The sequence below is a fragment of the Procambarus clarkii genome, chromosome 38 (genome assembly GCF_040958095.1).
Source record: "Procambarus clarkii isolate CNS0578487 chromosome 38, FALCON_Pclarkii_2.0, whole genome shotgun sequence".
Lineage (NCBI taxonomy): Eukaryota > Metazoa > Arthropoda > Malacostraca > Decapoda > Cambaridae > Procambarus > Procambarus clarkii.
Window position 1 is genome coordinate 3,609,812 of NC_091187.1, and position 288,358 is coordinate 3,898,169.

The following is a 288,358-nucleotide window of genomic DNA, read 5'->3' on the forward strand; positions in this document are numbered from 1 at the left end:
TGTGGTGCCGGGAAGAGCCTAATTGATCGTGCAGCTAAGCACATTAAAAATCTTCCCCTATGCAACATATTGTTACTTTACAAATGATTAAAGTATTAGTAAACATAGTTGGTGCCTATGTTATTATTTAATAACCAACCCCAAGCTCAGTCTTTAAATGCTCTTTGAGAAACAAGAATAGTCTTACGTCTGGCAGGGAAGATACAAACAAAGACACATCGAGTTGCGTTTTGCTACTCAAACGTAGCTTATTTAGTTTAATTTTGACCTCTGGTTTCCACTGAAGAACCCAGGGTCGTAACATTGTCAATAGTTTCAGTCAAGGCACTAACATCATCGAAGTGTTTACCTAGAGATCTAACGTTCAAGTTGATTACAGAGATATTGTGATTATGTGTGAATACATTGTTTACATCATGTGCTGTAAAATATCTGCAATTTTGACCATTAAAGTGATGATTGTCATAGATAGTGGATAAGAGGTTTAGTTCTGGGTCTATACTTGTCTGCATAAAAAGGCAGGTTGCAGGAAAACAAGGCAAGAATGGCAATTACAAAATAGAATTTTGATATAAAAGGGGGAAAAATATATAAACAAGACTATACAAAACAAACACAAAATGAACAAAAAAAGAAAAATGAGGTAGAATGCTTACAAGTTCTCTCAGGTACACTGTAAGTAATAATTTGTATTTTAGACACAGGCAAAGCTAGGGGTACAATGGAGATACCAACTTTAATTTACAAAAAAGCCTCCAGATCTTTAGCCCCTGCTATTGCATTGTTCTTCAACAAGTCACTTGAACTCCAAACCTTTCCTGACATTCTAAAAAAAGCAAGAGTAACCCCTGTCCACAAATGTGGTGATCTCACAGATGTTAACTACAGACCTATATCAATCCTGCCTAACTTGTCAAAAATATTCGAAAAACTAATCTACAAGCAGCTTTACCCTTTTCTAGCCAAACACAATATACTTAGCTCTTGTCAATATGGCTTCAGACCCCAAAAAAGCACTAACGATGCACTTATTAGTATGATTAACTTAATTCATGCAGCTCTTGATAAAAATGAGTTCCCTGTTGGGTTATTTGTGGACCTGCGTAAGGCTTTTGACACTGTCAATCACCAAAACCTTCTTCTTAAATTACATCACTATGGAGTCAGAGGACACTCCCTGCAATACCTCAAATCTTATCTTACTGACAGGCTCCAGTATGTTTCTGTGAATAATACAATTTCTCCCACCCTACCCATCAACATTGGTGTTCCTCAGGGCAGCATACTTGGCCCACTCCTCTTTCTCATCTACATTAATGACCTTCCAAATGCCTCCCAACACCTCAAACCAATTCTATTTGCTGACGACACAACCTTCATTTACTCCAGTCCTGATCCCCTTGCTCTAAATGCCACAGTAAATACTGAGCTAGAGAAAGTCCATCTTTGGCTAACTGCCAACAAACTCACCCTTAACATTGACAAAACGTTTTATATTCTGTTTGGCAATAAATCCTCTAATCAGATAAATCTCAAAATAAACAATACCCAAATTTGTTACAAATTAGATGGCAAATTCCTTGGCGTTCTCATCGACCACAAGCTGAATTTCCAGGGACACATTCTAAATATATCAAAAAAAGTTTCAAAAACTGTTGGCATTCTTTCTAAGATCAGATATTATGTACCCCGCCCTGCCCTGGTTACTCTCTATTACTCCCTCATCTATCCATACCTCAACTATGGTATTTGTGCTTGGGGTTCTACTACCCAAAATCATTTACGTCCTCTAATTACTCAACACAAAGCTGCTATTAGGACAATATCCAACTCTGGCCCCAGACATCACTCGGTACCCCTACTCAAATCTCTGAATATGTTAGATATTAAGTCACTGCACATTCTCTCTTGTGTATTATACATATATAAAACGCTGAACTGTAATGCCAATCCTGACCTCAAAAGATTCATTGAAGGTTGTAACAGAACCCATGAGCACCACACCAGAAATAAATACAGTTTTGATATTACTAGAGTACGACTTAATAAAACTAGAAATGCTCTACAAATTAAGGGACCCAGAATGTGGAATGACCTTCCCAACCATGTTAAAGACTGTACCTCTCTCAACCAGTTTAAGATAAAAACTAAACACTACCTAATAAATTCCCTGTAACCTACCTCACTCCTCTATTGTCAACCCATGTCTGTTATTTTTTTTTAATCAACACTGTTTGTCAACCTATTGTATTTGTGCTGCTTTTTCAGTCATGTTCCTCCCTTTTTTTTATCTTTATTTGTATTGTTCTCAACACTTTTTATTCTTTATGCTCAATTAGTATTAAGTTCTAGATATTAATGTTTTTCTTGCCCGAAACGCATTGCGTAATAGTGGCTTTAGGCATTGTATGTACTAGCTCTATCTATATATCAATTCATTAATGTAACATCACTTGTATGTATGTACCTTACCTGAATAAACATATTTATTTATTTATTAATGGAGTAAGGGAGCATGGCAAGGCTAGGCAACCTAGGTAATAAATGAAATCAAAGAAAAAAGTTGAATAATAAACATAGGCAAATTTAAGCTAATGATTATTAACTATAAATAGTTTAATTATGATCCTATAATTAATAAGACCTAAAGAAATATTAATGCACTCAATCAATTAAGTCCAGTAAATGACCAGGAAAAAGTAAATTAAAAATTAATTTAAAAAGTGAAGCAAAGAGACTTAGGATACGTAGCCCGCACTAGGTGACAAGGGGTTAATTATGTTGACTCAATGAGAGGGATAATAAGGTGAGACAAACCACATTGGGAGAGGAAAGTGTTAAGGTTATCCTCATTAGCAATTGTAAACATTTTACCTCCTGAGGTCTTTCTCACTTTAATCATGCCATCTCTAACGAAGCACTGATGAATCGCAGCTGGGTTTTGATGACGGATTTGACGCAGGTGGTGGAGGAGTTGCTGTCTTTTTCTAGTCAAGCACTCGTTGATGTAGATTCCCTGTCGTTGGGATGCAGCTGTCCGGACAAGATGCGATTTCATGGACTGGGAAGCTAGCTTGAGGCGAATTTTTCGCTGGGTTAGACCTGATGGATTCATTTTGCCTACTCTGTAGGCAGCAATAATGTCGGTTTTATTTAGAGTGACACGCAATTCGCGTGTCACGCAACACGCAACACGCACGCAACACGCACGCAACAACACGCAAACACGCAACATGCACCTAAAACCAATTCAAACCAATTCTATTTGCTGACGACACAACCTTCATTTACTCCAGTCCTGATTCCCTTGCTCTAAATGCCACAGTAAATACTGAGCTAAATAAAGTCCATCTGTGGCTAACTGCCAACAAACTCACCCTTAACATTGACAAAACCTTTTATATTCTGTTTGGCAATAAATCCTCTAATCAAATAAATCTCAAAATAAACAATACCCAAATTTGTAACAAATTAGATGGCAAATTCCTTGGCATTCTCATTGACCACAAGCTTAATTTCCAGGGACACATTCTAAACATATCAAAAAAAGTTTCAAAAACTGTGGGCATTCTTTCTAAGATCAGATATTATGTACCACGCCCTGCCCTGGTGACTCTCTATTACTCCCTTATCTATCCATATCTTAACTATGGTATTTGTGCTTGGGGCTCTACTACCCAAAATCACTTACGTCCTCTAATTACTCAACACAAAGCTGCTATTAGGACAATATCCAATTCTGGCCCCAGACATCACTCGGTACCCCTACTTAAATCTCTGAATATGTTAGACATTAAGTCACTGCACATTCTCTCAAGTGTATTATACATATATAAAACGCTAAACTATAATGCCAATCCTGATCTCAAAAGCTTCATAGAAGGTTGTATCAGAACCCATGAGCATCACACCAGAAATAAATACAGTTTTGATATTCCTAGAGTACGACTTAATCAAACCAGAAATGCTCTACAAATCAAGGGGCCCAGAATGTGGAATGACCTTCCCAACCATGTTAAAGACTGTACCTCTCTCAACCAGTTTAAGTTAAAAGCGAAGCTATACCTAATAAATTCCCTGTAACTTACCTTACCCTTCTATTGTCAACCAATGTCTGTTTTTTTCTTTAAAGAGCGCTGTTTGTCGACATAATTGTATTTGTGCTGCTTTTTCATCTATGTTTTCATTTCTTGTTTTCATTCTACTCATTATGCTCAATTAGTATTAAGCTTGTCATTTAAGTTTATCATGCCCGAAACGCTTTGCGTAATAGTGGCTTTAGGCATTGTATGTACTAGCTATACCTATAAGTTAAACAATCCTTGTAAATATTTATTGTATGTATGTACCTTACCTAAATAAAATTGTATTGTATTGTATTGTTGTTGTTGTTTTATGAGAGCATGAACTATTTCAATACACTTTTCATCTTCACGTTCCACAGGAATATTTTGGGACGACACAATAACATAGTCAAGCAGCTTTTGCTGGTCCTGTTCATCCTGGGAGATGGAATGTTGGGCAGATGAGACATTTTTTTTTTTTTTTTTTTTTTTGAGATATATACAAGAGTTGTTACATTCTTGTACAGCCACTAGTACGCGTAGCGTTTCGGGCAGGTCCCTGGAATACGATCCCCTGCCGCGAAGAATCGTTTTTTCATCCAAGTACACATTTTACTGTTGCGTTAAACAGAGACTACAGTTAAGGAATTGCGCCCATTAAATCCTCCCCGGCCAGGATACGAACCCATGACATAGCGCTCGCGGAACGCCAGGCGAGTGTCTTACCACTACACCACGGAGACTGTTTAATTTTTTGCAGATGACACTAAGATCTATGATAAAGAAGGAAGTGAAAGTGATATTGAGACCTTACAAAGAGATCTACATGAACTCCACCAATGGTCAGATGACTGGCAAATGCTCTTTAATGTCGATAAATGCAAGACCTTGCCTGTAGGGCATAACATTCCACGTCACAACTACCAAATTGCCCACACTACCTTACAACAGATAGATGAAGAATGCGACATTGGAATCAGAATCCATCATTCACTTAAAGTTGCACAACAAGTGGGAGCGGCAGTAAAAAAAGCGAACCAAACCTTGAGAATAATCAAGCGTGCCTTTACCTTCAAGGAAACTAAAGAAGTCCTTCAATTGTATAAGTCTCTGGTGCGTCCCCACCTGGATTATTGCATACAGGCATTGAGACCTTATCTTTAGAAAGACATAGCTGCTCTGGAGAAGATGCAACACCGGGCAACAAAGATCATACCAGAGCTTAGTCATCTCTCGTATCAGGAAGGGTTGAGGGCCACTGGCCAAACAACACTGCAAACCAGGCATGACAGGGCGGAGCTCATCGAAACACTTAAAATACTCAACAATTTGGACGATGTTGATCCGGACACTTTCTTCAAAAGGTCAGATGTAACACGAACGAGGAGCAACGGGTTCAAGCTCAACAAGCCACAATGTAGGACAGAAAACAGGATATGCTTTTTCTCCCGTATGGTGGTAAACCCGTGGAACAGCCTACCCGCCAAGGAGTAGGTAAGGTAAACGCCAAAACTCTACTGGGTTTTAAAATACAGATAGAAAAGATCGTCCAGGCAAATGGGTAGGACCTTTGACAAGCCGCCAACTTCCTGTCCTCGTTGAGGCCACCAATATTAGTGGCTCTCAAGTAAATTAAAGGTCGGCAAAGATCAGTAACCAAAGAAAATGGGAAGAGCGACGTGGCGGGTAAGCGAGCAAGCGAGTGACGTCATCACAACAAAGGTTGCTATAGACGTCTCCACGACCAGTGCAACCCGTTCTCACACAAGACAGTACATATATGACTAGTGCTTAAAGTCAATATGTGGAATGTGATTTAGTACATATGTGATATATTCCCAGTTAACTTTTTTACCAAGGCTCAAACTCTTCCTCACGTACCAATTTACGTCTCACAGTACTCGTCCATCAACGTAGATAGCTGAATAGTCGTGATTGGTTCAATTATAACGAAAATTGTAGTTTTCAGGTCCCACATGGGTTGTGAAATTCACCTACTATTGTCCATGCTCTTATAATATTACAGATCAGCTACATCCTATTGAAGGCTCGTAGTTTTGTTTTGAGAAATATTAGTTGTTCTTAGTAAATTATAATAAGCACAATAAATTATTACATAGAATAAGTGCTTCACCAATCAATATTATATACTATAGTTTGTGCTTTAGAAATCTTTAAAGAATGTTTTGTAGGAACGCTAACAGAAAACGATGTTATGTTGGAATGTATATAGGGTAAACTACTGCAAACAGGATGGTATGGTGTGGATTATTGGAAACTATAGGATTAGGGTCCACTACCACCTGTTAGGTGGGTAAGGGGTCCAATAACACCCGCAGGATGAGTATGGGGGTCACATCCACCCACAGGAATGGTATGGGGATCACTTCCACCCACAGGAAGGGTATGGGATCCAATACCATCCACTGGATGTGTATTGCGTCCACTACCACCGACAGGATGGGTATGGGCTCACAACCACCCACAGGATAGGTATGGGGTCCAATACCACCCACAGGATGAGTATGGGGTCCACTATAACCCACAGGATGGGTATGGGGCTCCAACCACCCACAGAATAAGTATGGGGTACAATAACACCCACTGGATATGTATGGCATCCATTGCCCCCACAGGATGACTATAGGGTACAGTATCGCCCACAGGAATAGTATATAGGGTTCACTGTTATGAACCCTATAACCCTATAACCCTGTGGGCATATTCCACTGCCGCCCACAGGGTCGATATGGGGGGGGTCCACTACCGCCCACAGGATCGATAGGGGGTCCACTGCCGCCCACAGGGTCGGTAGGGGGTCCACTGCCGCCCACACGTTCGGTAGGGGTCCACTGCCGCCCACAGGGTCGGTAGGGGGTCCACTGCCGCCCACAGGACCGATAGGGGGTCCACTGCCGCCCACAGGGTCGATAGGGGGTCCCTTACCGCCCACAGGGTCTCTATGAAGTCAACTACCGCCCATAGTGTTTGTATAGTGTCCACTATCGCCCATAGTGTTATTATGGGGTCCACTACCCCTCATAGGGTCGGTATGGGGGTCCATTACTACCCACAGGGTGTGTCTGGGGTCTATTTTGGCAATACTGCTTTTCCAATCTCATTTGTTGTTCAATGTAAAATATTTGTTGCTCGACTTGCAACAATTTATATATATATATATATATAGTATAGTGCCTTTGCAATAATGTACCAATGTGTGTATTTTCATAACTCGTTTTAAATTGTTGAAAAATAAATAACTACATTGTGAATGCAAGTCAATGTTTACATGCTAAATCAGAGTTGCCAGATTCCGCTTAAAATAGCAAATTGTGCTTATTTTCAAAGCTTGAGAATTTAGCTTTAAAGTAGTTAAAAAACTACGAATTTCGCAATTTGCTATGTACTTTAGTGTACTATTTTAAAATAAGATTGGTTTTTAAGCTGCAAGTCATATGAATCTCAAAAAAAGTATATTATTAACAATCTTATCTCCATAGTTCACTAGTTTCTGTAAATCAGATCTGGTAACTGTAGGCCAAGTACTGGAAGACTCAAGACACAATGTGTTGAAGCTATTCTCTTTGAAGAAGTCATCTCGACAGGATCTTCCAGCTCCAGCTATAAAACTTCACCAAACATGGATCTACCTAGTACATCAAATGGTAAGGAATTACTAAACTGTACAAAGTTTTATGCTAGAACATTTGTTACAGAATTGTCCCTGTCAGGGACAATTCAGTCCCTATTCTATGTGTACTCCATCACATAGTGACGGAGTATGTGGGAATAATTTTGTTGACACTGTCCATTTTGTCAATTCTACAACAGCAGATAATATGAATTCCCAGAGATATTTGTAACTTGAGATACTTGGTTTGGTTTGGTTAAGTTAGGTTAGGTTAGCCTAACCCAGTAAATCCTCCCCGGCTAGAATATAAACCCCGGACAAAGTGCTCGTGAAATGCCAGGCATTTGCAAATATGAGGATGTGGTTGATTAGATTATATTCTTTTCTATATCATAGATGTTCAATATATGAAAAATATTTTAGACTTAAAAATGGACCCCTGAGGTACTCAACTTAACACATTTCTTCATATTCATTCCCATTTAGTATGACCTTTTGCTCTCTTTGTTTTAACTATTGTTTTGTGCACTTTACAATTTTTTTCATGAACCTGTAATTTCCTTGCTAGTCTTCCATGTGGTACCTTATTAAAGTCTTTAGCATAATCCATGTATACTACATCCACCGGAAACCCTTTATCTGAGTACCATGTTACCATGTCCCAAAAGTGAGGAGGTTTATTGGCTGGTACATTGTAAGAAAGTATCACAAAGATTACTATGTACATTAAAGTAAAATTTGAGGGTTATCAACATATAAATTGTAGCATAATTTGAGGAATATTTCAAGGTATAATATAGTAAGATATGCATTCAATATAACAATCATGATATAAGGTGATAGCAATGATTACAATGGAAAAGTTGTATGGTTTAGGCACATATATTCTGGCATTGGATTTCATAAGATACAGTGCGAGTTTAATACACTAGTTAGGAAACTATCAAGAAAAAATTTAGGTACTTTTTGGTTTTATTTTTTAAAATGGCAGAAGTTGGACAGTTTTTAAATTTGTTAGCAAGTTAGTTCCATAGACAAGGTCCCTTTATTTGCATAGAGTATTTACACAGAATAACTTTGACTCTGGGGATATCAAAGATATTTATTTCTGGTATTGTGATTCTATTATGGGTTCTATTGCACATGCCCAGCTATGCTTCAAACATTTATTTTGTTGCATTTTCCCAGATAGTGTTATTGTTTAAATATTATTTGCTTTTCAGCTAACATATCTGCGTGGCTGTGGGTATGAATCAATCGTTATCTATTACAAGAAAGGACCAGCACGGGTGACACATGGTATTTTACCAAACAACGTAATACAAGAAGAGGACAAGAAGATCTTCACCACTAACTTCTTTTTGTGTAAGTAGTTCACATAATATATAAATATATCACCACCTATTATTTTCTCTCATATATATATATATATATATATATACATATGTATATATATATATATATACATATGTATATATATATATATATATATATATATATATATATATATATATATATATATATGTATATATATATATATGTATATATATATATATGTATATATATATATATATGTATATATATATATATATATATATATATATATATATATATATATATATATATATATATATATATATATATATATATATATATATATATATATATATATATATATAATTTCAATTCAATCATCTCTGTCGTTGATGTATATGGCAAAAAGTGTGTGGCCCAATACAGCACTATGTCTTAACGTAATGGGTCCAAGGGCCCATAAGGTCTCGACAGCATTAAGGGCCCTTTAGCAAACCAGTGTGCTGGTGCCCCTATGACACCCATGACGTCTTTGTATCATTTCAAGTTTGTACATGTACTTCTTAAGATATGGGCACCATACAACTGCTGCATATTCTAGCTTTTGTCTAAAAAAATCATGAACAATTTATTTATTATTTATCCATGAATGCCAGAACTAAACCCTGTGGTACTCCACTCGTGACATTTCTCCAGTCCAATACATTGCCTCTGATTACTGCCCTCATTTTTCTATCAGTTTGAAATTTTTTAATCCATGTTAGAAGCTTACCTGTCACCCCTCCAATATGTTCCAGTTTCCAGAACAAACTCTTATGTGGAATTCTATTGAATGCCTCTTTTAGGTCCAGATAGATGCAGTCAACCCAACCATATCTTTCCTGTAAAATTTCTGCGGCTCGATCATAGTAACTGATTAAATTTGTTACACAGGATCTTCCATTTCAAAATTTTTTATTTTTTATTTTTATTTTTTTCCAGCACGCACAAGGAAGCTTGATGCAGATAAACTTACATTAGGATCAGAAGGTGATAGCGATAATGCCCTGGAAAAAAATCCTGACGAGCTACAAGTGCAGCAGGTGCATAAAGTCCAAAAAGTACCGCAGGTGCAAGAAATTCAACAATTACAAAAAGTTCCGCAGGTGGAACATTTACAAAAAGTTCCGCCGGTGCAACAAGGGCTACCATTAGCAATCCTTCAGAAACAGCAAGAAGTACAAGTAGTAAAATTTGAACCACAGGGAACTACACCAGGAAAACAGTGTAGTAACAACGGAATGGGAATTTTAAAATACCTGAGGAAACAGGTAAAAAAGGACAAACAATAGAAATGGTTCCTTACACATTATTTGGTAGTTTATAGGTATTTTACTTATAATACTTTATATTATGTCTACAGTTTATAATTTAGTTTACAGTTAATTTACTTTTCAACTTCCATATCTTACATGAAGGATTTTTACTGTTTTTCATTTTTAAAACCTTATTAGTATCATTTATAGTTTAGTGTCAATTCACTTATAATACAATATATGGAATAATTTACTAAATTCATTTAACTATAATAAATTTAAATAAACATTTTTACCCCAGGATGAGTTTCAGTCACCCTACCCAAAAAATTAATGTTTCTTTATTACTAATCTTGTGAGAGGTAGCTTATTGTGCAGCCCATACTCATTCTGTGAGTGTTAGTTTATTGTGCACCCCATAGTCATCATGTCACCCAAGCCTGCTGCAGCTGCACCTGAGGGGTGGTGTAGGGAACCATTAGTGTACTATTATGATTTGAGAGAGAGAATGCTCTGTGGACAGAGCATCAATATGGCTTAAGGCATTGAGCTTTGCCTCAAGATGAAGCTTGGGCTGATCTCTGATTTGCTTCTTGGGAGTCTTCATTTACGTGCACCCCATACTCAACCACTTTGTAGTAATTAATTGTGCAACCCATACTCATCCTGTTACCAGTAGTTTGTGCAACCCATACTTATCCTGTGATCCCTATCCCTCTACTTCAAGTCCCTCAAGGGGCGCACGAATTCAGTTTGGCATACTGCATCCTGCCTTCCCATCCCTAGCTACTGACCCATCACAATATTTTATTTTATTTTATTTATATATATACAAGTAGGTACATTGGGGTTGTGAGAATACATTGAATAGTACAGTATTTACAATCTTGTAAAGCCACTAGTATGCGCAGCGTTTCAGGCAGGTCCTTAATCTAACAGATAATTTTAAGTAGGTAATTTCTATCAGAATTGATAAATGATAATAAATACATTGTTTACATACATACATTACAAATACATACATATAAGCTCAAAAGCTTCATTGAAGGTTGTAACAGAACCCATGAGCACCACACCAGAAAAAAATACAGTTTTGATATTCCAAGAATACGACTTAATCAAACTAGAAATGCTCTACAAATCAAGGGACCCAGAATGTGGAATGATCTTCCCAACCATGTTAAAGACTGTACCTCTCTCAACCAGTTTAAGATAAAAACTAAACACTACCTAATAAATTCACTAACCTACCTTACCTCACCTCTATTGTCAACCCATGTCTGTTATTTTTTTTTTTTTTTTTAATCAACACTGTTTGTCAACCTATTGTATTTGTGCTGCTTTTTCAGTCATGTTCCCTCTTTTTTTTATCTTTATTTGTATTTGTTCTCAACACATTTTATTCTTTATGCTCAATTAGTATTAAGTTCTAGATATTAATGTTTTTCCTGCCCGAAACGCGTTGCGTAATAGTGGCTTTAGGCATTGTATGTACTAGCTCTATCTATATATCGATCCATTAATGTAACATTACTTGTATGTATGTACCTTACCTGAATAAACATATTTATTTATTTATTTATTTATTTATACAAGTTTAACTCTGGGGATATCAAAGAGATATTTATTTCTGGTGTGGTGATAATGGGTCCTATTACATCTGTCCAGGAAGAGTTTCAGAGCAGGATTTGCATTTAAGAACAGGGTTTTGTAAATGTAGTTGACACAAGAGAATTTATGGAGTGAGATTATGTTTAGCATGTTTAGGGAGTTAAACAAGGGGGCTGTGTGTTGTCTGAAAGCAGAATTTGATATTATTCTGATAGCAGATTTTTGCTGGGTGATGATGGACTTGAGGTGGTTTGCAGTGGTTGAACCCCATGCACAGATACCATAGTTGAGATAGGGATAGATTAGTGTATAATATAGAGAGATGAGAGCAGGGTTAGGTACATAATATCTGATTTTGGAGAGTATACCAACTGTTTTAGAGACTTTCTTAGTTATGTATTGTATGTGGGTACTGAAGTTGAGTCTCTTGTCTAAGAATAGACCAAGAAACTTTCCATCATTGTTATTGCTAATGTTTACATTGTCATCTGAAGCTGAATTGCATTTGTAGATTTGCTTCCAAATAAGATGTAGTAGGTCTTTTCTATGTTAAGTGTTAGTTTGTTGGTTGACATCCATAAGTGGACTTTTTTTAGTTCATTATTAACAACATTACAGTATTTAGTGTATGTGGGTTGGGGTTGGAGTAGATGAGTGTAGTATCATCAGCAAACAATATAGGTTTCAGAATGTTAAGAACATATACATCCTGCCTTCCCATCCCTAGCTACTGACCCATCACAATATACATCCTGCCTTCCCATCCCTAGCTACTGACCCATCACAATATACATCCTGCCTTCCCATCCCTAGCTACTGACCCATCACAATATACATGTAGTAGAGTGTTTTCTGTAGGCAATTTTCTAATTATACAATCATATGTTGCCCTCAGCTCTCCTATTTCATACATACTTTTTTTCTTTTGCAAGGGAGTAATTACTACATCTACATTACAATCCTCCCATGGTGGTGTAAATTTTCTCTTGGGCACAGCAATACACTCTGAAATAACATCATACTTAATAACATTAGAACATAAGGTATTCATATATGCTCTTTTCTTCATCATACATTGTTCAGTACTTCCCACCTTTTGAACTGAGAGGACCAATTCATTAGCTCCCCCACCTCTCATTAATCTAATGGCAGAAGCTACATTTATCTCTGCAATTCTATCCCCAATACTCTGCAGATTCAACTCCATCCTGATTTTCTCAATCATAGCATTTCTTGGGCATCCTAAGATAATTCTCATGGCTTCATTTTGTACCTGTGGGAGGTTGGTGCTGGGGTTACTGTGGGAGGTGTACTGTGTGAGGTTGGTGTTGGGGTTACCTGTAGGAGGTGTACTGTGGGAGGTTGGTGCTGGGGTTACCTGTGGGAGGTGTACTGTGGGAGGTTGGTGTTGTGTACTGTGGGAGGTTGGTGCTGGGGTTACCTGTGGGATGTGTACTGTGGGAGGTTGGTGTTGTGTACTGTGGGAGGTTGGTGCTGGGGTTACCTGTGGGATGTGTACTGTGGGAGGTTGGTGTTGTGTACTGTGGGAGGTTGGTGCTGGGGTTACCTGTGGGAGGTGTACTGTGGGAGGTTGGTGTTGTGTACTGTGGGAGGTTGGTGTTGGGGTTACCTGTGGGAGGTGTACTGTGGGAGGTTGGTGTTGTGTACTGTAGGAGGTTGGTGTTAGGGTATTCACCTAGTATATCTTGTTTCTGGGTGTACTAACTTAGTATATGTTGCGTGTGTGTGTATACTCACCTAGTCTCACCTAGAATATCTTGTGTGTAAGTACTCAACTAGTACTCACCTAGTATACCTTGTATGTGTGTATTCACCTAGTATATCTTGTTTCTGGGTGTACTAACTTAGTATATGTTGCGTGTGTGTGTATACTCACCTAGTCTCACCTAGAATATCTTGTGTGTAAGTACTCAACTAGTACTCACCTAGTATACCTTGTATGTGTGTATTCACCTAGTATATCTTGTTTCTGGGTGTACTAACTTAGTATATGTTGCGTGTGTGTGTATACTCACCTAGTCTCACCTAGAATATCTTGTGTGTAAGTACTCAACTAGTACTCACCTAGTATACCTTGTATGTGTGTATTCACCTAGTATATCTTGTTTCTGGGTGTACTAACTTGTTGGAGGGAGGGAAATGTAGTTGGTGGACCTGTGGTCAGGGTGGCTCCAGAGGTAGGGTGTCAAATTTCAGTGTTTATGGCAGGGTAAGGGAATGGTCGTCGTTGGTCTTGTGATTCAATATTTTCTTGTTGTCGCTAAGTTACACTTTTTCAGGTCTATATAGTACAATGGCCAGTCCTCATGTACCTAGTAATTATGTACCTTAAATTATGTACGTAAATTATGTAATTATGTTCATGTACCTAGTAGCTAGTAGTTATAGTGTCAGTTGGGGGTTAATGGGCCAGGCCGAGTGTGCCTGTGCCCCACAAATATCACCCTTATTGCTGACTAGTTGGTATAACGGCTTTTCCCAAACCTCTCTCTCGCCAGAATTATACTGACATGTGAATATCTTTGGCAGTTGATGAATCCTAAATATAAATAATAAATAAATAAATGTTTATTTAGGTAAGGTACATCCATACAAGAAATTTTTACAAAGATTGGTGGACTTATAGATAGATTCATACATTGCATAACTGCATGGCATAACTGGCAATCCCCTCACAGTGTTCAAGTGAGAACTGGATAAGCACCTCCAAAGGATACCCAAGTATGCCAAGTATGCTGCCCTGAGGAACACCAATGTTGATGGGTAGGGTGGGAGAAATTGAATTATTCACAGAAACATACTGGAGCCTGTCAGTGAGGTACGTAGGATTTGAGGTATTGCAGGGGATACAAGACACTGATCACTGGTCTCCCATTTGGTCCTCATTGCTTTATCTTACTATTATTGAATGTCAATAACCGTATTATGCAATTTCAATTTCTTCTATTGCTTTCTTTATTATGCACCCCATACCCATCCCGTGGGCCGTGTTGTAAAGGATTACAGAGGCACATAATCGGTTCAGGACCGGAACCCTCTAGTTCGTTTAGCTAAGCAAATAACAATGTTTGACGCTAGTTACAAAATTATTAATGTTGTATACACATGTACACACACACTCATACATACATATATATATATATATATATATATATATATATATATATATATATATATATATATATATATATATATATGTATATATATACATATATATATATATACATATATATATATATATATATATATATATATATATATATATATATATATATATAAATATATATATATATATGTATATATATATAATTATACCAGTATAATCTAATAATATATGTTAGCTTGATAAAACTGACTGTTCATTGTTGAGAAATGTGTTAACAAACAATATATCTGACTTATCAAGACTGTAGCTTGCTTAGCAAGGAACTTTTTTTAAATTTGGGTTCAGTTTAACTACCGCTCAAGGGATGAGTAATTGGGGCATAATAAAGGAACTAAGCTGATAAAATGAAAGATGGGAAAACAACATTAGAAAGATAAACTCGAGAGACGTTTTCATGTTAACCCGAAAATTATTTGAGGAGCAAGACAGACTGCGGGTCAAGCAATTGGTCTTTATGCTATCGTGATGGGGGATCAGCCATTACACGTGTTAATGACTCTTGTATAGTTGTGTAGTTAAGGACATCAGGGTAAAGGGGTAATGGGCATTGTGGTTGATTGTTCTACCTGGGAATCCTCCACTGTTTTATATCTTATGTATGTATGTATGTACTAACCTAGTTGTGGTTGCAAGGGTTGAACTTTGGCTCTTTGGTCCCGCCACTTGAATACATACACTTTCCATACACTTGAAACTGTGTATGGAATCAGCCTCCACCACATTACTGCCTAAAGCATTCCATTTATTAACTACTCTGACACTGAAAAGTTCTTTCTATAATCTCTCTGTGGCTCATTTGGGTACTCAGCTTCCACCTGTGTCCCCTTGTGCGTGTACCACATGTGTTAAATAAATGTATGTATGTATGTATGTATGTACGTATGTATGTATGTACGTATGTATGTATGTATGTATGTATGTATGTATGTATGTATGTATGTATGTATGTAAGGAGAGAGAGAGAGGGAGAGAGAGAGAGAGAGAGAGAGAGAGAGAGAGAGAGAGAGAGAGAGAGAGAGAGAGAGAGAGAGAGAGAGAGAGAGAAAGAGAGAGAGAGAGAGAGAGAGAGAGAGAGAGAGAGAGAGAGAGAGAGAGAGAGAGAGAGAGAGAGAGAAAGAGATGAAGATCGAGACAGAGAAATAGATATAGACAGAGTCAGGGAGAGAATGTTAGACACAGAGACGTATAGATAAGGATATGCAAAGTCAGTGAGAGAATGACAGAGATAGAGCGAGGAAAGAGACAGAGAGATAGGCTGACACAGAGAATGTCAGAAACGAGGAGAGGCAGAGACAGAGGGACAGGGACAGACGGACAGGGCCAGAGGAGGGACGGGGGAACAGAGGGGGAGCAGTGGGACAGGGAGGGAGACAGGGACAGAGAGGGGGACATGGACAGAGACAGAGACAGAGGGACAGGGTCAGAGAGGGGGACCGGGGGACAGAGGGAGGAGAGGGGGGCAGGAGACCAAGAGAGAGGGGACAGAGGAGAGACAGGGACAAGGGGACAGAGATGGATAGGGGGACTGGAGGAAAGGGAGGGGGACAGATGATGGACAGCGGACAGAAAGAGTGGGCAGGGGGACAGAGAGGTACAGGGGACAGAGAGATGGACAGGGGGACATAGAGGAACAGGGGGACAGAGAGTGACAGGGGGACAGAGAGAGGAACAGGAGGACAGAGAAGAACAGGGGGACAGAGAGAGACAGGGGGGACAGAGACAGGGACAATGGGATAGAGAGGGACAGGGGGACAGAGAGATGGAAAGGGGGGACAGGGGGACAGAGAGGGGGAAAGGGATCTGGGACAGAGGACAGAAAATGTGGGCAAGGGGACAAAGTGAGGGACAGGGGACAAAGATGGACAGGGGGACAAAGATGGACAAGGGGGACAGGAGGAAAGGGGGGAGATGTATGAGGGGAAATGTTTGCGGAAGATGGAGAAGGGGTATTTAGAACGGTAAGTTAGAGAGGGGGCAACTAAGGCCCATCATTGAAAAACAAATGAGCATCATTGCAATAGCAGGAGCCACGCACATCTTTAGCCTGCGTTGTTGAGACATTGTCAATTAAGCGGTGTCCAATAGCAGTATCTTCGGTATTTAAGCGTTACCTTAAAAATACTGGAAATATTGAAAGCTATTAATCCAGATATTAATCCCCTTGTGCAACGCACACAAGAGGCAACAGCTTCTAGCTCTACAAGCCGCAATATAAAATAGAGAATAGGCGATTGTTTTCACTCACAGTGTAATAAACCCACGGACCCACCCACCCGCTGAAGCCGTAAATGCCAAGACATTACTTCCGTTTAAAATTAAGCCGGAATAATCCTCAGGTATGTGGAGGATGTGGGAGGCCTTTGATCAACCACCGACTTCCTGCCCCGTCGACGGGGCCATCAGCCCTCAGTGTGCCCTCAGCCAAAATAATGTGAAACATGTATGTGGGTGTATTAAATATTTTAATTTATTATTTCCAAGATTTAGCTGTTAGCTCTTGGACCCCGCCTTTCTAAGCGTCGGTTGTCTAATGTACCGACTCTCGGCCTCTTTTCCTCCATCATATCTAAACAACATATATTTTTATCTAACACACTCACACATCCCCAAGATGCAGCCTTTAGCAGCTTCCTGACTTTCAGGTTCCTATTTACTGCAAGGTGAATAGAGGCATTAGTGTGTGTATGTTTGTGTCTGTGTGTGTGTGTGTGTGTGTACGTGTGTGTGTGTGTGTGTATACTCGCCTAGTTGTGGTTGCGGGGGGTTGAGCTCTGGCTCTTTGGTCCCACCTCTCAACTGGCAATCAACTGATGTACAGATTCCTGAGCCTACTGGGCTCTATCATATCTGCATTTGAAACTGTGTATGGAGTCAGCCTCCACCACATCACTGCCTAATGCATTCCATCTATTAACTACTCTGACACTGAAAAAGTTCTTTTTAACATCCTAGTGGTTCATTTGGGTACTAAGTTTCCACCTGTGTCCCCTTGTTCGCCTACCACCCGTGTTAAACAATTTATCTTTATGTACCCTATCAATTGCATTTCTCGCAGCCTGTCCTCGTAACTCATGCCTCTTAGTCCTGGGACTAGCCTATTGGCATACCACTAAACTTTTTCAAGCTTCGTCTTGTGCTTTTTTTTTTTTTTTTTTTTTTTTGAGATATATACAAGAGTTGTTATATTCTTGTACAGCCTAGTACTAAGTATATGGTGTTTGGCTAGATAAGAGTAAAACTGCTTGTAGATTAGTTTTTCAAAAAATGTTGACAAGTTAGGCAGGATTGATATAGGTCTGTAGTTGTTAACATCTGTGAGATCACCACATTTGTGTACAGGGGTAACTCGCTTTTTTAGGATAACTGGAAAGGTTTGGAGTTCAAGTTCAAGTAGCTTTTCAAAAAATGTTGACAAGTTAGGCAGGATTGATATAGGTCTGTAATTGTTAACATCTGTGAGATCACCACATTTGTGTACAGGGGTAACTCGCTTTTTTTAGGATAACTGGAAAGGTTTGGAGTTCAAGTGACCTGTTGAAGAGCATGAGAATTCTTTGGAGACAATTCCTAACCTATACTTCTTCTCAAGGTCATGTTTTTTATTAATGGGTTTAAGTATTCCCTTTGTAAGCAAGGGATTGTTAAGCCTTTTGGTTATGCTTACAAAAAAGTCACAGGACAGACATTATCAGCAGCAGTTATAAAATTGTCAATAGCAGTTTCATTGTGCAGCCTAAAACTTAACTCCCTTGACTCTAGAGGTATATATATTAGGTTTAGGTTAGGTTTTTTTAATTAAACCAGCCAGGATGAGTGAAGCCATGAAGGGCGTTTTTATTAATTAAAACACCCAAATGTTGGGTGCTTCAGGTGTTGTTCCTCTTGGATGATCTTGTACCTCTCTGTCTCACACCTGTAAGAATGAGTGATATGGTTAAGGGGGAAACAAAGTGCAGGCAAGGCAATGGAGGCCAGTAGCAATCTTAGGGCTAGGATAATTAGAAATTAGAGAAATTAAGTAAGAGAAATTAGCAAGAGAAATCAGGTAAAATTTATTATACTTAACTTTTGTATCATCAGTTTAGTAGTAATTCTTCATCTTCATCATCATCATCTTCACTGTCACAAAGCTCCAGGTAGGGCTCGGAAACATCAACATCCTCTTCCTGGTATCCAAATAAACGCTTTGCATCACTCAGCTTGTCAGAACACAACTTTTGCCCTTGCTTCAAAAGAGCCAAGATTCCACTCTTATTTTTGGTTGATAGGTGCTTCTCTTCAATAGTGTACTTGTTAGGATCCTGTAATATATAGACTATTTAATGGGGTTTAAGACATTTACAAATTTCCCTGAAAATACTAAAGAAATTAGAATAAATAAATAAAGTTTTCGGTAAAAGTTCAAATATATGTAAAACACACCAGTACAGTATATGAAAACCATGGAATTGTCTACCTGTCAAAGTTGTAAATAGCAAGACTTTACTCAAGTATAAAATTCTGCTGGATAAATGTTTATGAAGAACTGAATTGCAACACACATTTAGGCTGTTAGCTTACCTTGCTTAGATATGAAGGAAAAATTCCACATAACAACTCTTCAGTATGTTCGGTTAAAATCTCTCTCTTATTCTTGTAATATGCGAGATAATGCAGCATTTCTTGAACAGTGTGTTGTTGCTCTTCTCTGGATCTCTTCTGAAGCTCCACATCTTCTACTGCCTTCTTTTTTTGAGCAAGGGACACTAATAAAAGAGGAAAATTATATTTACTGCAAGTAAACTACAACTCAATTTAATGTAATTACAGTTTAGGTACTTGCATTATACATACTATACATAGTTTATTGTGCAGTATCAACCTGATAAAAACCTACGGATTATGATACTGCACCTATTTTACAAACAGTAGTGATGATATTTTACTTCAAAAATAAGTAAAGCTTATCCATTATGCATGCTAAATGTTAGTTATCTTGATAAGGCCGAATTGTAACCCCTGATAAAATGAGATGTAGTTACATACCATTTTGGCTATGATGAGGCAATAAATTGTGCCATGGCAGGATACCTTCTATTGCATCCTTTTCACTGAGAATTTCAGAGTTTTCACTATTGTAGATTTTTATGAAGCCTTGAAGCTTTTTCCTATCACACTCATTTCTGTGCCGGAGTGAAGAGCGCATTTTACTGGATGCTGCAAATAAAGTTTTTTGGCTGAAAGTTTTAAAGTAAAGTTAAAGTTTTAAAGATCGCCATTCTTGAATCAATGACTTTTGAACATCAAGTTTGTCGATCTCATTTGAAACTGTTATTTCCGTCTCTCTGGCCTATTTGAAAATATAATAAATTTAATGAACAAATCACATTAACCATGATGAGTGGTTCGAACCTATGGGCTTGGCATTCCCAGATGCTTGCTGTAGTTGAATGCGCCACAACATGGTCAAAAGAATTGCAACCTAGGGTACTAATGAACCCACAATTCAATTTTTGTTAATTATGCACCCCCATACCCATTCCATGGGCGGTTGTGCATGCAGTTTCCCATGTACTTGGTCTGTGTCCTCCAGTAGTTTTACCTCTGATGGGCCTTTCAATACACATAGAATTCATATTATTGTGATATATCAATACATGGAGAAAGACATTGAAATGGGGGCATCAAAGGCAGAACTACTGAATGACAGAGACCGAGTTCATGGGGGAATTGTGTGAAACCTGGTTTGGCTTCAGTGGAAGCCTTGGGATCCTTGTGGGTGCAGTAGTACTCCAAGTTGCAATTCATCTGACCATGTCGTGGCGTAGTGAACTAGAGCATGCATCTGAGAGCACTCAGTGCATGGGGTTCAAACCCTCATCACAGTTCCCGTGATATATCACGATACTGTGATTTCTCTGTGAACACATTTGATATATCTCGGAATCATACATTTAGGTTAATTAAATACTATATACTTTATACAAATTAACCTTATTGATATATTGAAAAAGTTCAAGCAGTTAATTCAAGGAAATGGTCGCTAATTTATAATGGAAAATATATGTAGTACATGATCTGAACACATAACTAACCTATAAATGCATTATAATACCTTTCACATATAAATGCATTATAATAAGTTTCAAAATAAATACAAATAAATAAAATAAATATATATTATTTTTAGTACCTTTCTGAGTCGAGTAACTAATGCACGAGCCAGTCCATCAATTTTTCGATGGTTCCAAAAGACTGCACCCTCTGTGAGTTCTTCTGTTCTTTCTGAGAAAAATATTTATAGCAATGAACATCTTGAAGAGCATAGATTAATAACAGTTTCATAACATACCTTTACTCACCACGACCAACTCAAGTTTGACCAATATGTTTTCATTCTTTTATTGATTATTTGAGGGAGTTGATACTTATTGAATACTGAATACAAATCGCATTATACTGATTACAGGGCAGGTAAAATAATAAAAAACTTGATCAGATGAACCATATAAACAAATACCAGCTTTCAGCATGTTTTTAGTTGTAGAGTTGTATCGTGAGAGGTATGCAAACACTTGCTCTGCCTCTTCCCCTAAAGTCATGCCACTTCCTTCTTGCCACCGCCCTCCATACAATACCTTTAACATAAAAGTATACAGTAAAAAAAAATTCAAATTATTGTACAAAAATTAAAAGCCTCCTACTATATTAAATGATACGTATATCATTAATCTTAAACAATCAGAAATCTTAAATTTTTTTACACAAACTGTACTTATTATATTTAATGTAATGTATACATTACATTAAATTTAATTAGTATACATAAATGTAATGTTATATTTTTATTTACCTGACAATACCAAGCATGTCCTTTTGCATGTAGGACTCCTAAAAATGGCTTTGCTTGACCAATGTGAAAATGTGATTGTTTCTGAGCCACAGTTAAGGCCCATGGCCAATATTTGCAAATTATGTCTTGACAAATAAACTTTACGTATTTGAAATACATAATTTGCAAATAGTGGGCATAACTGTACAGCTCTCCTTGATACATATTCAAGGTGTGGAGGATAATACCATGTCGACAGGAGGCCATGCTGATTCCTGTTTCATCCAAACTTTGGAATGAAAGAGGCTTATTTTGAGCAGCTTTCCATGTAGACACTCCACACGTGTGCTTACTCTATTAAACAAAAATATTTATAGTAACTAAATACCCAGTTGGTGAGCATGATTATAATTATGTAGGACGGGTAGAAGGTAGAGATTATTTTGCGCGATAGGCATTGTTGTTGCACATAAGAATTTCTATGGGTTATATTTCCTTATTCAATATATATAAACTATAATGAAAAAATACAAAAATGGCCACCATATGTTATAGTCGCCAAACAGTTATTAGGTAAAATTGAAGGTTTCTCAATATATAATAAAACTCACCTTAGTTTTCAAGCTCTGAATAGTGCCAACATGAGCTTGAACATCTTCATCTTTGCTGAAGATACTATCAGAATAATAGGGGTTTCTGATACCTCTGCAATGATAATTCAGAAATAATTATTTATTGTCTGTAACCACTATAATATTAAACAATGGGTAATGGGGTATCAAAAAATGTTTTATATGAAGAATTCTGATGCACTGCTAAATTTTACATAAAACAAAAATTTACATGGTGTTAGATAAATAAAATGATGATATGGATGCAATTGAAAGGCAAACTATAAAGACATACTCAGTTAAAAAATATGTCATATGACAATGTATATTTATATGTGCATACTTTATTTATAAGAACATTAATTTGAAGACAATATAATTCATTATAATATAGCGTGTGTAGAGAACAAAAGAATACTATACATTAAGTATCTGTAAAGCACATTTTATTACCTCCCAACTTTGTTGTAACGATACAGCTTCTTGTTGCCATCAATATGTACTGCTAAAGGGGTTTTATCACAAGCAGGACACTCATTGTCAGCTTCTCCTCTAATTTTTCTCAGCTCATATTGCTGGAATCGCCATTCGAAGAACACTCTCTTCGAAGTTATATAATTAATGGGTCCAATCTAGGAATAGAATTTTTTAGATGGTGACATTTAAAATGCATATTATGACATAAGATAAATAAACAAAAAAACATTCCATTTTGTGTTTGAACAAAATTAAAAACTAATTATTAATAAATGAATATACATTACTACAAAATTTTGATAATTTTTGTATTGAAATATAAAACTGAAAATATTAAGAATAACGGTATCAAAACATACACGCCCACGAGAAGCACCAAAGGATTCCAGTGCAGTGACTAATGCCCGAAATGATGTTCCGGGACAATTTCTTTTGATATGGTGCCATGATTCAAGCAGACTGGTGCTGTAGAATGTGCTGCTCTTTCCTAATGATGAATAGAAACCAGACTTGTGCATGGTCTTGCCTAGTTGTTGATGCTCATATCCACAGTGGCATGTATAGATTGGAGTATAGAGGTCATACCTTCCTGTAGTTTAAAATACAGTGCATTGAGTGGTGTGGCGACTTGCTAAAATAGTGATGTAAAAATTAACATTTATAGCAACAAAAATTTCAAAATGTATTGTGATTCAGGAATATCCGGTAATGGAAATAAAAGGGTAAATTTTAAAGTTTATTTACCCATTATAGTGATGAAGATGCAGAGATTGCTGGAGCTTGAAATTTTAAACTTGCAATCTGTGCAGTTGGGGCAAGAATTTGGTGGTTGGGCTGGTACAACAGGTTCTGGTAACAAAGAAAAGGAAGACAGTTTGACAAAATGAGTTTTATGGAAAAGAATTTCAGACTGAATATTTCATTGTTTCTTGATTGTACAAAATATTGACATTATTCTCCAGATAATGACCGAGAAATTCACAGAAAAGAAACAATCAGACGATTAAATCAATCTATAAAACCAAGTGTCAGGTTTAAACTTTAAGACTTCTCCAAATGTTGTAATGACTGAAATGAAACATTTATTCATTTTATTTTGTTATACCAAGATAATCGTAGCTCTAGACTGGGATTGGGAAGTAGAAGTAATCTCGGAACAAAGTACGGATTTTATACAGGTATCGTATACTTACTCCAGTGAAAGATATTTCCTTCAGGGCACACAGTTTGTGTCGGGTCTAATGGCTCATAAAAGCCATTTTTCCAATATAATCTGTGGTGGAAAGGCATGAGAAAATGTTGCATTTGGTCACAAATGTGACACAAAAATGCAAAACAGTCTTCACATTTGATGCTTGCCTCACAATTTGTACATTGTACACAAACTTTACCTGATGAAAAAAGGGGTAATTTTATACTAATTTTAAATACTGTATACCTAACATTTTAAACAATCTGAAGTCTAAATGTATTAATAGAGTGTCATTAATTTGCATATGATGCTTATTATACAGTATAACCTTAATGAACACAGCAATATTTAATTTACCTTTATCTGGAACACCCAACTCAGACAATGTCCAATCGAACAGCATTGCCCTGCTTTCTCCCCAATTAATCTCTGCATTTTTTCTTCTTTTTTGCCAGTCAGAAACACTTGGCTGAGAATCTTTAATTTGTTCAAGTTCTGCAGCAAGTACTTTGAAATATGGGATTAAAAATTAGTAAGAAAAATTTGTAAGTGAAAGGAATGATTAGTATAATATGTTAAACAAAATTTCATAGGCATTAAGCACAATTTTGGTACATAATATTTATGACGTGTGTCCATTAAATAAACCCTCATTTAAATACCAACAAATGATGTTGGGACATACCAACATCAAATGATTCCAAAGTTTCTTCACCAGCTGCCAAATAACTTTGAGTGTACGTTCTGCCACTAGTAGAATAGCCCGCATTTTGAATGTGTGGTGGTGAAAGTATAGCAGGCAGAATGTCTGGGTGGCACATTTGAAGATTTAAGCATGGTACATAATTGCAAATTGTATACAAGTATTAATATTTTCAGACAAATCTCAAGATATTACTATAACTAACTTTATGCTACCAAGTTGTTCAGTGTTATAGTAATTTAATCTCCATAATTGTCTAGCATACACTTAAAAATAGGCAACAAATATTATTGGAAAGTACACAAATAACAGCTGTAGAAATATTGTTAAAAAAATAATAGAAGATTACCATCAGATTGGGGTGCAGCTGGTCTTTGTTTTGAATTAATGTGTGATACATCCTGTATGTTATCTTTTTTCTGTTTCTTGTTTGTCACCTTTATTGAGTTTGGTTCCTCCACGTTTAAGAGTCTCTTCAAGTACTCATTTCTTTGTATCATTGCAGCACGTGCTTTCTGGTACTCACGTTCAAGATGTTCTCTAGTCATCACTGCTATTCTCCGGTGAAATTCTGAAGAGAAAATAATAGTGTTCGAAGGAAAAGTACAAGAACAAAACAAGAAAATTATGCTTATGCAAAATTATGCTACAATGTACCTATTAATAATCTTAAAATTTGCTACAAATTACCTACTTATAATTATGTGTTAAATTATGGACTTTCCCATAATGATATGCATGTTAGTGGCATTACCTATACTGCCTACCTGGAGCCCCCTAGAGAGATAGTGACACAAGTTAAGGTAATCCCTTTAGTAAGGTGCTGGGTCAACATAAATAAGCTATAACTAATAAGGACACAAATCAATATGTTCATTTAACAGTGGTATTAACATTTATATAAATATAGCTAAGAATAAGTTTTTACAAGTGTAACAAAGTGAAAGAAATGTATGAAAATTTTGATGATATATTAAAATGCTCATTGATTGAACTTGTCTTCCTATATATAAAGTATAAAAATAGTAAACACAGTACCATTATTGTTGTCTGTAGTTATTTTTGGAACATCTGGTATGTACAGCATACTGTCAAAATCCGATGATCTATCTGAAAAATTGATTGGTAGCGTAAATATTTGAATTCATTGCATAGCCTTTTATACAAACAAAAAAGAAAAATTGTACAGAAAAGCTAACACAACATTATAACACCTTTCTGTGGTACTTTCTATGGTACAAAAGAAAACAAACCTTAATTATAAAGGAAAATAAACTGACAGAAGAACTATGAATACTGCTGAAAATACTTTCCACAAAATATCTGAACCAAGGGATAGTACCCCGAGATTTGAAATATGAAAATTTCACCCTTACAGTATTTAAAAAAAAGCAGAAAGAGTTAAGCACAAAACTAATGTCCGATCAGCTAGGTATAACACATCTGCAAGCTCATGGCGAAAATCCTAAGGGAGGGAATCATTTACCATCTTTCAGTGAAAAATCTTATTCAATCGACACACCATGGTCTTCTTAAAAACAGATGCTACCTTATAAACCTCCTCACTTTTGGGACATGGTAACATGGTACTCAGATAAAGGGTTTCCGGTGGATGTAGTATACATGGATTATGCTAAAGACTTTAATAAGGTACCACATGGAAGACTAGCAAGGAAATTACAGGTTCATGAAAAAAATTGTAAAGTGCACAAAACAATAGTTAAAACAAAGAGAGCAAAAGGTCATACTAAATGGGAATGAATATGAAGAAATGTGTTAAGTTGAGTACCTCAGGGGTCCATTTTTAAGTCTAAAATATTTTTCATATATTGAACATCTATGATATAGAAAAGAATATAATCTAATCAACCACATCCTCATATTTGCAAATGCCTGGCATTTCACGAGCACTTTGTCCGGGGTTTATATTCTAGCCGGGGAGGATTTACTGGGTTAGGCTAACCTAACCTAACTTAACCAAACCAAACCAAGTATCTCAAGTTACAAATATCTCTGGGAATTCATATTATCTGCTGTTGTAGAATTGACAAAATGGACAGTGTCAACAAAATTATTCCCACATACTCCGTCACTATGTGATGGAGTACACATAGAATAGGGACTGAATTGTCCCTGACAGGGACAATTCTGTAACAAATGTTCTAGCATAAAACTTTGTACAGTTTAGTAATTCCTTACCATTTGATGTACTAGGTAGATCCATGTTTGGTGAAGTTTTATAGCTGGAGCTGGAGAATCCTGTCGAGATGACTTCTTCAAAGAGAATAGCTTCAACACATTGTGTCTTGAGTCTTCCAGTACTTGGCCTACAGTTACCAGATCTGATTTACAGAAACTAGTGAACTATGGAGATAAGATTGTTAATAATATACTTTTTTTGAGATTCATATGACTTGCAGCTTAAAAACCAATCTTATTTTAAAATAGTACACTAAAGTACATAGCAAATTGCGAAATTCGTAGTTTTTTAACTACTTTAAAGCTAAATTCTCAAGCTTTGAAAATAAGCACAATTTGCTATTTTAAGCGGAATCTGGCAACTCTGATTTAGCATGTAAACATTGACTTGCATTCACAATGTAGTTATTTATTTTTCAACAATTTAAAACGAGTTATGAAAATACACACATTGGTACATTATTGCAAAGGCACTATACTATATATATATATATATATATAAATTGTTGCAAGTCGAGCAACAAATATTTTACATTGAACAACAAATGAGATTGGAAAAGCAGTATTGCCAAAATAGACCCCAGACACACCCTGTGGGTAGTAATGGACCCCCATACCGACCCTATGAGGGGTAGTGGACCCCATAATAACACTATGGGCGATAGTGGACACTATACAAACACTATGGGCGGTAGTTGACTTCATAGAGACCCTGTGGGCGGTAAGGGACCCCCTATCGACCCTGTGGGCGGCAGTGGACCCCCTATCGGTCCTGTGGGCGGCAGTGGACCCCCTACCGACCCTGTGGGCGGCAGTGGACCCCTACCGAACGTGTGGGCGGCAGTGGACCCCCTACCGACCCTGTGGGCGGCAGTGGACCCCCTATCGATCCTGTGGGCGGTAGTGGACCCCCCCCATATCGACCCTGTGGGCGGCAGTGGAATATGCCCACAGGGTTATAGGGTTATAGGGTTCATAACAGTGAACCCTATATACTAATCCTGTGGGCGATACTGTACCCTATAGTCATCCTGTGGGGGCAATGGATGCCATACATATCCAGTGGGTGTTATTGTACCCCATACTTATTCTGTGGGTGGTTGGAGCCCCATACCCATCCTGTGGGTTATAGTGGACCCCATACTCATCCTGTGGGTGGTATTGGACCCCATACCTATCCTGTGGGTGGTTGTGAGCCCATACCCATCCTGTCGGTGGTAGTGGACGCAATACACATCCAGTGGATGGTATTGGATCCCATACCCTTCCTGTGGGTGGAAGTGATCCCCATACCATTCCTGTGGGTGGATGTGACCCCCATACTCATCCTGCGGGTGTTATTGGACCCCTTACCCACCTAACAGGTGGTAGTGGACCCTAATCCTATAGTTTCCAATAATCCACACCATACCATCCTGTTTGCAGTAGTTTACCCTATATACATTCCAACATAACATCGTTTTCTGTTAGCGTTCCTACAAAACATTCTTTAAAGATTTCTAAAGCACAAACTATAGTATATAATATTGATTGGTGAAGCACTTATTCTATGTAATAATTTATTGTGCTTATTATAATTTACTAAGAACAACTAATATTTCTCAAAACAAAACTACGAGCCTTCAATAGGATGTAGCTGATCTGTAATATTATAAGAGCATGGACAATAGTAGGTGAATTTCACAACCCATGTGGGACCTGAAAACTACAATTTTCGTTATAATTGAACCAATCACGACTATTCAGCTATCTACGTTGATGGACGAGTACTGTGAGACGTAAATTGGTACGTGAGGAAGAGTTTGAGCCTTGGTAAAAAAGTTAACTGGGAATATATCACATATGTACTAAATCACATTCCACATATTGACTTTAAGCACTAGTCATATATGTACTGTCTTGTGTGAGAACGGGTTGACCAGTGAAGTTCGCCTGTCTTAAAGACCTGTGTCCACAATACCCGCCAAATTGTCCCTCCCACAGTACTCTCATGACACTTATGGCAGTGTAAGTGTGTGGTGAGGCCACACCACTGAAGATATTGAGGATATACCACGAGGGAGAGACAAAACCGTTGAAGGAAGGAGTCACTGGCTCCACCTGACCACCTTGTTCCTCGCACTCTCATCATCCTCCGTAAGTACTTGAGTGCATTACCTGGTTGATGGGGTTCTGGGAGTTCTTCTACTTCCCAAGCCCGGCCCGAGGGTAGGCTCGACTTGTGAGAGTTTGGTCTCTGGTCAACCAGGCTGTTGCTTGGAGCGGCCCGCAGGGCCACATACCCACCACAACCTGGCTGATCCGGAACTTCTCTTAGAAAACAGTCCAGTTTTCTCTTGAAGATGTCCACGGTTGTTCCGGCAATATTTCTTATAGTCACTGGGAGAACATTGAACAACCGTGGACCTCTGATGTTTATACAGCGAAGAGTTAGGGGTGACATGATAGAGGTTTACAAGTGAATGAATGGACACAACAAAGGGGATATTAATAGGGTATTAAAAGTATCAGCACATGACAGAACACGAAACAATGGGTATAAATTGGATAAATTTAGATTTAGGAAAGACTTGGGTAAATACTGGTTCGGTAACAGGGTTATTGATTGTTGATTTGTGGAACCAATTACCGCGTAACGTGGTGGAGGTGGGGTCCCTCGATTGTTTCAAGCGCGGGTTGGACATGTAAATGAGTGGGATTGGATGGTTATAGATAGGAGCTGCCTCGTATGGGCCAATAGGCCGTCTGCAGTTGCCTTTGCTCTTATGTTCTTATGTTCTCTGATTGTGCCTATGGCACCTCTGCTCTTCACTGGTTCAATCCTGCATTTTCTTCCATATCATTCACTCCAGTACGTTGTTATTTTACTGTGTAGATTTGGGACGTGGCCCTCCAGTATTTTCCATGTGTATATTATTTGGTATCTCTCTCGTCTCCTTTCTAGAGAGTACATTCGGAGAGCTTTGAGACGATCCCAATAATTTAGGTGTTTTATCTCAACGATGCGTGCCGTATATGTTCTCTGTATTCCCTCTATTTCAGCAATCTCTCCTGCTCTGAAGGGGGCAAGTGAGTACTGAGCTTTCTGCTCCACCATTGTCTGCTCCAACATTGTCTTACACCCCCAACATACAATTGTTAATAATAAAAATAATAAAATTTTATTTAGGAAAAGTATATACATAGTTGCAGAGTTACAGTACAAATATTCTGTTTGATTTAAAGATAGAGGTAGTACATACAATACCTAAAGCCACTAGTACACATAGCGTTTCGGGCAAGGTGAGGTGGGGAAAAAAAAACACAGACTAAAACTTAATAGTAATTAAGCTTAAAGTATAAATTGCATTGAAAGAAAAAAATAAAAATAATAAAAGATGAAAAAAGGAGGGGACATGGTAGAAAATAGCCAATATACAAGTTGGTCAACAAACAGCATTTTTTTTTCTTCAACAAAAATGTTGGGGTATGGAAATAGGACTATGGAATTGTTGGAGGTGTAGATGTAGGCCAGTAGAATTGTTGGGGTAAATTATATGCCAATAGCATTGTTGGGGTGTGGACATTGGCCTATCGAATAATGATAACTTTTATAATAATAATAATAATGAGAAATACCACTGGGACTGTGTGGTGTTGCAAACCCATGACCAAGGCATTGCCAGCTGCATACTCTACTACTGTACCACCACTGACTTAATTACAATCGGATTTCTACTGATATCACAGGAAGTCTGTGATATCCTGATATCACAGTCCTGAAGCCAGTCCAAGTTTTATGTAAGACCCCAAGTACTTGGGTGAAGGATAAAGTACTGTAGTTCAACACTGTATGCACAACTTCAGATACACAGAAAATCACACTAAGGTGATATACATCAATGAACAATCCACTGAGGCTGTGAGGTGACGCAAACATTGCAGGTTTACATCATCTCACAGCCCGAGGGAATTTTCTCATTGATGTATATCACTTTTGTGTGATTTTCTGTGTAAATAATAATAATAATAATAATAATATTATTTATTCAAAAGATTGTGTGTACAAAGAACATAAGAATATTGTTCAATTGAAGGGACAGAAGTTACACATACTAATGAAGCCACTATTACGCAAAGCGTTTCGGGCAAAATTAATAATAATATATAAATTTTTTAATTAAAGTTGTGACGGGATAAAACACTTAATACTATTAGAGAAGTAAGCTAACAAAATGAGAATGTTCAAGGAAAATAAAAAATTAATACAAAGAAGGTGATACTTAAGGATGACAAGCATAGACTATTACATTATGGAGTCAGTAGTTCTAGCAACAGTACAGTAGTTTATTTACATTAATTATAGAATGGAAATACAAGGTGTAATTTAGAAAAGCAAGTGAACTGTTCCTCATAACATTTTCTTTGAACATATCAGAACATTGAGTAACATACTATAATTTAAGGTTAATTTGGCCAACAGTTTCAAATAACCAAGATCATAAAGGACACGAGTAAACACTTTATCAAAGAAATGCATGAAATTAGATGACATTAAATGTAGATAGTAAATGTAGAAATTAAATGTGTGTACTCGCTTGAATGAACTATATGGGGCATAGCCGATTCATTCCAGTGTGGAATTCATTCCATCCGTTCGGCCCCAGCAACTCCCTTCCCCCCCCCCCACCCCCCAAAAAAAATACAATCACATTAATGCATATGCCAGTCCACATTTGCCTTATGAAAAATTTAAATAACAAAGAATTTGAATTGCAATGAAATAAATTGATATTGCACGTTACAGTACTGTACTTACCCTACCAGTTGAGTTTTGTAGTGCAAACTTTGTTAGCCTTAATATCCTGAGAGTGCCACACACATGAATATAAATTGTTTAAAGAACAGTAACTTTTCTAACAAATGTACATTATACACTACAGTCTGTACATAAAGTACAGACCACTAGAATCACACTACTGCAGTACACTTATATCATACAAACTACACTTTGTACATTTAATGTCATTAGAACTGTGCTGTACAGCTCAATTGTTACTCCCAGGTAAGTTATGGCTAGTGCTGGGTGCTAGTCCAGTTGCCTGAGCATCAGCAGAAGGTGTGTCCTTGCTAGTGCTGGGTGCTGGTCCAGTTGCCTGAGCATCAGCAGAAGGTGTGTGCTTGCTAGTGCTGGGTGCTGGTCCAGTTGCCTGAGCATCAGCAGAAGGTGTGTGCTTGCTAGTGCTGGGTGCTGGTCCAGTTACCTGAGCATCAGCAGAAGGTGTGTCCTTGCTAGTGCTGGGTGCTGGTCCAGTTGCCTGAGCATCAGCAGAAGGTGTGTCCTTGCTAGTGCTGGGTGCTAGTCCAGTTGCCTGAGCATCAGCAGAAGGTGTGTCCTTGCTAGTGCTGGGTGCTAGTCCAGTTGCCTGAGCATCAGCAGAAGGTGTGTCTTTGCTAGTGCTGGGTGCTGGTCCAGTTGCCTGAGCATCAGCAGAAGGTGTGTCCTTGCTAGTGCTGGGTGCTGGTCCAGTTGCCTGAGCATCAGCAGAAGGTGTGTCCTTGCTAGTGCTGGGTGCTGGTCCAGTTGCCTGAGCATCAGCAGAAGGTGTGTCCTTGCTAGTGCTGGGTGCTGGTCCAGTTGCCTGAGCATCAGCAGAAGGTGTGTCCTTGCTAGTGCTGGGTGCTGGTCCAGTTGCCTGAGCATCAGCAGAAGGTGTGTCTTTGCTAGTGCTGGGTGCTGGTCCAGTTGCCTGAGCATCAGCAGAAGGTGTGTCCTTGCTAGTGCTGGGTGCTGGTCCAGTTGCCTGAGCATCAGCAGAAGGTGTGTCCTTGCTAGTGCTGGGTGCTGGTCCAGTTGCCTGAGCATCAGCAGAAGGTGTGTCTTTGCTAGTGCTGGGTGCTGGTCCAGTTGCCTGAGCATCAGCAGAAGGTGTGTCCTTGCTAGTGCTGGGTGCTGGTCCAGTTGCCTGGGCATCAGCAGAAGGTGTGTCCTTGCTAGTGCTGGGTGCTGGTCCAGTTGCCTGGGCATCAGCAGAAGGTGTGTCCTTGCTAGTGCTGGGTGCTGGTCCTGTTGCCTGAGCATCAGCAGAAGGTGTGTCCTTGCTAGTGCTGGGTGCTGGTCCAGTTGCCTGAGCATCAGCAGAAGGTGTGTCCTTGCTAGTGCTGGGTGCTGGTCCAGTTGCCTGAGCATCAGCAGAAGGTGTGTCCTTGCTAGTGCTGGGTGCTGGTCCAGTTGCCTGAGCATCAGCAGAAGGTGTGTCCTTGCTAGTGCTGGGTGCTGGTCCTGTTGCCTGAGCATCAGCAGAAGGTGTGTCCTTGCTAGTGCTGGGTGCTGGTCCAGTTGCCTGAGCATCAGCAGAAGGTGTGTCCTTGCTAGTGCTGGGTGCTGGTCCAGTTGCCTGAGCATCAGCAGAAGGTGTGTCCTTGCTAGTGCTGGGTGCTGGTCCAGTTGCCTGAGCATCAGCAGAAGGTGTGTCCTTGCTAGTGCTGGGTGCTGGTCCAGTTGCCTGAGCATCAGCAGAAGGTGTGTCCTTGCTAGTGCTGGGTGCTGGTCCAGTTGCCTGAGCATCAGCAGAAGGTGTGTCCTTGCTAGTGCTGGGTGCTGGTCCAGTTGCCTGAGCATCAGCAGAAGGTGTGTCCTTGCTAGTGCTGGGTGCTGGTCCAGTTGCCTGAGCATCAGCAGAAGGTGTGTCCTTGCTAGTGCTGGGTGCTGGTCCAGTTGCCTGAGCATCAGCAGAAGGTGTGTCCTTGCTAGTGCTGGGTGCTGGTCCAGTTGCCTGAGCATCAGCAGAAGGTGTGTCCTTGCTAGTGCTGGGTGCTGGTCCAGTTGCCTGAGCATCAGCAGAAGGTGTGTCCTTGCTAGTGCTGGGTGCTAGTCCAGTTGCCTGAGCATCAGCAGAAGGTGTGTCCTTGCTAGTGCTGGGTGCTGGTCCAGTTGCCTGAGCATCAGCAGAAGGTGTGTCCTTGCTAGTGCTGGGTGCTGGTCCAGTTGCCTGAGCATCAGCAGAAGGTGTGTCCTTGCTAGTGCTGGGTGCTAGTCCAGTTGTCTGAGCATCAGCAGAAGGTGTGTCCTTGCTAGTGCTGGGTGCTGGTCCAGTTGCCTGAGCATCAGCAGAAGGTGTGTCCTTGCTAGTGCTGGGTGCTGGTCCAGTTGCCTGAGCATCAGCAGAAGGTGTGTCCTTGCTAGTGCTGGGTGCTGGTCCAGTTGCCTGGGCATCCTCAGAAGGTGTGTCCTTGCTAGTGCTGGGTGCTGGTCCAGTTGCCTGGGCATCCTCAGAAGGTGAGTCCTTGCTAGTGCTGGGTGCTGGTCCTGTAGGCCTACTGTGAAATCGTACCAAAAACTTTGGAATCTTAGATTGTTTCTTTGTTGTGTGCTTCATTATAATATCTTTCATGTCCTTTAGGTGCAGGTAATAATCTGTCAGCTCTTCATTATCAGTTACAATAACCAAATCAAGCAGATCATTAACCTTTTGCAATGATGCAGCATATGGAATAGGTAACACACTATCATCTTCCTCTTCCACATCCTCATCATTATTACCAGTAACACACTGGATAATCTCATCATCAGTTAATTCACCATAACCTGGATCATCAGCATCATTACCTAACCACTCATTCACATCAGAAAGTTGCAAATCTTCCTCACCTGCATCTCTGAATGTCTCAAAAATCGCATTATCAAAGCCCTCAAAATCATAGTCATCTACATCTTTATTCTAACCAGGTACCAGACTCAGAATTTTATTCCATGCATTCTTTAATGTGGTGACCTTCAACTCACTCCATGCCTTGGCCTAGTTGTAAATTGCATCTTTAATTGAATATTTCTTGAAATTTTCTAGTGTTCTACTAGCCTTCGTATCCTTATTAGGCATCTCGTCTTCCTCAGAAAGCAGAACTTCCATAATATCTGAATTTATAGCTCTTTTATAAAGCCTTTGAGAGCATAGATAACCCCTAATCCATGGGCTGTATTACAGATGTAGTGTTTGGTGGTAAAGCCATACATGTTATTTTGCCATCAGGCGATGTTAATTTAGCAATGGGGTAAGCTGGGGCATTATCTGTCAACAACATTGCCCTTACCTCAGCTGGATGAATTCTGCACATCCTGCAGAATTCATATCTGCTGCTTTTTTACTTCTTTACAAAAGTGATTCTGGAACCAATCCTCAAAAGTAATCTGTGTGAACCAGGCATTTTTTGTGTTGTAGTAGATGACAGGTAGTCTGTTCATGCAGTTTTTCAATGCTCTGAGGTTGGCAGATTTCCCAACAATTGCGTACTTTGTTCGGTGACTGCCATCTGCGTTACAGCACAATAATGCTGAAATTCTTTCCTTCTTTACCTTGCAACCAGGAATTCTCTTCTCAAGCCTGAAGGCCAAGGTGTTTCTTTGAAGGCATATCCAGTTAAAGCCTGTTACATCTGCATTGTACACTTAAAACCAGCTTAGATTATTAGATATCATGTGCTGAGAAAGTTTATGCTTATATGCATTAGCACTTCCAACATCTGCACTTAATGCATCGCCACAATTTTTCTTGTTAATGATGCCATACCTCTCTTTAAATCAACATACTTATTCAATACAAGCCTTGAAATTGTCTATGTTTAACTTTACAGCAAGTCTTTCAGCTGCATTTCTAATAGAATCAACTCAAACAAAAATTCCTTTTGCACGATGCTGTGTAAACCATTTAAATACAGATGAGTCTAAATCCATATACTTAGCAGGTTTCAATGTTTTCCTGTTGCCTATTGCTTGAGTTTGAGCAAAGAATTTCTTAATATTATCCTTCTGCTTTTTTTATATCACAAATTGTAGCTTTACCGATGTTGAATTTTTGGGCGAGTTGAGTGACAGAGTATTCACGCTCTGCTTTCTCTGTCAAGTCAACTGTCTGATCAATTGACAAATGTTTTCTCTTTTGTTTTATACCTTCAATACCATGAATGCTGCTCTGAGACACCTTGACAGATTAAATGAGTTCAAACAGTAAAAATTGTTCAAATTTATCATGAAAATCCTTCGCACGTGAGTCCGACGTTTTTACCCCAGGAAGAGGTGAAGCACATGGTGCCAGCCATCTCATCCAGGCCCAACGCGTTGACATGACCTGTGCTTATTTTATAGGGATATTCAAAATTTGATGTACATATTGACTGTTACAAATTGTTTTATTTAAAATATTATTATTGTTATAATTAGAGAAATATTGTTAGTGTGAAATTTTATGCATTTTATACAGTACAGTTCTGTATTAACCCTTAAGCTGTGCATGGCATACATATATGACAGGACCTGATGGCAAAGTTCAATTTCTCAAATTTGCTCTAATGCTTTCCAATTTTTTGTGCATACTAGCAAATCCTGCAACTTTGTCTAAATGATCATAAACGTAACTTGTAAAGTAAGAAAATAAAAAATAATTATAAAATTGAATATTGAAAACTTCAGATATTGAGATCAGCTGCAAAAATATAAACTATCACCAATTGTTCATTTGGTGTTATTATGCTTTCAGAATAGTATATGATCTTCATTTTCATAGATTTAGAATATATATTTTCAGTTTAGTTTACTGTAAAAAATATCATCAATGTGGCATTTGAATTATGTGCCAAATTTAGAAAAAAAATTGATAACTACAAATGTTCAGGGTTTGTGAAAAATCCATTCTAATAGGATTGTAGAACAGACAACTGTGCACATTATTTGTAAAAATGGTGAGAATCGGTCAGAAACTGAATTTTTTGAAGCTGACTCAAAGTTTTAGAGATAACTGAAGTTAAAGTTATCGACAATGAATAAGGTAGTTCTAATTCATTAATTTACATATATGTTTTAATAAACATTGTTTGGCATTCGTACTCGAATATGTGAAAGTTGTAGGTCAATATGTGTTGGAATAATGTCAAGAAAAAATACCCCCCCCCCAAAAAAAACTAAATACTGTATAGGGAAAATTATAATGATCTAGGGGATAAAAATGTATATAGTGGCACCTCGATTAACGAGTTTAATCCTTTCTGGCACCGAGCTCGTTATATGGAAAACTCGTCTTAAGAAACAAATTTCCCCATATAAAATAAAGGAAATAAATTTAATCCGTTCCACTCACAAAAATATCCATACTTGTATGACATTTTATAATGTAAATATAATACTGCACATGTATTTATGAATGTTTTGTTGTACTATTTTCATGTTTACCTTATGAAGAGTCGTTGCTGGCTTGAATGAGACGATGGAGAGGTGGGAAGGAGGAGAGGGGTTATGGTGTGGAAGGAGAATCCACCTCTGAATCAGGGGGGCTCTCTCGGGAATTTCTCCCCACTGGGACTGGTTTGTGGTTCACTATCACTGGCTCTTCTTTTCCAAAGAACGTATCTATTGACAATTGCTTTTGTCTTTGTTTTAGGATGTTCCTAAAACGAGTCAGCAAATTGTTATTAAACATGTTCACACACCGGGTTGTCACTGCTTTATCAGGGCAGCTTTTCCAAGAATGCAGTCACCTTTTCAAACATTCCCAACACTTCCCTGATCTCACTGGAAGAGGCAGCATCCTCCCTTACCTCCTCATCTCCTTACTAATGGTGCAAATTGTTGATGAGGACCTGCCATACTTCCTTGTGAGATCAGTCACACAGACACCACGCTCATGCTTTGCTATTATTTTCTTCTTCAAATCCACAGTAATTGTGTCTTTCTTCCTCTTGACAACACTATCTTTAGCAAGCAGCTTCTTTGGCGACATCTTGCGTTACAAATTGTAGTCACAAAACCACAAAATACCGAAAGAAAAGCGCAAATAAATGCAGAGGGATGCTTGTCGTGCGCGATACAACAACAACACTGGTGTCGGAGGCGTCCGAGAATTTGCAAGAACCCGCGAGACGCTAGGAAGCACCATGTGGTTTTGCTCGTTAATAGAGGTGAAGCTCGTCAATAGAGACAAATTTGCTGTGAGTGGCTCGCTCGTTACTCGAAATGATCGTAGATACAGCCGCTCGTTAATCGAAGTGCTACTGTACTTTATTAAAGTGATAAAGTCCTGATCATCAAAACCGCCCAAAGAGACATAGAAAATAGAATTTGAAATCTGTTAAAAACTCAGTCATAAAAAAATTCAAAGTCCCAAGTTCTGCCAGTTGTGACTGATTTATTGGGTGACCAATTTCATTCTATCTTGACATAGTTAGCGATGGGTATGCACTCTCCAGGATGTAGAGGTTACATCAAAATGAGATAATAAACAAAGGAGACAAAAAAAAATATATATATTTTTTGGATATTGGTGACAGTAACAGATATTAACATTAGGCAATACATTTTTATGATATATAACAAAATAGAGCATGATAACATACTCATTATTATTGGTATTATTATGTATTACTCAGCAATGCTATACAGACACCAGCTGCATATCCACTTTGTGGACACTTCTTGCTACTATTCTTCTTCTTTGTACATTGGACAAGTGCTTGCATCTCTTTATTACTGCATTATCCCTCAGTTCCAGTTAATAGCAGCTGTTCTCCTTATCAACAAAATGTTCTCCTTTTTAAAAAAAAATGGTCTTAAATACATTTTGAAAATATTGGAATGAAACTTTCATGATGCTTATGCCAATAAGTTGGAGATTTGTTTAGCATTTAATATTAATTTTCATATAATTAAAATATTTTTTGCCCAGCCCAGGCTATAGCAGCTTAAGGGTTAATGCACGTGGTTTGTATTACGTAGGCTGTCAGAGAGGGAGGGGAGGCAGCCGAGAACCCGCCCATACCCACTTCCTGCCCACCCTCCTTACTCCTGCCCACCCTCCTTACTCCTGCCCACCCTCCTTACTCCTGCCCACCCTCCTTACTCCTGCCCACCCTCCTTACCTTACTCCTGCCCATCCTTCTTACTCCTGCCCACCCTCCTTACTCCTGCTCACCCTCCTTACTCCTGCCCACCCTCCTTACTCCTGCCCACCCTTCTTACTCCTGCCCACCCTCCTTACTCCTGCCCATCCTCCTTACTCCTGCCCACCCTCCTTACTCCTGCCCACCCTCCTTACTCCTGCCCATCCTCCTTACTCCTACCCACCCTCCTTACTCCTGCCCACCCTCCTTACTCCTGCCCATCCTCCTTACTCCTGCCCACCCTCCTTACTCCTGCCCACCCTCCTTAATTACTCCTGCCCACCCTCCTTGCTCCTGCCCACCCTCCTTACTCCTGCCCATCCTCCTTACTCCTGCCCACCCTCCTTACTCCTGCCCACCCTCCTTACTCCTGCCCATCCTCCTTACTCCTGCCCATCCTCCTTACTCCTGCCCACCCTCCTTACTCCTGCCCATCCTCCTTACTCCTGCCCACCCTCCTTACTCCTGCCCACCCTCCTTACTCCTGCCCACCCTCCTTACTCCTGCCCACCCTCCTTACTCCTGCCCATCCTCCTTACTCCTGCCCATCCTCCTTACTCCTGCCCACCCTCCTTACTCCTGCCCACCCTCCTTACTCCTGCCCATCCTTCTTACTCCTGCCCACCCTCCTTACTCCTGCCCATCCTCCTTACTCCTGCCCATCCTTCTTACTCCTGCCCACCCTCCTTACTCCTTCCCACCCGCCTTACTCCTGCCCACCCTCCTTACTCCTGCCCACCCTCCTTACTCCTGCCCACCCTTCTTACTCCTGCCCACCCTCCTTACTCATGCCCACCCTCCATACTCCTGCCCACCCTCCTTACTCCTTCCCACCCTCCTTACTCCTGCCCACCCTCCTTACTCCTTCCCACCCTCCTTGCTCCTGCCCATCCTCCTTACTCCTGCCCATCCTTCTTACTCCTGCCCACCCTTCTTACTCCTGCCCATCCTTCTTACTCCTGCCCACCCTCCTTACTCCTGCCCACCCTCCTTACTCCTGCCCACCCTCCTTACTCCTGCCCATCCTCCTTACTTTTGCTCAAAGCACAATACCTACAAAAAGTTATTTAATTTTTCTAAACATTTACTATGTTTTGGTGGGAAAAATTTAGTCATAGAAACCTTAAATTTGTTTTATTTTGCCTTAATAGGTAATACTGCTTCCAGTCTCTGCTCGGCTACCCAGGACGATAGCAAACACAACTTCTGCCCATTAATGATGGTAAGGACAATTTTATTCTTACTGTACTACCAGTGTGTGTGTTTATCATGTTGATGTCAATAACCAGTGAATGTGAGTGTATTAATCAAGATATTTTCATTAACTAGTGTATTAATGCTGGTCTTGTCCTGTCACGTCTTGAGTCTTGTTCTGTCACACATTCAGGCCACAATTTTTTCCAGCCAGAGATCAGGGTTCTTTGAGTCACTTCTTGCCAGGCTTTGTCAACGAGTTTTAAAGCACTACAAATGTTAAAATGGTGTTTCCACAACTCTTTGAGGGTGAAGTTTGTGGCTTCAGTCACTTCAAAACATTTCTGGAAAAGTGCCCTTTCATAAAGTTTCTTAAAATTCGCTATGATTTTCTGGTTCATAGGCTGAATTAGAGGAGTGGTGTTAGGCGGAAGGAACTTTACTGTGAGAAATTTATTGTATCTGGGCAACAAATCATCTTCCAAGCCTGGAGGATGAGCAGGAGCATTGTCGAGGTGAAGCAGGGCCTTGAGTGGCAAATGTTTCTCCTGCAGATATTTTTCTATGGCAGGGCACATCACTTCATTCACCCACTCCGTAAAAAAAATCCTAGTCACCCATGCCTTATTATTAGCCCTCCACATCACACACATTTGGGTTTTCTGCACTTTATACTGTTTGAAAACCCTTGGATTTTCAGAATGATACACTAGCAAGGGTTTAATTTTCAAATCGCCACTCGCATTTGAACACAGCACAAGCGTAAACCTATCTTTCATAGGCTTGTGTCCGGGCAAGGATTTTTCCTCCTTGGTAAAATATGTCCTCTTAGGCAATCTTTTCGAGAACAGTCCTGTTTCATCACAATTAAACACCTGTTGCGGTAGGTAACCCTCAGCCTCTGCAAACTCCTTAAATTCTTCAATAAATTTCTCAGCGGCTGGTTTGTCTGAGCTGGCTGCCTCCCCATGCCTCACAACACTATGAATACTGCTTCTTTTTCTAAATTTCTCAAACCATCCTCTGCTTGCCTTAAAGTCTCTTTCTGCACTCGTTCCAGGGGTTTTCTTTACAAGTTCTTCATGCAATACTCTGGCTTTCTCACAAATGATGGCCTCCGAAACACTATCACCCGCTAACTCCTTGTTGTGTATCCAAATTAATAACAACTTTTCCACTTCCTCAAGTATTTGTGGTCTTTGTTTCGTGATTGTTGATACTCCTTTTGCCACTTTGGCACTCATAATGTCCTTTTTATCGGAAAGTATAGTGCATATTTTTGATGTGGATTTGTTGTACTGCCTACAAAGTTCAACAACACGTGCACCATTTTCATGCTTCCGAATGATCTCTTGCTTTTCCTCTATTGTCATCCTCACATGCGATTTCTTGCCTTGAACCTTGCCACTGCCTTTCTTGGGACCCATTGCGATGTATATTATAACAAATTTTATGCTCAAATAGCAAACCTTCGAAAATAAACGATAAATCCTTGTGAAGAATTCAGGCGGGATAGTCACTGGGCGCGAGGCACTGGCAAACTGAGCGGCAATCGCCGAGCCACCACGCGCTAGGTCGGCCCGTACACGTATCAACAAACTCGTATCCTGAGGCAACCCTCGTAACCCGATGCAAATTTTCCGAGCAAATCCTGCTCGTAACCCGAAAAACTCGTAACCAGGGACGCTCGTAAGCCGAGGTACCACTGTACATGAATATTATATGGTAATAATACAAGATGGGCAAGGATATGCAATATAAACAGGCAAAAAAAAAAAAAGAGAAAGTGAGAATTAGACAATTAGATTAAGAATATGAATAAACAAATGGATTCAGATTCAAAATAATTAATAAAAAAGGAAACATAATTAATCAAATTAAAAATTCAGTAATCTCTTAAGATTGTAATACAGTAATATCATATGGTAATAAGACAAGTTGGATAAGGGTATGCAATAGAAACAAACACATATGGGCTGGAAACACTGATGTACTTAAAGCTTAAGAATCCATTAACAATACTGGAATATTAGACAACAAACAAGACTAGTAGCTAATATTAATGGGCAGATATATAAGTGAGAAATTAAATTATTAATTTTTAATTCACAAAGTAATGAATTAAAGATTCAGATAATTTGACAGATTAAGAGTTCAAGGTTTATAACATTTTGGGAAATTGAAGTGTTAGTATCAACAGATAAATGGGTAAGTTGCAAATATTATAAGCTAAGAATATGGTAACTAGACAAATTAAGCATTCAAAAAATTATTACATTATATAAAATTGAAGTCATTGTAGTAATAGTTATAAGAGGGTAAATTATATGTATTTAAAACCAATTATATAAAAAAGAAGCATATATTAATTTATATAAAAATATAAAAAAACTAAATTTAAATAAGGTTAGCCTAGGAAAGGCTTGGTCACTCGTGTGTTAGTTTCAGCAATGACATTGGAAGTTTGCTGGTTTCCAGTTATGTTACAATCAACAAAGAAAGCCTATAATTGTTGGACATTTTTTATTTCACGTCTTTTGCCTGTTCTTTCTTAGCAATGATTGTTCCATTCCTGGTGTAGCACTGCTTGATAAGATTTAGGTTTTGTTTGTGAACATGATGCAGTCTGTAGAGGAGGATCAACGCTGCTTGGTAAGGCACTCATTAATATAAAGGTTGGTTTTATATTTATAGCTGATTGAATGAGATCTTACTTATCATTGGGATAAGCTAGTTTAGTGAGCTTATCTGTCTGGTGCTTTAGTGATTGTTTTTATCTATTCTGATAGATTTAATAGTATCATTAAAGTTTATCTCTGATCTAATCAGTTGATGAGCTACACCTGAGTAGTTCTCACATTCTTGTTCTTCAGGCAGTTCAGTAGAGCTGATGGTGAGCAAATCATGTAGTTTTTGTTGATCCCTCTTGTTTGGAGAACCTGAAACACTTATAAATCCATTGCAATAGAACCTCGAGTGACGACCGCTTCAAATGGCGTGCAATTTGGTTAACGAACACCCTGATTGCCGACAATTCGTCTTGTTAGGCGAGCGCTCGTTTGAATAATGTGAACACAACATGGTGGGGTCGCGCTGCTTCTCGCAGATTCTCGGACGCCTCCGATGATGCAAATAAATTATTTTTCTTTGTTTAACCCTCAAACCGCTAGGGGCCCAAATGGAATTCACACCCACAGGCGCAACAAAAAAAAAAATTCCAAAAAATTCTTTCGTCTTATAGAAGTGTTCATTTTTGTTCCCTGATCACGGAAAAAATAACAAAAAAATCGTAGGTGGCATATTTTAGCCGCAATAGGGTAGGGAAGTGTGGCAAAAAAGGGGCGTTGGCAGAGCCTTCGCCAGACGAGGTCTACTCCGCCTGAGCTGTCAGACGGCAGTTGCCACAAATATATTATTACCTAATTATTTCAATGTCTCTGATTGATTTTTTCTTATAGTTATTTTGCAGTAATATTATTCCTAAGTTCCCTGTTTATTGTCTCCCAGTCTACCATTTTATTATTATAATTTAATTTACTGAATAACCCATCTCTCGCTTGATCATTGTTTAGGTCTATTCTCGGTATTGATGGTAGTTTACACTTCAATGAGCTTGTGATCTGAGTATGTGGTATCTGATATCGTAATGTCCCTGATTATGCCTTCATTGTTTGTAAAGACCCGATCTAGAATATTTTCATTTCTCGTTGGTTCTGATATCTGCTGGTTGAGTGAAAATTTATCACAGAATCTAAGCAGCTCTCTAATCTGTGGTTGGTTATGTCCTGATAGATTTCCTTGTATAATATTATTGTTTGCTATTCTCTATCTTAGATTTGGCAAGTTGAAGTCACCTAAGAAGATAATATCAGGTATCGGGTTCACCAAATTATCAAGGCTATTCTCTATTTTGTTAATCTGTTCTGCGAATTCCTCAGCCGTTGTATCTCGCAGTTTGTATATTAGAATAAAAACTAAGTTTATTTTCTCTATTTTTACTCCCAATACCTCTACCACCTCATTTGTAAAGTCAAGGAGTTCCAAGCATACAAGGTCTTCCCTAATATACAGACCCACTCCTTCATGTGACCTAAATTACCCTATCACACCTTTATAGATTATATCCTGGAATCCAGATCTCACTGTCGAAGAATTCCCTTGCATGGGTTTCTGTGAAAGCTTCAAATACTGCATTTGATTCAGTGAGGAAGCCATTTATGAATTGTACTTTGTTTTTGTTTTTTCTTGTTTTTAGTCCTTGCATGTTGGCAAAGATGAATGAGTTTACTCAATTTGGGATAGTTTGACTGGGAGACTTTTTTGGCAGGTACATTATGTGAGGACATGTTTAGTTTGTTTGGCCCAGTGCTGATTGTTGTAGGGCAGTTGCCTGTCATAGTTGTAGTTCCTTTTTGGTGTACTCACCTAGTTGTGCTTGCAGGGGTTGAGCTTTGGCTCTTTGGTCCCGCCCCTCAACCGTCAATCAACTGATGTACAGATTCCTGAGCCTACTGGGCTCTAGCATATCTACATTTGATACTGTGTATGGAGTCATCCTCCACCACATCACTTTCTATAGTGCATTCCATTTACTAACTACTCTGACACTGAAAAAGTTCTTTCTAATGTCTTTTGGCTCATTTAGGTACTCAGCTTCCACCTGTGTCCCTTTGTGCGTGTACCACCTGTGTTAAATAATCCATCCTTGTCTTCCCTGTCAAATTGTAATTTGTGTCTGTAATGTATCTGTATATGTATCGGGTGTGTAATTGTATCTGTGATTCTGGTATGCAAGTGGGTCTGGCATCCAGTTCCATACATTCTCTATGTCCCCCCTTTTGAAATCTCTTTTGGCTTGGTATAAAAAATTAATTGAGTTTCCTCAAAATTCATTATCTTGTTTGACACTCTTTATGCAACGTTTCGTGCCTTTCACATGAAAGTATTGGCAGCTGAGGTCATAGCATTTTCTGTCCTCGAGTGAGGTTTGGCACATGTCAGGATAGAAAAACCTACATGTTGATCCAAATTGACACTGTCCTTTCCTAAGTACATTTAAACATTTTTTGGGATGGTGGTAACTGCATTCTAATCCTTTCTTATTACCAGCATATCTATGTCTGCATATGCCCTTTACATAAAATTTATATATCTGTCCTTCTGGTCTGACTCGTTCTATCTGGGACTGTTGTAGTGTTTGTACCTATCGTGCTGTCTATTACACTTTCTAGTCTATGGTCGTCAGCATCCGGGCATACTGAATCAGAGTTTAGAACTTCCAGAGTTTCTGCTTCATTTTCCTCCCTGACTATAGATTCTGCCTCTGGTCTATTAGAATTATTGTTGTTCATTTCAAACTCTCTCTGGATGGCTGGTACGCTTTCAATGAATTATGTTTTCCGGGATTATGCGTCATGTTATCTAGAAGGTTTTTTAGGATATTCCAAGATGGCAGGTCATTTTTATACACCCTGAGCAAATGGCCAGCTCTCAGTCCCATGGTGTTACTCCTATACAAGCTGAATGAAATCTATTCTTACATATATAACATTCAATTCCTGTTGCTTTCGACTTTTAAGGTTTTATTAGTGGCAGCAAATTAATTTGTTAACTGCCATTTTCTGGCGGGGAGCCCCGTCGGCTCCCCGGAACTTTACCAGGCTGATATGCTAATGTCAGACTTTGGCATCAGTCATGTGTATGGAAATCTAGGGCCTACCGGGGACCACGGCCAGAACCTGGCCCCCTCAGAGAGGCAAGGGGAGCAATGGCCTATAGAAACCCCCGTGTCGTTGGAAGCATTCTATGTCTGCCATCGACCGGGTCAAGCATCCAGAAAGGTAAGCATTCCAAAACAAACCCCTATTCTGGTGAAAATTGCTACCTAAAGCCGAACTAGTGGATAGAACTCCTCAACAGAAAACAAGCAAACTAGTATAACATCATACGTCACCCCGCCGCTGTCTGCGCAGCTCCCCCCTCCCCGGGAGGGGGAAGGGGGAGCCCCAGACCTCCCACGCCGGCTATCCATCCATCAGTTCTTCGGCTGATGCTATAGGCACCAGTTATGTGCTCCGGCTCCAGTGGTTGTTTCAGCACTGTACCTAGAGTGTGGTGTCTGTTTTCTAGGTGGTGTGTGAGCCACTTGCGTGAACCTACTTGCGAGCATAAGCCTTATTGCTGGTACGTCCGTGGACTTCCAGGGCACACTAACCTGTTTTCATATAGAAGTTCCAGCCCATCCTGGTTGTGGGGGTAAGTGGGCCTGCGGGCCGCTCCAAGCAGCTGCCTGGTGGGCCACCCTCTGGCCGGTCTAGCCTGGCCTCGGGCCGGGCTTGGGGTGTAAATGAGCTCCCAGTACCCCATCCAGCAGGTATCGAGTGGGGTTTCTCCGCCGTCGGTCGCCTGGTGTGCAGGTTTCTGGGCCTAATGGGTTTTGTCGTAAGAACTGAACCCTATGGTACTCCACTTGTGACATTTCTCCAGTCCGATACATTGCCTCTGATCACTGCCCTCATTTTTCTATTAGTCAGAAAATTTTTCATCCATGTTAGAAGCGTACCTGTCACCGATCCAATATGTTCCAGTTTCCAGAACAACCTCTTATGTGGAACTCTGTCAAAAGCCTTTTTTAGGTCCAGATAGATGCAGTCAACCCAACCATCTCTTTCCTGTAATATCTCTGTTGCTCGATCATAGAAACTGAGTAAATTCGATACACAGGATCTTCCAGATCGAAAACCATACTGTCTGTCTGATATTATATCATTTCTCTCCAGGTGTTCTACCCATTTAGTTTTAATTATTTTTTCCAATATTTTGACTATTACACTTCTCAATTATACCGGTCTATAATTAAGGGGGTTCTTTCCTGCTTCCACTTTTGTAAATTGGAACGATGTTAGCCTTTTTCCACACATCAGCTACAACTCCTGTAAACAGGGGTGCCTGAAAAATCAGTTGAAGACTAATGCTGAGCTCAGGTGCACATTCTCTCAGAACCCATGGTGAAACTCCATCTGGACCAACTGCCTTGTTCTTATTTAGCTCCTTGAGCATTTTTTCCACTTCGTCTCTAGACACCTCTATGTGCTTATCTTGTTCTCTGGAATTCTTATTGTATCTGGTTCCCTGAAGATTTCCTTTTGTACAAACACACTTTGGAACTTTTCGTTTAATGTTTCACACATTTCCTTTTCATTTTCCTTGAATCTATTTCCCATTTTCAACCTCTGTATATCATCCTTTACCTGCAATTTGTTGTTTATGAATTTATAGAATAGACCTGGTTCTGTTTTACATTTGTCTGCAATCTCTTTTTCAAAACTTCTTTCTGCCTCTCTCCTCACTGCCGTGTAGTTGTTTCTCGCATCTTTGTATCGCTGGTATGTTTGGGGGTTAGGCCTCTTCCTGTATTGATTCCATTTTTGTGTCTTTTGGTCTCTGGCCCTCTCGCACTTTCTGGTGAACCAATCCTGTTTCCTAGTTCTGCTTCTCTGTTTTGGTATAATTTTTTTTGTGCCTTTATCATATATTTCACAAAACTTGACATACATCTCATTCACTTCCTTGCCTAGCAACAAGTCGGTCCAATTATACCCACTAAAAAAATTTCTAAGGTTGTAATAATGTCCTCTCCTAAAGTCAGGTTTTTCAATTGCATCAACCTTCATATTTTCTTCTATATTATAATGCATTGCGTACTTTATTCCCCAAAAGACATGGTCACTTTTACCCAAGGGAGGAAGGTACTGAATGTCAAATATTTCTTCCTCCTTCCTGGTAAATATCAAATCTAGCATGGAGGGAATGTCCCCTTCCCTCATCCTCGTAGCTTGTTTAACATGTTGATACAAGAATGTTTCCAGGATGAGGTCTACAAATTTACAGGTCCAGAAATCTTCTGTTTTAGCTTCATATGCTTCCCAGTCTATGGCTTTCAAGTTGAAGTCGCCGACTGTCAACAGTCGTGAACTATCGTTATCCGCTTTCGCTATGATCTCTCTCATTATTGTTATAAGACCTTCTCTTTTACTATCTAGCTCCTTCTTTGACCATGTGCTGCTTAGCGGTGGACTGTATGCATTTATGATCATTAGTTTATCATCCTCATGGTAGATCTTTAGTGCTATTATGTCAACTTCTTGTGGATTGGCAGTCATTATTTCGTTCACCTTTAGGTGTTCTTTCACCAGCACAGCAACGCCACCGCCTTTCCTAATTTTTCTGTCCCGTCTCCAAATTGAGTAGCCCCTTGGGAATATGACTTCATTTAAAATAATATCATCAAGTTTTGTCTCCGTGAGTGCAACAATGTCTGGTGTCTGCAGCTGTATTACATCACTTAAGTCCAGTATCTTCGATCTTACTCCATCTATGTTGGTGTATGCAATCTTCAGGAACTTGTTCCCCCTCTTCTTATTTTTCACTCCCCCTCTCTCTCTAATGATTTTGTTGGTTTGCCTTTATGTACCACTTTACTGGTCTGTCTACCCCTATCACTTTATAGAAAAAAGAATTGATTTCTTCTTCATTCCTGCTCTCATTTAAACGTTTTGCCTCGGCAAGGTTCAGTTTCAGCTTCTCTCTATCTTCTTTTGAAAGATCTCGTCTTAACGACCACACTTTCCCATCCTCATCACTTTGTAATTTTCTAGCATTCCTTAGTACTTCTTCCATCTGTTTGGCACCGTTTAGGGTAATCCTCAAAGGTCGATCTTTCCCTTTTACATATCTGCCTATTCTCTTGTAGTCGCACACATTCTCTATGGTTGTAAGACCTTCCACGAGGCCAACAATTTTATCTACTACTTTTGCTTCTTCTACAGCTCTTTCTGACCTAGATGTTATCTCCTTTTCTTTACAGCCAAAAATGATCAGGGACTTACTCCAATCAACTGTGTTTTGCACCAACTTCGGGTTAGATGCCAATTCTTTTCTCACTTCCGGCCTAATGTTTGTTTTATCTTGGTTGCCGCAGTGTTTGACTTCCTTAACTGCTGCTTCTATTTTTTCCTTCTCCTTGGTCACTTGTGCATAAGTGAGTTGCATATCTTTCTTGCACTGTTCTATTCCCTGTGTAACTTCCTCCATCTGTGCTGACAAAATCGTGCATCTTGTGGCGCTGGCAGAGCCGCTTCGGCTGGCTTTCGGTCTTGATGTTGCTTCTGCACCGTTAGTAAGCTGTCTCGTGTGTCGTTTCACCTCCGGCCTGTTCATGCACCGCTTGCACCATCCTGGTCTCTGGTCAGCGTGCTCTGTCTTCTCGGTTTGTAGTGCCCCTTCGGTTCAGGTGTGTTTTTTCGTCTGCTCTTTTTCCTTTTGGCATTTGCCTCTGGGGGTCGGGTCGCTGTGTTTTCTTGCTACTTTGGTTTTAGCGTTTTGGTTGTTTGGTGGCAGCAGTCTCCATCTTTTCTGGCGCAGGGTGGGGCTGCTACATTCTGGAGGTGTCCAGGGTTTGTTGGTGCTTCGTTGCCGGGGGTGTGTCGTGTTTTGTGTTCAGTGGCGGCCCTCCGTTGTTGTTTGCGTGCCACAGCATTTGGGTCCGGAGCGTGTTTTGCATTGATCCGGTTCTGTTCTTCCCGGTTCGCGGGTGATGGTGTCCCGGGTTGTCAGTCGTGTTCTTGTGGCTAAGCTGCCTGTGTTCTTCCCTCATGCCCATGGCGTTCGTGGCTTCGGTGCTCTCGCTGCCGTCTGGGCGACGTGTCCTTACGGTTTTTCGGGCATGGATTTTTGGTGTTCGTATGGGGGCCTTGCTGCTCGTTGTTCTCGTGTTGTTCCCGGGACTTTTCGGGGCTGTGGCGCCTTGGGTTGGGGTTTGCTGCCGGTTGTCTCGCTTCCATGGGGGGTGCGTGATGTCTGCCTCTCGGTTCCGTCCCTTTGACCTTCCTCTGTGGGTAGTTAGCTCCGGGGAGCCGACGGGGCTCCCCCCAGAAAACCAGCGTTGAATGTAATTAAACGCCATTTTCTGGGTGAGACCCGGAGGCTCCCCGGCAACCCTCCCTCCCTCCGGTCGGTGGTTTTTCGCGTGTTTTGACATCCAGCCTCAGAACTGATGGGTGGATAGCCGGCATGGGAGGTCTGGGGCTCTCCCTTCCCCCTCCCGGGGAGGGGGAGCTGCACAGACAGCGGCGCGGTGACGTATGAAGTCATACTAGTTTGCTTGTTTTCTGTTGAAGAGTTCTATCCACTAGTTCGGCTTTAGGTAGCATGTTTCACCAGAATAGGGGTTTGTTTTGGAATGCTTACCTTTCTTGATGCTTGACCCGGTCGATGGCAGACATAGAATGCTTCCAACCACACGGGGGTTTCTATAGGCCATTGCTCCCCTTGCCTCTCTGAGGGGCCAGGTTCTGGCCGTGGTCCCCGGTAGGCCCTAGATCTCCATACACATGACTGATGCCAAAGTCTGACATTAGCATATCAGCCTGGGAAAGCTCCGGGGAGCCTCCGGGTCTCACCCAGAAAATGGCGTTTCATTACATTCAACGCTGGTCTTGTCCTGTTTTGCTGTGCACTTGGAATGGGGTTGCCAGTGTTCTATATTTGCACGAATGCCAACCTCTTGTACCTATCTAATCTTGAAAGTGTGTATTACAACATTCAATATGCAAGACCAGTTTGTCTATTCCCTTTATCTCAAACCCTACCCAGCTGCATGTTCCAGGGTATACTGTAAATGGCAACCTGGAGTTTAGTGAGTGGCTCCACTCCCTGGCTGTTCCCTGGGTCACCATCACCACCAGTGTGGAGGTGCCAGTTTTCTATTTGGTGTCCTTAGTATTTCAGTATTTAGTAAACTGTCCTCAGTATTTTACTATTTCTAATATTACAGTATATGTATATTTAAATTTATATGCTTAACCCTTATGTACAGGTACTTATTGTATGTAGAGGAGTACAAGTCACTGTTGTTGACCGTAACCTTCCCCTCAGGTCTCTGGGTTGATGTGTCCTGTTGCCACTTCTTTGTTCTTAAACCATTAATGACTGGTTGGCTGTATCCATTATCATAAGGAATTTTATGCTTACTTTCTGGCTTCCTCTGTTGACTTACTCTATTATTTATTTCTAGATTCCCATTCCCATATTTCAATATAAATTCACAGTATATTCTCACTGAGGACGGCTCTAGCCCTGGTCACCTCGTGGCTAGTGTATACAGTATATTCTCACTGAGGACGGCTCTAGCCCTGGTCACCTCGTGGCTAGTGTATACACATTCAAGGGTGTTGCCTTATTTTGGCACTCTTATACATCTCCACTTTTTCACATGGCAATATTCCTACATTTCAACTTTTATGTGTCGTGTTACACTTCACTGTAACTTCACTGAATCACTGTTTTAGAATAGCTAATACAGTGGAACCTCAGTATTCGGATTTAATTGGTTCCTGAAGGGGAGACGAATGCCAAAAAGTGCGAATGCCGAATAATTTGTTCTCATATGAAATAATGTAAATTGGATTAATCAGTTTCAGACCACAAAAATAAATATAGTTATACAATAATTAAATGAAATAAATGCTAACACACTTTACCAACACTTAGACATATGTTGATGGCATATGTGGAAGGTGGTGAGGCAGAGGAAGAGAGATGTTCTTGGCAGGGGAGTTCCATACCATTATAACTTCTGGTAGTTGTGCTTCTGGGATTCTTTCTCTTTTCTGTCTTTTTCTGTTTCCCTCATTACACTCACTGGATGCTTTTCTTACAAGAAACTTGTCCAAGGATAATTAATTTTGTCGGCACTTTAACCCTTAAATTGCGCATTGCATCATATGATGCTTTGACCGACTTGCAGTAAATTGCGCATCGCATCGTATGATGCTGTGGAGTACTATGCAAGATTTAAACGGCCCACGGGTACACGGGGTTCACCACACCTTCATCAGGGCTCTTGTAAACAGATGCCATAAAAAAAATTCGTGGGCTAAATTCCCGGGTGTTAAGGGCCTCAGTATTGAGTGAGCTACCAAGCCTGATGCACGCAGCATGAGCTCACAGCACTGCTGTTCAGCTTGTGACCACAACATTGCCTAAAGATGCCATAATATACTTGTTCATGCTATTATGTAGTGATGATATTATTACAGAAGACCCCTGACTGTGATAAAACTGACCAGGGTTCTGATAATAGCTGGATTGTGGTGATATTTAGCGCTGTCCTCCATGGAGGGAGGAGTAATGCTGTGGGAGGGAGGGTGGTGGCGTTGTCTTCTGACTGTGTGTGGCCACCTTTTATTGACTGCACTCAACATAGCAGCTTAGTGGTTCGCTATGGTGAACAAAAATGTAGATACTTCTATATAATGTGTGTATAGAGGGTATAAACAGCAATAGGAGAAGGTTGGGAGCCGCCATTTTGGTGAGGAAGGTGGCATCGTCTGCACGACTTATGTTGTTTACTGGTGACCACTATGGTCTTTGGACACCATACCAGTTTACTTGTACAAGTATGGTGAATAAAACAGGTAGATACTTATATATAATGTGTGTATATAGCGTAATAACACCACAAACAGTAGTGTTGGAGGAGAAATATTAGTGCGTCTGGCCTTGAGGGCGGCCGCCACCAGTTGACTGTGTGAGTAGCTACTTCTTGGTGCCTTTACTCACCATACAAGCTTAGATGTACAGTTATGGTGAACAAAACATGTAAATACTTATATATAACGTCTGTATATAAAAGCAAAAACAGAATGGTGGGAGGAGAATGGTGGCAAGTCAGGTAAAGTGAGGGAGGGAGGGAGAGGCAGCCAGTGGCAGGCTGCCACTGGCTGCCATTGCCACTGCCACTCAGCATACCAACTTAGTGGTTCGTTATGGTGAACATGAATGTAGATACTTTTATATAGCGTCTGTCTATAGTGAATAAAAGCAAAAACAGTATTGTGGGAGGAGAATGTGGGTGAGTCAGGTGACTTGAGGGAGGGAGCAAGTAGCAGCCAGTGGCGGGCTGCCACTGGCACTACCACTCAGCATGCCAACTTAGTGGTTCGTTATGGTGAACACGAATGTAAATACAGTACTTATATATAACGTCTGTATATAGTAAATAAAAGCAAAAACAGTATGGTGGGAGGAGAATGTGGGCAAGTGAGGTGTTGAGGGAGTGAGTGGCTGGCTGGTGTGTGGCAGTCACTTCTCGATACTTTTTGACTTATAATAGCAGCTTAGTGGTTCGTTATGGTGAACAAAACATGCAGATACTTATATATAACCTGTGTATATAGTGTAATAACCGACAAAGTATTTGTTCACTGTTTGATGAACATAATTGAATCAACAATATGCACACCATATTTTTGAGTACAGTGATGATTCACTTATTTTATTATATAAATATATCACACTACACACTATTGAATAATATTACAGCAAAAAAACTACGAAAAATCAATCAGAGACATTGAAATAATTAGGTAATTATCTCTTTGTGGCAACTCCGGCCTGACAGCTGGCAAGCAACAAAACGTCTGGGACGCACGCTGAGTCAGCGCCTGTTTTTTGCCAGACTTTCCCTCCCTATAGCGGGCAATATATGCCACTTACGATTTTTTTATTATTTTTCCCATGATCAGTGAACACAAATTAACAGGTTTAGAAGAAAATAAATTTTTTTTTTTTTTTTGGTATGCGCCTGTGAGTGACACGTGCTAAATAGCCAGGCGCCATACAAGGGTTAACCCCTCAACTGCGCAACACGCCTGCAGGCCCTCGACGGGGGGTGTGCAACGCGCCTCCAGGAATTTTATATTTTTAGCGTATAATTCAAAACTCCCGCGGCTACATGGGGTTCACATCAGCTTCCTCAGGGCTCTTATAAACAGATGCCATCTTTAAAAAAAATCGTGGGCAACATTCCCGGGTGTGAGAGCCTCAGTAGTGAGTGAGCAACCAAGGCTGGCACACGCATCATGAGCTCACAGCACTGCTGTTCAGCTTGTGACCACAGCATCACCAAATAATGTCAAAATATATATATAACTTGTATTATTTAGCCATGATAGTATTATAGAGGAGCCTGAGTGTGATAATGACTGGGTACAATGTTCAAATATCAGTGATTCAATGCTGTTCACAATGTTCACAGCGCTAGCCACAGCACCACAGCATTATTTCATCCATCTAGGAACCTTCAAACGATTTCTTATGTTACTTTACAAAATAAAGCTGTAGTCAGTTATTCATTTACAGGATTTAGTGGGCCAGGATTGTGATAATAGCTGGATTTTGGTGATAATTAGCGCTGTGCATAGTATTGTGAAAGGATGAAGTTTGGTGAGGGAGGGAGAGAATCCATATAGCGTCACTGTGTGGGGCAGTCACTCTTGTTTTGCTCACTATACTAGCTTAGTGGTTCGCTATGGTGAACACATATGTACATGGATATATAGAATGTGTATATGTAGTGTAATAACAGCAACAGGAGTAAGTTGGGAGGAGCTATTTTGGTGAGGGAGGTGACGTCATAATAGTAGCATCGTCTGCTGGCTGCTGTGTGATTTCTCATGCAGTGTATGGCGGCCACTGTGCTGTTTGGACACAATTCCAGCTTACTTGCATAGTTCTGGTGAATAAAACATGTAGATACATATACATAACATGTGTAAATAGTGTAATAAAAACAATAACAGTATGGTGGGAGGAGGAGTGATGACGAGTACGATGTTGGAGGAGTGAGGGAGGGCTGCCTGGGAGTGGCAACTCACACTTGAGGAGTTCTGAGTGTGTTTATGGTGAATGTATATAGTGTGTAATAGTGTATAGTGTGTAAATATGTTGTAAATATACATAAATGAACATGAAACATTGTTGTGAGTAACAGTATGTTGGGAGGAGGAGTGATGGTGAGTACGATGTTGGAGGAGTGAGGGAGGACTGGCTGGATGTGGCAGCTGACACTCGCTGAGTTCTGAGTGTGTTTATGGTGTGTGTGTATATAGTGTGTGATAGTGTATAGTGTGTAAATAGATTGTATATATACATAAATTAGCATGATACATTAGAAGTATGTGCAAGATATGTGTACACGTGTGTCATGCACGTAACACAGTGTCTTCGGACAGTACGGATGTTCTACTGCCATAAAATAGTGTACGTGTTCTTTATACATAGGATTGGCACAAAAAAAACAAATGAAATGTATTTGTAACTTTTATTTTTTTTTGAGATATATACAGGAGTTGTTACATTCTTGTACAGCCACTAGTACGCACAGCGTTTCTGGCAGGTCCCTGGAATATGATCCCCGCCTCGAAGAATTGTTTTTACAACCAAGTACCCATTTTACTGTTGAGTTAAAGAGAGGCTACAGTTAAGGATTTGCGCCCAGTAAATCCTCCCTGGCCAGGATACGAACCCATGACAAAGCGCTCGCGGAACACCAGGCGAGTGTCTTATCACTACACCACGGAGACTGGGAGCTGAGCGCAAAAAGTGAATAAAAATATATTCGTGGCAACTCGCGCATCTTGAGCCGGGCACCCTACTGGCCCTGGGAGCATATGCCACAGGCGACCGGGGATTGATGACATCACGCGCGAACTGACGGACCCCATAGTAGCCAAAGTAAGTAGTGGTACTTCGGAGTACGAGCGTCCCTGTTTACGCATTTTTCAGATTACGAGCAGGATTTGCTCGGAAAATTTACATCGGAATACGAGGGTGTTGATACTCGTAAAGGCCAACCTAGTGCATGGTGGCGCGGCGATCGCCGCTCAGTTTACCAGTGCCTTGTGCCCAGTGACTATCCCGCCTCAATTCTTCACAAGGATTCTTCACGGTGTTTTGTCGAATATTTGGCCATTTGAGCATAAAAGTTATTATATATCTCGCAATGGGTCCCAAGAAAGCCAGTGGTAAGGTTCAACCTAAGAAAATAGTTGTGAGTAGAGGCAGTAGAGGATGTCCCTTCCTCATTAAGAAAATGTGTGAAGTATGGAAAGAACTGCTAAGTTTTGTTGAAAAAACTCAACCAGAAAAGCTGTAGCAGGCCGTTGCATTGACCTTTTAAATAAGCAGTCTCCGTGGTGTAGTGGTAAGACACTCGCCTGGCGTTCCGCGAGCGCTATGTCATGGGTTCGTATCCTGGCCGGGGAGGATTTACTGGGCGCAATTCCTTAACTGTAGCCTTTGTTTAACGCAACAGTAAAATGTGTACTTGGATGAAAAAACGATTCTTCGCGGCGGGGATCGTATTCCAGGGACCATAGGATTAAGGATTTGCCCGAAACGCTACGCGTACTAGTGGCTGTACAAGAATGTAACAACTCTTGTATATATCTCAAAAAAAAAAAAAAAAAAAAACAAAAAAAACAATGTGAGGTCTTACTACGGTCAAGTGTTAAAATGTAGGGAAAAAGAAACAGATTCTTAGTAAGACAAGCAAGCAGTGAGCCACAAGCAGGTCCTAGTGGTATGCAGGCAAAGCGTGCCAGAGTGTGCACACACCACCAGAAGCTGAAACTGAACCTCGCCGAGGCAAAACGTTTAAATGAGAGCAGGAATGAAGAAGAAATCAATTCTTTTTTTCTACAAAGTGATAGGGGTAGGCAGACCAGTAAAGTGGTACATAAAGGCAAACCAACAAAAGCATTAAAGAGAGGGGGAGTGAAAAATAAGGAGAGGGGAAACAATTTCCTGAAGATTGCATACACCAACATAGATGGAGTGAGATTGAAGATACTGGAGTTAAGTGATGTAATACAGCTGCAGACACCAGACATTGTTGCACTCACGGAAACAAAACTTGAAGATGTTATTTTAAATGAGGTCATATTCCCAAGGGGTTACTCAATTTGGAGACGGGACAGAAAAATTAGGAAAGGCGGTGGCGTTGCTGTGCTGGTGAAAGAACACCAAAAGGTGAACGAAATAATGACTGACAATCCACAAGAAGTTGATATAATAGCACTAGAGATCTGCCATGAGGATGATAAACTAATGATCATAAATGCATACAGTCCACCGCTAAGCAGCACATGGTCAAAGGAGGAGCTAGATAGTAAACGAGAAGGTTTTATAACAATAATGAGAGAGATTATAGCGAGAGCGGATAACGATAGATCACAACTGTTGATAGTCACCGACAACAACTTGAAATCCATAGACTAGGAAGCATATGAAGCTAAAACAGAAGATTTTTGGACCTGTAGATTTGTAGACCTCATCCTGGAAACATTTTTGTATCAACATGTTAAACAAGCTACGAGGATGAGGGAAGGGGACGTTCCCTCCATGCTAGATTTGATATTTACCAGGAAGGAGGAAGAAATATTTGACATTCAGTACCTTCCTCTCTTGGGTAAAAGTGACCATGTCTTTTTGGGAATAAAGTATGCAATGTGTTATAATCTGGAAGAAAATATGAAGGTTGATGCAATTGAAAAACCTGACTTTAGTAGAGGACATTATGGCAACCTTAAAAAAATTTTCAGTGGGTATAATTGGACAGACTTGTTGCTAGGCAAGGAAGTGAATGAGATGTATGTCAAGTTTTGTGAAATATATGATAAAGACACAAAAAAAAATTATACCAAAACATAGAAGCAGAACTAGGAAACAGGATTGGTTCAACAGTAAGTGCGAGAGGGCCAGAGACCAAAAGACACAAAAATGGAATCAATACAGGAAGAGGCCAAACCCCTAAACATACCAGCGATACAAAGATGCGAGGAACAACTACACGGCAGTGAGGAGAGAGGTAGAAAGAAATTTTGAAAAAGGGATTGCAGACAAATGTAAAACAGAACCAGGTCTATTCTATAAATTCATAAACAACAAATTGCAGGTAAAGGATGATATACAGAGGTTGAAAATGGGAAATAGATTCACAGAAAATGAAAAGGAAATGTGTGAAACATTAAACGAAAAGTTCCAAAGTGTGTTTGTACAAAATGAAATCTTCAGGGAACCTGATACAATAAGAATTCCAGAGAACAACATAGAGCACATAGAGGTGTCTAGAGACGAAGTGGAAAAAATGCTTAAGGAGCTAAATAAGAACAAAGCAGTTGGTCCAGATGGAGTTTCACCATGGGTTCTGAGAGAATGTGCACCTGAGCTCAGCATTCCTCTTCAACTGATTTTTCAGGCATCCCTGTTTACAGGAGTTGTAGCTGATGTGTGGAAAAAGGCTAACATGGTTCCAATCTACAAAAGTGGAAGCAGGGAAGACCCCCTTAATTATAGACCGGTATCATTGACAAGTGTTATAGTCAAAATATTGGAAAAAATAATTAAAACTAAATGGGTAGAACACCTGGAGAGAAATGATGTAATATCAGACAGACAGTATGGTTTTCGATCTGGAAGATCCTGTGTATCAAATTTACTCAGTTTCTATGATCGAGCAACAGAGATATTACAGGAAAGAGATGGTTGGGTTGACTGCATCTATTTAGACCTAAAAAAGGCTTTCGACAGAGTTCCACATAAGAGGTTGTTCTGGAAACTGGAAAATATTGGAGGGGTGACAGGTAAGCTTCTAACATGGATGAAAAATTTTCTGACTGATAGAAAAATGAGGGCAGTGATCAGAGGCAATGTATCGGACTGGAGAAATAAACACCAGTGATGTTTATTGTCTACATAAATGATCTACCAGTTGGTATACAGAATTATATGAACATGTTTGCTGATGATGCTAAGATAATAGGAAGGATAAGAAACTTAGATGATTGTCATGCCCTTCAAGAAGACCTGGACAAAATAAGTTTATGGAGCACTACTTGGCAAATGGAATTTAATGTTAATAAATGCCATGTTATGGAATGTGGAATAGGAGAACATAGACCCCACACAACCTATATATTATGTGAGACATCTTTAAAGAATTCTGATAAAGAAAGAGATCTAGGGGTGGTTCTAGATAGAAAACTATCACCTGAGGACCACATAAAGAATATTGTGCGAGGAGCCTATGCCACGCTTTCTAACTTCAGAATTGCTTTTAAATACATGGATGGTGATATACTAAAGAAATTGTTCTCGACTTTTGTTAGGCTAAAGCTAGAATATACAGCGGTTGTGTGGTGCCCATATCTTAAGAAGCACATCAACAAACTGGAAAAGGTGCAAAGACATGCTACTAAGTGGCTCCCAGAACTGAAGGGCAAGAGCTACAAGGAGAGGTTAGAGTCATTAAATATGTCAAAACTGGAAGACAGAAGAAAAAGAGGTGATATGATCACTACATACAAAATAGTAACAGGAATTGATAAAATTGATAGGGAAGATTTCTTGAGACCTGGAACTTTAAGAACAAGAGGTCATAGATATAAACTAGCTAAACACAGATGCCGAAGAAATATTAGAAAATTCACTTTCGCAAACAGAGTGGTAGACGGTTGGAACAAGTTAGGTGAGAAGGTGGTGGAGGCCAAGACCGTCAGTAGTTTCAAAGCGTTATATGACAAAGAGTGCTGGGAAGACGGGACACCACGAGCGTAGCTCTCATCCTGTAACTACACTTAGGTAATTACACCAGAGAAGTCCTCACTGCCGAATGTTATAATGGAAGGGGACTTCCATTATAACATTCTTCAGCAAGTAGTCAGTAGTCTTCAGCAAGGATAAGTAATAACTTGAACATACTTTTGTAGTAAAGATTTATATGAATTAGGTATAAAATTTAGTTTGAAGTGAGGTTTTTGGGTAGTCAGGAACAGATTAATTCATTTCCCATTATTTCTTATGAGGAAATTAGCTTCGGTTTACGAGTTTTCAGATTACGAGCTGTCTCCAGGAACGGATTAAACTCTTAAACCGAGGTACCCCTGTACAATTTCGACTTTTTGTTAACATATCCATACTCAGGGAAAGGTTTTTGACACTTAAAAAAAAAAAAAAAATCCAGAGAATTTATTTCCTATGCACGGGGGTTGGGTGGGGTGCCGTATTCGGAAGCCGAGCAGCCCAGTGGTTAAGATGTTTCTAAAGTGAGACATGGCATTGCCATTCAACAGGTTTATAACACGGTTTGTCAGGAATGATAATTTTCATGAAAATGTTTGCCATTTTGCACACATTCCTTTTATTAGAGAACTAGATTTAGGAATACCAAACTCTGTGTCAAGAGCAGACACACGGGCACCACTTTCATATTCAGCTACGAGTTCTTTCTGTGGGAACCGACCTGTGAGATTTATATTTATTTAATTTATATGAATTTATATAGAATTTATATTTACGTTAATTTGTATACTTCGATAGCAATTTGTATAATGATAAGTGGACTGTATTTCTGCAATAATCTCATAATCTCACAAATCGCTCCTCTACACATTAGGGGGGTTTATATTAAATTTATATATATGCAGCCAATCAAACTACAGTATTAACTACACATTGAAGAGGTTCCTTATCTTATTGTACAGCAGGCCTTAGTCCACCAGGTATAACCAGGATTTAGACACCAAATTATCCTCTTTGAGGTAGCTTCCATCACCCAGTAACTGGTACACAAAGCATGCTTCCTCGTCTTGACCTGTCAAAAGGGCGCTAGCTGTAAAGCCAGAATCCTAATATATGACAGCTATATCAGAGAAAACACTGTACAAGGAACCATAAAGACCTGGCTTAATTACCTTTAGTATGAGGCGATCTCGTGATCTAACCGGCTCACCCTATATCTATTGACATTAATGGCCATAAATGAAAGATAAACGGGTTTCGGAAAGACACTTCCCTTGAGATTGATGACAGCGTGTTGATAATGGCAGATCACTACTCTGATCTTCCATAACACTTCGTCCAAGAGAATTTATAGGAGCCGAATTTGCTCCACGACTCTGGTCTAATTACAATAACAATGGCTGACCACTCCCTCCTCCCTGACGCCTGGCTTACATTGTCCAGATGACAGTAAGTGATAGAAGGGTCACATTTACTCTATTTTAATTCTGATAATTAAGTTAATTTATATGAGATGTTTTTATGATGGTAAAGTCCAAAGACTAATGTATTTAAGAATAATTCCCACCATAATAGGTGGTGAATTTATAATAGTATGTGGTAATGATATCCCATTTTCTATAGACGGAAATTCCACTACAATTTACATTTTCTATGGGTAACTTGTGTATACAACACAGCAATATTATCTGTCTGTATGATATTATTAAATGGTGTCGGATTTTCCGACACTTTCTTCATCTGTATCATGATGAAGAATATAACTTATTTTTTTTTTTTGCTTGGCCCTTATCACTAACCCTCATAGGTGACATGGCGACTTATTTACACTAAGAATATCAAACATATCCAAAATATCCCAGAGAAAAGTGTAGTGGGTTGTGTAGTGAACAACAGCTATGGTGAAACTGAAGCATCAGGGACGCATGTTTACTTCTGAATGCTGTGCAAACGGATGAATACCGAACATGAACACAGTGTCTGAATACTGTAACGTGTGAATTGGAAGCAGTGCAAATATTGAGGTTCCTCTGTACAAGGAAATTATGTAAATATTATATAATTTGTATTGATAAATACAGTACAGTACTGTAATATTACTTTTTGTTGCAAATACATCTAGCTTAACCAAATATTCTTTTCCACAGGATAACAAGCCAGAGGAATGTTCAGTGTGTTATAACGATTATGACGACAATCAACTACGGCCTCGCACACTGCCGTGCGGCCACACATTCTGCTCCCAGTGTATTGACAATGCTATCAAGAATGGTCAGCTGAACTGCCCCAGCTGCCGTGCCGAGCATGCTGCCACAGCTGCTACTCTGTTCCCAATTAATTATGGTATGGAAGCCCTTATCAGAAAACTAAAAGGTATCGAGGTTGTGCCAGGGGTAACAGTACCAGCAAAACCCATTAAAACTCCTGCGAGAGGAATCAGTAAGAAGTTACGTTCCCTGGTGCAGGAGCAGAAGAGCATCATCAGCAGCCTCATTACTAGCTGTGAAGAGGTACTGTCCCAGCTGGGGGAGTACCGGGGGCAGCTGGGGGACTGGAAGACTTGCCACCTCCAGCTCCAGGACAGACTCTATGCTCTGGTAGAGCAGAACAAGTCAACAATGAAGCTCTTGGAACTGGAGGATACCAGTGTGGTGGATATGACAACACAAGGAGAGGAAGGGAAGACTCAGCTGCAGGCCATGTTGGGGAGCCTCAACACAGTCAACACCCTACAGGAGGTTGACACAACCATAGACACAGCTGATGAGTGCAGCATGAAGGTAGAAGATTGGCTCAAGAAGTGCCAGGAACTCTTCCCAGATGTCAAGACTGTCCACACCTCAGTGAAGGTACGTTGCTGAAGGTCACATTGTTCTCACCCAACTGAGTGTAGTATTGCCTCTATATAAACACTTTTGACATGGAGACACAATAAGATGAGAGTTGACTTTATATATAGGAAACTTTCTGGGGGAAGCCCCTTCGGCTTCACTGAGCTATCCGGGCTGATATGAGTGTATTAGACCCCTGACATCAGTCAAGTGAATGGAGTTCTAAGCCTAACACTGACCATGAGCCAGAACCTGGCCTCCCCTCAGAAAGGCACGACAAGCAATGGCCTATAGAAACCCCGTGTGGTTGAAAGCATTCTATATCTGCCATCAACCGGGTAATGCACCCAGAAAAGTAGGCATCCCAAAACAAACCTCTATTCTGGTTAAAAGATTGCTACTGGAAGCCGAACTATTGGACAGAACTCCCCAAATGAAAAATGAGCAAACGAACATGGTGTCACAACCTTCACCGTGCCGCCGTCTGCGCAGCAACCCCCCCTCCCCGGGAGGGAGTAGGGGAGCCCCAGACCCACGTGCCGGCTATCCACACACCAGTTCTGTGGCTGATGTGCTTCCTGGACGGTTGTGCGACTCTGGCTCTGAATTTTCCAGTGCTGTGCCTTGTGATGTGGTCCTGTCCGGTGGTGGTGTGCGAGCCAGGAGTACTTTTACCAGTACTCAGTCTGCTTGTGCCTAGGGTTACCTTCCCTAGGCAGGTAGCCCTAGAGTACTGCCTGTAAGTACTGCCCATGGAGCTTGGGGCTACCTTCCACAAATCACCTTTGGGGTCTACCGCTGCTGTGGGCTTTTGCTGCTCAGTGATTACCCTCCATTGGAGTCAGCTGAGGTGCTTCATGCACCCTTCTTTGCCTCTGGGAAGGAGGTAGTTTTCGTCACTGGTTGGGATGCAAGGTACTGTGCAGCTAGTTGTCATCTACTCATAGTGGGAGGCTCTGTTCCGCCTGGGCACGTTGTGCTCCTGCGAGATTTTTTGTTTTTTTATTGTTTTTGTTTTCCTGCCTGGTGGGGGTCTGCCCCTTGGTTTTGGTCCTCACCCAATTATATCTTGGTGGTCCTCTACTAGGTACCCGTGAGTGTACATGTCCCGTGAGTTCAGCAATTTGGAGTTTGTTTTGGTAATTTTTGGCGCTGGTTAGCAGTTCCTAGTCTAGGCTTCCCCTAGTGAGAATACGCGACAAAGGGCCCTGGAAAACCCTATGTGGCTCAGTGGTCTGATGGAGGCGTCCCTCGAGTCCCATCTTGCTTCGTACGAGTTTTAAAGGTTGCTCTGTCTCCTTATCTCAGGGTGACACTCGCTGTTTGTGCCTCCGTCATGCTGCCTGTTGGGTCGGTGACACCTTCAACCTGGAGTCCCGCGAGTTTTGTTCCTTGTTTGTACTCCAATACACCCAGTCCACTGATAATGATCTACGGGTGCAGGCAGCTACGGCATTGCATGCGCGTTTTAGGTTGCTGCAATGACCTAGGTTGGATGCTCACCCAGAAGCCCTGAGACTGCCCCATGTTTGGTTATAGGGACCCAGATTTGGGGATGTTAGTCGTTTCGACTTTGGTTTTGTCAGTGCCCCCTTGTCCTTCCCCTGCTGTTGTTCGTCTTGTTCCTCCCCCCCTCCCCCTTGCTTCTGGCTCTGATGCATCTGAGAGTTTCAGAGTCGGGGTAGGGTTTAGTTGGTGTTGAGACTCTGACAGTTTCAGGGGATGCCCCTTCCTGTGCGACGATGGAGGCATTCAAGCCTGTTCCTTCAGCTGGTGCTTCTGGGTTTGACCAGTGGGCCCTCTTTATTCCAGCTTTTCCGGTGGCTTCTGCCTTTTCTTTTGAGGCAGGGGGCTTGGAGGACGGCTCAGCCCCGGGGCCTGATGTGGAGGTTCCCGGGGCAGGGGGAGGGGATGACTTGGGAGGCTTGGGCCCATTACACCCCGCTTGGTTTTTGGTACTCTCGGAGCAGGGCTTGTTACAGTGGGTAGGGTTTTCTTATCTTCCCTCCCTGTACGAGTTTGATATGGCGTCGACCCCTCCCTGTATTCGGTTCTGTGTTTTCTTGTGTGCTTCAGTCCAGTCCTTCCGGAGGTTTTTGGCCTCTCGCATCCCACCTCATGAGGTGCAGGAGGCTCTTAAGGTGGTTCAGGTTTACCTGGGGGACAACTATGTAATTACCTAAGTGTAATTACCTAAGTGTAGTTACAGGATGAGAGCTACGCTCGTGGTGTCCCGTCTTCCCAGCACTCTTTGTCATATAACGCTTTGAAACTACTGACGGTCTTGGCCTCCACCACCTTCTCACTTAACTTGTTCCAACCGTCTACCACTCTATTTGCGAAGGTGAATTTTCTTATATTTCTTCGGCAACTGTGTTTAGCTAGTTTAAATCTATGGCCTCTTGTTCTTGAAGTTCCAGGTCTCAGGAAGTCTTCCCTGTCGATTTTATCAATTCCTGTTACTATTTTGTACGTAGTGATCATATCACCTCTTTTTCTTCTGTCTTCTAGTTTTGGCATATTTAATGCTTCTAACCTCTCCTCGTAGCTCTTGCCCTTCAGTTCTGGGAGCCACTTAGTAGCATGTCTTTGCACCTTTTCCAGTTTGTTGATGTGCTTCTTAAGATATGGGCACCACACAACAGCTGCATATTCTAGCTTTGGCCTAACAAAAGTCATGAACAATTTCTTTAGTATATCGCCATCCATGTATTTAAATGCAATTCTGAAGTTAGAAAGCATTGCATAGGCTCCTTGCACAATATTCTTAATGTGGTCCTCAGGTGATAGTTTTCTATCTAGAACCACTCCTAGATCTCTTTCTTTATCAGAATTCTTTAAAGATTTCTCACATAATATATAGGTTGTGTGGGGTCTATGTTCTCCTATTCCACATTCCATAACATGACATTTATTAACATTAAATTCCATTTGCCAAGTGGTGCTCCATATACTTATTTTGTCCAGGTCTTCTTGAAGGGCATGACAATCATCTAAATTTCTTATCCTTCCTATTATCTTAGCATCATCAGCAAACATGTTCATATAATTCTGTATACCAACTGGTAGATCATTTATGTACACAATAAACATCACTGGTGCAAGAACTGAACCCTGTGGTACTCCACTTGTGACATTTCTCCATTCCGATACATTGCCTCTGATTACTGCCCTCATTTTTCTATCAGTCAGAAAATTTTTCATCCATGATAGAAGCTTACCTGTCACCCCTCCAATATTTTCCAGTTTCCAGAACAACCTCTTATGTGGAACTCTGTCGAAAGCCTTTTTTAGGTCCAGATAGATGCAGTCAACCCAGCCATCTCTTTCCTGTAATATCTCTGTGGCCCGATCATAGAAACTGAGTAAATTCGATACACAGGATCTTCCTGATCGAAAACCATACTGTCTGTCTGATATTATATCATTTCTCTCCAGGTGTTCTACCCATTTAGTTTTGATTAGCACCTCAATGCGTGCTTGTTCACCCCTGCCCTTCCTCGGGATGTCGGCATTGTGCAGCTTCACATGCAGGTTCCCACCCTTTTAGCTGCCCTGGTTGCTGAGAATTTTTGTGCCCGTGGCCTTTTGGTGTTGGTCTTGCGGTTCTTTTCCCTTCTCGAGCGGTCTTTGAATTGACTTGAAGAGGACATGGAGGCACTTGGGACCGATCCTGGGTCTAATGCGTTGGTTTTGACAGTGCGAGCATCGTCTGCCCTGTTGAAGCTGTTCGTGTTGCGGACATCCCGCATCCCTGCAGGATGCAGCAGGATGCAGTGTCTGTTTTTGTCTCTTATCTCGCATGTCGGCAGGCGATGATCTTTCAATCCGTGGAATCCGCTTGGGCTCTGGTTCTTAGGTTTCTTTGCCTGTTTGTCCTTTGCTGTTTACAGAGTCTGTGGTGGTGCAGTATCTTCAGGTAGCTTTTTCCGGTTGCCGTCCCATGTCAAACTTGTTTGTTCTCCAGGGGGCCTGTGGGGAGGTCTTCCCAGAAGGGTTGTGCCAGGGCTTGGGGTTCCTCTTGTCGTGGTAGGCCAGTGGTGCCAGTTTTGGGGATCACACAGCCTTCAGAACTGATGACGGCTGGTTAGCGCGGTGATCGCTCTGCTCATAATGGGCTTTTCATATCGTTTCTGATGGCCTGCGGTAGTGTTGGGTGGCCCCTCCTCCTTTAGGGGGTTCGGGGCTGGTGGGTGGGTCCCTCAGGTGAGTCCCGCATGTTTCCAGTTCTGAAACGGGACTGTGCAGACCTGCAGTTCATTCTGGACTTGCTCTGTCTGAGCCCTTGGGTCTCCTGTCCCTTCTTTCGGATGTCTACTCTGTCCCAGGTCTGTCTTTTCTTGGAGCCGGGCACTTGGATGGTGTCCCTTGACTCCGGGATGCATATTGGCATGTCCCAATTCATCTGGGGTTCAGGGACTGGCTTGGTTTTGTTGTGGGGCATCAGGCTTACCATTTTCATTGCCTTCCATTCGGCTCGAATCTGGCACCTTGCGTGTTCACACGCCTTACCCAGGTTATGGTGGCCCATCTGCTTCTCTTAAGGGTTCGGGTTTTGGCCTACCTTGATGACTGGATGGTGTGGGCTCTCAGCCAGTCCGCACGTCTGCTCACCAGGGATTTGGTTTTTTCCCAGCTCACCTGATTCGGGTTCCTGGTGAGCTGGAGAAGTCCCATCTGGTTCCCTCTCAGGTTCGGTCTTGGCTGGGTCTTGTGTGGGACTCTCGGAGTGCTTCCTTGTCTCTTCCTCCGGAGGCCCTTTGGCAGCAGTCCCGCCTTCGCCTGTTTCTGGGGGGATCCCGGGTCACGCGGTGGTTGCTCGAGGGTTTGTGTGGGAGTCTGAGCTTAGCAGTGATGGTCTACCCACCGGGTCGGGTTTGGTTTCGTTGGTTGTTCTGATTCCTTTGGGGTCATCCCTTCGGCCTCTCTCGCGATCGCTGGGTTTGGCCTCTGGGGGCCTTGCATCAGTTGCTGAGTCGCCGACTTCCTCTTTGGGTTTTTCGGGGGTTCACTGCCTTGCTGCCTACCCGAGCCCTCGCTCAATGTGTTCATGGACGCATTGTCTCTAGTCTGGGGCTTTGTGACCAGTGCTCAGAGTACCGGCCAGGAGTGGTGAGGTCTTTCCTTCCTGACCCACAGCTTGGTGTGGGAGTTTGTGGTGGTGTGGCTGTCACTTCGTAGGGTTCAGGTTGCTCGCGGATCGATGGTCAGGCTCCATTTGGACTGCTCCCCAGTGGTTCATTGCCGGGGTTCGATGCGGTCCTTGGCTCATTGGGGCTGGTAGCTTCGGGTGACTCGTCTGCTGAGTTCTCAGTGTTTGGCTCTCCTGGCAGTTCACATTCGGGGGGGGAGGGGGTCCAACGTCCTGGCGGACGGCCTGTCTTGGTTCATTCCACTGTCCACGGAATGGACGGTCGACGCTGACTCGTTCAATTGGCTCTGCCGGACATACGGGCTTCTGGAAGTGGACCTCTTCGCATCTGCATGGTTGGGGCGCCTCCCATTATATGTGGCACCCTTCCCCAACTGCAAGGCTGTCAGGGTCGACGCCTTCAGGCAGGACTGGTCAAGGTGGGGTTTCCTGTACCACTTCACCATTGTTCAGCTGTTACTCCAGGTCCTAACTCGCTTGGAGACTACCAAGGGAGAGTAGTCCTCTTAGCTCCTTGGTGGCCCGGCCCAGCCTTGGTTTCAGGTGCTGTTTGCTCGATGTCTGAACCCCGCGGGTCTTCCCGTGGCTCTGCCTCTTTCAGTAGATCGGACCAGTCCGTTACGTAACTGGTTCTATCTTCTCCTTGAGTCTTCATGTCCAGTCTTTTTGATGTGGGTCTATCTCCGTTTGTATGGTGATCAGGTGGCTTTGTTAATGGTGTCCCACTTTGCATGCTTCATCTCTGTTTCAGTATGAAGTTTCCTGGCGGTCCTTCTGTTATTTCTTATCCCTTCGTAGGTCTCTGTTACGGTTGTCCTCTCCTTCCTTTCGTTGTTGTTTTGGGACTGTCATCTTATGCAGATTACTGTATAAACCCGCTAATCTGGACTATATGGGTAGGACCCCATGCCAGATAAGCCGGTTTTCTGGATTAACATACTTTTTCACCGCGTGAGTCCAAAAGTGACCATTTCCAAAAATGTTTGTACGGACAACCACTTGGTTTGCAAACTTAAGTTATCCAAAGGCAGGCATGGAGGGAGCTGTCAAGTCAGTCAGTCAGTCCAGTCCAGTCAGTGGAGGAGAGGTAGTGAGGGATGTGTAATTACCTAAGTGTAGTTACAGGATGGGAGCTACACTCGTGGTGTCCCGTCTTCCCAGCACTCTTTGTCATATAACGCTTTGAAATTACTGACGGTTTTGGCCTCCACCACCTTCTCACCTAACTTGTTCCAACCGTCTGCCACTCTGTTTACAAAAGTGAATTTTCTTATATATCTCCGGCAGCTTTGTTTCGTTAGTTTAAATCTATGACCTATTGTTCTTGAAGTGCCAGGTCTCAGAATTCTTCCCTATCAATTTTATTGATTCTTGTTACTATAATGAACGTAGTGATCATATTGCCTCTTTTTCTTCTATCCTCTAGTTTTTGCATATTTAATGCCTCTAACCTCTCCTCGTAGCTCTTCTCCTTCAGTTCTGGGAGCCACTTAGTGGCATGTCGTTTGCACCTTTTCCAGTTTGTTGATGTGCTTCTTATGATATGGGCACCATACAACCGCTGCATATTCCAGCTTTCGTCTAACAAAAGTCGTGAACAATTTCTTTAGTATATCTCCATCCATGTATTTAAAAGCAATTCTGAAGTTAGAAAGTTTAGCATAGGCTCCTCGCACAATGTTCTTAATGTGGTCCTCAGGTGACAGTTTCTATCTAGAACCACCCTTAGATTCCTTTTTTTTTTTAGAATTCTTTAAAGATTTCTCACATAATTTATAGGTTGTGTGGGGTCTATGTTCTCCAGTTCCACATTCCATAACATGGCATTTATTCACATTAAATTCTATTTGCCGAGTGTTGCTCCATGTACTTATTTTGTCCAGGTCTTCTTGAAGAGCATGACAATCATCTAGGTTTCTTATCTTCCCTATTATCTTAGCATCATCAGCAAACATGTTCATGTAATTCTGTATTCCCACAGGCAGATCGTTTATGTAGACAATGAACATTACCGGTACGATAACTGAACCCTGTGGTACTCCACTCGTGACATTCCTCCAATCTGATACCTTGCCTCAGTTTACGGCCCTCATTTTTCTGTCAGGAAATTTTTCATCCATGTTAGAAGTTTACCTGTCACCCTCCAATATGTTCCAGTTTCCAGAACATCCTCTTATGGGGAACTCTGTTGAAAGCCTTTTTTAGGTCCAGATAGATGCAGTCAACCCAACCATCTCTTTCCTGTAATATCTCTGTGGCTCGATCATAAAAACTGAGTAAGTTCGTTACACAGGATCTTCCAGATCGAAAACCATACTGTCTGTCTGATATTATATCGTTTTTCTCCAGGTATTCTACCCATTTAGTTTTAATTATTTTTTTTTCCAATATTTTGACTGTTACACTTGTCAATGATACAGGTCTATAATTAAGGGGGTCTTCCCTGCTTCCACATTTGTAGATTGGAACTATGTTAGCCTTTTTCCACACATCAGCTGCAACTCCTGTAAACAGGGATGCCTGAAAAATCAGTTGAAGTGGAATGCTGAGCTCAGGTGCACGTTCTCTTAGAACCCATGGTGAAACTCCATCTGGACCAACTGCTTTGTTCCTACTTAGCTCCTTGAGCATTTTTTCCACTTCGTCTCTAGACACCTCTATGTGCTCTATGTTGTTCTCTGGAATTCTTATTGTATCTGGTTCCCTGAAGACTTCATTTTCTACAACACACTTTGGAATTTTTCATTTAATGTTTCACATATTTCCTTTTCATTTTCCGTGAATCTATTTCCCATTTTCAACCTCTGAATATTATCCTTTGCCTGCAATTTGTTGTTTATGAATTTATAGAATAGACCTGGTTCTGTTTTACATTTGTCTGCAATCCCTTTTTCAAAACTTCTTTCTGCCTCTCTCCTCACTGCCGTGTAGTTGTTTCTCGCATCTTTGTATCGCTGGTATGTTTGGGGGTTTGGCCTCTTCCCTGTATTGATTCCATTTTTATGTCTTTTGGTCTCTGGCCTTCTTGCACTTTCTGTTGAACCAATCCTGTTTCCTAGTTCTGCATCTCTGTTTTGGTAAAGAAAAATTTGTGCCTTTATCATATATTTCACTAAACTTGACATACATCTCATTCACTTCCTTGCCTAGCAACAAGTCTGTCCAATTATACTCACTAAAAAATTTTCTAAGGTCACCATAATGTCCTCTCCTGAAGTCAGGTTTTTCAACTGCTTCAACCTCCTTATTTTCTTCCAGATTATAAAGCATTGCATATTTTATTCCCAAAAAGACATGGTCACTTTTACCCAAGAGAGGAAGGTTCTGAATGTCAAATATTTCTTCCTCCTTCCTGATAAATATCAAATCTAGCATGGAGGGAACGTCCCCTTCCCTCATCCTCGTAGCTTGTTTAACATGTTGATACAAGAATGTTTCCAGGATGAGGTCTACAAATCTACAGGTCCAAAAATCTTCTGTTTTAGCTTCATATGCTTCCCAGTCTATGGATTTCAAGTTGATGTCGCTGACTATCAACAGTCGTGATCTATCGTTATTCGTTCTCGCTATAATCTCTCTCATTATTGTTATAAAACCTTCTCATTTACTATCTAGCTCCTCCTTTGACCATGTGCTGCTTGGCGGTGGACTATATGCATTTATGATCATTAGTTTATCATCCTCATGGCAGATCTCTAGTGCTATTATGTCAACTTCTTGTGGATTGGCAGTCATTATTCGTTCACCTTTAGGTGTTCTTTTACCAGCACAGCAACGCCACCGCCTTTCCTAATTTTTCTGTCCCGTCTCCAAATTGAGTAGCCCCTTGGGAATATGACCTCATTTAAAATAACATAAAGTTTTGTCTCCGTGAGTGCAACAATGTCTGGTGTCTGCAGCTGTATTACATCACTTAACTCCAGTATCTTCGATCTCACTCCATCTATGTTGGTGTATGTAATCTTCAGGAACTTGTTTTCCCTCTCCTTATTCTTCACTCCACCTCTCTCTAATGCTTTTGTTGGTTTGCCTTTTTGTACCACTTTACTGGTCTGCTTATCCCTATCACTTTGTAGAAAAAAGAATTGATTTCTTCTTCATTCCTGCTCTCATTTAAACTTTTTGCCTCGGCGAGGTTCAGTTTCAGCTTCTCTCTGTCTTCTTTTGAAAGATCTCGTCTTAACGACCACACTTTCCCATCCTCATCACTTTGTAATTTTCTAGCATTCCTTAGTACTTCTTCCATCTGTTTTGCACCATTTAGGGTGATCCTCAAAGGTCGATCTTTCCCTTTTACATACCTGCCTATTCTCCTGTAGTCGCACACATTCTCTATGGTTGTAAGACCTTCCACGAGGCCAACAATTTTATCTACTACTTTCGCTTCTTCTACAGCTCTTTCTGACCTAGATGTTATCTCCTTTTCTTTGCAACCAAAAATTATCAGGGACTTACTCCGATCAACTGTGTTTTGCACCAACTTCGGGTTAGATCTATCTCAAGATAGATGCCAATTTCTTTCTAACTTCCAGCTTAATGTTTGTTTTATCTTGGTTGCTGCAGTGTTTGGCTTCCTTTACTGCTTCTTCAATTTTTTCCTTCTCCTAGGCCACTTGTGCATAGGTGAGTTGCATATCTTTCTTGCACTGTTCTATTCCCTGTGTAACTTCCTCCATCTGTGCTGACAAAAGCTGTTTCTCCTGTTGAATTTCCTTACCTAACCTATTGTAGTCATTTATGTTTAAATTTACTTTAACTTCTTCCAAAATTATTTTTAAGAGTTTATTTTCTTCTTCCATGGCTTTGCAATTTGTTTCCAATTGATTTTTATCCGTGCACAAGTCTTTCACTAAACCCTCAAGACATAAAACTTTGCTATTTAAATGGTCATTACTTTCTTTCAATTTACTAATTATTTCTACATGAATGTTCACTATAGTATCTAATTTTACCAACTTGTTGTATAGACTGGTTATCTCAATGCTTTCTTCATTGAATCCAGCAAAATCAAGCTCTGTTTTGTATTTCCTCTTGCAGGCGGCCATCTTGAATGTTCTTCTCTGCACTGTAAACACTAGGGCAACTTTTTCTCATCTAATTTTTCACTTCCCTTGGCACATTCCTGTTATCTCACCTATTTTTCAAAAGCACTATACCTTTATGTTCTCTGGGACACCACTCACTACCATCATCCTGTACTACAATACTTAGGATTGTTGAAATATGCTGGAGCTCCTCTGATGCAAGTGTTGACCCTGGGGGTGTCACCTTTTTGAAAAGGTGTGTTATGAAGTCAGCGTGTTAATTCGCTGACAAAGCACCGAACAAAGTCTCCCACCATATTAAAATTTATATCTTAGCTTTATGCTATTAAATGTTGATTTTTGTGTTAAGTGTATAGTCTTATGATAAATTAATAATCATTAACATGTTTTATTGCTTCCTGTTTATTAATTAAACAAATACATTTCTGGGGGGAGCCCCGTCGGCTCCCCGGAGCTATCCCAGGCTGATATGCTAATGTCAGACTTTGGCATCAGTCATGTGTATGGAGTTCTTAGGCCTACCGGGGACCACGGCCAGAACCGGGCCCCCTCAGAGAGGCAAGGGGAGCAATGGCCTATAGAAGCCCCCGTGTAGTTGGAAGCATTCTATGTCTGCCATCGACCGGAACAGGCACCCAGAAAGGTAAGCGCCCCAAAACAAACCCCTATTCTGGTTAAAATTGCTACCTAATACCGAACTAGTGGATAGAACTCCCCAACCGAAAACAAGCAAATTAGTGTGACGTCACACACTGCCGCGCCGCTGTCTGCGCAGCTCCCCCCTCCCCGGGAGGGGGAAGGGGGAGCCCCAGACCCCCCGCGCCGGCTACCCACACCTCAGTTCTTGAGGCTGATGCTATAGGCGATGGTCGTGTGCTCTGGCTCCGGTGTCGCTACTGCACTGTGCTTTGAGTGTGGTGTTAGTTTTGTGGGTGCGAGAGCCAGGAGTTATCTTCAGTACTCGGGCTGCATGCACCTAGGGCTGCCTTCCCTAGGTGCCCTGTAAGTACTGCCCTTGGGGCTTGGGGCCACCTTCCACAGGCTCCTCGGGGTCTGCCTCTGCTGGTCCGTTTTACCTTTCGGTTTTTCGGCCGCCTGTTGGGCTCTTGGGTGTTCTGTTCTCCCTTGTTACCGGCAGGTAAGAGGCAGTTTGCACTGGTAGGGGCGCAGGGTGCTGCTCAGCTTGTAATTCCCGACATCGCGGCCGGCTCTGTTCCTTGGGGTTCGCTGTCCTCTTGCGGGGTTTTGTTTTTCTTTTTGTTTTTGCCTGGTGGGGGGTTCTGTCATTTTATTCAGTTTGTTTTTGCCCTTCCACTGTTCTCCTCGGTGGCGCCCCCTGCTAGGTCCCCGTGAGTGTACACGTCCCTGGGGTTCAGCTTTAGAAGTTTGCTTGGTAGTTTTGGGCGCCGGTTTGCTGCACCCTGCCTGGGACTACCTGAGCGCGAGTCCTCTTAAAGTAAACGCTCAGGACCCTGGGAATCCCCTAGGGGGCGCGTGGGTCCGATGGATGTGACCCCGGGGTCCCCACTCGCTGTGTGCGAGTTTGAGGGTTGCTCGGTCCCCTTGTCTCAGGGTGACCCTCATTGTTTTTGCCTCTGCCACGCTGCCTGTTGGGTCGGTGATACTTTCGACCCTGAGTCCTGTGAGTGTTGCTGCTTGCTTGTGACTCAATTTACCCAATCCTCTGATGATTCTATTCGGGTACAGGCGGCACGTGCGTTGCAGTCTAGGTTTCGTCTGTTGCAACGCGCTCGGTTGGTTGCTTCCCCGGATGCCCCGGGGCTGCCCCGCTTTGCTTTTCGAGACCCGGACTTGGGGGTGGGGGTCGCTTCGATCCTGGTTCAGTCCGCACCTCCTCGTCCTTCCCCTTCTGTTCGTTCTGGTCCCCCGCCCCTGCTTCCGGCCCCGAAGCGTCTGAGGGTTTCGGGGTCGGAGCAGGGGTTACTTGATCTCGAGACTCGGGCAGCTTCGGGGGTTGTCCCTTCCGGGGGGGCGGCAGAGGCATTCGAGTCTTGTCTCCCGGCCGAAGCTTCAGGGTCTGACCAGTGGGCCCCCCTTCCTCCAGCTTTTCCGGCTGCTCCGTCCTTGTCTTGTGGGGTCGGGGCTTGGGGAGAGGACTCGGCCTCGGGTCCTGTGGTGACGGACCTCGAGGCTGGGGAGGGGCTGACTTGGGGGCCTTGGGCCCCGCTGGACCCCGCCTGGGTTTTTCTTCCCACTGAGCGGGGCTTATTGTTACAAGGAGTGGGGTTTTCTTTCCCCCCCTCTGCGTACGAGTTGGATTTGGTGTCGGCCCCTCCCCGGGTACGGTTCCGTGTTCCCCCGGGTACGTCGGTTCCGTCCTTCCGGAGGTTTTCGGCTTATCGCATCCAACCTGGTGTGGTGCGAGCGGCCTTTGCAGCTTACCTCCTGCGTGACCCGGATTATGCCTCGGAAATGGATCCGTCCACGTTCAGGTTTGGGACTTCGTTCCCTTTCTGGCTCCGTTACGAGGTTCCGGAGTCATCCTGGCTAGCAGACTGCCCCTTGTTTGGTCTGGATTCCTGGCATTCCTTCTGTCGTTCCCGCACGCTGGAGTGGCGGGAAGCTTCCACGGTGCTTCAGGTTTTCCTGGGGGGTGAACTTGAGTACCTGAATGAGTGCTTGTTTGCCCCTGCCCTTCCCCGCGATGTGGGCGTTATTCAGCTCCATGTGCAGGTTCCCTCCCTTTCGGCGGCGCTCGTGGCGGAGGACTTGCGCGCTCGGGGCCTTTTGTGTTCGGCCTTGCGGTTCTTTTCCCTCCTGGAGCTGTCTTCGGATTGGCTCGTGGAGGATGTGGGGACGCTTGGGTCCGTCCCGGGGTCCGGCACCTTGTCCTCGGCTGCGCGTTCGTCGGCTGCCTTGTTGAAGCTGTTCACGCCGATTTTGCGGGATGCGGTTTCCCTGTTCTATGCTTCCCGTCTCGCGTGTCGGCAGGCGGTGCTGGGTTCCTCCGTGGAATCTGCTTGGGCTCTGGCTCTTAGGCGTTCTTCACCTTTTTGTCCTCTCCTGTTTGGGGAGTCGGCCGTGGCGCAGTTTATTCAGGCTGCGTCGGCGGCTTGTCGTCCGATGTCGGACTTGTTGGTTTTCCGGGGGTCCCGGGGTGGGTCTTCCCGGAAAGGTCGTGCCAGGGCTCGGGGTTCCTCTCGTCGTGGTAGGCCTCTGGTGTCAGGTTTGGGGTTGGCTCCTCCTGCGGACCCTCCCTCGTCTGGTCGGCGCGGTGTTCGCGCTGTGCGGGGTTCTGGGTCTCGTAAGGGTCGCCGGCCCTTTCGCGGTTTGCCCCTTTGACGGGGCGATGGGGGGGGCGGCTTGCGCTGTTCGCCCGCGCCTGGTCCCACGATTCGTGGGCCTTTCGGGTCGTGTCTCGCGGCCTGCGGTGGCGTTGGGTGGCCCCTCCCCCCTTTGGGGGGTCGGGGCTGGCGGGGCAGGCTTCTTCCCCTGCGCTCTGTCGAGTCGTCTTGGAGTGGGTACGCTTGGGCGTCGTCGAAACGACGTCGTCCCTCAGATGGGTTTCTCGTCTGTTTCCGGTTCCGAAACGGGACTGCGCGGACCTGCGGTTCATTCTGGACTTGTCCCGTCTGAACCCCTGGGTTCATTGCCCCTCCTTTCGGATGACTACGCTGTCTCAGGTTCGGCTCCTCTTGGAGCCGGGTGCTTGGATGGTGTCCCTGGACCTCCGGGACGCTTATTGGCATGTCCCGATTCATCCGCGGTTCAGGGACTGGCTCGGTTTTGTAGTGGGGCGTCTGAGTTACCGCTTTCGTTGTCTCCCGTTCGGGTTGAACCTGGCACCTCGCGTGTTCACACGCCTTACACGGGTTGTGGTGGCTCGTTTGCGTCTCCTAGGTGTTCGGGTGTTGGCCTACCTCGACGACTGGCTGGTTTGGGCTCCCAGCCAGTCCGCTTGCTTGCTAGCCAGGGATTTGGTTCTTTCCCAGCTCGCCGGGTTCTGGTTCTTGGTGAACTGGAGGAAGTCCCATCTGGTTCCCTCTCAGGTTCGGACTTGGCTGGGTCTCGTGTGGGACTCTCGGACCGCCTCCTTGTCTCTCCCTCCGGAGTCTCTCCTGCGGCTGCGGTCCCGCCTTCGTCTGTTTCTGGAGGGCCCTCGGGTCACCCGGCGGTTGCTCGAGGGGCTGTGCGGGAGCCTGAACTTCGCGATGGTGGTCTACCCGCCGGGTCGGGTTTGGCTTCGACGGCTGTTCTGGTTCCTTCGGGGTTCCCCCTTCCGCCTCTCTCGCGATTGCAGAGTTCGACCCCCGGGGGACTTGCGTCGGTTGCTGCGTCACCGGCTTCCTCTTCGGGTTTTTCGGGGTTCAGTGCCTTGGCGCCTACCCGAGCCCTCGCTCGATGTGTACACGGATGCGTCGTCTCTCGGCTGGGGTTTTGTGACCAGTGCTCACCAGGCCGGCCAGGGGCGTTGGGATCCGTCCTTCCGTCGAGCTCACAGTACGGTGCGGGAGTTCGCGGCAGTGTGGTTTGCTCTGGGGAGGATTCGGGTGGCCCGCGGATCGACGATTCGGCTCCATTCGGACTGCTCTCCGGTGGTTCATTGCCTGAACCGCGGGGGTTCGATGCGGTCCTTGTCTCTTTGGGGTTGGTCGCTTCGGGTGACTCGTCTGCTGAGTTCTCGGGGTTTGGCTCTCCTGGCGGTTCACGTACGGGGCGTGTCCAACGTCTTGGCCGACGCCCTGTCTCGCTTCGTTCCCCTCTCCACGGAGTGGACGGTCGACGACGAGTCCTTCCGTTGGCTTTGCCAGACGTTCGGGCGCCCCGAGGTGGACCTCTTCGCGTCGGCGTGGTCGCGGCGTCTTCCCGTTTATGCGGCGCCCTTCCCCGATTGCGAGGCCGTCGGGGTCGATGCCTTTCGGCTCGACTGGTCGAGGTGGGGGTTCCTGTACCTCTTTCCCCCAGTTCGGCTGTTGCTCCAGGTCCTGACTCGCTTAGAGACTTACCAGGGGAGAGTTGTCCTTCTGGCCCCTTGGTGGCCGGCCCAGCCTTGGTTTCAGGCGCTGGTTGCTCGGTGTCCGAACCCGATTGTTTTCCCGCGGCTCCGCCTCTTTCAGCAGATCGGGCCGGTACGTCACGTAGCTGGTTCGATCTTCTCCTCGAGTCTTCGCGTATGGTTTTTTTGACTCGAGTCTATCATCATCTCTATGGTGATCAGGTGGCCTCCTTGTTGGTGTCCCACCTGAGGGCTTCTTCTCGGCGGCAGTATGAAGTTTCCTGGCGGTCCTTCCGTTTCTTTTTGCGTCTTCGTCGTGTTAGCTCCTTGTCTGTTCGGGTGGTCTTGTCCTTCCTCTCGTGGTTGTTTCAGGACCGTCATCTTATGCCTAACACTGTCGCTTCATATCGTGCGGCGCTGGCGGAGCCGCTTCAGCTTGCTTTCGGTATCGATGTTACGTCTGCGCCGTTTCGCAAGCTGTCTCGTGCATTGTTTCACCTCCGGCCTGCTCATGCGTCGCCTGAGCCGTCCTGGTCTTTGGACAGAGTGCTCGCTTTCCTTTCATCTCCTCGTTTCGTTGTGGCCCCTTCGGTCCAGGATTGTTTTTCCAAGGCACTTTTCTTGTTGGCTTTGGCCTCTGGGGGTCGGGTTGGGGAGCTTCATGCTCTCCTCCGGCGCAGGGGTTTCTGCTCTTTTGGTCGTGGTGATAGTTTTGTTCGTTTGCAGCCGTCTCCTTCTTTTCTGGCGAAGAATGAGACTGCTGCGTTCCGGAGGGGTCCATGGGTGGTTGATGCTTGGTTGGTCAGGCCGGGGGTGCATCATGTTTTGTGTCCGGTTGCGGCGCTTCGCCGTTATTTGCGCGCCACAGCTTCTGTGTCCGGGGACGCGCTGTGGGTTGATCCGGTTTCCCTTCTTCCCTGTTCGCGGGTTCGGGTCTCTCAGGTCGTCCGCAGGGTTATTAGGTCTAGCCAGCCTGCGGTCTATCCCCGTGCCCATGACGTTCGTAAGTTCGCGGCTCTTGCTGCCGTCTTTGGGAATATGTCTTGGTCTGATATTCGGGCGCGGGGATTTTGGCGGTCGAACAGGGTCCTGGCTGCTCGTTACCTTGTGAATGTCCCTGGCCCTCGTCGGGCCTGTGTTGCTTTGGGTCGGCGGTTGCAGCCAGTTGTCTCGGCTTCGAGTTGAGGGGTGAGCGACGACCGCCTCCCGGGTAAGTCCCTCTTTTTCTGTCTGTGGGTAGTTAGCTCCGGGGAGCCGACGGGGCTCCCCCCAGAAAACCAGCGTTGAATGTAATGAAACGCCATTTTCTGGGTGAGTCCCGGAGGCTCCCCGGCATCCCTCCCTCCCTCCGGTCGGCGGTTTTTCGCGTTTTTGACATCCAGCCTCAAGAACTGAGGTGTGGGTAGCCGGCGCGGGGGGTCTGGGGCTCCCCCTTCCCCCTCCCGGGGAGGGGGGAGCTGCGCAGACAGCGGCGCGGCAGTGTGTGACGTCACACTAATTTGCTTGTTTTCGGTTGGGGAGTTCTATCCACTAGTTCGGTATTAGGTAGCAATTTTAACCAGAATAGGGGTTTGTTTTGGGGCGCTTACCTTTCTGGGTGCCTGTTCCGGTCGATGGCAGACATAGAATGCTTCCAACTACACGGGGGCTTCTATAGGCCATTGCTCCCCTTGCCTCTCTGAGGGGGCCCGGTTCTGGCCGTGGTCCCCGGTAGGCCTAAGAACTCCATACACATGACTGATGCCAAAGTCTGACATTAGCATATCAGCCTGGGATAGCTCCGGGGAGCCTCCGGGACTCACCCAGAAAATGGCGTTTCATTACATTCAACGCTGGTTTTTTACTTATGAATTATGGACAGTTGAACTATGTGACCAGTATAGCAGTGTGTATACAAAATGGGGGGGGGGAGGGCTGGCTCACTCCAATAACCCTAACACACTCGACCCTGTTAGCCAGATTTGTTTCTTAAATTCTGGATGTACATGCTCATATATATTTTTGGATACAGAATTTGTCTAGTAATATTATTAGGATAATAAAAAGTTATAAAAGTACTTGTTTTATGAATGCTTTATTATATTCAATGGAAATTCTCCAGGCTATTTCTGGCTGGCAATCTACTGCCACCTACAGAAGGATCTCTTGGGGAGGGAGGCAGTGAATGTGAGTGGGACAGAGGACGTGAGCAGCAGTGAGGGTGACTCCCCCCCCCCCTTCCTGGTGGTGGTGTACAAAGAGTGTTAGGCCGTTGATCCGGCAAAATTTCCACTAGTCCGGCTTCCATGGACATTTTTGCCAGATAGGGAGATAACTTTATCCGGCCATGATTTTTGCCGGATTAGAGCATTTTCCGGATTGGCGGATTCCCGATTAGTGGGTTTCTACAGTACTGTCGCCTCATATCGTGCGGCACTGGCAGAGCTACTGCAGCTTGCGTTCGGCATTGATGTTTCTTCTGCACTGTTCCGCAAGCTGTCTCGTGTTGTTTCACTTCCGAGCCTGCTCATGTGCCACCTGAACCGTCCTGGTCGTTGGACCGGGTGCTCTCTTTTCTGTCTCCTCGGTTTGTGGTGGCCCCTTCGGTTCAGGACTGTTTCGCCAAGGGTCTTTTCTTATTGGCATTGGCCTCTTGAGGTTGGGTTGGTCAGCTTCATACTCTCCTCCTGCACAGGGGGTTTCTGCTCTTTTGGTCCTGGTGGCAGGTTTGTATGGCTGCAGCCGTCTCCTTTTCTGGCAAAGAATGAGACTGCTGCTTTCCAGATTGGTCCTTCGGTTGTTGATGCTTAGTTTGTTCAGCCAGGGGTACATCATGTGTTGTGTCCGGTTATCGGCTTTCCGCCGTTACATGCGTGCCACGGCCTGGATGGCCGGGAACGAGCTTTGAGTTGACCTGGTTTCCCAACTTCCCTATTGCAGGGTTCTGGTCTCCCAGATTGTCCATAGGGTTATTTGGTCCAGCCAGCCTGCGGTGTATCCTTGTGAACACGACGTTCGTAAGTTTGCTGCGTGGGCTGCCGTCTTTGGTAACATGTCTTGGCCTGACATTCGGTCATTGGGTCGGCGGTTGCAGCCAGTTGTCTCGACTTTGAGTTAAGGAGCGAGTGGCGACCGCCTCCAGGGTAAGTCCCTCCTGTTTTTGTCTTTGGGTACGTAGCTCCGGGGAGCCAAAGGGGCTCCCCCAGAAAACCAGCATTTAATGTAATTAAATGCCAGAGGCTCCCTCGGCAACCTCCCTCCCTCCATCTGGTTGACAGTTTTTTGCGTGTTTTGACATCCAGTCTCAGAACTGGGGCATGGATAGTCAGCGCTGGGGTCTGGGGCTCCCCCTTCCCCCTCCCAGGGAGGGAAGAGCTGCGCAGAAAATAAAAGGGTGACTGTTGTGACGTCATGCTCGATTTTCAGTTGGGGAGTTCTGTCCAATAGTCTGGCTTTTAGTAGCAATCTTTTAACCAGAATAGGGGGTTTGTTTTTGGGCATTTACCTTTCTGGGTGCCTGACCCCTGTCGATGGCAGACATAAAAGGCGTCCAATAATATGGGGGTTTCTATAGGTCATTGCTCCTTGTGCCTATCTGAGTGGGCCAGGTTCTGGCTCGTGGTCCTTGGTAGGGCTGAGAACTCCATTCACATGACTGATGCCAAAGTCTAATATATCCATATCAGCCTGAATAGCTCCGGGGTGCCTCCGGGTCTCCCCCAGAAAATGGCATTTCATTACATTCAATGCTGTATTTTTTGCTCTAACACCTGAAACATTGTTAATAATAAAGTCAACTGTCATCTTGGTGTTTCTCTACACTGTGGTCAGTACTCAGTGTTCACTACACCCATGTCAACTGTCATCTTGGCATTTCTCTACACTGTGGTCAATACAGTACTCAGTGTTCACTACACCCATGTCAACTGTCATCTTGGTGTTTCTCTACACTGTTGTCAGTACTCAGTGTTCACTACACCCATGTCAACTGTCATCTTGGTGTTTCTCTACACTGTTGTCAGTACTCAGTGTTCACTACACCCATGTCAACTGTCATCTTGGTGTTTCTCTACACTGTGGTCAACACTCAGTGTTCACTACACCCATGTCAACTGTCATCTTGGTGTTTCTCTACACTGTGGGTCAGTGTAGAGAAACAACATTACTTATATTGCCAATATACCTTGAGGTTACCTTGAGGTGCTTTCGGGGCTTAGTGTCCCCGCGGCCCGGTCGTCGACCAGGCCTCCTGGTTGCTGGACTGATCAACCAGGCTGTTAGACGCGGCTGCTCGCAGCCTGACGTATGAGTCACAGCCTGGTTGATTAGGTATCCTTTGGAGGTGCTTATCCAGTTCTCTCTTGAACACTGTGAGGGGTCGGCCAGTTATGCCCCTTATGTGTAGTGGAAGCGTATTGAACAGTCTCGGGCCTCTGATGTTGATAGAGTTCTCTCTCAGAGTACCTGTTGCACCTCTGCTTTTCAACGGGGGTATTCTGCACATCCTGCCATGCCTCCTGGTCTCATGTGATGTTATTTCTGTGTGCAGGTTTGGGACCAGCCCCTCAATTATTTTCCACGTGTAAATTATTATGTATCTCTCCCGCCTGCGCTCAAGGGAGTACAGATTTAGGCTCTTTAGTCGGTCCCAGTAATTTAGATGTTTTACTGAGTGGATTCTAGCAGTAAAGGATCTCTGTACGCTCTCCAGGTCAGCAATTTCTCCAGCTTTGAAAGGGGCTGTCATTGTGCAGCAGTACTCCACTCTAGAGAGCACAAGTGTTTTGAAAAGTATCATCATCGGTATAGCATCTCTAGTGTGGAAATTTCTTGTTATCCAACCTGTCATTTTTCTTGCAGTTGTGACGGCTACTTTATTGTGTTCTTTAAAGGTAATGTCTTCCGACATGAGTACACCCAGATCCTTTACATTGCCTTTTCGTTCTATGTTATGATTTGCCTGAGTTTTATACGTGGTTTCTGTTTTTATATTTTCAATTTTTCCATAGCGCATGAGCTGGAACTTATCCTCGTTAAACACCATATTATTTTCTGTAGCCCATAGAAAGACCTGATCTACATCTGATTGGAGGTTTGCCGTGTCCTCTATGTTGCCAACTCTCATGAAAATCCTAGTGTCATCTGCAAAGGATGATACAGTGCTATAGGTTGTGTTCTGGTCTATGTCCGATATGAGGATGAGAAAAAAGTACTGGAGCAAGCACAGTACCCTGGGGGACAGAGCTCTTCACGGTTGATGGGCTGGATTTTATTTTGTTGACTATTACACATTGGGTTCTGTTAGTCAGGAAATTGTAGATCCATCTGCCTATTTTCCCGGTAATTCCTTTTGAACGCATTTTATGTGCAATAACACCATGGTCACATTTATCAAAGGCTTTTGCGAAATCTGTGTAAATTACATCAGCATTTTGTTTGTCTTCCATAGCATCTAATGCCATATCATAGTGGTCCAGCAACTGTGACAGGCAAGAGTGCCCTGTTCTGAAACCATGTTGTCCGGGGTTATGGAGATGCTGTGATTCCATGTATTTTGTGATCTTACTTCTTAGCACTCTCTCAAAAATTTTTATGATGTGCGATGTTAGTGCTATCGGTCTGTAATTTTTTTGCCTCTGCCTTATTTCCTCCTTTATGGAGTGGTGCTATCTCTGCTGTTTTTAGTATGTCAGGGATAACGCCAGTATCTAGGCTTTGTCTCCACAGAATGTGAAGGGCCTGCGATAGTGGTTTTTTACAGTTCTTGATGAATATGGAGTTCCAAGAATCCGGGCCTGGTGCAGAGTGCATAGGCATACTGTTTATGGCTTCTTCAAAATCTAGTGGGGATAGGGTGACGTCTGATATATGATTTGATGTTGGTATCACATCCATGAAAAATTCATTTGGGTTATCAATCTTTAGTGCATTTAATGGCTCGCTGAAAACAGAGTCGTACTGCTTCCTCAGTAACTTGCTCATTTCTTTGTTGTCATCGGTGAAAGTTCCATCTCCCTTTCGCAGGGGCCCGATACTAGATGTGGTTTTTGATCTTGATTTTGCATAGGAGAAAAAATATTTTGGATTTCTCTCTATTTCACTGATGGCCTTTTGCTCTCTTTGCCTCTCCTGGGTTTTGTATGATTCTTGTAGCTTGAGTTCAATTGTTTCTATTTCTCTACCTAACCTTCTTCGCCGTTCTTGGGATAGGGTGCGACTCTCAAGTTGTTCCGCGATTCGTTTTCTTCGCCTATATAGGGAACGACGTTCCCGTTCCAATCTGCATCTCTCTCTCTTTTTTCTTAGGGGTATGCGGTTTGAACATATTTCTAGTGCTACTGAGCTTATTTTTTCCAGGCACTGGTTCAGGTTTGCATTTTCTAGTTGTTCTTCCCAGTTTATTTCTGTGAAGTCCTGGTTTATTTGCTCCCAGTGTATCTGTTTATTATTGAAGTTGAATTTGCTGAAATCTCCTCCACCGGGAATCTGGACTGGTTTTGAAGGTCTATTCCCCATGGTTGTCAGAACTTCAATTAAGTTGTGATCTGAGTAACAGGTATTTGTAATCATTATGTTCCCGATCAACTCATCATTATTAGTGAAAATGAGGTCCAGCGTGTTCTCCTTCCTAGTTGGTTCTACTATTTGCTGGTTTAAGGCAAACTTATCGCACATCCGTAGCAGGTCATTTGCATGTGCCTGTTCATTTAGGCTACTTCCTGGTATTCTTTCTGATATTACTGTATTAGCCAGGTGCTTCCATTTCAGGTGCCGTAGGTTGAAGTCCCCAAGCAGGATGATGTTCGGAGCTGGATTTGTGAGGTTTTCCAAGCAGTGCTCTATTTTCATTAGTTGGTCTTTAAACTGCTGAGGGTTTGCCTCCGGCGACTTATATACAAGGATAACAACTACATTTAGGATCTCTATTTTGACTATCAGCACTTCCACCATATCATTTGAGGTGTTTAGCAGCTCAGTACAGATGAGTGTGTCTTTGATGTAAAGGCTGACCCCACCCTGAAGCCGGTGTTTCCTGTCACATTTGAAGAGATTGTATTCTGAGATCCATATTTCACCATCAAGCTAGTCATTTGTGTGAGTTTCCGTATATATTTTATATTGTCATATATTTTATTGCCTGTCTCTACTTCCTTATCACAATCGACTTGAGAATGGTCCAGGACGGACCGAAACGTCGTCGTCCCTTCACCTTCTAGTGTTGTGGTCTGGTCAACATACTTTAGCCACGTTATTGTGACTCATCACCTGCTTATATTGTCAAATTACTTTACTCAGAGCTTGATGCTTCATTATAGCCCAATTTCTTTACTCAGAGCCTGATAGCCTTTATAGTCCAGGTTCCGCCATTAATGTTTGTGTTGGTAATGACAGGTGCAGGAGACCATCAGGGAGGCCCTGGAGATGATGACCACAGAGACAGGTGCCACAGCTGACCCCGTACACCTGGGAGACTCAGCCTCCACCATTGATGTTTGTGTTGGTAATGACAGGTGCAGGAGACCATCAGGGAGGCCCTGGAGATGATGACCACAGAGACAGGTGCCACAGCTGACCCCATACACCTGGGAGACTCAGCCTCCAGTATCATGAATAAGGTTCAGGAAATCACTGGAGAGATCCCCCAGAAGCAGTTAACAGTAAGTTTTTTCTCATATCACAAGATATTGAGGTGCATTTTGAGGAGAGGAAGCTGTTCTTAGGTTTATCGAGGTTCTCCAAGGTCAACTACTGACTTAATATATAATACACAATAGTTGCCTTACTCCTGGAAAAACATTTACTGCTAGGTGAACAGGTGAATCTGGTAAAAGGAAACATGGGAATCATTTCTGTCCTGCGCGATGATTGAACTTCCGATTCTCTATTGAAACCAGGATCCTGGCACCCTCACAGAGGCACAGAGAGCAGGTGACAACCTTGGGAAAAAGCATCCAGGTAGACAGTGAACCAAAACAAAGCACTGCTGGGTTCGAAGAGACTGAAGCCTTGAAACTGCCAACCACCCTGCCAGTAGAGGGGGGGGCTGGAGCTCCAAACAATGCCAGCACCAACCCCCTGCCAGTAGAGGGGGGGCTGGAGCTACAGGTCCAGCACCAACCCCCTGCCAGTAGAGGGGGGCTGGAGCTACAGGTCCAGCACCAACCCCCCTGCCAGTAGAGGGGGGCTGGAGCTACAGGTCCAGCACCAACCCCCTGCCAGTAGAGGGGGGCTGGAGCTACAGGTCCAGCACCAACCCCCTGCCAGTAAAGGGGGGCTGGAGCTACAGGTCCAGCACCAACCCCCTGCCAGTAGAGGGGGGGCTGGAGCTACAGGTCCAGCACCAACCCCCTGCCAGTAGAGGGGGGCTGGAGCTACAGGTCCAGCACCAACCCCCTGCCAGTAGAGGGGGGGCTGGAGCTACAGGTCCAGCACCAACCCCCTGCCAGTAGAGGGGGGGGGCTGGAGCTACAGGTCCAGCACCAACCCCCTGCCAGTAGAGGTGGGCTGGAGCTACAGGTCCAGCACCAACCCCCTGCCAGTAGAGGGGGGCTGGAGCTACAGGTCCAGCACCAACCCCCTGCCAGTAGAGGGGGGCTGGAGCTACAGGTCCAGCACCAACCCCCTGCCAGTAGAGGGGGGCTGGAGCTACAGGTCCAGCACCAACCCCCTGCCAGTAGAGGGGGGGCTGGAGCTACAGGTCCAGCACCAACCCCCTGCCAGTAGAGGGGGGCTGGAGCTACAGGTCCAGCACCAACCCCCTGCCAGTAGAGGGGGGGCTGGAGCTACAGGTCCAGCACCAACCCCCTGCCAGTAGAGGGGGGGGCTGGAGCTACAGGTCCAGCACCAACCCCCTGCCAGTAGAGGTGGGCTGGAGCTACAGGTCCAGCACCAACCACCCTGCCAGTAGAGGGGGGCTCGAGCTACAGGTCCAGCACCAACCCCCTGCCAGTAGAGGGGGCGCTGGAGCTACAGGTCCAGCACCAACCCCCTGCCAGTAGAGGGGGGCTGGAGCTACAGGTCCAGCACCAACCCCCTGCCAGTAGAGGGGGGCTGGAGCTACAGGTCCAGCACCAACCCCCTGCCAGTAGAGGGGGGGCTGGAGCTACAGGTCCAGCACCAACCCCCTGCCAGTAGAGGGGGGCTGGAGCTACAGGTCCAGCACCAACCCCCTGCCAGTAGAGGGGGGCTGGAGCTACAGGTCCAGCACCAACCCCCTGCCAGTAGAGGTGGGCTGGAGCTACAGGTCCAGCACCAACCACCCTGCCAGTAGAGGGGGGCTCGAGCTACAGGTCCAGCACCAACCCCCTGCCAGTAGAAGGGGGGCTGGAGCTACAGGTCCAGCACCAACCCCCTGCCAGTAGAGGGGGGCTGGAGCTACAGGTCCAGCACCAACCCCCTGCCAGTAGAGGGGGGCTGGAGCTACAGGTCCAGCACCAACCCCCTGCCAGTAGAGGGGGGGGGCTGGAGCTACAGATCCAGCACCAACCCCCTGCCAGTAGAGGTGGGCTGGCGCTACAGGTCCAGCACCAACCACCCTGCCAGTAGAGGGGGGCTCGAGCTACAGGTCCAGCACCAACCCCCTGCCAGTAGAGAGGGGGCTGGAGCTACAGGTCCAGCACCAACCCCCTGCCAGTAGAGGGGGGCTGGAGCTACAGGTCCAGCACCAACCCCCTGAAAGTAAAGGGGGGCTGGAGCTACAGGTCCAGCACCAACCCCCTGCCAGTAGAGGGGGAGCTGGAGCTACAGGTCCAGCACCAACCCCCTGCCAGTAGAGGTGGGCTGGAGCTACAGGTCCAGCACCAACCACCCTGCCAGTAGAGGGGGGCTCGAGCTACAGGTCCAGCACCAACCCCCTGCCAGTAGAGGGGGCCTGGAGCTACAGGTCCAGCACCAACCCCCTGCCAGTAGAAGGGGGCTGGAGCTACAGGTCCAGCACCAACCCCCTGCCAGTAGAGGGGGGCTGGAGCTACAGGTCCAGCACCAACCCCCTGCCAGTAGAGGGGGGGGGCTGGAGCTACAGGTCCAGCACCAACCCCCTGCCAGTAGAGGTGGGCTGGAGCTACAGGTCCAGCACCAATCACCCTGCCAGTAGAGGGGGGCTCGAGCTACAGGTCCAGCACCAACCCCCTGCCAGTAGAGGGGGGGCTGGAGCTACAGGTCCAGCACCAACCCCCTGCCAGTACAGGGGGGCTGGAGCTACAGGTCCAGCACCAACCCCCTGCCAGTAGAGGGGGGCTGGAGCTACAGGTCCAGCAACAACCCCCTTTTAGTAGAGGGGGGCTGGAGCTACAGGTCCAGCACCAACCCCCTGCCAGTAGAGGGGGGCTGGAGCTACAGGTCCAGCACCAACCACCCTGCCAGTAGAGGGGGGGCTCGAGCTACAGGTCCAGCACCAACCCCCTGCCAGTAGAGTGGGGGCTGGAGCTACAGGTCCAGCACCAACCCCCTGCCAGTAGAGGGGGGCTGGAGCTACAGGTCCAGCACCAACCCCCTGCCAGTAGAGGGGGAGCTGGAGCTACAGGTCCAGCACCAACCCCCTGCCAGTAGAGGTGGGCTGGAGCTACAGGTCCAGCACCAACCACCCTGCCAGTAGAGGGGGGCTCGAGCTACAGGTCCAGCACCAACCCCCTGCCAGTAGAGGGGGGGCTGGAGCTACAGGTCCAGCACCAACCCCCTGCCAGTAGAGGTGGGCTGGAGCTACAGGTCCAGCACCAACCACCCTGCCAGTAGAGGGGGGCCTGAAGCTACAGGTCCAGCACCAACCCCCTGCCAGTAGAGGGGGGCTGGAGCTACAGGTCCAGCACCAACCTCTCTGCCAGTAGAGGGGGGCTGGAGCTGCAGGTCCAGCAACAACCCCCTTTTAGTAGAGGGGGGCTGGAGCTACAGGTCCAGCATCAACCCCCTGCCAGTAGAGGGGGCTGGAGCTACAGGTCCAGCACCAACCCCCTGCCAGTAGAGGGGGGGCTGGAGCTACAGGTCCAGCATCAACGCATCAACCCCCTGGCAGTAGAGGTGGGCTGGAGCTAACGGTCCAGAATCAACCCCCTGCCAGTAGAGGGGGCACTGGAGCTACTGGTCCAGCACCAACCCCCTGCCAGTAGAGGGGGGCTGGAGCTACAGGCCCAGAACCACACCCCTGGCAGTAGAGACGGGGGGGGGGGGGCTCTGGAGCTACTGGTCCAACACCAACCCCCTGCCAGTAGAGGGAGGCTAGAGCTACAGGTCCAGCACCAACCCCCTGCCAGTAGAGGTGGGATGGAGCTACAGGTCCAGCACCAACCCCCTGCCAGTAGAGGGGGCCAGGAACTACAGGTCCAGCACCAACCCCCTGCCAGTAGAGGGAGGCTGGAGCTACAGGTCCAGCACCAACCCCCTGCCAGTAGAGGTGGGCTGGAGCTACATGTCCAACACCAACCCCCTGCCAGTAGAGGGGGGGGGGCTGGATCTACAGGTCCAGCACCAACCCCCTGCCAGTAGAGGGGGGCTGGAGCTACAGGTCCAGCACCAACCCCCTGCCAGTTAAGGTGGACTGGAGCTACAGGTCCAGCACCAACCCCCTGCCAGTAGAGGGGGGGCTGGATCTACAGTTCCAGCACCAACCCCCTGCCAGTAGAGGGGGGCTGGAGCTACAGGTACAGCACCAACCTCCTGCTAGTAGAGGGGTGGGGGGCTGGAGCTACAGGTCCAGCACCAACCCCCCCCCTGCCAGAAGAGGGGGGGGGGTTGGAGCTACAGGTTCAGCACCAACCCCCTGCTAGTAGAGAGGGGCTGGAGCTACAGGTCCAGCAACAACCCCTTCCAGTAGAGGTGGGCTGGAGCTACAGGTCCAGCACCAACCCCTGCTAGTAGAGGGAGGCTGGAACTACAGTCCAGCACCAACCCCCTGCCTGTAGAGGGAGGCTTGAGCTACAGTCCAGCACCAACCCCCTGCCAGTAGAGGGAGGCTGAAGCTACAGGTCCAGCACCAACCCCCTGCCAGTAGAGGGGGGCTGGAGCTACAGGTCCATCACCAACACCTTGCCAGTAGAGGGAGGCTGCAGCTACAGGTCCAGCACCAACCCCCTGCCAGTAGAGGGGGGCTGGAGCTACTGGTCCAGCACCAACCCCATACCAGTAGAGGGGGGGCTGGAGCTACAGGTTCAGCACCAACCCCCTGCCAGTAGAGGGGGGGCTGGAGCTATAGGTCCAGCACCAACCCCCTGCCAGTAGAGGGGATTCCAATACCAACCCCTGCCAGTAGAAGAGTTCTGGGGCTACAGGTCCAGCACCATCCTTCCCCCCCCTGCCAGTAGAGGGGGGCTGGAGCTACAGGTCCAGCACCAACCCCCTGCCAGTAGAGTGGGGGGCTGGAGCTACAGGTCCAGCACCAACCCCCTGCCAGTAGAGGGGGGCCTGGAGCTACAGGTCCAGCACCAACCCCCTGCCAGTAGAGGGGGGCTGGAGCTACAGGTCCAGCACCAATCCCCTGCCAGTAGAGGGGGGGCTGGAGCTACAGGTCCAGCACCAACCCCATACCAGTAGAGGGGGGGCTGGAGCTACAGGTCCAGCACCAACCCCCTGCCAGTAGAGGGGGGCTGGAGCTACAGGTCCAGCACCAACCCCCTGCCAGTAGAGGGGGGCTGGAGCTACAGGTCCAGCACCAACCCCCTGCCAGTAGAGGTGGGCTGGAGCTACAGGTCCAGCACCAACCACCCTGCCAGTAGAGGGGGGCTCGAGCTACAGGTCCAGCACCAACCCCCTGCCAGTAGAGGGGGGGCTGGAGCTACAGGTCCAGCACCAACCCCCTGCCAGTAGAGGGGGGCTGGAGCTACAGGTCCAGCACCAACCCCCTGCCAGTAGAGGGGGGCTGGAGCTACAGGTCCAGCAACAACCCCCTTTTAGTAGAGGGGGGCTGGAGCTACAGGTCCAGCACCAACCCCCTGCCAGTATAGGGGGGGCTGGAGCTACAGGTCCAGCACCAACCCCCTACCAGTAGAGGGGGCGCTGGAGCTACTGGTCCAGCACCAACCCCTTCCAGTAGAGGTGGGCTGGAGCTACATGTCTTGAACCAACCCCCTGCCAGTAGAGGGAGGCTAGAGCTACAGGTCCAGCACCAACCCCTGCTAGTAGAGGGAGGCTGGAGCTACAGTCCAGCACCAACCCCCTGCCTGTAGAGGGAGGCTTGAGCTACAGTCCGGCACCAACCCCCTGCCAGTAGAGGGAGGCTGGAGCTACAGTCCAACATCTACCCCCTGCCAGTAGAGGGGGCTGAAGCTACAGATCCAACACTAACCCCCTGCCAGTAGAGGGGAGGGGGTAGGAGCTACAGGTCCAGAACCAATCCCCTGCCAGTAGAGGTGGGCTGGACCTACATGTTCAGCACCAACCCCCTGCCAGTAGAGGGGGGCCAGGAACTACAGGTCCAGCACGAACCCCTTGCCAGTAGAGGGGGGCTGGAGCTACAGGTCCAGCACCAATCCCCTGCCAGTAGAGGGGGCTGGAGCTACAGGTCCAACACCAACCCTCTGCCAGTAGAGGGGGGCTGGAGCTACAGGTCTAGCACCCACCCCCTGCCAGTAGAGGGGGGCTGGAGCTACAGGTCCAGCACCAACCCCCTGCCAGTAGAGGGGGGCTGGAGCTACAGGTCAAGCACCAACCCCCTGCCAGTTAAGGTGGACTGGAGCTACAGGTCCAGCACCAACCCCCTGCCAGTAGAGGGGGGGCTGGATCTACAGTTCCAGCACCAACCCCCTGCCAGTAGAGGGGGGCTGGAGCTACAGGTCCAGCACCAACCCCCTGCCAGTAGAGGTGGGCTGGAGCTACAGGTCCAGCACCAACCACCCTGCCAGTAGAGGGGGGCTCGAGCTACAGGTCCAGCACCAACCCCCTGCCAGTAGAGGGGGGGCTGGAGCTACAGGTCCAGCACCAACCCCCTGCCAGTAGAGGGGGGCTGGAGCTACAGGTCCAGCACCAACCCCCTGCCAGTAGAGGGGGGCTGGAGCTACAGGTCCAGCAACAACCCCCTTTTAGTAGAGGGGGGCTGGAGCTACAGGTCCAGCACCAACCCCCTGCCAGTAGAGGGGGGCTGGAGCTACAGGTCCAGCACCAACCACCCTGCCAGTAGAGGGTGGCTCGAGCTACAGGTCCAGCACCAACCCCCTGCCAGTAGAGGGGGGGCTGGAGCTACAGGTCCAGCACCAACCCCCTGCCAGTAGAGGGGGGCTGGAGCTACAGGTCCAGCACCAACCCCCTGAAAGTAAAGGGGGGCTGGAGCTACAGGTCCAGCACCAACCCCCTGCCAGTAGAGGGGGAGCTGGAGCTACAGGTCAAGCACCAACCCCCTGCCAGTAGAGGTGGGCTGGAGCTACAGGTCCAGCACCAACCACCCTGCCAGTAGAGGGGGGCTCGAGCTACAGGTCCAGCACCAACCCCCGGCCAGTAGAGGGGGGGCTGGAGCTACAGGTCTAGCACCAACCCCCTGCCAGTAGAGGGGGGCTGGAGCTACAGGTCCAGCACCAACCCCCTGCCAGTAGAGGTGGGCTGGAGCTACAGGTCCAGCACCAACCCCCCTGCCAGTAGAGGTGGGCTGGAGCTACAGGTCCAGCACCAACCCCCCTGCCAGTAGAGGTGGGCTGGAGCTACAGGTCCAGCACCAACCCCCTGCCAGTAGAGGTGGGCTGGAGCTACAGGTCCAGCACCAACCACCCTGCCAGTAGAGGGGGGCTGGAGCTACAGGTCCAGCACCAACCCCCTGCCAGTAGAGGGGGGCTGGAGCTACAGGTCCAGCACCATCCTCTCTGCCAGTAGAGGGGGGCTGGAGCTGCAGGTCCAGCAACAACCCCCTTTTAGTAGAGGGGGGCTGGAGCTACAGGTCCAGCATCAACCCCCTGCCAGTAGAGGGGGCTGGAGCTACAGGTCCAGCACCAACCCCCTGCCAGTAGAGGGGGGGCTGGAGCTACAGGTCCAGCATCAACGCATCAACCCCCTGGCAGTAGAGGTGGGCTGGAGCTAACGGTCCAGAATCAACCCCCTGCCAGTAGAGGGGGCACTGGAGCTACTGGTCCAGCACCAACCCCCTGCCAGTAGAGGGGGGCTGGAGCTACAGGCCCAGAACCACACCCCTGGCAGTAGAGACGGGGGGGGGGGGGGGCTCTGGAGCTACTGGTTCAACACCAACCCCCTGCCAGTAGAGGGAGGCTAGAGCTACAGGTCCAGCACCAACCCCCTGCCAGTAGAGGTGGGATGGAGCTACAGGTCCAGCACCAACCCCCTGCCAGTAGAGGGGGCCAGGAACTACAGGTCCAGCACCAACCCCCTGCCAGTAGAGGTGGGCTGGAGCTACATGTCCAACACCAACCCCCTGCCAGTAGAGGGGGGGGGGCTGGATCTACAGGTCCAGCACCAACCCCCTGCCAGTAGAGGGGGGCTGGAGCTACAGGTCCAGCACCAAACCCCTGCCAGTTAAGGTGGACTGGAGCTACAGGTCCAGCACCAACCCCCTGCCAGTAGAGGGGGGCTGGATCTACAGTTCCAGCACCAACCCCCTGCCAGTAGAGGGGGGCTGGAGCTACAGGTCCAGCACCAACCTCCTGCTAGTAGAGGGGTGGGGGGCTGGAGCTACAGGTCCAGCACCAACCCCCCCCTGCCAGAAGAGGGGGGGGTTGGAGCTACAGGTTCAGCACCAACCCCCTGCTAGTAGAGAGTGGCTGGAGCTACAGGTCCAGCACCAACCCCCTGCCAGTAGAGGGGGGCTGGAGCTACAGGTCCAGCACCAACCTCTCTGCCAGTAGAGGGGGGCTGGAGCTGCAGGTCCAGCAACAACCCCCTTTTAGTAGAGGGGGGCTGGAGCTACAGGTCCAGCATCAACCCCCTGCCAGTAGAGGGGGCTGGAGCTACAGGTCCAGCACCAACCCCCTGCCAGTAGAGGGGGGGCTGGAGCTACAGGTCCAGCATCAACGCATCAACCCCCTGGCAGTAGAGGTGGGCTGGAGCTAACGGTCCAGAATCAACCCCCTGCCAGTAGAGGGGGCACTGGAGCTACTGGTCCAGCACCAACCCCCTGCCAGTAGAGGGGGGCTGGAGCTACAGGCCCAGAACCACACCCCTGGCAGTAGAGACGGGGGGGGGGCTCTGGAGCTACTGGTTCAACACCAACCCCCTGCCAGTAGAGGGAGGCTAGAGCTACAGGTCCAGCACCAACCCCCTGCCAGTAGAGGTGGGATGGAGCTACAGGTCCAGCACCAACCCCCTGCCAGTAGAGGGGGCCAGGAACTACAGGTCCAGCACCAACCCCCTGCCAGTAGAGGTGGGCTGGAGCTACATGTCCAACACCAACCCCCTGCCAGTAGAGGGGGGGGGGGGCTGGATCTACAGGTCCAGCACCAACCCCCTGCCAGTAGAGGGGGGCTGGAGCTACAGGTCCAGCACCAAACCCCTGCCAGTTAAGGTGGACTGGAGCTACAGGTCCAGCACCAACCCCCCCCTGCCAGAAGAGGGGGGGTTGGAGTTACAGGTTCAGCACCAACCCCCTGCTAGTAGAGAGTGGCTGGAGCTACAGGTCCAGCAACAACCCCTTCCAGTAGAGGTGGGCTGGAGCTACAGGTCCAGCACCAACCCCTGCTAGTAGAGGGAGGCTGGAACTACAGTCCAGCACCAACCCCCTGCCTGTAGAGGGAGGCTTGAGCTACAGTCCAGCACCAACCCCCTGCCAGTAGAGGGAGGCTGGAGCTACAGGTCCAGCACCAACCCCCTGCCAGTAGAGGGGGGCTGGAGCTACAGGTCCATCACCAACTCCTTGCCAGTAGAGGGAGGCTGCAGCTACAGGTCCAGCACCAACCCCCTGCCAGTAGAGGGGGGCTGGAGCTACTGGCCCAGCACCAACCCCATACCAGTAGAGGGGGGGCTGGAGCTACAGGTTCAGCACCAACCCCCTGCCAGTAGAGGGGGGGCTGGAGCTACAGGTCCAGCACCAACCCCCTGCCAGTAGAGGGGGGTCCAATACCAACCCCTGCCAGTAGAAGAGTTCTGGGGCTACAGGTCCAGCACCATCCTTCCCCCCCCTGCCAGAAGAGGGGGGCTGGAGCTACAGGTCCAGCACCAACCCCCTGCCAGTAGAGTGGGGGGCTGGAGCTACAGGTCCAGCACCAACCCCCTGCCAGTAGAGGGGGGCTGGAGCTACAGGTCCAGCACCAACCCCCTGCCAGTAGAGGGGGGCTGGAGCTACAGGTCCAGCACCAATCCCCTGCCAGTAGAGGGGGGCTGGAGCTACAGGTCCAGCACCAACCCCATACCAGTAGAGGGGGGGCTGGAGCTACAGGTCCAGCACCAACCCCCTGCCAGTAGAGGGGGGCTGGAGCTACAGGTCCAGCACCAACCCCCTGCCAGTATAGGGGGGGCTGGAGCTACAGGTCCAGCACCAACCCCCTACCAGTAGAGGGGGCGCTGGAGCTACTGGTCCAGCACCAACCCCTTCCAGTAGAGGTGGGCTGGAGCTACATGTCTTGAACCAACCCCCTGCCAGTAGAGGGAGGCTAGAGCTACAGGTCCAGCACCAACCCCTGCTAGTAGAGGGAGGCTGGAGCTACAGTCCAGCACCAACCCCCTGCCTGTAGAGGGAGGCTTGAGCTACAGTCCGGCACCAACCCCCTGCCAGTAGAGGGAGGCTGGAGCTACAGTCCAACATCTACCCCCTGCCAGTAGAGGGGGCTGAAGCTACAGATCCAACACTAACCCCCTGCCAGTAGAGGGGAGGGGGTAGGAGCTACAGGTCCAGAACCAATCCCCTGCCAGTAGAGGTGGGCTGGACCTACATGTTCAGCACCAACCCCCTGCCAGTAGAGGGGGGCCAGGAACTACAGGTCCAGCACGAACCCCTTGCCAGTAGAGGGGGGCTGGAGCTACAGGTCCAGCACCAATCCCCTGCCAGTAGAGGGGGCTGGAGCTACAGGTCCAACACCAACCCCCTGCCAGTAGAGGGGGGCTGGAGCTACAGGTCTAGCACCAACCCCCTGCCAGTAGAGGGGGGCTGGAGCTACAGGTCCAGCACCAACCCCCTGCCAGTAGAGGGGGGCTGGAGCTACAGATCCAGCACCAACCCCCTGCCAGTTAAGGTGGACTGGAGCTACAGGTCCAGCACTAACCCCCTGCCAGTAGAGGGGGGGCTGGATCTACAGTTCCAGCACCAACCCCCTGCCAGTAGAGGGGGGGCTGGAGCTACAGGTCCAGCACCAACCCCCTGCTAGTAGAGAGGGGCTGGAGCTACAGGTCCAGCACCAACCCCTTCCAGTAGAGGTGGGCTGGAGCTACAGGTCTTGAACCAACCCCCTGCCAGTAGAGCGAGGCTAGAGCTACAGGTCCAGCACCAACCCCTGCTAGTAGAGGGAGGCTGGAGCTACAGTCCAGCACCAACCCCCTGCCAGTAGAGCGAGGCTAGAGCTACAGGTCCAGCACCAACCCCTGCCAGTAGAGGGAGGCTGGAGCTACAGGTCCAGCACCAACCCCCTGCCAGTAGACGGGGGGGGGGGGGGTAGGAGCTACAGGTCCAGAACCAATCCCCTGTCAGTAGAGGGGGGCTGGAGCTACAGGTCCAGCACCAACCCCCTGCCAGTAGAGGGGGGCTGGAGCTACAGGTCCAGCACCAACCACCCTGCCAGTAGAGGGTGGCTCGAGCTACAGGTCCAGCACCAACCCCCTGCCAGTAGAGGGGGGGCTGGAGCTACAGGTCCAGCACCAACCCCCTGCCAGTAGAGGGGGGCTGGAGATACAGGTCCAGCACCAACCCCCTGAAAGTAAAGGGGGGCTGGAGCTACAGGTCCAGCACCAACCCCCTGCCAGTAGAGGGGGAGCTGGAGCTACAGGTCAAGCACCAACCCCCTGCCAGTAGAGGTGGGCTGGAGCTACAGGTCCAGCACCAACCACCCTGCCAGTAGAGGGGGGCTCGAGCTACAGGTCCAGCACCAACCCCCGGCCAGTAGAGGGGGGGCTGGAGCTACAGGTCCAGCACCAACCCCCTGCCAGTAGAGGGGGGCTGGAGCTACAGGTCCAGCACCAACCCCCTGCCAGTAGAGGTGGGCTGGAGCTACAGGTCCAGCACCAACCCCCCTGCCAGTAGAGGTGGGCTGGAGCTACAGGTCCAGCACCAACCCCCCTGCCAGTAGAGGTGGGCTGGAGCTACAGGTCCAGCACCAACCCCCTGCCAGTAGAGGTGGGCTGGAGCTACAGGTCCAGCACCAACCACCCTGCCAGTAGAGGGGGGCTGGAGCTACAGGTCCAGCACCAACCCCCTGCCAGTAGAGGGGGGCTGGAGCTACAGGTCCAGCACCAACCTCTCTGCCAGTAGAGGGGGGCTGGAGCTGCAGGTCCAGCAACAACCCCCTTTTAGTAGAGGGGGGCTGGAGCTACAGGTCCAGCATCAACCCCCTGCCAGTAGAGGGGGCTGGAGCTACAGGTCCAGCACCAACCCCCTGCCAGTAGAGGGGGGGCTGGAGCTACAGGTCCAGCATCAACGCATCAACCCCCTGGCAGTAGAGGTGGGCTGGAGCTAACGGTCCAGAATCAACCCCCTGCCAGTAGAGGGGGCACTGGAGCTACTGGTCCAGCACCAACCCCCTGCCAGTAGAGGGGGGCTGGAGCTACAGGCCCAGAACCACACCCCTGGCAGTAGAGACGGGGGGGGGGGGGCTCTGGAGCTACTGGTTCAACACCAACCCCCTGCCAGTAGAGGGAGGCTAGAGCTACAGGTCCAGCACCAACCCCCTGCCAGTAGAGGTGGGATGGAGCTACAGGTCCAGCACCAACCCCCTGCCAGTAGAGGGGGCCAGGAACTACAGGTCCAGCACCAACCCCCTGCCAGTAGAGGTGGGCTGGAGCTACATGTCCAACACCAACCCCCTGCCAGTAGAGGGGGGGGGCTGGATCTACAGGTCCAGCACCAACCCCCTGCCAGTAGAGGGGGGCTGGAGCTACAGGTCCAGCACCAAACCCCTGCCAGTTAAGGTGGACTGGAGCTACAGGTCCAGCACCAACCCCCTGCCAGTAGAGGGGGGCTGGATCTACAGTTCCAGCACCAACCCCCTGCCAGTAGAGGGGGGCTGGAGCTACAGGTCCAGCACCAACCTCCTGCTAGTAGAGGGGTGGGGGGCTGGAGCTACAGGTCCAGCACCAACCCCCCCCTGCCAGAAGAGGGGGGGGTTGGAGCTACAGGTTCAGCACCAACCCCCTGCTAGTAGAGAGTGGCTGGAGCTACAGGTCCAGCACCAACCCCCTGCCAGTAGAGGGGGGCTGGAGCTACAGGTCCAGCACCAACCTCTCTGCCAGTAGAGGGGGGCTGGAGCTGCAGGTCCAGCAACAACCCCCTTTTAGTAGAGGGGGGCTGGAGCTACAGGTCCAGCATCAACCCCCTGCCAGTAGAGGGGGCTGGAGCTACAGGTCCAGCACCAACCCCCTGCCAGTAGAGGGGGGGCTGGAGCTACAGGTCCAGCATCAACGCATCAACCCCCTGGCAGTAGAGGTGGGCTGGAGCTAACGGTCCAGAATCAACCCCCTGCCAGTAGAGGGGGCACTGGAGCTACTGGTCCAGCACCAACCCCCTGCCAGTAGAGGGGGGCTGGAGCTACAGGCCCAGAACCACACCCCTGGCAGTAGAGACGGGGGGGGGCTCTGGAGCTACTGGTTCAACACCAACCCCCTGCCAGTAGAGGGAGGCTAGAGCTACAGGTCCAGCACCAACCCCCTGCCAGTAGAGGTGGGATGGAGCTACAGGTCCAGCACCAACCCCCTGCCAGTAGAGGGGGCCAGGAACTACAGGTCCAGCACCAACCCCCTGCCAGTAGAGGTGGGCTGGAGCTACATGTCCAACACCAACCCCCTGCCAGTAGAGGGGGGGGGGGGGCTGGATCTACAGGTCCAGCACCAACCCCCTGCCAGTAGAGGGGGGCTGGAGCTACAGGTCCAGCACCAAACCCCTGCCAGTTAAGGTGGACTGGAGCTACAGGTCCAGCACCAACCCCCTGCCAGTAGAGGGGGGCTGGATCTACAGTTCCAGCACCAACCCCCTGCCAGTAGAGGGGGGCTGGAGCTACAGGTCCAGCACCAACCTCCTGCTAGTAGAGGGGTGGGGGGCTGGAGCTACAGGTCCAGCACCAACCCCCCCCTGCCAGAAGAGGGGGGGTTGGAGCTACAGGTTCAGCACCAACCCCCTGCTAGTAGAGAGTGGCTGGAGCTACAGGTCCAGCAACAACCCCTTCCAGTAGAGGTGGGCTGGAGCTACAGGTCCAGCACCAACCCCTGCTAGTAGAGGGAGGCTGGAACTACAGTCCAGCACCAACCCCCTGCCTGTAGAGGGAGGCTTGAGCTACAGTCCAGCACCAACCCCCTGCCAGTAGAGGGAGGCTGGAGCTACAGGTCCAGCACCAACCCCCTGCCAGTAGAGGGGGGCTGGAGCTACAGGTCCATCACCAACTCCTTGCCAGTAGAGGGAGGCTGCAGCTACAGGTCCAGCACCAACCCCCTGCCAGTAGAGGGGGGCTGGAGCTACTGGCCCAGCACCAACCCCATACCAGTAGAGGGGGGGCTGGAGCTACAGGTTCAGCACCAACCCCCTGCCAGTAGAGGGGGGGCTGGAGCTACAGGTCCAGCACCAACCCCCTGCCAGTAGAGGGGGGTCCAATACCAACCCCTGCCAGTAGAAGAGTTCTGGGGCTACAGGTCCAGCACCATCCTTCCCCCCCCTGCCAGAAGAGGGGGGCTGGAGCTACAGGTCCAGCACCAACCCCCTGCCAGTAGAGTGGGGGGCTGGAGCTACAGGTCCAGCACCAACCCCCTGCCAGTAGAGGGGGGCTGGAGCTACAGGTCCAGCACCAACCCCCTGCCAGTAGAGGGGGGCTGGAGCTACAGGTCCAGCACCAATCCCCTGCCAGTAGAGGGGGGCTGGAGCTACAGGTCCAGCACCAACCCCATACCAGTAGAGGGGGGGCTGGAGCTACAGGTCCAGCACCAACCCCCTGCCAGTAGAGGGGGGCTGGAGCTACAGGTCCAGCACCAACCCCCTGCCAGTATAGGGGGGGCTGGAGCTACAGGTCCAGCACCAACCCCCTACCAGTAGAGGGGGCGCTGGAGCTACTGGTCCAGCACCAACCCCTTCCAGTAGAGGTGGGCTGGAGCTACATGTCTTGAACCAACCCCCTGCCAGTAGAGGGAGGCTAGAGCTACAGGTCCAGCACCAACACCTGCTAGTAGAGGGAGGCTGGAGCTACAGTCCAGCACCAACCCCCTGCCTGTAGAGGGAGGCTTGAGCTACAGTCCGGCACCAACCCCCTGCCAGTAGAGGGAGGCTGGAGCTACAGTCCAACATCTACCCCCTGCCAGTAGAGGGGGCTGAAGCTACAGATCCAACACTAACCCCCTGCCAGTAGAGGGGAGGGGGTAGGAGCTACAGGTCCAGAACCAATCCCCTGCCAGTAGAGGTGGGCTGGACCTACATGTTCAGCACCAACCCCCTGCCAGTAGAGGGGGGCCAGGAACTACAGGTCCAGCACGAACCCCTTGCCAGTAGAGGGGGGCTGGAGCTACAGGTCCAGCACCAATCCCCTGCCAGTAGAGGGGGCTGGAGCTACAGGTCCAACACCAACCCCCTGCCAGTAGAGGGGGGCTGGAGCTACAGGTCTAGCACCAACCCCCTGCCAGTAGAGGGGGGCTGGAGCTACAGGTCCAGCACCAACCCCCTGCCAGTAGAGGGGGGCTGGAGCTACAGGTCCAGCACCAACCCCCTGCCAGTTAAGGTGGACTGGAGCTACAGGTCCAGCACTAACCCCCTGCCAGTAGAGGGGGGGCTGGATCTACAGTTCCAGCACCAACCCCCTGCCAGTAGAGGGGGGGCTGGAGCTACAGGTCCAGCACCAACCCCCTGCTAGTAGAGAGGGGCTGGAGCTACAGGTCCAGCACCAACCCCTTCCAGTAGAGGTGGGCTGGAGCTACAGGTCTTGAACCAACCCCCTGCCAGTAGAGCGAGGCTAGAGCTACAGGTCCAGCACCAACCCCTGCTAGTAGAGGGAGGCCGGAGCTACAGTCCAGCACCAACCCCCTGCCAGTAGAGCGAGGCTAGAGCTACAGGTCCAGCACCAACCCCTGCCAGTAGAGGGAGGCTGGAGCTACAGGTCCAGCACCAACCCCCTGCCAGTAGACGGGGGGGGGGGGTAGGAGCTACAGGTCCAGAACCAATCCCCTGTCAGTAGAGGTGGGCTGGAGCTACAGGTCCAGCACCAACCCCCTGCCAGTAGACGGGGGGGGGGGGGGGGGGTAGGAGCTACAGGTCTAGCACCAACCCCCCTGCCAGTAGAGGTGGGATGGAGCTACAGGTCCAGCACCAACCCCCTGCCAGTAGAGGGGGGGGGCCAGAAACTACAGGTCCAGCAACAACCCCCTGCCAGTAGAGGGGGGCCAGGAACTACAGGTCCAGCACCAACCCCCTGCCAGTAGAGGGGGGGGGCTGGAGCTACAGGTCCAGCACCAATCCCCTGCCAGTAGAGGGGAAGCTGGAGCTACTGGTCCAGCACCATCCCCCTGCCAGTAGAGGGGGCTGGAGCTACAGGTCCAGCATCAACCCCCTGCCAGTAGAGGGAGGCTGGAGCTACTGGTTCAGCACCAACCCCCTGCCAGTAGAGGGGGCTGGAGCTACAGGTCCAGCACCAACCCCCTGCCAGTAGCGGGGGCACTGGAGCTACTGGTTCAGCACCAACCCCCTGCCAGTAGAGGGGGGCTGGAGCTACAGGTCCAGCACCAACCCCCTGCCAGTAGAGGGGGCTGGAGCTACAGGTCCAGAATCAACCCTCTGTCATTAGAGGGGGCTGGAGCTACAGGTCCAGCACCAACCCCCTGCCAGTAGAGGGGGGCTGGAGCTCCAGGTCCAGCACCAACCCCCTGCCAGGAGAGGGGGGCTGATGCTACAGGTCCAACACCAACCCCCTGCCAGTAGAGGGGGCACTGGAGCTACTGGTCCAGCACCAACCCCTTGCTAGTAAAGGGGGCTGGAGCTACAGGTCCAGAATCAACCCCCTGCCCGTAGAGGGGGCACTGGAGCTACTGGTCCAGCACCAACCCCCTGCCAGTAGAGGGGGCTGGTGCTACAGGTCCAGAATCAACCCCCTGCCAGTAGAGGGGGGTGGAGCTACAGGTCCAGCACCAACCCCCTGCCAGTAGAGGGGGCTGGAGCTACAGGTCCAGAATCAACCCCCTGCCAGAAGAGGGGGGTGGAGCTACAGGTCCAGCATCAACCCCCTGCCAGTAGAGGGGGGTTGGAGCTACAGGTCCAGCATCAACCCCTTTCCAGTAGAGGGGGGCTGAAGCTACAGGTCCAACACCAACCCCCTGCCAGTAGAGGTGGGGTGGAGCTACAGGTCCAGCATCAACCCCCTGCCAGAAGAGGGGGGCTGAAGCTACAGGTCCAACACCAACCCCCTGCCAGTAGAGGGGGGGGGGGTTGCAGCTACAGGTCCAGAACCAACCTCCTGCCAGTAGAGTGGGGGGGCTGGAGCTACAGGTCCAGATTCAACCCCCTGCCAGTAGAGGTGGGCTGGAGCTATAGGTCCAGCACCAACCCCATGCCAGTAGAGGTGGGCTGGAGCTACAGGCCCAGAACCACACCCCTGCCAGTAGAGGGGGCCAGGAACTACAGGTCCAGCACCAACCCCCTGCCAGTAGAGGGGGGATGGAGCTACAGGTCCAGCACGAAACCCTGCCAGTAGAGGTGGGCTGGAGCTACATGTCCAACACCAACCCCCTGCCAGTAGAGGGGGGTCTGGAGCTACAGGACCAGCACGAACCCCTTGCCAGTAGAGGGGGAGGGGGCTGGAGCTACAGGTCCAGCACCAACCCCCTGCCAGTAAAGGGGGGGGGGCCTGGATCTACAGGTCCAGCACCAACCCCCTGCCAGTAGAGGGGGGCTGGAGCTACAGGTCCAGCACCAACCCCCTGCCAGTAGAGGGGGGCTAGAAACTACAGGTCCAGCACCAACCCCCTGCCAGTAGAGGGGGGCCAGGAACTACAGGTCCAGCACCAACCCTCTGCCAGTAGAGGGGGCTGGAGCTACTGGTCCAACACCAACCCCCTGCCAGTAGAGGTGGTATGGAGCTACAGGTCCAGCACCAACCCCTTGCCAGTAGAGGGGGGCTGGAGCTGCAGGTCCAGCACCAACCCCCTGCCAGTAGAGGGGGGGCTGGAGCTACTGGTCCAACACCAACCCCCTTCCAGTAGAGGTGGTATGGAGCTACAGGTCCAGCACCAACCCCTTGCCAGTAGAGGGGGGCTGGAGCTACAGGTCCAGCACCAACCACCTGCAAGTAGAGGGGGGCTGGACCTACAGGTCCAGCACCAACCCCCTGCCAGTTAAGGTGGGCTGGAGCTACAGGTCCAGCACCAACCCCCTGCAAGTAGAGGGGGGGCTGGATCTACAGGTCCAGCACCAACCCCCTGCTAGTAGAGGTGGGCTGGAGCTACAGGTCCAGCACCAACCCCCTGCCAGTAGAGGGGGGGGCTGGAGCTACAGGTCCAGCACCAACCCCCCCCCTGCCAGTAGAGGGGGGGGTGGAGCTACAGGTTCAGCACCAACCCCCTGCCATTAGAGGGAGGCTAGAGCTACAGGTCCAGCACCAACCCCTGCTAGTAGAGGGAGGCTGGAGCTACAGTCCAGCACCAACCCCCTGTCTGTAGAGGGAGGCTTGAGCTACAGTCCAGCACCAACCCCCTGCCAGTAGATGGAGGCTGGAGCTACAGGTCCAGCACCAACCCCCTGCCAGTAGAGGGAGGCTGGAGCTACAGGTCCAGCACCAACCCCCTGCCAGTAGAGTGGGGCTGGAGCTACAGGTCCAGCACCAACCCCCTGTCAGTAGAGGGGGGCTGGAGCTACAGGTTCAGCACCAACCCCCTGCCAGTAGAGGTGGGCTGGAGCTACAGGTCCAGCACCAACCCCCTGCCAGTAGAGGTGGGCTGGAGCTACAGGTCCAGCACCAACCCCCTGCCAGTAGAGGGGGGGCTGGAGCTACAGGTTCAGCACCAACCCTCTGCCAGTAGAGGTGGGATGGAGCTACAGGTCCAGCACCAACCCCCTGCCTGTAGAGGGGGGCTGGAGCTACAGGTCCATCACTTACCCCCTGCCAGTAGAGAGGGGCTGGAGCTACAGGTCCAGCACCAATCCCCTATCAGTAGACTGGGGGCTGGAGCTACTGGTCCAGCACCATCCCCCTGCCAGTAGAGGGGGCTGGAGCTACAGGTCCAGCACCAACCCCCTGCCAGTAGAGGGGGGCTGGAGCTACAGGTCCAGCACCATCCTCCCCCCCCTGCCAGTAGAGGGGGGCTGGAGCTACAGGTCCAGCACCAATCCCCTGCCAGGAGAGGGGGCGCTGGAGCTACAGGTCCAGCACCAACCCCCTGCCAGAAGAGGGGGGCTGGAGCTACAGGTCCAGCACCAACCCCCCTGCCAGTAGAGGTGGGCTGGAGCTATAGGTCCAGCACCAACCCCATGCCAGTAGAGGTGGGCTGGAGCTACAGGTCCAGCACCAACCCCCTGCCAGTAGAGGTGGGCTGGACTACAGTTCGAGCTCCAACCCCCTGCCAGTAGAGGGGGGCTGGAGCTACAGGTCCAGCACCAACCCCCCCCCCCTGCCAGTAGAGGGGGGGGGGGTGGAGCTACAGGTTCAGCACCAACCCCCTGCCATTAGAGGGAGGCTAGAGCTACAGGTCCAGCACCAACCCCCTGCAAGTAGAGGGGGGGCTGGATCAACAGGTCCAGCACCAACCCCCTGCTAGTAGAGGTGGGCTGGAGCTACAGGTCCAGCACCAACCCCCTGCCAGTAGAGGGGGGGGCTGGAGCTACAGGTCCAGCACCAACCCCCTGCCAGTAGAGGTGGGCTGGACTACAGTTCGAGCTCCAACCCCCTGCCAGTAGAGGGGGGCTGGAGCTACAGGTCCAGCACCAACCCCCCCCCCTGCCAGTAGAGGGGGGGGTGGAGCTACAGGTTCAGCACCAACCCCCTGCCATTAGAGGGAGGCTAGAGCTACAGGTCCAGCACCAACCCCTGCTAGTAGAGGGAGGCTGGAGCTACAGTCCAGCACCAACCCCCTGTCTGTAGAGGGAGGCTTGAGCTACAGTCCAGCACCAACCCCCTGCCAGTAGATGGAGGCTGGAGCTACAGGTCCAGCACCAACCCCCTGCCAGTAGAGGGAGGCTGGAGCTACAGGTCCAGCACCAACCCCCTGCCAGTAGAGGGAGGCTGGAGCTACAGGTCCAGTACCAACCCCCTGCCAGTAGAGGGGGGCTGGAGCTACAGGTTCAGCACCAACCCCCTGCCAGTAGAGGTGGGATGGAGCTACAGGTCCAGCACCAACCCCCTGCCAGTAGAGGGGGGCTGGAGCTACAGGTCCAGCACCAACCCCCTGCCTGTAGAGGGGGGCTGGAGCTACAGGTCCAGCACCAACCCCCTGCCAGTAGAGGGGGGCTGGAGCTACAGGTCCAGCATCAACCCCCTGCCAGTAGCGGGGGCACTGGAGCTACTAGTTCAGCACCAACCCCCTGCCAGTAGAGGGGGCTGGAGCTACAGGTCCAGAATCAACCCCCTGCCAGTAGAGGGGGGCTGAAGCTACAGGTCCAACACCAACCCCCTGCCAGTAGAGGGGGCTGGAGCTACAGTTCCAGAATCAACCCACTGCCAGTAGAGGGGGGCTGAAGCTACAGGTCCAACACCAACCCCTTGCCAGTAAAGGGGGCTGGAGCTACAGGTCCAGAATCAACACCCTGCCAGTAGAGGGGGGCACTGGAGCTACTGGTCCAGCACCAACCCCCTGCCAGTAGAGGGGGGTGGAGCTACAGGTCCAGCATCAACCCCCTGCCAGTAGAGGGGGGTTGGAGCTACAGGTCCAGCATCAACCCCCTGCCAGTAGAGGGGGGCTGAGGCTACAGGTCCAACACCAACCCCCTGCCAGTAGAGGGGGGGGGGGGGCTGGAGCTACAGGTACAGATTCAACCCCCTGCCAGTAGAGGTGGGCTGGAGCTATAGGTCCAGCACCAACCCCATGCCAGTAGAGGTGGGCTGGAGCTACAGGCCCAGAACCACACCCCTGGCAGTAGAGACGGAGGGGGGGGGAGGGCTCTGGAGCTACTGGTCCAACACCAACCCCCTGCCAGTAGAGGGAGGCTGGAGCTACAGGTCTAGCACCAACCCCCTGCCAGTAGAGGGAGGCTGGAGCTACAGGTCCGGCACCAACCCCCTGCCAGTAGAGGGAGGCTGGAGCTACAGGTCCAGCACCAACCCCCTGCCAGTAGAGGTGGGAAGGAGCTACAGGTCCAGCACCAACCCCCTGCCAGTAGAGGGGGCCAGGAACTACAGGTCCAGCACCAACCCCCTGCCAGTAGAGGAAGGCTGGAGCTACAGGTCCAGCACGAAACCCTGCCAGTAGAGGGGGGTCTGGAGCTACAGGACCAGCACGAACCCCTTGCCAGTAGAGGGGGAGGGGGCTGGAGCTACAGGTCCAGCACCAACCCCCTGCCAGTAGAGGGGGGGCTGGATCTACAGTTCCAGCACCAACCCCCTGCCAGTAGAGGGGGGCTGGATCTACAGTTCCAGCACCAACCCCCTGCCAGTAGAGGGGGGCTGGAGCTACTGGTCCAACACCAACCCCCTGCCAGTAGAGGGGGGCTGGACCTACAGGTCCAGCACCAACCCCTTGCCAGTAGAGGGGGGCTTGAGCTACAGGTCCAGCACCAAACCCCTGCCAGTAGAGGGGGGCTGGACCTACAGGTCCAGCACCAACCCCCTGCCAGTTAAGGTGGGCTGGAGCTACAGGTCCAGCACCAACCCCCTGCAAGTAGAGGGGCGGCTGGATCTACAGGTCCAGCACCAACCCTCTGCCAGTAGAGGGGGGCTGGAGTTACAGGTCCAGCACCAACCCCCTAGCAGTAGAGGTGGGCTGGAGCTACAGGTCCAGCACCAACCCCCTGCCAGTAGAGGGAGGGCTGGAGCTACAGGTCCAGCACCAACCCCCCCCCTGCCAGTAGAGGGGGGGGGGGGGTTGGAGCTATAGGTTCAGCACCAACGCCCTGCCATTAGAGGGAGGCTAGAGCTACAGGTCCAGCACCAACCCCCTGCTAGTAGAGGGAGGCTGGAGCTACAGTCCAGCACCAACCCCCTGCCTGTAGAGGGAGGCTTGAGCTACAGTCCAGCACCAACCCCCTGCCAGTAGAGGGAGGCTGGAGCTACAGGTCCAGCACCAACCCCCTGCTAGTAGAGGGAGGCTGGAGCTACAGGTCCAGCACCAACCCCCTGCCAGTAGAGGGGGGCTGGAGCTACAGGTCCAGCACCAACCCCCTGCCAGTAGAGGGGGGCTGGAGCTACAGGTTCAGCACCAACCCCCTGCCAGTAGAGGTGGGCTGGAGCTACAGGTCCAGCACCAATCCCCTGCCAGTAGAGGGGGGGCTGGAGCTACAGGTTCAGCACCAACCCTCTGCCAGTAGAGGTGGGATGGAGCTACAGGTCCAGCACCAACCCCCTGCCTGTAGAGATGGGCTGGAGCTACAGGTCCAGCACTAACCCCCTGCCAGTAGAGGGGGTGCTCGAGCTACAGGTCCAGCACCATCCTCCCCCCCCCTGCCAGTAGCGGGGGGCTGGAGCTACAGGTGCAGCACCAATCCCCTGCCAGGAGAGGGGGCGCTGGAGCTACAGGTCCAGCACCAACCCCCTGCCAGTAGAGGTGGGATGGAGCTACAGGTCCAGCACCAACCCCCTGCCAGTAGAGGGGGGCCAGGAACTACAGGTCCAGCACCAACCCCCTGCCAGTAGAGGGGGGCCATGAACTACAGGTCCAGCACCAACCTCCTGCCAGTAGAGGGGGGCTGGAGCTACAGGTCCAGCACGGACCCCTTGCCAGTAGAGGGGGGGCTGGAGCTACAGGTCCAGCACCAACCCCCTGCCAGTAGAGGGGGGTTGGAGCTACAGGTCCAGCACCAACCCCTTCCAGTAGAGGTGGGCTGGAGCTACAGGTCTTGAACCAACCCCCTGCCAGTAGAGGGGGGCTGGAGCTACAGGTCCAGCACCAACCCCTGCTAGTAGAGGGAGGCTGGAGCTACAGTCCAGCACCAACCCCCTGCCTGTAGAGGGAGGCTTGAGCTACAGTCCAGCACCAACCCCCTGCCAGTAGAGGGAGGCTGGAGCTACAGGTCCAGCACCAACCCCCTGCCAGTAGAGGGAGGCTGGAGCTACAGGTCCAGTACCAACCCCCTGCCAGTAGAGGGGGGGGGGGCTGGAACTACAGGTCCAGCACCAACCCTCTGCCAGTAGAGGTGGGCTGGAGCTACAGGTCCATCATCAAACCCCAGCCAGTAGCGGGGGCACTGGAGCTACTGGTTCAGCAGCAACCCCCTGCCAGTAGAGGTGGGATGGAGCTACAGGTCCAGCACCAACCCCCTGCCAGTAGAGGGGGCTGGAGCTACAGGTCCAGAATCAACCCTCTGTCATTAGAGGGGGGCTGGAGCTACAGGTCCAGCATCAACCCTCTGCCAGTAGAGCGGGGCTGAAGCTACAGGTCCAACACCAACCCCCTGCCAGTAGAGGCGGCACTGGAGCTACTGGTCCAGCACCAACCCCCTGCCAGTAGAGGGGGCTGGAGCTACAGGTCCAGAATCAACCCCCTGTCAGTAGAGGGTGGCTGGAGCTACAGGTCCAGCATCAACCCTCTGCCAGTAGAGGGGGGCTGGAGCTACAGGTTCAGCACGGACCCCTTGCCAGTAGAGGGGGGGCTGGAGCTACAGGTCCAGCACCAACCCCCTGCCAGTAGAGGGGGGTCTGGAGCTACAGGTCCTGCACCAATCCCCTGCCAGTAGAGGGGGGCTGGAGCTACAGGTCCAGCACCAACCCCCTGCCAGTAGAGGGGGGCTGGAGCTACAGGTCCAGCACCAACCCCTTCCAGTAGAGGTGGGCTGGAGCTACAGGTCTTGAACCAACCCCCTGCCAGTAGAGGGGGGCTGGAGCTACAGGTCCAGCACCAATCCCCTGCCAGTAGAGGGGAAGCTGGAGCTACTGGTCCAGCACCATCCCCCTGCCAGTAGAGGGAGCTGGAGCTACAGGTCCAGCATCAAACCCCAGCCAGTAGCGGGGGCTGGAGCTACAGGTCCAGCATCAACCCCCTGCCAGTAGAGGGGGGCTGGAGCTACTGGTTCAGCACCAACCCCCTGCCAGTAGAGGGGGGCTGGAGCTACAGGTCCAGCACCAACCCCCTGCCAGTAGAGGGGGCTGGAGCTACAGGTCCAGAATCAACCCTCAGTCATTAGAGGGGGGCTGGAGCTACAGGTCCAGCATCAACCCTCTGCCAGTAGAGGCGGCACTGGAGCTACTGCTCCAGCACCAACCCTCTGCCAGTAGAGGGGGGCTGAAGCTACAGGTCCAGAATCAACCCCCTGCCAGTAGAGGGGGCACTGGAGCTACTGGTTCAGCACCAACCCCCTGCCAGTAGAGGGGGCACTGGAGCTACTGGTCCAGCACCAACCCCCTGCCAGTAGAGGGGGCTGGAGCTACAGGCCCAGAATCAACCCCCTGCCAGTAGAGGGTGGCTGGAGCTACAGGTCCAGCATCAACCCCCCTGCCAGTAGAGGGGGGCTGGAGCTACAGGTCCAGCACCAACCCCATGCCAGTAGAGGGGGCACTGGAGCTACTGGTCCAGCACCAACCCCCTGCCAGTATAGGGGGCTGGAGCTACAGGTCCAGAATCAACCCCCTGCCAGTAGAGGGGGGTGGAGCTACAGGTCCAGCATCAACCCCCTGCCAGTAGAGGGGGGCTGAAGCTACATGTCCAACACCAACCCCCTGCCAGTAGAGGGGGGTGGAGCTACTGGTTTAGCATCAACCCCCTGCCAGTAGAGTGGGGCTGTAGCTACAGGTCCAACACCAACCCCCTGCCAGTAGAGGGGGGGGGGTTGCAGCTACAGGTCCAGAACCAACCCCCTGCCAGTAGAGGGGGGGGGGCTGGAGCTACAGGTCCAGATTCAACCCCCTGCCAGTAGAGGTGGGCTGGAGCTATAGGTCCAGCACCAACCCCATGCCAGTAGAGGTGGGCTGGAGCTACAGGTCCAGCATCAAACCCCAGCCAGTAGCGGGGGCACTGGAGCTACTGGTTCAGTACCAACCCCCTGCCAGTAGAGGTGGGATGGAGCTACAGGTCCAGCACCAACCCCCTGCCAGTAGAGGGGCTGGAGCTACAGGTCCAGAATCAACCCTCTGTCATTAGAGGGGGGCTGGAGCTACAGGTCCAGCATCAACCCTCTGCCAGTAGAGGGGGGCTGAAGCTACAGGTCCAACACCAACCCTCTGCCAGTAGAGGGGGGCTGAAGCTACAGGTCCAACACCAACCCCCTGCCAGTAGAGGCGGCACTAGAGCTACTGGTCCAGCACCAACCCCCTGCCAGTAGAGGGGGCTGGAGCTACAGGTCCAGAATCAACCCCCTGCCAGTAGAGGGTGGCTGGAGCTACAGGTCCAGCATCAACCCTCTGCCAGTAGAGGGGGGCTGGAGCTACAGGTTCAGCACGGACCCCTTGCCAGTAGAGGGGGGGCTGGAGCTACAGGTCCAGCACCAACCCCCTGCCAGTAGAGGGGGGTCTGGAGCTACAGGTCCTGCACCAATCCCCTGCCAGTAGAGGGGGGCTGGAGCTACAGGTCCAGCACCAACCCCCTGCCAGTAGAGGGGGGCTGGAGCTACAGGTCCAGCACCAACCCCTTCCAGTAGAGGTGGGCTGGAGCTACAGGTCTTGAACCAACCCCCTGCCAGTAGAGGGGGGCTGGAGCTACAGGTCAAGCACCAACCCCTGCTAGTAGAGGGAGGCTGGAGCTACAGTCCAGCACCAACCCCTTGCCTGTAGAGGGAGGCTTGAGCTACAGTCCAGCACCAACCCCCTGCCAGTAGAGGGGGGCTGGAGCTACAGGTCCAGCACCAACCCCCTGCCAGTAGAGGGGGGGCTGGAGCTACAGGTCCAGCACCAATCCCCTGCCAGTAGAGGTGGGATGGAGCTACAGGTCCAGCACCAACCCCCTGCCAGTAGAGGGGGGGGGGCCAGAAACTACAGGTCCAGCAACAACCCCCTGCCAGTAGAGGGGGGCCAGGAACTACAGGTCCAGCACCAACCCCCTGCCAGTAGAGGGGGGGGCTGGAGCTACAGGTCCAGCACCAATCCCCTGCCAGTAGAGGGGAAGCTGAAGCTACTGGTCCAGCACCATCCCCCTGCCAGAAGAGGGGGCTGGAGCTACAGGTCCAGCATCAACCCCCTGCCAGTAGAGGGAGGCTGGAGCTACTGGTTCAGCACCAACCCCCTGCCAGTAGAGGGGGCTGGAGCTACAGGTCCAGCACCAACCCCCTGCCAGTAGCGGGGGCACTGGAGCTACTGGTTCAGCACCAACCCCCTGCCAGTAGAGGGGGGCTGGAGCTACAGGTCCAGCACCAACCCCCTGCCAGTAGAGGGGGCTGGAGCTACAGGTCCAGAATCAACCCTCTGTCATTAGAGGGGGGCTGGAGCTACAGGTCCAGCACCAACCCCCTGCCAGTAGAGGGGGGCTGGAGCTACAGGTCCAGCACCAACCCCCTGCCAGGAGAGGGGGGCTGAAGCTACAGGTCCAACACCAACCCCCTGCCAGTAGAGGGGGCACTGGAGCTACTGGTCCAGCACCAACCCCTTGCTAGTAAAGGGGGCTGGAGCTACAGGTCCAGAATCAACCCCCTGCCCGTAGAGGGGGCACTGGAGCTACTGGTCCAGCACCAACCCCCTGCCAGTAGAGGGGGCTGGAGCTACAGGTCCAGAATCAACCCCCTGCCAGTAGAGGGGGGTGGAGCTACAGGTCCAGCACCAACCCCCTGCCAGTAGAGGGGGCTGGAGCTACAGGTCCAGAATCAACCCCCTGCCAGAAGAGGGGGGTGGAGCTACAGGTCCAGCATCAACCCCCTGCCAGTAGAGGGGGGTTGGAGCTACAGGTCCAGCATCAACCCCTTTCCAGTAGAGGGGGGCTGAAGCTACAGGTCCAACACCAACCCCCTGCCAGTAGAGGTGGGGTGGAGCTACAGGTCCAGCATCAACCCCCTGCCAGAAGAGGGGGGCTGAAGCTACAGGTCCAACACCAACCCCCTGCCAGTAGAGGGGGGGGGGGGTTGCAGCTACAGGTCCAGAACCAACCTCCTGCCAGTAGAGTGGGGGGGCTGGAGCTACAGGTCCAGATTCAACCCCCTGCCAGTAGAGGTGGGCTGGAGCTACAGGCCCAGAACCACACCCCTGCTAGTAGAGGGGGCCAGGAACTACAGGTCCAGCACCAACCCCCTGCCAGTAGAGGGGGGATGGAGCTACAGGTCCAGCACGAAACCCTGCCAGTAGAGGTGGGCTGGAGCTACATGTCCAACACCAACCCCCTGCCAGTAGAGGGGGGTCTGGAGCTACAGGACCAGCACGAACCCCTTGCCAGTAGAGGGGGAGGGGGCTGGAGCTACAGGTCCAGCACCAACCCCCTGCCAGTAAAGGGGGGGTGCCTGGATCTACAGGTCCAGCACCAACCCCCTGCCAGTAGAGGGGGGCTGGAGCTACAGGTCCAGCACCAACCCCCTGCCAGTAGAGGGGGGCTAGAAACTACAGGTCCAGCACCAACCCCCTGCCAGTAGAGGGGGGCCAGGAACTACAGGTCCAGCACCAACCCTCTGCCAGTAGAGGGGGCTGGAGCTACTGGTCCAACACCAACCCCCTGCCAGTAGAGGTGGTATGGAGCTACAGGTCCAGCACCAACCCCTTGCCAGTAGAGGGGGGCTGGAGCTGCAGGTCCAGCACCAACCCCCTGCCAGTAGAGGGGGGGCTGGAGCTACTGGTCCAACACCAACCCCCTTCCAGTAGAGGTGGTATGGAGCTACAGGTCCAGCACCAACCCCTTGCCAGTAGAGGGGGGCTGGAGCTACAGGTCCAGCACCAACCACCTGCAAGTAGAGGGGGGCTGGACCTACAGGTCCAGCACCAACCCCCTGCCAGTTAAGGTGGGCTGGAGCTACAGGTCCAGCACCAACCCCCTGCAAGTAGAGGGGGGGCTGGATCTACAGGTCCAGCACCAACCCCCTGCTAGTAGAGGTGGGCTGGAGCTACAGGTCCAGCACCAACCCCCTGCCAGTAGAGGGGGGGGCTGGAGCTACAGGTCCAGCACCAACCCCCCCCCTGCCAGTAGAGGGGGGGGTGGAGCTACAGGTTCAGCACCAACCCCCTGCCATTAGAGGGAGGCTGGAGCTACAGTCCAGCACCAACCCCCTGTCTGTAGAGGGAGGCTTGAGCTACAGTCCAGCACCAACCCCCTGCCAGTAGATGGAGGCTGGAGCTACAGGTCCAGCACCAACCCCCTGCCAGTAGAGGGAGGCTGGAGCTACAGGTCCAGCACCAACCCCCTGCCAGTAGAGTGGGGCTGGAGCTACAGGTCCAGCACCAACCCCCTGTCAGTAGAGGGGGGCTGGAGCTACACGTTCAGCACCAACCCCCTGCCAGTAGAGGTGGGCTGGAGCTACAGGTCCAGCACCAACCCCCTGCCAGTAGAGGTGGGCTGGAGCTACAGGTCCAGCACCAACCCCCTGCCAGTAGAGGGGGGGCTGGAGCTACAGGTTCAGCACCAACCCTCTGCCAGTAGAGGTGGGATGGAGCTACAGGTCCAGCACCAACCCCCTGCCTGTAGAGGGGGGCTGGAGCTACAGGTCCATCACTTACCCCCTGCCAGTAGAGAGGGGCTGGAGCTACAGGTCCAGCACCAATCCCCTATCAGTAGAGTGGGGGCTGGAGCTACTGGTCCAGCACCATCCCCCTGCCAGTAGAGGGGGCTGGAGCTACAGGTCCAGCACCAACCCCCTGCCAGTAGAGGGGGGCTGGAGCTACAGGTCCAGCACCAATCCCCTGCCAGGAGAGGGGGCGCTGGAGCTACAGGTCCAGCACCAACCCCCTGCCAGAAGAGGGGGGCTGGAGCTACAGGTCCAGCACCAACCCCCCTGCCAGTAGAGGTGGGCTGGAGCTATAGGTCCAGCACCAACCCCATGCCAGTAGAGGTGGGCTGGAGCTACAGGTCCAGCACCAACCCCCTGCCAGTAGAGGTGGGCTGGACTACAGTTCGAGCTCCAACCCCCTGCCAGTAGAGGGGGGCTGGAGCTACAGGTCCAGCACCAACCCCCCCCCCCCTGCCAGTAGAGGGGGGGGGGTGGAGCTACAGGTTCAGCACCAACCCCCTGCCATTAGAGGGAGGCTAGAGCTACAGGTCCAGCACCAACCCCCTGCAAGTAGAGGGGGGGCGGGATCTACAGGTCCAGCACCAACCCCCTGCTAGTAGAGGTGGGCTGGAGCTACAGGTCCAGCACCAACCCCCTGCCAGTAGAGGGGGGGGGCTGGAGCTACAGGTCCAGCACCAACCCCCTGCCAGTAGAGGTGGGCTGGACTACAGTTCGAGCTCCAACCCCCTGCCAGTAGAGGGGGGCTGGAGCTACAGGTCCAGCACCAACCCCCCCCCCCCTGCCAGTAGAGGGGGGGGTGGAGCTACAGGTTCAGCACCAACCCCCTGCCATTAGAGGGAGGCTAGAGCTACAGGTCCAGCACCAACCTCTGCTAGTAGAGGGAGGCTGGAGCTACAGTCCAGCACCAACCCCCTGTCTGTAGAGGGAGGCTTGAGCTACAGTCCAGCACCAACCCCCTGCCAGTAGATGGAGGCTGGAGCTACAGGTCCAGCACCAACCCCCTGCCAGTAGAGGGAGGCTGGAGCTACAGGTCCAGCACCAACCCCCTGCCAGTAGAGGGAGGCTGGAGCTACAGGTCCAGTACCAACCCCCTGCCAGTAGAGGGGGGCTGGAGCTACAGGTTCAGCACCAACCCCCTGCCAGTAGAGGTGGGATGGAGCTACAGGTCCAGCACCAACCCCCTGCCAGTAGAGGGGGGCTGGAGCTACAGGTCCAGCACCAACCCCCTGCCAGTAGAGGGGGGCTGGAGCTACAGGTCCAGCACCAACCCCCTGCCAGTAGAGGGGGGCTGGAGCTACAGGTCCAGCATCAACCCCCTGCCAGTAGCGGGGGCACTGGAGCTACTAGTTCAGCACCAACCCCCTGCCAGTAGAGGGGGCTGGAGCTACAGGTCCAGAATCAACCCCCTGCCAGTAGAGGGGGGCTGAAGCTACAGGTCCAACACCAACCCCCTGCCAGTAGAGGGGGCTGGAGCTACAGTTCCAGAATCAACCCACTGCCAGTAGAGGGGGGCTGAAGCTACAGGTCCAACACCAACCCCTTGCCAGTAAAGGGGGCTGGAGCTACAGGTCCAGAATCAACACCCTGCCAGTAGAGGGGGGCACTGGAGCTACTGGTCCAGCACCAACCCCCTGCCAGTAGAGGGGGGTGGAGCTACAGGTCCAGCATCAACCCCCTGCCAGTAGAGGGGGGTTGGAGCTACAGGTCCAGCATCAACCCCCTGCCAGTAGAGGGGGGCTGAGGCTACAGGTCCAACACCAACCCCCTGCCAGTAGAGGGGGGGGGGGCTGGAGCTACAGGTACAGATTCAACCCCCTGCCAGTAGAGGTGGGCTGGAGCTATAGGTCCAGCACCAACCCCATGCCAGTAGAGGTGGGCTGGAGCTACAGGCCCAGAACCACACCCCTGGCAGTAGAGACGGAGGGGGGGGGGGGCTCTGGAGCTACTGGTCCAACACCAACCCCCTGCCAGTAGAGGGAGGCTGGAGCTACAGGTCTAGCACCAACCCCCTGCCAGTAGAGGGAGGCTGGAGCTACAGGTCCGGCACCAACCCCCTGCCAGTAGAGGGAGGCTGGAGCTACAGGTCCAGCACCAACCCCCTGCCAGTAGAGGTGGGAAGGAGCTACAGGTCCAGCACCAACCCCCTGCCAGTAGAGGGGGCCAGGAACTACAGGTCCAGCACCAACCCCCTGCCAGTAGAGGAAGGCTGGAGCTACAGGTCCAGCACGAAACCCTGCCAGTAGAGGTGGGCTGGAGCTACATGTCCAACACCAACCCCCTGCCAGTAGAGAGGGGTCTGGAGCTACAGGACCAGCACGAACCCCTTGCCAGTAGAGGGGGAGGGGGCTGGAGCTACAGGTCCAGCACCAACCCCCTGCCAGTAGAGGGGGGGCTGGATCTACAGTTCCAGCACCAACCCCCTGCCAGTAGAGGGGGGCTGGATCTACAGTTCCAGCACCAACCCCCTGCCAGTAGAGGGGGGCTGGAGCTACTGGTCCAACACCAACCCCCTGCCAGTAGAGGGGGGCTGGACCTACAGGTCCAGCACCAACCCCTTGCCAGTAGAGGGGGGCTTGAGCTACAGGTCCAGCACCAAACCCCTGCCAGTAGAGGGGGGCTGGACCTACAGGTCCAGCACCAACCCCCTGCCAGTTAAGGTGGGCTGGAGCTACAGGTCCAGCACCAACCCCCTGCAAGTAGAGGGGCGGCTGGATCTACAGGTCCAGCACCAACCCTCTGCCAGTTGAGGGGGGCTGGAGTTATAGGTCCAGCACCAACCCCCTAGCAGTAGAGGTGGGCTGGAGCTACAGGTCCAGCACCAACCCCCTGCCAGTAGAGGGAGGGCTGGAGCTACAGGTCCAGCACCAACCCCCCCCCTGCCAGTAGAGGGGGGGGGGTTGGAGCTATAGGTTCAGCACCAACCCCCTGCCATTAGAGGGAGGCTAGAGCTACAGGTCCAGCACCAACCCCCTGCTAGTAGAGGGAGGCTGGAGCTACAGTCCAGCACCATCCCCCTGCCTGTAGAGGGAGGCTTGAGCTACAGTCCAGCACCAACCCCCTGCCAGTAGAGGGAGGCTGGAGCTACAGGTCCAGCACCAACCCCCTGCCAGTAGAGGGAGGCTGGAGCTACAGGTCCAGCACCAACCCCCTGCCAGTAGAGGGGGGCTGGAGCTACAGGTCCAGCACCAACCCCCTGCCAGTAGAGGGGGGCTGGAGCTACAGGTTCAGCACCAACCCCCTGCCAGTAGAGGTGGGCTGGAGCTACAGGTCCAGCACCAATCCCATGCCAGTAGAGGGGGGGCTGGAGCTACAGGTTCAGCACCAACCCTCTGCCAGTAGAGGTGGGATGGAGCTACAGGTCCAGCACCAACCCCCTGCCTGTAGAGGGGGGCTGGAGCTACAGGTCCAGCACTAACCCCCTGCCAGTAGAGGGGGTGCTCGAGCTACAGGTCCAGCACTAACCCCCTGCCAGTAGAGGGGGTGCTCGAGCTACAGGTCCAGCACCAATCCCCTGCCAGGAGAGGGGGCGCTGGAGCTACAGGTCCAGCACCAACCCCCTGCCAGTAGAGGTGGGATGGAGCTACAGGTCCAGCACCAACCCCCTGCCAGTAGAGGGGGGCCAGGAACTACAGGTCCAGCACCAACCCCCTGCCAGTAGAGGGGGGCCATGATCTACAGGTCCAGCACCAACCTCCTGCCAGTAGAGGGGGGCTGGAGCTACAGGTCCAGCACGGACCCCTTGCCAGTAGAGGGGGGGCTGGAGCTACAGGTCCAGCACCAACCCCCTGCCAGTAGAGGGGGGTTGGAGCTACAGGTCCAGCACCAACCCCTTCCAGTAGAGGTGGGCTGGAGCTACAGGTCTTGAACCAACCCCCTGCCAGTAGAGGGGGGCTGGAGCTACAGGTCCAGCACCAACCCCTGCTAGTAGAGGGAGGCTGGAGCTACAGTCCAGCACCAACCCCCTGCCTGTAGAGGGAGGCTTGAGCTACAGTCCAGCACCAACCCCCTGCCAGTAGAGGGAGGCTGGAGCTACAGGTCCAGCACCAACCCCCTGCCAGTAGAGGGAGGCTGGAGCTACAGGTCCAGTACCAACCCCCTGCCAGTAGAGGGGGGGGGGGCTGGAACTACAGGTCCAGCACCAACCCTCTGCCAGTAGAGGTGGGCTGGAGCTACAGGTCCATCATCAAACCCCAGCCAGTAGCGGGGGCACTGGAGCTACTGGTTCAGCAGCAACCCCCTGCCAGTAGAGGTGGGATGGAGCTACAGGTCCAGCACCAACCCCCTGCCAGTAGAGGGGGCTGGAGCTACAGGTCCAGAATCAACCCTCTGTCATTAGAGGGGGGCTGGAGCTACAGGTCCAGCATCAACCCTCTGCCAGTAGAGGGGGGCTGAAGCTACAGGTCCAACACCAACCCCCTGCCAGTAGAGGCGGCACTGGAGCTACTGGTCCAGCACCAACCCCCTGCCAGTAGAGGGGGCTGGAGCTACAGGTCCAGAATCAACCCCCTGTCAGTAGAGGGTGGCTGGAGCTACAGGTCCAGCATCAACCCTCTGCCAGTAGAGGGGGGCTGGAGCTACAGGTTCAGCACGGACCCCTTGCCAGTAGAGGGGGGGCTGGAGCTACAGGTCCAGCACCAACCCCCTGCCAGTAGAGGGGGGTCTGGAGCTACAGGTCCTGCACCAATCCCCTGCCAGTAGAGGGGGGCTGGAGCTACAGGTCCAGCACCAACCCCCTGCCAGTAGAGGGGGGCTGGAGCTACAGGTCCAGCACCAACCCCTTCCAGTAGAGGTGGGCTGGAGCTACAGGTCTTGAACCAACCCCCTGCCAGTAGAGGGGGGCTGGAGCTACAGGTCCAGCACCAATCCCCTGCCAGTAGAGGGGAAGCTGGAGCTACTGGTCCAGCACCATCCCCCTGCCAGTAGAGGGAGCTGGAGCTACAGGTCCAGCATCAAACCCCAGCCAGTAGCGGGGGCTGGAGCTACAGGTCCAGCATCAACCCCCTGCCAGTAGAGGGGGGCTGCAGCTACTGGTTCAGCACCAACCCCCTGCCAGTAGAGGGGGGCTGGAGCTACAGGTCCAGCACCAACCCCCTGCCAGTAGAGGGGGCACTGGAGCTACTGGTCCAGCACCAACCCCCTGCCAGTAGAGGGGGCTGGAGCTACAGGCCCAGAATCAACCCCCTGCCAGTAGAGGGTGGCTGGAGCTACAGGTCCAGCATCAACCCCCCTGCCAGTAGAGGGGGGCTGGAGCTACAGGTCCAGCACCAACCCCATGCCAGTAGAGGGGGCACTGGAGCTACTGGTCCAGCACCAACCCCCTGCCAGTATAGGGGGCTGGAGCTACAGGTCCAGAATCAACCCCCTGCCAGTAGAGGGGGGTGGAGCTACAGGTCCAGCATCAACCCCCTGCCAGTAGAGGGGGGCTGAAGCTACATGTCCAACACCAACCCCCTGCCAGTAGAGGGGGGGGGTGGAGCTACTGGTTTAGCATCAACCCCCTGCCAGTAGAGTGGGGCTGTAGCTACAGGTCCAACACCAACCCCCTGCCAGTAGAGGGGGGGGGGGTTGCAGCTACAGGTCCAGAACCAACCCTCTGTCATTAGAGGGGGGCTGGAGCTACAGGTCCAGCATCAACCCTCTGCCAGTAGAGGGGGGCTGAAGCTACAGGTCCAACACCAACCCCCTGCCAGTAGAGGCGGCACTGGAGCTACTGGTCCAGCACCAACCCCCTGCCAGTAGAGGGGGCTGGAGCTACAGGTCCAGAATCAACCCCCTGCCAGTAGAGGGTGGCTGGAGCTACAGGTCCAGCATCAACCCTCTGCCAGTAGAGGGGGGCTGGAGCTACAGGTTCAGCACGGACCCCTTGCCAGTAGAGGGGGGGCTGGAGCTACAGGTCCAGCACCAACCCCCTGCCAGTAGAGGGGGGTCTGGAGCTACAGGTCCTGCACCAATCCCCTGCCAGTAGAGGGGGGCTGGAGCTACAGGTCCAGCACCAACCCCCTGCCAGTAGAGGGGGGCTGAAGCTACATGTCCAACACCAACACCCTGCCAGTAGAGGGGGGGTGGAGCTACTGGTTTAGCATCAACCCCCTGCCAGTAGAGTGGGGCTGTAGCTACAGGTCCAACACCAACCCCCTGCCAGTAGAGGGGGGGGGTTGCAGCTACAGGTCCAGAACCATCCCCCTGCCAGTAGAGGGGGGGGCTGGAGCTACAGGTCCAGATTCAACCCCCTGCCAGTAGAGGTGGGCTGGAGCTATAGGTCCAGCACCAACCCCATGCCAGTAGAGGTGGGCTGGAGCTACAGGTCCAGCATCAAACCCCAGCCAGTAGCGGGGGCACTGGAGCTACTGGTTCAGCACCAACCCCCTGCCAGTAGAGGTGGGATGGAGCTACAGGTCCAGCACCAACCCCCTGCCAGTAGAGGGGCTGGAGCTACAGGTCCAGAATCAACCCTCTGTCATTAGAGGGGGGCTGGAGCTACAGGTCCAGCATCAACCCTCTGCCAGTAGAGGGGGGCTGAAGCTACAGGTCCAACACCAACCCCCTGCCAGTAGAGGCGGCACTGGAGCTACTGGTCCAGCACCAACCCCCTGCCAGTAGAGGGGGCTGGAGCTACAGGTCCAGAATCAACCCCCTGCCAGTAGAGGGTGGCTGGAGCTACAGGTCCAGCATCAACCCTCTGCCAGTAGAGGGGGGCTGGAGCTACAGGTTCAGCACGGACCCCTTGCCAGTAGAGGGGGGGCTGGAGCTACAGGTCCAGCACCAACCCCCTGCCAGTAGAGGGGGGTCTGGAGCTACAGGTCCTGCACCAATCCCCTGCCAGTAGAGGGGGGCTGGAGCTACAGGTCCAGCACCAACCCCCTGCCAGTAGAGGGGGGCTGGAGCTACAGGTCCAGCACCAACCCCTTCCAGTAGAGGTGGGCTGGAGCTACAGGTCTTGAACCAACCCCCTGCCAGTAGAGGGGGGCTGGAGCTACAGGTCAAGCACCAACCCCTGCTAGTAGAGGGAGGCTGGAGCTACAGTCCAGCACCAACCCCTTGCCTGTAGAGGGAGGCTTGAGCTACAGTCCAGCACCAACCCCCTGCCAGTAGAGGGGGGCTGGAGCTACAGGTCCAGCACCAACCCCCTGCCAGTAGAGGGGGGCTGGAGCTACAGGTCCAGCACCAATCCCCTGCCAGTAGAGGGGAAGCTGGAGCTACTGGTCCAGCACCATCCCCCTGCCAGTAGAGGGAGCTGGAGCTACAGGTCCAGCATCAAACCCCAGCCAGTAGCGGGGGCTGGAGCTACAGGTCCAGCATCAACCCCCTGCCAGTAGAGGGGGGCTGGAGCTACTGGTTCAGCACCAACCCCCTGCCAGTAGAGGGGGGCTGGAGCTACAGGTCCAGCACCAACCCCCTGCCAGTAGAGGGGGCTGGAGCTACAGGTCCAGAATCAACCCTCTGTCATTAGAGGGGGGCTGGAGCTACAGGTCCAGCATCAACCCTCTGCCAGTAGAGGCGGCACTGGAGCTACTGCTCCAGCACCAACCCTCTGCCAGTAGAGGGGGGCTGAAGCTACAGGTCCAGAATCAACCCCCTGCCAGTAGAGGGGGCACTGGAGCTACTGGTTCAGCACCAACCCCCTGCCAGTAGAGGGGGCACTGGAGCTACTGGTCCAGCACCAACCCCCTGCCAGTAGAGGGGGCTGGAGCTACAGGCCCAGAATCAACCCCCTGCCAGTAGAGGGTGGCTGGAGCTACAGGTCCAGCATCAACCCCCTGCCAGTAGAGGAGGGCTGGAGCTACAGGTCCAGCACCAACCCCATGCCAGTAGAGGGGGCACTGGAGCTACTGGTCCAGCACCAACCCCCTGCCAGTATAGGGGGCTGGAGCTACAGGTCCAGAATCAACCCCCTGCCAGTAGAGGGGGGGTGGAGCTACAGGTCCAGCATCAACCCCCTGCCAGTAGAGGGGGGCTGAAGCTACATGTCCAACACCAACCCCCTGCCAGTAGAGGGGGGGTGGAGCTACTGGTTTAGCATCAACCCCCTGCCAGTAGAGTGGGGCTGTAGCTACAGGTCCAACACCAACCCCCTGCCAGTAGAGGGGGGGGGGCTGGAGCTACAGGTCCAGATTCAACCCCCTGCCAGTAGAGGTGGGCTGGAGCTATAGGTCCAGCACCAACCCCATGCCAGTAGAGGTGGGCTGGAGCTACAGGCCTAGAACCACACCCCTGGCAGTAGAGACGGGGGGGGGGGGGGCTCTGGAGCTACTGGTCCAACACCAACCCCCTGCCAGTAGAGGGAGTCTGGAGCTACAGGTCCAGCACCAACCCCCTGCCAGTAGAGGTGGGATGGAGCTACAGGTCCAGCACCAACCCCCTGCCAGTAGAGGGGGCCAGGAACTACAGGTCCAGCACCAACCCCCTGCCAGTAGAGGGGGGCTGGAGCTACAGGTCCAGCACGAAACCCTGCCAGTAGAGGTGGGCTGGAGCTACAGGTCCAGCACCAACCCCCTGCCAGTAGAGGGGGGGCTGGAGCTACAGGTCCAGCACCAATCCCCTGCCAGTAGAGGGGAAGCTGGAGCTACTGGTCCAGCACCATCCCCCTGCCAGTAGAGGGAGCTGGAGCTACAGGTCCAGCATCAAACCCCAGCCAGTAGCGGGGGCTGGAGCTACAGGTCCTGCAACAATCCCCTGCCAGTAGAGGGGGGCTGGAGCTACATGTCCAACACCAACCCTCTGCCAGTAGAGGGGGGTCTGGAGCTACAGGTCCTGCAACAATCCCCTGCCAGTAGAGGGGGGCTGGAGCTACAGGTCCAGCACCAACCCCCTGCCAGTAGAGGGGGTCTGGAGCTACAGGTCCAGCACCAACCCCTGCTAGTAGAGGGAGGCTGGAGCTACAGTCCAGCACCAACCCCCTGCCTGTAGAGGGAGGCTTGAGCTACAGTCCAGCACCAACCCCCTGCCAGTAGAGGGAGGCTGGAGCTACAGGTCCAGCACCAACCCCCTGCCAGTAGAGGGAGGCTGGAGCTACAGGTCCAGTACCAACCCCCTGCCAGTAGAGGGGGGCTGGAGCTCCAGGTTCAGCACCAACCCCCTGCCAGTAGAGGTGGGATGGAGCTACAGGACCAGCACCAACCTCCTACCAGTAGAGGGGGGCTGGAGCTACAGGTCCAGCACCAACCCCCTGCCAGTAGAGGGGGGGCTGGAGCTACAGGTCCAGCACCAATCCCCTGCCAGTAGAGGGGAAGCTGGAGCTACAGGTCCAGCACCATCCCCCTGCCAGTAGAGGGGGCAGGAGCTACAGGTCCAGCACCAACCCCCTGCCAGTAGAGGAAGGCTGGAGCTACAGGTCCAGCACCAAACCCCTGCCAGTAGCGGGGGCACTGGAGCTACTGGTTCAGCACCAACCCCCTGCCAGTAGAGGGGGCTGGAGCTACAGGTCCAGAATCAATCCTCTGTCATTAGAGGGGGGCTGGAGCTACAGGTCCAGCATCAACCCTCTACCAGTAGAGGAGGGCTGGAGCTACTGGTCCAACACCAACCCCCTGCCAGTAGAGGGGGGCTGGAGCTACTGGTCCAGCACCAACCCCTTGCCAGTAAAGGGGGGCTGGAGCTACAGGTTCAGCACGATCCCCCTGCCAATAGAGGTGGGATGGAGCTACAGGTCCAGCACTAACCCTCTACCAGTAGAGGGGGCTGGAGCTACAGGTCCAGCACCAACCCCCTGCCAGTAGAGGTGGGATGGAGCTACAGGTCCAGCACCAACCCCCTGCCTGTAGAGGGGGGCTGGAGCTACAGGTCCAGCACCAACCCCCTGCCAGTAGAGGGGAGCTGGAGCTACAGGTCCAGCACCAACCCCCCTGCCAGTAGAGGAAGGCTGGAGCTACAGGTCCAGCACCAAACCCCTGCCAGTAGAGGGGGGCTGGAGCTACAGGTCCATCACCAATACCTTGCCAGTAGAGGGGGGGCTAGAGCTACTGGTCCAGCACCATCCCCCTGCCAGTAGAGGGGGCTGGATCTACAGGTCCATCACCAACACCTTGCCAGTAGAGGGAGGCTAGAGCTACAGGTCCAGCACCAACCCCTGCTAGTAGAGGGAGGCTGGAGCTACAGTCCAGCACCAACCCCCTGCCTGTAGAGGGAGGCTGGAGCTACAGGTCCAGCACCAACCCCCTGCCAGTAGAGGGGAGCTGGAGCTACAGGTCCAGCACCAACCCCCCTGCCAGTAGAGGAAGGCTGGAGCTACTGGTCCAGCACCAACCCCCTGCCAGTAGAGGTGAGGTGGAGCTACTGGTCCAGCACCAACCCCCTGCCAGTAGAGGGGGGCTGGAGCTACAGGTCCAGCACCAACCCCCTGCCAGTAGAGTGGGCGCTGGGGCTACTGGTCCAGCACCAACCCCCTGCCAGTAGAGGTGAGGTGGAGCTACAGGTCCAGCACCAACCCCCTGCCAGTAGAGGGGGGCTGGAGCTACAGGTCCAGCACCAACCCCCCCCCCCCTGCCAGTAGAGGGGGGGGGCTGGAGCTACAGTTTCAGCAGCAACAACCTGCCAGTAGAGGGGGGCTGGGCTACAGGTCCAGCACCAACCCCCTGCCAGTAGAGGGGGGCTGGGCTACAGGTCCAGCACCAACCCTCTGCCAGTAGAGGGGGGTTGAAGCTACAGGTCCAGCACCAACCCCCTGCCAGTAGAGGGGGGGGGGCTGGAGCTACTGGTCCAACACCAACCCCCTGCCAGTAGGGGTGGTATGGAGCTACTGGTCCAACACCAACCCCCTGCCAGTAGAGGGAGGCTGGAGCTACAGGTCCAGCACCATCCCCCTGCCAGTAGAGGGGGCTGGAGCTACAGGTCCAGAACCAACCCTCTGCCAGTAGAGGGGGGCTGGAGCTACAGGTTCAGCACCAACCCCCTGCCAGTATAGGGGGGGGGGGGCTGGAGCTACTGGTCCAACACCAACCCCCTGCCAGTAGAGGTGGTATGGAGCTACTGGTCCAACACCAACCCCCTGCCAGTAGAGGGGGAGCTGGAGCTACAGGTCCAGAACCAACCCTCTGCCAGTAGAGGGGGCTGGAGCTACAGGTCCAGCATCAACCCCCTGCCAGTAGAGGGGGGCTGAAGCTACATGTCCAACACCAACCCCCTGCCAGTAGAGGGGGGGGGGGTGGAGCTACTGGTTTAGCATCAACCCCCTGCCAGTAGAGTGGGGCTGTAGCTACAGGTCCAACACCAACCCCCTGCCAGTAGAGGGGGGGGGGGTTGCAGCTACAGGTCCAGAACCAACCCCCTGCCAGTAGAGGGGGGGGGGCTGGAGCTACAGGTCCAGATTCAACCCCCTGCCAGTAGAGGTGGGCTGGAGCTATAGTTCCAGCACCAACCCCCTGCCAGTAGAGGTGGGCTGGAGCTATAGGTCCAGCACCAACCCCATGCCAGTAGAGGTGGGCTGGAGCTACAGGCCCAGAACCACACCCCTGGCAGTAGAGACGGGGGGGGGGCTGGAGCTACAGGTTCAGCACCAACCCCCTGCCAGTATAGGGGGGGGGCTGGAGCTACTGGTCCAACACCAACCCCCTGCCAGTAGAGGTGGTATGGAGCTACTGGTCCAACACCAACCCCCTGCCAGTAGAGGGGGGGCTGGAGCTACAGGTCCAGAACCAACCCTCTGCCAGTAGAGGGGGCTGGAGCTACAGGTCCAGAACCATCCCTCTGCCAGTTGAGGGGGGCTGGAGCTACAGGTTCAGAACCAACCCCCTGCCAGTAGAGGTGGGCTGAATCTACAAGTTCAGCACCAACCCCCTGCCAGTAGAAGGGGGGGGGCTGGAGTTACATGTCCACCACCAACCCCCTGCCAGTAGAGGGGGGGTTGGAGCTACAGGTCCAGCATCAACCCCCTGCCAGTAGAGGGGGGCTGGAGCTACAGGTCCAGCACCAACCCCCTGCCAGTAGAGGGGGGGGGGGGCTGGAACTACTTTTCCAGCACCAAACCCCCTGCCAGTAGAGGGGGGGTTGGAGCTACAGGTCCAGCATCAACCCCCTGCCAGTAGAGGGGGGCTGGAGCTACAGGTCCAGCACCAAACCCCCTGCCAGTAGAGACGGGCTGGAGATACAGGTCTAGCACCAACCCCCTGCCAGTAGAGGGAGGCTAGAGCTACAGGTCCAGCACCAACCCCCTGCCAGTAGAGGGGGGCTGGAGCTACAGGTCCAGCACCAACCCCCTGCCAGTAGAGGGAGGCTAGAGCTACAGGTCCAGCACCAACCCCCTGCCAGTAGAGGGGGGCTGGAGCTACAGGTCCAGCACCAACCTGCTGCCAGTAGAGGGGGTGCTGGAGCTACAGGTCCAACACCAACCCCCTGCCTGTAGAGGGGGGCTGGAGCTACAGGTCCAGCACCAACCCTCTGCCAGTAGAGGGGGCTGGAGCTACAGGTCTAAAATAACGGGACTGACACTGACCACAGGTGATAATGGGACTGACACTGACCACAGGTGATAATGGAGCTGTCACTGACCACAGGTGATAATGGGGCTGGCACTGACAACATGTGATAATGGGGCTGACACTGACTACAGGTGATAATGGGGCTGACACTGACCACAGGTGATAATGGGGCTGACACTGACCACAATTGATAATGGGGCTGTCATTGACCACAGGTGATAATGGTTCTGACACTGTCCACAGGTGATAATGGGGCTGACACTGTCCACAGTTGATAATGGGGCTGACACTGTCCACAGGTGATAATGGGGCTGACACTGTCCACAGGTGATAATGGTGCTGACACTGACCACAGGTGATAATGGGGCTGACACTGTCCACAGGTGATAATGGGGCTGACACTGACCACAATTGATAATGGGGCTGTCATTGACCACAGGTGATAATGGTGCTGACACTGTCCACAGGTGATAATGGGGCTGGCACTGTCCACAGGTGATAATGGGGCTGGCACTGACCACAGGTGATAATGGGGCTGACACTGTCCACAGGTTATAATGGGGCTGACACTGACCACAGGTGATAATGGGGCTGACACTGACCACAGGTGATAATGGGGCTGACACTGTCCACAGGTTATAATGGGGCTGACACTGACCACAGGTTATAATGGGGCTGACACTGACCACAGGTTATAATGGGGCTGACACTGACCACAGGTGATAATGGGGCAGACACTGTCCACAGGTGATAAGACTGACCACAGGTGATAATGGGGCTGGCATTGACCACAGGTGATAACGGGGCTGACACTGACCACAGGTGATAATGGGGCTGACACTGTCCATAGGTTGGGGACCTCAGATTGAGGGAGCCCGTCAAGAGGCTGGTGGAGGCTGGCCGGGTGTTGGCCGTCCAGGAAGACCAAGATGGCCGCCGCTCCGCCAGGATAACTCTACAAGACGGACAGCTGTACCTCCACTCACTCCTGCGTCAGCCCACGCCCGCCCACGCCCACACCCTCCAGGTTACTTTATTACACCCACTAGTCTTACTGACATTACTGACTTACTGAGTTTTGATAACTAATATGATAACATTTTGTTATAAAGTTATCAGCATGATTTATTTCATTTTCTGCAGGAGAGTGAGGTTGTGGGCGTGCTGGAGCCCTCCTGCACCCTGGCGTTCCTTGACCTCGGGTGGGCCGGGTCAACAAGAGGGCGGGTCACCATCCAGCTGACCCCTGACACTCCGCTGGCCAGACAGTTTGTGTTGTTGTGTACGAGCCAGCGGGGCCACACCTACCGCAACACTAAACTGTTGTGGGTGGTGTACAAGGGTCACCCGGGGGAGTGGGTGGAGGGCGGAGACTACGAGAGTAATGATGGTGAGGGAGGAGCCCCACTGCTGCCTCACCTCCAGGGGCAGTACCGGAGGTCAGGCCGGGCAGGAGCTGTATCGGCCTTGTATGGGCCGGGGGGTCCCAGGAGTGCCCAGTTCGTCATCATCACCAGGGACGACCAGGGTGATCATCAGTATTCAAATGTCTTCGGTGATGTGGTTAGCGGCCTGGATGTGGTGAGGGCAGCAGTCAACCACAGTAACATTACGCAGGTGACTGTGGTGGACTGTGGTGTTGTGCTGCCACTCTAGTTCACTGTACCACCACCATCACTACTGTGGTGTTGTGCTGCCACTCTAGTTCACTGTACCATGACCATCACTACTGTGGTGTTGTGCTGCCACTCTAGTTCACTGTACCATCACCATCACTACTGTGGTGTTGTGCTGCCACTCTAGTTCACTGTACCATCACCATCACTACTGTGGTGTTGTGCTGCCACTCTAGTTCACTGTACCATCACTACTGTGGTGTTGTGCTGCCACTCTAGTTCACTGTACCATCACTACTGTGGTGTTGTGCTGCCACTCTAGTTCACTGTACCACCACCATCACTACTGTGGTGTTGTGCTGCCACTCTAGTTCACTGTACCACCACCATCACTACTGTGGTGTTGTGCTGCCACTCTAGTTCACTGTACCATGACCATCACTACTGTGGTGTTGTGCTGCCACTCTAGTTCACTGTACCATTACCATCACTACTGTGGTGTTGTGCTGCCACTCTCGTTCACTGTACCACCACCATCACTACTGTGGTGTTGTGCTGCCACTCTAGTTCACTGTACCACCATCACTACTGTGGTGTTGTGCTGCCACTCTAGTTCACTGTACCACCACCATCACTACTGTGGTGTTGTGCTGCCACTCTAGTTCACTGTACCACCACCATCACTACTGTGGTGTTGTGCTGCCACTCTAGTTCACTGTACCACCACCATCACTACTGTGGTGTTGTGCTGCCACTCTAGTTCACTGTACCACCACCATCACTACTGTGGTGTTGTGCTGCCACTCTAGTACACTGTAACACCACCATCACTACTGTGGTGTTGTGCTGCCACTCTAGTTCACTGTACCACCACCATCACTACTGTGGTGTTGTGCTGCCACTCTAGTTCACTGTACCACCATCACCACCACCACTCCTGCATCACCCTGAACTGCGTATTTTGATGACAATGTAGTTTAAGGACAGACCTTTATCACTATATCATCATAACTTAACTATCTTTGGTATTTATACTTTGGTATCATATACCTGACAATCACGGCTGTATCACCATCAATGCTATATCTTCTCAGTACTGTAACCTATCATTGCTGTATCACTATAGCTTCACTATCACCTCTATATATCACCATCACCTCAGGACCCACACTTGGGGTCATATACTGACCATGTTAAGTAACAAATTGTTGGTGTCACCATATGACAGCTGTTGTCACTGTTATATCACCAACAGCTCACTATCACATAACACTATCACTGCTACACCAACATCATTTCACTTTCACCGCATTATCACCTCACACTGATACATTTCCTCCTTACATTCACTGTTATATCACTATCATTGCTACAGTACCACTACCGCACCATCACTACTATATCACTACCACTACTATACTACCATCACTATCACTGCTATTTCACTATCACTCGGGTGTGTTGTGATATTACCATACTGGTCCATGGTGTGTTGTGATATTACCATACTGGACCATGGTGTGTTGTGGTATTACCATACTGGACCATGGTGTGTTGTGATATTACCATACTGGACCATGGTGTGTTGTGATATTACCATACTGGTCCATGGTGTGTTGTGATATTACCATACTGGTCCATGGTGTGTTGTGATATTACCATACTGGTCCATGGTGTGTTGTGATATTACCATACTGGTCCATGGTGTGTTGTGATATTACCATACTGGACCATGGTGTGTTGTGATATTACCATACTGGACCATGGTGTGTTGTGATATTACCATACTGGACCATGGTGTGTTGTGATATTACCATACTGGTCCATGGTGTGTTGTGGTATTACCATACTGGACCATGGTGTGTTGTGATATTACCATACTGGACCATGGTGTGTTGTGATATTACCATACTGGTCCATGGTGTGTTGTGATATTACCATACTGGACCATAGTGTGTTGTGATATTACCATACTGGTCCATGGTGTGTTGTGATATTACCATACTGGTCCATGGTGTGTTGTGATATTACCATACTGGTCCATGGTGTGTTGTGATATTACCATACTGGTCCATGGTGTGTTGTGGTATTACCATACTGGACCATGGTGTGTTGTGATATTACCATACTGGACCATGGTGTGTTGTGATATTACCATACTGGTCCATGGTGTGTTGTGATATTACCATACTGGTCCATGGTGTGTTGTGATATTACCATACTGGACCATGGTGTGTTGTGATATTACCATACTGGTCCATGGTGTGTTGTGATATTACCATACTGGTCCATGGTGTGTTGTGATATTACCATACTGGTCCATGGTGTGTTGTGATATTACCATACTGGTCCATGGTGTGTTGTGGTATTACCATATGGGTGTGAGGTGGTGTTATGACCACACATACACCAGTATGATCATACTGTAGCTGGTGTATGATGTGCTCAAACTGTATAGTGATGTCTTGGCTGATTAGCCTAGTATCACGAATATTAATTTATGTAGTTATTCTTTTTACGACAACACACTACTATTAAATGTGTATTGCCAATGTATTTCACATATATCTATGTATATTATATATCTGTACCATAAGTCCTTGCCATGTATTTGTGGATATATATTAGAAGTCTAGTGAATAGCAGTAGCCTAATGTCATGTAGCTTGAAAAACATCCGTATATACTTATATTATGGAATGTTACATAATGCTGTATAGGAAATATTATGTGAACTATGATAGAGAATGTATAAATTTAGGTCTCGGATGTATTACTGTCATGTATACTGTGTAATTTCCCTTTCATTATTGTTCATTGCATTGTTCTCTAACATTAAATTAGATCTTGGCATTGTGAGATGTATACCACATAAACATAGTTTTGATACACATGTATATATTTATACTTTATATTGTATTCATGTACACTTATGTATAATGGCTGGCGGGCAGACATCGTGAAATCTTCCCTTTACCCCTCCTCCCCTCTCCCGCCAGTGTTGCCATGTCTTGTCAATATGAATTCTTTGTTCACATATTTTTATATCATGATATAATCTTTAATGTACTGAATTATTGATATGTATTATTATGTAAGGTTATGTATTATAGTCTTTATTTTGTTGATATATGAATTAGAAGTTCTTGATGGAGATATGTCTGTATATGAGCTTGAGATATTTGAAAGAGAGGAGTCAGCTGACTCATAGAGGTGGATACAGTGTCGCTCCCGGCCAGCATGGCTCTGGGCGGTCACTCTTTGATTTTCTCAGTCGAGCGCATGTGTTGCCGCTACGGTCGGGGTTTTGTGACCTTATTTGTGTCATTTGACTGCTAGGATATTTGTCATGTTGCAGTAATGTATACCATGGATCAATTCTACCATTGTGCATCCTTTATACCAGGTGATAGGTGCTGTTATATATCTTAGTGAGGTGGGTACCTGAGGATCTTAAGTGATGCCATTGTGCTGTATATGATATTGATTCCTCATACCTCATTTGTTAATGGTTGTGACACCACCACCACCCTGTATTGGTATTAGCAGCATAATAGGCGCTAGTGTCCCACTGCGCCATGATAGAGCCTGGCGTCAGCTAGTGCTGATTGTATGCAGTTTTGAGACCTGTTGATGATACCTGGTTGATACCTGGTTGATGGGGTTCTGGGAGTTCTTCTACTCCCCAAGCCCGGCTCGAGGCCAGACTTGACTTGTGAGAGTTTGGTCCACCGGGCTGTTACTTGGAGCGGCCCGCAGGCCCACATACCCACCACAGCCCGGTTGGTCCGGCACTCCTTGAAGGAAGCAATCTAATCAATCTAGAAGGAATCTAATTTCCTCTTGAAGATGTCCATGGTTATTTCTGTAATATTTCTGATGTTCGCTGGTAGGACGTTGAACAACCATGGTCCTCTGACGTTCATACAGTGTTCTCTGATTGTGCCCATGGCACCTCTGCTCTTCACTGGTTCTATTCTGCATTTTCTTCCATGTCGTTCACTCAAGTACGTTGTTTTTCTACTGTGCAGATTTGGGACCTGTCCCTCCATGTGTATATTATTTGGTATCTCTCTCGTCTCCTTTCATGATCATGCCCAGCTTTGAAAAGCTGGATAAATCATTGAGTGTGAGTTTATAGATTGTATTCTTTGTTTTGTTATGTTAATGCCCAGTAAACTGGAATATTTTTTGTTAGCCTTTCACTCCCCTAGACACTTATTGATATTTGGCCAGGCTATGTTTTCCATTGATGCTGTGTACATATATATATATATATATATATATATATATATATATATATATATACATATACATATATATATATATATATATATATATATATATATATATATATATATATATAGATAGATATATAGATATATATATATAGATATATAATATATAGATATAGATATATAATATATAGATATAGATATATATATATATATATATATATATATATATATATATATATATAACTATAGTTGCATATTGTCCTGGGGACCATTCAGGCTTGTTCGCATATATATATATATATATATATATATATATATATATATATATATTTATATATATATATACCTATATAGATATACCTATCTACCTTACAGCGCAGCTGAGGGAGGCGGGGCGGCCACCTTCAGGGAGACCCAGAAAACTAACAAGTACAGGGACCTAGAACGTTGTTACAGGTTCGTGCTAATAGGCTCTGAGACTCTGGGCGCCTGGGGTAAATGTGCACTTAAGTTCCTGAAGGAGCTGGGCGAGGAACTCATTGGGAAGACTAGAGACCCAAGAGCGACCAGTTTTATGTTCCAGCGCCTCAGTGTCGCTGTTCAGAGGGGAAATGCGTGTTGTATCTTGGGTACGCACCCGACCCCCGAGGAACTGGACGAGGTCTTCGAACACTGATTGGTATATTGTTATATAAGTGTGTGTTTTCTGTAAACTGTAACATTGCAATAAAATCAAATAAAAAAAAAATAGGGGTGGAAGGAGAGGAAAAGATTAAAGTATTCAGTGAGAATCCACAAGGTCTTCTCTGAACACTATTTATTTTCTTCTTCGAGGATGTGGGTCCCTTTAATTAAACCAGTGGTGGTACCCCTATATATATATATATATATATATATATATATATATATATATATATATATATATATATATATATATATATATGTCGTGCCTAGTAGCCAGAATGCACTTCTCGGCCTACAATGCAAGGCCCGATTTGCCTAATAAGCCAAGTTTTCCTGAATTAATTTATTTTCTCAAATTTTTTTCTTATGAAATGATAAAGCCACCCATTTCATTATGTATGAGGTCAATTTTTTTTTATTGGAGTTAAAATTAACGTAGATATATGACCGAACCTATCCAACCCTACCTAACCTATCTTTATAGGTTAGGTTAGGTTAGGTAGCCGAAAAAGTTAGGTTAGGTTAGGTAGGTTAGGTAGTCGAAAAACAATTAATTCATGAAAACTTGGCTTATTAAGCAAATTGGGCCTTGCATAGTAGGCTGAGAAGTGCGTTCTGGCTACTAGGTACGACATATATATATATATATATATATATATATATATATATATATATATATATATATATATATATATATATATATATATATATATATATATATATATTATATATATATATATATATATATAATATATATATATATATATATATATATATATATATATATATATATATATATATATATATATAATGAAGTTCATAACGTCATACCATAACAGGTGGGGATTATTTCTTAGTTCTTTCTCACCCAACTTGGGAGTGTCAACAAGAATCACTGCTGTCGTTGCTGAGCAGCAATATGAGCCCAGAGGTCCACTTTGGATAGTCGTTGTCCCTGTGAGGCTTTGGGCACCCCCAGCTCCACTGGTTCCTCCCTTCAACTGTGAAGGAAAGAAAGCTCTGCTACTGGCACTTCACTGATGCCAGTAACACCCAGAGAGTCACCTGGTGAGGCCTCACATCAACCATACGTGCACCAACCATACTAGATTGAAGAAATGCAATTTATTTATATACAAGTAGGTACATTGGGTTTATAAAATTACATAGCAATGATGTTTTTACATTCATGTAAAGCCTTGTAAATTAGAACAGAGAAAAAGAGCTCAAGAGAAGAAGAATACTCCAAAATATTTCTTCAAGAATGTGAAATCGTAATAAAAATCTCCTCCAGTATTGGACCTATTACTATAAACAAAGGTTCATGCACAGTGGACGACAAAGAAATTAGTGTAAGCCTAAAAAATCAGTACGAGGGCATGTTTAGCAATCCTCACCAATACTAATTTGATTCACAGGGAGTAATCACACTAACAACCTATGTGTTTGGTAGTCCACCACACACGCCTCAGACAATCAGGCCACAACATGGAAAAGGACTGCAACCTGGAGTTCTGCTGAACACACGAGGGTTTCCTGAGGCTTCCACTGAAGCCGAACCAGAGTTTTCACACAATTTCCCCATGCACTCTTGCTGTCATCTAGGAATGTTCTACCTCTGATGCTCCTCTTTTAATACACAGAGTAATGACACTAACATGTGATTACCCCCATGCACTTTATCAGAGTGAATGGGGGGGGGGGGATTGTGTGAAAATCCTGGTCCGGCTTCAGTAGAAGCCTCAGAAAACCCTCGTGTGTTAATCAGAACTCCAGATTGCAGTTCTTTTCCATGTCGTGGCCTCATTGTCTAGGGTGTGTGTGTGGGAATACCCACCACATAGGTTCGAATCCTCATCACGGCTCCTAAGGATTTTCTCACTAATTTGATTATTCCCATCCTGATTTGTATCTATATGTATTCGAGAAATAGTGATATGCTTTAATTACTCTCGGGTCACTCCCACACCTGCAGAGGTAGGAAATAAACTCCTAAGTCAAAAAATAGAACATTCAATACAAATAAATGAAGATGGCAAATATTGATATTAACCGAGGCTGGACCCACAACCCCTCAGTGTACTCTTCTTGAACTCTCCTCAACACTCCCGTTACACCATGTTACAAACATGTTGTTAATTATCTTATATCACACGTGACTGTCTCCTCTGTAACTGAGGTGAACCTTTGGTCAAAACTGTACATATATCTAATGGGCTCAATATCCTCACCACATAACCTTCATTTCCTGGCCAAAAATAGTTACCAATAAATCAACATATGGTCAAACACTCCACATAATGGACAACAATAAATGGGTACACTAACTTGCACATATATGTCTAATATTGGTAAGTCCCTTGACGATTGTTCATCAATAACATTCCCTGAGGTAATTAAGAACAGCCATTCTCGACACCAAGACAAAAGAATATTACATGCATGGAAAGGTATGAGCAGTTGGTCATAGGAGACACTGCTAACGACCCGTTGTTGAGTGCCTTAAACACTCCACTGGGATGTTGGGGCAATGTTTACACTGATGCATCTGGCAGCGTGGCGCCTCCCTTGCTGGCTGAGACCCAGTAACAGTCTGGGCTTCACACTCTCCTCCAAATATATCAACCCAGCCTCTTGTTTACACACTGCTTTTGTAACTATGTGCACCTGTGCACCTGTGTACTGCTGTGTAACTATGTGCACCTGTGTACTGAGCACGCTAACAGCGTCAACCCTTCCCCTGCAGGCACTGGTACTCCACTGAGTATGCTGGGGAGGGGGGGGGGGTTCCTGTGAACCTTTGTACTGAGTCATTAACCTGTAGCGAGTAGATTATCCCAATAATATACTCGCTCCAAATATAGTGTTAATATTCCTGTCAACCTTTGGAGATGAATGAGGTGAGGCGTTGCCCGGGCAACACGGTGAGGTGTTGCCCGAGCAATATAAGCAGCAAGAATAGCAAACATTAACTAGTCTACTTTCAAGTGTGGTCTAGAGCAGACACTTGCGAGATACTGTACCAACGCTCAGTGCGCTCAACTCACACCAACGTATCACCTGTGTACTTCTGTATATTCGACCAAATATATATATAGTATCTTAGTGTCTGTGTTTATTTGTCACCATACTTTACGTAACAATAGAACCGTTACATTGGTGACCCAGTGAGTGAAAAAGAACACCTAGTCACAAACTAGATCTTCGTCATGGATTTATCTACCAGGTTTCCAGCATACAACGCAGATGAGCCAGAATTTTGGTTCATGCAGATGGAGGCTATTTTCGACCTTCACGAAATTTCGACTGAGAAAGCCCGATATGCCTGTACCCTGTCAACACTTACCTCGGAGGCTATGCACACTGCCTCCGCTGTCATCACCGCACCATCACCGGACACCAGGACGTACACTGCATTGAAGGCCGCTCCTCTACAGGCAGCAATGAAACGCCGCATTCAACAAAGGGACCAACTCCTCACTGACAAAAGGTTAGTAGACAAAACACCAGCCCAGCTTCTGCGGCATATTCAGTATGTGATGCATACTGCAACTGGTCCAGCCCCCAGCGAGATTGTGAGATCACTGTGGATACAACTCTGTCCAAAACACATTCAACCGGCCCTATTCAGTATGGCTGACGACACCCCATTAGCCCAGCTGGCTACACTGGCAGACCGGCTTCATACGACGTCTGATAACGCTACGCTGTCCCACCTCAGTGATACACAGCAGACTACAGACACCCAACAACTCGACGTCCTCCAGAACCGGCGTTTTTTCCACCCAGGGAAGACGTACCATGCGAATCCAGTATCAGTCTCTAGGCGACAGCGAGAACGTCGTGGAGAGCTTTGTTCTTACCACCAGAAGTTCGGACACCAAGCCCGCAACTGTAGGGCTCCTTGTTCCTGGTCGGGAAACTACTTCGGCGGGGACTGTTAACGGCCAGTGACCCCGCCATTTCAAACACTACACTGCTCTACATATCTGACGTCATAACCAAACGCCGTTTCCTCGTTGACACAGGTGCAGCAGCTAGTGTGTTGCCTCCCCCACTGGTCAAACCAACCCGTACTCCTGGTTTGGACTTACGAGCCGCCAATGGTACGTCCGTCCGTACATATGGGACCCGCGCCCTGGTTCTCGAGTTCGCCTCTCTGGGTCGCTTTACGTGGACTCCTCATAGCGGATGTGGAACAACCCATTCTTGGATGGGATTTTCTGCAACACCATCGACTTATGGTGGATCCCGCAGGTGCAGTACTTCGAGCCTCACCTAGTACCTCTACACAAGTTAACATCGTCACCCCAGTCGCATCTATGGAACTTCAAGCACTCCTGGATGAATTCAAAGATGTGACCCAACCCGCCAGCCCTCGACTAGAGGTGCAACATACGATTACGCATCACATTACTACAACGGGAGCACCTACCTTCGCCAGACCACGCCGCCTGGCACCGGAACGACTGGCGGTAGCACGTGCTGAATTCAATAAGCTACAGGAGGCGGGAATAATCCGCCCTTCGAACAGTCCATGGGCTTCACCTCTCCATATGGTCCCGAAAACAGCCCCAGGGGAATGGCGCCCTTGCGGAGACTACAGGGCTCTCAACGTTCGTACTCTGCCGGATCGCTACCCAATACCACACATCCAGGATTTCTCACAGGGATTGAGCAACGCAACCGTTTTTTCGAGAATTGACCTTGTGCGGGCATTTCACCAGATCCCTGTGGAACCGGCAGACATTCCGAAAACAGCGATCACGACACCTTTTGGACTGTTTGAATTCGTCCGGATGCCTTTTGGTCTACGGAATGCAGCCCAGACATTCCAACGCTTCATCGACCAAGTAGTTAAGGACCTTCCTTTTTGCTACGCCTACATTGACGATCTGCTGGTGGCCAGTACATCACCAACAGAACATCTGCTACACCTCCGACTCCTTCTCACCCGTCTGCGCAACTTCGGCTTGCAGCTCAACTCCGAGAAGTGTATTTTCCATGTTCCAGAACTGGATTTCTTGGGACACCGTGTGTCAGCAGCAGGGGTCAACCACTAGAGAAGAAAATCGAGGCAATCAAGGAATTCCCGCGCCCATCTACTCCAAAGAAGTTGCAAAAATTTCTTGGTGTAGTGAATTTTTATCATCGATTCATCCCACATTGTTCGGACATCTTGCGACACTTATACGACCTCTTACATGGTCGGAAACTCACGTCCCGTCTTCCGTTGGAGTGGACTCCCCAGGCAGAGACAACATTCACCGACATAAAAAACAAGCTGGCGGAATTCACCTTACTCGCACACCCAGTGTCTGACGCTCCCACCAATCTCTCTACCAACGCTTCAAACACAGCAATTGGTGCTGTACTACAACAGCTCATTGAAGGAGAATGGCGCCCAATTGCATTCTTTTCAGCGCGCCTGTCACCCACTGAAGAGAAGTACAGCACTTTTGATAGGGAACTGCTCGCCATCTACTCAGCCATACAACATTTCCGGCACTTTCTCGAGGGGCGGAACTTCCACATCCTCACAGACCACAAACCTCTCACTTATGCGCTGGCGGCCAAGGGTGATGCTCACTCTACTCGAGTAGCCAACCACCTGGGATTTATTTCCCAATTTACCTCGGATATCCGTCATGTCAAAGGAACTAATAATGTCATAGCCGATGCACTGTCTCGACCCACCATAAACCACGTCGTGACAAACCCAGCTCAGGTGGACTATTGTGTAATCAGTAAGGCCCAACGGGAAGACCCTGATCTGCAGCGATTACGAACATCTGACACAGCTCTCCGGTTCATCGAGATTCCCATGGAAGGTGGCGGAAGGATAATCTGTGACACCTCACGGACGGGAGCACTTAGGCCCTACATTCCTGCCCAGTTTCGCTGGGAAACGTTCTCAGTATTTCACTCCCTAGCACACCCAGGAGTACGCGCTTCCCAGAAACTACTAACGGAGCGTGTTGTATGGCCAGGAATCAATGCCGATGTTCGACGATGGACTCGCTCATGTCTCCAGTGCCAACGAGCGAAAACACATCGTCACACAAAGAGCCCTCTTCAACAGTTTCCGTTACCTTCTGACCGTTTCGAGGTGGTGCATGTAGACATCGTTGGACCATTACCGTCGGCAAGAGGATATTCTTATCTACTCACCTGCATCGATCAATTCTCCAGATGGCCGGAAGCAATCCCATTAATCAACATCTCAGCTGAGTCAGTGGTCCAGGCTTTCCTCTCTGGATGGGTCGCCCGTTTTGGCAGCCCCTCTGTCATCATCACCGACCAAGGACGACAGTTCGAATCATATCTATGAATGGAACTTATGGAATTCCTTGGCACCACACATAACCGAACCACAGCATACCACCCTGAGTCGAACGGAATGGTAGAACGCTTTCATAGACAACTAAAAGCTGCCCTAAGAGCTCAAGCACGCCCTGATGATTGGATCGACAACCTTCCATTAGTCTTGCTTGGCATCCGTTCAGCCACGAAGGAGGGCAGTGGATTCTCGGCAGCAGACTTAGTATACGGATCTAGCCTGCGGCTTCCGGGCGAATTCTTAACCCCAATGCCACTTATCACACCCCCAGACCCCACTTTTGTCCAGAAATTACGGGCGTCCATGACAAACATTCGGCCTACACCACCACGCCAACCGACAACTCGTGCTACATATGTGCCTCATGAGCTCCACACAACTGAACACGTGTTTGTAAGAGTCGACGCTGTTCGACGCCCTCTAGAGTCACCTTACGAAGGACCATTTAAAGTGGTTTCTCGAACACCGAAGTTCTTCACCATTGAACGCCGAGGACAGCGGGTAAACATCTCCATCGATCGCCTTAAACCAGCACACTGTGACGCTGCCCCAGACATCCCTCCAGAGACACATCCGCCGACTACACAGTTCACTTTTCGACCACAGTTACCAGCAGCACCGCCACCTACGACAACGGACGATCCTGTACGACCTCTCACCCTACAACCCCAGTTACCAGCCGCACCACAACCTGATCCTGCGACGACGGACGATCCTGTGCGACCTCCCACCCTACGACCCCAGTTAGATGACATCAGCGAAGAGGAGGAAGTTAACTTTGATGGTTATGTAACGCGAGCAGGGCGTACAATTCGCCGACCAGCTAAGTTCCTTGATCAAGTATTTTTCCTTTCATCCCCTGGGAGGGGAAGTTCTGTAGCGAGTAGATTATCCCAATAATATACTCGCTCCAAATGCATTGTTAATATTCCTGTCAACCTTTGGAGATGAATGAGGTGAGGCGTTGCCTGGGCAACACGGTGAGGTGTTGCCCGAGCATATAAGCAGCGGTGTAGCGAACATTGGCTTAATCGGCTTAATCATTGGCTCGGGTGGCTTAATCTTCATCAATCAATCATCAGCACTTTGCATCTCACACGGGAGACATCTCCCGTCACGCAAGGTGCAGTCGCACCTCCACAGATCTCCAGTATCAGTTATTGATACTGGTAATGGCTCTAAAGGGCCACCACTTACGGGCTATTCATGCCCGTGCCACCTTTTGGGTGGTTTAATCTTCATCATCATCATCATCGAACATTGGCTAGTCTACTTTCAAGTGTGGTCTAGAGCAGACACTTGCGAGATACTGTACCGACGCTCAGTGCGCTCAACTCACACCAAAGTATCACCTGTGTACTTCTGTATATTCGACCAAATATATATATAGTATCTTAGTGTCTGTGTTTATTTGTCACCATACTTTACGTAACAATAGAACCGTTACAGTCTCACATCCTTGCCCATTATGTTCTTGATTGTCTGTTGATTAATGTATATAGAAACACAGAGATAAAGATTGTTCCTGAACAAATAGCCTGGATGTATCACAACGGGAAGGTTGATGATATTCTGGAGAGATATAAGAATTTTGCACCACAACTGTAATTTTTTGTTGAATTATCTGCATGTCTCTTGCAAATTGTCTATACAGTATACCTAAGTCATAAAAGTATTTGTGTGTACGTCTGATACCATACTACTTGTGTAAAGGAGAAAATGTATATGTTGTTCTCTCAGAATGTTCGGCAATATATTCATTGTTTGTGATGTGTGTCTATATATGTATGAACACGTTGTACTGAATGGGGTGAGAATAGCTTGAGCTACCTCATCCCTTTGTGCATATTTTACTTCAATAAACTTATTTCAATTTCAATCTCAACTGTGTACACTTCATTTTACTTAAATTTATTAGATCTGTGCTGCTTATAAAATATATTTTGTGTTCGATCCCCGATGATCCAAGTGGCAGCTTACATTCCTTCACTTCGTCCTTATATATCCCAGATGATCTTAATATCCCTTCCAAATGCTATATTATCATACAGTCCTAGTACTTTCTCCTCATAATTACCTTACCTTACCTCGCTTCCTCACAGTCTTTTCTTTACTGTTTTTTCCCATCATGCCTTAAAAGTCAATTTATGATGTATGATGAAGTGGATGAATGTATGACTGTTGAGTTCTTCATTAAGCAGGAAGAGTCGAGGTCAGACTGGGAGGTCGGACCCGGTGTTCACGCGGTTACCAGTTCGAATTCTTATTTAACAACTTCAGCTTCCTTTTTTTCCTTATATTACCCAGATAATACTTTAGTTTGAATCTAACAATAATTTTCCTTTATTTAGTCAATTTTTAAATATTCAGTCACTTTGTATTTATAAATTCTAGCAAGTTTTATCTTTTCACTTTTTATCACATTATATTTATTTGTTCAGTTGTTATTATTTATTAATCCAATTAGCCTTTCCTAGATATTAAATCACGTATATTTATCTGTTTAATCACCTTCATTAATTATTCAACCGCTTTTGATTTATTTCCCCCTCCCCGCTCAGCTCGTTGTCGCCGTGTGGGGGCTTAGTGGGCGGCTGCCGGAGTGTGATTCTCCTTGGGACAGCCCTCTGTCCTTTTCTAGCCTTGTGCTCCTGCTGCCGTCCTCTCCAATTCTGCTGGGCATCTTTTCCTTTTCCTTCTGTTTCGTTTTTCTCCCCCCTCTTCTCCTATCTACTTGCCGTTTCCTGCCGACCTTTTGCTCGTTCTGGTTCTTCCCTTGGACTTCTTCTATTTTGACGCCCGGGTGCTTGACGAGGCATACTCTTGCACCCATAGAACTGCAGTACCCGACGTCGAGAGCGAGGGGAACCTTTTATTGTCAATCCCCACTTCGTCACTGAACCCGATCTCGACGGACTGTCGGTTTCTTAAGGTGGCGTTTGTGGGGCGTATACTCACGACGCACCCCTAGGAGGCCCCGACAAGATCGGCGATAGCTTCTTGTTGGGTGTCCTGCCTCTAATTGTGGCTCCATGGTGGGTGTGGGGGCACATTCGTGAATGAATTCTTCTTTTCGTCAAGATGATAACCCCTGTTTCGGCTTCTTCTGGTGTACCTTCTCAGGCTCGTGGGGTGGGCGACCAAGCCCCCGAGTCGGTCCGTATTGGAAGACCGGGCTCTGTAGCCTCCGCTGCATTGGGCCCCGACCTTGCTCCTCCTTTGGCCTCTCTGCCTCCTTCCCCTGGCTCCCCTCCCTCCTCTGTGGTTGGGTCGAGCCCCAAGCCCCCAGTGGTGACTACCTCGTCCCCTGGCGCGGCTCCTTCTCTAGTTGTAACTACTGCGCCTTTTAACCCCTCTCTCTCTGGGGGTTCTCACCGCCGTCCTCGTCACGGCCGCCCTCGCTCGATTCCTTCCAGTTCTGCTACCTATCAAGCCTTGTTTGGTCCCGCTTCGTGGGCCAAATATTTTGATCTCCTCCCTCTTGATTCTGCGCCTCCTGACGATTTCTCCCTCCATCGACATCTCATTGATTCCGTGGATGCCTCCATTACTTTCAACCCCACTCGACTCGGTACACGTATCATTGCTGCTCCTTCTCAGGATGCTGCTTCCCGCTTGGCTGCCTTATCCTGCCTTGGCGAGACCCCCGTTCGGGTCTCGAAGAACGCTCAGTTGAATGCCAGTGTTGGCACTATTTTGCTCCCACCCCATGTTGCGACCGGTGTTTGGGACCTGCGCGACTGCCACGACGATATTCGACATATCCTCGCTGCCCAGGGCCATTCTATTCTCCAGGTGGACACGTTTACTCGTCCCCCTCGTGGTAGTCGCCGTCAACCCCTCCGGGTTGTGAAGATTACCTTTGATGGTAGGACCCTTCCACCCTCTGTCATTCTTGCTGGTGCCAGGTGCTCTGTCCAGGAGTACATTCCTTCTCCTCGGCTCTGCAACAAGTGCTGGAGGTTTGGGCATGGTGCCCTCCGCTGCTCCGGGACTGTCTCTCTCTGTCCTTTGTGTGGTGGCAAAGGTCACTCTAAGTCGGAGTGCGCTTCTCCCCAGGCTCGTTGCCTCAACTGCGGTGAGGCCCATCCTACCTTCTCCCGTGCGTGTGTCCATTACAAGCTTGAGGCAGCCGTCCTCAACTTGAAGCACCGGGAGCGTTTATCTTTTCCTGAGGCGAGGCGCCAGGTTCGCCGGCTCCCGCCTTATGCTAATATCTCTTATGCTCGCGTGTTGCGCTCTTCCTCTCCTCGTCCTTCCCGCCTTCCTCAGACTCACAACCGTTTCCGGGCCTTGGACCCTGATGTGCCCACTGCCCCCTCCTCTGTCCCTTTGGGTTCTCTCCCGAAGGATCCTCCTCCTGGTCCTCTGTCTGGGGTTCCCCTTCCTTCTACCCGGTCTGTCGTGTCTTCTGTGTCTTCTTCCTCGTCCCCCTCCGATCCTCCTTCCCATCCTCTTCCTCCATCTATCGGCTCTCCCCACCGCCTGTCGGTGCGGGCGGATGTCCATCGCTCTCCTAACGGCCGTCGTGTGTGCTCTCGTTCAGCTTCTCCTGTTGAGACACTGGAATCCGTTTCCCGGTACGTAGTTGCTGGGACACCGGTCTCTTTAAGTCAGAAGCGTAAGCCTGGCTCCTCTCCTTCCTCTTCCCCGGCGGGTAAGAAGGCTTCGCTTTCTTCCTCAGCTCCTCCTTCTGGCTCTGTTGCTCCTTCCCCTCCCGTTTCAGTGCTTGCACACCCTGTTCCTGCTATGGAGGTTTCTTTGGCCCCTGCTTCCCTTTCGGTTGCTGCTCTTGCTGGGGTGCGCTCCCCTCTTTCTACTCCCCCTCTTCCTGCTGCTGTCCTTGACTGCTCCTCTCCGTTGTCTCCTCCTCTTCCTCCTCCTCCTCCTCCGGACCCTGCCCGCCCACCTCTGATCTGTTCTCCCGTTTCCTTCCCTCCGTCTTTGCTCAGTTTACCCATGCCCCCTAACCCTGACTTTGCTGACCCTGATCCCGACCCTGATATTCTTTAACGTGCTCTGTTGCTCTTTCGCCTTTGTTTCTTCCTTGTTCTCTGTTTTTGTCCTTTCTCTTCTCGTCGTTGTCCATTCTTCAATGGAACGTTCGAGGTTATTACGCCAATTTCCTCGAACTCCAACTTCTGATTTCGCGGTTTTCGCCCCTTTGTGTCTGTCTCCAGGAGCCAATGCTTGGTGCTCGTCCTGGTCGTTTTCGTGGCTATTCCTTTCTCTCCCCCCCCCCCAGCCATTGCTGGGGCTTCTAATTCTTCTGCTCTCTTGATTCGGGCTGATGTTCCCTTTGTTCCTTTACTTTTTCCTTCGCCTCTCCATTGTTCTGCTGCTCGTATCTTTGTGGGGAAATGGTACATAGTTTGTTCCATTTATCTCCCCCCGAGTGTCCCGCTCTCTCTTCCTGATTTGAAACACCTCCTATAGACTCCTTGCCGGAGCCTGTGCTCCTGCTGGGTGACTTCAATTGTCGTCATTCTCTTTGGGGTGACGTTCTGACGAATACCCGGGGTCGCCTCCTTGAGCCGTTTCTCCTCTCTTCTTCCCTGTCTCTTCTGAATTCTGGTGAGCCCACTCATTTGGACTCTCGGACTCGCACCCTTTCTTGTCTTGATCTTTCTCTCTGCTCTTCTTCTCTTTACTTAGATTTCACGTGGCAGGTCCTTGATGACCTCCATGGAAGTGATCATTTCCCCATCCTTGTTTCCTTTTTCTCTTTTTGCCCTTCCCTCTCTTTCCCTAGGTGGCAGTTTGCTAAGGCAGACTGGACCCTATTTACCCTCAGTGCTGCTCTCTCTGACCTCTCCCTTCTGTCTCTCTCTCTCGCTCTCCTCCTTTTTCATGACACTGTCTTCAACGCTGCCCTCCTCTCTATTCCTCGCTCTTCCTCTCGGGGTCCACGGAAGTGCGTTCCCTGGTGGAATGCGGACTGTGCTCGGGCTGTCCGCTGTAAGCGTGCAGCCTGGAAGAGGCACCGCCGTAGGCAGACGACCGATTCTTTTCTTTTCTTTCGGAAAGCGAGTGCGGTGGCCCGTAGGGCCATCCGTACGGCTAAACGTGAATGTTGGGCATCTTATGTCTCAACAATTACGTCCGAAACCCCTCTGGCCCAGATCTGGAAGCGTATCCGCAAGATAGCGGGTAAGTTCGTTCCCGATGTTTCACCGGTCCTTCACCTCCATGATACTCTTGTGGCGGACCCGTTGCAGGTCGCTTCCGAACTGGGTTCCCACTTTTCTTCTGTTAGCTCTGGTCTTCATCTTCCCCAATCTTTCCTTCTTCGTAAACCTGTCCTTGAGTCTCGTCCTTTAGATTTCTGCACTCATCTTCAGCTTCCCTATAATGATCCCTTCTCTCTCTCTGAACTTCGTTCTGCCCTGGCCCTCTGCGGTTCTACGGCGGCGGGCTCCGATGGTATTCATTATGAGATGCTTCGCCATCTCCCTCCGAGCACGTCTCAGTATTTACTGAGTCTGTATAATCGGATCTGGGAGTCGTCGTCAGTCCCTGAGGACTGGCTAGATGCCGTTGTCCTCCCTGTTCGCAAACCGGGGTCTCTGGGTACTTCCCCTGAGGACTTTCGCCCTATTGCTCTCACAAGTTGTGTCTGCAAACTCTTTGAACGTATGGTTAACGTTCGTCTGATGTGGTTCCTGGAACACCATCACCTCCTCTCCCCTTCTCAATTTGGTTTCCGCAAGTGCCGCAGCACGACAGATGTCCTGGTGAACTTGGAGGTCTCTATTCGTACTGCTTTTGCTGCGAAGACCTCCGTTGTTGCCGTCCTTTTTGACCTAGAAAAGGTTTACGACACCACTTGGCGTTATCATATCCTATCTCAACTTCATTCTTTTGGCATTCGTGGTCATCTCCCTCTCTTTCTCCGCAGCTTCCTCTCTCGTCATTCCTTTCGGGTGCGCCTTGGTACCGCTCTCTCTCCCTCTTTTCAGCAATACGAAGGTGTGCCCCAGGGTAGTGTTCTAAGCACTACTCTTTTTCTGGTTGCCCTCAATGGTCTTCTTTCCTCTCTTCCTTCTGGTGTCTTCTCCGCTCTCTATGTCGATGATCTTACCCTTTGTTGTCAGGGTGATGATTCGCCTCTCCTTCAACGCCGGCTTCAACTTGCAATTGATGCCGTGTCGTCTTGGGCCACAGGTCATGGCTTCAAGTTCTCTACTTCTAAGACTTGTGCCATGACTTTTACGCGGAAACGGGTTGTTCTTCGTCCCTCTTTGTCACTTGATGGTCATCCCCTTGAATACAAAGATTCCGCGAAGCTTTTGGGGTTATTCCTTGACACTCGTTTGTCTTGGTCTCCCCATATCTCTTACCTCCGTGTTGAGTGCTCTAAGGCCCTTACCCTCCTTCGGGTCTTGTCCCATACTTCTTGGGGGGCAGATAGGCGCACTCTCCTTGCTTTACATTCCTCTCTCGTCCTGTCTAAGCTCGATTATGGTTGCCCTGCTTACTCGTCTGCTTCTCCTTCTACTCTTCGCCGTCTTGATGCTTTGCACCATACTGGGTTGCGCCTCAGTTTTGGTGCCTTTCGTTCGACTCCCATCCTTAGCTTGTATGTTGACACTGGCTTCCTGTCTCTCCAGGACCGCCGTGATCGCTACTGTCTTCGCTATCTTGCGCGGTCCTTGCAACATCCTTCCTCTCGCCTCTGTCGTGCTTTAACTTTTACCCCTCCGGCGGTTCCTGTTCCTCTTCACCACCTCCCTCTTTCTGTCCGGTTATCTCGCCTACAGGATTCTCTTTCCGTTCGTATTTCTGATGTTTCTCCTCGTGTTGTTCCTTCTTTGCCCCCATGGAGGGTCCCTCTTCCGCGATTTTGTACATCCTTGACCCGTATCACTAAAGCTTTTACCCCTCCTACGGTTCTAAAACGCCTTTTCCTCGAGCACTTTTCTTCTCACTCCCGCTCCGTTTCTGTCTTCACCGATGGGTCTAAGTCAGCGGACGGTGTTGGCTAGTCTGTTGTTTTTCCTGATCGCACTTATATGTGTCGCTTGCCTCCGGAGACTAGCATCTTTACAGCGGAACTTTATGCTATTCTCTATGCTCTTCGTCTCCTGCTTTCTCGTTGTCAGTCTTCCTTTGTGGTTGTTGTTGACTCTCGTAGTGCCCTCATGGCTCTCGGGTCCTTTAATCCGGTTCATCCAGTAGTTGTCGAGATCCAGCATTGGCTGTTTCTCGTTCACAGTAAATTTAAGTCGGTTGAGTTTTGTTGGGTTCCCAGCCATATTGGTGTGTCTTTAAATGAGCGTGCGGATGCTGCCGCCAAGGAAGCTGTCCGCTCTTGTCCCATCTCTCGCAAAGGCATTCCGTATTCCGACTTTTACCCGGTTATCCATTCCTCAGTCCTTACCCATTGGCAGGCTTCTTGGTTGTCTGTTACTGGTAACAAGCTACGTACTCTTAAATGTTGTGTTTCCTCGTGGCCGTCCTCCTTCCACCGTAACCGGCGGTGGGAAACAGCTCTGGCGAGGTTGCGTATTGGCCATACTCGCTTAACCCATGGTCACTTGATGGAGCGCCGCCCTGCTCCTTATTGTCCTAGTTGCATTGTCCCTCTTACGGTCGTGCATGTCCTTCTTGAATGTCCTGACTTCCAGGACGAGCGTGTGTCTTGCTTTCCGACCGCCCCTCGCGGTCACCTGTCCCTCGATAGAATTCTTGGTGACTCGGATACTTTTGATATCGTTCGCCTTATGCGTTTTTGTTCTCGTATTGGCATCCTTGGTGATATTTAGCGCCCTCTGATTATTTTGCGTATTTGATGGTGCTACATAGCCTTCCCGGTTTGGTGCCTTCTTTTGATAATTACTTACTTACTTTTGATTTATTTATTAAATTACGTTTTATTTGTTTAATCACTTTTTGTTCATCTATTTAAGAACTTTTTCTTTATATTTTTAATAATCTTTTATCGATGTATGATTAAATATTATTTTAATTGACATGTTAGCAATGAAATATTTATATCGTGAAAGGATTCAACGTTAAACACTTCATGAAAATAATAGTTGTGAGAGTTGTAACTTTGCAACACAGGAATACCATGTGAGTGTTGCAACACATAAATATCACGTTGTGAGTGATGCAACAGAGACATAACGTGGTGTGAGTGTTGAAACGCAGGAATAATGCGTTGTGTGTGTTGCAATGCACAGCAAATTTTGTCTGTTTTTAAATACAAAACATTCCTGTGTTCCAACAACTACTACACGTTATTCCCTCGCAGCAACACTCTCCTCAATCCTGTATTGCAACACTCTAAACACCTCATTTCTGTATTGAAACACTCTCATCACACTCTTTGTGTTGCAACACTTACAAGACATTATTACTGTGTGTTGCAACAATCACAACACGTGTATGCATTCGTGTTTTTAACTGTGTATTTTTGTTTCTCTTTTAATGTAGATGAATAGAAAATATTTGAAACATAAACTGAAACGCTTTATAAAATAATTGTCTGTCCCTCTGGTGTTTCTGGCTTTCAACACTTGAGGCCAACTATAAGAAAAATCAATAGCTGATCTATACGTCAAATACACTAATAATGTCTATTTTCTCTCTCATTCGTTCATTCTTAAAAAAACAAATCATACAATATAAATTTGGTCATGTTATCATGGTAAAAATGTCTTCTTCAAATGTACAAAATCAGCTTGAAATCGTTGTAATATTTTAGGTTTTAGCGAGAAAAAACACTGATTATTATGAACACTATGTGAACACATATAAATAAACACATCTAGGTGAACACGTCTAGGTGAATACACTGGGTGAACACATATGGTGAACATCTTATCTATAAACAACCAATGCAAACAATTATTTATTGGATAAATTTTTAATTTTAAAACCACGTTGAAATAGATTAAATAATTGGCGAGAACGTATACTTCATTTTGCTTAAGTATATTTAGATATATGCTGTATATAAAATAAATGTTTGCTCGATCCCCGATGGTCGAAGTGGTTGGGCACCGCTCCTTCAGTCCGTCCTTATATATCCCAGCTCATCCTAATATCCTTAACAAGTGCATTTATAGTAGAACAGTACTTTCACCTCATTATTACCTTACCTTACCTTACCTTACCTCGTTTCCTCACATATATTTTCCCTCCCTAATGATTTTCTCTCATCATGCGTCATGTGTCACTTGATGATGTATGATGAAGTGGATGAATGTATGACTGTTGAGTTCTTCATTAAGCAGGAAGAGTCGTGGCCAGACTGGGAGGTCGGACCCGGTGTTCACGCGGTCACCAGTTGGACCCGGTGTTCACGCGGTCACCAGTTGGACCCGGTGTTCACGCGGTCACCAGTTGGACCCGGTGTTCACGCGGTCACCAGTTGGACCCGGTGTTCACGCGGTCACCAGTTGGACCCGGTGTTCACGCGGTCACCAGTTGGACCCGGTGTTCACGCGGTCACCAGTTGGACCCGGTGTTCACCCGGTCACCAGTTGGACCCGGTGTTCACGCGGTCACCAGTTGGACCCGGTGTTCACGCGGTCACCAGTTGGACCCGGTGTTCACGCGGTCACCAGTTGGACCCGGTGTTCACCCGGTCACCAGTTGGACCCGGTGTTCACGCGGTCACCAGTTGGACCCGGTGTTCACGCGGTCACCAGTTGGACCCGGTGTTCACCCGGTCACCAGTTGGACCCGGTGTTCACGCGGTCACCAGTTGGACCCGGTGTTCACGCTGTCACCAGTTGGGCCCGGTGTTCACGCGGTCACCAGTTGGACCCGGTGTTCACGCGGTCACCAGTTGGACCCGGTGTTCACGCTGTCACCAGTTGGGCCCGGTGTTCACGCGGTCACCAGTTGGACCCGGTGTTCACGCGGTCACCAGTTGGACCCGGTGTTCACGCGGTCACCAGTTGGACCCGGTGTTCACGCGGTCACCAGTTGGACCCGGTGTTCACGCGGTCACCAGTTGGACCCGGTGTTCACGCGGTCACCAGTTGGACCCGGTGTTCACCCGGTCACCAGTTGGACACGGTGTTCACGCTGTCACCAGTTGGACCCGGTGTTCACGCGGTCACCAGTTGGACCCGGTGTTCACGCGGTCACCAGTTGGACCCGGTGTTCACGCGGTCACCAGTTGGACCCGGTGTTCACGCGGTCACCAGTTGGACCCGGTGTTCACGCGGTCACCAGTTGGACCCGGTGTTCACGCGGTCACCAGTTGGACCCGGTGTTCACGCTGTCACCAGTTGGACCCGGTGTTCACGCGGTCACCAGTTGGACCCGGTGTTCACGCGGTCACCAGTTGGACCCGGTGTTCACGCGGTCACCAGTTGGACCCGGTGTTCACGCTGTCACCAGTTGGACCCGGTGTTCACGCGGTCACCAGTTGGACCCGGTGTTCACGCGGTCACCAGTTGGACCCGGTGTTCACGCGGTCACCAGTTGGACCCGGTGTTCACGCGGTCACCAGTTGGACACGGTGTTCACGCGGTCACCAGTTGGACCCGGTGTTCACGCTGTCACCAGTTGGACCCGGTGTTCACGCGGTCACCAGTTGGACCCGGTGTTCACGCGGTCACCAGTTGGACCCGGTGTTCACGCGGTCACCAGTTCCAACTCTAAGAATGTTTTCAGAGTTTAATTTTTTCCATATATTGGCAACAAAATGCTTTAGTTTTACAACAATACTTAATTTTATTATTATATATTAATTTTAGTAATACAACACCTCATTCATGTGTTGCCATTACCAAAACACACTTTTCCTTTCCTGCACGGTGCAACATTTTCAACATGTGTGTGTGTGAGTAGCATCGTGTTACGTCTGGCGCCTGACAGCTGAGTGGTCAGCGCTTCGGATTCGTAGTCCTGAGGTTCCGGGTTCGATCCCAGGTGGAGGCGGAGATAAATGAGCAAAATGTTTCTTTCAGCCTGATGCCCCTGTTCACCTAGCAGTAAATAGGAACCTGGGAGTTAGACAGCTGCTACGGGCTGTTTCCTGGGGGGGGGGGTGTAACAAAAAGGAGGCCTGGTCGAGGACCGGGCCGCGGGGACGCTAAGCCCCAAAATCATCTCAAGATAACCTCAAGAAGTCTGTGTATTTTTGGATATGAATATGACAAATTTTAACTAATTTGTCAGGTTTGAAAACCTGAAAAATCAGGTTTTCATTCACGAGTCTTTCATCTCTTGGGTCAGTAAAGTTATGTAATCAAAAACATTTTAACTGCAATAACATATTGAAAGGAATATAGGAAAATTACCTAAACGAAAACTATAATATTACCCTAATTGTCAACTATTACTTTGATATTTTCATAATTACTTAAATTATTACGATAATTTTACAAAAAATTACCTAATTATTACTATATTATTAAAATAATTGTCCTTATTATTACAATAATTTTGTCATAATTACCATAACTAGAATGATTATAATATATAATTTAGTGAAAATACGAATATGTATGTCATTAAGTACGTTTTCACCTCAATTTAGACCTCAATAAACAGTCCTCAATATACAAAAAAATTCATGACATTTATATTTAAGCTTCGGGCAAACATTTGAAACCTAAGATAAGAATAATCTTATCTGATCTATGCGTCAAATACACTTGATATTCACTTTATTCTCTGCCTCGCGTTCATTACTTAAACACGATAAAATGTACTAATCAGCTTTAGGCTTCATTAACACTTAAGCGTTAAGCAAGATGAACCACTGTTTATTAGGGTACCTGGTTACCTGGTTGATACCTGGTTGATGGGGTTCTGTGAGTTGTTCTACTCCCCAAGCCCGGCCCGGGGCCAGTTTGACTTGTGAGAGTTTGGTCCACCAGGCTGTTGCTTGGAGCGGCCCGCAGGCCCACATACCCACCACAGCCCGGTTGGTCCGGCACTCCTTGAAGGAAGCAATCTAGTTTCCTCTTGAAGATGTCCACGGTTGTTCCTGTAATATTTCTGATGCTCGCTGGTAGGACGTTGAACAACCGTGGACCTCTAATGTTCATACAGTGTTCATCGATTGTGCCCATGGCCCCTCTGCTCTTCACTGGGTCTATTCTGCATTTTCTTCCATGTCGTTCACTCCAGTACGTTGTTATTTTACTGTGTAGATTTGGGACCTAGCCCTCCAGTATTTTCCATGTGTATATTATTTGGTATCTTGTTGAAGCTGTTAATGTCCATAAACAACCTATGCTTACAAATTATTTATTTAATAAATAAATACTAAGCAGAATAACTCTCAAATACACCTTATTAAATTTGAGAAACTACCTTCGTACAGTTCGTTTTTTTTTTAACTTTATTGAGATCTATGATGTCTATAAAATATGTTTTCTGTTCAATCCTCGCAGGTCCAAGTGATTGGGCACCGTTTTTCCACTCAATACGGTCGCTTCTTGCAGGGTCGGTGTTCGATCCCCGATGGTGCAAGTGGTTGAGCACCGTTCCTTCACTCCGTCCTCACATCCCAGCCCATCCTAATGTCCCTTCCAAGTGTTATATATTCATACTGGCCTGGCGCTTTCCCCTCATCATTTCCTTACCTTACGTCCTCTTCTCATAAAGATTAATTTTCCTTCCCGACTTTCTCCTTCTCACGCCTCAGTTGTCAGTTGATGATGTATGATGAAGTGGATGAATGTATGACTGTTGAGTTCTTCATTAAGCAGGAAGAGTCGTGGCCAGACTGGGAGGTCGGACCCGGTGTTCACGCGGTCACCAGTTGGACCCGGTGTTCACGCGGTCACCAGTTGGACCCGGTGTTCACGCGGTCACCAGTTGGACCCGGTGTTCACGCGGTCACCAGTTGGACCCGGTGTTCACGCGGTCACCAGTTGGACCCGGTGTTCACGCGGTCACCAGTTGGACCCGGTGTTCACGCGGTCACCAGTTGGACCCGGTGTTCACGCGGTCACCAGTTGGACCCGGTGTTCACGCGGTCACCAGTTGGACCCGGTGTTCACGCGGTCACCAGTTGGACCCGGTGTTCACGCGGTCACCAGTTGGACCCGGTGTTCACGCGGTCACCAGTTGGACCCGGTGTTCACGCGGTCACCAGTTGGACCCGGTGTTCACGCGGTCACCAGTTGGACCCGGTGTTCACCCGGTCACCAGTTGGACCCGGTGTTCACGCGGTCACCAGTTGGACCCGGTGTTCACGCGGTCACCAGTTGGACCCGGTGTTCACCCGGTCACCAGTTGGACCCGGTGTTCACGCGGTCACCAGTTGGACCCGGTGTTCACGCGGCCACCAGTTGGACCCGGTGTTCACGCGGTCACCAGTTGGACCCGGTGTTCACGCGGTCACCAGTTGGACCCGGTGTTCACGCGGTCACCAGTTGGACCCGGTGTTCACGCGGTCACCAGTTGGACCCGGTGTTCACGCGGCCACCAGTTGGACCCGGTGTTCACGCGGTCACCAGTTGGACCCGGTGTTCACCCGGTCACCAGTTCCAACTCCGATACCTGGTCTTCCCTTTTTCATATATTGCCCAAATAATACTTTAGATGAAATTTTTGAGTCCTATTTTTAATCTATTTAATCCCCTTTAATATTTATTCACTTTTTATAGATCTATTCCAGCACATTTTATATATCTATTTATCACACGTAAATTAGTTCTTTAATCATCATGTATTTATTAATTCATTCACATTTTGTAGATACTTAATCACTTGTATTTTTACACTTAATCGTCTTTAATAACTATTCATTGGCATATAATTTATTTATTCTTTCCCGTTTTATTAATTATTTTCTATTTATCTGTTTATAACAGTATTTTTCCATCACCTTTTATCTATCTTTTCAATCTCTTATCACTTGTAATTTACATATCAGCAATGAACAATTTATATGGTGCAAGAACACAACGTTTAACGCTTGATGGTAAAACGAGTTGAGTGTTGCATCACATTGCTAACGTCTTATGAGTGTTGAAACACAGCAATAACATGTTGTGAGTGATGCAGCGATGCAACACAGCAATAACGTGTTGTGAGTGTTACAACACATAAATGACATTTTGTGAGTACTGCAACACAGAACTGACGTTCTGTAAGTGTTGCGCGCATAAATTATAGATTGTGAGTGTTGTGTTACATCACTGCAACACAAGATTAGCGTGTTGTGAGAGTTGCACCGCACAAATAACCCGTTGTGAGTGTTGCAACACAGAACAGAAGTGTTGTGAATAGTACAACGCAGAAATAAAGTGTTATGAACGCTGCAACACAGTAATAATGTGTTGTGGGTGTTGCAACGTTGTAATACAAGAATAACGTATCGTGAATGTTGCAGCGGACAGGAATAACGTGTTTTGAATGTTGCGTGCAACGGACAGGAATGTTGCGTGCAATAACGTGTTGCGAGTGTTGCGACACAGAAATAATGGGGTTTGAATGATGCAAAACAGGGATTTTATGTGGTGAGTGTTGCACCATTGTAAAACAGGGATTTTATGTGGTGAGTGTTGCACCATTCCAACACAGAGATATTATGTGGCGAGTGTTGCACCATTCCAACACAGAGATATTATGTGGTGAGTGTTGCACCATTGCAACGCAGAGATATTATGTGGTGAGTGTTGCACCATTGCAACACAGGGATATTATGTGGTGAGTGTTGCACCATTGCAACACAGGGATATTATGTGGTGAGTGTTGCACCATTGCAACACAGGGATATTATGTGGTGAGTGTTGCACCATTGCAACACAGGGATATTATGTGGTGAGTGTTGCACCATTGCAACACAGAGATATTATGTGGTGAGTGTTGCACCATTGCAACACAGAGATATTATGTGGTGAGTGTTGCGCCATTGCAACACAGAGATATTATGTGGTGAGTGTTGCACCATTGCAACACAGGGATATTATGTGGTGAGTGTTGCACCATTGCAACGCAGAGATATTATGTGGTGAGTGTTGCACCATTGCAACACAGGGATATTATGTGGTGAGTGTTGCACCATTGCAACACAGGGATATTATGTGGTGAGTGTTGCACCATTGCAACACAGAGATATTATGTGGTGAGTGTTGCACCATTGCAACACAGAGATATTATGTGGTGAGTGTTGCACCATTGCAACACAGAGATATTATGTGGTGAGTGTTGCACCATTGCAACGCAGAAATAACGTGATGCTACTCTCACAGTATATTAGTTTATGTTGCAACGTTCACAACAAATATGTTAGTCATGTGTTGCAACACTCACAACACATTATTTCTGTGTTGCAACAATAACAACTCACTCCTGTATTGCAACGCTCACAACACGCTATTCCGTTGTTGTTGTGAAGCTCACAACATGTGTGAATGTCTCAATATATGTTGTTTGTGTGCAAGTAGATTATCGTTCATAACTCCGTTCTCATTATCGATTCCTTTTCTCAAGCATCAATCGAGAAATATAATCACTAATATAATGACTCCCGTGAGATTGTGTTAGAAATATACCAATATTTCCTCTGTACACAAAAGTAATATACAAGTCTTTACCATAAATATTACCTTAATGCCTCAACTGTTGACAGAATATTAACATAATTACCGTAGCTATTATTATAAATTGTTTGACGTCTTCAATATAGAAAAATAACTTGAGGAACTTTTTTGTTAAAAGTTTAGGGCAAGAATTGGAATCTTATGAGTTTGAACACACTATGACGTCAAGTTCCATCGATCTGTTGCTTCTTTCTTTCTGCACTTGCGGCGAACTAGAAGTAAAATATAAATTAAACCATAAACGCCAAATACACTGTACTTTATTTCTTCTAATCATACAGATAAAATTCCTGCTATGTGATCATTACTAGAAAATTAAATTGAAAAGTAAAAAATCAGCTATAGTTGTCGATAATATTTAACACTGATAACTAGGGTGAGTACATCTTGGTGAGCACACCTAGATGAGTACATCTAGTTGAGTACATCTAGGCGAGCACATCTAGGTGAGCACACCTAGGTGAGCACACCTAGATGAGTACATCTAGTTGAGTACATCTAGGTGAGCACATCTAGGTGAGCACATCAAGGCGAGTACATCTAGGTGAGCACACCTAGGTGAGTACATCTAGGTGAGCACACCTAGGTGAGTACATCTAGGTGAGCACATCTAGGTGAGCACATCTTGGTGAGCACATCAAGGTGAGCACATCTAGGTGAGTACATCTAGGTGAGCACATCTAGGTGAGCACATCAAGGTGAGCACATTTAGGTGAGTACATCTAGGTGAGCACACCTAGGTAAGCACATCTAGGTGAGCACATCTAGGTGAGCACATCAATGCCATTAAACAGCCTGTCCTGAAATTTTTATATATATTAAGTACTAAGTGTATATCTTGATATACCTTATAGAATTCCAGAGAACAACTGTGTAGAGTTTCCTTCGATTAAATATATTCAGATCCTTAATGTTTATAAAATATGTTTTTGTTTGATTCCGGAAGTGGAAGTAGTTGGGCAGCGTTCCTTCACTCCGTCCTCACATCCCAGCTCATCTTAATGATCCTTCCAAGTGATATATAAGCATACTGGCCTAGCGCTTTCACCCCATACTTACCTCTCCTTACCTTACATATTTTTCTTATAGTTTTTCCTCGTGGATTTTTGCTTCTCAGGCCTCAACTGTCAGTTGATGATGTATGATGAAGTGGATGAATGTATGAGTGTTGAGTTCTTCATTAAGCAGGAAGAGTCGTGGCCAGACTGGGAGGTCGGACCCGGTGTTCACGCGGTCACCAGTTGGACCCGGTGTTCACGCGGTCACCAGTTGGACCCGGTGTTCACGCGGTCACCAGTTGGACCCGGTGTTCACGCGGTCACCAGTTGGACCCGGTGTTCACGCGGTCACCAGTTGGACCCGGTGTTCACGCGGTCACCAGTTGGACCCGGTGTTCACGCGGTCACCAGTTGGACCCGGTGTTCACGCGGTCACCAGTTGGACCCGGTGTTCACGCGGTCACCAGTTGGACCCGGTGTTCACGCGGTCACCAGTTGGACCCGGTGTTCACGCGGTCACCAGTTGGACCCGGTGTTCACGCGGTCACCAGTTGGACCCGGTGTTCACGCGGTCACCAGTTGGACCCGGTGTTCACGCGGTCACCAGTTGGACCCGGTGTTCACGCGGTCACCAGTTGGACCCGGTGTTCACGCGGTCACCAGTTGGACCCGGTGTTCACGCGGTCACCAGTTGGACCCGGTGTTCACGCGGTCACCAGTTGGACCCGGTGTTCACGCGGTCACCAGTTGGACCCGGTGTTCACGCGGTCACCAGTTGGACCCGGTGTTCACGCGGTCACCAGTTGGACCCGGTGTTCACGCGGTCACCAGTTGGACCCGGTGTTCACGCGGTCACCAGTTGGACCCGGTGTTCACGCGGTCACCAGTTGGACCCGGTGTTCACGCGGTCACCAGTCGGACCCGGTGTTCACGCGGTCACCAGTTGGACCCGGTGTTCACGCGGTCACCAGTTGGACCCGGTGTTCACGCGGTCACCAGTTGGACCCGGTGTTCACGCGGTCACCAGTTGGACCCGGTGTTCACGCGGTCACCAGTTCCAACTCTATATATGACATGTTAGCTTCCGTTTTTCCATATATTACGCAGATAAAACTTTAGTTTTAATCTAAAACTGTTTTTCATCTATTTAATCAAATTTTACAAATTCAATCACGTTATATTTATGAATTCCAGTAACTTTTATATATATTATAAAATTTGTTATTATTATAACATTACGAAACAGTTAAAACTTGGGGTGAGTGATGCAACACAGCAACAACGTGTTGTGAGTGTTGCAACACAGCAACAACGTAGTGTGAGTGTTGCAACACAGTAACAACGTAGTGTGAGTGTTGCAACACAGCAACAACGTAGTGTGAGTGTTGCAACACAGCAACAACGTGTTGTGAGTGTTGCAACACAGCAACAACGTAGTGTGAGTGTTGCAACACAGCAACAACGTAGTGTGAGTGTTGCAACACAGCAACAACGTAGTGTGAGTGTTGCAACACAGCAACAACGTAGTGTGAGTGTTGCAACACAGCAACAACGTAGTGTGAGTGTTGCAACACAGTAACAACGTAGTGTGAGTGTTGCAACACAGCAACAACGTAGTGTGAGTGTTGCAACACAGCAACAACGTAGTGCGAGTGTTGCAACACAGCAACAACGTAGTGTGAGTGTTGCAACACAGCAACAACGTAGTGCGAGTGTTGCAACACAGCAACAACGTGTTGTGAGTGTTGCAACACAGCAACAACGTGTTGTGAGTGTTGCAACACAGCAACAACGTAGTGTGAGTGTTGCAACACAGCAACAACGTAGTGTGAGTGTTGCAACACAGCAACAACGTAGTGTGAGTGTTGCAACACAGTAACAACGTAGTGCGAGTGTTGCAACACAGTAACAACGTAGTGTGAGTGTTGCAACAACGTCGTGTGAGTGTTGCAACACAGTAACAACGTAGTGTGAGTGTTGCAACACAGTAACAACGTAGTGTGAGTGTTGCAACACAGTAACAACGTAGTGCGAGTGTTGCAACACAGTAACAACGTAGTGTGAGTGTTGCAACACAGCAACAACGTCGTGTGAGTGTTGCAACACAGTAACAACGTAGTGTGAGTGTTGCAACACAGTAACAACGTAGTGTGAGTGTTGCAACACAGTAACAACGTAGTGTGAGTGTTGCAACACAGTAACAACGTAGTGTGAGTGTTGCAACACAGCAACAACGTAGTATGAGTGTTGCAACACAGCAACAACGTGTTGTGAGTGTTGTGAAATAATGTGTTGTGAGTATTTGAGGGTAGTAATATCGTATTGTGAGTACTGCAACATATTAATACATATTGTAGATGTTGTAATGTTGCAACACAGGAACAGCGTAATGTGAGTGTTGCACTGGTCAGAAATAACTTACTGCAACATATAATTACGGTGTTAAGACTGAGTGTTCCAACGTTTTGTTCTATTTTTCAACTCTCGCAACACATCAGTCCTGTGAAGTAACACTCACAACACCTCATTCCTGTGTTGCAACACTCACAAAACGCTATTCTTATACATTGCAAAACTCACAACACGTGTGTATGCATTCATGTTATGAAGAAATCCGCATGGGCCGTAATGAGGGTTCGAACCTACGCAGGAGATGTTCCCAGATGCGCCTTAGTCAACTGTGCCACGACATGGTATAGTAATGGCAGCCTGGAGTGCTGCTGCCCTCACGAGGATTCCGAAGCTTCTCTGAAGCACAATCGGGGTTTCACACAGTTCCCCCCCCCCCATGCACTCTGGCTCTGTCAACCAGATACTCCACCTCTACGCCCTTACTTCAATACACACAGGAATCGCAACAGTCGAGTTGTTCATTTGATATATCACGCTGTTGTGTTTTCTGTGTGCATTCGTGCTATGTCTGTGTAGTTTTTGTTCCTCTATATGTACACTATTATTTTAATTATGTTTGTTAACCAAAATTCTTTTCTCTCTAGAATCTAAAAAGAATTAAAATAAAATTATGTTGAAAGGAATTTACCATAATTATCTGAACTATTACTATAATATTACCATAATTACCTGAACTATTACTATAATATTACCATAATTACCTGAACTATTACTATAATATTACCATAATTACCTGAACTATTACTATAATATTACCATAATTACCTGAACTATTACTATAATATTACCATAATTACCTGAACTATTACTATAATATTACCATAATTACCTGAACTATTACTATAATATTACCATAATTACCTGAACTATTACTATAATATTACCATAATTACCTGAACTATTACTATAATATTACCATAATTACCTGAACTATTACTATAATATTACCATAATTACCTGAACTATTACTATAATATTACCATAATTACCTGAACTATTACTATAATATTACCATAATTTCTTTAATTATTACTATAATTTTAAAAAAATTACCTAATTATTACTATAATATTAACATGATTGTCTTTATTAGTACTATAAGTTTGCCATAATTACCTTAACTAGAAGTAGGCATCGGTCAACCCCGTGCGGGTTATGGAGTTGTGCCCTGGGTGTCTAGTTGTTATAGTGTAGTTGGATGCAGCGGCTGCTGTGGCTGTGAAGGTCAACCCGAGAATGACAGTCCCAACTGCAGCGAGTGCAGGTAAACGCCGAAGCGGGTGCGTCTGACAGTGGTCGAGACCTCCTCTGTTGATATCGATGCTCATCTGCTTGAGGTCGCGTTTGCAGCCGTCTTTGAAACGCAGCTGAGGTCTTCCGGTGGGTCTCCTTCCTGATGCCAGTTCTCCATACAAGAGGTCCTTCGGTATGCGGCCATCGACCATGCGTGTAACATGTCCCAGCCATCGCATGCGTCTCTGTTTCAGGAGAGTGAACATTGAAGGGGCTCCTGTTCTCTCGAGTACAGTGTTGTTGGTGACGTGGTCTTTCCACGTGATGTCAAGGATGCGTCTCAGGTTCCGCATGTGAAAGGTATTAAGCCGTCTCTCCTGGCGAGAGCGCAGGGTCCAGGATTCCAAGCCGTAGAGAAGTGTTCTCATCACACATGCCATGTAGACTTGTGCCTTGGTGTGCACTGTCAGTTTGGCATTTTCCCAAACGCGCTTTGTGAGCCTGGCCAGTGTTGTTGCGGCCTTCCCGATACGCCTGTTGAGCTCAGTGTCCAGGGAAAGGGTGTCTGAGATTGTGGAGCCCAGGTACACAAACTCGTGAACTGCCTCCATTACATAGTCTGCTATATTTATACAGGGTAGCTTATTGACGTCTTGTCCCATCACATGTGTCTTCTTCAGGCTGATTGTCAAGCCGAATGCGGAACAGGCTGCGGCAAAGCGGTTGCTGCAGGCCTTCTGCTGTGTGTATGATCGTTTCGTCGTCGGCGAAGAGGAACTCCCTGAGGATTCGCATCTGTACTTTTGTCTTTGCTCGGAGTCTGGATAGATTACAGAGCTTTTTATCAGATCTTGTACGGAGATAGATGGCCTCTGTGGTTGTTTCAAAGGCATGCTTGACGAGTATCGCGAATTAGATGCCAAACAGTTTTGGAGCAAGAACGCACCGCTGTTTAACACCACTCTTGATGTTGAATGGTTCAGAAGTTGAGCCGTCGTACACGACCGTGCCCTTCATGTCCTTGTGGAACGATTGTATCATGCTGAGTAGGGTGGGTGGGCAGCCAATTTTGGCCAAGATCTTGAAGAGTCCGTCCCTGCTCACGAGGTCGAAGGCCATTATAAGGTCAATGAAGGCGATGTACAAGGCTTTTCTCTGCTCCCTGCACTTTTCTTGAAGCTGTCTCAGGGTGAACACCATGTCAGTGGTCGACCTCTCTGCTCGGAAACCACACTGTGACTCAGGGTACACTCTTTCAGCAAGAATCTGAAGCCTGACCAAGACGACCCTGGCGAAGAGTTTGCTGACGACGCTGAGGAGGGAGATGCTACGATTGTTGTTGACATCGCTTCTGTCATCTTTATTTTTGTAGAGAGTGATGATGTTTGCATCTCTCATGTCTTGTGGCACCGAGCCCTCCCTCCAGCACTGGCACAGAAGTTCATGAAGCTCAGTTTTAAGTGTTCCCCGAGCGCACTTGAGAACTTCAGGCGGAATCCCGTCGTCTCCTGGGGCCTTCCCTGAGGAAAGTGAATCCACTGCTTTCTCAACTTCTTCCACAGTCGGTTCAAGGTCGAGTTCTTCCATGATGGGCAGGAACTTGATTGTATCCAAGGCTTCTACGCTGACCAAGTTCTTTCTGGAGTAGAGTTCGGAGTAATGCTCTACCCAGCGATTCATCTGTTGATCACGGTCTTTAATGATCTCTCCAGTGGCTGACTTAAGAGGAGCCGTCCTGTTTTGTGTAGGGCCTGTTGCCTGTTTGATCCCTTCGTACATGCCTCCTATGTTGCCAACAGTGGCCGCAGTCTGGATGCTGGAACAGAGTCGGAGCCAGTAATCGTTAGCACAGCACCTCACAGTTTGTTGAACTCTACTGCGGGCAGTACGGAGGGCCTGTAGGTTCCTTTCTGAGGGCAGGTTTTTGTAGGATGAGAGAGCTCCTCTCTTTTCCTCTACAAGGGGTAAGAATTCCTCTGCAATGGCCTCGAACCAATCTGCTGACTTGTTCTGCCTCTTACCGAAGGTGGATATAGCAGTTGTAACACGGGACGGTATTGGCTCTACTCTGTCCTTTACCCTGTCCGTGACTATGCTTACTGAAACTTAAACCGAATTCCAAAGGACCCCAGAGTATACTCTATAGCTGAGTCCCACGCCACTTGGTCTTAGCCGTTTGACCGGCTTAGCTTCTATAGCCACGTGACGTCGTACTAGGTTTTCTAGCAAACTCAAGGGATCGTCAAGACACCCTTGGTTTGGTTGCAGGTAGAGAGTTTAAGAGAACACCAACTCCTACTCAGGTTAAACGCCTCCTAGACAAAAGTACTCAGGACACACGGAACAAAGTTGCTTATGTTGTCCAAGTGTTTAACGAGCTTAAATGTTACCTTAATTCCCTTGACACTGTTATGATCTCAGCCTACAGGAGAAACGAGTCTCCCTCCTTGAGAGTTATTCGTCAAGCCTGACCTGATTAGAAGGTCTAGCAAGTATTGAGGTGATAACGCATATGTAAAATAGTTGGTTGGATATGTGTAACAGTTTAAGATTATGGGCAGTAAGTAAGGAAATAGATAAATGACTGGCTAGGAGATGTGGACATTTTGCTGGAGGCTTGAGGCTCGCTTCCGGAGGACCTTGACCTCACTTGAGTGCCAGACATCGCAGGGGGAAGCCGCGCTCCGTTGAGCTCCCGTCAGAAGGGAACCCCTAGTGATATATCTCTAAGAGAAGAGAAGTGTGTAGACGTGCCAGCTGTGGAACCGAGCTGGGAACGTTGTGGTCTCAAGTCCTGGTCGAAGAAGAGAGTATCAAGCCGGCCAGAGACATTATTGTGGGCCGTGGGAGCGCCCTGACCAGACGCCGTCAGAGGGAAAGCGCCCTCGACCAATTAATCTGTGGTAAGCACGATATACGTCAGTTCATAGTGATCACTTGTAGTTGGTCGTGTGCCCAGCGACAGTAGCAATGTTTATTTATAAGTTAGGCATGTTTTAATAAGGCAGAAAGCCTGAAATAAGAGAGTGGAGAGGGAGGAACACGGAGCGACGTCCGCCCCCTCTGAGCGCTGGCGGACGACTGAGGGAGCCTGGCTCCGGATGGAGGAAGACCCTCCCAGCGAGTGAGGACCGCCGCCAGGCGAGGTGGAGTATGGACCCGCCCAAAACGGGGGAGTCCACTCTCACTGTATGTAGAGAACAGATAGAGGTTTGAGGCAAGCATATTGTGTGGTTATTTTTGTTTATGTGTTAAAGGGGAACATTTTATTGGAGTGTCGATGGGTTGCAGGTTTGTCTTTTGGGGAAGAAGTTGCTGAGAACTTCGAAGCCAGCAGATGAAGTAGCTGATGAGACTCCAAGGTAGTGGAGCAGAGGACCTCGAGCTGTGAGGAGAAGCAGCAGTGAAGAGGAGTGTCACGTGCTTCTGTAGAGGTGGTGAAGCACCATAGTTACTCGAGGAAACTTCATGGTGTAGCAGCCGAGAGAGCTGTGGAGGAACCTAGCAGAAGGGTGAAGCACCGTAGTTACTCAAGGAAACTTCATGATAGCAGCCTGGAGGAGCTGCAGAGGATCCTGGTAGTGAAGCCTGGAAGAACCTAAGGATATTAGGGTAGTGAACTTCCAGAGGTGGAAGGGGAAGTTCTGGTGGATTACTTATAGGGAGTTGATAGTGTTTGGTTGTCAGTAGCGTGCAAGACGCAGTGAGAGGTGAGTGACTGTTGGCATCCTTATGTCAAGGAGTTTCTTATATTGAAGTATCAATGAACATTTATACTGGTATATGTTATTGCATTCAAATGCTGGTTTTCTATATATATATGTTATCTTGCTGATGGTGCAACAGTGTGTAGGCTTGACCAACTTGAGGAGGTTAATAGTATCAGGTGGTGAACCAGGAGTTGGGATACCACTTGATAAGCTGATAATAGAGTTCTGATGGTATTGGAGTGCAGCCTGATTGTGATATTATAGAGTATAGGATTCATTATTATTATATGTGTGTATGTATCGTGTATGTGCTTTGTTCAGTAAATGTGTCACAATTTGCTGGTGTTTGCCCTTGTCCTAGTGAGGCTTCCCAGGAGGTAGTAAAGAAGGAGAGAGAGAGAGAAAGAACCATGAACCACTGCTGTGGACAGGGTAGGAGGTAATACTAGTAAGTCATAGGGGGATTGAGGAGATCATATCTCATAAGGAGAGAGTGGGGAGTCACAGCGGCTCGAGTGGGTGTGTGCACGTGACAACGAGGCTAAGTGTTGGAGCCGCATCCCCTGAACGTGTGACGTTGAGCCCCTCTCCAAGAGCCAGAAGCGCCAAGGGTGATCTCCTAGTATAAGCACTCTGCCGAGTTGTGGGTTGGGTTGTCCATAGAGAAGGATCAACGACGACAACAACAACCAACCCACGAGTCTATAATAACACTTAACCATGGCTCATCAAACAAAAACAGTTAAGTTTCTTTCTTGGAATATTCGAAGTGTTAATCTTCGGATAAATGACGTAATCTTGTATGCTAAAATGAGAGACGTGGATGTGATGTGTTTACAGGAACCATATACGTCCACAACTATCAAGAAGGTCCCACCCAGGATACCTGGGTATATAGCATACAACAACAGTATTGGAACTGGTTTACTAACGTATATTAAGAGTGGATTAATCTGTAAACTAATTAAAAATCACAGGAGTGATAGTATACAATATCAAAAATTCAAATTACAAACTGCAAATAGCCATTTCCTACTGTATAACATATATGGACGATGTAGTGTACTTAAAGCAGACCTGCTACCGACACCTACAGGTAACACAGCTATGTTATGTATGGGTGACTTTAATGCTCGTCACACTGCTCTTGGTGATGTTCAGTGTAACAATAATGGAAGGGTCTTCTTGAAATACCTTAATGATCATAATATTACTGTGTATGATACTGATAAACAGACCCATTTATTGGGGGGTAGGCTGGATTATGTGATTGGCTACAGCCTAGTAGATAGCAACGTTAACGTTAAGCTCATCCCAGAACTAGTAAGTGATCATTTTGCAATATATTGTGAATACAATGTGGCGGATATTAGGTCCAGTCCTCATCCTAGAGTTAAAATTAACATTCCAGACAATCTTAAACAGCACTTTAAGGCTTATATACATAAGTGGTACACTGGGTATACACCTGTATCAGTGGACCACTTTTACAATGATCTTGTCAGTATCATTACCAGTTATTATGATACCTGGGTTAAATCAAGGAAAAAAAAGAACACTCGTTCTTCCTCATGGACAGAGGATCCTATTATTATTGCAGAGCGAGCTAAAGCGCTTCAGCTGCTGACTCTTATAAACGAGACAAAACAGCTGACAATTTACTTGCATTCCTTAATGCCAACAGAGATTTTCGCGAGCTTAAGGGTCAAGTTAAGGACACATATTGGGAACAATTCCTACAAGGTATCAATAGAACTACAACATTATCAGAAATGTGGAACAAAATTAAAAACATTACCAAACCTTCAGCCCCAGTTCAACTTCATCATACTCCTGCAGAATATGCTGACATGCTCCTAGCTCAATGGTCTAGTGTCTCACAAATTTGTTCCTTACCCCCAGATATACAGCAGCATTTAAGACATACCAACATTAACAGAAACTTTAATATTGAAATAGCACGCTCCTCACCAGATTTAACAGATCAGTTTGCTATAACCCCCTTTGAATTAACATCAGCATTAGGAAAACCTAAACAAATTGCCCCTCGTGAGGATGGTATAACTTATAACACCTTAAGCTTACTGAATGATGTCCCTAGCCATCCTCTGCTTGACCTCTATCAAATGAGTCTCTCACAAGGTATCTTGCCAAAGAAATGGACACAAAGTCTCATAATACCAGTTCCTAAACCTAACTCTCAAAAATTCAGGCCCATTTCCCTTACATCTTGCATGTGTAAAGTCTTGGAGAGAATTGTTCTCAATCGTGTCATGTTTCAGGTCAAAGAAAAACTGGCCCCAAACCTATATGGGTTCATTACCAAGTGTAGCACACAAACATGCTTTGCTGAATATTTTGTACACTCCCAGGATGGGACACAGGCAACCTTTATTGACCTAAAGTCAGCTTTCGATGTAGCGAATGGCGAAATAATATTAGAGCAACTTGCTGAATTTGGAATCAAAGGTAATCTTCTGAGTTGGATAAAGAGCTACCTATCCAACAGGCGTGCTAGTATCCTATTTAAAGGAGTTAAAAGTACAAGAACAGACGCATTCGAACTAGGCACACCTCAAGGTGGTGTCCTAAGCCCTATGCTATTCAATATACCTATGCACAAACTTATCCATGACATACCTGTACAACCTACTGAAACTGTTATATGTTATGCTGATGATATTTGTATTATGGCACACAGTAAACCAAGGCTACAAGTGTTACTTGATGCATTCTCCAAGAAAGTAGTAGAATGTGGCCTCATAATCTCTGTTCATAAAACAAGGGTTCTTATTCCCCATTCTCTTCATGTTAACTATACTATTAATGGAATGCCCGTGGAGACTTGCGAGTCTTATAAATATCTTGGAGTCGAGGTTAATGATACAAATCTCGTCAGCAACCTGGGCACAAAACTAGTTGAGCGTCTTAAACCTCAAAACTCTTGTTGGCAAAGGATTTGGCATTAACATAAAATATGCTCGTAGTTTTCATATTGCCTTTACACGATCTGTTGTTGATTATTATGCCTTGCATCTTCTTAATTTTTCTCCTAAACAATTACAAGGCCTAGATGTAGTACAGAATGATGCCATGCGCATCATCCTGGGTTGTCCTAGAACTGTCAGAATTGTTAACATGAGAAAGGAACTAAACTTACCTTCCATTTACGAAAGAATAGTTCTACTTAGTACTATGTTTTGCGCCAAAACTTTGAAAAATAATGGTCCCCCAGCTCTATTCAAATTAAATTGAGATCCATTCTAAACAATTCTGACTGTTCCCTCAATCCGCCGCAAAAAGCTCCCTACAGTGTGTGGCTCAGTTGTTGTGCCTATAATCTTCAGAAACTGAATGTGTCTCTTAACCCTGATAAAACTGTTCACTATAATCCCCCTTGGAAAGATGTGGAGGTCTCTCTGCATTATACTCCCATCAGTGTAAAATAAATGTATAACACTGACATTTTGAGATGTATAACATTAGAAGCTATTGACAGTCATCATCAAATTCTCAAACCGACTGAATCCTATGCCTTTACTGATGGCTCTGCACAGTTAGGCACTGGTAGAACAGGTTGTGCATGTGCAGTGTATAAAGGGAATGAAATGATCATGACTAGTACACAGAGATTGAACAACTGGGCAAACACGACACAGACCGAGCTATTGGGCATTTATCTAGCCACTGAATACCTTAAGCTCAATGGTGGTGGAGTTATTTTCTGTGACTCTAAAAGTCTCTGCAGTCCTTAAATAACCCATCACAATGTATGTCGGAAGTAGCTTGTAATATTAAATGGAATGTAATTTTTGCCAATGATAATAACTCTTGTATAAAATTTGTGTGGATCCCATCCCATGTTGGAGTTGGAAAGCATGACTTTGTAGATCAATTGGCCAATGAGGCTTGCAGGAAAGAAAACATTGATTATGACTTTGGATTATCTAATGCAGTTTTTTAGAAACATACAAATTAAAGAAATTAATTCAGATTTAGAAGAACTAAGAAATGCACAGAGACCTGAAAGCTGCAGTATTAAAAGTTATGACAGGTTTTGTAATAATAGGTATTTGTATGGTCAGCACAGTAACCGAACCAGGCAATGTGAGGTAGTCATTGCGCGAATTCGCCTTGGCTATAGACACATCTGGCAGGTTAGTGAGGCTGAGCCACTACCAGAATACTCAGATTGTAAACTCTGCGATAAACCTTTAATGCATTCACTAGAACACAATATTGTTGAATGTGAAACCGTAAAGGACTTTAGACCTCCTGGCCTATTGTACCACCAAGTGTGTAACTATTTCATTGACTCAGGTGTTCTGGACGACATCCTAACAATTTATTCAAAATTTGCTTGTCCATTTTAAAGAATGAATAACAATTTTTATTTACATCACTTCTAAGCTGCATCACTTATGAACCATCCCTGCTCTTGTGTGGCAGTGCACAATAGAAAGTTGTTTTCACATATCCATAAATTAAAACATTGATTGTAACCATTATATATATGTGCTTCAGCCTACAGTTTAGACCTATTGTCTTATGTATGACCCTCTGTCCTGCATGACAGTGAATACCAGCATTATCCTCACTTTAATAAGACTTTATCAAAATCCTCAGATTAGGCAAAATTGTAATTATTTTTGTCAATAAAGATGTTAATAATAATAATCAACTGAGAAAATCAAAGAGTGACCGCCCAGAGCCATGCTGGCCGGGAGCGACACTATATCCACCTCTATGAGTCAGCTGACTCCTCTCTTTCAAATATCTCAAGCTCATATACAGACATATCTCGATCAAGAACTTGTAATTCATATAACAACAAAATAAAGACTATAATACACAACCTTACATAATAATACATATCAGTAATTCATGTGCATTAAAGATTATATCATGATATAAAAATATGTGAACAAAGAATTCATATTGGCAAGACATGGTAACACTGGCGGGAGAGGGGAGGAGGGGTTAAGGGAGGATTTCAAGACGTCTGCCCGCCAGCCAATATACACAAGTATACATGAATACAATATAAAGTATATATATATAAAACATGTGTATCAAAACCATGTCTATGTGGTATACATCTCACAGTGCTAAATTATAATTTAATGTTAGAGGACAATGTAATGAACAATAATGAAAGGAAATTACACAGTATACATGACAGTAATACATCCGAGACCTAAATTTATACATTCTCCATCATAGTTCACATAATATTTCCTATACAGCATTATGTAGCATTCCATAATATAAGCATATAAGGATGTTTTTCAAGCTACATTACATTAGGCTACTGCTATTCACTAGACTTCTAATATATACCCACAAATACATGGCAAGGACTTATGGTACAGATATGTAATATACATAGATATATGTGGAATACATTGGCAATACACATTTAATACTAGTGTGTTGTCGAAAAAAGAATAACTACATAAATTAATATTCGTGATACTAGGATAATCAGCCAAGACATCACTATACAGTTTGAGCACATCATACACCAGCTACAGTATGATCATACTGGTGTATGTGTGGTCATAACACCACCTCACACCCATATGGTAATATCACAACACACCATGGACCAGTATGGTAATATCACACCATGGTCCAGTATGGTAATATCACAACACACCATGGACCAGTATGGTAATATCACAACACACCATGGTCCAGTATGGTAATATCACACCATGGTAGTGATGGTACCGTGAACTAGAGGTGCAGCACAACACCACAGTAGTGATGGTGGTGGTACAGTGAACTATAGTGGCAGCACAACACCACAGAAGTGATGGTGGTGGTACAGTGAACTAGAGTGGCAGCACAACACCACAGTAGTGATGGTACAGTGAACTAGTGACAGTACAACACCACAGTAGTGATGGTGGTGATACAGTGAACTAGAGTGGCAGCACAACACCACAGTAGTGATGGTACAGTGAACTAGAGTGGCAGCACAACACCACAGCAGTGATGGTGGTACAGTGAACTAGAGTGGCAGCACAACACCAAAGTAGTGATGGTACAGTGAACTAGAGTGGCAGCACAACACCAAAGTAGTGATGGTACAGTGAACTAGAGTGGCAGCACAACACCACAGTAGTGATGGTGGAGGTACAGTGAACTAGAGTGGCAGCACAACACCACAGTAGTGATGGTACAGTGAACTAGAGTGGCAGCACAACACCAAAGTAGTGATGGTACAGTGAACTAGAGTGGCAGCACAACACCACAGTGGTGATGGTGGGGGTACAGTGAACTAGAGTGGCAGCACAACACCACAGTAGTGATGGTGATGGTACAGTGAACTAGAGTGGCAGCACAACACCACAGTAGTGATAATGGTGGTACAGTGAACTAAAGTGGCAGCACAACACCACAGTAGTGATAGTACAGTGAACTAGAGTGGCAGCACAACACCAAAGTAGTGATGGTACAGTGAACTAGAGTGGCAGCACAACACCACAGTAGTGATGGTGGGGGTACAGTGAACTAGAGTGGCAGCACAACACCACAGTAGTGATGGTGATGGTACAGTGAACTAGAGTGGCAGCACAACACCACAGTAGTGATGGTGGTGGTACAGTGAACTAGAGTGGCAGCACAACACCACAGTAGTGATGGTACAGTGAACTAGAGTGGCAGCACAACACCAAAGTAGTGATGGTACAGTGAACTAGAGTGGCAGCACAACACCACAGTAGTGATGGTACAGTGAACTAGAGTGGCAGCACAACACCACAGTAGTGATAGTGGAGGTATAGTGAACTAGAGTGGCAGCACACCACAGTAGTGATGGTACAGTGAACTAGAGTGGCAGCACAACACCAAAGTAGTGATGGTGGTGGTACAGTGAACTAGAGTGGTAGCACAACACCACAGTAGTGATGGTACCGTGAACTAGAGTGGCAGCACAACACCACAGTAGTGATGGTACCGTGAACTAGAGGTGCAGCACAACACCACAGTAGTGATGGTGGTGGTACAGTGAACTAGAGTGGCAGCACAACACCACAGTAGTGATGGTACAGTGAACTAGAGTGGCAGCACAACACCACAGTAGTGATGGTACAGTGAACTAGAGTGGCAGCACAACACCACAGTAGTGATGGTACCGAGAACTAGAGTGGCAGCACAACACCACAGTAGTGATGGTACCGTGAACTACAGTGGCAGCACAACACCACAGTAGTGATGGTACCGTGAACTAGAGTGGCAGCACAACACCACAGTAGTGATGGTACCGTGAACTAGAGGTGCAGCACAACCCCACAGTAGTGATGGTGGTGGTACAGTGAACTATAGTGGCAGCACAACACCACAGTAGTGATGGTGGTGGTACAGTGAACTAGAGTGGAAGCACAACACCACAGTAGTGATGGTACAGTGAACTATAGTGACAGTACAACACCACAGTAGTGATGGTGGTGATACAGTGAACTAGAGTGGCAGCACAACACCACAGTAGTGATGGTACAGTGAACTAGAGTGGCAGCACAACACCACAGCAGTGATAGTGGTACAGTGAACTAGAGTGGCAGCACAACACCAAAGTAGTGATGGTACAGTGAACTAGAGTGGCAGCACATCACCAAAGTAGTGATGGTACAGTGAACTAAAGTGGCAGCACAACACCACAGTAGTGATGGTGGAGGTACAGTGAACTAGAGTGGCAGCACAACACCACAGTAGTGATGGTACAGTGAACTAGAGTGGCAGCACAACACCAAAGTAGTGATGGTGGTAGTACAGTGAACTAGAGTGGCAGCACAACACCACAGTAGTGATGGTACCGTGAACTAGAGTGGCAGCACAACACCACAGTAGTGATGGTACAGTGAACTAGAGTGGCAGCACAACACCACAGTAGTGATGGTGGTGGTACCGTGAACTAGAGTGGCAGCACAACAACACAGTAGTGATGGTGGTGGTACAGTGAACTAGAGTGGCAGCACAACACCACATTAGTGATGGTGTTGGTACAGTGAACTAGAGTGGCAGCACAACACCACAGTAGTGATGGTGGTGGTACAGTGAACTATAGTGGCAGCACAACACCACAGTAGTGATGGTGGTGGTACAGTGAACTAGAGTGGCAGCACAACACCACAGTAGTGATGGTGGTGGTACAGTGAACTATAGTGACAGTACACCACCACAGTAGTGATGGTGGTGATACAGTGAACTAGAGTGGCAGCACAACACCACAGTAGTGATGGTACAGTGAACTAGAGTGGCAGCACAACACCACAGTAGTGATGGTACAGTGAACTAGAGTGGCAGCACAACACCACAGTAGTGATGGTACCGTGAACTAGAGTGGCAGCACAACACCACAGTAGTGATGGTACCGTGAACTAGAGTGGCAGCACAACACCACAGTAGTGATGGTACAGTGAACTAGAGTGGCAGCACAATACCACAGTAGTGATGGTGGTGGTACCGTGAACTAGAGTGGCAGCACAACAACACAGTAGTGATGGTGGTGGTACAGTGAACTAGAGTGGCAGCACAACAACACAGTAGTGATGGTGGTGGTACAGTGAACTAGAGTGGCAGCACAACACCACAGTAGTGATGGTGTTGGTACAGTGAACTAGAGTGGCAGCACAACACCACAGTAGTGATGGTGGTGGTACAGTGAACTATAGTGGGAGCACAACACAACAGTAGTGATGGTACCGTGAACTAGAGTGGCAGCACAACACCACAGTAGTGATGGTACAGTGAACTAGAGTGGCAGCACAACACCACAGTAGTGATGGTGGTGGTACCGTGAACTAGAGTGGCAGCACAACAACACAGTAGTGATGGTGGTGGTACAGTGAACTAGAGTGGCAGCACAACACCACAGTAGTGATGGTGTTGGTACAGTGAACTAGAGTGGCAGCACAACACCACAGTAGTGATGGTGGTGGTACAGTGAACTATAGTGGCAGCACAACACCACAGTAGTGATGGTGGTGGTACAGTGAACTAGAGTGGCAGCACAACACCACAGTAGTGATGGTGGTGGTACAGTGAACTATAGTGACAGTACACCACCACAGTAGTGATGGTGGTGATACAGTGAACTAGAGTGGCAGCACAACACCACAGTAGTGATGGTAACCGTGAACTAGAGTGGCAGCACAACACCACAGTAGTGATGGTACCGTGAACTAGAGTGGCAGCACAACACCACAGTAGTGATGGTACAGTGAACTAGAGTGGCAGCACAACACCACAGTAGTGATGGTGGTGGTACCGTGAACTAGAGTGGCAGCACAACAACACAGTAGTGATGGTGGTGGTACAGTGAACTAGAGTGGCAGCACAACACCACAGTAGTGATGGTGGTGGTACAGTGAACTAGAGTGGCAGCACAACACCACAGTAGTGATAGTGGTGGTACAGTGAACTATAGTGGCAGCACAACACCACAGTAGTGATGGTGGTGGTACAGTGAACTAGAGTGGCAGCACAACACCACAGTAGTGATGATGGTGGTACAGTGAACTATAGTGACAGTACACCACCACAGTAGTGATGGTGGAGGTACAGTGAACTAGAGTGGCAGCACAACACCACAGTTGTGATGGTACAGTGAACTAGAGTGGCAGCACAACACCAAAGTAGTAATAGTGGTGGTACAGTGAACTAGAGTGGCAGCACAACACCACAGTAGTAATGGTACCGTGAACTAGAGTGGCAGCACAACACCACAGTAGTGATGGTACAGTGAACTAGAGTGGCAGCACAACACCACAGTAGTGATGGTGGTGGTACCGTGAACTAGAGTGGCAGCACAACAACACAGTAGTGATGGTGGTGGTACAGTGAACTAGAGTGGCAGCACAACACCACAGTAGTGATGGTGGTGGTACAGTGAACTAGAGTGGCAGCACAACACCACAGTAGTGATGGTGGTGGTACAGTGTACTATAGTGACCGTACACCACCACAGTAGTGATGGTGGTGATACAGTGAACTAGAGTGGCAGCACAACACCACAGTAGTGATGGTACCGTGAACTAGATTGGCAGCACAACACCACAGTAGTGATGGTACCGTGAACTAGAGTGGCAGCACAACATCACAGTAGTGATGGTACAGTGAACTAGAGTGGCAGCACAATACCACAGTAGTGATGGTGGTGGTACCGTGAACTAGAGAGGCAGCACAACAACACAGTAGTGATGGTGGTGGTACAGTGAACTAGAGTGGCAGCACAACAACACAGTAGTGATGGTGGTGGTACAGTGAACTAGAGTGGCAGCACAACACCACAGTAGTGATGGTGGTGGTACAGTGAACTAGAGTGGCAGCACAACACCACAGTAGTGATGGTACAGTGAACTAGAGTGACAGTACAACACCACAGTAGTGATGGTGGTGATACAGTGAACTAGAGTGGCAGCACAACACCGAAGTAGTGATGGTACAGTGAACTAGAGTGGCAGCACAACACCAAAGAAGTGATGGTACAGTGAACTAGAGTGGCAGCACAACACCACAGTAGTGATGGTGGAGGTACAGTGAACTAGAGTGGCAGCACAACACCACAGTAGTGATGGTACAGTGAACTAGAGTGGCAGCACAACACCAAAGTAGTGATGGTACAGTGAACTAGAGTGGCAGCACAACACCACAGTGGTGATGGTGGGGGTACAGTGAACTAGAGTGGCAGCACAACACCACAGTAGTGATGGTGATGGTACAGTGAACTAGAGTGGCAGCACAACACCACAGTAGTGATAATGGTGGTACAGTGAACTAAAGTGGCAGCACAACACCACAGTAGTGATAGTACAGTGAACTAGAGTGGCAGCACAACACCAAAGTAGTGATGGTACAGTGAACTAGAGTGGCAGCACAACACCACAGTAGTGATGGTGGGGGTACAGTGAACTAGAGTGGCAGCACAACACCACAGTAGTGATGGTGATGGTACAGTGAACTAGAGTGGCAGCACAACACCACAGTAGTGATGGTGGTGGTACAGTGAACTAGAGTGGCAGCACAACACCACAGTAGTGATGGTACAGTGAACTAGAGTGGCAGCACAACACCAAAGTAGTGATGGTACAGTGAACTAGAGTGGCAGCACAACACCACAGTAGTGATGGTACAGTGAACTAGAGTGGCAGCACAACACCACAGTAGTGATGGTGGAGGTATAGTGAACTAGAGTGGCAGCACAACACCACAGTAGTGATGGTACAGTGAACTAGAGTGGCAGCACAACACCAAAGTAGTGATGGTGGTGGTACAGTGAACTAGAGTGGTAGCACAACACCACAGTAGTGATGGTACCGTGAACTAGAGTGGCAGCACAACACCACAGTAGTGATGGTACCGTGAACTAGAGGTGCAGCACAACACCACAGTAGTGATGGTGGTGGTACAGTGAACTAGAGTGGCAGCACAACACCACAGTAGTGATGGTACAGTGAACTAGAGTGGCAGCACAACACCACAGTAGTGATGGTACAGTGAACTAGAGTGGCAGCACAACACCACAGTAGTGATGGTACCGTGAACTAGAGTGGCAGCACAACACCACAGTAGTGATGGTACCGTGAACTAGAGTGGCAGCACAACACCACAGTAGTGATGGTACCGTGAACTAGAATGGCAGCACAACACCACAGTAGTGATGGTACCGTGAACTAGAGGTGCAGCACAACACCACAGTAGTGATGGTGGTGGTACAGTGAACTATAGTGGCAGCACAACACCACAGTAGTGATGGTGGTGGTACAGTGAACTAGAGTGGCAGCACAACACCACAGTAGTGATGGTACAGTGAACTATAGTGACAGTACAACACCACAGTAGTGATGGTGGTGATACAGTGAACTCGAGTGGCAGCACAACACCACAGTAGTGATGGTACAGTGAACTAGAGCGGCAGCACAACACCACAGCAGTGATAGTGGAACAGTGAACTAGAGTGGCAGCACAACACCAAAGTAGTGATGGTACAGTGAACTAGAGTGGCAGCACAACACCAAAGTAGTGATGGTACAGTGAACTAAAGTGGCAGCACAACACCACAGTAGTGATGGTGGAGGTACAGTGAACTAGAGTGGCAGCACAACACCACAGTAGTGATGGTACAGTTAACTAGAGTGGCAGCACAACACCAAAGTAGTGATGGTGGTGGTACAGTGAACTAGAGTGGCAGCACAACACCACAGTAGTGATGGTACCGTGAACTAGAGTGGCAGCACAACACCACAGTAGTGATGGTACAGTGAACTAGAGTGGCAGCACAACACCACAGTAGTGATGGTGGTGGTACCGTGAACTAGAGTGGCAGCACAACAACACAGTAGTGATGGTGGTTATCAGTGAACTAGAGTGGCAGCACAACACCACAGTAGTGATGGTGTTGGTACAGTGAACTAGAGTGGCAGCACAACACCACAGTAGTGATGGTGGTGGTACAGTGAACTATAGTGGCAGCACAACACCACAGTAGTGATGGTGGTGGTACAGTGAACTAGAGTGGCAGCACAACACCACAGTAGTGATGGTGGTGGTACAGTGAACTATAGTGACAGTACACCACCACAGTAGTGATGGTGGTGATACAGTGAACTAGAGTGGCAGCACAACACCACAGTAGTGATGGTACAGTGAACTAGAGTGGCAGCACAACACCACAGTAGTGATGGTACAGTGAACTAGAGTGGCAGCACAACACCAAAGTAGTGATGGTACCGTGAACTAGAGTGGCAGCACAACACCACAGTAGTGATGGTACCGTGAACTAGAGTGGCAGCACAACACCACAGTAGTGATGGTACAGTGAATTAGAGTGGCAGCACAATACCACAGTAGTGATGGTGGTAGTACCGTGAACTAGAGTGGCAGCACAACAACACAGTAGTGATGGTGGTGGTACAGTGAACTAGAGTGGCAGCACAACAACACAGTAGTGATGGTGGTGGTACAGTGAACTAGAGTGGCAGCACAACACCACAGTAGTGATGGTGTTGGTACAGTGAACTAGAGTGGCAGCACAACACCACAGTAGTAATGGTGGTGGTACAGTGAACTATAGTGGCAGCACAACACCACAGTAGTGATGGTGGTGGTACAGTGAACTAGAGTGGCAGCACAACACCACAGTAGTGATGGTGGTGGTACAGTGAACTATAGTGACAGTACACCACCACAGTAGAGATGGGGGTGATACAGTGAACTAGAGTGGCAGCCCAACACCACAGTAGTGATGGTACAGTGAACTAGAGTGGCAGCAAAACACCACAGTAGTGATGGTACAGTGAACTAGAGTGGCAGCACAACACCACAGTAGTGATGGTACCGTGAACTAGAGTGGCAGCACAACACCACAGTAGTGATGGTACCGTGAAGTAGAGTGGCAGCACAACACCACAGTAGTGATGGTACATTGAACTAGAGTGGCAGCACAACACCACAGTAGTGATGGTGGTGGTACCGTGAACTAGAGTGGCAGCACAACAACACAGTAGTGATGGTGGTGGTACAGTGAACTAGAGTGGCAGCACAACACCACAGTAGTGATGGTGGTGGGACAGTGAACTAGAGTGGCAGCACAACACCACAGTAGTGATGGTGGTGGTACAGTGAACTATAGTGGCAGCACAACACCACAGTAGTGATGGTGGTGGTACAGTGAACTAGAGTGGCAGCACAACACCACAGTAGTGATGATGGTGGTACAGTGGACTATAGTGACAGTACACCACCACAGTATTGATGGTGGAGGTACAGTGAACTAGAGTGGCAGCACAACACCACAGTTGTGATGGTACAGTGAACTAGAGTGGCAGCACAAAACCAAAGTAGTGATGGTGGTGGTACAGTGAACTAGAGTGGCAGCACAACACCACAGTAGTAATGGTACCGTGAACTAGAGTGGCAGCACAACACCACAGTAGTGATGGTACAGTGAACTAGAGTGGCAGCACAACACCACAGTAGTGATGGTACAGTGAACTAGAGTGGCAGCACAACAACACAGTAGTGATGGTGGTGGTACAGTGAACTAGAGTGGCAGCACAACACCACAGTAGTGATGGTGTTGGTACAGTGAACTAGAGTGGCAGCACAACACCACAGTAGTGATGGTGGTGGTACAGTGAACTATAGTGGGAGCACAACACAACAGTAGTGATGGTACCGTGAACTAGAGTGGCAGCACAACACCACAGTAGTGATGGTACAGTGAACTAGAGTGGCAGCACAACACCACAGTAGTGATGGTGGTGGTACCGTGAACTAGAGTGGCAGCACAACAACACAGTAGTGATGGTGGTGGTACAGTGAACTAGAGTGGCAGCACAACACCACAGTAGTGATGGTGTTGGTACAGTGAACTAGAGTGGCAGCACAACACCACAGTAGTGATGGTGGTGGTACAGTGAACTAGAGTGGCAGCACAACACCAAAGTAGTGATGGTACCGTGAACTAGAGTGGCAGCACAACACCACAGTAGTGATGGTACCGTGAACTAGAGTGGCAGCACAACACCACAGTAGTGATGGTACAGTGAATTAGAGTGGCAGCACAATACCACAGTAGTGATGGTGGTGGTACCGTGAACTAGAGTGGCAGCACAACAACACAGTAGTGATGGTGGTGGTACAGTGAACTAGAGTGGCAGCACAACAACACAGTAGTGATGGTGGTGGTACAGTGAACTAGAGTGGCAGCACAACACCACAGTAGTGATGGTGTTGGTACAGTGAACTAGAGTGGCAGCACAACACCACAGTAGTAATGGTGGTGGTACAGTGAACTATAGTGGCAGCACAACACCACAGTAGTGATGGTGGTGGTACAGTGAACTAGAGTGGCAGCACAACACCACAGTAGTGATGGTGGTGGTACAGTGAACTATAGTGACAGTACACCACCACAGTAGTGATGGGGGTGATACAGTGAACTAGAGTGGCAGCCCAACACCACAGTAGTGATGGTACAGTGAACTAGAGTGGCAGCACAACACCACAGTAGTGATGGTACAGTGAACTAGAGTGGCAGCACAACACCACAGTAGTGATGGTAATGTGAACTAGAGTGGCAGCACAACACCACAGTAGTGATGGTACCGTGAAGTAGAGTGGCAGCACAACACCACAGTAGTGATGGTACATTGAACTAGAGTGGCAGCACAACACCACAGTAGTGATGGTGGTGGTACCGTGAACTAGAGTGGCAGCACAACAACACAGTAGTGATGGTGGTGGTACAGTGAACTAGAGTGGCAGCACAACACCACAGTAGTGATGGTGGTGGTACAGTGAACTAGAGTGGCAGCACAACACCACAGTAGTGATGGTGGTGGTACAGTGAACTATAGTGGCAGCACAACACCACAGTAGTGATGGTGGTGGTACAGTGAACTAGAGTGGCAGCACAACACCACAGTAGTGATGATGGTGGTACAGTGGACTATAGTGACAGTACACCACCACAGTATTGATGGTGGAGGTACAGTGAACTAGAGTGGCAGCACAACACCACAGTTGTGATGGTACAGTGAACTAGAGTGGCAGCACAACACCAAAGTAGTGATGGTTGTGGTACAGTGAACTTGAGTGGCAGCACAACACCACAGTAGTAATGGTACCGTGAACTAGAGTGGCAGCACAACACCACAGTAGTGATGGTACAGTGAACTAGAGTGGCAGCACAACACCACAGTTGTGATGGTGGTGGTACCGTGAACTAGAGTGGCAGCACAACAACACAGTAGTGATGGTGGTGGTACAGTGAACTAGAGTGGCAGCACAACACCACAGTAGTGATGGTGTTGGTACAGTGAACTAGAGTGGCAGCACAACACCACAGTAGTGATGGTGGTGGTACAGTGAACTATAGTGGGAGCACAACACAACAGTAGTGATGGTACCGTGAACTAGAGTGGCAGCACAACACCACAGTAGTGATGGTACAGTGAACTAGAGTGGCAGCACAACACCACAGTAGTGATGGTGGTGGTACCGTGAACTAGAGTGGCAGCACAACAACACAGTAGTGATGGTGGTGGTACAGTGAACTAGAGTGGCAGCACAACACCACAGTAGTGATGGTGTTGGTACAGTGAACTAGAGTGGCAGCACAACACCACAGTAGTGATGGTGGTGGTACAGTGAACTAGAGTGGCAGCACAACACCACAGTAGTGATGGTGGTGGTACAGTGAACTAGAGTGGCAGCACAACACCACAGTAGTGATGGTGGTGGTACACTGAACTATAGTGACAGTACACCACCACAGTAGTGATGGTGGTGATACAGTGAACTAGAGTGGCAGCACAACACCACAGTAGTGATGGTACAGTGAACTAGAGTGGCAGCACAACACCACAGTAGTGATGGTACAGTGAACTAGAGTTGCAGCACAACACCACAGTAGTGATGGTACCGTGAACTAGAGTGGAAGCACAACACCACAGTAGTGATGGTACCGTGAACTAGAGTGGCAGCACAACACCACAGTAGTGATGGTACAGTGAACTAGAGTGGCAGCACAATACCACAGTAGTGATGGTGGTGGTACCGTGAACTAGAGTGGCAGCACAACAACACAGTAGTGATGGTGGTGGTACAGTGAACTAGAGTGGCAGCACAACACACAGTAGTGATGGTGGTGGTACAGTGAACTAGAGTGGCAGCACAACACCACAGTAGTGATGGTGTTGGTACAGTGAACTAGAGTGGCAGCACAACACCACAGTAGTAATGGTGGTGGTACAGTGAACTATAGTGGCAGCACAACACCACAGTACTGATGGTGGTGGTACAGTGAACTAGAGTGGCAGCACAACACCACAGTAGTGATGGTGGTGGTACAGTGAACTATAGTGACAGTACACCACCACAGTAGTGATGGGGGTGATACAGTGAACTAGAGTGGCAGCACAACAACACAGTAGTGATGGTACAGTGAACTAGAGTGGCAGCACAACACCACAGTAGTGATGGTACAGTGAACTAGAGTGGCAGCACAACACCACAGTAGTGATGGTACCGTGAACTAGAGTGGCAGCACAACACCACAGTAGTGATGGTACAGTGAACTAGAGTGGCAGCACAACACCACAGTAGTGATGGTGGTGGTACCGTGAACTAGAGTGGCAGCACAACAACACAGTAGTGATGGTGGTGGTACAGTGAACTAGAGTGGCAGCACAACACCACAGTAGTGATGGTGGTGGTACAGTGAACTAGAGTGGCAGCACAACACCACAGTAGTGATGGTGGTGGTACCGTGAACTAGAGTGGCAGCACAACAACACAGTAGTGATGGTGGTGGTACAGTGAACTAGAGTGGCAGCACAACACCACAGTAGTGATGGTGTTGGTACAGTGAACTAGAGTGGCAGCACAACACCACAGTAGTGATGGTGGTGGTACAGTGAACAATAGTGGCAGCACAACACCACAGTAGTGATGGTGGTGGTACAGTGAACTAGAGTGGCAGCACAACACCACAGTAGTGATGGTGGTGGTTCAGTGTACTATAGTGACAGTACACCACCACAGTAGTGATGGTGGTGATACAGTGAACTAGAGTGGCAGCACAACACCACAGTAGTGATGGTACAGTGAACTAGAGTGGTAGCACAACACCACAGTAGTGATGGTACAGTGAACTAGAGTGGCAGCACAACACCACAGTAGTGATGGTACCGTGAACTAGAGTGGCAGCACAACACCACAGTAGTGATGGTACCGTGAACTAGAGTGGCAGCACAACACCACAGTAGTGATGGTACAGTGAACTAGAGTGGCAGCACAACACCACAGTAGTGATGGTACCGTGAACTAGAGTGGCAGCACAACACCACAGTAGTGATGGTACCGTGAACTAGAGTGGCAGCACAACACCACAGTAGTGATGGTACAGTGAACTAGAGTGGCAGCACAACACCACAGTAGTGATGGTGGTGGTACCGTGAACTAGAGTGGCAGCACAACAACACAGTAGTGATGGTGGTGGTACAGTGAACTAGAGTGGCAGCACAACACCACAGTAGTGATGGTGGTGGTACAGTGAACTAGAGTGGCAGCACAACACCACAGTAGTGATGGTGGTGGTACAGTGAACTATAGTGGCAGCACAACACCACAGTAGTGATGGTGGTGGTACAGTGAACTTGAGTGGCAGCACAACACCACAGTAGTGATGATGGTGGTACAGTGAACTATAGTGGCAGCACAACACCACAGTAGTGATGGTGGTAGTACAGTGAACTAGAGTGGCAGCACAACACCACAGTAGTAGGGTGTAAGCGCCACAGGGGAATTTTTTTCTGGGAGAAAATTCCCCTGTAGCGCTTCTGGGGTTTCATGTGAATTTGTAAATTCCCCTGTAGCGCTTTAGGGTTTTCAGGTGAATTTGGGGAGGTACAGATTTAGAAGTAAGGAATTCTTATGAGTGAGTAATTTCCGAGATTTTAGAAGTATGGAATTCTTATGAGAAAAATGATTTCCGAGACTTAGAAGTTTGTTAAGGTCTTATGGGAGAAATTCAATACGCCTGTCAGCCAGACACGGCCTTCAGGTCACCTCGGTAATCGTATCTTATCTTCTCCATAATAATATCTGGACCGTCCCTCTCTCTCTCTCTCTCTCCTCCTGTTTCCTTACAACTATTTTCAGAGTTTCAAATAATCATAGAAGTTTATTTATATGTTTATGACCGAATTTGTAAAAAGACCATTTTCAGAGAATATTGTCTTAGATGTTTTGTTAAGGAAAACAGACAACTTAGCCATAACATTTAGTTTTATATCCATTTACGGCTATTTCACCTGTAAAGACCAAAATTGAACAGAGCCCAGTTTTAAGCTCATATTTCATCAGAGTCCAATTATCAACAGACATTCGCCAGAGTCTACTTTGAGAGCAAAATTAGTCAGAGACAGTTTTAAGCTCATATTACATCAGAGTCCAATTATCAACAGAAATTCGCCAGAGTCTACTTTGAGAGCAAAATTAGTCAGAGACAGTTTTAAGCTCATATTTCATCAGAGTTCAATTATCAACAGAAATTCGCCAGAGTCTACTTTGAGAGCAAAATTCGTCAGAGACAGTTTTAAGCTCATATTTCATCAGAGTCCAATTATCAACAGAAATTCGCCAGAGTCTACTTTGAGAGCAAAATTCGTCAGAGACAGTTTTAAGCTCATATTTCATCAGAGTCCAATTATCAACAGAAATTCGCCAGAGTCTACTTTGAGAGCAAATTAGTCAGAGACAGTTTTAAGCTCAAATTTCATCAGAGTCCAGTTTATACCGAAAATTCGTCAGAGTCTACTTTGTGCCAAAATATTCAGAGTCCAGTTCATGATCGAAATTAATCAGAGTCCAATTAAAGACCCAAATTTGACAGAGACCACATTTTCGCTACTAGCAGTCCAATCCCTCTGAAATTTTAAACAGTCATATTTCAGACGTAGTAAATAAGATCAAGTCAGTTACTGAGCTCCAGCTCTTGTCCCCCACCCTCTTCCACCCTCAAGTCTTTGTAAATAAACCATCAATTTCCCCGAAATTTTTACCCTCTGTATTTCAGACATAGTAAATATGAAGTAAACAAATATAAAACTCTAGCTCTTGTCCTCTGTCCAAGTTCACTCATGTAAATTCATTACTATCAGTCCAAATCCCCCTGAGATTTAAACACCCAACTACATTTTCAGACATAGTAAATAAAAACCAGTTCAGTTATCAAGTTTCAACTCTTGTGCCCCCAGCTTAGTTCATTTTGTACAAGTTCTTTATTTTCCAACTAAATCACCCTGAGATTTAAGATCACCTTATTTCTAACGTAGTAAAATTAATCTGGACATTAGCCAAGCTCCATTTCCTCAGCCTTAGATCATCAGACATAAATATATTCGATCAAGTCCGTCTCCAGCCTAACTCTTATCCGAGTACACACATAACCCCAACCTGTGTAATTATCTTTCACCCCCTCCCACCTTCCTCCATCTCATCTCATCTCACCTTACCCTTTCCCTCCCTTACCTTCTCATCCCCAACTTATCCAAACCTTCAATAATCGTACTGTATTTGCATATTTTCTCTATATTCACTGTGTTCTTCGTATTCTCATCCGTGTTCACTCCATGTTCTTCAAATGTTCACAGTCCCATTCAGTTCATATTTTCACAAGTATCTCCATTCTTTCTGTAATCTTTCTCTTAGTCTCAATATGTTCTCTACAAATTCTAGTCATATTTTCTATGTTTTCATGTTCATCACATGTTCTCTTTACAACTTTTATACTCAATATTCATGCTAACTTCCATATTTTGTGTTCGTTGTCAATATTCATGTTCCTCTACAAGTTCATGTTCCTCACAAGATCACTTCGTTTTTCACCTTCACTTACATGTTTTCTACATTCTTTGTCATATTCTCCATGTTCTTCACAAGTCCATTGTTCATTCTTTGTATTCCCTATTCTCCTTATCATGTTTTCATGTTCTCTGTAAGTTCATATTCCCAGCATGTTCACTGTATTCATCAACTTTTCTTACATATGTTCTTTGCCATGTTCCCCATATGTTCTCTGGTTTTTTCCCCTTACATGTTATTTAACGTTCCTTAACTAAAAAAATCTTTCGCCAATCAACTAAAACATAGTCACTTTCGTCATTTCTTAACTAAACTTATTATCCAGTCAACTAAAAATAGTCAGAAATAGCCTCGTTCAACACTGTTCTTAACTAAACAACCTTTCTCTTAGCTAAAAATTGTCAAAGGAAACTTCTTTCAGCACTTTCTTAACAGCCGCTATGTTTCATCAAGTAAGAAAAAATTGTCAAAGGAAACTTTCCAAAACTGTTCATAACTAAACTTATTCCCTAGTCATCAGAAAATAACCGTGTTCTTCATGTTTCATTGTCATTTCATAACTAAAATTATCCATCAATCAACAGAAAAAGTCATATTCATCATTTCGTAACAGCCATTATGTTTTCGTCAAGTAAGAAAATATAGTCAAAGATATCTATCATCGTCGTTCTTAACTGCCATTTATACTTTGTGGAGCACTAAAAATAGTCAAATGTAACTTTTTCAACACTTTCATAACTAAAATTATATGTCGCTAAGTAAGAAAAATAGTCAAATGTAACTTTTTCAGCACTTTCGTAAAAATTATATGTCATTAAGTAAGAAAAATAGTCAAAGGTGCTCTCCGTTACACCAAAGTTACTCTTCGAGAAATCAAAGACACTCTTCAATACATCAAGGACTTACTCAAAGACACCAAAGTTACACTCTAAGACATCCTTCGAGACATCAAAGACATCCTTTAAGACTTCAAGGGCACTCTTCGAGATATCAAAAGACACTCTCAAACACTCAAATTTACTCGCATCCTCAAACTTGTTCTCGATGCCATCAAAAAGTATTTTCTCGTTCATCAAAGTTAATCTCAGAGTTAACAAAGGTAATCTCTAACTCACTTTCGTTCAACATATTAATTCGCTAAGTCCTCAAAGTTATTCTCTAAGACAACAAAGTCTTTCTCAGAGCTATCAAACTTGTTCTCAAACTCATCAAAGTTATTCTCAGAGTCATCAAAGTTAATCTAAGACATCATTTTTCATCAAAGATATTCTCTCTAAACCATCAATGTTCTTCTCTAAGACATAAAAGTTATTCTCAGAGTCACCTTCGTTCTTCAGAGAAACTTTCCAAAACATCTTTGTTCATCAAGTTATTCTCGGAGTCATCAAAAGGTATTCTCTAACTCACTTTTGGTCATTAAAGTTAATTTCGATGTTATAAAAGTTTGTCTCAGAGACATCTAAAGTTAATCTTAGAGTTATCAAATGTAATCTCTAACTCACTTTTGTTCATCAAAGTTGATCTCAGAGTTAACAAAGGTAATCTCTAACTCACTCTAGTTCATCAAAGTTGTTTCAAAGACATCAAAGTTAATCTCAGAGTTATCCAAAGATATTCTCATGTCCACAAAAGTTATTCCAAGAGACGTCAAAGTTAATCTCAGACATCTTCGTTAATAAAAGTTATTCTCAGAGACATCTAAAGTTATTCTCTAAGACATCAAAGTTATTCTAAGAGCTATCAAAAGTTATTCTCATGTCCACAAAAGTTATTCTGAGCTATCAAAGTTAATCTCAGACATCTTCGTTCATAAAAGTTATTCTCAGTCATGAAATGTTATTCTCTAAGTAACTTTCCGTTCATCAAAGATATTCTCTCTAAGACAGCAAAGTTATTCTCAGAGTCATCAAAGTTATTCTCTATGTCATCAAAAAGTTATTCTCTGAGCTAACAAAATACTACTCATGTTCTCAGAAGTCATTCTCAAACTCATCAAAGTTATTCTCAGAGTCATCAAAAGTTGTTCTCTAGGACATCAATGTTGTTATCTACGACATCAAAGATGTTCTGTAAATCATAAAAGTTAATCTTAACTCACCTTCGTTCATTAGAGAAACTTTCCAATCCATATTCGTTGACCAGAGTTATCTCAGAGTCATCAAAGCGATCTCTAATTCATCTTCGTTCTCCAAAAAGTTGTTCTCTAAGACACCTTCATTCATCAAAGAAACTCTCCTTCTTCCATCATGTTATTCTTTAAGACATCTTCAGTCATAAAATTTTCTCTCCAAAATGTAACTAGTTCAGCTTTTCATACCAAACCTGCACTTGTTAAAATATATTTCCTTAGTCGCTTTACCCTAAAACTGTTCTCTGAACTACACTGTTCAAACCTACGTAACCTATCCTCTCCACCCAATGTTACTTACCTAACTTAACCTGCATAACCTAACTTTACCTATCTTACCTTACCTTACCTATCTTACCTAACCTAACCTAACTTTACCTATCTTACCTTACCTATCTTACCTAACCTAACCTAACTTATCCTGCTTAACCTAACTTACCTATCTTACCTATCTTACCTAACTTTACCTATCTTACCTAACTTAACCTGCATAACCTAACTTTACCTATCCTAACATAACTTACCTTACCTTACCTATCTTACCTAACTTTACCTATCTTACCTAACTTACCTACATTACCTAACTTAACTTAACCTGCTTAACCTAACTTACCTACATTACCTAACTTAACCTGCATAACCTAACCTGCTTAACTTAACTTACCTTACCTTACCTATCTTACCTAACTTACCTGACTTAACCTAACTTATCCTGCTTAACCTAACTTACCTACATTTACCTAACTTAACCTGCTTAACCTAACTTACCTACATTACCTAACTTAACCTGCATAACCTAACCTGCTTAACTTAACTTACCTTACCTTACCTATCTTACCTAACTTACATAATTTAACCTAACTTACCTTACCTTACCTAACTTAACCTGCTTAACCTAACTTATTTAACTTATCTTACCTATCCTATCCTAACCTAACTTAATCTTACATTCCCAAACTGATGTATCCTAACTTATCTAGTCAAACCAGACATGATCTAACTTACATAATTATTACTTCTTGTCTTTTGTGTTTCGTCAATCATTGTCTCATATTCATTTACTCATTTCATTAGTTAATTTCTCAAATGGTCACTTATGCATTTCAAGTGCTATTTGTTAGAGATTGGATATTTAAGCATTTCAAAGAATTTTTGTTATATATGGGCATTTACTCATTTCAAGGGATAATTTCTCAAATGGACGTTTTGCATTTCAAGTGTTATTTGTTTAAGATTTGGTGTTTAACCATTCAAAGGATTTTTTGTTATATATGGGAACTTACTCGTTACAAGGGCTAATTTCTCAAATGGTCATTTTTGCAGATCAAGGGTTATTTGTTCTTATTCCCCAACCCCTTAACCTAACCTCTTGTAATCTTAGAGTATTTAGTAGGTTCTATCATATGTTCTTATTCCCCAACCCTTTAACCTATCCTTTCAGATGTAGTTTATTGTGTTTTTTGACGTATTTGTTGAATATATTATCCTTTTCCTAACCTTTCAGATGTAGTTTTGTTTCTCCTTTTTGTATATTTTTACCCAAACCCACCATCCCACTTAACCTTCTTTCCTTCTTTTACTTTGATTCTCCTACTCCTTCTAACCCTCCTTTTCTATCTCTCTCCCTTATTCTCTCTCTTCCTTCCCCTCTCTCTCACTCATTTGCTCAAATGCTCTCTTCTTTCTCAAATTCAAGTCTTAATGCTCCCATTCTCTCACCCTCATTCACTTAGTTTTTCTTTTTCTCAAATTCAAGTCTTAGTGCTCCCATGCTCTTCCTCCCCCTCTCTCTTACTTTTTTCTCCTCTTTTCATGCTCTCACTCACTTGCTCTCTTGTTTTTCTCAATTTCAAGTCTTAGTAGATCTGATTCTTTACTATTGTAATTTTTATTATTACTATGATAAAGAATGAACTTATATGCGAAAACAAAGTAAAAGAAGGAAAGAAGGTTAAGTGGGATGGTGGGTTTGGGTAAAAATATACAAAAAGGAGAAACAAAACTACATCTGAAAGGTTAGGAAAAGGATAATATATTCAACAAATACGTCAAAAAACACAATAAACTACATCTGAAAGGATAGGTTAAAGGGTTGGGGAATAAGAACATATGATAGAACCTACTAAATACTCTAAGATTACAAGAGGTTAGCTTAAGGGGTTGGGGAATAAGAACAAGTAACCCTTGATCTGCAAAAATGACCATTTGAGAAATTAGCCCTTGAAACGAGTAAGTTCCCATATATAACAAAAAATCCTTTGAATGGTTAAACACCAAATCTTAAACAAATAACACTTGAAATGCAAAACGTCCATTTGAGAAATTATCCCTTGAAATGAGTAAATGCCCATATATAACAAAAATTCTTTGAAATGCTTAAATATCCAATCTCTAACAAATAGCACTTGAAATGCATAAGTGACCATTTGAGAAATTAACTAATGAAATGAGTAAATGAATATGAGACAATGATTGACGAAACACAAAAGACAAGAAGGAATAATTATGTAAGTTAGATCATGTCTGGTTTGACTAGATAAGTTAGGATACATCAGTTTGGGAATGTAAGATTAAGTTAGGTTAGGATAGGATAGGTAAGATAAGTTAAATAAGTTAGGTTAAGCAGGTTAAGTTAGGTAAGGTAAGGTAAGTTAGGTTAAATTATGTAAGTTAGGTAAGATAGGTAAGGTAAGGTAAGTTAAGTTAAGCAGGTTAGGTTATGCAGGTTAAGTTAGGTAATGTAGGTAAGTTAAGTTAGGGTAGGTAAAGTTAGGTTAGGCAGGTTAAGTTAGGTAAATGTAGGTAAGTTAGGTTAAGCAGGATAAGTTAGGTTAAGTCAGGTAAGTTAGGTAAGATAGGTAAGGTAAGGTAAGTTAAGTTAAGCAGGTTAGGTTATGCAGGTTAAGTTAGGTAATATAGGTAAGTTAAGTTAGGGTAGGTAAAGTTAGGTTAGGCAGGTTAAGTTAGGTAAATGTAGGTAAGTTAGGTTAAGCAGGATAAGTTAGGTTAAGTCAGGTAAGTTAGGTAAGATAGGTAAGGTAAGGTAAGTTAAGTTAAGCAGGTTAGGTTATGCAGGTTAAGTTAGGTAATGTAGGTAAGTTAGGTTAAGCAGGTTAAGTTAAGTTAGGTAATGTAGGTAAGTTAGGTAAGATAGGTAAAGTTAGGTAAGATAGGTAAGGTAAGGTAAGTTATGTTAGGATAGGTAAAGTTAGGTTATGCAGGTTAAGTTAGGTAAGATAGGTAAAGTTAGGTAAGATAGGTAAGATAGGTAAGTTAGGTTAAGCAGGATAAGTTAGGTTAGGTTAGGTAAGATAGGTAAGGTAAGATAGGTAAAGTTAGGTTAGGTTAGGTAAGATAGGTAAGGTAAGGTAAGATAGGTAAAGTTAGGTTATGCAGGTTAAGTTAGGTAAGTAACATTGGGTGGAGAGGATAGGTTACGTAGGTTTGAACAGTGTAGTTCAGAGAACAGTTTTAGGGTAAAGCGACTAAGGAAATATATTTTAACAAGTGCAGGTTTGGTATGAAAAGCTGAACTAGTTACATTTTGGAGAGAAAATTTTATGACTGAAGATGTCTTAAAGAATAACATGATGGAAGAAGGAGAGTTTCTTTGATGAATGAAGGTGTCTTAGAGAACAACTTTTTGGAGAACGAAGATGAATTAGAGATCGCTTTGATGACTCTGAGATAACTCTGGTCAACGAATATGGATTGGAAAGTTTCTCTAATGAACGAAGGTGAGTTAAGATTAACTTTTATGATTTACAGAACATCTTTGATGTCGTAGATAACAACATTGATGTCCTAGAGAACAACTTTTGATGACTCTGAGAATAACTTTGATGAGTTTGAGAATGACTTCTGAGAACATGAGTAGTATTTTGTTAGCTCAGAGAATAACTTTTTGATGACATAGAGAATAACTTTGATGACTCTGAGAATAACTTTGCTGTCTTAGAGAGAATATCTTTGATGAACGGAAAGTTACTTAGAGAATAACATTTCATGACTGAGAATAACTTTTATGAACGAAGATGTCTGAGATTAACTTTGATAGCTCAGAATAACTTTTGTGGACATGAGAATAACTTTTGATAGCTCTTAGAATAACTTTGATGTCTTAGAGAATAACTTTAGATGTCTCTGAGAATAACTTTTATTAACGAAGATGTCTGAGATTAACTTTGACGTCTCTTGGAATAACTTTTGTGGACATGAGAATATCTTTGGATAACTCTGAGATTAACTTTGATGTCTTTGAAACAACTTTGATGAACGAGAGTGAGTTAGAGATTACCTTTGTTAACTCTGAGATCAACTTTGATGAACAAAAGTGAGTTAGAGATTACATTTGATAACTCTAAGATTAACTTTAGATGTCTCTGAGACAAACTTTTATAACATCGAAATTAACTTTAATGACCAAAAGTGAGTTAGAGAATACCTTTTGATGACTCCGAGAATAACTTGATGAACAAAGATGTTTTGGAAAGTTTCTCTGAAGAACGAAGGTGACTCTGAGAATAACTTTTATGTCTTAGAGAAGAACATTGATGGTTTAGAGAGAATATCTTTGATGAAAAATGATGTCTTAGATTAACTTTGATGACTCTGAGAATAACTTTGATGAGTTTGAGAACAAGTTTGATAGCTCTGAGAAAGACTTTGTTGTCTTAGAGAATAACTTTGAGGACTTAGCGAATTAATATGTTGAACGAAAGTGAGTTAGAGATTACCTTTGTTAACTCTGAGATTAACTTTGATGAACGAGAAAATACTTTTTGATGGCATCGAGAACAAGTTTGAGGATGCGAGTAAATTTGAGTGTTTGAGAGTGTCTTTTGATATCTCGAAGAGTGCCCTTGAAGTCTTAAAGGATGTCTTTGATGTCTCGAAGGATGTCTTAGAGTGTAACTTTGGTGTCTTTGAGTAAGTCCTTGATGTATTGAAGAGTGTCTTTGATTTCTCGAAGAGTAACTTTGGTGTAACGGAGAGCACCTTTGACTATTTTTCTTACTTAACGACATATAATTTTTACGAAAGTGCTGAAAAAGTTACATTTGACTATTTTTCTTACTTAGCGACATATAATTTTAGTTATGAAAGTGTTGAAAAAGTTACATTTGACTATTTTTAGTGCTCCACAAAGTATAAATGGCAGTTAAGAACGACGATGATAGATATCTTTGACTATATTTTCTTACTTGACGAAAACATAATGGCTGTTACGAAATGATGAATATGACTTTTTCTGTTGATTGATGGATAATTTTAGTTATGAAATGACAATGAAACATGAAGAACACGGTTATTTTCTGATGACTAGGGAATAAGTTTAGTTATGAACAGTTTTGGAAAGTTTCCTTTGACAATTTTTTCTTACTTGATGAAACATAGCGGCTGTTAAGAAAGTGCTGAAAGAAGTTTCCTTTGACAATTTTTAGCTAAGAGAAAGGTTGTTTAGTTAAGAACAGTGTTGAACGAGGCTATTTCTGACTATTTTTAGTTGACTGGATAATAAGTTTAGTTAAGAAATGACGAAAGTGACTATGTTTTAGTTGATTGGCGAAAGATTTTTTTAGTTAAGGAACGTTAAATAACATGTAAGGGGAAAAACCCAGAGAACATATGGGGAACATGGCAAAGAACATATGTAAGAAAAGTTGATGAATACAGTGAACATGCTGGGAATATGAACTTACAGAGAACATGAAAACATGATAAGGAGAATAGGGAATACAAAGAATGAACAATGGACTTGTGAAGAACATGGAGAATATGACAAAGAATGTAGAAAACATGTAAGTGAAGGTGAAAAACGAAGTGATCTTGTGAGGAACATGAACTTGTAGAGGAACATGAATATTGACAACGAACACAAAATATGGAAGTTAGCATGAATATTGAGTATAAAAGTTGTAAAGAGAACATGTGATGAACATGAAAACATAGAAAATATGACTAGAATTTGTAGAGAACATATTGAGACTAAGAGAAAGATTACAGAAAAAATGGAGATACTTGTGAAAATATGAACTGAATGGGACTGTGAACATTTGAAGAACATGGAGTGAACACGGATGAGAATACGAAGAACACAGTGAATATAGAGAAAATATGCAAATACAGTACGATTATTGAAGGTTTGGATAAGTTGGGGATGAGAAGGTAAGGGAGGGAAAGGGTAAGGTGAGATGAGATGAGATGGAGGAAGGTGGGAGGGGGTGAAAGATAATTACACAGGTTGGGGTTATGTGTGTACTCGGATAAGAGTTAGGCTGGAGACGGACTTGATCGAATATATTTATGTCTGATGATCTAAGGCTGAGGAAATGGAGCTTGGCTAATGTCCAGATTAATTTTACTACGTTAGAAATAAGGTGATCTTAAATCTCAGGGTGATTTAGTTGGAAAATAAAGAACTTGTACAAAATGAACTAAGCTGGGGGCACAAGAGTTGAAACTTGATAACTGAACTGGTTTTTATTTACTATGTCTGAAAATGTAGTTGGGTGTTTAAATTTCAGGGGGATTTGGACTGATAGTAATGAATTTACATGAGTGAACTTGGACAGAGGACAAGAGCTAGAGTTTTATATTTGTTTACTTCATATTTACTATGTCTGAAATACAGAGGGTAAAAATTTCGGGGAAATTGATGGTTTATTTACAAAGACTTGAGGGTGGAAGAGGGTGGGGGACAAGAGCTGGAGCTCAGTAACTGACTTGATCTTATTTACTACGTCTGAAATATGACTGTTTAAAATTTCAGGGGGATTGGACTGCTAGTAGCGAAAATGTGGTCTCTGTCAAATTTGGGTCTTTAATTGGACTCTGATTAATTTCGATCATGAACTGGACTCTGAATATTTTGGCACAAAGTAGACTCTGGCGAATTTTCGGTATAAATTGGACTCTGATGAAATATGAGCTTAAAACTGGGCTCTGTTCAATTTTGGTCTTTACAGGTGAAATAGCCGTAAATGGATATAAAACTAAATGTTATGGCTAAGTTGTCTGTTTTCCTTAACAAAACATCTAAGACAATATTCTCTGAAAATGGTCTTTTTACAAATTCGGTCATAAACATATAAATAAACTTCTATGATTATTTGAAACTCTGAAAATAGTTGTAAGGAAACAGGAGGAGAGAGAGAGAGAGAGGGACGGTCCAGATATTATTATGGAGAAGATAAGATACGATTACCGAGGTGACCTGAAGGCCGTGTCTGGCTGACAGGCGTATTGAATTTCTCCCATAAGACCTTAACAAACTTCTAAGTCTCGGAAATTATTTTTCTCATAAGAATTCCATACTTCTAAAATCTCGGAAATTACTCACTCATAAGAATTCCTTAATCCCAAATCTGTGAGTCCCCAAATTCACCTGAAACCCCCCAAGCGCTACACGGGAATTTACAAATTCACCTGAAACCCCCTGATGGTGGGGGTACAGTGAACTAGAGTGGCAGCACAACAACACAGTAGTGATGGTGGGGGTACAGTGAACTAGAGTGGCAGCACAACACCACAGTAGTGATGGTGGGGGTACAGTGAACTAGAGTGGCAGCACAACACCACAGTAGTGATGGTGATGGTACAGTGAACTAGAGTGGCAGCACAACACCACAGTAGTGATAATGGTGGTACAGTGAACTAAAGTGGCAGCACAACACCACAGTAGTGATAGTACAGTGAACTAGAGTGGCAGCACAACACCAAAGTAGTGATGGTACAGTGAACTAGAGTGGCAGCACAACACCACAGTAGTGATGGTGGGGGTACAGTGAACTAGAGTGGCAGCACAACACCACAGTAGTGATGGTGATGGTACAGTGAACTAGAGTGGCAGCACAACACCACAGTAGTGATAATGGTGGTACAGTGAACTAAAGTGGCAGCACAACACCACAGTAGTGATGGTACAGTGAACTAGAGTGGCAGCACAACACCACAGTAGTGATGGTGGGGGTACAGTGAACTAGAGTGGCAGCACAACACCACAGTAGTGATGGTGATGGTACAGTGAACTAGAGTGGCAGCACAACACCACGGTAGTGATGGTGGTGGTACAGTGAACTAGAGTGGCAGCACAACACCACAGTAGTGATGGTACAGTGAACAAGAGTGGCAGCACAACACCAAAGTAGTGATGGTTCAGTGAACTAGAGTGGCAGCACAACACCACAGTAGTGATGGTACAGTGAACTAGAGTGGCAGCACAACACCACAGTAGTGATGGTGGAGGTACAGTGAACTAGAGTGGCAGCACAACACCACAGTAGTGATGGTACAGTGAACTAGAGTGGCAGCACAACACCAAAGTAGTGATGGTGGTGGTACAGTGAACTAGAGTGGTAGCACAACACCACAGTAGTGATGGTACCGTGAACTAGAGTGGCAGCACAACACCACAGTAGTGATGGTACCGTGAACTAGAGGTGCAGCACAACACCACAGTAGTGATGGTGGTGATACAGTGAACTAGAGTGGCAGCACAACACCACAGTAGTGATGGTACAGTGAACTAGAGTGGCAGCACAACACCACAGTAGTGATGGTACAGTGAACTAGAGTGGCAGCACAACACCACAGTAGTGATGGTACCGTGAACTAGAGTGGCAGCACAACACCACAGTAGTGATGGTACCGTGAACTAGAGTGGCAGCACAACACCACAGTAGTGATGGTACCGTGAACTAGAGTGGCAGCACAACACCACAGTAGTGATGGTACCGTGAACTAGAGGTGCAGCACAACACCACAGTAGTGATGGTGGTGGTACAGTGAACTATAGTGGCAGCACAACACCACAGTAGTGATGGTGGTGGTACAGTGAACTAGAGTGGCAGCACAACACCACAGTAGTGATGGTACAGTGAACTATAGTGACAGTACAACACCACAGTAGTGATGGTGGTGATACAGTGAACTAGAGTGGCAGCACAACACCACAGTAGTGATGGTACAGTGAACTAGAGTGGCAACACAACACCACAGCAGTGATAGTGGTACAGTGAACTAGAGTGGCAGCACAACACCAAAGTAGTGATGGTACAGTGAACTAGAGTGGCAGCACAACACCAAAGTAGTGATGGTACAGTGAACTAAAGTGGCAGCACAACACCACAGTAGTGATGGTGGAGGTACAGTGAACTAGAGTGGCAGCACAACACCACAGTAGTGATGGTACAGTGAACTAGAGTGGCAGCACAACACCAAAGTAGTGATGGTGGTGGTACAGTGAACTAGAGTGGCAGCACAACACCACAGTAGTAATGGTACCGTGAACTAGAGTGGCAGCACAACACCACAGTAGTGATGGTACAGTGAACTAGAGTGGCAGCACAACACCACAGTAGTGATGGTGGTGGTACCGTGAACTAGAGTGGCAGCACAACAACACAGTAGTGATGGTGGTGGTACAGTGAACTAGAGTGGCAGCACAACACCACAGTAGTGATGGTGTTGGTACAGTGAACTAGAGTGGCAGCACAACACCACAGTAGTGATGGTGGTGGTACAGTGAACTATAGTGGCAGCACAACACCACAGTAGTGATGGTGGTGGTACAGCGAACTAGAGTGGCAGCACAACACCACAGTAGTGATGGTGGTGGTACAGTGAACTATAGTAACAGTACACCACCACAGTAGTGATTTTGGTGATACAGTGAACTAGAGTGGCAGCACAACACCACAGTAGTGATGGTACAGTGAACTAGAGTGGCAGCACAACACCACAGTAGTGATGGTACAGTGAACTAGAGTGGCAGCACAACACCACAGTAGTGATGGTACCGTGAACTAGAGTGGCAGCACAACACCACAGTAGTGATGGTACCGTGAACTAGAGTGGCAGCACAACACCACAGTAGTGATGGTACAGTGAACTAGAGTGGCAGCACAATACCACAGTAGTGATGGTGGTGGTACCGTGAACTAGAGTGGCAGCACAACAACACAGTAGTGATGGTGGTGGTACAGTGAACTAGAGTGGCAGCACAACAACACAGTAGTGATGGTGGTGGTCCAGTGAACTAGAGTGGCAGCACAACACCACAGTAGTGATGGTGGTGGTACAGTGAACTATAGTGGCAGCACAACACCACAGTAGTGATGGTGGTAGTACAGTGAACTAGAGTGGCAGCACAACACCACAGTAGTGATGGTGGTGGTACAGTGAACTATAGTGACAGTACACCACCACAGTAGTGATGGTGGTGATACAGTGAACTAGAGTGGCAGCACAACACCACAGTAGTGATGGTACAGTGAACTAGAGTGGCAGCACAACACCACAGTAGTGATGGTACAGTGAACTAGAGTGGCAGCACAACACCACAGTAGTGATGATACCGTGAACTAGAGTGGCAGCACAACACCACAGTAGTGATGGTACCGTGAACTAGAGTGGCAGCACAACACCACAGTAGTGATGGTACAGTGAACTAGAGTGGCAGCACAACACCACAGTAGTGATGGTGGTGGTACCGTGAACTAGAGTGGCAGCACAACAACACAGTAGTGATGGTGGTGGTACAGTGAACTAGAGTGGCAACACAACAACACAGTAGTGATGGTGGTGGTACAGTGAACTAGAGTGGCATCACAACACCACAGTAGTGATGGTGTTGGTACAGTGAACTAGAGTGGCAGCACAACACCACAGTAGTGATGGTGGTGGTACAGTGAACTATAGTGACAGTACACCACCACAGTAGTGATGGTGGTGATACAGTGAACTAGAGTGGCAGCACAACACCACAGTAGTGATGGTACAGTGAACTAGAGTGGCAGCTCAACACCACAGTAGTGATGGTACAGTGAACTAGAGTGGCAGCACAACACCACAGTAGTGATGGTACCGTGAACTAGAGTGGCAGCACAACACCACAGTAGTGATGGTACCATGAACTAGAGTGGCAGCACAGCACCACAGTAGTGATGGTGGTGGTACCGTGAACTAGAGTGGCAGCACAACACCACAGTAGTGATGGTGGTGGTACCGTGAACTAGAGTGGCAGCACAACAACACAGTAGTGATGGTGGTGGTACAGTGAACTAGAGTGGCAGCACAACACCACAGTAGTGATGGTGGTGGTACAGTGAACTAGAGTGGCAGCACAACACCACAGTAGTGATGGTGGTGGTACAGTGAACTATAGTGGCAGCACAACACCACAGTAGTGATGGTGATGGTACAGTGAACTAGAGTGGCAGCACAACACCACAGTAGTGATGATGGTGGTACAGTGAACTATAGTGACAGTACACCACCACAGTAGTGATGGTGGAGGTACAGTGAACTAGAGTGGCAGCACAACACCACAGAAGTGATAGTGGTGGTACAGTGAACTAGAGTGGCAGCACACCACCACAGTAGTGATGGTACAGTGAACTACAGTGGCAGCACAACACCACAGAAGTGGTGGTACAGTGAACTAGAGTGGCAGCACAACACCACAGTAGTGATGGTGATGGTACAGTGAACTAGAATGGCAGCACAACTCCACAGTAGTGATGGTGATGGTACAGTGAACTAGAGTGGCAGCACAACACCACAGTAGTGATGGTGGCGGTACAGTGAACTACAGTGGCAGCACAACACCACAGTAGTGATGGTGATGGTACAGTGAACTAGAGTGGCAGCACAACACCACAGTAGTGATGGTGATGGTACAGTTAACTAGAGTGGCAGCACAACACCACAGTAGTGATGGTACAGTGAACTTCAGTGGCAGCACAACACCACAGAAGTGGTGGTACAGTGAACTAGAGTGGCAGCACAACACCACAGTAGTGATGGTACAGTGAACTAGAGTGGCAGCACAACACCACAGTAGTGATGGTACAGTGAACTAGAGTGGCAGCACAACACCACAGTAGTGATGGTGATGGTACAGTGAACTACAGTGGCAGCACAACACCACAGTAGTTATTGTACAGTGAACTAGAGTGGCAGCACAACACCACAGTAGTGATGGTGATGGTACAGTGAACTAGAGTGGCAGCACAACACCACAGTAGTGATGGTGGTGGTACAGTGAACTATAGTGGCAGCACAAAACCACAGTAGTGATGGTGATGGTACAGTGAACTGGAGTGGCAGCACAACACTATAGTAGTGATGGTGGTGGTACAGTGAACTAGAGTGGCAGCACAACACCACAGTAGTGATGGTGATGGTACAGTGAACTAGAGTGGCAGCACAACACTACAGCACTGATGGTGGTGGGACAGTGAACTAGAGTGGCAGCACAACACCACAGTAGTGATGGTGGTGGAACAGTGAACTAGAGTGGCAGCACAACACCACAGTAGTGATGGTGATGGTACAGTGAACTAGAGGGGCAGCACAACACCACAGTCAACCACAGTCACCTTCCTAATGTTACTGTGGTTGACTGCTGCCCTCACCACATCCAGACCGCTCACCACATCACCGAAGACATGTGGCCACTCGCCACCATCCTGGAGGTCCCTGGTGGAGATGATGAACTGGGCACTCGTGGGACCCCCCGGGTCATCCCAGCACAACACAGCTCCTGCCCGGACTGATCCCCGGTACTGCCCCTGGAGGTCAGGCAGCAGTGGGGCTCCTCTCTCACCATCATTACTCTCGTAGTCTCCGCCCACCACATACTCCCCCGGCTCACCCTTGTCCCACACCTCCAACAGTTTAGTGTTGTGGTAGGTGTGGCCCCGCTGGCCCAAACACAACAACACAAACTGTCTGGCCAGTGGAGTGTCAGGGGTCAGCCGGATGGTGACCCGCCCTCTTGTTGACCCCGCCCACCCGAGGTCAAGGAACGCCAGGGTGCAGGAGGGCTCCAGCACGCCCACAACCTCACTCTCCTGCAGAAAAATAAATAAATCATGCTGATAACTGTATAACAAAATGTTATCATATTAGTTATCAAAACTTCAAAGTCAGTAAAACTAGTGGGTGTAATAAAGTAACCTGGAGTGTGTGGGCGTGGTCGGGCGTGGGCTGACGCAGGAGTGGGTGGAGGTACAGCTGTCCGTCTTGTAGAGTTATCCTGGCGGAGCGGCAGCCATCTTGGTCTTCCTGGACGGCCAACACCCGGCCAGCCTCCACCAGCCTCTTGACGGGCTCACTCATCCTGCGGAGGTCCTCAACCTGTGGACAGTGTCAGCCCCATTATCACCTGTAGTTAGTGTCAGCCCCATTATCACCTGTGGTCAGTGTCAGCCCCATTATCACCTGTGGTCAGTGTCAGCGCCATTATCACCTGTGGACAGTGTCAGCTCCATTATCACCTGTAGTTAGTGTCAGCCCCATTATCACCTGTGGTCAGTGTCAGCCCCATTATCACCTGTGGTCAGTGTCAGCCACATTATCACCTGTGATCAGTGTCAGCCCTATTATCACCTGTGGTCAGTGTCAGCGCCATTATCACCTGTGGTCAGTGTCAGCGCCATTATCACCTGTGGTCAGTCAGTCCCATTATGCTGGAGCTGTAGCTCCAGCCCCCCCTCTAATGGCAGAGGGTTGGTGCTGGACCTGTAGCTCCAGCCCCCCCCCCCCCTCTACTGGCAGGAGGTTGGTGCTCTGCAAAAAGGATGATGTAACTTTTTTGAAATTGATGGAAATCCTGGATAAAACTCCCGCCGAAAACAGAGAATTACTAATTAATGCCTGCATAGCAATTTCTAATGTCTTCAAACAAACTGTACAAGACACCAAGGTACAACCAGCTGTGGCACAGAGCTCGGTGGCAGTGGCGCCTGAGCAGGGCGCGGAGTCGGGAACGCCTGAGCGGAGCGCGGAGTCAGGGACGCCTGAGCGGAGCGCGGAGTCGGGGACACCTGAGCGGAGCGCGGAGTCGGGGACACCTGAGCGGAGCGCGGAGTCGGGGACGCCTGAGCAGGGCGCGGAGTCGGGGACCCCTGAGCAGGGCGCGGAGTCGGGGACCCCTGAGCAGGGCGCGGAGTCGGGGACCCCTGAGCAGGGCGCGGAGTCGGGGACCCCTGAGCAGGGCGCGGAGTCGGGGACCCCTGAGCAGGGCGCGGAGTCGGGGATGCCTGAGCAGGGCGCGGAGTCGGGGACGCCTGAGCAGGGCGCGGAGTCGGGGATGCCTGAGCAGGGCGCGGAGTCGGGGACCCCTGAGCAGAGCACGGAGTCGGGGACCCCTGAGCAGGGCGCGGAGTCGGGGACCCCTGAGCAGGGCGCGGAGTCAGGGACCCCTGAGCAGGGCGCGGAGTCGGGGACCCCTGAGCAGGGCGCGGAGTCGGGGACCCCTGAGCAGAGCGCGGAGTCGGGGACCCCTGAGCGGAGCGCGGTGTCACAGGCCCCGGAGCAGAGCGCGGTGTCACAGGCCCCGGAGCAGAGCGCGGTGGCACAGACACCGGAGAAGAGCGCTGTGTCACAGGCACCGGAGCAGGGCACAGTGTCGGGGACGCCGCAGCAGAGTGTGGTCCCTGGCAAAGGGAAACCAACAATACAAGGCCCCAAAATCTGCTGGTATTACAAATGGGCTACCTGTAAGCATGGGGAATCGGGAAGAATAAATGGAACATGTACATACGATCACCCTAGAAAGTGCAGAAACCTCCTCAATACAGGTAAATGTACCAAAAGCTGTGAATTCTTTCACCCAGAAATTTGCAAGAACTCTTTGGACAGGAAAGAGTGCTTCAATGCTGAATGTCCAGCTTTTCATATAAGAGGTACCAGGCGAATAAAACCGACAGACTACCACTATGAAAACAGCCACTACTCCATCAATAGGGATAATTTTTTAGCAAGAGGAGGAGAAGAAGAATGGCTAAAAATGACCAGACTCTACCACCAACTCGGTCAAATGCTAGAGAGGACGCAAACACAGTGGCCTCCTTACCAGAGCCTCAGATATTAACACCAAGTAAAGCATCCAGCACTTCCACTAACACGATAACATCATTTATATTTGCCAACATCCAGTTTATAAAAACACGCAAATCCAACAAAGTTCACTTTATTGATGGTCTCCTTCATGAGGCAAATGCAGTGTTTGCAGCCCTAACGGAAACTCACACAAAGGACTACCTTGATGGTGAAATATGGATCTCAGAATACAATCTCTTCAGATGTGATAGGAAACACCGGCTTCAGGGTGGGGTCAGCCTTTACATCAAAGACACACTCATCTGTACTGAGCTGCTAAACACCTCAAATGATATGGTGGAAGTGCTGATAGTCAAAATAGAGATCCTAAATGTAGTTGTTGTCCTTGTATATAAGTCGCCGGAGGCAAACCCTCAGCAGTTTAAAGACCAACTAATGAAAATAGAGCACTGCTTGGAAAACCTCGCAAATCCAGCTCCGAACATCATCCTGCTTGGGGACTTCAACCTACGGCACCTGAAATGGAAGCACCTGGCTCATACAGTAATACCAGAAAGAATACCAGGAAGTAGCCTAAATGAACAGGCACATGCAAATGACCTGCTACGGATGTGCGATAAGTTTGCCTTAAACCAGCAAATAGTAGAACCAACTAGGAAGGAGAACACGCTGGACCTCATTTTCACTAATAATGATGAGTTGATCGGGAACATAATGATTACAAATACCTGTTACTCAGATCACAACTTAATTGAAGTTCTGACAACCATGGGGAATAGACCTTCAAAACCAGTCCAGATTCCCGGTGGCGATTTCAGCAAATTCAACTTCAATAATAAACAGATAAACTGGGAGCAAATAAACCAGGACTTCACAGAAATAAACTGGGAAGAACAGCTAGAAAATGCAAACCTGAACCAGTGCCTGGAAAAAATAAGCTCAGTAGCACTAGAAATATGTTCAAACCGCATACCCCTAAGAAAAAAGAGAGAGAGATGCAGATTGGAACGGGAACGTCGTTCCCTATATAGGCGAAGAAAACGAATCGCGGAACAACTTGAGAGTCGCACCCTATCTCAAGAACGGCGAAAAAGGTTAGGTAGAGAAATAGAAACAATTGAACTCAAGCTACAAGAATCATACAAAACCCAGGAGAGGCAAAGAGAGCAAAAGGCCATCAGTGAAATAGAGAGAAATCCGAAATATTTTTTCTCCTATGCAAAATCAAGATCAAAAACCACATCTAGTATCGGGCCCCTGCGAAAGGGAGATGGAACTTTCACCGATGACAACAAAGAAATGAGCGAGTTACTGAGGAAGCAGTACGACTCTGTTTTCAGCGAGCCATTAAATGCACTAAAGACTGATAACCCAAATGAATTTTTCATGGATATGATACCAACATCAAATCATATATCAGACGTCACCCTATCCCTACTAGATTTTGAAGAAGCCATAAACAGTATGCCTATGCACTCTGCACCAGGCCCGGATTCTTGGAACTCCATATTCATCAAGAACTGTAAAAAACCACTATCGCAGGCCCTTCACATTCTGTGGAGACAAAGACTAGATACTGGCGTTATCCCTAACATACTAAAAACTGCAGAGATAGCACCACTCCATAAAGGAGGAAATAAGGCAGAGGCAAAAAATTACAGACCGATAGCACTAACATCGCACATCATAAAAATTTTTGAGAGAGTGCTAAGAAGTAAGATCACAAAATACATGGAATCACAGCATCTCCATAACCCCGGACAACATGGTTTCAGAACAGGGCGCTCTTGCCTGTCGCAATTGCTGGACCACTATGATATGGCATTAGATGCTATGGAAGACAAGCAAAATGCTGATGTAATTTACACAGATTTTGCAAAAGCCTTTGATAAATGTGACCATGGTGTTATTGCACATAAAATGCGTTCAAAAGGAATTACCGGGAAAATAGGCAGATGGATCTACAATTTCCTGACTAACAGAACCCAATGTGTAATAGTCAACAAAATAAAATCCAGCCCATCAACCGTGAAGAGCTCAGTCCCCCAGGGTACTGTGCTTGCTCCAGTACTTTTTCTCATCCTCATATCGGACATAGACCAGAACACAACCTATAGCACTGTATCATCCTTTGCAGATGACACTAGGATTTTCATGAGAGTTGGCAACATAGAGGACACGGCAAACCTCCAATCAGATGTAGATCAGGTCTTTCTATGGGCTACAGAAAATAATATGGTGTTTAACGAGGATAAGTTCCAGCTCATGCGCTATGGAAAAATTGAAAATATAAAAACAGAAACCACGTACAAAACTCAGGCAAATCATAACATAGAACGAAAAGGCAATGTAAAGGATCTGGGTGTACTCATGTCGGAAGACCTTACCTTTAAAGAACACAATAAAGTAGCCGTCACAACTGCAAGAAAAATGACAGGTTGGATAACAAGAACTTTCCACACTAGAGATGCTATACCGATGATGATACTTTTCAAAACGCTTGTGCTCTCTAGAGTGGAGTACTGCTGCACAATGACAGCCCCTTTCAAAGCTGGAGAAATTGCTGACCTGGAGAGCGTGCAGAGATCCTTTACTGCTAGAATCCACTCAGTAAAACATCTAAATTACTGGGACCGAATAAAGAGCCTAAATCTGTACTCCCTTGAGCGCAGGCGGGAGAAATACATAATAATTTATACGTGGAAAATAATTGAGGGGCTGGTCCCAAACCTGCACACAGAAATAACATCACATGAGACCAGGAGGCATGGCAGGATGTGCAGAATACACCCGTTGAAAAGCAGAGGTGCAACAGGTACTCTGAGAGAGAACTCTGTCAACATCAGAGGCCCGAGACTGTTCAATACGCTTCGACTACACATAAGGGGCATAACTGGCCGACCCCTCACAGTGTTCAAGAGAGAACTGGATAAGCACCTCCAAACGATACCTGATCAACCAGGCTGTGACTCATACGTCAGGCTGCGAGCAGCCGCGTCTAACAGCCTGGTTGATCAGTCCAGCAACCAGGAGGCCTGGTCGACGACCGGGCCGCGGGGACACTATGCCCCGGAAGCACCTCAAGGTAACCTCAAGGTGGACCTGTAGCTCCAGCCACCCCTTCTACTGGCAGGGGGTTGGTGCTGGACCTGTAGTTCCAACCCCCCCCCCTTCTACTGGCAGGGGGTTGGTGCTGGACCTGTAGCTCCAGACCCCCTCTACTGGCAGGGGGTTGGTGCTGGACCTGTAGCTCCAGCCACCCTCTACTGGCAGGGGGTTGATACTGGACCTGTAGCTCCAGCCTCCCTCTACTGGCAAGGGGTTGGGGCTGGACCTGTAGCTCCAGCCCCCTCTACTGGCAGGGGGTTGGTGCTGGACCTGTAGCTCCAGCCACCCTCTACTGGCAGGGGGTTGATGCTGGACCTGTAGCTCCAGCCCTCATCTACTGGCAGGGGGGATGGAGCTACACCTGTAGCTCTAGCCATCCTCTACAGGCAAGAGGAGTTGGTGCTGGAGTTGTTGCTCCAGTCTTCCCTTTACTGGCAGGGGGTTGGTTGATACCTGGTTGATGGGGTTCTGGGAGTTCTTCTACTCCCCAAGCCCGGCCAGAGGCCAGGCTCGACTTGTGAGAGTTTGGTCCACCAGGCTGTTGTTTGGAGCGGCCCGCAGGACCACGTACCAACCACAGCCCGGCTGATCCGGAACTTCTCTTAGAAAACCGTCCAGTTTTCTCTTGAAGATGTCCACGGTTGTTCCGGCAATATTTCTTATAGTCGCTGGGAGGACGTTGAACAACCGCGGACCTCTGATGTTTATACAGTGCTCTCTGATTGTGCCTATGGCACCTCTGCTCTTCACTGGTTCAATCTTGCATTTTCTTCAATATCGTTCACTCCAGTACGTTGTTATTTTACTGTGTAGATTTGGGACCTGACCCTCCAGTATTTTCCATGTGTATATTATTTGGTATCTCTCTCGTCTCCTTTCTAGAGAGTACATTTGGAGAGCTTTGAGACGATCCTGTACTGTACCTGTAGCTCCAGCCCCACCTCTACTGGAAGGGGGGTTGGTGCTACACCTGTAGCTCCAGCCTTCCTCTACTGGGAGGGGGTTTGTCCTGAACTTGTAGCTCCAGCCCCACCTCTACTGGCAGTGGGGTTGGTGCTGGACCTGTAGCTCCAGCCCCCCTCTACTAGCAGGTCGTTGGTGCTGGACCTGTAGCTCCAGGCCCCCTCTACTGGCATATGGTTAGTGCTGGACCTGTAGCTCCAGCCCCCCCCCCCCCTCTACTGGCAAGGAATTGGTGCTGGACCTGTAGCTCCAGGCCCCCCCTTTTCTGGCAGGGGGTTGGTTCTTTACCTGTAGCTCCAGTCCCCCGTCTATTGGCAGGGGGTTGGTGCTGGACCTGTATATCCATCCTCCCTCTACTGGCAAGGGGTTGGTGCTCGACCTGTAGCTCCAGCCCCTCTCTACTGGCAGGGGGGTGGTGCTGGACCTGTAGCTCCAGACCCCCTCTACTGCCTGGGAGTTGGTGTTGGATCTGTAGCTCTAGCCCCCCTCTACTGGCAGGGGGTTGGTGCTGGACCTGTAGCTCCAGCCCCTCTCTACTGGCAGGGGGTTGGTGCTGGACCTGTAGCTCCAGCCCCCCTCTACTGGCAGGGGGTTAGTGCTGGACCTGTAGCTCCAGCCCCCCTCTACTGGCAGGGGTTTGGTGCTGGACCTGTAGCTCCAGCCCCCCTCTACTGGCAGGGGTTTGGTGCCACATCTGTAGCTCCAGCAGCCCCCCCCCCCTATACTGGCTGGGGGGAGGGGGGTTGGTTCTGGACCTGTAGCTCCAGCTCACCTCTACTGGCAGGGGGTTGATGCTGGACCCACAGCTCAAGCCTCCCCCTCTACTGGCAGGGGATTGGTTTGGACCTTTAGCTCCAGCCCCCCCTCTACTGGCAGGGGGTTGGTGCTGAACCTGTAGCTCCAGCCCTTTCCTACTTGCAGGGGTTGGTTGGTTATGGACCTGTTGCCCCAGCCCACCTCTACTGGCAGGGGGGTTGGTGCTGGATCTGTAGCTCCAGTCCACCTCTACTGGCAGGGGGGTTGGTGCTGGATCTGTAGCTCCAGCCCCCCTCTACTGGCAAGGGATTGGTTCTGGACCTGTAGCTCCAGCCCACCCCCCCCCCCTCTACTGGCAGGGGGGTTGGGTGGTGGACCTGTAGCTCCAGCCTCACTATACTGGCAGGGGGCTGGTGCTGGACCTGTAGCTCCAGCCCTCCTCTACTGGCAGGGGGTTGGTGCTGGACTTGTAGCTCCAGCGCACCTCTACTGGCAGGAGGTTGGTTCTGGACCTGTAGCTCCAGTCCCCCTAAATTGGCAAGGGGTTGGTGCTGGAGCTGTAACTCCAGCCCCCCCTCAACTGGCAGGGGGATGGTGCTGGATTTATAGCTCCATCCCCCTTCTAATGGCAGGGGGTTGGTGCTGGACCTGTAGCTCCAGCCCCCCTCTACTTACAGGGGGTTTGGTGCTGGACCAGTAGCTCCAGCTAATCTCTACTGGGAGGGGGAGGGTGCTGGACCTGTAGCTCCAGCCCCCCTCTACTGGCAGGGAGTTGGTGCTGGACCTGTTGCTAGAGACCCTCTACTAGCAGGGGGTTGGTGCTTGACCTGTAGCTCCAGCCCCCCGTTACGGACCCCGAGTCCATCGTCGGAGCACGGAGCTGTGACGACATCGCCATCTGTGAATCCGCTCCCGAAACCCACTCCAAAGTGACAACGTCATCTAGTAAGGACGGGATATACCGGCCACAGGTGCTGGATTCCCGTCTTAATCAGCTCATAACATAGCCGCTGCTGACCTCTGGTGAGGTGGCGCTTAGACAGCAACGCCATCTATGGAGTGGAGAGGTGGACGTTTGTGTCTAAGCTTGTAAGTGAGGTTCCCTAGAGCGTCCCAGTATTAATGACGTGTCTGATTGCAGAGTCGACCTGGGACTGCTGTATTGGACGATGGATCAGTCTACCCAAGGCAGCCAAGGTCTCTTCACCAGTCTGCTTTGAAGAAGCTGTGAGTCACCCCTGGACGACGTCTGTTGAGAGTATTAGCCTGCCTGTGACGTGGCAGTGTCGGGAATCGCCTTATCCGGGACTGGCTGGTGGAAGAGACTAGCCACTGTGGTGCTTAGTAAGGAGAATGAACAGCGGGATCACACGAGGCTCCCGCCTAGGGCTCGCAACCCTAGTATCGGTCGTGGAGTGGCCTACACAGCGGAGCTGATCGGTACCTGCCAGCTACAGGCTGGAATGTGGTTGAAGGCCTCCACGACGGAGCACTCAGCGGGACTGTGATTTGGCTGGCCTGTGGCCATGGTAGATTCGCCAATAGAATCATAGAGGATTCATCGTGGGCCACGGAAGAAGGAACCAGGGCTACCCTAAGTGTGCACCGTGGAGCATCCAGTGTCTTCGGAGGAAGACAACCCTGTACATAATAGTGTAGTTATAACTCCAGCGTGTAACTGATATTTATTTATTCGTGGTGATGGAGAATATATATATATAAATTGGAACATTTGTATCCCTCCCCCTTTAATTTAACTTGCGTTACGGAACACACCCCTTGAAAGCCACTACTAACTTGGGGCCGGATACCCAAACTCTAATACCATCAGAGAAGAACCCGGTTGCGTCCCTGTAGGGCTGTAACATAATTGGCATCCCCAGCGGGATCCGACCCCTTGTCAAGTATGTTTGACAGGGGTGGTGATGTAGCGCAATCCCCTGTAAATAATTCCCCCTGTTTATAATTATTTGGACGTTGTGCGTCCTGTGCGGTGCTCGGTGTGATTTAGTGCAATATTGTAGTCCGGTGCCCGGTGTGATTACGTCCAACATTGGCAAGTGCGGTGCTAGGTGTGTTAAGTGCTAGTGCTCCATCTAAGGGACAATGGCAGAAAAAGTGACTATCGACGATCTGGACGATGTTCAGGCTTTTCTGAACAGAGAGGACTGTCTTGCCAGATTAAAATATCTGAGCAAACAGGAACTTGTACTAGTTAGTGCCTACCTGGAGATAAAGATACGTGCCAGTGATTCCCGTGTTGAGATCTTGTCAAAGGTTCACAAACACTTGAAGGCCGGGGAGAAACAAGAAGGCGAGGCACAGAGTATAAAGGAAAGTGAGGAGGTAGCTTCCACTGAAAAGGAAGATAAGGGCAGTGACATTGAAAGTGATGAGAGTGAACTGAATATAAGTTTACTCACTGTGAAAATGCGTGAATTAGAGATCCACCGTGAAATAGAATGGAAAAAGCTAGAAATCGCTAGAGAGAGAAAAGAGAAAGCGAGAGAGAAGATAAGAAATTAGAAATGGAAAGAGAGAGACAAGAAAAAGAAATGGAAATGAAGCGTTTAGAATTAGAAGAAAAGGAAAGAGAAAGACAGGAAAGAAAAGAAGAGCGAGAAAGAGAAAGAGAAGAGAAACGAGAGAGAGGAGAAAGAGAAGAGCGAGACAGGCAAGAACGACGAGACAGAGAGGAAAAAGAAAGACAACACGAGTTAGAAGTATTGCGATTAGGTGGTCGGAGGCAAACAACTGAAACAAGTAGTTTCGATCTGGTAAGGAACATCAAGATGGTCCCAAAATTCAACGAGAAGGAAGTGTCGAAGTTCTTCACTGCCTTCGAGAAGGTTGCAGCCTCTTTGGAATGGCCAAAAGAAATTTGGGCCATCATGATACAGTCCATCTTGACTGGGAAGGCCCAAATTGCCTACTCCACGTTGTCCCTTGATGACTCCTGTGATAACGACAATGTGAAGAAGGTAGTGCTCATGGCTTACCAATTGGTACCTGAGGCTTACAGGCAAAAGTTCAGAAACCTGAAAAAGACCTCGGAGCACACGTTCACCGAGTTCGCGACCATCAAGGAACGGCTTTTCCAGGAGTGGTGTGTCTCTCGGAAGGTGAAGACGAAAGAAGAACTCGAATAGCTCGTTTTGTTGGAGGATTTTAAGGAATGTCTGTCTGGAGATCTGAAGACATACCTAGAAGAGCAACAGGTAGAGACCTTGAGTGCGGCAGCCACTATGGCTGAAGAATACATCCTAACACATAGGTCTTCCACTAGGTATGTCCCTAGGAATTACCCACGTCTGTTTGGCAAACCTCGTCAAGAAGAGGAGAGACCCGTCCCACAAAGCGCTATGAAGACTCCCCCAAGTAGCCCCCGAAGGACTAGTCCTAGCAGTCCGAAACACCGTAGTCCGAGAAGGAATGTAGTGTGTTGGACTTGTGGGCAGAAAGGGCATGTAGCTGCTATGTGCCGAGGCAGAAGAGGTAGCGGTCCACGTAGGGAGGTGATGCTGATGGGCTGTGTAACACCACCAGAGGGAACCCAGTCTCTGATGACTAGTCAGGAAGAATCAAGATTGTTTGCCCCTCACACTTCAGGTGGGTATGTATCGAGTGATCATACTGGTAGATCAGTTGTAGTGCTCAGAGATAGTGGAGCAGCCCAGTCCCTGATTGTGAGAAACTCGTTACCCGAGGGAGTGAGTGTGGACGGGAGACAAAAGGTTGTCCTGGTTGGGTTTCCTAGGACGCGTTACGTTGCCCCCTTAGTGCCGATACATCTAGACTCGCCCTACTTCAGCGGCACATGTGCATTGGCAGTAGTTGATACCTTGCCTATAGCTGGGATTGACGTAATACTAGCCAACGACTTGGTGACAGGTTGGAGCAACAAACATCTCAAGGTTGCGAACGAGTCAGCTGGAACAGCAGGGTTCGAGGTAACAGCAGGAAATGGGAATATCCAGATACAGGCAGACGTACAATTACTTAACTTGTCTAATCCTTCCTCTACCCAACAGATAGACAGCATTCCAACAGAGTCTCCTGATTCTTCTCCCGACAAGAAACATGAGGTTATGGTGGCAGAAGCGACTGAGCAAGAAGAGAGGCCTCGTGTACAAGCACCCACGGATACCCGAGAGTCTGGAGTGATGGCACATCAGTACTTGCGGTATGACAAGCTACAACGTTCACTGAACCGGCCAGAGATTCCCCAGACGTCAGAGGTATGTGAGGTATGTGCGAAGGTTCTAGTGCCCTCTTCGGTCCAAACCAGGCTAATGGATATAGCCAACTATGGACATTACAGGCTCATAAAACTTATCCCTAACCCAGCAAACACAAATCATCTACACAACGTTCGCCTATCTCTTCCCATAGGTGTGGGAATGATTTGCATTGAGAATGGTGCAGGAGAGCCTTTGAGAAACTTTTACTCAAAAAATCCAAACACAAAGGTTTAATTATAAATTGTTTTTCTACAATTATTTTCTTCCAAATGTAAAACAAATAGTTTTTACATGTTTAAATATAAAATTTATGGTGTTTTTTTTTTTGTAAAATTCAGTAAGAAATTGTGAATGATATATATTGGCTGAGTGAAACCTTTAAAATCTATTTAGTTATAATATGAACAGAAAAAAGTAGTTTTCCAAATTTTCTAAAAATCGTTCTTTTTAACACAATTTGACTCCTTATGCATTCCACTAAACACTATATCATGTTTAAATATATAATTTATGTATTATTCCCTAAAATAATTTATATAAATTATATAAGTTGCTGGAAAGTGGTGTGAAAGAATCTGAAAAGTTTTTGTTGTGTTATAATTGGAATGTTCTTATTAACTATGTCTCAAGTTCACAGTTTATCAAACAAGAATATTAACATTCGTCAACTCTTAAAATCTTATATGTTATCTTGCTGGTGCAAAATGGGTGAATCTTTAGGAACAGCTAGTATCTATATATCACAAATGGTGTTTTCCCTAACTCAAACAATGTAGGGTTTATTATTCTACACATATTTCTAATGACTCTTAGATGTTTACATTCTCTGAAGTATAATTGTGAAGGCTGTGTCCATCACTCTCAACACAGATTCTTAAACTCCTCTCTGCAGGTTCAACTATATAATTAGTTTCCATTTTGAATCTCCATGGACATTTATATCGAAAATGAAATCAATGTGGTTTCCTTCAGCGCCTTCAGCCAGCACATTTGCTCATTCATTTCCACAGATTCCAACATGGTAGGGGATTTACAGAAATTTGTATATTCATTTGTTATATATTAAAAATATGAATGCAGTTCAATATGATAAGACAAATACATGAGTTTATGATAAATTCGTTTTCTGTGATATACCATTGATATGCTCTTTTTTTCTTTAAACGGCAGACTAAACTAAAGTGCTCACATCAACAGATTTGATGTATAAATGGTCAACGCTCAACAGAGTTAGTATAAATGTATTAGTATAAATCTTACTTGTCTCATTGTTAATTCACATTCAATGTCAACTTGTGGTTTTGATGTGGCACGTTTGGCCAAGTCACCCCACCCCATTATGCACCCCATACCTATCTTGTGGGCGGTTGTGGAAAGGGTTACAGAGGCACATAATGGGCTCAGGGACTGAACCCCACAATTCATTTAGCTAAGCAAGTTACAATCTTGATGAGCTAGTTACAAAATTCAATATAAGTCATCACATCAACAATGGGTTCGAGATCGACCTCAAGTACAGGTTCTAAATTAAGCAACTGACATATGTGGAGAGCTAGTATCAAAATTTATATGTTTGTCCTGCACACCGCCCCCCATCCAGTGGGCAGCGGTGGATAGGTTACAATCACTTATAGTTGTTATCTACAGTTAGCAAACTGGGGATATTTGGCTAAAATTTCTGGTAGCAGATCATTTTGAATGAAATATTGACACATCGCTGGAACATTGGTTATAGAATTGTCTCTAAATTCATGTATCTTTTCGCACTCCATCACATAGTGACGGAGGGTGTGCGAATAATTTTGTTGACACAGTTTACATTTGGTCAGGTCTACATCAGCAGATAATGAGAATTCCCAGAGATACTTGTAACCGAGTCTAAGCCGAGCAGTAGTAACATCTAGAAGTCTGCTGATTTTATTGGATGATCCATGTGTGGCTCCTCTTGTATGATGATAGATGGAATTACTAGTTCCAGTTTCCAGTTTAATTCCAGTTTCTAGGCAGGCGATGAGTACTCACAATAACCTTAATTAAGCGTCAAAACAAAAATGTGTATACTCTTTTTACTCTGCTGACCTTAATTCTCGAGCTATGTATTTCATTTTGGTACCAACGTGTTCGCAATAACATTCTCTAGAAGAACATCAGTAAAAACGGTCACCAAAAGTTATATGAATACCAGCACCCAATAAATACCTACGTAGATGACTCGCCGTGAGTGCCCAAGAGCAACAAAATGTTTTTACTCTTGGGATTGTTATCACTTCCACACTTGTCCTACAGCGTTAATTTTGGTATCAATGTACTCGCAATGAAATTCCCAACACGGTGATATGAATATAAACGTAGAATAATGGTCGCTGCCAACCCTCAAGAGTGTGGGAAGTGGCGGAACTGTTACCCAGTATGGGTGACACGACGACACATGGGCGATACAGCGCTTTGAAAGTTTATAATTATTTCACTGTCCTGACATTATTATTGTATGTACTCATTCATTTTTGTGCCAATGTTTTCGCAATAGAATGTTCTATGAGCCCGTAGGTAAAAAAGAGCAACAAAGCGTAAGATAGAATAGCACCATATATAAAACAACGCTGGTACATATCAGTGAGCGTCAAACACACACGAAATGTGTGTTTGATGGTGGTCAAACGATGTTTGATGTGTTTGATCAGGTGATGTCCTGATCCGCCTAATTAAAGTGTGAATTATGTTGAGAAAAAATAAGAAAAAAGGGAAAAAACAGGGGTGGGAGAAACATGACAGAAAAAGAGTAAAAATACAATTTGGTCAACAAAACTGCATTGTTTAAAATAAAAGATATGGATTGACATTTTAGTGGTTAGGTAGGTTACATTGAGTTAATTAGGTAGTACTTAGTGTTTATCTGTTATAGATAGGAGCTGCATGCCTGGTATGGGCCAATAGGCCTTCTGCAGTTACCTTTGTTTTTATGTTTTTGCCCTGTAACCTAAATGGTTAGAGAGGCACATATATGGGCTTAGGGGCTGAACCCCACACTACATTTAGCTAAGCTGGTTACAATCTTGATGATATAGTTACAAAATTCTGTATAAGTCGTCACATTATCAATGGGTTCGAGATCAACCACAATTTCCTGAATGGATATAACAAAGGGGATATTAATAGGGTATTAAAATTGTCAACACACGATAGAACACGAAACAATGGGTATAAATTGGATAAGTTTAGATTTAGGAAAGACTTGGGTAAATACTGGGTCAGTAACAGGGTTGTTGATTTGTGGAATTTTTCTTAACTTATAAATTTATCTTTATTTATCTTAAACTGGTTGGGAGAGGTACAGTTTTTAACATAATTGGGAAGGTCATTCCACATTCGAGGTCCCTTGATTTGTAAAGCATTTCTAGTTTGACTAAGTCGTACTCTTGGAATATCAAATAGGTATTTGTTTCTGGTGTGGTGCTCATGGGATCTGTTACAACCTTCTAGGAAGCTTTTAAGGTCAGGATTGACATTACAGTGCAGCGTTTTATATATATAAAATACACATGAGAGTATGTGCAGGGACTTAATATCTAACATATTCAGAGATTTGAGTAAGGGGTCCATATATACTGCCCGGTTGCCTCAAAATGCTATATGCCTACTATAGTAACTTTAGGTATTGTATGCACTAGCTCTATATATAAATCCAACATTATGTTTGTAAATCAACTATGTATGTACTTTCCTGAATAAAATTGACTTTACAGTACACTTATATTCTCTGTGGATTTGTTATCCCCTATCGTTTGGGAGAAAAAAATGACTAATACGTTCGGCGAATGACTTTGATTTCAACTTCACTTTGACTTCGTTCATGTCATCGTATTTTCCGTAATATATAAAGGTTATGACAATGCAATTATATTATTGTGTGCAAATAAGTTGGAAATTTCATGTACCCTAAAAATAGTAAAATAAAGAATAAGAATAATTAAATAATTGTTGTAGTAAATTGTCACACGTTCATCATATGCAAACGAACACACAGTTTGGAGCGTCAGTAGACCAAGGTCCGCGCCATTTTAAAACACGGCTTCGATTGTAAGTAATGTTTTTCTCGTACTAACACTGTGTTATGCAATTGATTAGGTCTTGAATTCACAAATTTAGTTGTTACATCTGACAGAGTATGTTAGACGGTGTAATGCTGGTCCATGTTGACGTATTTGTGGGCTTGGTTGGTTTACATGTGATGTCACACAATATGGGCACCCCACAACATGCTGTTGAAGTTGGAATGCATGGCATAGGCTCCTCACACAATGTTCTTTATGTGGTCCTCAGGTGATAGTTTTCTATTTAGAACCACCCCTAGATCTCTTTCTTTATCAGAATTCCTTAAAGATTTCTCACATGGTTTTCCTAATGATAGATTGTGAGCTGTAAGGGACAGGTGTGATGTATGGATTAGTTGATAGAAGTTCCAGTCCACCTGTAGACAGGGATCTCACATCAGCTTCTATATTATACAAGGATAAGATTTGATAAATTCAGTTATTTGACTGAACACTGGCTCTGTTTAAATCAGAGATTTAAACATACATAGTCTAACCTAGCTCCATAACTAACTGCCATTAGCCGGCTCTGTTTAAATCAGAGATTTAAACATACATAGTCTAACCTAGCTCCATAACTAACAGCCATTAGCCATCCATGCACAGCCATCAGCCGGGCCATAGACCGGCTATTTTGCTTTTTTCCCCAAGCCGGTCTATGGCCCGTGTTTTTTTTCGATGTCTCAGTGGCCCATGCACAGGTCCGTTCAAGGGGATTAAATAGCCGGTCTATGGCCCCTGGGTTTTACAAACTTTTTTTTCCCAAGCCGGTCTATGGCCCATGTTTTTTTTCGATGCCTCAGTGGTCCATGCACATGTCCGTTCAAGGGGATTAAATAGCCGGTCTATGGCCCCTGGGTTTTACGAACTTTTTTTTCCCAAGCCGGTCTGTGGCCCGTGTTTTTTTTCGATGCCTCAGTGGTCCATGCACAGGTCCGTTCAAGGGGATTAAATAGCCATTCTATGGCCCCAGGGTTTTCTCAAATTTTCTTTCATAGCCGGTCTATGGCCCCTGGGTTTTACAAACTTTTTTTTCCCAAGCCGGTCTATGGCGTGTATGTTAAATAAACCAAATTTTTCACTTTTGACAATTGAGCACCTGCTACATCCAGATTCTAGGGAGGAAAGGAATATAATATAATATCTAATATATCTATCTGTGTGAAATAGATTAAATCCATTTATTTGATATTCAGCTAATAGTTCTGTATTTTCTACATTCATCCATGTTTTGGTAAGTGCAATAATATGTATTGTTTCATTGCAGATTCGAGATTCTAGATAGTTCTAGATTTCCGAAGTACTGAAACGCGCGCCATACAGGCTTGGTGGATCTAGGTGCAAGGTAAAATTATTTACATTTACTTGTTTTTTATTTATATGCATTATTCTATAGAATAATAGATCTCGTAATAATTTTGCAAAAATAGTGGCATTTACTATTTTTAAAAGATTATTAAAAAATTTACCGATATGGTGCATTCGGAAGACAAACCCAATTTTTCACTTTTGACAATTGAGCTCGGGTGCAGGGGGGGGGGGGGGTTGTGTAAAAGCCTGGTTTGTGCCTCGGAGAGGCTATGGGATCCAGTAAGATCGTCCTTCCTTTCCTCCCTAGAATCTGGATGTAGCAGGTGCTCAATTGTCAAAAGTGAAAAATTGGGTTTGTCTTCCGAATGCACCATATCGGTAAATTTTTTAATAATCTTTTAAAAATAGTAAATGCCACTATTTTTGCAAAATTATTACGAGATCTATTATTCTAATAAGGGTTTGATAAAATACAGTAGACTGCCTACTGGTTTTACCTGTAATAAGGTTTGATACAGATGATTATGATTATGGTTTTGGCCTCCACCACCCTCTCACCTAACTTGTTCCAACCGTGTCTACCACGCTGCTTGCGAAAGTTAATTTTCTAATATTTCTGTGGCATCTTTGTTTCGTTACCTTTTACAATATCTTCTTTTAATTCTACCATCTAGTTTTGGCATTTTATGCCTCTAACCTGGGAGCCACTTATTGGCATGTCTATACCTTTTCCAGTTGATGTGATTCTTTAGATATGGGCACCATATCTCCATGTGTTCTTCACATTTAGCTTTAATTATTTTTTCCAATATTTTCACTTACTCTTGTAATACAGGGTTCGAGGTTCCCTATAGTGTCCTTTATTGAAATAGAGTTTAACAACAATTTCAATGTCCCTATTTTCTTTTAGATTATATCTCAACATATAATTAATGTCCAACAGGACATGATTACTCTTTCCAAAGGGAGGATGGTATTGAATATTTGATCTAGTACTGATGGAATAATTTATATAATAATCACTAGAAATTATTTAGATAAGAATTTGAATTTATGCATGTCTTTGTTTTGGCATGCCTCTATTTCCACATGTTACATTTCTGCATGTCTCCAATTCTGGAAGTGTTCACTTTTGCATGTGCCTGACAAGGATGTTATATGCACCAGCTTTATCACACATTGTATATAATGAATGACTTATTTTTAGAATTTTAATACATATTGCATCTGTCAATACATTATTAACCGATGCCTCAGTGGTCCATGCACAGGTCCGTTCAAGGGGATTAACACTTTCGCGCTCTCGGCGAAGGTCACTCAGCCAACCTTATGTGCGCGCGGCGTTTTTATCGCTTAAGCGTAAAAACAAAAATGTGTATACTCTTTTTACTCTTCTGACCTTAGTTCTCATGCTACGTATTTCATTTTGGTACCAACGTGTTCGCAATAAAATTCTCTAGAAGAACATCAGTAAAAAAAGTCACGAAACGTATAGGGATACCAGCACCAAATAAATAACTACGAAGATGACTCGCCGTGAGCGCCCATCAGCAACAAAATGTTTTTACTCTTGGGATTGTAATCACCTCCACACTTATTCTACAGCGTTAATTTTGGTATCAATGGACTCGCAATGAAATTCCCAACACGGTGATATGAATATAAGCGTAGAATAATGATGCGGCCCGCCCGCAAGAGTGTGGGAAGTGGTGAAATTGTTACCCGGTATCGGTGACGGGACGACGCACGGCGCTTTGAAAGTTTATACTTATTTCACTCTCATGACATTAATTTTCTATGTACGTCATTCATTTTTGTGTCAATGTGTTCGCAATAGAATGTTCTATGTGCCCATAGGTAAAAAATATCAACAAAGCGTAAGTTAGAATAGCGCCAAATATAAAACAACGCTGGAACATATCAGTGAGCGTCAAACACACACGAAATGTTTTTACTTTTGTTATGTTTGTCAAGTTTATACTTGTTGCACACAGTTATTTTTGGTTGTATATTGATCGGAATAAAATTCCCTAAACAGACATATGCATATAATACATGATATGGGGGAAGCATTACCAGTATAAACGGCTAAAGTCACCCACCTGCAACCCGTTTGGGACAAAATACCATTTGATCGAAGTTATCCACACCTTTCATGAACTTATTGTACCATGCAGCCTAGTGGTGAGAAAGAGAGCCTCATAGCGCGCAGTTTGAAACAAACCCAAAGTAAATCGGATAAAAATTGAATTTTATACAAATATTTTAAAAGAGGACTCAACTTTATGTCCACTATGCGTTAGCGTTAGACGAAACGGGACGCGCCGGCGCGTCCAGATAGCGCGAAAGTGTTAAATAGCCGTTCTATGGCCCCAGGGTTTTCTCAAATTTTCTTTCATAGCCGGTCTATGGCCCCTGGGTTTTACGAACTTTTTTTTCCCAAGCCGGTCTATGGCCCCTGGGTTTTACGAACTTTTTTTTCCCAAGCCGGTCTATGGCCCCTGGGTTTTACGAACTTTTTTTCCCCAAGCCGGTCTATGGCCCGTGTTTTTTTTCGATGCCTCAGTGGTCCATGCACATGTCCGTTCAAGGGGATTAAATAGCCGGTCTATGGCCCCTGGGTTTTACAAACTTTTTTTCCCAAGCCGGTCTATGGCCCGTGTTTTTTTTCGATGCCTCTGGTCCATGCACATGTCCGTTCAAGGGGATTAAATAGCCGGTCTATGGCCCCTGGGTTTTACGAACTTTTTTTTCCCTAGCCGGTCTATGGCCCGTGTTTTTTTTCGATGCCTCAGTGGTCCATGCACAGGTCCGTTCAAGGGGATTAAATAGCCGTTCTATGGCCCCAGGGTTTTCTCAAATTTTCTTTCATAGCCGGTCTATGGCCCCTGGGTTTTACGAACTTTTTTTTCCCAAGCCGGTCTATGGACCCTGGGTTTTACGAACTTTTTTTTCCCAAGCCGGTCTATGGCCCGTGTTTTTTTTCGATGCCTCAGTGGTCCATGCACATGTCCGTTCAAGGGGATTAAATAGCCGGTCTATGGCCCCTGGGTTTTACGAACTTTTTTTTCCCAAGCCAGTCTATGGCCCGTGTTTTTTTTCGATGCCTCAGTGGTCCATGCACAGGTCCGTTCAAGGGGATTAAATAGCCATTCTATGGCCCCAGGGTTTTCTCAAATTTTCTTTCATAGCCGGTCTATGGCCCCTGGGTTTCACGAACTTTTTTTCCCCAAGCCGGTCTATGGTGTGTATGTTAAATAAACCAAATTTTTCACTTTTGATAATTGAGCACCTGCTACATCCAGATTCTAGGGAGGAAAGGAATATAATATAATATCTAATATATCTATCTGTGTGAAATAGATTAAATCCATTTATTTGATATTCAGCTAATAGTTCTGTATTTTCTACATTCATCCATGTTTTGGTAAGTGCAATAATATGTATTGTTTCATTGCAGATTAGAGATTCTAGATAGTTCTAGATTTCCGAAGTACTGAAACGCGCGCCATACAGGCTTGGTGGATCTAGGTGCAAGGTAAAATTATTTACATTTACTTGTTTTGTATTTATATGCATATATGCATTTATATGCATTATTCTATAGAATAATAGATCTCGTAATAATTTTGCAAAAATAGTGGCATTTACTATTTTTAAAAGATTATTAAAAAATTTACCGATATGGTGCATTCGGAAGACAAACCCAATTTTTCACTTTTGACAATTGACCTCGGGTGCAGGGGGGGGGGGCAATTGTGTAAAAGCCTGGTTTGTGCCTCGGAGAGGCTATGGGATCCAGTAAGATCGTCCTTCCTTTCCTCCCTAGAATCTGGATGTAGCAGGTGCTCAATTGTCAAAAGTGAAAAATTGGGTTTGTCTTCCGCATGCACCATATCGGTAAATTTTTTAATAATCTTTTAAAAATAGTAAATGCCACTATTTTTGCAAAATTATTACGAGATCTATTATTCTAATAAGGGTTTGATAAAATACAGTAGACTGCCTACTGGTTTTACCTGTAATAAGGTTTGATACAGATGATTATCCGTTCAAGGGGATTAAATAGCCGTTCTATGGCCCCAGGGTTTTCTCAAATTTTCTTTCATAGACGGTCTATGGCCCCTGGGTTTTACGAACTTTTTTTTCCCAAGCCGGTCTATGGCCCCTGGGTTTTACGAACTTTTTTTTCCCAAGCCGGTCTATGGTGTGTATGTTAAATAAACCAAATTTTTCACTTTTGACAATTGAGCACGGGTGCAGGGGGGGGGTTGTGTAAAAGCCTGGTTTATGCCTTGTAGAGGCTATGGGATCCAGTAAGATCGTCCTTCCTTTCCTCCCTAGAATCTGGATGTAGCAGGTGCTCAATTGTCAAAAGTGAAAAATTGGGTTTGTCTTCCGAATGCACCATATCGGTAAATTTTTTAATAATCTTTTAAAAATAGTAAATGCCACTATTTTTGCAAAATTATTACGAGATCTATTATTCTAATAAGGGTTTGATAAAATACTGTAGACTGCCTACTGGTTTTACCTGTAATAAGGTTTGATACAGATGATTATCCGTTTAAGGGGATTAAATAGCCGTTTTATGGCCCCAGGGTTTTCTCAAATTTTCTTTCATAGCCGGTCTATGGCCCCTGGGTTTTACGAACTTTTTTTTCCCAAGCCGGTCTATGGCGTGTATGTTAAATAAACCAAATTTTTCACTTTTGACAATTGAGCACCTGCTACATCCAGATTCTAGGGAGGAAAGGAATATAATATAATATCTAATATATCTATCTGTGTGAAATAGATTAAATCCATTTATTTGATATTCAGCTAATAGTTCTGTATTTTCTACATTCATCCATGTTTTGGTAAGTGCAATAATATGTATTGTTTCATTGCAGATTAGAGATTCTAGCTAGTTCTAGATTTCCGAAGTACTGAAACGCGCGCCGTACAGGCTTGGTGGATCTAGGTGCAAGGTAAAATTATTTACATTTACTTGTTTTTTTATTTATATATATATATATATATATATATATATATATATATATATATATATATATATATATATACAGTGGTACCTCGCATAACGATTGCCCCAAAAGACGAATATTTTGGGTAACGAACGGCCCGATCGGCGTCAAATCGTCCCTTATGACGAACGCTGGTTTGAGTAACGTCAACACCACATGGTGGGGTCGCGCTGCTTCTTGCACATTCTTAGACGCCTCCGACGATGCACATAAATTATGTTGTTCTTGTTTAAAGATGCTAATGATGCTGGGATATAAAAGGGTGACTACTGAGATGTTGCAAAGCATTGACGTTTTTGTAGGAAAAAATGAAATGAAATGTCTGATATACAACAAATGTCAAAAAGGTTCGTTCGGTGTTCGGCAGGTAGGCTGCTCCATTATAACAATCTTTCTTTGTTTCAAATGTGTTCCATTTGTTTTTTATTTGTCATTTGCGTCTCAATAATGGAGAAGCCTACCTTACATACACTGAATAAACCATTATGACATTTTCCTTTCTTCAAATGTGTTCAATATTTATTTTTCATTTGCCTTATAGCAAAAGGTTCGTTCGGTGGTCGGCAGGTAGGCTGCTCCATGTTTCTTACATACAAAAAACGTAAATAATAAAAAAAATGAAGAATTTTGAAAACCAGTACAAATGTCAAAAAGGTTCGTTCGGTGGTCTACAGGTCGGCTGCTCCATGTTTCTTAAAAAAAAAAAAAAAAAAAAGAAAAATAAAAGAACTGTTGAAACAATTTGAAAAATGGACAAATGTCATAAAGGTTCGTTCAGTGTTTGTCGGGTAGGCTGCTCCATTATTGAGACGTAAGTGACAAATACAAAACAAATGGAACACATTTGAAACAAAGAAAGATTGTCATAATGGAGCAGCCTACCCAACAAAAACTGAACGAACCTTTTGCCATAACGAATATGAAAGACAAGGGCTGCTGGCTGGGTTAGTACTGCGTGAGCAACCATTTGTGGCACACGTGCCTCTGGCTCTCAAACACCTGTCCCACACGGTGTTGAAAGACTGTGCTCAGTCGGTGCAATTCAGACCCTTTTGTTTGAAGAACATAAGGGTCATAACATTGGTGAAGCTAGGCGCAATAAGGGCTTAACACAACGGTCGGATGCCAGTGATACAGCACCTATGAGGATGATACAGCAAGCGTATCCAGGTGTAGCTCTGAGCCCCACCCTTGCCATCTCTAATGTATATAGATGATACATAGATGAATCGTTTTCTGCGTTCAGTGATGATGCATCTGATACAAGTAGCATAGATTAACAGTGTTAGCGGCTTCCATGGTGGTGGTGTTCATTGATATTTTCAAGAATACCTGAATCTTTTCCTGACTGATGGACACTCTTTGAGGCTAGCTGAATCTCTTCCTGACTGATGGACACTCTTTGAGGCTAACTGAATCTCTTCCTGTGTGGGACCTTACAAAGCGATCTTTTCAAGACTACCTTACAAATTGAGCTTTTCCTATAATCGTTTCAATACTACTTTATGCTTTACAAGCTTGGCTACATACCACCTACAAGTACTAAAGCCAAGGGTGCACGCAAGTGCGTTATTTGCAAGCACACATAACGATGAAACAGGAAACGAAAATCTATCTGTAGCTGGTGCAAGGAGAGCAAAGTCGCGCTGTGTACCATGGACTACTTCGTTGACTATTATGCACCTCCAAAGTACTGAGTGTGTAATACAGTGTGTTACTGTGTAAATAGTATGTGAAACTGTACATATTGTAATATTAGTGAATTTTTACCACGTAATATTGTGACAATAAACATTTATTGTGGACACATTACTGACACATGTATCACAGTTTCATGGAAAATTATGAACATTCTACTGTATACATATTGTAAAGGTCACATATATGCATCATATACGATAAATGAAACAAATAAAACCACATTGGAAATGCATAGAAAAAATATTTGAAAATATATTTGTGGCAACACGCGGTGCTTGAATGGCCTGCGCGACCGTGTCTGGGAGCTTCACACACGGGCGACCAGGCCCTGATGACGTCACAGCGCACCTTGTCCACGCCCTCACAGCCAAAGTAAGTGGAATTTGGTAATTATTTTTACATAGTTCAGGGACGGTAATTTATCATTTTACAAAGAAAATTTTTATTTTGGGGAACATTTGATGTCATGCACTCTGGGGAAATTTCACAATAAACACAGTGCATCACACTGGTTACATGGGGGGACACTCGTTTTGTATGACGTCCGTTTCACATGACGAACATGGAACGGATTAAATTCGTTATGCGAGGTACCACTGTATATATATATATATATATATATATATATATATATATATATATATATATATATATATATATATATATATATATATATATATGTCGTACCTAATAGCCAGAACGCACTTCTCAGCCTACTATTCAAGGCCCGATTTGCCTAATAAGCCAAGTTTTCATGAATTAATGTTTTTTCGTCTACCTAACCTACCTAACCTAACCTAACGTAGCTTTTTTTGGCTACCTAACCTAACCTTACCTATAAATATTGGTTAGGTTAGGTTAGGTAGGGTTGGTTAGGTTCGGTCATATATCTGCGTTAATTTTAACTCCAATAAAAAAAATTGACCTCATACATAATGAAATGGGTAGCTTTATCATTTCATAAGAAAAAAATTATAGTAAATATATTAATTCAGGAAAACTTGGCTTATTAGGCAAATCGGGCCTTGAATAGTAGGCTGAGAAGTGAGTTCTGGCTACTAGGTACGACATATATATATATATATATATATATATATATATGTCGTACCTAATAGCCAGAACGCACTTCTCGGCCTACTATGCAAGGCCTGATTTGCCTAATAAGCCAAGTTTTCCTGAATTAATATATTTTCTCTAACTTTTTTCTTATGAAATGATAAAGCTACCCATTACATTACGAATGAGGTCAATTTTTTTTTATTGGAGTTAAAATTAACGTAGATATATGACCGAACCTAACCAACCCTACCTAACCTAACCTAACCTATCTTTATAGGTTAGGTTTGGTTAGGTAGCCGAAAAAGTTAGGTTAGGTTAGGTTAGGTAGGTTAGGTAGACGAAAAACAATTAATTCATGAAAACTTGGCTTATTAGGCAAATCTGGCCTTGCATAGTAGGCATAGAAGTGAGTTCTGGCTACTAGGTACGACATATATATATATATATATATATATATATATATATATATATATATATGTGTGTGTTTATATGTATTTGTATGTATATAAATTTGTGTGTAAATCACGGAAATTAACTTGAGGAAACTGGCAACCAAAAACCAGTAGGCAGTCTACTGTATTTTATCAAACCCTTATTAGAATAATAGATCTTGTAAAATTTACCGATATGGTGCATTCGGAAGACAAACCAAATTTTTTCACTTTTGACAATTGAGCACCTGCTACATCCAGATTCTAGGGAGGAAAGGAAGGACGATCTTTCTGGATCCCATAGCCTCTCCGAGGCACAAACCAGGCTTGTACACAACCCTCCCCCTGCACCCGAGCTATGTCAACAGGTCGTTCTTTCTCTTCGCCCTTACATCATCACACACAGAGATCACAATAACGTGATGCATCAAATGAACAAATCCACAAGGGCCGTGACGAGGATTTGAACCTGCGTCCGGGAGCATCCCAGACACTGCCTAAATCGACTGAGCTACAACAGGGTAAAAGGATCCAGGAAGTTCAGTAGAAGTTTGGTTTCAACCCTTTTACCCTGTCGTAGCTCAGTCGATTAAGGCAGTGTCTGGGATGCTCCCGGACACAGGTTTGAATCCTCATCCTCATCCTGATCACATCTATATCACTTTGTGCTTTAGGCCTGGTGGAGCTTGGTCCACCAGGCTGTTGTTTGGAGTGGCCCGCAGATCCACATACAGTCTGCATATGATATACATTCTGTTGATCAATTGAACTACAGTAGTTAGTTTTTATCATCCGAATGCACCAATATGTGTTCATTCTTCCCAGATGAAGGAACTAGGTAATATTCATCATCTGAATGCACCATCTGAAGCTTTTCCACACTCATGATACACGAGAGGTTTAAAAAACTTTTAAAACTTTTTGACCTATGTATTTAAAAGCAATTCTAAAGTTAAAAAGTGTAGCATAGGCCCCTCGCAGAATGTTCTTAATATGATCCTCAGGTTATAGTTTTCTATCTAAAACCACCCCTAGATCTCTTTCTTGATCAGAATTCTTTATAGATCTCTGTGGCTCGATCATAGAAACTGAGTAAATTCGTTACACTGGACCTTCCAGATCCAATACCATGCTGACAGTCTGATATATCATTCAGTACGTCTGCATCTGAAATTGAGCAATACCGGATTTATTATTTGGTTTTATAAATTTTATACTTATAATCTTAACTTATTTCAGAGACCACGAGTAATCTGGGCTTCGAACTCAACAGAAAAGCCTTCCGTAGACCTGCTTCTTTGCTACATAATAGACAAAATTTAGTAAGTATTGATTTATTATGTGTTTGTTTATTTATTTATTTTTTCTTTATATACAAGAAGGTACATTGGGGGAGAGTACAATGACTTGAAGTTATACATTCTTGTAAAGCAACTAGTACGAATAGCGTTTCGGGCAGATCTAAGTATAGACCAAGGAACTTACCATCTTTTTTATTTCTGATGTTAACATTGTGTAACTGTAGATGAATTGCATTTGTTGATTTGCTCCCAAGTAAGATGTTGTAGGTCCTTTCTATGTTTAGTGTGAGTTTGTTGGTTGACATTAATAAGTGGATTTTTTTTTAATTTATTGTTTACATCATTATTTAATATGAGTGGGTTGGAGTCTGAGTAGATGAGGTTAGTGTCATCATTATCTCATATCTCAGTGATTTTGTCGTAATGGTCAAGTAGCTGTACTGTACAAGTAGAGGACATGAGAGATAGCTGTAAGAGGTATTTCAATATCTTCCTGCTCTAAATCCATGTTGGCCTGGATTGTGGAGGTCATTGGTCTCTATAAAACTAGTAACCTGACTCCTGATCACTCTCAAATAATTTTATTATGTGGGATGTTAGTGCAACTGGTCTATAATTCTTTGCCAATGCTTGTGTTGTGTTGTGTTGTTTTGGTAGTGATGTGCAATGTGTTGTTTTGGTAGTGATTCGTCCAGTTCTGGTAGTAGTGCGGTTGTTGTGTGGTGTAGTACTTGTGTGCTTGTTAATGACTTGTATTCCAGTCTTGTGGGTATCTCCTTTCCCCTACGGGCCAACTGCTTTGTTCTTACCTAGCATTTTGCTTTGTTTGGGTATGAATGTTTGTGTGCCGTATAATTTGCAAAATTTGCCATATATCTCATTATTTACTCCTCTGCCTAACAGCAAGTCTGTCTAATTATACTCATTAACTGTTTTTCAAAGTTCCCCATAGTGTCCTTTATTGAAATCGAGTTCATGAACCGTTTCAATGTTCTTATTTTCTTCTAGATTATATCTTAAAGTATATTTAAATGTTATTGTTATTATTGTTATTAAATGTTATTGTGACATTGCATTGCAATTGAGCTATGTTGTTTACCATACCGTTCATTTCGTGAGTATAAGTACAGATGCCACACTTGTGACAGGTAAAACCATGCCTTTTTTGAAAAACAGCACCGTCTGTTGCACGTAAGAGCAACCCACACTATATTATGTTGCGATATTATTTCAATATTTCCGATTGCATTGATAATTTGAATTTTCATACATTTCAATTTATTTTCATTTCGATTTAATAATTTTGTGTGACATTGCATTGAAATTGAGCTGTGTTGTTTACCATACTGTTCATTTCATGAGTATAGTTTATTTTTTTATTTTTTTCATTTCATTTTTTTAGCTGTTCTTATTTTTCAGTGATGGGAATATCAGATCATTTGATGTTCCCAATTTTCTGATGGAAGCATCAGACCATTATAGAATGCATCGGATGAGGTAGTTTGGAATGGTGGGGAGGACGAGAGGGGGGGATGGTGGGGAAGACGAGGGGACAGAGGAGAGGGTAATGGTGGGGAGGACGAGGGGACTGGGGAGTTGGGGATGGTGGGGACAGGGGAATGCTGGGGAGGACAAAGGGACAGGTGAATGGGAGATGGTGGGGGAGAAAGAAGGGACAGGGGAGGGGAAAATGGTAAGGAGGACGATGGGACAGGGAAGTGGGAATAGTGGGGATGATGTGGGGACGGGGAAGTGGGAAGGACGAGAGGACTGTGGAATGGGGAATGGCAAAGTGAATTATAATTATATATATTAATTAATTCTTATAAATTTCCAGAAGCCTGTATCAACACCCACACTAATGCAACTGAAAGAGATGTTGAGACAAGTATTGCTGATATGTTGAAGAACGCCCCAAACAAACTCGGTGGAAACAGATACAAGGTAAAGTTTGCCAATTTGCTGTAGTCTAATTCAATTTCTCTTTAGTAATCTTTGAGAACATTTATGCTATGAATAAGATAAAATAATGTAACTGATTTTGACTAAATATGTAGATATATTTAATTTTCTGAGCACTAATAATGAAAGAAAACCAAAATAAGAGGTGGCTACTATCTCTAATAATGGGCTGGAATAATGCAGGATATAATAATATATATATATAAATATATATATATATAATTATATATATATATTTATTTATATAAATATATATATGATATATAGATTCTATATAGATTCTATTCTATTATTCTATTCTATTCTATAGTTTTATATAGATTCTTGTTTTAGTTTTTTTTTTCTATAATATGGAAACGGTTTTTAATTAATAAATTAAATATTATTATAATATAATAATGTATTATTGAAAACAATTAGTAACAAACAATATTTCATTACAGGGTGCTGAAGCAAGAAGACATGTGCATCACACAGCAGACTTGGATATGAAGAATACTGAAAATGGTGGCGAGCCTGGTGCATGGCGTACCGCTGAATCTTCTCTAATGTCTATATAGAAGAATCTATATGTGTCTATATATAGACACATGTAGATTCCTATATATAACCTATATATATATATATGTGTGTATATATATTATAATATATATATATATATATATATATATATATATATATATATATATATATATATATATATATATATATATATATATATATATATATGTCGTACCTAGTAGCCAGAACGCACTTCTCAGCCTACTGTGCAATGCCCGATTTGCCTAATAAGCCAAGTTTTCATGAATTATTTATTTTTCGACTACCTAACCTACCTAACCTAACCTAACATACCTTTTTCGGCTACCTAACCTAACCTATAAAGATAGGTTAGGTTAGGTTAGGTAGGGTTGGTTAGGTTTGGTCATATATCTACGTTAATTTTAACTCCAATAAAAAATAATTGACCTCATACATAATGAAATGGGTAGCTTTCTCTTTTCATAGGAAAAAAATAGAGAAAATACATTAATTCATGAAAACATGGTTTATTAGGCAAATCGGGCCTTGCATAGTAGGCTGAGAAGTGCGTTCTGGCTACTAGGTACGACATATATATATATATATATATATATATATATATATATATATATATATATATATATAGGTTAGGTTTGGTAGGGTTGGTTAGTTATCATATATCTATGTATAACTAGCTAGTTTTACCTTTATATATATATTATTTATATATATATATATATATTATATAAAAAGTTTGTGAGGAAGACCTCTGGTGCCAATGTGGGGACCCATAGCCTCGGAGAAGAAAATAAAAAGTATTCAGAGGAGACCTTGTGGTCACTCACTAAACACTAATATTATCTTCTACCACCCCCATTCTTTTGTATGTACACATATATATTTGATTTATTTGAACTTTGTTACAAAGAGGGAGTTACATATAGGTTACAAAGATGGTTATCACATATATATTATTTATATATATATATTATTTATATATATATATATATTATTTATATATATATTATTTATATATATATATATTATTTATATATATATTATTTATATATATATTATTTATATATATATTATTTATATATAAATATATTATTTATATATAAATATATTATTTATATATAAATATATTACTTATATATAAATATATTACTTATATATAAATATATTATTTATATATAAATATATTATTTATATATAAATATTTTATATATAAATATATTATTTATATATAAATATATTATTTATATATAAATATATTATTTATATATAAATATATTATTTATAAATATATATATATATATATATATATATATATATATATATATATATATATATATATATATTATATATATATATAATATATATAATATATATACTATTACACTACATTCTTATATATTACACTAATATATATATATATATATTTATATATATATATATATATATATATATATATATATATATATATATATATATATATATATATATATATATATATATATATATATATATATTAGTATATTTTGGTAGCAGTCTTTCCTGTAGACATATATTATTAAATATGACCGAAAAAGTAAGATTAATAATTCTAACACAAATTTTCTCAATCTTTCGTACATTTCGTTTCACTGTTGGAGGTAAATAAAAAATCAATTCTCCAAAATTCATTTTTATTTCTAGTCTGACGCGACACGAGCGCGTTTCGTAAAACTTATTACATTTTCAAAGACTTTAGTTCACAAATACACAACTGAATAGAACTTACGCATCTCAGATTTTATATCTACATTTGAGTGAGGTGGAAGGGGTGATGTGGCATTAACACAAGACAGAACAAGATGTGGTATTAATAGGGTATTAATTTCATCAACACAAGACAGAACAAGAGTATTAATAGGGTATTAATTTCATCAACACAAGACAGAACACGAAACAATGGATATTGAATAGAAGTGTTTGTAGAAAGCCTATTGGTCCATATTTCTTGATGCTTCTATATTGGAGCGGAGTCTTGAGGTGGGTAGAATATAGTTGTGCAATAATTGGCTGTTGATTGCTGGTGTTGACTTCTTGATGTGTAGTGCCTCGCAAACGTCAAGCCGCCTGCTATCGCTGTATCTATCGATGATTTCTGTGTTGTTTACTAGGATTTCTCTGGCGATGGTTTGGTTGTGGGAAGAGATTATATGTTCCTTAATGGAGCCCTGTTGCTTATGCATCGTTAAACGCCTAGAAAGAGATGTTGTTGTCTTGCCTATATACTGGGTTTTTTGGAGCTTACAGTCCCCAAGAGGGCATTTGAAGGCATAGACGACGTTAGTCTCTTTTAAAGCGTTCTGTTTTGTGTCTGGAGAGTTTCTCATGAGTAGGCTGGCCGTTTTTCTGGTTTTATAGTAAATCGTCAGTTGTATCCTCTGATTTTTGTCTGTAGGGATAACGTTTCTATTAACAATATCTTTCAGGACCCTTTCCTCCGTTTTATGAGCTGTGGAAAAGAAGTTCCTGTAAAATAGTATAATAGGGGGTATAGGTGTTGTGTTAGTTGTCTCTTCAGAGGTTGCATGGCTTTTCACTTTCCTTCTTATGATGTCTTCGACGAAACCATTGGAGAAGCCGTTATTGACTAGGACCTGCCTTACCCTACAGAGTTCTTCGTCGACTTGCTTCCATTCTGAGCTGTGGCTGAGAGCACGGTCGACATATGCGTTAACAACACTCCTCTTGTACTTGTCTGGGCAGTCGCTGTTGGCATTTAGGCACATTCCTATGTTTGTTTCCTTAGTGTAGACTGCAGTGTGGAAACCTCCGCCCTTTTCCATGACTGTTACATCTAGAAAGGGCAGCTTCCCATCCTTTTCCATCTCGTAAGTGAAACGCAGCACGGAACTCTGCTCAAATGCCTCCTTCAGCTCCTGCAGATGTCTGACATCAGGTACCTGTGTAAAAATGTCGTCAACATACCTGCAGTATATGGCCGGTTTCAAGTTCATGTCGACTAAGACTTTTTGCTCGATGGTACCCATGTAGAAGTTTGCAAACAGGACACCTAGGGGAGAACCCATGGCGACCCCATCTACTTGCTTATACATGTGCCCATCCGGGCTCAAGAAGGGTGCCTCTTTAGTACAAGCTTGGAGTAGTTTCCTCAGAATATTTTCTGGTATGTCAAGAGGAGTACAGGCTGGATCACGATACACTCTGTCGGCTATCATTCCGATTGTCTCGTCCACAGGTACGTTGGTAAACAGCGATTCCACGTCCAACGAGGCTCTTATCCCTGTGGCCCGTGCGCCCCGCAGTAAGTCAACAAATTCCTTTGGAGACTTCAGGCTGAAGGCGCAAGGAATATAAGGAGTCAGCAGGCCGTTGAGTCGCTTCGCCAATCTGTACGTGGGTGTGGGTATCTGGCTAATGATTGGCCGAAGTGGGTTTCCAGGCTTGTGCGTCTTGACATTTCCATACGCATATCCAGGTTTATATTCCCCAATGATCTTTGGCAGGTGGAGTCCGGATTTCTTGGCGTTCACAGTTTCGATCAGTTTGTTGACCTTTGCTTTTAATTCGGCTGTAGTGTCCTTCGTTACCCTTTGGAACTTAGTTTGGTCAGAGAGTATGATGTTCATTTTCGCCAGATATTCGTCTTTTTTAAGAATGACATATATTGGCGACTTGTCACCTCTCCTGACAACTATCTCCTTGTTCTCACGAAGGCTTTTAGCTGCCGCTTTATGCTCAGGGGACAGTATGGTGCTTCTGTAGTTGCCTCGATTCTTTCCTCCTTCTGCAATAAGTTCTGCTTGTAAGGTATCTTTGGTGGTGACCTTCTTTTGTGTCTCGAGGTCGAATATGTCGTCCAACAGAATTTCCAACTCTACTTTCCGGGCCATCTCACTCGGTCTGGACATAACATGACAGTTTATGCCCAGATTTAGGAGAGTGACTTGGTCCTCAGTGAGGTTAATTCCTGAAAGGTTCAGGAAGCCATCTCTTGGTCGTGGAATTATATGGAGGACCTATGGCAATTCCACGACCAAGAGATGGCTTCCTGAACCTTGCAGGAATTAACCTCACTGAGGAGCAAGTCACTCTCCTAAATCTGGGCATAAACTGTCATGTTATGTCCAGACCGAGTGAGATGGCCCGGAAAGTAGAGTTGGAAATTCTGTTGGACGACATATTCGACCTCGAGACACAAAAGAAGGTCACCACCAAAGATACCTTACAAGCAGAACTTATTGCAGAAGGAGGAAAGAATCGAGGCTACTACAGAAGCACCATACTGTCCCCCGAGCTTAAAGCGGCAGCAAAAAGCCTTCGTGAGAACAAGGAGATAGTTGTCAGAAGAGGTGACAAGTCGCCAATATATGTCATTCTTAAAAAAGACGAATATCTGGCGAAAATGAACATCATACTCTCTGACCAAACTAAGTTCCAAAGGGTAACGAAGGACACTACAGCCGAATTAAAAGCAAAGGTCAACAAACTGATCGAAACTGTGAACGCCAAGAAATCCGGACTCCACCTGCCAAAGATCATTGGGGAATATAAACCTGGATATGCGTATGGAAATGTCAAGACGCACAAGCCTGGAAACCCACTTCGGCCAATCATTAGCCAGATACCCACACCCACGTACAGACTGGCGAAGCGACTCAACGGCCTGCTGACTCCTTATGTTCCTTGCGCCTTCAGCCTGAAGTCTCCAAAGGAATTTGTTGACTTACTGCGGGGCGCACGGGCCACAGGGATAAGAGCCTCGTTGGACGTGGAATCGCTGTTTACCAACGTACCTGTGGACGAGACAATCGGAATGATAGCCGACAGAGTGTATCGTGATCCAGCCTGTACTCCTCTTGACATACCAGAAAATATTCTGAGGAAACTACTCCAAGCTTGTACTAAAGAGGCACCCTTCTTGAGCCCGGATGGGCACATGTATAAGCAAGTAGATGGGGTCGCCATGGGTTCTCCCCTAGGTGTCCTGTTTGCAAACTTCTACATGGGTACCATCGAGCAAAAAGTCTTAGTCGACATGAACTTGAAACCGGCCATATACTGCAGGTATGTTGACGACATTTTTACACAGGTACCTGATGTCAGACATCTGCAGGAGCTGAAGGAGGCATTTGAGCAGAGTTCCGTGCTGCGTTTCACTTACGAGATGGAAAAGGATGGGAAGCTGCCCTTTCTAGATGTAACAGTCATGGAAAAGGGCGGAGGTTTCCACACTGCAGTCTACACTAAGGAAACAAACATAGGAATGTGCCTAAATGCCAACAGCGACTGCCCAGACAGGTACAAGAGGAGTGTTGTTAACGCATATGTCGACCGTGCTCTCAGCCACAGCTCAGAATGGAAGCAAGTCGACGAAGAACTCTGTAGGGTTAGGCAGGTCCTAGTCAATAACGGCTTCTCCAATGGTTTCGTCGAAGACATCATAAGAAGGAAAGTGAAAAGCCATGCAACCTCTGAAGAGACAACTAACACAACACCTATACCCCCTATTAGACTATTTTACAGGAACTTCTTTTCCACAGCTCATAAAACGGAGGAAAGGGTCCTGAAAGATATTGTTAATAGAAACGTTATCCCTACAGACAAAAATCAGAGGATACAACTGACGATTTACTATAAAACTAGAAAAACGGCCAGCCTACTCATGAGAAACTCTCCAGACACAAAACAGAACGCTTTAAAAGAGACTAACGTCGTCTATGCCTTCAAATGCCCTCTTGGGGACTGTAAGCTCCAAAAAACCCAGTATATAGGCAAGACAACAACATCTCTTTCTAGGCGTTTAACGATGCATAAGCAACAGGGCTCCATTAAGGAACATATAATCTCTTTCCACAACCAAACCATCGCCAGAGAAATCCTAGTAAACAACACAGAAATCATCGATAGATACAGCGATAGCAGGCGGCTTGACGTTTGCGAGGCACTACACATCAAGAAGTCAACACCAGCAATCAACAGCTAATTATTGCACAACTATATTCTACCCACCTCAAGACTCCGCTCCAATATAGAAGCATCAAGAAATATGGACCAATAGGCTTTCTACAAACACTTCTATTCAATATCCATTGTTTCGTGTTCTGTCTTGTGTTGATGAAATTAATACCCTATTAATACTCTTGTTCTGTCTTGTGTTGATGAAATTAATACCCTATTAATACCACATCTTGTTCTGTCTTGTGTTAATGCCACATCACCCCTTCCACCTCACTCAAATGTAGATATAAAATCTGAGATGCGTAAGTTCTATTCAGTTGTGTATTTGTGAACTAAAGTCTTTGAAAATGTAATAAGTTTTACGAAACGCGCTCGTGTCGCGTCAGACTAGAAATAAAAATGAATTTTGGAGAATTGATTTTTGATTTACCTCCAACAGTGAAACGAAATGTACGAAAGATTGAGAAAATTCGTGTTAGAATTATTAATCTTACTTTTTCGGTCATATTTAATAATATATATATATATATATATATATATATATATATATATATATATATATATAATATATATAAATTATTTATATATATATATATATATATATATATATATATATATTATTTATATATATATTATATATATAATTATATAGGTCATATGTTTTTGTATTTTTGCTGATTTGTTAGTAAATAATAAAAGAAATATAATTATTTGATTTTTTTACCCTTAAATTGGTTTTAATATTTAAATTGAAAACAATAATATAATATAAAAAAATATAAGAAAAATAATAATACATTTTAAAATAAAATATAATAAAAATAATATAATATAATATAAAATAATATAATTTAATTTCAAGAAATTTAACTTTAAACACAAAGATGTGAAAAGGGTTCAGATAAGGCTCAAACCTTTCACAAGAGATTCATATTGGTGTATGAATGGATTATGAATGACTCATGTTAGGAGTGTAAAGTTGCCACAACATCTCAAATTAGTGTTAGATACATATGTCTTGGTTATAAGTTTTGGAAACCTATATAAGTCCACACACAATATCGTATCTCATACGATAAAACAAACGTTTCCAATCCTTTCAAATACTTTCCAGATATGTTGTGGCAACCTAAAATTGTTTGCTGGGAAGTTAGCCAAATGTTTCTTAGCAGTACTTTGTTTTGTTCTCGTGTGTGTTTTAAGTAAGGACCAGTGGACGACCCGACAGATGATGGCTCCTATGAACATCGTGAAGAGACCCCAGGGATTGGAGACTTACACTGTGAGTGTTGCAGTCGAAGAAGGGACCTGGAAGGTGATGGTAGATACAGGAGGTATGGGAAATGATATTATGAGTAACTGTTTCCGACAGGTTGACACTCCCCGCGTGATAGCCGAACCTGGATTCAGCGTTATACGGAACGTTGGTCGACCTGACGGTGGCAGAGCGAACACTATCTTCCAAGTACAAGCAGCTCTATTGGGTTTAGGTGTGGGCCTAGTGGACGATTATGCTGTGAGTACTGATTTAACAACAATCGCTGTTACTCTAAATTATCAGACCCCTGTATTCCAGGTTCCCGTCTCCCTGAAGGACTACCGGACCGGTACAAGAAATGCCGTCTGTGACCAGCCATCAACGGTGCCACGACAAAGGGAGGTGTCGATTCACCCCAGATCGCGTCTGTGCCGATCCTTACTCGAGGCACGTGAGATGGTTATGCCCCTGATTAACATCTCAGTGAAGGTGTGGGACGTCACATCAGGCAGGTCATTGCCTACCATCTTCAAGTTTCCTTTGTGCCAGAGTTTCCCATTAGGACAGTTTTGCAGACAAGACATCCTCGCCACTCCAGTCCATTGTGTGAGTCCATTTGGAGTTGTACCCACGTACTAATTTGGTTTGTTTTTTCTTTTATAGAAATCCAAACCAAATTCTTTTTGGTGGGGAGGTGTTACAGACCCGAGTCCAGCGTCGGAGCATGGAGCAGTGACGACAACACCATCTGTGAGTCCGCTCCCGAAACCCACTCCAAATGGACAACGCCATCTAGTGAGGACGGGATATACAGGCCACAGATGCTGGATTCCCGTCTTAATCAGCTCATAACATAGCCGCTGCTGACCTCTGGTGAGGTGGCGCTTAGACAGCAATGCCATCTATGGAGTGGAAAGGTGGACGTTTGTGTCTATGCTTGTAAGTGAGGTTCTCTAGAGCGTCCCAGTATTAATGACGTGTCTGATTGCAGAGTTGACCTGGGACTGCTGTATTGGACGATGGATCAGTCTACCCAAGGCAGCCAAGGTCTCTTCACCAGTCTGCTTTGAAGAAGCTGTGAGTCACCCCTGGACGACCTCTGTTGAGAGTATTAGCCTGCTTGTGACGTGGCAGTGTCGGGAATCGCCTTATCCGGGACTGGCTGGTGGAAGAGACTAGCCACTGTGGTGCTTAGTAAGGAGAGTGATCAGCGGGATCACACGAGGTTCCCGCCTAGGGCTCGCAACCCTAGCATCGGTCGTGGAGTGGCCTACACAGCGGAGCTGATCGGTACCTGCCAGCTACAGGCTGGATTGTGGTTGAAGGCCTCCACAACGGAGCACCCAGTGGGACTGTGATTTGGCTGGCCTGTGGCCATGGTAGATTCGCCAATAGAATCATAGAGGATTCATTGTGGGCCACGGAAGAAGGAACCAGGGCTACCCAAAGTGTGCACCGTGGAGCATCCAGTGTCTTCGGAGGAAGACAACCCTGTACATTATAGTGTAGTTATAACCCCCGCGTGTAACTGATATATATTTATTCATGGTGATGGAGAATATATATAAATAAATTGGAATATTTGTATCCCTCCCCCTTTAATTTAACTTGCGTTACGGAACACACCCCTTGAAAGCCACTACTAACTTGGGGCCGGATACCCAAACTCGAATACCATCAGAGAAGAACCCGGTTGCGCCCCAGTAGGGTCGTAACACCCCCTCTACTGGCAGGGGGTTGGTGCTGAACCTGTAGCTCCCGCCCCCTCTACTGGCAGTGGGTTGGTGCTGGACCTGTAGCTCAAGCCGCACTCTACTGGCAGGGAAGATTGGTGCTGGACCTGTAGCTTCAGCCCCCCTCTACTGGCAGGGGGTTGGTGCTGGACCAGTAGCTCCAAAACCCCCTCTTTTGGCAGGGAGTTGGTGCTGGACCTGTAGCTCCAGCCCCTCTACTAGCAGGAGGTTAATGCTGGACCTGTAGCTCCCGCCCCCTCTACTGGCAGGGTGTTGGTGCTGGACTTGTAGCTCCAGCCCCCCTCTACTGGCAGGGGGTTGGTGCTGGACCTGTAGCTCCAGCCCCCCTCTACTTGCAAGGGGTTTGGTGCTGGACCTGTAGCTCCAGCCCCCTCTCTACTGGCAGGGGGGTTGGTGCTAGACCTGTAGCGCCAGCCCCCCCCTCTATAGGCAGGGGGTTGGTGCTGGACCTGTAGCTCCAGCACCCCCTCCACTTTCTGGGGGTTGGTGCTGGACCTGTAGCTCCAGCCCCCCTCTACTGCCTGGTAGTTGGTGTTGGATCTGTAGCTCTAACCCCCTTCTACTGGCAGGGGTTTGGTGCTGGACCTGTAGCTCCAGCCCCCACTCTACTGACAGGGGGGGTTGGGTGCTGGACCTGCAGCTCCAGCCTTCCTCTACTGGAAGGGGGGGGGGGGGTTGGTGCTGGACCTGTAGTTCCACCCCGCCCACTACTGGCACGGGGTTGGTGCTGGACTTGAAGCTCCTGCCCCCCCTCTACTGGCAGGGGGACGGTGCTAGACCTGTAGCTCCTGCCCTATTCTACTGGCAGGGGGTTGGTGCTGGACCTGTAGCTCCAGCCCCCCCTCTACTGGCAGGGGGGTTGGTGCTGGACCTGTAGCTCCAGCCCCCTCTCTACTGGCTGGGTGTTGGTGCTGGACCTGTAGCTCCAGCCCCCACTCTACTGGCAGGGGGTTTGGTGTTTAACCTGTAGCTCCAGCTGCCCCTCTACTGGCAGGGGGTTGGTGCTAGACCTGTAGCCCCATCCCACCTCTACTGGCAAGGGGGTTGGTGCTGCACCTGTAGCTCGTGCGCACCTCTACTGGCAGGTCTTTGGTTCTGGACCTGTAGTTCCATTCCCTCTAAACTGGCAAAAAATTGGGGCTGGACCTGTAACTCCAGCCCCCCCTCTACTGGCAGGGGGTTGGTGCTGGACCTGTAGTTCCAGCCACCCTCTACTGGCAGGGAGTTGGTGCTGGACCTGTAGCTCCAGCCCCCCTTTTACTGACATGTGCTTAGTGCTGGACCTGTAGTTCCAGCCCCCCCCCCTCTACTGGCAGAGGGATGGTGCTACACCTGTAGCTCCAATCCCCCTCTACTGGCAGGGGGTTGGTGCTGGACCTGTAGCTCCAGCCCCACTCTACTGGCAGGGGGTTGGTGCTGAACCTGTACCTACAGCCCTTTTCTACTGGCAGGGGGGGTTGGTTCTGGACCTGTTGCTCCAGCCCTTTTCTACTGGCAGGGAGGGTTGGTTCTGGACCTGTTGCTCCAGCCCTTTTCTACTGGCAGTGGGTTGGTGCTGGACTTGTAGCTACAGCCTCTCATCTGGCAGGGGTTTGGTGCTGGACCTGTAGCTCCAGCCCCCCTCTACTAGCAGGGGGTTGGTGCTGGACCTGTAGCTCCATCCCACCTCTACTGGCAGGGGGTTGGTGCTGCACCTGAAGCTTGAGCCCCCCTCTACTGGCAGGGGGTGGTACTGAACCTGAAGCTCCAGCCCCCCTCTACTGGCAGGGGGTTGATGCTGGACTTGTAGCTACAGCCCCTCTACTGGCAGGGGGTTGGTGCTGGACTTGTAGCTCCAGCCCCCACTCTACTGGCAGGGTGGTTGGGTGGTGGACCTGTAGCTCCAGCCCCACTATACTGGCAGGGGGTTGGTGCTGAACCTGTACCTACAGCCCTTTTCTACTGGCAGGGGAGGGTTGGTTCTGGACCTGTTGCTCCAGCCCTTTTCTACTGGCAGTGGGTTGGTGCTGGACTTGTAGCTACAGCCTCTCTTCTGGCAGGGGTTTGGTGCTGTACCTGTAGCTCCAGCCCCCCTCTACTGGCAGGGGGTTGGTGCTGGACCTGTAGCTCCATCCCACCTCTACTGGCAGGGGGTTGGTGCTGCACCTGAAGCTTGAGCCCCCCTCTACTGGCAGGGGGTGGTACTGAACCTGAAGCTCCAGCCTCCCTCTACTGGCAGGGGGTTGGTGCTGGACTTGTAGCTACAGCCCCTCTACTGGCAGGGGGTTGGTGCTGGACTTGTAGCTCCAGCCCCCACTCTACTGGCAGGGGGGTTGGGTGGTGGACCTGTAGCTCCAGCCCCCCCTCTACAGGCAGGGGGCTGGTGCCGGACTTGTAGCTCCAGCCCTCCTCTACTGGCAAGGGGTTGGTGCTTATCCTGTAGCTCCAGCTGCCCCTCTACTGGCAGGGGGTTGGTGCTGGACCAATAGCTCCAGTGCACCTCTACTGGCAGGGGGTTGGTTCTGGACCTGTAGCTCCAGTCTCGCTAAATTGGCAAGGGGTTGGTGCTGGACCTGTAACTCAAGCCCCCCCCCCTCAACTGGCAGGGGGATGGTGCTGGATTTATAGCTCCAGCCCATCTCTACTGGCAGGGGGTTGGTGCTGGACCTGTAGCTCCAGCCCATCTCTACTGGCAGGGGGATGGTGCTGGACTTGTAGCTCCAGCCCCCCTCTACTGGCAGGGAGTTGGTGCTGGACCTGTAGCTCCAGCCCCTCTACTAGCAGGGGGTTGGTGCTTGACCTCTAGCTCCAACCCCCCTCTACTGGCAGGGGGTTGGTGTTGGACCTGTATCTCCAGCCCCCCTCTACTTGCAGGGGGTTTGGTGCTGGACCTGTAGCTCCAGCCCCTCTACTGGCAGGGGGTTGGTGCTGGATCTGTAGCTCCAGCCCCCCCCCTCCCTCTACTGGCAGGGGGGTTGGTACAGGACCTGTAGTTCCAACCCCCCTCTACTGGCAGGGGGTTGGTGCTGGACCTGTAGCTCACGCAGCGCTCTAATGGCAGGGGGGGTTTGTGCTGGACCTGTAGCTTCAGACCCCCACTTCTGGCAGGGGGTTGGTGCTGGACCTGTAGCTCCAGCCCCCTCTACTGGCAGGGGGCTGGTGCTGGACCTGTAGCTCCAGCCCCCTTTACTGGTGGGGGTTGGTGCTGGACCTGTATCTCCAGCCGCGCTCTACTGGCAGGGGAGGGGGGTTGGTGCTGGACCTGTAGCTTCAGCCCCGCTCTACTGGCAGGGGGTTGGTGCGGGACCTGTAGCTCCAGCCCACCTCTACTGGCAGGGGTTGGTGTTGGACCTGTCGCTCCAGTCCACCTCTACTGGCAGGAGGTTGGTGCTGGACCTGTAGCTCCAGCCCCCCTCTACTGGCAGGGGGTTGGTGCTGGACCTGTAGCTCCAGCCCCCTCTCTACTGGCAGGGGGGTTAGTGCTGGCCCTGTAGCTCCAGCTCCCCTATACTGAGAGGGGGTTGGTTCTGGACCTGTAGCTCCAGCCCACCTCTACTGGCAGGGGGTTAGTGCTGGACCTGTAGCTCCAGCCCACCTCTACTGGCAATGGGTTGGTTCTGGACCTGTAGCTCCAGCCCACCTCTACTAGCAGGGGGTGCTGCTGGACCTGTAGCTCCAGCTCCCCCCCTCTACTGGCAGGGGGTTGGTGCTGGATTTGTAGCTCCAGCCCCCTCTACTGGCAGGGGGTTGGTGCTGGACCTGTAGCTCCAGCCCCCCTCTACTGGCAGGGGGTTGGTGCTGAACCTGTAGCTCCAGCCTCCACTACTGGCAGGGGGTTGGTGCTGAACCTGTAGCTCCAGCCTCCTCTACTGGCAGGGGGTTGGTGCTGGACCTGCCGCTCCAACCTCCCCTCTACTGGCAGGCAGTTAGTGCTGGACCTGTAGCTCCAGCCCCCCTCTACTTGCAGGGGGTTGGTGCTGGACCTGTAGCTCCAGCCCCCCTCTACTAGCAGGGGGTTGGTGCTGGACCTGTAGCTCCAGCCCCCCTCTACTGGCAGTGGGTTGGTGCTGGACCTGTAGCTCCAGCCCCACTCTACTGACAGGGGGTTGGTGCTGGACATGTTGCTCCAGCCCCCTCTACTGGCAGGGGGTTGGTGCTGGACCTGTAGCCCCAGCCCCCCTCTACTGGCAGGGGGTTGGTGCTGGACCTGTAGCCCCAGCCCCCCTCTACTGGTTGGGGGTTGGTGCTGGACCTGTATCTCCAGCCTCCCCCTCTACTGGCAGGGGGTTGGTGCTGGACCTGTAGCCCAAGCCCCCCTCTACTGGCAGGGGGTTGGTGCTGGACCTGTAGCCCCAGTCCCCCTCTACTGGCAGGGGATTAGTCCTGGACCTTGTGACGGTGTCCCCTCCAGTTTCTCCCATATGCTAGCTGTAAGAGTCATATTAGCTTACCTGTAGGTTCTCTGAGGTGCAGGGAATCTTTTGAGGTATGAGGCTTTCAGAATTGTTGTTAATTTGGGGAGAAATTTGCATTTGTAAATTTGCAGAGAAATGGATAAGTCGCGCCATGGGTACGACAAAATGGCGCCGCCTGGCCTGCAAATCCACCATTTTGTGTACGACGCCCTCTGATTCGGTGGCTGAGGTCACATGACTTCATTGACCAATCAGAGCCCGCCCCTGGGTCTGTGACGTCACCGAGCACCGAGCGCCTGCAGAGCACCAGGCGCTCAGAGATACTTGGTGCTACGTTGAGAGCAGACGTGCGCCGATTGAGCTCTTGAGTTCTGAGGTCTAGGAGCCTCTGTAAGTGGATATACACAGCCTGACGAGTATATAGTGACTAACAAGGACTGCAGTACTTCAGGAAAGTGCGAGGAAGCCTAATCCAGCGGTGAAAGGGCGCCAAGGACCGTGTGCTAATAGTTTTGGAGAAGTTGAGAGTTACGACGGCTGAAGGAGTGAGCTGAAGTGGACCTGGAACACTCGCTGTCGGTGGAACTCCAAAGCATTCAGAGCTGTTGTGATTAGATCACGCCTACTAGGAACTGAGAAGGGAGAAAGTGCATCCTGATCCTTGAGTGTGGTCTCGGTGAAGGAATGCTTGAGGGAATGACGCATGCAGTGACGAATGGATGAGCCAACGCCCAGGAATATCACTCAGGGAATGAGCACGGACATGCCGAGGATCTTCACACTATGGACTGGTGATGCTTCTGGAACACTGGGAACAACGCGAGGAACGGAGTACCCAACGGGTGACTGGAGCCTAGGCGTCTGAGGACGGGATATGTTAAGGTAGATCATATTTCCCTCCCATAATTCCCTTGATTGTTAGGCAAGATAGGCCTATTATTATGCGTAGGCATTTATTAGAGTGCATGTAAGTCATAGGAATAGATTAGGCTGTGGGACAGCACGTATATATTATTCTACTGAGTGGTGAAGACAGCGTGTGGCCGGCCCGTGGAGGAGTGAGGAGCGACGCTGACGGAGCCGCCCCAGTGAAGGGGGCCAGTGATCCCTTTAATTCATCAGCTGATGCGAGCTGCTGGCGGCCACCAGAGGAGCCCTGCTGTCATCATTATTATTATTATTTCCATAAATTCATACATGTATCTCGTGTGTTGTAGTATACTTTGAGTAAACTTTTACTATTTTATCACTGCTTTTGGTATAACCTCCATCTCATTGAGCTTTGTGGTTAATAACATGATTATACTGTACTGTTACTGGCATGGCATAGAGAGAGACCCTGTGTTGGCAACACGACATGAGATTTGAACACTGGTACTGGCATTCCCTAATGAGTGACCCTGAGATGGCAACATGACTGTACATTTGAATTCTAGTATTGGCAGCACACAGTATGGTCCTAGGCTGCTGTAAATATATTATATTTGAACTAACGGCGTTGCTGGGACGCAGAGAGAATTACCCAGCTGGCGACCAGGAAGGAAAAAGTGGACGTGAGACTACGGCCGGAAGTCCGGCAAATTCTCTGCACACATAAGTGGACAGGCCCGGTGGTGGAGTCACATACTGCAGGATTGAGTTTAGTAGTGTGGGCTGGGCCTTCTCCTCTCCTCCTTGGGTCCAAGGTCAAGTGATGACCGGTCTAGAGGCACAACTAGGAGAGCTCCCTGGGGTAAATGTGATACCCTAGTGGAAGGAGTGAAGTCCCACGGCGTGAGGTTATAGGATCAGTAGCACGATCCCCCGCTGTTTAACTGTAACCTCATGTAACACAAGGCCAAAGAGAGCGGCGCGTGACAACCTGTAGCTCCACCCTCTATCTACTGGCAGAGGGTTGGTGCTGGACCTGCAGCTCCAGCCCCCCCCCCCTCTACTGGCAGAGGGTTGGTGTTGGACCTCCAGCCCCCCTCAACTGGCAAGGGGTTGGTGCTGGACCTGTAGCTCCAGCCCCCCCCCCTCTACTGGCAGAGGGTTGGTGCTGGACCTCCAGCCCCCCTCTACTGGCAGGGGGTTGGTGCTGGGCCTGTAGCTCCAGCCCCCCCCCTCTACTGGCAGAGGGTTGGTGCTGGACCTCCAGCCCCCCTCAACTGGCAAAGGGTTGGTGCTGGACCTGTAGCTCCAGACCCCCCCCCCCTCTACTGGCAGGGGGGGGGGGGGGGTTGGTGTTGGACCTGTAGCTCCAGACCCCCCCCCCCTCTACTGGCAGGGGGTTGGTGCTGGACCTCCAGCCCCCCTTCTACTGGCAGGGGGGTTGGTGCTGGACCTGTAGCTCCTGCCCCCTCTCCTGGCAGAGGGTTGGTGCTGGACCTGTAGCTCCAGCCCCCTCTACTGGCAGGGGGTTGGTGCTGGACCTGTAGCTCCAGCCCCCCTATACTGGCAGGGGGGTTGGTGCTGGCATTGTTTGGGAGTTTATTGGCAGTTTCAAGGCTTCAGTCTCTTGGAACCCAGCAGTGGTCTGTTTTGGTTCACTGTCTTCCTGAATGCTTTCCCGGTTGGTTGGTGGAGTGTCACCCGGTCTCTGTGCCTCTGTGAGGGGAGCCAGGATTCCAGGTTCAATAGAGGATCACAGGTTCAATCTTTATGCAGGACGGAAATTATTCACATATTTCTTTTCACCTGTTTCTGTTGTTCACCTACCAGTAAATGTTTACCAGGAGTTAGGCAAGTATTGTGTATTGTATGTTAAGGAAAGTCAGTTGTTGACCTTGGGGAACCTCCATAAACTTAAGAACAGGCTTCCTCTCCTCAAAACGCAACTGAATATCTTGTGATATGACCTATGAGAGAAAATAAAAAACTTACTGTTAATTGCTTCTGGGGGATCTCTCCAGTGATTTCCTGAACTTTATTCATGATGCTGGAGGCTGAGTCTCCCAGGTGTACGGGGTCACCTGTGGCACCTGTTTCTGTGGTCGTCATCTCCAGGGCCTCCCTGATGGTCTCCTGCACCTGTCATTACCAACACAAACATTAAATGTGGAGGCTGAGTCTCCCAGGTGTTCGGGGTCAGCTGTGGCACCTGTCTCTGTGGTCATCATTTCCAGGGCCTCCCTGATGGTCTCCTGCACCTGTCATTACCAACACAAATATTAATGGTGGAGGCTGAGTCTCCCAGGTGTTCGGGGTCAGCTGTGGCACCTGTCTCTGTGGTCATCATCTCCAGGGCCTCTCTGATGGTCTCCTGCACCTGTCATTACCAACACAAACATTAATGATGGAACCTGGACTATAATGAAGCATCAGGCTCTGAGTAAAGTAACTGGACTATAATGAAGCATCAGGCTCTGAGTAAAGTAATTTGACAATATAAGTAATGTTTCTCTACACTGACCACAGTGTAGAGAAACACCAAGATGACAGTTGACTTTACTAATAAAAATGTTTCAGGTGATAAAGCAAAAAGTTTCCTATCTATAAAGTCTACTCTCATCTTCATGTGTCTCCATGTCAAAAGTGTTTATATAGAGGCAATACTACACTCAGTTGGGTGAGAACAATGTGACCTTCAACCGCGTACCTTCACTGAGGTGTGGACAGTCTTGACATTTGGGAAGAGTTCCTGGCACTTCTGGAGCCAATTTTCTACCTCCATGTTGCATTGGTCAACTTCATTAATGGTCATGAATACTTCCTGTGCTGTGTTGACTGTGTCGAGGCTCCCCAACATGGCCTGCAGCTGAATCTTCCCTTCCTCTCCTTGTGTTGTCATATCCACCACACTGGTATCCTCCAGTTCCAAGAGCTTCATTGCTGACTTATTCTGCTCCACCAGAGCATAGAGTCTGTCCTGGAGCTGGAGGTGGTGAGTCTTCCAGTCCCCCAGCTGCTCCCGATACTCCCCCAGCTGGGACAGTACCTCTTCACAGCTAGTAATGAGGCTGCTGATGCTGCTCTTCTGCTCCTGCACCAGGGAATGTAACTTCTTACTGATTCCTCTTGCAGGAGCTTTAATGGGTTTTGCTGGTAACGTTTTCTCTGGTACAACCTCGATACCTTTTAGTTTTCTGATAAGGGCCTCCATACCATAATTAATTGGGAACTGAGTAGCAGCTGTGGCAGCGTGCTCGGCACGGCAGCTGGGGCAGGTCAGCTGCCCATTCTTGATAGCATTGTCAATACACTGGGAGCAGAATGTGTGGCCGCACGGCAGTGTGCGAGGCCGTAGCTGATTGTCATCATAATCGTTAAAACACACTGAACATTCCTCTGGGTTGTTATCCTGTGGAAAAAAATATTTGGTTAAGCTAGAAGAATTTACAACAAAAAGCAATATTGCAGTATTGTACTGTATTTACCAATACAAATTACATAATATTTACATAATTTCTTTGTACAGAGGAGCCTCAGTGTTTGCACTGCTAATAATTCGCACTTTTCGGTATTCAGATGCTGTGTTCATGTTGGGTATTCGTCTGTTTGCTCGGCATTCAGATGTAAACACGCGTCCCTGATGCATCAGTTTCACCATAGCTGTTGGTCAGTGCACAACTTACTACACTTTTCTCTTGGATATTTTTTATATTCTTATTGTAAATAAGTCACCATGACACCTATGAAAGTTTGTGATATGAGCCTAGCAAAAAGAAAAATGGTTAGAATCACGATACAGATGAAGAAAGAACTCACATCTAAATATGAGAGTGGTACCTGAGTGTCAGCTCTTGTTACAGAGTTTGGTATGCCTAACTCTAGTTCTCTATTAAAAGAAATATATATTACCTATTATATATTATTATATATATATATTATTATATATATATATTATAAATATATATTATATATAAGAAATATATAAAATATATATTACAGCTATATATTACCGAGATACATTTATCTGCAACAGTGTTATTAGTGACAGAGATGACTACTGTGAATATACTTTTGCTCAGTTTACAATTAAATCCCTTAAATCCTCCTTGACTATTGGAGCCATCTATAGATTTCCTAATACTAACATAGCTTCTTTCTCAGACAACCTAAGGAATCTTATTATAAAAACAATCTCAACAAAAACCACATCATTCTGGGAGGAGACTTTAATATTGACCTGGGTCAACAAAATTGCTCTCAAGTTGACTATTTCCTTAACAGCATGAACTCCTGTATGCTAATCCCCACTATCACCAAACCTACCCGAGTCACTCAAACATCAGCCACTACCTTGGACCACATATGGACAAACATAACAGCTCCCCTTGTATCTGGTATAATCTACGACAGAACAACTGACCACTATCCTACCTTTCTCATAGCGAACATGGACATAACACCACCAAAAAGCAAGAAACTTTCATTTAGGCTACACAGTGAATCAGCTTTAGACAATCTTACAGAGTCACTTCACAATATTAACTGGGATTCTGAATTCAATAATACCCATGATATAAATTCATTAGCTAACCTCTTCCTCTCCAAAACTCTAAGCCTCTACAACCTTCATTGTCCCCTTCTTACAAAGCAAGTAACTGACAAAAGATTAAACAATCCATGGCTCACAAGTGGCATTCTCAACTCAATCAACAAGAAACATGAATATGAAAAGAAAGTTAGGATTGGCCTAGTTTCAAAGGAAGTAGCTAAAAGGTACTCATCTATGCTTACCAGTATCATAAGAAAGGCAAAACTTGCATATTATGTGAATAGATTCAATGAAGCAAAAGGCAACATGAAAAACACTTGGAAAACTATCTCTAGTATCCTAGGAACTAAACAACACTCACATAACCAAATAAAACTCTACAAGGATGGGGATATACCATCAACTGATTTAGAAATGGCAAATGAATTTAATAGTTTCTTTTCATCGGTTGGTGCTAATCTTGCCAGTAAAATCCCACAGACTCAGACACATATTAACACATATCTCTCAGGCAGCTATCCAAACTCTCTTCTCCTTTCACCAATCAGCCCGGCAGATGTTGTGTCCATCATACACTCTCTAAAAACCAAGGCAGGGAACACCAGTGAAATTCCGTCCATTGTGTACAAGAGAGCCTCCCATGCCCTTGCCCCACCCATAGCACTACTGTTCAACAAATCTATAGAGTGTCACACCTTGCCTGATATCCTCAAAAAAGCAAGAGTAACGCCAGTCCATAAAGGAGGCAATCCGGCGGACATAAACAATTATAGACCAATATCAAATCTACCCATTCTATCAAAAATATTTGAAAAAATTATTTACAAACAGCTCTATTCCTACCTCGTAAAATTCGACATACTCAGCCCCTGCCAGTTTGGCTTCCGGTCCCAAAAGAGCACCAACGATGCAATCATTAGTCTCCTTGACGTTATCTACTCAGCCCTTGACAAAAATGAGTTTCCGATTGGACTCTTCATTGACCTAAGAAAAGCCTTTGATACTGTTAATCACAACTACCTCTTACTTAAACTCCAGCATTATGGAATCCGAGGCCTTGCCCTTGACTACATCCGATCCTATCTTAGTGACAGACACCAATATGTAACCATCAATGATACAACTTCTTCCACTCTACCAATTACCGTTGGAGTGCCACAGGGCAGCATCTTAGGACCTCTTCTATTTCTTATATATATAAACGATCTGCCTAATGTCTCTAATATTCTCAAACCTATACTGTTTGCTGACGATACTACTCTTATCTATTCAAACCTCAACCCACATACACTAAATAATGTTGTGAATAATGAATTAAAAAAAGTCCACTTATGGATGTCAACGAACAAACTAACATTAAACATCGAAAAGACTTACTACATCTTATTTGGAAGCAAATCATCAAATGCAATTCAGCTACAGATAGACAACATTAACATCAGTAATAAAGATGATGGCAAGTTTCTTGGCCTATTCCTAGACAAGAGACTCAACTTCAGCACCCACATTCAACACATAACTAAGAAAGTCTCTAAGACAGTTGGTATACTCTCCAAAATCAGATATTATGTTCCTAACTCTGCTCTCCTCTCACTATATTATGCACTAATCTACCCCTATCTTAATTATGGTATCTGTGCATGGGGGTCTACCACTGCAAACCACCTTAAGCCCATCATCACACAGCAAAAATCTGCTATCAGAATGATAACTAACTCAGCTTTCAGACAACACTCAGCTCCCTTGTTTAAATCCCTAAACTTGCTAAATATTAACTCCCTCCACACATTCTCTTGTGTCAACTACATTTACAAAACCCTGTTCTTAAATGCAAACCATGCTCTGAAACTCTCCCTGGACAGATGTAATAGGACCCATTATCACCACACCAGAAATAAATATCTCTTTGATATCCCCAGGGTCAAACTTAATCTGTGTAAACACTCTATGCAAATTAAGGGACCTAGTCTATGGAACTCACTCCCTAGTGAATTGAAAAACTGTAAAACTTTTGCCTTATTTAAAAGCAAAACCAAAAAGTACCTAACTTCATCTTCTTAGTTTCCTACACTGAGCTTTAAATTTGCTCTGTACCTAGTGTTACCCAATCTCCTAATTTTTATGTAATATCAAACAACCTTATCATTGTGTTCATTGCTGTCTTCTTTTATGTGCTAGCCATATGCTGTATTGTGACTACCAATTTTTGTCAACTACCATTCAAGCTGTCATTGCAACCAATCTTATATTGTTTCTGCTGTATTGTGCCTACCAATTTTTTTTGTCAACTACCATTCAAGCTGTCATTGCAATCAATCTTAGCTACCTATGTGCTTTAATATACTGTACCTACAATTTTCTCTCATCATTTTTTCATTTCATGTAATCTGTTATCATTTTTTGTCTATAATTTTGCAAGTATTTACCTCCTTAAAATTTTCTTAGATTAAGGACCTGCCCGAAACGCTGCGCGTGCTAGTGGCTTCACAAGACTGTAATTACCATATTTGTATCCTCACATTCCTTATGTACATTCTTGTATATGCATAAATAAAATAAAATAAAAATAAAATGTGTGCAAAATGAGGGAAAGTGCAAACCTTTTCTTGAAATTATCACCTTGACAAACTGTGTTACAAATCTGTTGAATGACAATGCTATGTCTCATTTTAAAAACATTTTAATGCACAGGCAAAAACAATTATCCTTGGACAGGTTTCTTGTAAGGAAAACATTCAGTGAGTGTAATGAGGGAAACAGAAAAAGACAGAAAAGAGAAAGAACCTCAGAAGCACAACTTCCAGAAGTTTTAATGTTAGGGAACTCCCCTGCCAAAGAACATCTCTCTTCCTCTGCCTCATTAGTTTCCACATATGCCATTAACTCTCCGAAGTACAGGTCATCTTGAGATGATTTCGGGGCTTTTTAGTGTCCCCGCGGCCCGGTCCTCGACCAGGCCTCCACCCCCAGGAAGCAGCCCGTGACAGCTGACTAACACCCAGGTACCTATTTACTGCTAGGTAACAGAGGCATTCAGGGTGAAAGAAACTTTGCCCATTTGTTTCTGCCTCGTGCGGGAATCGAACCCGCGCCACAGAATTACGAGTCCTGCGCGCTATCCACCAGGCTACGAGGCCCCCCACAGGTAAAGTGTAGTGTGTTAGCATTTATTCCATTTAATTATTGTATAACTATACAGCATTTATTTTTGTGGTTTGGAACTAATTAATCCAATATACATTATTCCTTACTAGCTGTACTTGGCCACACATTGTTGTGGTTCAGCAACACATGTGCGTTGTTGAGCCACAGCAACCTTCCCCTGTCTCCCAGTCCTCCCCACCATTCCCCAGTCCCCTCATCCTCCCAACGATTCCTCACTCCCCCGTCCCCTCGTCCTCCTAACCATCTCTCACTCCCCCATCAACTCATCCGCCCGACAATTCCCCTCTCCCCCGTCCCCTCAACCTCTTGACCATCACCCACTCCCCCTGTCCTCCCCACCATTCTCCATTCCCCGGTCCCCATGTCACCATCCCCAATTCCCTCATCCCCTCATCCTTCCCATCATTACCCCTCCTCACAATCCCCCCCCCCCACTCCCGTCCCCTCGTCCTCCCCACCATTCCCTACTCCCTCGTCCGATGCATTCCCAAATGATCTGATGTTCCCATTAGAAAATTGGGAACATCAAATGATCTGATGTTCCCATCACTGAAATATAAGAAAAACAGTTAAAAAAACTAAATGAAAAAACAAAAAAAAAATCTATACTCACAAAATTTACGGTATGATAAAAACACAGCTCAATTCCAATGCCATGTCACACAAAATAATTACTGTAGACACTCGATTATCCGGGATTCGAATATCCGGAAAACACCCTTATACGGTCAAAATCGTGACCGGATAAAGTTCTCAATATCCGGCCAAAATGTCCATAGGAGCCGGAAAATCAGGTGTTTGTCCGGATAAAAATCTGGGCCGGTTAACTTGCTGCCAATGTTGCAATATCCAGTCAGCCAGACAAGGAGTGAATTGTCCAGATATGAAAGCCAGGCCGCGGGCCGTACCATATTAATCCAGTACGGCTGTGGCTCGAGGCGCATGGTGTAGGAGAGGGTGGGGTGGGTGGTTGGTATCGGGAGAGAGGGGAGCGTTGGGAGGGATAACCTGGGGGGATAAGGGGGATGTGGAGCGGCCTATACACTACAGTACAGTAATTACCATTAATTTTAGAACAATTCATCATAGCCAAAAACTAAAGAAATACTAGAATACTGTATGCAGGCGATGAGCCACAATAACGTGGCTGAAGTATGTTGACCAGACCACACACTAGAAGTTGAAGGGACGACGACGTTTCGGTCCGTCCTGGACCATTCTCAAGTCGATTGTGATGAGGACAGGTAGGGACAGGCAATAAATAGGCAAGAGAGAGCTGAGGAGGAAAGTAAGGTGTAGGGGATAGTAGTAATAATGAGAACTGCAGAAGGCCTATTGGCCCATACGAGGAAGCTCCTATTATAACCACCGAAGGAGATAGTAATAGGAATAAGAAGAGGATAGCAAGGGAGCGTAGGAGAAGACAATGCACAGAAAAAGGGAGAAGAGAGAAAGAAAAGGAAAGAGAAAAAGAAAGATAAATGGAAGGGGTAAGCTTATGTTAAGTCACGTTTGTTAGAAAGATTAGAGCATTTGAGTATATACTGTGAAAGGGAAGAGTCCACAGCAACAAAGCCAGGACTCAAGTTCATGTTGGGTACATTGTGTATAAGAGCCGATTCTACAAGACGGCATCTGTGTAGAGTAGAGGCAGGAAAGATTATTTAGTACAGTAGAATACTGTACTAAATATTTTTTCCAGTGTTCTGACATCAATTTTCGTGTTACGTCTTCCATTTTGGTATCAAATTGTGCGCAATCTAAAGGGGCGTATTTTAAAACTAGTCCCATAATAATAAAACAATAAATAGAATTTTAACATATTTTAACTTTTGGACACTTTTTGACGCTCATCACCACAAAATTATTTATATCTTTCCAGTGTTCTGACATCAATTTTCATGTGACGTCTTTCATTTTGGCATCAAATTGTGTGCAATCTAAAGGCGCTCATTTTGAAACCACTCCCAGACTGATCAGTTAAAATTTTAATTTTTAACAAATATTTTAATGGATGATTTCACACCGCGTCATCCGAGACGGCCCAGGAGAAAAACGGATGTCACTGGAAAGCGACATCGGAGCGTGAAAGTGATAATTATTAATACACTCACCAACACAGGTTAGTGACAACTGTTATGAGCCACCAGTCCCTCATAATATCCACCCCACCCAGTATGAGAGTTATAGTATTCCATACTTATACCCCTGTTTGGACTGCCTTATAACCCATTAATATGCAATACAGCATGTGTAGTTAGGTAGGTAGTACTGAATTTATAAGTGTTTCAGGCTCTCCAGACAACAGTATTAACAAAAACTCCATGATTTGCTCATCATCAGCTCTACTGAACTGCCTGAAGAACAAGAAGGTCAAAACTGTTCAAGTGTAGCCCATCAACTGATTACATCAGAGATAAACTTTAATGATACTATTAAATCTATCAGAATAGATAAAAACAATCACTAAAGCACCAGACAGATGCTCACTAAACTAGCTTATCCCAATGATAAGTAAGACCTCATTCAATCAGCTACAAATATAAAACCAATCTTTATATTAATGAGTGCCTTACCAAGCAGCGTTGATCCTCCTCTACAGACAGCATCATATTATATTAATGAGTGCCTTATCAAGCAGCGTTGATCCTCCTCTACAGACAGCATCATATTATATTAATGAGTGCCTTACCAAGCAGCGTTGATCCTCCTCTACAGACTGCATCATATTATATTAATGAGTGCCTTACCAAGCAGCGTTGATCCTCCTCTACAGACAGCATCATATTATATTAATGAGTGCCTTACCAAGCAGCGTTGATCCTCCTCTACAGACTGCATCATATTATATTAATGAGTGCCTTACCAAGCAGCGTTGATCCTCCTCTACAGACTGCAAGATATTCACAAAACTCAAATCTTATCAAGCAGTGCTACACCAGGAATGGAACGATCATTGCTAAGAAAGAACAGGCAAAAGACATGAAATCAAAAGTGTCCAACAATTACTAACTTTCTTTGTTGATTGTGACATAACTGGAAGTCAGCGAACTTCCAATGTCATTGCTGAGAGTAACACATGACTGACCAAGCCTTACCTAGCCTAACCATATTTAAAAAAAATTTATATATAAATATTAATTACTAAATGCTTCTTTTTTATATTAATGGCTTTAAATACATATAATTTACCCTATTATAACTATTACTACAAAGACTTCAATTTTATAAAATGTAATAATTTTTTGAATACTTAATTTTTCTAGTTATCAGATTCTTAGCTTACAATATTTGCAACTTACCCATTTATCTGTTGATACTAACACTTCAATTTCCCAAAATGTAATAAACCTTGAACTATTAATTTGTCAAATTATCTGAATCTTTAATTCATTACTTTGTGAATTAAAAATTAATAATTTAATTTCTCACTTATATATCTGCCCATTAATATTAGCTACTAGTCTTGTTTGTTGTCTAATATTCCAGTATTGTTAATGGATTCTTAAGCTTTAAGTACATCAGTGTTTCCAGCCCATATGTGTTTGTTTCTATTGCTTACCCTTATCCAACTTGTCTTATTACCATATGATATTACTGTATTACAATCTTAAGAGATTACTGAATTTTTAATTTAATTAATTATGTTTCCTTTTTTATTAATTATTTTGAATCTGAATCCATTTATTTATTCATAATCTTAATCTAATTGTCTAATTCTCACTTTCTCTTTTTTTTTTTTTTTGCCTGTGTATTGCCTGTTTATATTGCATATCCTTGCCCATCTTGTATTATTACCATATAATATTCATGTATTACACTATTAATCTAATTCTTAAATTAGCTAATTATTTGTATTCCATTTGATTAATTATTTGAATCTTAATTCGTTTACTCTAGGAATCTAAATTTGATTAATTATCTAATATCCCACTCTTCAGTTCTTTATTATTTTTACTTTTATATCTGGTAAATTTTATTACTTATATACAGTATCTGCTAAATTTTATTACTTACATATCTGCTGAATAATATTTGCAATCACTTCTCTATTCTTGCATTTTTTTCTTTTCAAATACAGTGCATCATCACTCTAACAGACCCCGCTCTAACGAATTCCCGGATGGTCCAAGTGAATTGCATTTGGCACTAAATGTTCAGTGGAACATACAAAAATTCATTTGTGTTGTTCCACTGATGGTGATGACCTAGTCCGGCATGGCAGGGCTGTGAGAGCTGTGTACTGTACACACTCTCCACATCGTTCACTTCAATATGCATATCACTAGTAGCAGACACCTGTGTTAGGTCTTTTTCCAGATTTGGGATATCAAAATCATTGGCATGCTCATCTTCAAGCAATATGCCTTTCTATTCCAACATCAAATGATGTTTTCTTGAAAACATGGCCGACTAGGGCTGGGAGCTCGATATGGATGAATACGACATGGTTGCTACCTTGAATATGAGCCTGGCCATGACTGGGGAATGCTGGGAATTTTTTTCAATCTGGCAAACACCTCAGGAATCCATCTTGTACCCAAGTCAACACCGTGTTGGACAGGTGTTTGGGAGCCAGAGGCGCGTGTGCCACCCATTGTTGCTCACTCAGTACTTACCCAGCCAGCAGCCCTACGACATTCTGGGAATTTTTTCCAAGATGGCTGCCTCTCACAGTAAGTCCTAAGAGTCCATTTTGTACCCAACCTTCCGCGAGCGTGCTTCGACCGTATACAAAGAAATAAAAAATACTTTTGTCAGTTGGCACAGTAATTGGCGAATGGCATTTGTCATTTTGCGCAATGCAGTGGTTAAGGTGTTATGCGCACCCCTGATTGAACAAAATTATGCGCTATTTGCATTTCAGAGGGTTAATACACTCAACATAACTGGGTAATAACACCATGATTAACCCTTAAACTGCGCAACACATCATATGATGTGTTGAGTAACTTGCTATATATTGGGCAAATGACGTGATGGAATACCGCACAAGATTTGAATGGCCATCGGGGTAGGGGGGGCCCCCATACGCTACCCAGGGGCTATAGTAAACCAGCTGCCATTTTGTAAAAAAAAACCCAGCTCACGCTACCAATGCATGGGAGGCCCCAATTACCCAGCGGTCACCATGGCAAATGCACAGCCAAACGCCTCCTGTGCACGCACCACGCAATCACTTACTCAAGAGCAAATAATTAGTGAATTATTTTCTGATGGTGAGGAAAGTGATTTTTGATGACCCTGACATTGATAAGGACTACAGACAATTGACCGATGATAGCACAGACAGTGAATATGAGATACAGTCTCCTCCCACGGCGAGGCCTACATGCTCACCCGTGCCTCCTCGCCCAGTGTCTACTCCAATTCACCCACGACCACACAGTTCTTGTGCTTATTTAGAGTATGAGGATATTTTGGGCGACGAGTCAGAGGAAGGTGACTCATTTTCTGGTTTTAGTGAAGTGGATTCAGAGCATAGTGTTACCGTGCCTGTTGCTAGTACCAGTGGTGATACCGGGCGAGAATTTGTCGCGTCAGCAGCGTCTCGCCCAGCCAAGCGCTGCCGTATGGCACCACATGAGGAACCAAGACCCTCATGTTCACATGATTTCACCTCACGTTCACATAGCGGCCGTACTTTGTGTAGACGGGCTACAGCTCCTGGTCCATGGTGTGCAACGCGTCCTCGCTGTCGTGCCACTGTTGCGCCTCGCAGGACCCCAGGTGTCCTTGTGTGGAGTGATAGTGACGATTTTATTCCTCTAATTCCTGCCTTTGACAATAAAGAAGTTGGGATTACAGACCTTTTCCCTGATAATGGTGAGGACATGTGTGAAATGGATTACTTTAGAGCATTTTATGATGAGCCGCTCATGGAATTTAATGTACACCAAATGAACCTTCATGCGACTCATCTCATTGGAAAAGAGATAACAGAATATTCACGATTGCAGCATTGGAAAAACTCTACTGTAGGTGAAATGTATGTATTTTTGCCAATATGTATGTTGATGAAACATTGTGTCAAACACGCTATCACAGATTATTGGAGCAAAGACCAGACTATTCCAACACCTTTCTTCGGGAAATATATGTCCTGAGACAGGTTTCAGATACTCCTCAGGTGTCTTCATTTTGCAAGTAATGAGGACCGGACAGAGGATGATAGATTTTGTAGAGTCAGACACTATATGAATGAAGTGACTGGAAAGTTCAGAGATTTCTACGTACCAGCACAGAAGCTGGTGATTGACGATTCCCTTGTGCTTTTCAGAGGACGTGTTGCATTCAAGCAGTATATTCCCTCCAAACGCAACAGATTTGGATTGAAATTCTTTGTTCTTTGTGACTGTGAAACAGGATACGTGTTACACACGATTCTGTATTCTGCTAGTGATGTAGACATTCCCGGTAACGACCAACATGGTTTCTCAGGTAGTGTGGTGAAGTCACTGATGGTACCATGGATGAACAAGGGCCACATTTTATACACGGATAACTGCTATACAAGTCTCTTGCCAGCTAGGTTCTTGATTTAAAATAGAACTGGATTGTTTGGTACAGTAAAGCCAAGAAGAAGGGAAATGCCAGTGTTTGACAATAAACTTGAAGTTTATGACTGCCAGCTAAGAAAAAGTGATAAAATACGCTCAGTTACGTGGAAAGACAAAAGAGAAGTGAACTTGCTGACAACCGTTCGTGATGGTACAATGATGAACAGTGGCAAGGTGAACCGAGTAACACAAGAACCAGTATATAAGCCAGATTGTGTTCTTGACTATAATATCAACATGCGTTTGGTTAATTAATCTGACATGATGGTGGGCACTGTCGAGTGTGTGCAGAAAACATTGAAGTGGACGAAAAAAGTGTTTTTCCGTCTTGTTGACATAAGCATGCTGAATAGCTATAATATGTATCTGGTGAAAACTTGACGTAAACCAAGTTTCCGTTCGTTTGCTTTTACACTTGGGACACAGTTATTAGCAAAGTTTGGCAAAGATGTTCCTGGCATACAAAGACCCATCATTAACCCAGTGTTGCAGCATGCTGCTACACCCAGGCACGCTCACATGGAGGTCATTCAAGCACACAGACTAAAACATTTGCCACCAGCTGGAAAGCATGCAATAGGCAAGCGTGATTGCTTAGTTTGTAGAACAAAAAAAAAGAGATCAGAAACGTAAACATGTGCAAACATGGTGTGAAGCGTGTGCAGTTCCATTATGTGCTGTCAACTGCTTCAATGCCTACCACTCTCTCCAAGACTTCTTAAATGTGCAATAATATTACAAAAACCTGTAAATAGTGTGTGCATGTGTGTGTAAATATAATAATGAACAATGTGAATACATATTATATTGGCATAATGGGAAAACATTTTTGTGCGCATGTGTATACTCAATGTATGCAACATTTATTACCATTGAACATGAAGTAACATTATATGCAACACAATTAGTGAATATTTGTGATAAAATATGCGTAGACACTATAAATAATGCCGCGAAAATAAATTCGTAGCAATTCTGGCTGCTTGAAGACTGCGCACGATGCCTCTGGGCCGCACCTTGCATGAGCAAGCATGCAGGGTGTGACGTCATCGCTCATATTGTCGACTCATTTATGCCATTTGTATGTACGATTAATTTTTTTCTCTCTTGTGGTCAGGAAACACAAATTAACAGGTTAGGAAACAATTTTTTTTCTTTTTTGTTATGCACCTGTGGGTGACAAGGTGCAAATAGCCCTTAGCAACACAAGGGTTAACCCTTAAACTGCGCAATGCGCCTGCAGGCCAACGTCTGGTTTGCGCAACGCGGCTCCGGGTATTTTAATTTTTCACGTTCCATTCAAAACTCCCGCGGCTACGTGGGGTTCACATCAGCTTCCTCAGGGCTCTTGTAAACAGACGCCATCTTTAAAAAAAATCGTGGTCCACATTCCCGGGTGTTGGAGCCTCAGTAGTGAGTGAGCAACCAAGGCCGGCGCATGCAGTATGAGTGCACAGCACTGCTGTTAAGCGTGTGACCACAGCATCGTTATAATTAGCATTGTGCGTAGTATTGTGGAAGGAGGAATTTTGGTGAGGGAGGGAGGGAGAGAATTGAGGTAGCCTCCACTGTGTGTGGGAGCCAATCTTGTTTTGCTCACCATACTAGCTTAGTGGTTCACTACGGGGAACACATATGTACATGGGTATATACAGTGTGTGTATATAGTATAATAACAGCAACAAGAGTATGTTGGGAGGAGCTATTTTTGTGAGGGAGGTGACGTCGTAATCGCAGCGTCGTCTGCTGTGTGATTTCTCATGCAGTGTATGGTAGCAACTGTACTGTTAGGACACAATACCGGCTTACTTGCATAGTTCTGGTGAATAAAGCATGTAGATAGGTATACATAACATATGTAAATAGTGTAATAGAAACAGTAAGAGTATGGTGGGAGGAGGGGTGATGGCGAGTACGATGTTGGAGAGAGGGAGGACTGGCTGGCTAGGTGTGGCAGCTCACACTTGCTGAGTTCTGAGTGTGTTTATGGTGTGTGACAGTGCAGAGTGTGTAAATGTGTTGTAAATATACATAAATGAACCTGAAACATTGGTGTGAATGTGGGAGGAGGGGGTGATAGTGAGTACGATGTTGGAGGAATAAGGGAGGACTGGCTGGCTGGGTGTGGCTGCTCACACTCGAGGAGTTCTGTGTATGTTGATGGTGAATGTATATACTGTGTGACAGTGTATAGTGTGTAAATAGATTGTATATATACATAAATTAGCATGATACATGGTAAATATGTGCAACATACGTGTACACATGTGTCTTGCACGTAACACAGTGTCTTCGGACAGTACGGATGTTTTACTGCCATAATATAGTGTACGTGTTCATTATACATAGAATTAGCACGTAAAAACAAATAAAATGTATTTGGAACTGTGCGCAAAAAATGAAAAAAAATATATTTGCGGCAACTCGCGCGCCCTGCGCTCCACGCCCTACTGGCCCCGGGAGCGTACGTCACGGGCGAATGGGGAATGATGACGTCACGCCCCAACTTATGGACCCCATAGCAGCCAAAGTAAGTACAATTTCGATTTTTTTTTTTTACATATCCATATTCAGGGAAGGGTTTTTGACACTAAAAAAAAAAAATTCCAGAGAATTTATTTCCTGCGCACTGCGGGGGTGTCATATTTGGAGGCAACGCAGTTAAGGGGTTAATACACTCAACATCACTGGGTAATACCAATATGATTAATACACTCACCATCACTGGGTAATGATTATAATTAATACACTCGCCATCACTGGTAAATGACAACACCAACATTAATACACTAGTTAATGAAAATATCTTGATTAATACACTCACAATCACTGGTTATTGACATCAACATGATAAACACACACACTGGTAGTACAGTAAGAATAAAATTGTCCTTACCATCATTAATGGGCAAGAGATGTGTTTGCTATCGTCCTGGGGAGCCGAGCAGAGACTGGAAGCAGTGTTACCTGTTAGGGGAAAATAAAACAAATTTAAGGTTTCTATGACTAAATTTTTCCCACCAAAACACAGTAAATATTTAGAAAAATTAAATAATTTTTTTTTAGGTATTATGCTTTGAGGAAAAGTAAGGAGGGTGGGCAGGAGTAAGGAGGGTGGGCAGGAGTAAGGAGGGTGGGCAGGAGTAAGGAGGGTGGGCAGGAGTGGGGAGGATGGGCAGGAATAAGGAGGGTGGGCAGAAATAAGGAGGGTGGGCAGGAATAAGGAGGGTGGGCAGGAGTAAGGAGGGTGGGCTGGAGAAAGGGGGGTAGCCAGGAGTAATGAGGGTGGGCAGGAGTACGGAGAGTGGGCAGGAGTATGGAGAGTGGGCAGGAGTAAGGAAGGTGGGCTGGAGTAAGGAAGGTGGGCTGGAGTAAGAAGGGTGGGCAGCAATAAGTTGGGTGGGCAGGAGTAAGGAGGGTGGGCAGGAGTATGGAGAGTGGGCAGGAGTAAGGAAGGTGGGCTGGAGTAAGGAGGGTGGGCAGCAATAAGGAGGGTGGGCAGGAGTAAGGAGGGTGGGCAGGAGTATGGAGAGTGGGCAGGAGTATGGAGAGTGGGCAGGAGTAAGGAAGGTGGGCTGGAGTAAGGACGGTGGGCTGAAGTAAGGAAGGTGGGCTGGAATAAGGAGGGTGGGCAGGAGTAAGAAGGGTGGGCAGCAATAAGGAGGGTGGGCAGGAGTAAGGAGGGTGGGCAGAAAAGGGGAAGGGGGTATGGGCGGGTTCTCGGCTGCCTCCCCACCCTCTCTCTAACAGCCTACGTAATACAAACCACGTGCATTAACCCTAAAGCTGCTACAGCCTGGGCTGTATAAGCTGGGGCTGGGCAAAAAATATTTGAATTATGTGAAAATTAATATTAAATGTTAAACAAATCTCCAACTTATTGGCATAAGCATCATGAAAGTTTCATTCCAATAAGTTCAGAAATGTATTTTAGAAATTTTTTTTAAAAAGGAGAACATTTTCTTGATAAGGAGAACAGCTCCTATTAACTGGAACTGAGGGATAATGCAGTAATAAAGAGATGCAAGCACTTGTTCAATGTACAAAGAAGAAGAATAGTAGCAAGAAGTATCCACAAAGTGGATATGCAGCTGGTGCCTGTATAGCATTGCTGAGTAATACATAATAATACCAATAATAATGAGTATGTTGTCATGCTCTATTTTGTTATATATCATAAAAATACATTGCCTAATGTTAATATCTGTTACTTTCACCAATGTCCATTTTTTTTTTGTCTCCTTTGTTTATTATCTCATTTTGTTGTAACCTCTACATCCTGGAGAGTGCATACCCATCCCCTAACTATGTCAAGATAGAATGAAATTGGTCACCAAATGAATCAGTCACAACTGGCAGAACTTAGGACTTTGAATTTTTTTTTAATGAGTTTTTCACAGATTTCAAATTCTATTTTCTTTGTCTCTTTAGGTGGTTTTGATGATTAGGGACCAGATTAGGGCTTTATCACTTTTATAAAGTATAAATTTTTATCCCCTAAACCATTACAATTATCCCAATACTTTGTTTTTTTGAGGGTTATTTTTTCTTGACATCATTCCAACACACATTGACCTACAACTTTCACATACTCGAGTATGAATGTCGAACAACGTTTATTAAGACATATAAGTAAATTAATGAATTAGAACTACCTTATTCATTGTCGATAACTTCAACTTCAATTATCTTTAAAACTAGAGTACCACTTTAGAGTCAGTTTAAAAAAATCCAGTTTCTGACCGATTCTCACCATTTTTACAAATAATGTGCACAGCTGTCTGTTCTACAATCCTATTAGAATGGATTTTTCCCAAACCCTAAATGTTTGGAGTTATCAATTTTTTTTCTAAGTTTGGCATATAATTCAAATGCCACATTGACAATTTTTTTTACAGTAAACTAAACTGAAAACATACATTCTAAATCTATGAAAATGAAGATCATATACTATTCTGAGAGCATAATAACACCAAAGGAATAATTGGTGATAGTTTATATTTTTGCAGCGGATTTCAAAATCTGATGTTTTCAATATTCAATTTTATAATTACAGTATTTTTTATTTTCTTATTTTTTAAGTTACGTTTGTGATCATTTAGACAAAGTTGCAGGATTTGCTAGTATGCACAAAAAAATGGAAAGCATTAGAGCAAATTTGAGAAACTGAACTTTGCCATCAGGTCCTGTCATATATGCTCCCGAAATATTGTGTATATGGTCCCGAAACGCTATGCGTGCTAGTGGCTTTACAAGAATGGTAATTTAACTTAATTTCTAAATTCTCTGTTAACCCCCCAATATATCTTCTTGTAAATAAATAAATAAATAAATATGTATGCCATGCACAGCTTAAGGGTTAATACAGAACTGTACTGTATAAAATGTATAAAACTTCAAACTAACAATAATAATATTTTAAATAAAACAATTTGTAAGTTAATTCTATTAAAAATGCAGCTGAAAGACTTGCTGTAAAGTTAAACACAGACAATTTCAAGGCTAGCACTGAATAGTATGTTGATTTAAAGAAAGCTAATGCATCATTAACATGAAAATTTGTGGCGAGGCATTAAGTGTATATATGTATATGTACATATATACACGTGCTAATGTGTAGTTGGAAGTGCTAATGCATATAAGCATAAACTTTCTCAGCACATGATATCTAATAATCAAAGCTGATTTTAAGTGTACAAAGCAGATGAAACAGGCTTTAACTGAAAGATATGTATATAATAAGATATATGATATTTAACTGAAACTATATATTATGAAAGATATTGTAATGAAGCTCACAACAAAGAAACAAACTAAGATTCAAAAGTTTTTGGTACGGTTTCACAGTAGGCCTACAGGACCAGCACCCAGCACTAGCAAGGACTCACGTTCCGAGGATGCCCAGGCAACTGGACCAGCACCCAGCACTAGCAAGGACTCACCTTCCGAGGATGTCCAGGCAACTGGACCAGCACCCAGCACTAGCAAGGACTCACCTTCTGAGGATGCTCAGGCAACTGGACCAGCACTAGCAAGGAAACACCTTCTGAGGATGCCCAGGCAACTAGACCAGCACCCAGCACTAGCAAGAACACACCTTCCGAGGATGCTCAGGCAACTGGACCAGCACTAGCAAGGAAACACCTTCTGAGGATGCCCAGGCAACTAGACCAGCACCCAGCACTAGCAAGGACTCACTTTCTGAGGATGCCCAGGCAACTGGACCAGCACCCAGCACTAGCAAGGACTCACCTTCTGAGGATGCCCAGGCAACTGGACCAGCACCCAGCACTAGCCATAACTTACCTGGGAGTGCCAATTGAGCTGTACAGCACAGTTCTAATGACATTAAATGTACAAAGTGTAGTTTATATGATATAAGTGTACTGCAGTAGTGTGATTCTAGTGGTCTGTACTTTATGTACAGACTGTAGTGTATAATGTACATTTGTTAGAAAAGTTACTGTTCTTTAAACAATTTATATTCATGTGTGTGGCACTCTCAGGATATTAAGGCTAACAAAGTTTGCACTACAAAACTCAACTGGTAGGGTAAGTACAGTACTGTAACGTGCAATATCAATTTATTTCATAACAATTCAAATTCTTTGTTATTTAAATTTTTCAAAAGGTAAATGTGTACTTGCATATGTATTATTAAGTTTTTTTTGGGGGGGAAGGGGGATGCTGGGGCCGGATTGATGGAATGAATTCCACACTGGAATGAATCGGCTACGCCCCCATATAGTTCGTTCAAGCGAGGGCACACTGTATTACTCATATAATTTCTACATTTACTGTCTACATTTAATGTCATTTAATTTCATGCATTTCTTTGATAAAGTGTTTACTCGTGTTCTTTATGATCTTGGTTATTTGTAAGTGCTGGCCCCATTAACCTTAAATTATAGTATGTTTATGTTACTCTATGTTCTGATATGTTCCAAGAAAATGTCATGAGTAGTTCTAAATTACACCTTGTATTTCCATTCTGTAATAAATGTAAATAAACTACTGTACTGTTGCTAGAACTACTGACTCCGTACTGTAATAATCTATGCCAGTACTCTGACTATACTCTGTACCTGTAAAGTAAGGCTGTAAAGTACCTGTACATATTTTTTATCAATTTTACTGTAAATTATCTACTTGAAATTATCTGTTAGTTTAAGGACTTCCCCGAAACTCTATGCGTGCTAATGGCTTTACAGGAATGTAAAATCAACTTCATTTCTATGTTCTCTCTTAACCCCCTAATGTACCTTCTTGTATATAAATAAATAAATAAATGCTTGTCATCCTTATGTATCACCTTTGTATTAATTTTTTGTTTTCTTTGAACATTCTCTTAATTTGTTTGCTTACTTCTCTTATAGTATTAAGTGTTTTACCCCATCACAACAATAATTAAAAAATTTCTATATTACTATTAATTTTGCCCAAAACGCTTTGCGTAATAGTGGCTTCATTAGTATGTATAACTGCTGTCCCTTCAATTGAACAATACTCTTATTACACATAGAAATCACAATAGTGTAATGCATCAAATTTATTTATTTATTTATTTAATTATTTATTTATTTATATACAAGAAGGTACATTGGGTTTGTGAGAATACATAGCATGGTATTTACAATCTTGTAAAGCCACTAGTACGCGCAGCGTTTTGGGCAGGTTCTTAATCTAACAGATAATTTTAAGTAGGTAAATTCTAGCGGAATTAATAAAATGATAACAGATATTTTGCAAGAAAGAAAAAAAATGAGATGAGAGAGATTAGTAGGAATATTAAAGCACATTGGTATATTAAAGTTCAGATTGATTGCATTGACAGCTTGATTGGTAATTTAAACGAAGATTAATAGGAACCATACAGCAAATTGAAAGCACATATAAGAAGACAGCAATGATCACAATGGTAATGTTGTTTGGATTGGGTACATGAAGATTGGGTAGCAGTAGATACAGTGCAATTTTAAAGCAACAAGGTAGAAAACTATGAAGATGAAATTAGGTACTTTTTAGTATTGTTTTTGAATGACACAAAAGTTGGACAGCTTTTCAATTCATTAGGGAGTGAGTTCCATAGACTAGGTCCCTTTATTTGCATAGATTGTTTGCACAGATTAAGTTTGACTCTGGGGATATCAAAGAGATATTTATTTCTGTTGTGGTGATAATGGGTCCTATTACATCTGTCCAGGGAGAGTTTAAGAACATGATTTGCATTTAAGAACAGGGTTTTGTAAATGTAGTTGACACAAGAGAATGTGTGGAGTGAGATTATGTTTAGCATGTTTAGGGAGTTTAACAAGGGGGCTGAGTGTTGTCTGAAAACAGAATTTGTTATTTTTCTGATAGCAGATTTTTGCTGGGGGATGATGGACCTGAGGTGGTTTGCAGTGGTTGAACCCAATGCACAGATACCATAATTAAGATAGGGATAGATTAGTGTATAATATAGTGAGATGAGAGCAGAGTTAGATACATAGTACCTGATTTTGGAGAGTATACCAACTGTTTTAGAGACTTTCTTAGTTATGTGTTGTATGTAGGTGCTGAAGTCGAGTCTCTTATTTAGAAATAGGGCAAGAAACTTTCCATCATTTTTATTTCTAATGTTAACATTGTCAATCTGAGACTGAATTGCATTTGTTGATTTGCTTCCAAATAAGATGTAGTAGGTCTTTTCTATGTTAAGTGTTAGTTTGTTGGTTGACATCCATAAGTGGACATTTTTGTAGTTCATTATTAACAGCATTATGTAGTGTATGTGTTTTGGGGTTAGAGTAGATGAGGGTAGTATCATCAGCAAACAATATAGGTTTCAGAATGTTGGTGACATTAAGCAGACCATTGATGTATATAAGAAATAGGAGAGGTCCCAAGATGCTGCCCTGTGGCACCCCAATGGTTATTGGTAGAGTGGGAGAGGTTATATCATTGATGGCTACACATTTGTGTCTATCACTAAGATAGGATTGGATCTAGTCCAGGGCATGACCTCGGATTCCATAATGATGCAGTTTACATAAGAGGTAGTTGTGATGAACAGTATCAAAGGCCCTTCTCAGGTCAATGAAGAGTCCAATCGGAAACTCATTTTTGTCAAGGGCTGAGTAAATTATATCAAGGAGACTAATAATTGCGTCGTTAGTACTCTTTTGGGAGTGGAAGCCAACCTGACAGGGGTCGAGTATGTCGAATTTTACAAGGTAGGAGTACAGCTGTTTGTAGATAATTTTTTCAAATATTTTTGATAGTACGGGTAGGTTTGATATGAACAAATTTGAAATGAGTTTGTTTGTTTCATTTCAAGTTTGAAATGAACAAATCCACAAGAGCCGTGACGAGCGTTCAAATCTACGTCCGAGAGTGTGTAATGAAGGAAGGGCGAAGAGGTAGAACAGCTTATTGACAGAGCTCAGGTGCATGGGAGAATTGTGTAAAAACCTAGTTTATGTCTCGGAGAGACTGCAGGATCCGTGGTAGGTCAAGTTGATTTCTCGGTTGCAATTCTTATCCATGTCGTAGCTCAGTCGATTAACTACCATGCTGCACCGAGTTTATTGTGAAACTCCTCGTGCGCATGAAATAAAGTGTTCCCTAAAATTTTTTTTTTCTTAATGAAATGATAAATTTCCTTCCCTGAACATGTCTATGTAAAAATAAATACCAAATTCCTCTTACTATGACTGTGGGGACGTGGACAAGGTGCGTTGTGATGTCATCAGGGGCTGGTCGCCCATGCGTGACACGCCCAGACAGTCTCGCGGGCCACTCAAGCACCAGATGTTGGCACAAATATATTTTCAATTATCTGTTTTATGTATTTCCAATGCGGTTTTATTTGTTTGTTTTTTTTATCGTATATGATGCATATTTGTATCCTTTACAATATGTATACAGTAGAACATTCATAATGTTCCATGAAACTGTGATACATGTGTCAGCGATGTGTCCACAATAAATGTTTATTGTCGCAATAATACTTGTTAAAAATTCACTAAAATTACAATATGTACAGTTTCACACACTACACAGTAACACACTGTATTACACACTCAGTACTTTGGTAGTGAGTAATAATCAACGAAGTAGTCCAGGATACACAGTGCGACTTCTCTCTCGTTGCACCAGGTACAGATAGAATTTCGCTTCCTGTTTCTTTGTTCTGTGTGCTTGCAAATAACGCACTCATGTACACCCTTGGCATTAGTACCTGTAGGTGGTATGTAGTCAAGCTTGTAAAACATAAGGTAGTCTTGCAAAGATTACAGGGAAAGATCAATTTGTAAGGTAGTCGTGAAAAGATCGCCTTGTAAGGTCCCACACAGGAAGAAATTCAGCCAGCCTCAAAGAGTGTCCGTCAGTCTGGAAGAGATTCAGCCAGCCTCAAAGAGTGTCCGTCAGTAAAGAAGAGATTCAGCTATTCTTGAAAATATCTATGGAAAACACCACCATGGAAGCCGCTAACACTGTTTATCTATGCTACTTGTATCAGATGCATCATCACTGAACACAGAAAACGATTCATCTATGTATCATCTAAATAAATTGGAGATAGCATAGGTGGGCAAGGGTGGCGCTCAGAGCTACAACTGGATACGCTCGCTGTATTGTTCTCATAGGTGCTGTATCACTTGCATCTGACCTTTGTGTTAGGTCCTTATTGCATCTAGCTTCACCAATATTATGACCCTTATATTCTTCAAACATTAAGGTTTGAATTTCACCGACAAAGCGCGATCTTTCAACTCTGCGTCGGACAGGTGTTTGGGAGCCAGAGGTGCGTGCGCAACTCATGGTTGCTCACTCAGTACTAACCCAGCCAGCAGCCCTAGGGCATAAGGGGTATTTTTTCCAAGATGGCTACCTCTCACTGGAGGTCCTAAGATTCCATTTCATACACAACCAACCTCGTACACATTTAGAATGGGTACGAAAAAATCAAACCGAGTTTTCTCGGTTGGCGCAGTTAAGTGGTTAAGGAGTGTCTGGGATCTTCTCGGATGTAGGTTCGAACCCTCGCCATGGCCCTTTTGGATTTATTCATTTATTACTCTTATGTTCTTTGTACACACTCTTTTGAATAAATAATAATAATATTATTACTGTATTAATATTATTATTATTATTTACTCACAGAAAATCACACTAACGTGATATACATCAATGAAAAAATTCACTCGGGCTGTGAGGCGATGCGAACCTGCAATGTTTGCGTCACCTCACAGCCCCAGTGAGGAGCTGTTTAGAGCTGTTCATTGATGTATATCTCCTTAGTGCGATTTTCAGTGTTGTATCTGAAGTTGGGCGTACAGTGTTCAACTACAACACTTTACCCCTTCACCTGAGTGCTTGGGGGGGTCTTTGGACTGGCTTCAAGTCTTCCTGTGACATAAGGATATCACAGACTTCCTGTGACATCAGTAGAAATCTGATTGTAAGACTTTTAGGAAGTCAGTGGTGGTACAGTGGTAGAGTATGCGGCTGGCAATGCCTTGGTCGTGGGTTTGCGACACCACACAGTCCCAGGGGATTTTCTCATTATTATTATTATTCTTATTATTATTATTCGATAAGCCAATGTCCACACCCCAACAATGCCATAGGCTTATAATTTACCCCAACAATTCCATAGGCCTACGTCTACATCCCAACAATGCCATAGGCCTATTTCCACATCCCAACAATGCCATAGGCCTATTTCCAGACCCCAACTATTGTATGTTGGGGTGTAAGACAATGGTGGAGCAGAAAGTACTCCAGTACTTACGGAGGATGATGAGAGTGCGAGGAACAAGGTGGTCAGGTGGAGCCAGTGACTCCTTCCTTCAACAGTTTTGTCTCTCCCTCGTGGTATATCCTCAATGTCTTCAGTGGTGTGGCCTCACCACACACTTACACTGCCATAAGTGTCCTGAGAGTACTGTGGGAGGGACAATTTAGCGGGTATTGTGGACACAGGTCTTTAAGACAGGCGAACTTCACGAGTCGTGGAGACGTCTATAGCAACCTTTGTTGTGATGACGTCACTCGCTCGCTCGCTTACCCGCCACGTCGCTCTTCCCATTTTCTTTGGTTACTGATCTTTGCTGACGTTTAACCTGAGAGCCACTAATACTGGTGGCCTCAACGAGGACAGGAAGTTGGCGGCTTGTCAAAGGTCCTACCCATTTGCCTGGATGATCTTTTCTATCTGTATTTTAAAACCCAGTAGAGTTTTGGTGTTTACCTTACCTCCTCCTTGGCGGGTAGGCTGTTCCACGGGTTTACATCCATACGGGTGAAAAAGCCTCTCCAGTTTTGTCCTACATTGTGGCTTGTTGAGCTTGAACCCGTTGCTCCTCGTTCGTATTACATCTGACCTTTTGAAGAAAGTGTCCGGATTGACATCGTCCAAATTGTTGACTTGTGATGGACTGTACTACCGGGACCCTGGACTGTACTACCGGGACCCTGGACTGTACTACCGGGACCCTGGACTGTACTACCGGGACCCTGGACTGTACTACCGGGACCCTGGACTGTACTACCGGGCTTACAGGGGGAACCCAAGTTTCAAACTTGGGGACTTAAGATCAACAACAACAATGAAAAATTATCGTTGGGGAAATTCCACTAAACACCACAAATTCTATAACAGATTTATTACAGCAAAGATTAACACTGAAAATAATGGCAAGTTTCAAACGTTCTATCTGAACACTTCCTAAACTAAATACTGAATACAAAAATGATGTGGACTCTACACTGTACTAAAACTTCAGAGACAAATACCTTAAACACCACAGACAGGCCATTGCAGTTGTTCAGCCTTACTCTCTGAGAGATGTTGACCTCCAGGAAGCCTCCAACACACACTAACTAACCTCTCCACACTGACCTCTCACAGGCTGACCCAGGCTAGTTGTTCAGCCTTACTCTCTGAGAGATGTTGACCCCCAGGAAGCCTCCAACACACACTAACTAGCCTCTCCACACTGACCTCTCACAGGCTGACCCAGGCTAGTTGTTCAGCCTTACTCTCTGAGAGATGTTGACCCCCAGGAAGCCTCCAACACACACTAACTAGCCTCTCCACACTGACCTCTCACAGGCTGACCCAGGCTCGTTGCCAGATTAATCTTTGAAAATGATTATTAACTAAAATCCAGTATTTGTCACTGAAGTTGACTTTATTATTCCAAAACAATTGGGATTTATCTAGATACAAGAGCCAGATTAATTACAATATTCAGTAGCACTTGTATTTCACTAATTACATGATTTAGGAAACTAGACTGGGTACTTAATTATTTTCCAATGACGAAATACTTTTTCATATATACAAATCTTACTGAAGTCAAATGCTTCTTAGGTAACATACAAGACTTATTCTCTGTTCTCAATTGACGTTAATTTTAACATAAGTGCTTAACCATGATTGATAATTCCTCCTAATTCTGTAATATCTTTCATAATTCAAGTTCAAGTATGTTTATTGAGATAAGCAATAAATACATCTCAAAGGGATAGAGTAGCTTAGGCTATTTCTACCCCCCCTCTACTTCAAGTCCCTCAAGGGGCGCACAAATTCAGTGAGTACAAATAGACATATAACAGTACAAGAATCCCATTTAACATTGCATACAGCAAGTACAGCATATAATTGTTACATTCTTGGGGCAAAATTCTTGTAGCTCCTAAGTATACTGTCTATTATACCATTATCACACATCCAAACAATTTGATGTGGTACACTATTTATTTCCTTATTTCTATATTTTTCAATAAGGTGACACTCTAATACATAATGTTCTAAGGTGTGGGCGTACGGCATACTACATAATTTACACTCCTTATCTTTTTCACTGACATCAACACCGTATTGCCAGATATATTTATATCCTAATCGTAATCTCATGTAAATTGAATCCTTCCAAGTAGACTTTCCTTTACCATAAGTGAAGGACGAATTTGTATTTATTATTGAATAATTCTTAAGTGTGTTACTACTGTCCACCATTGCCATTCTCTTTATCATTTCTTCACCCTCCTGAATCACCTTGAGTCTTGTTTTTATTTGTTTCAAGGTTAACTGACATACAACATCAACAAGAGTTTTTTCAGTGGCTCTCTTCGCTATGTCATCAACTACCTCATTCAACAGTATTCCCACATGTGAAGGGATCCACATGAATCTTACTTTATACCCAGTTTTTTCTAGTCTCTTAACATTCTCTCTACACTCTATCACAATATTCTGATATACTGGGCGTCTGCTATTTAAAGACTCTAACGCTCCTCTGCTGTCAATAAAGAAGCAAGCATTTTTACCACATTTGACTACTTCCTGTAATCCTGCTAATACTCCTTGGAGTTCAGCCTGCGTTGAAGAGACATTGTCAGTTAAGCGGCGTCCAATAACAGTATCTATAGTGCCGATGTCAGTGTACTCCCTGATCAAGACTCCACATCCTGCCTTCCCATCCCTAGCTACTGACCCATCACAATATACATGTAGAGTGTTTTCCGTAGGCAGTTTTCTAATTATACAATCATATGTTGCCCTCAGCTCTCCTATTTCATACATAATTTTTTTCTTATGCAAGGGAGTAATTACTACATCTACATTACAATCCTCCCATGGTGGTGTAAATTTTCTCTTGGGCACAGCAATACTCTGTAATAACATCATACTTTATAACATTATAACATAATTTATTCATATAAGAACATAAGAACATAAGAACAAAGGTAAACAATTTTAAAACAAAACAAAAACAAGCTATAAACAATTTTATAACTGCTATAAACAATTTTATAACTGCTGCTGATAATGTCAACTGGGAGTCCGAGTTAGGTAACATAGGGGACATCAACCAAGCAGTGCAATCTTTTCTACTAACAACTCTTAGCCTTTATAATACCCACTGTCCTATGCTTACAAAACAAGTCACAACCAAAAGGCTTAACAATCCCTGGCTTACAAAGGGAATACTTAAATCTATTAATAAAAAACATGACCTTGAGAAAAAGTATAGGTTAGGGATTGTCTCCAAAGAATTCTCAAAGAATTACTCATTATTGCTATCTAAGATAATTAGACGAGCCAAATCTAAGTACTACGAAGATAAATTTACCCAAATAAAGAGCAACATTAAACAAACATGGAGAACAATTTCACAAATATTGGGATCAAAGTCTTTAAATAACAAACCGACTCTCCTGTCTAATAACGATGGTCAGCTTTCAGCCTCTGATTCTGCTATTGAGTTCAATAGGTTCTTCTCTTCCATTGGTTCATCCCTTGCTAATGATATTCCATCTTCCAGTACTGACATTAAGGACTATCTGACAGGGAACTATCCCCAGTCTCTGTACCTAAAGCCTATTAATTCCATTGACGTCAATGAGATAATCCTTTCCCTTAAAACCAAGTCTGGTGCCCTTGAGGAGATACCAACTTTAATCTACAAAAAAGCCTCCAGATCTTTAGCCCCTGCTATTGCTTTGCTCTTCAACAAGTCACTTGAACTCCAAACCTTTCCAGATATTCTAAAAAAAGCGAGAGTAACGCCTGTCCACAAATGTGGTGATCTCACAGATGTTAACAACTACAGACCTATATCAATCCTGCCAAACTTGTCAAAAATTTTTGAAAAACTAATCTATAAGCAGCTTTACTCATATCTAGCCAAACTCAATATACTTAGCCCTTGCCAATATGGCTTCAGGCCCAAAAAAAGCACTAACGATGCACTTATTAGTATGCTTAACTCGATTCATACAGCTCTTGATAAAAATGAGTTCCCTGTTGGGTTATTTGTGGACCTGCGTAAAGCTTTCGATACTGTCAACCACCAAAACCTTCTTCTTAAATTACATCATTATGGTGTCAGAGGACACTCCCTACAATACCTCAAATCCTACCTTACTGACAGGCTCCAATGTGTTTCTGTGAATAATACAATTTCTCCCACCCTACCCATCAACATTGGTGTTCCCCAGGGCAGCATACTTGGCCCTCTCCTCTTTCTCATCTACATTAATGACCTTCCAAATGCCTCCCAACACCTCAAACCAATCTTATTTGCTGACGACACAACCTTCATTTACTCCAGTCCTGATCCCCTTGCTCTAAATGCCACAGTAAATACTGAGCTAAATAAAGTCCATCTGTGGCTAACTGCCAACAAACTCACCCTTAACATTGACAAAACTTTCTATATTCTGTTTGGCAATAAATCCTCTAATCAAATAAATCTCAAAATAAACAATACCCAAATTTGTAACAAATTAGATGGCAAATTCCTTGGCATTCTCATTGACCACAAGCTGAATTTCCAGGGACACATTCTAAACATATCTAAAAAAGTTTCAAAAACTGTGGGCATTCTTTCTAAGATCAGATATTATGTACCACGCCCTGCCCTGGTGACTCTCTATTACTCCCTTATCTATCCATATCTCAACTATGGTATTTGTGCTTGGGGCTCTACTACCCAAAATCATTTACGTCCTCTAATTACTCAACACAAAGCTGCTATTAGGACAATATCCAATTCTGGCCCCAGACATCACTCGGTACCCCTATTCAAATCCCTGAATATGTTAGACATTAAGTCACTGCACATTCTCTCATGTGTACTATACATATACAAAACGCTAAATTGTAATGCTAATCCTGATCTCAAAAGCTTCATAGAAGGTTGTAACAGAACCCATGAGCATCACACCAGAAATAAATACAGTTTTGATATTCCTAGAGTACGACTTAATCAAACCAGAAATGCTCTACAAATCAAGGGGCCCAGAATGTGGAATGACCTTCCCAACCATGTTAAAGACAGTACCTCTCTCAACCAGTTTAAGATAAAAACTAAACACTACCTAATAAATTCCCTGTAACCTACCTCACTCCTCTATTGTCAACCCATGTCCGTTATTTTCTTTTTTTTTAATCAACACTGTTTGTCAACCTATTGTATTTGTGCTGCTTTTTCAGTCATGTTCCCCCTTTTTTTTATCTTTATTTGTATTTGTTCTCAACACTTTTTATTCTTTATGCTCAATTAGTATTAAGTTCTAGATATTAATGTTTTTCTTGCCCGAAACGCATTGCGTAATAGTGGCTTTAGGCATTGTATGTACTAGCTCTATCTATATATCAATCCATTAATGTAACATCACTTGTATGTATATACCTTACCTGAATAAACATCTGAATCTGAATCTGTAACTGCAGAAGGCCTATTGGCCCATACGAGGCAGCTCCTATTCTATAACCACCCAATCCCACTCATATACTTGTCCAACCCGCGCTTGAAACAATCGAGGGACCCCACCTCCACCACGTTACGCGGCAATTGGTTCCACAAATCTACAACCCTGTTACTGAACCAGTATTTACCCAAGTCTTTCCTAAATCTAAACTTATCCAATTTATACCCATTGTTTCGTGTTCTGTCCTGTGTTGATACTTTTAATACCCTATTAATATCCCCCTTGTTATGTCCATTCATCCACTTGTAAACCTCTATCATGTCGCCCCTAACTCTTCGCCTTTCCAGTGAATGCAACTTAAGCTTTGTTAATCTTTCTTCATATGAAAGATTTCTAATTTGGGGAATTAACTTAGTCATCCTACGCTGGACACGTTCAAGTGAATTTATATCCATTCTATAATATGGCGACCAAAACTGAACTGCATAATCTAAATGGGGCCTAACTAGAGCAAGATATAGCTTGAGAACCACACCAGGTGTCTTGTTACTAACGCTGCGATTAATAAATCCAAGTGTCGGATTTGCCTTATTACGAACATTTATGCATTGATCCTTTTGTTTTAAATTCTTACTAATCATAACTCCCAGATCCCTTTCGCAATCCGACTTCGCAATCACAACACCATCTAGCTCGTATCTTGTAACTCTATCATCCTTACCTAACCTCAGAACTTTACATTTATCAGCATTAAACTGCATCTGCCAATCCTCTGACCATTTCAAAACCCTATCTAGATCAACTTGAAGTGATAGTGAGTCCTCCTCCGAATTAATTTCCCTACCGATTTTCGTATCATCGGCAAATTTGCAAATGTTGCTACTCAAACCTGAATCTAAATACTCTATATACTCTCTTCTTCATCATACACTGTTCACTACTTCCCACCTTTTGAACCGAGAGGATTAATTCATTAGCTCCCCCACCTCTCGTTAATCTAATGGCAGAGGCTACATTTATCTCTGAAATTCTATCCCCAATACTCTGCAGATTCAACTCCATCCTCATTATCTCAATCATAGCATTTCTTGGGCATCCTAAGATAATTCTCATTGCTTCATTTTGTACCTTCTCCAACTTGCCCATCCTACCTTTACCAAAACAAGAAATGACAGGTGCAGCATAATCAATAAGAGATCTTACAGTACTCAAGTATAACATTCGTAGCACAGGGACTCCCACTCCCTTTCCACAGCATGCCAAAGCCTTCAGAGGTTGTAATCTCTTCCGACATTGACCCAACAGTCTGTTCATCTCAGCTTCCAAAATCTCATGGGTATATCCAACATATATGCCTAAATATTTATATATATTAACTCTCTCTATATTTTTATCGTTTATTTTCAAAACAATGGGGCTCCGACTTCTACATTCAAACTTTGTTTTGTTTTCATTAACCACCAATCCCATATGGTGACACAGGTTTCCGAAATTGTCCAACACTGTTTGAACCTTTGAAATATCTTTGCCCTGAAACAAAATATCATCGGCATATATGATCGGAGTTACCCCATTTGAGTATCTCTCAGATGCTATCTTATTCATTAGTACATTAAACAAGGTGGGACTCAACACTCCTCCCTGAGGTGTGCCGAGTTCAAAAGACCTCACACCTGACATACAACCTTGATACCACACCTGAGCCTTCCTTTCGTAAAGATTATCCCCTATCCAGCGCAATAATTTCCCTTTAACACCAAGACTAGCTAATTCATATAAAATAACCTCTTTGTTGGCTTTATCAAAAGCTCCTTGTAAATCAATGAAAATTCTATAATAATCATTTTCATTAGCTAGACATTTAATAATACAATCAGAGGTACTTTTTCCTTTGAGGAACCCGAACAAATTACTAGACAGCTGATCACCTATTATATATAAAAGTCTATTTAAAATGATCCTCTCCATCATTTTACAAAAACACGAGGTTAAAGACACAGGTCTATACTCTCCATTGGCTTTAGGGATAGGGATGATCATAGCTTTTTTCCATTTACTGGGAATACTGCCCTCTTTATACCTAATATTAAAGAGGTCTAACAGTGGGCTTTTCGTCATAGTGGCAAGTTCATTAAATATTTCATAAGTTACTCCATCCTCCCCAGGTGCGGTAGATTTCCCAACTTTAATCGCCGTTATTAGTTCTTCTCTGGTAATACCTGTGCAAGTGACATCACCACTGTTACCTGCTATAAGTATAAAATCCTTTCTTAGATCTTTCCAAGAATCTAATGACTCTCTCGTTACAGCGGGTAATGAACTAAGTTTGGCAGCTTCCGCCCATTTATTTACGAGCCCATTTGCAATTCCTTGCGGGTCTGGATGTGCAACAAAATTGTGCTTTTTACCCTTTATTTTATTTATGTCTTGCCAGATTTCCTTCAAGTTTCTGTTACTCCCAACTTTCTCTGCAAATTCCTGCCAATACTTGCCCCTAATTTCCTTTCTCTTCTCCCCACACAGCCTAGCAACTGCCAGTAAAGCATTCTTCCCTTCCTCAGTCCTACCATTCCTATTCCAATCCCTGTGAGCTCTCCTCATTGTTAATGTCCACCCCTTAAGCATCTTGTCATGTGTATAATTTTCTTTTCTGGGGAGATGCCTTTTTTATACTAGATGGTTTCCGGTTCAATGTTGCATTAAATACATCTACCTCCTTAATTAAATCTTCATAAAATGCTTCTGCCGAAACCGGCTTATAAGTATCATACCAAGACTTAATATGGCCAACAAGACCCCTTAATTCTCCCTCATTAAACTTTAACCTTTTCCTCTGAAGGCAGGCATGCTTTTTATCTAGTTTAAGCTGTATTTGTAATGCAAAATGATCACTTAGCATTTCATCCACAGTAAGACAATTCCCCTCTATGCCCTCAGCATTTATTAAACAAGCATAATCTAATCTCCCTCCCCTCAAATGAGTAGGAGAGGGCTCGCCCAGCAGTTGAACATCTTCATGTTCCTGCAAAAACTGGTACCATCTGCAACCATTCCTATTTGCTTTACCCCTTGATCCTAAAGCTGGATGTCTGGCATTAAAATCCCCTACCACAAGTGTATCTTCAGAAAAGAAGGAATCTGACAAGTATCGTAAATCAAGGGAGCTATCAGAGATGTATAGATTAATGAAATTTAACTCTCGGTCCTTTAATTGTATCCGCAAGCTAATACTTTCAATACCTCTATATCTCTGAGGGATTCCAGTTATCTCGGCAGGTATGGTACTTTTGACATAACATGAGACCCCCCTAGTTCCTCCATCAGCATATAAGTGAAAGCCTCTATAGCCATTTAGCCTCAGAATGCTACCATCCCTATCCCCAGTTTCCTGGAGTGCTACTATGTCAATATCCTCTCTAAGAGTATAATAGTGTACATCCACCGCTCTAGTTTTTAATCCATTAATGTTCCAAGATAATATTCTCAATTTACTTTCATCCATGATTAATAATAAAACTACCTTTGCCCTGTCCGTCACATTCCATGAGATACGAGAGTACCTTAGAAACTTCCTTCCAACACCGTAACATTTTTTCTTTCTCCTCACCTTCACAACTACTACTAACATCGAAGGTAATATTTTTCATATCTATTTTCTTTGTTATTTCTGTAACCCGTTTTACTTTAACCGTTCTTTCACCATTTGTCACAACAGGAGGTTGAACACTGCTAACACTACTAGAAAGTGTATTCTCCTGACTATCCTCTATCATCGTTACGTCATGCACATCATTACTTTCTTCTACGCACGTTTCACTTTCCATTTCACGTCTCGTTTTACTTTCAATTACACGTCCTGTTTCACCACCATCTTCACCCCGTCTACCTTCCATAGCCAATTTTTCCAATGCCTCAATCCTCTTATCTAGTTTTTTTAGATACTCTAAAATTTGATTACCAACCTCAGAGGTGACCATATTGTCCTGAACCTTGTCGTCACAAGGTTTCAGTTTTTCCACTGCATGATGTACTTTCCCTAAGCTCGCCTTTACTTTCTCCGTCCCTTTTTCCCACACATTGATCATAGGGGCTGTCGTTGGCTTCCAGCTGTTTCCTCCATGTTCCTCTTGCACAATTTTTCCTTGCTGCGAGGATACATCTATCCTGCTTGTAGGACCCGTCCTAGTCTCTTTCAGATGAGGCTTCATGGGGCATAGAGAGGAACCAGCATTGTGGCTGCCTCGACAGTTGCAACAAAATGGGATGATTTTTTCACTTCTTAGGTAACATACAAGACTTATTCTCTGTTCTCAATTGACGTTAATTTTAACATAAGTGCTTAACCATGATTGATAATTCCTCCTAATTCTGTAATATCTTTCATAATTCTCCTAGTTTGACGACCCGACACGGGGGGGGGGGCGTCCCCGTTTCTAACACTATGGGTTCACATCCCTTTGGGGGGGGGGGGGGCCTTCCCTAGCAAGTCGGGTCACTACCAACTTTTAATGTTACATCTTGAGAACAGAGAATAAGTCTTGTATGTTACTAAAGAAGCATTTGACTTCAGTAAGATACTTTCTTGTATTACTGTTACAACTCCCTCGCTCAAGTATTTAAGAAACTTTTGTGTTAAAATATTTAGCACGCAGTTTCTTATCACAATTCCTTACTCTATAACCAACAATCTGAACCAGAGCCTCCAAAAATAACAAAAACTATTCTATCTAATTACCAGTGACGACCAGCAGGTTGTCTAGTAATAATCATAAATACAAAAATGAAAAATCCAGGAATATGAATCCGGACTATGCTGTTGACAGCATAATACATCTGAGAAAAAAACATCCTATCCCTGAACTGATATAACTAAATACAATATCCTTAATCCTTCAGCAAAGCTAGCAAAGATCATGGGCTCTTCCTTAGCCATACACGTGTTCCATCTAGAACACGAATTTAAACACAGATTGAAATCTCAGTCTTTCAGGAGAGGAACACTGAACTCCTCAAAGTTCATCCAGGTGTTCCACTCGTCCTTTTCTTCAAAAATCTAAGGCCCACATGACCTTTCCTAAGATTAAACAATCAAACACAATATATCATTTATTTATGAATACTACTAATATCACAGTTCTAGCTGAAATTACAGCCATAAGGGTGTTCACACTATCACTTAAGTGTTAATTGTTTCTCTAGTTCGCCCCTCTTGCTCTCAAAGCACAGAACAGGACATGACAACAATTTTCCTAGTACCTGTTGTTCTAGATACCGTACAATAGGTTTTCATTAGACAATGTTATTTAACCAAAATTTCCATATTTCCCTCCAGAATTCTAGTACTTATTTTCTTGGTTTCAACATTTAATCACTATTATTCCAAACTCATGTTCCTAGGTATTCAGAAGCATTACGTTAATATTATAGAGCAAAGGTGACATTTACTTTTCCTGTTTCACAATTGTTCATGAACAAAAAACATGGATGTTAGAAGACTGACGATTAGTTGATTGTAGTTCCACGACCATCAGTTGTTGACTGTAGAGAATCTTGATCCTCTTGTACTACATACCAGTTACCGCTGAAGGACAATAGACTGTCGTCCGAGAACTGAGTGTTGAGTGACCAGTGACAGCCCGTGACTGGCTGCCACTTGTCGGGTGAACCTCGCTAACGAGACGCGACTCATTACTCATCTTGTAGCCCACAAAACAGTCTTGATAGAAGAGACTGAACCAGTAGATGAACCGCTGGAGTGCAGGACTTAGACGCACAACGATGTCTCGTGACGGAGGTAGTTGCAGAAAGGCGTTGAGGTGGGCGGCGTGTTGACAGAACAAGTGGCTCCCAATCTTCAGTCACCATGGTTCACTTCATCTCAGGCGGGTCTTGATGACACCAGACTACTAGACCGTAAACACCATGCGTGTATACCCTTGTACAGTTAACCTCGGGCCGAGGGAGGCTGTGGCCCGCTTCTATGGCGAGTAGACTGTACTCTGTAGGGAGCCCGTGTCGTTCATCTAGTGTCCGCCTCGTTCCACTTGCGTTACAATAGACGACGTAACCATGGATTCAACGACGAGAATAATAAGTACTGCTACATGCTGGCTCCCTCTTCGATTTTTCCACAATTACTTCCGGTCTGCTTGCAGTCTTGACGACGCAGCTGGTGGGTGGTGAGGACGTCGAGACAACCACCCACGATGGTGTAAAACGTTGACATCTGGTGACTGCATCCTTGTAGACAGCATACTGAGCCAAGACAACCTCGTTAGTGACGTGAGGTGTCGGCTGGGTGACTGGTGTATTGTCACTAACCCTAAATAACCACGTGATTAGTTGCTGGGTCTGGTCGGGGAGGACTTTGTGTAACGTGTCTCCCCCTTGATCTTCTCAGATAGGGTTCACGTGTAGCTGAGACAACTGGGCAGGTGTACAAATCAGACCTGGGAAAAGACAGACAAGAACATGGCGGAAGTATGGATATAACTCTGGGTTTGTTAGCAGTTGGAAACCCCAGAGCAAGGTAAAGTCTGCTATCTGAGTTAAGTACAGTTAAGAAATCCACATCATTATTGCCTCTACAGGAAAATCTAATGAATTCTAAATGATACTAACTAAGGGAGTTACTTTAACCTTTACTATACAGTGCGAGATCTTGTTACCATGGGGTGACGAGAGTGCACTTGACTACTGACGAGAGATGACAGAGGGTCATTGTCTCCATCTGACTCGTAACTTGAGTCATTAGTCAGCTCTGCTGGGTCAGGAATTAGACTTGCTGAAGGCAATTCCAGTTCCTCCCTAGCATGGTAAATCTTCAACTTATTAATGTGGACAGTTCTTTCCACCTGATCCTCAAATACTCCCATTATGACAACATTGACAGGGCCGGCTTTCTTGATCACTCTGTACGGCCCCCGCCATCTAGGAGCTAGTGAAATTGAAATTGAAATAAGTTTATTGAGGTAAAATACACACAAAGGGATGAGGTAGCTCAAGCTATTCTCACCCCGTTCAGTACATCGTGTTAATACATACATAGACACACACCACAAGCAATAAACGTATTACCGAACATTCTGAGATCTAGGAGATAGTTTCCTACTGTGATTGGTGGGAGCAGCTTCATTGATTCTCAAGACCAGGCTGCCCTCCTTCAGTTTCAGAGGTCGTACATTACTGTCATAATAGTGAGCATATCTACCCCGTGCTTCTCTTGAAGCCTCAGCTGCAACTCTCCAAGCATTCCTCTTTTTGTTCAGAACTTCTAAAGGATAATCCTCTCCATATGCAACATTGTGTCTGTTAAGCAGACCTGATGGGAAATTGCATGATTGACCAGTGAACAAAAGAAGGGGGTTGGGTATTAATAGACTGGTGGATAACAGTATTCAGAGCCAGCTGAACATAGAGTAGGTGTTCGTCCCATGAGTTTGCATCGCGTTCAGCAAGGATTGCAAGCATATCCTTAACTGAACGGTTGGTACGTTCTGTCATCCCGTTTGCCTGAGGGTGGTAAGCTGTTGTAAAGGCTGAGGTTGTCTCCAATATCTTACAAACTTCTCTAAATATATCCCCATTAAATTCTTGACCTCGGTCCGATTTACGAACCTATTCAAAAATACTCGGGCAACAGTATGAGAGTCCTTTTGAGGGATGGCGATCAAGGTGGTGTATCTGGACAGATGGGCCACTAATACCAACACGTACCGATTGCCTGAATGGCTGCAATGGAGATCAATCAAATCAGCCCCACTCGGTCTAGCGGTTCTGAAATCTCCGGAAATTCCTGTAGTGAGGCTTGTGCCATAATTTCAGTAACACGATCAATAACGCTCCGAATATTACGTTCCTTTCTTATATTAAATCTCTGCTTGACACGAGGGCACCCAAGGGTAATTCACACGGCTTCCGTCTACAATTTCTCAAGCCCTCCAAGCCTCCAACCCCCTCCAAGCCCTCCAACCCTCTCCAAGCCCTCCAAGCCCTCCAAGCCCTCCAACCCTCTCCAAGCCCTCCGAGACCTCCGAGACCTCCACGCCTCCAAGTCTCCAGCCCCACGAAGCCTCCAAGTCTCCAGCCCCACGAAGCCTCCAAGTCCTCCAACCCTCTCCAAGCCCTCCGAGACCTCCGAGACCTCCACGCCTCCAAGTCTCCAGCCCCACGAAGCCTCCAAGTCCTCCAGAGCAAGCAGACAAGCAGAGTTGCAACATAATCCACTAAAGATCTGATGTGTGCAAGGTACATCATTTTGACAATTCTGACATTGGCACCATAGCCTGAGTGATAACCTGCAACAGCCTTGAGAGCTCGGAGCCTCTCTTTATACTGACGACAGAGTCTGAATACAACAGGACCATACAGTGGCACCTCAAGGCCAAGGTATTTGAACCTGTTAACATAGTCAAGCTGGGAGCCATCAGACAGTTGCATCTTGCGAACATGTAGCTCCTCCCTGCCTGGGTGGGCGCCGATTGTGTATCTTTGTTTTCTCTGCTGAGATGACTAAACCTAGGTCCTGACATGAGTCTAATGCAGTGTTAAAAGTGTTAAGAGTAAGAATGGTGGTGATGCAATGATGCACACTCCTTCCATGTCTTATTCTATGGAGGAGACGCTAAGCGTGCTAGTGGCTTTACAAGAATTCTTGCCCGAAACGCATTGCGTAATAGTGGCTTTAGGCATTGTATGTACTAGCTCTATCTATATATCAATCCATTAATGTAACATCACTTGTATGTATGTACCTTACCTGAATAAACATCTGAATCTGAATCTGAATCAGAATGTAAAATCAACTCAATTTCTATGTTCTCTGTTAATCCCCAATGTACCTTCTTATATATATATATATATATATATATATATATATATATATATATATATATATATATATATATATATATATATATATATATATATATATATATATATATATATATATATATATATATATATGCAGAATAACCACATATGAAAAATAGAAAATGCTTAACGCGTTTTCGGCTAATTCGCCTTCATCAGAGCAAAGTAGAATGAGGATAAGATTGCTGATCAGACCTTTATATCCGCCTGGGCAGATCACCTGACCACCAAAAATAAGTGGAGGAAAATTGGTGGTCAGGTGATCTGCCCAGGCGGATATAAAGGTCTGATCAGCAATCTTATCCTCATTCTACTTTGCTCTGATGAAGGCGAATTAGCCGAAAACGCGTTAAGCATTTTCTATTTTTCATATGTGGTTATTCTGCATACTTGGATCAGTGTTTTTGTGATCATTGTTGCATATATATATATATATATATATATATATATATATATATATATATATATATATATATATATATATATATATATATATATATATATATATATAGATTCAGATTCAGATTCAGATGTTTATTCAGGTAAGGTATATACATACAAGTGATGTTACATTAATGGATTGATATATAGATAGAGCTAGTACATACAATGCCTAAAGCCACTATTACGCAATGCGTTTCGGGCAAGAAAACATTAATATCTAGAACTTAATACTAATTGAGCATAAAGAATAAAAGATGTTGAGAACAAATACAAATAAAGATAAAAAAAAGGGGGAACATGACTGAAAAAGCAGCACAAATACAATAGGTTGACAAACAGTGTTGATTAAAAAAAAAGAAAAGAAAATAACAGACATGGGTTGACAATAGAGGAGTGAGGTAGATTACAGGGAATTTATTAGGTAGTGTTTAGTTTTTATCTTAAACTGGTTGAGAGAGGTACAGTCTTTAACATGGTTGGGAAGGTCATTCCACATTCTGGGCCCCTTGATTTGCAGAGCATTTCTAGTTTGATTAAGACGTACTCTAGGAATATCAAAACTGTATTTATTTCTGGTGTGGTGCTCATGGGTTCTGTTACAACCTTCTATGAAGCTTTTAAGATCAGGATTGGCATTATAGTTTAGCGTTGTATATATGTATAATACACATGAGAGAATGTGCAGTGACTTAATGTCTAACATATTAAGAGATTTGAGTAGGGGTACCGAGTGATGTCTGGGGCCAGAGTTGGATATTGTTCTAATAGCGGCTTTGTGTTGGGTAATTAGAGGACGTAAGTGATTTTGGGTAGTAGAACCCCAAGCACAAATACCATAGTTGAGATAAGGATAGATAAGGGAGTAATAGAGAGTCACCAGGGCAGGGCGTGGTACATAATATCTGATCTTAGAAAGAATGCCCACAGTTTTTGAAACTTTTTTTGATATATTTAGAATGTGTCCCTGGAAATTCAGCTTGTGGTCAATGAGAATGCCAAGGAATTTGCCATCTAATTTGTTACAAATTTGGGTATTGTTTATTTTGAGATTTATAAGACTAGAGGATTTATTGCCAAACAGAATATAGAAGGTTTTGTCAATGTTAAGGGTGAGTTTGTTGCCAGTTAGCCAAAGATGGACTTTATTTAGCTCAGTATTTACTGTGGCATTTAGAGCAAGAGGGTCAGGACTGGAGTAAATGAAGGTTGTGTCGTCAGCAAATAGAATTGGTTTGAGGTGTTGGGAGGCATTTGGAAGGTCATTAATGTAGATGAGAAAGAGGAGAGGGCCAAGTATGCTGCCCTGAGGAACACCAATGTTGATGGGTAGGGTGGGAGAAATTGTATTATTCACAGAAACATATTGGAGCCTGTCAGTAAGGTAGGACTCGAGGTATTGTAGGGAGTGTCCTCTGACTCCATAATGATGTAATTTAAGAAGAAGGTTATGGTGGTTGACAGTATCAAAAGCTTTACGCAGGTCCACAAATAACCCAACAGGGAACTCCTTTTTATCAAGAGCTGTATGAATCGAGTTAAGCATACTAATAAGTGCATCGTTAGTGCTTTTTTTGGGTCTGAAGCCATATTGGCAAGGGCTAAGTATATTGAGTTTGGCTAGATATGAGTAAAGCTGCTTGTATATAAGTTTTTCAAAAATTTTTGACAAGTTTGGCAGGATTGATATAGGTCTGTAGTTGTTAACATCTGTGGGGTCACCACATTTGTGGACAGGCGTTACTCTCGCTTTTTTTAGAATATCTGGAAAGGTTTGGAGTTCAAGTGACTTGTTGAAGAGCAAAGCAATAGCAGGGGCTAAAGATCTGGAGGCTTTTTTGTAAATTAAAGTTGGTATCTCCTCAAGGGCACCAGACTTGGTTTTAAGGGAAAGGATTATCTCATTGACGTCAGTGGAGTTAATAGGCTTTAGGTACAGAGACTGTGGATAGTTACCTGTAAGATAGTCCTTAATGTCAGTACTGGAAGATGGAATATCATTTGCAAGGGATGAACCAATGGAAGAGAAGAACCTATTAAACTCAATAGCAGAATCAGAGGCTGAAAGCTGACCATCGTTATTAGACAGGAGAGTCGGTTTGTTATTTAAAGATTTCTTTGATCCCAATATTTGTGAAATTGTGCTCCAAGTTTGTTTAATGTTGCTCTTTATTTGAGTAAATTTATCTTCGTAGTAATTAGTTTTGGCTCGTCTAATTATCTTAGATAGCAATAATGAGTAATTCTTTGAGAATTCTTTGGAGACAATTCCTAACCTATACTTCTTCTCAAGGTCGTGTTTTTTGTTAATGGATTTCAGTATTCCCTTTGTAAGCCAAGGATTGTTAAGCCTTTTGCTTGTGACTTGTTTTGTAAGCCTAGGACAGTGGGTGTTATAAAGGCTAAGAGTTGTTTGTAGAAAAGATTGCACAGCTAGGTTGATGTCCCCTATGTTACCTAACTCGGACTCCCAGTTGACATTATCAGCAGCAGTTATAAAATTGTTTATAGCAGTTTCATTGTGCAGCCTAAAGCTTAACTCCCTTGTTTCTAGAGGTGGTTTGCTAATGTTAGTTAAGAGAAATGTGGGGTAGTGGTCTGTAGTGCTATCGGTGATTATACCTGAAGTAAGCGGAGAGGTTATGTTGGTCCAGATGTGATCTAGAGTCGTGGCAGTGCTATCAGTGATTCTAGTAGGTCTAGTGATTAAGGGTATGAGGAGGCAGGAATTCATACAGTTGAGGAAGCTAACAGCAGTAGGGTGTTCTGGCTCGCAGAGGTCAATATTAAAGTCCCCTGCGATAATTAGGTGGTTTTTGTTCAGTCTGTTATCAAGTATTAGATTTCTAAGGTTTGAGTTGAATCCAGACACATCAGTGTTGGGAATTCTATAGACTGCACCCACAGACAGGACAGACTCGGCACCCTTGACTCTGAAGCTGGCGAAGATATACTCCCCATAGCAGTCTCTAGTTCTAATTTCTTTTAAGCATGTTAGTTCTTGGTGGTAGTAAAGAGCAGTGCCACCACCTCTCTGAAGTTGACGACAGTTGTGAATTGCTGAGTAGTTAGGCATGTTAAAGAGTTGAGTAGTATCTTCTTTCAACCATGTTTCAGTAAGTATAATAAAAGAGAATTTGTTGCCAATAGTTTCAATCAAGGCACTAACATCATCGAAGTGTTTACCTAGGGATCTAACGTTCAAATTGATTACAGAGATATTGTGATTATGAGTTAATACATTGTTTACATCATGTGCTGCAAAATATCTGCAATTTAGATCATGAAAGTGATTATTGTCATAGATAGTGGATAAGAGGTTAAGTTCAGGGTCTATACTTGACTGCATAAAAAAAGCTGATTGTAGAATCAGAAATAAGTAGAAAAAAGCTATAAAATAGGGAAAAATATATACACAATACTGTACAAAACAAACACAAAAGGGGCTTACAGGGGTACAATGGAGTAAGGGAGTATGGCTAGGCTAGGCAACCTAGGCAATTAATGAGATTAAAGAAAAAACATGTAAACATGGACTATACAAAACACAAGATATGGAAATACAAAACAAAAAATATAAGCAAGACTAAGCAATACAAAAAAAAAAACAAATTGAGCAAAAAAGAGGTAGATTGCTTACGAGTACTCACAGGTACACTGTAAGTAACAATTTGCAATTTGAGATGCAGGCAAAGCCAGGGGTACAATGGAGTAAGGGAGCATGGCAAGGCTAGGCAACCTAGGTAATAAATGAAATCAAAGAAAAGTTGAATAATAAACATAGGCAAATTTAAGCTAATGATTAATAACTATAGATAGTTCAGTAATGACTGTATAATTAAAAAGACCTGAAGAACTACTTAATAACTCAATTAAATAATTTCGGTAAATGACTAGGTAAGAGTAAGTTAAAAATTAAGTCAGAAAATGAACCAAGGAGATTATATATATATATATATATATATATACATATATATATATATATATATATATATATATATATATATATATATATATATATATATATATATATATATATATATAAATAAATAAATAAATAAATAAATAAATAAATTAATAAATAAATAAATAATAAATAAATAAATACTGTCAATGATATAATCGATAATTTTATACATTTTATGATAAACATTTTAACCCAGTTTTATCCAGTGCTCCCACATGTCCCTTAGGCTTGTATTTTAACTTATTTATGTTACTTGGTCTATAATTGTCACGCTATCTCGGAATAAATCCGCATGTTGACTTAGATATCTCTGAAGTTACAAAGTTTAACGATGCACTTACGATGCACTTATTAGTATGCTTAACTCGATTCATACAGCTCTTGATAAAAAGGAGTTCCCTGTTGGGTTATTTGTGGACCTGCGTAAAGCTTTTGATACTGTCAACCACCATAACCTTCTTCTTAAATTACATCATTATGGAGTCAGAGGACACTCCCTACAATACCTCGAGTCCTACCTTACTGACAGGCTCCAATATGTTTCTGTGAATAATACAATTTCTCCCACCCTACCCATCAACATTGGTGTTCCTCAGGGCAGCATACTTGGCCCTCTCCTCTTTCTCATCTACATTAATGACCTTCCAAATGCCTCCCAACACCTCAAACCAATTCTATTTGCTGACGACACAACCTTCATTTACTCCAGTCCTGACCCTCTTGCTCTAAATGCCACAGTAAATACTGAGCTAAATAAAGTCCATCTTTGGCTAACTGCCAACAAACTCACCCTTAACATTGACAAAACCTTCTATATTCTGTTTGGCAATAAATCCTCTAGTCTTATAAATCTCAAAATAAACAATACCCAAATTTGTAACAAATTAGATGGCAAATTCCTTGGCATTCTCATTGACCACAAGCTGAATTTCCAGGGACACATTCTAAATATATCTAAAAAAGTTTCAAAAACTGTGGGCATTCTTTCTAAGATCAGATATTATGTACCACGCCCTGCCCTGGTGACTCTCTATTACTCCCTTATCTATCCTTATCTCAACTATGGTATTTGTGCTTGGGGTTCTACTACCCAAAATCACTTACGTCCTCTAATTACCCAACACAAAGCCGCTATTAGAACAATATCCAACTCTGGCCCCAGACATCACTCGGTACCCCTACTCAAATCTCTTAATATGTTAGATATTAAGTCTCTGCACATTCTCTCATGTGTATTATACATATATAAAACGCTAAACTATAATGCCAATCCTGATCTTAAAAGCTTCATAGTAGGTTGTAACAGAACCCATGAGCACCACACCAGAAATAAATACAGTTTTGATATTCCTAGAGTACGTCTTAATCAAACTAGAAATGCTCTGCAATTCAAGGGGCCCAGAATGTGGAATGACCTTCCCAACCATGTTAAAGACTGTACCTCTCTCAACCAGTTTAAGATAAAAACTAAACACTACCTAATAAATTCCCTGTAATCTACCTCACTCCTCTATTGTCAACCCATGTCTGTTATTTTTTTTTTTTTTTTTTTTTTTTTTTTTTTTTTTTTTTTTTTTTTTTAATCAACACTGTCAACCTATTGTATTTGTGCTGCTTTTTCAGTCATGTTTCCCCCTTTTTTTTTATCTTTATTTGTATTTGTTCTCAACATCTTTTATTCTTTATGCTCAATTAGTATTAAGTTCTAGATATTAATGTTTTCTTGCCCGAAACGCATTGCGTAATAGTGGCTTTAGGCATTGTATGTACTAGATCTATCTATATATCAATCCATTAATGTAACATCACTTGTATGTATATACCTTACCTGAATAAACATCTGAATCTGAATCTTAGTTTATGTTATTGACAAATTTTAACATTCTCTGTGATTTTTGTTTGACAGAAAACGAGATACATTTATAGGGTGACTCTGCTGGTTAGTGACCTTGACACCTGTTGTACGAGGAGCACTCAATGACTTGCTATGGATCATATTAAACTAACAATTAACAATACCCAAATTGAAAGCA

General features: G+C 45.7%; 3 protein-coding genes across 4 annotated transcripts; 2 read left to right on the forward strand and 1 right to left on the reverse strand.

The window, feature by feature from the left end:
• Positions 1-29,017: 29,017 nt before the first annotated feature.
• LOC123765991 (tripartite motif-containing protein 59-like) lies at positions 29,018-226,773 on the forward strand. 2 transcript variants are annotated; one of them, XR_011230800.1, is made up of 4 exons: positions 29,018-29,231; positions 40,151-40,221; positions 224,767-224,849; positions 226,666-226,773. XR_011230800.1 is itself a non-coding variant. In XM_069337653.1 (3 exons), exons 2-3 carry the CDS (start codon positions 40,216-40,218, stop codon positions 62,474-62,476), a joined length of 720 nt encoding a protein of 239 aa, XP_069193754.1. In that variant the 5' UTR covers positions 29,018-29,231; positions 40,151-40,215; the 3' UTR covers positions 62,477-62,521. The 2 variants fall into 2 exon arrangements, 1 of the variants encoding a protein (XP_069193754.1); XM_069337653.1 differs by lacking the exons at positions 224,767-224,849; positions 226,666-226,773 and adding an exon at positions 61,763-62,521.
• A 17,483-nt stretch (positions 226,774-244,256) lies between these two features.
• LOC138372143 (uncharacterized) lies at positions 244,257-267,849 on the reverse strand. The gene is made up of 2 exons (XM_069337456.1): positions 267,615-267,849; positions 244,257-244,970 (listed from the first exon to the last, which is right to left on the reverse strand). Exon 2 carries the CDS (start codon positions 244,770-244,772, stop codon positions 244,257-244,259), a length of 516 nt encoding a protein of 171 aa, XP_069193557.1. The 5' UTR covers positions 244,773-244,970; positions 267,615-267,849.
• A 12,924-nt stretch (positions 267,850-280,773) lies between these two features.
• Positions 280,774-281,283, forward strand: LOC138372145 (uncharacterized). The gene has a single exon (XM_069337457.1). It carries the CDS (start codon positions 280,774-280,776, stop codon positions 281,281-281,283), a length of 510 nt encoding a protein of 169 aa, XP_069193558.1.
• The last annotated feature ends 7,075 nt before the right edge of the window (positions 281,284-288,358 follow it).

Bases quoted from the DNA above. Each gene is read 5' to 3' on its own strand.
- LOC138372145 (XM_069337457.1), top strand. From the start codon at position 280,774: ATGGCTGCAATGGAGATCAATCAAATCAGCCCCACTCGGTCTAGCGGT.
- LOC138372143 (XM_069337456.1), bottom strand. From the start codon at position 244,772: ATGGAGGCCCTTATCAGAAAACTAAAAGGTATCGAGGTTGTACCAGAG.